This window comes from Paramormyrops kingsleyae, chromosome 6 (genome assembly GCF_048594095.1).
Source record: "Paramormyrops kingsleyae isolate MSU_618 chromosome 6, PKINGS_0.4, whole genome shotgun sequence".
Lineage (NCBI taxonomy): Eukaryota > Metazoa > Chordata > Actinopteri > Osteoglossiformes > Mormyridae > Paramormyrops > Paramormyrops kingsleyae.
The window spans coordinates 29280423-29544902 of NC_132802.1; the positions used below are offsets into that span (position 1 = coordinate 29280423).

Consider the following 264480-nt stretch of genomic DNA (forward strand, 5'->3'; position numbering starts at 1 on the left):
TGTGCCTCCCCCAAATACATACATATTCAATAAATATAAATATACAAATATAAACTTAAATATACAAAGACATGCAACATGACTACATGGAGATCCTATTTCCAGAATAATGCCATCACTGATTAAGACCGTGTTCTTCCAGTATTTACACGGGGATTACACTCAGGGTGCATAACAAAGAGGAGGCTGAATTAATTGGGATTGGCCTAAAAATAGCCAATGGGAGGCTAGCTTCAGAGCGTCATGTGAGCTCAGAGATACATAGGTGCTCACTTCTGCTTGTAAGCCTGCATTCATTGCTTGCCCTGGCCAGATCAGATCAATTTTGTGGCTGTTGAGGAAACAGACCCTTTACGTACCTGAACCTGTGTAGGTGTTTAGGTGGATATTTGGTGAAAGATGGCTGTAGCTAACTTCCACTATATAACTCGGATGAACAGTGGATTTAAAGTCTACATCTTGGAAGGTAATTAATTGTTGCTTGATTACTGCTATTGTACTGTCATTGTGTTAAACATCTAACATGTGTACTTCTAATATCTGCACGCTTCTAGTTCTGAATTTGCTGCTAATTATATGCTGATTAACATCCTAGATTTCCACTTTGAATGGGGGTGATTTTTTTGGAGCATGCCTGAGCTGCGGTGACTGGCCCACACTCTAGTCTATGTGATTTTTAAAACGGGAAACTGACCCATTCCATTAGTGGTTGGTTTAAATTAGGGAAAAGAATTCTAGCACTTGTTGTAAAGGGAGAAAATACACCCCACATCTCTGTAAATGCATGCACAGGCAGTCAGCATTGCTTTGTAGGTTTTTCTAGTCTGTTTGCTGTTTTGCTTTGCCCCTGAGGATAGACCTGCCTGTGGTCACTGATATCTCTTCCAAATGTAGGTCTGCTTTCTGGCTTGATTTCCTGCCTGATTTGATGCGTTTACTTGCTGATTTCTTTGTATTGAGGTGATTGCTTTATATGCGGATAACAGCATGATTAGTAAGATACTAATCAGTCCAACTTTATTCAGCAAAGGTGCTTCCCTTCCTTCCTTGCCTGGTTTACCCATCCATCTACTTTTATGAAACACTAGTATACAATAAAAAAAAACAATGCTAATAATTTTACCTAATACACATTATAGGCTTCATCCTAACAATATGATGATTTTTTGTTTTGTTCTTAGAAATAATTTTCTTTTAATCTACCACCAAAATTTATTCATGAACAGAACTGAAAAAACCACTTGTGAAATTTTGATATTTTTATTCCTGTTTAATTTTTTTTTTAATGACAATCCAGTATACCTGAAAACGTTAGTATATGTCTTCACGTTAGTCTATAAATGTGATGTGGATTTCAAATGAATATTTGCAGAATTGTTACTGCCACTTCTTACTGCATCTTAATTATAAATAATTTTTTTAACACACTTTATGTAAGTTTGACTTCTTATCAAACTTAAGTTTATTTGGTCTGATTATCTGTACCATGTTAGGGCACATTGGAGCAGAATATAAGATTTTACAGTCCGTTTTAAAAGATAATGGTTCTTTTACATATGAGAGGCTGTTCTGTGGTTTCATACAAAAAATAACCTTGCCTCGGGCACTGGAAAGTCAGGTAAGGTGTGGTTTTCACCCCACACCCCATCAAATCCAGACCTCCAATGCTTTGCTTTTTCCCTGGGGGGCTGTTTTGAGTGGGGGTACCATTTCTCCACATTACTGCCAATAATGGACACTTGCAATCGCAATGAGTTAGGAATTCTTCATCATTGTCCTTGCAGACTCCTGGAATTTGGCTACTTGATATTGTGGCATTGTTCTGTTTGATGGGCTCTATGAGCTCAAGCCAGAGAATTCAGCTAAATAGAAGTTGTGGTGTGAAGTATTCATCCATTGCTAAAAAGAGTTACCATTGAAGAACTCATTACAGGTCTTCTCAGCCGTGTTTACGAGAGCTTGAATAAACTTTGACCCTGTAACAGGAGCAAAAATAAAAGGAAGTTTTTTTAACACTTTGGAGCTGAAAGACTTCACACAGATTTCCATTCTCCTTGCGTATGTAAGCCTGTGCTTCAGGCTTCTTAGTAAGAAACTCTACTGTGATAACAAACATACAGCATAATTATCACATTTAACTTTTTGAACAATAATCCCACTGCAATTGTAAATCCTTTACTACTCAGTTCCTGCTCCAGATTCTCAGCTTGTTTTCTTCTTCTTTTTTTATAATTATTTGGTTGCTGGTTGCTTTTAGTCATAAGTCCTGGCCCTTAAGTACCATGGCGCCTACATTTACTGTACATATGCAGCCCTTAAAGAACAGGTTTGCTAACAGGTTGCATAGAACTGTAAAGCTACAGTTGTAATTAGCCGCAAGCCAATTAACTCATAGGATATTTCCTGGGTAAAGCCTGAGATTCTTCTCAGGAAGATATTTTTTTTTCTTATTCAGAGAAAAATAATTGTTTACTAATTGTAAAATATTTTAAATCTACATAGTTTTTCTGGATCTAGACAAACTGAAATCTAACTGAATTTGATGGTAAATGGGGAAATGGGGACAATCAGGAAGCCCTTTAACTCCACTGGTGAAATTTCTGAAGATTTTCTCTTCACTGTTTCTAAAGGAATTAAGGAATCCCAGATTTAACAGAGGAGTGTCAGTCATGGGAGAAAATCATCATAATGTCTGTCACTAGAAACAACACAATAAGTGTGAATTTGGTTGTATTACAGTGGGTGTCAGAAGGTCTTTGTTTGCAATCAACAAGTGTGAGAACTTTAGTGCATATGCTGTATTGAAAGACAAGTGAGAAAGGCCAAGGAAATGACAAAAAAAAAGAAATGGCAATATACTGGAATTTCCTTAAGATGTTTTGTTGTTTTGTTTTGGGCATGGAGCATGGAGAACCAGTTTGGCATAAACCAGCTAAAGGCTTGGGCTTCATAATCTACCATTCATCAGTATTTGAGCTTTTGCATGCTTTTATTTGAAGAGAGTACACTTTATGCTTTTAGTTCACTTCCCTAAACATGCTACTAGAACTTAATCAGTTTCACCGTGTTCCTGATGAAAGTGCAAGAGCAGATGTGGTATAGTTGTGTCAGTGACAGCGAATGGATAATTTGGAAACTGGTGCACACTTTTTTTTTTCCCTTTTAATACATGCTGTTATGCAAGTACAATATCCATGGATTAATAGCATCTTTGTTATTGGTATTTCCCAAGAAGGCCATGGCTCTGGGCGTATTTTTGTGCCTCATGCATCAAGTTCAGCAAGTTATTCTTCTCAGAGGTGATACACCAGCATGTGTGTCATTGGGAACAACACTTTCCCACAGTTTACGCTCAATGGGGGGGTGATGACACATTTACACAGACTTAAAAAACAAGACCGTTACGTGTTTATTTGCCACTCCTCATCGCTTGCAAATTTTCGGTTATGAGATGATGCATCTCCATGAAGTCATGGGGTTGTTGCTCTTCTTCATTCTTTTCCATGTCTGTTCCCCATAGGCCAGCCCAGCCTGAGAACGGAGGACCGCCATCGGCAGGTACCCAATGAGAGGGCTCGGCTGCCTCTGGTTCTCCCGACCAAACGCAAGCGCAGTGTGGACCATGGTCTGCCAGGACAACTGAGGCCTGGGAAGACCAGCCGACTCCCCTTCGTTTTAGCATCGTGAGTCACCGTCTTTCATGGCCATCTCACATTTCTTTACACTGGAGCAATTAACCAGTGTAGCGGATACCCTTGCACATAAAAAAAAATCTTGACATACACAATTCAGAGCATAAATACGTTGCAGCAGCAAGTAGCCATTTGTGATGTCATTGCATATTCTCCACTTTTACAGCTGTTTTCTAATTTGAATTTACGATTTGGGACTAAAGATATAACTGCCCACATTGCGAACCTCCCATGAATCTTAAAATCAACATTGTGCTAAAATCAGCATCAGCGTGCTTCATTGCTTTTAACCTGTACCTCCTATTTGTAATTTTGTCCTCCAGGGAAGAGAGGTTACCATTCAAGAATGTAACCTGTAGCCTTCAGAGGAAGTCCAGCCTGAGTCCCCCCCGGAGTCTGCCCCCATCACCCCAAAACTCCATTGTGACGACCACCACCTGGAGTCCCAGCCAAAGCCCATCCCACAGGCTGTCTAGCCCTACCCACAGCCCCACGGACCAATGGCAAAGCCCCAGTTTTGACAGCCCACCTATGGACGAGCCTCTGGCACTGATCAAGAAGCCCAGGAGGGCTGAAGGTCCAGAGGTTGATGCCAGAAGCAAGGGCAAGCTAGGTGGCCAAGTTCAGGTGAGATCCAGGATGGCAATAGGCCGAGAAGAGTGTTATTGTGGGGGAGGCCCTTGTTTGTAGCGTAAACTAGACCTGCTATTAGCACAACAGGCTCTGCAAGTGGCTCTGAGATTCAGGGAAGCAGTGATTCACCCATCCTAACCCCCCCCCCCCCCCCCCACCAACCAGCCACAGTTGCTGGGAATATGAAGAGAAGTTTGAACAGTCAGTTATGCTCCAGGGAGGACTGTGCCTCCTTTACTCAGGACGACAGGGCCTGTCAGGATCTGCCTTTGGGCGGGCAGCCCGGTGCGGGGGGGGGTGGGGGCAGGGCGGTCCAAGGCTTTTCACCTGACATAATCCTCTGAGCAGGCAGCAGGATTGGCGAGCCCATGCTTGCCTCAGTATGCAACCCAGCCAGACTAGGGCTAAGCACCGGCAGCAGGGCAGAGAGCCAGCAACGAGCCCAGGCACATGGCCCGTCCCTGGGCAAGAGACACACAGACAAGTCTCTCACTTCCTTACACAGCTCCTAGTACCCCTTCTTACTGTTTTGCTAATTGTGTCAGTGCAGAGTTTGCACTTTTCTCATTGTTTCACTAATTGTGCTCACAGAACAGATTTAAAATATGTACATTTGACCCTATGGTACTTATATTAAAATGTCATATTTCACCCATTGAGGAACCCCTTTATCTACTTTGAATAGGAACCTTGTTGACAGGTACCAGAGCTGTTCCCTTCTTGACATCATATCACTCTTGATGTAGTTTTTCTATAACTGTCTGGCAGCTTCCACAGTGAACGGCACAGAATATGGTATAACATTTGAAGTGTACGGGAATCCTTTGCATGAACGATAAAGTGGAGCACAAGTGAACACAATAAAAACACTGCAATATTCAAAACCATACACTCTATTAACATTCCTCAATGCCTCATTCTACAAGCTGTGGAGATCTTTCATGATGGAGAGATATTAGGCTTTAAGGATTTAACGGATTTGTGAAGCTTTATCCCACTTACAGACATAACTCCCAACTGTGTAGATTCATTAGATAGACATTTGACATCAGACGGGCCAGTAACTAACCACCAATGTCCTCTGCAGATGCGTCCTTCTGTCATCACCTGTGTGTCTCGGTCAAGCTCCGCCCACAAGCTTCCTGACGCAAAGCATCGCTCCTCTCCTGCAGGTACATCCCCCCCCCCCAACTGGTTCTGGAGCTATCCTCAAACCTCCAGCAGTGCCAAAGCCCAATCCATGCCACCCCCTGGAGTCTCTTTAAGGAGGGGTCCATATGTCACGGAATTCAGGACTAGACACTTGGGGGTGCCCTTCAGTATACGTTCCGTGAAAAGTTCCACTGCAACTGTGATTGGATAAAATGTTTTAAAAAAAAATGTTTCAAAATAGATGGAATAATGGCTTATACACAGAAGGGAACTTTAGCAGATGCTCATTAGATTAAGAAACAGTTCAGAATTATATTGAATACCTATAGAAAATTGTTCAAAAATATCAGTTTATTATTTGACAATCACTGAGAAAAAAATAGAGGGATCTTTGAGGGAATGTTGCTGTTTTAAATGCTACCATGTTTCTCACCTTCCTCATGCTCTTCCTCAGTGACCTCACCCATGGCTTATGACCACGTCGTTGAGGAACACTTCCGGCGAAGTCTGGGGGTCGACTACAACAAGGCCAGCCCCCACCGTATCTCTGTCAGTGTCTCCGTGGATGACCATTTCGCCAAAGCTCTTGGGGAAAAATGGCTTCAGATCAAAGCTTCCTCCTCATCCAGCTCCTCTTCTTCGTCCCCGCTCAGCAGCCCCAGCTTCTCATCCAGTGGTGCCTCCAGTCCTTGCAGTCCCTGCAAGGGCCCAGAGGGGGGGTCTGAGGCCGGGTCTGAAGGCACACCCCCACTGTCCTCTACAATCAAATAAATACTTAGACTCTTGCCAAAAACATTCTCCTCCCCAGAATCTACCAGAGTCAATACTGAAAGGCTAAACTTCAAAGAGCATTTCTCTAGGGTTGTAAAGTTAAAGTTAAATTGTCACCAAGATTATTTCAAGTAATGGTTGCATGAATCTTGGTAGGAGGGAAAAGTGTTTAAAAAGCTATTGGCTTTTTCGAAGGAGGTTTGCTCTTGGAAATCAACCAAATAGCCATGCTGGAGGTGGTTTAAATGGCTCTGACGGCCATGTAGGTAGAATAATCTGGACCTCAGGCAAGAGACAGAGCTGACCGCTGAGTCCGTGTCTTTGTTGCCCACAGCATAGTGGCCAACCGTCTACTCTGAAGGCACTGACGCATGCCACGCTTGTAACTGTGACAGATTGTTTGCAGTTATTTTCACTATCCGCGCTTATCACAAAATCTTGCTGCGCACATGACTGGAAAACAGAAGCAACTGAACGTTCAGTTTGACCTCCAGTTAGTGAATAACAATGTGGTAAATTTAGAGTAATCTAAGTGAAAGAGTTCTCTGGAGATAACGATAGAGTTGTGGTGTTCATTTTCACATGTATTGACTGGAAGATTACTCATGTTTCCATTGTAGAGATAAGACTATGTAGAACTGAATGGCATAAGTCCAGAATCACTTGGCTTGTATCAACCACACAGTGTGTTAGATGTTCCACCAGTACATGGAATGTTTTTTTCATGAATATTCTGCATTTATTATTCATATCAAGACCTATTGTCATACACATTGCCATGGAAAAGCAAAACCATTTTCCATCCCTAACTGTGATGTCAGTATTGTTATTGGTTTGGTGTAAATAATAAAAACACATATGTCATACATTCTGGTACTAATAATTGTCATATGACCAAGACTTGCATGTATATAGATTTCCAGTGTACAGTCTCTGTATTTTCAATGTTAATGTCAAGCAAACTAGTTAAAGAAAGACTGTTTGATATTGTACTTCAAGGGCATAGGTTTGATGGAGTCCAAATCAGACCCGAACCCCCTGCCCCCCTAAACAGACACAGTACTCCCAAAATATTGGTCTAGACATGTCTCTACCGGCCATACCCAAATTTTCGCCCTTGATGTACGCCCTTGATGTGGTTGCTGTTGTCAGTGAAGACCACACCCAGTGATTACATTTATATCATTCCTTAATCTCTAAATGATTCAAATTCCATTTAACAGTCTATTGGGCATGTTAAAAGGAGATACCATATTTGGGACCACACTATACCTCTCTATTAAATCTTATGAATTATTAAATATATGACTATCTGGTGAAATATATGACATAGTGGTCAGATCCATCATCCCATAACTGTGACCCATCTTGGCGGCACAGTTTGAAAGCCCATACCACCACACCTGGAGGTCCTGGAAATGCCTTCTTATAACTGACGTAAGAAAACCTGCCATGTGCACAGAAAACCATGCTTCCACAAAGCTAAAGGCAATAAAATGCCAAATTTCCCAAAACCAGTCCATACGACAATACTTCAATGTTAAAATGTAATAATAATCTGGCTAATGTATATAAACTGAATGTTTTAATGTAATTTTGCCTGTATATTTTTGCAGCATTTTTAATTAAAAAGGTTTTTTGTGTTAATTCCTGTCCACTGATTCACTGCAGTTTCTACACATACACGTTGCAATTTGCAAATAAATTTGAATTGCAACATCTGGATTACTTTTTTAGGTGCAGTTCAACCATGCACTGAATGAAAAGTATCAGCTCTGTGTCTTTTTCATGATGACCAGTGAGCATTCCTCGGGGTTGGGCTTGTCGTCTTTGCACTTTGAATAAGCATCAATGGTCATTTTGGAGTGTGATTTGTGGGGTTTATGTTTTGGTAAGGATTGTGGATCGGGGCAGAGGAGGCCTCTCACAACAGGGGGAACCAGCGATGGGGGGCATCCCTTGGTATAATTTGCAGTGGCTGCCTGCCTACTTGGATGTGAGATCTCATCTCTGGCTTTTTTTGTTCTGTTTTTGTTTTGGTTAATCGCCATCTTGGTCTCTTGGTGGCTCAGTGCAACCAGCATTTTGTTGTAGGCCTTGCTGCAGCTGCCTTGTTTTTGTATTTGCGCTCCATCCTTTACCTTGTGTCTATTTCACGTTCACCTAACCCTGGAGATGCCCATCTGCTCAGCAGCTGCAAAGCGTGTTATTTACTCTTTTCCTGCGGTGTCCTGTCTGTTATCTCAGGGAATATAGTTAAAAAAAAACTGTCACACTAAGTATGGATGGACCAGTTCAGGATTTCCTGCCATGCAGTCAAATGTGCCCTAAACCAGCACTTTGTGTGCCAGAAATATTGATCTGTCAATTTCATTCAATTCCTTTCAGTCTGTGTTAATAATATGCTTTGATTACGTTGGTCTTAGTACTTGGGACTCTAGCTCTAGCAAACTGCTCACTCCCAGTTAGACCTATAGTGTGAGGTGTAGAGCTGGGTGGGGATCGGTGACATTGGCTTTGGATGAAGTGAACTGTCAGTGCTGTCACTCTAGCTTCACACCCCCTTGTGGAATTGGACTTCTGACGTTTCAGGGACCCACCATTCCTGCGTTCCCACTTGCCTTTCCCTCCTACTTATGCTGCCATAGCCTTATCTGCCGGAGTTTACATATTGCACTGAACTAACTGTTTTCACTGTTTGCATGAGGAAGGTGAGAAACGTGGTAGCATTTAAAACAGCAATATTCCCTCAAAGTTTCCTCTATTTTTTTCTCTAGCCTCCCCTACTTTGACTAATTGCACATTTTATTTCCCCTACTACTCCTGGGCTGTGCTGCCTGGAGACCCCAAATTATCAAGATATTCTGCCTACCCTGCTGCCTGTAACATCTCCACTACCTGGCGTGTTTCCAGCCTGCTCGTCCTTCTGCCTGTGACGTCTCTCCTGTATGCCCTGCTGCTGTACCACTGTTCATCCTGCCACCTGATGCAGCACCAGCAACTGCCTGCCTCCCTGCTTTGAGGCTCAAATCTTAAAACTGGGACAGTGCAGACTTGGACTTTTCCATCCTGCTTATTTGACTTCCTCTGCCGCCTCCCTCTTCGAGTTTGTTTCCTCTCAAGGTATCTTCCTTCTAGGGAGTTTTTCCTTGCCACTGTGGTCTCTAGCTTGCTCACTGGGGGCTTTGGGCAGTGATATTGTAAAGTGCTTTAAGACAATTTAATGTTGTCAAAATGCACTATACAAATTGAATTTAAAATGGAATTAGTAGAAACTGTGTATTTTTATTACATCAGTTTAATGCAAGATGCATTAAACAGACTCATACACACATACGTGGAAGTGGAGACCTGACAAAGTTAAAGTTCAAGGTTTTGAGGATCCAGAAGACTTGATAGCTCTAGAAATGATTCAGATCACCGATGATTACACACTGCTCATAATCATTCGCACAAAAGGCTGATGATGAAGAAGTGGGTGCGATGAGTTTAATTCTGATTCATAATGCTTTTACAGAATGTTTTATGGATTCTTTGGATTGGTAGTGGGTACACTACTGTGAGAGGCTGGTCACTTTGATTCTGGAATGCAAGTTTGTCTCGGAGCAGCACTACCTCAGCAAAGAAGGCTATTCTAATTAGATATAAATGGGACTGGCTTTGCAGTGTGACATCATTCTGTGCATGAGGGGCAGGACAGGGCTGGCTTTTCCTAGATAATGCTTCTTAACAACATGTGCTGGAAGGGTAGGTATTAAACTCAGGGCGAGGTGGTTTAATGTTTCCTAAGAGAGTGATGACAAAAGGACGAAGGTAGACCACATCAGAGCTGGCCCTCATCTATCTCAGTTTACTTACAGTTAACAGTACTGACAGCCCAGAACTGTGTTATTCATGGTGGAGCAAAGGAGTAGTAACAGTGTGGACTACATACCCAAGTGTGAGCGAAAGACTCGATTGTGGGGGTGGGGGGGGGATCACAAATAAGTGAACTTCAATGTGGGTTATGGATCCCTGCATATACAAGCCAATCCTGATTACAGAACCTCGATTTAGAGGGGAAGTGACTCGCGTTCCACCCAGCAACCATCATTATGAGCAGGGGCTGGGTCTCTATGTTCCACCCACAAAGGATGTCTTACAGACATCTTTGTCAGCCTGACTGTGACACACCACACCAAACATACAGCCGGTAAACAGGAGAGTTAGTCATGCTGAATTGGAAGTGCAGGGACAGAAATGGCCGGGGGCTTTTGGGCACTCCTGTCTAACTGCCCTAACACCTTTTCAGGTTTCCATTGGCATAAAGCTTCCCAAATGAATAGTCTATTAAAATGGGACACTTTTATGTTCCTCTTATTACTCATCTTGCCATATTTAACTGGTATTCAAAACAGTTGACTTTTTAATTTCCTTTGGAATAAACATTGAAGAACTGCTGGTTGGTCTGGCTAGTTTGTTTCTGCAGAAAGGTCTGGGTAAACAGAGGGCGAGAATGCAGGGAGCAAGCTCTGACATGGCACGCTGTCCGAAGGGTTTGCACATTCCTACCGTCTGAGTGGATTCCTTTGGAAGATCCCACAGATCCTGTTTCTCCAGCCTACTGAGGAAAGTGTGTCTGTGAGCACATCTTTCAGTTACCTGCTGGCAAGTTGTATCTTGTGGGCAAACCCATCTGCACCATGACACTTGGCAGGAATGTAAAGTCATCCAGACAGTTATGCTTCACACAACCAAGGGAAAATATCAGTTATGCAGATTGTGGGAAAAGTTTTTTCTCTTGCAGGAAACAGTTTCCTTTAAAAAAATAGAAAGGCCTTTTGATATAAATGAAAATACCTATCACTGTAAAAAATTACACCATTTAAATATAATTCACATGTTTATTGAAATATGACATAAAAATCCATCTAATATTTAAAAATGTATGGTAAAAGATGGAATATACAAAGGAGTCTTTGCCTTGATGGAAGGACAAAAGAAGTTTCATCCATTGTTGTTGGTTTTAAGAAAACATATTAATGATTTTTTTTTTAAAAACATAGAATAACAATAATTAAAGAAAAAAATACTGTGAGGCTGACCAGAAACACTTCCAGGCTGCACAGGATCAGTCAAGTTCCTCAAAATTTGAAAGTTACACTTGGGAAAAACACATAAACCTTAATATTATGAGAGCATTTGAAAAGAATTTAAGGGGCATGTATTTGCATATTGGAAAACCGGGCTTTTGTTAAACGAACATTCTGTACTAGGCAGGTCAAAGTCTTTCAGATTAATTTGTTATTTTTCGTTTACGGCAACAGCCATTCACCACCTAGTGGTTAAAATGGGTCAACAACTGAACGTGTGCTTGCGATCTGCCTCACATGTAAGGCTCTGCTAAATAAACAAATGGAAATGTATTCCTGCCCTCTAGTGGTAGTATGAGTTTTTGATCATATGAAACCGAATGCGGCAAAACTGACAAAGGCTAAATAAGACTAGAATCTCGAAGGCAATGGTTTAAGTGAACCTGATAATATACAAATAAGCCGTTCAAATGTTAAACTGGCATTTTAATGGTTGACAATATAGCACCTGAAATTAAATATACATACTTCATTGAAATTACAGAGTACAAAGTATTAGAAATATAAAACAGGATTGTAAGCTGGTTCCGTGACTGCTAACTCGTTTAACCAAACGAGCAATTTCAGGCGCCAAGTAACTAGCGTGTATTATTTAGGTGGAGCGCAAACAAGAATTTTTTTGGCGGCGATCCGGTCTCACACACCTTAGCAAGGCGGGAGTGTAGTGATTTTCTGTGAAACTCGTTCGTGTTTAATTTTAGCAGGATTTTAAGTGACTGCTTTTATAATTTTCTAACTGCTTCTAAACTGAATGTTAAACTATTAGGTAAAACAAATCACCTTATTAACTGGACCTGCATAAAATTGTAGTTTTGACCAAAATGACAAAATAAACATTTAATGATCAGTAAGTCTCTACAGCAGCTATCAAAATGAAGCACTGTGGAGTCTCGGAAACCATTTCTACGTTATATTACATTATCAGTGTCACAGGGTTGCCAACTCTCACGCATCTGGCAAGTGAATCACGCATCGTGCTTTCATGGACACGCAAGAAATGTTAACGCTTATTCTATTATACACCTAAAATTAGCTACACCAAAAGCGCTAGGGTAGTTTGCAAACCCTACAGACCCTTACATTAGGGTAATTAAACTGTTACATACATGTAAATGCGTGTGCATGTGCGTGCGGACTTGTCTCACTCCATCTCACTCCAGCCAGCAGAACAACGTTGGCAACCCAGATGTCAACCTTTCACATAGCCGGGAGCATCTCGATCATTGTATTGTGTCTGTACTCTGGGTACAGCATTAATCTTGGACACCCTTTTGGTCAACTGTTCTTCAGAAGTATTCACAAATGCGAGCTCTGTAAGTGGCCAGACCACCCAAGTCAATGGAATATATTCAGAATTTTGCTAGTTGTCTTTGTGCTTCTTGATCTTGGTCCTTAGTGTCCATGTTAGTTTGAAATTTCAGTTTAAAATGATTTTTTCTTAATTTGGGATGGATGAGCTATTCATTGAATTAACTTTAATGTTTCAATTACATTAAATTAAACTGATAAACCATCTAAAGGACAAGGCTAAATACAAAAAGAATTACATAATGGATACTATTCACATTTGTTTGAACAGCAAAAACATTGGCTTGCAAGTTCCAAGATGTAGTAATGCTTGCCAAGCTGACAGTTATGATGAGTAAAAATTGCTCAGTAGTCAGTCACGTTTTGCTACTCAGATTGGTGAAAAGACCAGTGCTCCCAGTTTTGCGGGTTTAGCCCTTAAACCGTGTCATTCTGTGCAGTTCTCTCATTATTTAACTGCTTCACCAACAGGTTTATCCAACATGCAGGTGACCTGCTCGCACATTCGTAGAGTAAGATGATGACTGAATAACTGCCACTTAACACCATGTATCACCTTCTGGCCTCTCTGATGGCCCTCTTTTGATCCTCATAAGCCACCCTGGCCTCTTGGATAGCCCAGTGGAGAGCGCCTCCAGCAGGCAGAGTACTGTACGTCTCTTCTGTCATGTGCTCCACTTGCAGGCTCCGCCCAGGGCTATGCAGTGGCACCCGATGGAGGTGTGAGAAGAGAAGGGGCAGATCTTTCATCAGGGTGTAGTGGGCAGCCAGACCCAGCAACCCTGGAACGTCTGCGTCCCATGAGTATGTGAAGGTGGCCGTCAAGAACTTAGACAAGTCCCAGCCTTGGGCGGTAGCACGGCCTAGCTCCTCGCCGACCAGGCAGATGGCTGCCAGCGCTGCTGCAGCACCCTCTCCTGGATCTGCCTCTAGTCCCATCTGACCCCGATCAATTATCTGCTGCTGCAGCCCCTGGGAGCAGATCACCAGCACAAAATCGCTCTCTTGGATGCGTTGGCTATACCAGCTCATGCAGCCCTCTTCCATCAGGCTCAGAACCTCCCACAGGTCCAAGCTCACCTGTGAAAACCACATGAAATGCTGTTGACCAATCCATATAATCCCTGACCAGCCATGCTGAGCAACTTAGCTGGGCAAAAAAAAACATTAGTCACTCAGGATGTATTCAAAATCACTCACAATCGCCTAAACAGTAACCTACCTGGTGCTTCCCCTATTTTGTTATGTGTTTCGACCAGCAGCTATAAATCACTCCATAGTGCACTACAAAATATCCACAATGGGGATCCCTGCGAAGATCGAGGCTGACAATATTTCAGTTTTAAACAATACTATAACAAAACCATAAAAATAAAATGATAATATTTAAAATCCATATTTACTTTATCCCCATTATTGCATTTATGTTGTCACCGTATTTTCATATTCGCAAATGTCAGTTGTATGGTTGCTAGGATACCAATATATAGCATCTTGGAATGTTGTGTCCAAAACCATTTAATTTCAGTTTTAATGAATTACATAGGTTTTTAAACATTAGTAATAGTGAGTGAATGAGTGAACAAGTAAACCATTTCTAATGCAGCATCACACTACAGAACACTGTTATTCGATGCATCATTAACCATTTATACCTGGCAAAGACTTAGTACTTTTTGCTGTTATATTGCATGTTGTTTTTTGTGGTTGATTTTACCTGTACAGCCATATGCTGCTGAAGAAAGGCAGCCAATTCCATGACTACCCTGACATGGGCGGGACCATCGGTGCTGGAGTAGCAAATCAGGAGCTTAGGAGGTTGGGGCTTGCCAATCAACACCAGGCTGTGCTCTTCACTTGCAAGCTTGCTGCCAAATGGCTTGATTTTCTCTGAAACAGAAATCAGATAATAATAGGATACTAGGCAAATATGTTGTTTTTGTACACAGAAACTGTGAAGTACACATTCTAATACAGTATACATACAGCACTGTCACATAGTTGTTATGTACATATAATTAAAGCCACACATGGGCCTGGTTCTGATTTCACATGTGTTTCTGCCAGCAAAATGCTGATTATTAATGATGTACATAAATTAACAAGAAGCTGGTTTGTTTGTTTATTTGAGAGGTCTGTCTTTCTGCACGTTTCACTGGTCCTCTGTCAAACTAAACATTTAAGTGCATGGAAATAAAAAATGTGTTGCCTGCATTTTATGCACCATTTCTCACGCAGGTGCTGGCAGGATACCCATCTTGGGCCTTAAGTAATTATACACATGAGTAATTATATATACATAGATCAGTGAACCAAATTTTTATTTACATGGATCAGGGAATAATTTTCCCAATATTTGTAATTAATTAATGTTTATTTACTGTTTTATTCCTTACGGAATAAGTGGAAATGTGTTAAAGTAATAAATCCAATTGATGTACTGACTTTGGAAGGTTTAGGCTGATTGTTTCCCAAAAGCAGTCAAGGCCCAGATCCAAGGCCTACTAGCTGAGTGACTTGCAGAGGCTGAACCTCTCCGTCTGCCTGTACAGCACATTGCTGCTCCCTAGCAGAGTTACCTATCTCCCTCTGCCTCCTCTTCATCTTCCTCTTGCTAACCACAGTTATAGCTGCCGTCACAAAAACCACCACGATGGCAGCGAACAGGAGCACAGCAGGGATGATGGTCTCGGCCATAAATGGTCCATCATCTAGACAGCAGAGATTTAAATCACCACATTTCCATTATATATGCAAATCACACACCATACCAATAAAATCTCCGATTCATGGACATGAACTCTGGTATTCAACTTCAAACAGTACATGTATTGTGTACCCATAACATATGTATTTACTTCTATTTACTTTTGTCTGCCTTGTTTTCCTTTCCCAGTTTGAGTTCAAATGATGATGAACAAATTTCAGTGGACTCACCTTGTTTTAGTGGTGAGACTCGAAAGGAGAATGTTTTCCTGATTGCATCCACCACATCTGCAGCAATCTTGAACCCCGGAATACACAATGAGAGAGTGTTAGCCTGCACAGCCATTCTCAGGCACTCCTTTTAAATTTATGGTCGATATCACACGTAGAGGAAGAAGAAAACGTTTTTATTAAATACGCAAACTACAGGTTCAAGTAGAGAAGCCAGAAAGTACAGTTATTTTGAATAAATGCTACCATCTAGTGGTAGTTTGGAAACACAGCTCTTAACTTTTTTCAATGGTTGAATTTTGTGTGAATGCCATGAGAAATGCTTAAAATGCTCAAATAAATCTAGTGTCAATGTGGATTGAGAAATACTGTTATACCTCATGTAGCATTTATCTCACCAAAACAATTTTAACTTGCTTGAACGTAATGTGATGATAGTCCTTCAAAGGTTATAGTTAGGTTGTTCAAGAGACTAAAGTTCTTAAATCATCAGTCCCACAAAGACTCCACTAAAGTTCATAGTCTTATTGATTTAAAGTGCTCAGTCAAACCGAAGTAACCTGATGTACTGAATTTTGACCATGGCTTTGTATTAAAACCTGGTTCTAAAGAGTCACACTAAAGCACCTAAATGAAGTCCCACTTAAAGGTTCAGTCTCAGAAAATTCCGACCAAAATATCCACCTTCCAGAGATCAAAGCAGTGAGATACACCCAGGTCCCAAAATGACTTGTGCCTCATGCCTTGTGTTCTCATTTCCATAAGGTTCCTGAAGTGTCACTGATGTTCCTGTCATGCATGGAAAGCAGTAGCACTCTGACATTCTGGTTTGACATACGAGCTGTTTCAGGAGAGATCCTGCCCATCCCTTTGTCAAGTTCTGTGCAATTTTATCATAACTTGCTAGATGCAGTCTAGTATGTTTGTCTGTGTAACCTGAGCTTAGGACATGATTCTCTTTGAAAAAGAGAATTTTAATAATTTTCATGTACCTATACAAAATGTACTAGAAGGTTATGCTATTTCCTTCTTAGAAAAACAAAATGAGGGCACTCTAAATGATTACTGTGCATTTACTATTATATTCCCACAATGACCATATACATATAAAATTTATGAAAAACTTCCAATTAGCACCAAGATTAACTCCAAATCAAAATAAGGGTGATGTGTAGTGTCCTATCAAATCTCTGCATTTTACATATCTTGTAGCACTAACTTTATTTTTATTAGCCTGACTTCTAATACTATTTAGAGTACACAGAACACAAAATTTCAACTCCATGAAACAAACATATATTCATTATCACCGCTTATCCCAGTCTGGCTCACAGGACTAATAATCGTGATTAGGCAAAATCTGACACCCATGTGTCTGACATGTCAATATTACAGTATTCATCTGTAAACTGTATATAAGAAACAAACTCACTTCACACGAGTAGTTGGTTCCAGCCTGGAGGCCAAGCAGATGGTAACTGTGGTGTGTTTTGTTGCTTGAGGGATTCTGTGGGGAGACGATCAAATTCTTAGTATATAGTATAGAAGTGGTTCATAAGAAATTTTGGTTAGTTATAATAATATATAATAACATATATTAGAGTTTTATGTGACTGCAGGTGCCACCTTTGCAATTAGTTTGTGAAGTTTCTTCCTTGCTAGATATTCCATGGTCAACTGTAAGTGGTATTTTTGCAAAGTGAAAGTGTTTAGGAACAACAAAAACTCAGCAATGAAGTGGCAGAGCAGGGTTGCCGAGTTCTGAGGAACATTGCCCGTAAAAGTCGCCAGTGTTCTGTAGACTCAATAACTGTTCTCAACTTCCTCTGGAATTAACCCCTGCACAAAACCTGTGCACTGGGAGTTTCACGGGATGTGCTTCCATGGCTAAGCAGCTGCATGCAAGTGTCACATCACCAAGTGCAATGCCAAGCAGAGTGGTGTAAAGTTCACCGCCACTGTACTCTGGAGTGGTGGAAATATGTTCTGTGAAGTGATAAATCACACTTCTCTGTCTGGCAGTCTGATGGATGATTCTGGGTTTGGTGGATGCCAAGAGAATGTTACCTACTGACAGCAATGTGCCAACTTTAAAGTTTGGCAAAGAAGGGATAATGGTATGGGGTTGTTTTTTAGGGGTGGGGTTAGGGCGCTTAGTTCCAGTGAAGGGAACGCTTAGTGCTTCAGCATCAAGACATTTTGGACAATTCTATGCTTCCAACTTTGTGGGAACAGTTAGGGCCCTTTTCTGTTCCAGCATGACTGTGTCCCAGTGCACAAAGCAAGGTCCTTAAACACATGGTTGGATAAGTTTGGTGTGGAAGAACTGGCCTGGGCAGAGCCCTGACCTCAATGTCACCAAATAAATTTGGGATGAACTAGAATGCAGATTGTGAGCCATGCCTTCATGTCCAACATCAGTGTCTGACCTCAGAAATGCTTCTTCTGAATGAATGGGCAAAAATTCCTACAGACACATCCCGAAATCCTGTGGAAAGCCTTCCCAGAAGAGTGGCAGCTGCCAAGTCAATATTCATGCCTATGACTATGGATTTAGAATGGAATGTCATACAAGTTCCTGTAGGTGTAATGGGCAAGTATCCCAATACTTTAGTCAATATAGTGTATTTGTGCTGGGTCACATTACAATGTACTTGCTCTTCTCTAATGTTACTTTTCAAAACTGGAAGTCACACTAAAGCAAGTAGACCAAGTCCCACTAAAATGTCCAGAGATCAAAGAACCCAGTCACACTGAGGTCCCAAAATATCTAGTGTCACATGTCTCACTGAACACATTTTCATACTCAGTATCTACAGGACAGCTAATTACCCTCCCCATAGCCAGAGATCATTAATGGTGTGTTTTTCATCTGTAATCGCAGCTCTTGAAGTGCTTTCCCACCACAGGAATTTGTTCAGGAACTAGAACCTTTTTCAGGTACCACCGCAGATACTCGACCTGTTGTTCCTCAGAGGTAGAACAGGTCTGATTGCTGATTACATGCTGATTATATCGCGTTGCTGCACCCACCACACGACAAACCACCTCAGGGATGAGAACCTGAATGCAGCCATGCAGTGGGTGATACCTCAGCACCACACTAGTCCAAATGGAACAGTGTGAGTTTTTCCTGGTGGCTGGAGTGCCAATCCTGCCACCAACCTTCAAATTTCCCTGTAAGTTGGAGGACCTGCTTGCAGGGCTGAATGTAGAGTTATATCATACCCAGGATACAGCAACTGCAGGTTAAGGGCCTTGCTCAAGGGTCCAACAGAGTAGGATCGCTCCTGGCATTCACGGGATTCAAACCAGCAACCTTCAGATTGCTAGCACAGATCCCTAGCCTCAGAGCGACCAATCCATCCACAAATTAATAAAACATGGCTACAATTAAACTAAAATGTGGGAAAAAATTAATAAAACATGACCACATTTTATTATATTGCGGGAACGAATTAGTAAAATGCGGCCACGATTTACACAATGTGGGAACTAATTAGTAAAATGTGGCCACAATATATATAATTTTTATCTTTATGTCATGTATCCTAACGTACTACATAATAAATACATTATATATAGTGCCTTGCAGCCCCTGAGTTGAGTGAAACAGACATACTGAGCTACATCTGTCCTTGCACTGGATTGATCAAACAAGCTGACCATTCATGAGGTTGAATGAATCAGACGCACTGATCTATGCCAGTTCTTGAGCTGAACTGCTCAAACATGGTGACAAGCACCTTGCAGCCCCAGAGTTCAATGAATCATGCACACTGAACTATGTCTGTCCCTGAGCTGACCTGCTCAAACATGCTGACAGCCTGTAGCAATCGTGCAGTCCCTAAGCCACGATAAACTGGTTTAATACTGTGTCTGTAGGTAACACTTGCAGTTTTTCTCAATTAAGCACATTTTCTGAAACAGTTCAAAGTTTCAAAACTTCAAATGCAGTCAGCATATGTTTATGACCTAAAACCTAAATTTCACGTACAACAGACCATAATTTACTCAAAATTCAAACTCGTGTTTCAAAGTCACATAACTCTATCAATGAATATGTCGTTTCCCTTCATGGTTCGAACCCAATACACGCCTTTGGCATAAATGTTTCAGAACTGGCAGTTCTGACTGAATGCTAAAGTTTACATGCGATTGATTGCTGTGTAACGTGAGAAAATGAACTTATGAGTAAGTCGCAAAATTTCAGTTTCTTTGACACCACAACAGTGCCAGATGACTGCAATTTATACAATACAGATTTTAACAGTTAGTCATTGTTGACTGGAGTATTTTGCCTGTTAACATTTACACTTACATTTATGTTGATATATACATGTGAAAGTAACAAAATGTATCAGAAAAACAATGTAATCAATTTTGGTGAGGTTTACTCAATGTACTCCTGGACTAATCACAGACAATTGAATTTATACAGTGAAAAATGCTTAAAATATAAATGCAATGTTGATGTGCAGGTTTAAACATAATGCTCGCACATGTTTGTTTGAGAATTGTGCTTCAGCAATGGAGAAAAACTGTAACAATATTAATGAAAAGTAAGGAAAGTCTATCCCCTCCAACCACAACAAGCAGTTGATGGATGGGCAATTTCTGTACTACCTATTTTTATATGCTAGATTTTTCTGCACAATGTAATTTAGTAAACAAAAAAACTGTCAATATTCATTCAGTCTGAAAGTACTGGCACTGTCAGAATTCTTATGTGACATCAATGAACAGAGAGACTTTGCAAGAGAACAGGTCTGCAGGGTATCCAAACACTAGGTATAACACAATTGTTATGTTCATGTGGTAAATGATCTTAATGGTTTCTATGCGGTAAATGTTTTTGAAATCAATACATTGAGGATATGAACAAAGGATATTTGTGTAAGACCTGCCAAATGTCTTAGATTATTGAAATACCTTTTTCATGAAGTCTTTTATTTATTGTAAACACCCTAGTTTGTAGCACAGAGACCTGCCCTCCTCTACTATTGCTGAAAAACAGTGGAGATCATTGATTCCCTACTGGGTAATGTAATAAACTAAGGACAATGTTGCAATGATGAGTGTGAAAATGATGCTAAATGATCAAATTTTATGAACATTCTGTGACTCAGATTTGTCTCAGAATTGTGTTCATTGCTTCATATTTTATATATTTAATTTTATAATGAGGACTGTATTGAGAAACACTGTATGACATTCAAAGCATTCCAAGCCCTTGGACATATTCAATCCTCAAGACCATCCAAAGACTCTCTCTGCAAATGGAACCTTTTGATTCTGAAATGAATCCTGATTTTTTTTCCTTAGTACTTCCCAATACCCCTTGGTAAACTTTTACTCACAGTTTTGATCTCTGTGTAGTTGCGCATGCCCCCACCATAGCACCATGAAAAATAATGGCTGATTCCCAGATGTGGAGGAGCGAGGTTAAAGGTTACAACAATGTCAAGTCCCTCTTGACGCAATTCAACATTCTCTGGGTACCAGTCTAGGAAGAGAGAGAGAGGGGGAAAAAAAACAATCTTTTAACACCCTGCAGAAAGTCTAGTGCAGTGTTTCTCAACCCAGTCATCAGCGAACCCCAGCCAGTCCACGTTTTTGCTCCCTCCCAGCTCCCAGCCAATCAGGAACACCGAATAGCTGGTACAGGTGCGCTGGGAGCTGGGAGGGAGCAAAAACGTGGACTGGCTGGGGTTCGCTGAGGACTGGGTTGAGAAACACTGGTCTAGTGCTTTCTATTCTTATTGCATATAATTTATTTTCACAGAATACATTCTTTTTATCTTTAAATGTTTATTTATTTTGAATGTCACAATATTCTGTTTGTTACTTTGGTCGCACCAAAGACATAGGTTTTCTTTCATTGTTGGTAGGGAATTTGTCATGAGCCCCCTGCCCCCCTAAAGAGACACAGTACTCCCACAATATTGGTAGGGACATGACCCTACCATCCCTCCCCAAATCTACACCCTTGGTTTGCACTATGTGTTCTGTCTTTGCACCTTATCTGTTTGGTATTATATGCATCATCTATCATTCATCTGTGCACTATGTTCTTACAGCTGTATGCATCAGGTGGAGCCTGTTGGAACACAGGACGGGCTGCATGGTAGAATAAAGACTAGTTCATATTTCACTTATCCCTCTGCTGTTATGGTCTGCACACGGTTGAGCACACAGACTCTTGTGTATCTACTACATTTGTCTGCGCATGCAGACGGTCGTGATCAGTACATAAGAGCAGCAGTGTTATTCTACCAGACCAGCAGATTCCAACTACTGGAAACACCTAGTAATGTAATGTCAATTTACATGCACGTTGACACGCAAAAAGTCCTTTATACTCTAGATCAGGGCTGCAAGTGCATCCTCCACGTGGACACTTTGGATGACAAAATTTAAGTCATGCGCATGGTGCGCGGATCATAATGGCACGTGGACAAGGGAAGTATGGTCTAGACTTAAGGCAAAATAGCTTTAGTAGGACATATCCAGACTACCTTGGTTATGCTCCTCCCTAATGAGAAAGATTCCAAAAAAGTGTCTGAAACCCATGTACAACACAAACCTGTCTGTCAGGAGCTGAAGAGCAGAATATAATTAAATTAGGAGAAGTTTTACCTGGAGTTTGGCAGGTTTTGTAAGACAGGCCAACATAATATTGTAACACACTCAAAATAAGTTAAAATCCTAAGCAGTCTATGGGGTATTTAGGATTAAAGACAAAGCTTTAAGTCTTTGGAGATATAAATAAATACTGATAACTGTAAATTTATCAGCTTATGAGATCTTCCGATCTTCTTTAAGGTTTTCAAGTCGTATATTTAATAAAATAACAGTGATTATGGGTTTGACTCCAGTTTCTCAAGATGCAATCCCTTATTATACATGCATATGGATTTGATACATATAAGTGATTTTAGTGACAGCTTGACAATGGCCCTTCCCTTTCTCACACTCACCCCTCTGGCATTGCTCCAAGCCATTCTTCTCTGGGCATGCTGGGGAAGACAGTATAACAGATATTAGCTGTCTATGTAATCTTTTATGTAGGACAGGACTAATGTATTGTTGATCAATGCGAGGTTGATGATAGGCAAATACGCAGAAAGTTTGGGTAGAAATGTAGCGGTCAACACGTGAAATGTTTTACTGTCACTTGTAGTAATGCTGTATGTGTGTAACTGTAAGATAACATTTAAAGTTATTATATAGTGCAGACCAGCTCACCAGCAATACACAGTAATCTTGGATAACAGAAGGTGGAACACAGCTAAGAGTCCTTGCTAGCCTGTGGGATTTGTAATGCTGGTGCTAAGACGTGCTGGAAAATTTAAGAAATCAGAGGTCCAGTAAGAACCAAAGCTTACTGCGTGTAGAGAAGTGCACACTCTGGTAGAATTTGTCCCAAAGCTCTGGAACAGGAAGAGCCATGACAGTAACGACAAACTGGGAAGCCAGGGGTAACTGGGAGATGGGATCAGACTGGTACACCTGAGCAAATAAAACAGTATAAGGCAGTTAGCGGCAGAGCTACGTAACAACTGTTTGAGAGTTTTCGTTTAGACGTTGCAAAGGAGATTTGCTGAACCTAGAGCAACATGGGAGATGAGCATAAAATTATTTTGTTGTTTTGATATGCTGGATAACATACCTAATATTCAATAAGCCTAGATTAGGGGTATTCAATTATTTTTCACAGAGATTCAAATTCCATCCGTGACACAAACCCGAGGTCCGTGGGGGAGCCCCCTCAGTCAATGTTGCCAACTGGGAGGGGTTCCATCAATTACGTGCTCCAGATCTAATTGCGTTTTGGTTGGGATGCAGACTAGTGTCCACTATTTCAGTACCCCTGGTCTAGATGTATATCACAGTCAACGCTGCTATTGTTACCAGAATTCAAGCCAAAATCAAACAAAGAGATAATGGTCAGAATCGAGTTGAAGTTTAAGGCAAGTACAACACTTATTGTAAGGTGCCACAGAGTTTAAGGAACCAAGATTGCTGGTTCAAACGCAAATCGTACTCAGTGAGGAAATGTGGAAAATGAAGAGCCATGCAGGCAATAGCTGACTGACCCTCTCAGTGTGGCTGGCAGACAGAGAGAGGTTTCGCTGGAACAGAAACAGCTGGCACTCCACGTGAGCCCCTCCCAGAGCTTGCAGCGACACCTGGAAGCCCCGAAGAAAGGCAATACCTGAAACACAACCACACAAATGTAATGGTGACTAAGGACTTGTACTGTAGGATGTTGGTTTGAATGCCAGGATTCTGTGCTGAACTAGTACTAGTTATTTGCTGTTAAACTGTATATTTGGAGAATTATAAATGTCTTTTGATAAAAAAAAAGTGTGCTAAGCAACTGAAACATATAAAACATAATGCGAGTGGAATTGCTTTTGAGTGTAAATAGAGTAAAATCATCACATTCACACAGTCAAGTTACTTGGACTAATGAAGAAAAAGGGTATATGAGCATGGTCATGGTAGTACAGCTACTGGAAATTTACATGCCGTTGCCAGCATCTGTAAATGTTCTTACATAGTTTTTGTGGAAATGCACAAAAACTAAAAATACACAACACAAGGTGGTGAAACATTCACAGTATATTTTATTTTCATGGCTTGTCAGTAATTAATTTGTCGCCCGTGGTCTTAGGTGAACAGGATGTGCAGAAAGTTAATCCATCAGTTATAATTCAAGTTAGCATGAAGCAACCTGGACTGAAACATGAGACTCTGGAAAGTTATAATTACCAGGGAAGGTTGGTAACAATTTATTTGATCTCTTTATTGTCATAATACTATAATAAAGAGGTAAGTAAACCATATTAGAACATGTCATAACAGTTAACGGTGAGCATTACATTACCAAAAAAAAGTGAACTGATACAGTGAAATATTACTGGAGAAAATCTCATACTTCTTAACTGATCATGATTGCTGACACAGGTGTTATTTACCAGCATAGGTGGCCTGTTTGCTCAAGGCTACTACAACAGGATCCACAACCGCTACAACCCACCACTTCATTAATGAATTACTTTATTCTCGTCAAATGTCATTTACAAAGCATGCCCAACATCATAAATATTCATCTCCAACATTATTGTCTGCTACCTCATTTAATTCACGATTACCTGAAAACCAATACTGCTATGTTAGAATCGTAGGAACATTAACATCATCTCTTTGAATGATTGGATGCCCCCACCCCATTAGCTTCTATGATGGCCAAGTTAAAGACCGTTGGGGGTTTTAATAAACAAGGGTAGTTGAGGCAGAGGCCCCTGGCCATTAGCCCAGGTAAGCCCGTGCATTAGCGCACCCCTGGCAAGATTCCATGATATTTAAATAGATAAACAGAAACAACCCCAGTGCACACCGTTGATTACACTTGGCCAACTGAAGATAATGACAAAACAGGCCTCTGGCTTCTAGGCTGTCACAATAATCTAGAGCTGAATTTTTCCCATTTTTGTAGGCTCTGAAAAAAGGCAATTTAGATTGCGGAAAACTTAGATAAAGAGTTTGAATCCGAGCCAGGAGTAGGTGAGAAGCGGGAAGCCATCACAGTTACCGTATATACTGGGTCTCCAGGAGATGATGACTGTGTCATACGTGGGATTCTGATTGGTCATAAACTCCACAGTGACATTGATGGGCGCATGGACGTAATGCTGGCATGGGTCAGAGCCCTGTGGTGTGGCGAGGTAGGAGAGACAGGGGAGGGGCACACAGCCTGCACCATATGGAGAAAGGCAGACAAAACTCAAAATTTACATGCATGTATTACACTAATTCACATACAACAGTCTGGAGCTCTGATTTAATCATTGTTTTACTAATACAGACATAAATATAATATCAGAAATGGTAAATGAGACAAAGGGGTACCATTCCCTCAGAATTACTTTTGGTTTTAGCTTGCTGTGGTATGTGCTTCATTATTCTGTGGTTGATGTTATTGCTGGTAGAATCCAATTATTATATTAGTTTTTTGCAGATGCTGATAGAAATCAAGTTCGCTTATAATGTTCTTTCCCAGCATTCTCTCTACCTGGGAAAGGCCGACCTTGCCATGCAGTCAGTACTCCCAACTTACTGCCAAACATCTGAGCCGTGGTGATTCCTAAGGTCATTTTAACATCTCCTCTGGTGATCCTGCAGTATTCACAAGCTGAGTCTCCCTACGGCACAGAAGTCAATGCTGTAAGGTCCCGGCACAAAGTTTTAATATTTTAATATTTAAAATATTTTATAACATTAATTCACAAGCAGCATGCAAGTATACCTTAACATCCTAGCGTACCTTAACAGCGTTAATATACATTAATAACAAACCTTATATTATTATACGATTATAATGTTCGTTCGTTATGTATATTACAGCTGTCATGTCTTGTTCATTGAAAGTATTATAAGTGCAATGCTTTAAGACATGTTACGGTCATACTACTGACGAACTTTCTATTAATGCGTTATAAATGCATTATGTAGGTGCACTTAGTGTTCTACGAATGGATAATGAAAGCATTAGGAAGGTGCAGTTAAGTTAAAGCAACATCAGATTTATAATATGTAAAACTGTTTAAAGTAACTAGATAATGTATGGTTACGGTACTGACAACCGAGTCTTTTTTCTCCTGAGTAGATCGAAACTTCTTTCTGAAGAAGGATGTGAAAAACTAACACTTCTATCCTTACTCACTTCAGTTCAAGCATTATCTCCCATGTTTTTGTGAGATTACTCTGGGTCCTCTTGTCCTCGGTCATCGTAATTGGCTCTATTTTCACGATCCATGGCAAAGTGCGAAGCGCAACTAACATTTATGGGTGTGTTCAAATGCATTTCGCTATTTAAAAGGCGGAAAAAACAGACTTCGCGCCAGCGCAAGGTGCAAATAAGTTGTCCTCTCTTAATTATTCAGGCGTGTTTTGGGTTTAACGTGCAATGAACCAATCGGAATGGCGCGTCACCTCACCTTTAAAAGACAGCGGCGCATTATCTATTGCGGATTGCAATTTTTTTGTGATATTTACGGTAAATTCAGGGGATGTCAGACATATAAATATAAAATATGAACATTATTTTAATATTATAACATTTACAGTGCCAGTCATAGAGTCTAGAAACACCTACCCATAGTAAGGTTTATTTGTACTATTCTCTACATTTTATTATAATTATTGAGCTATTTAAAGTTTAAAATAATGTCTCTGCTGAAAAAGCAGCATAGACCGTCATAGCTGTTTACCATGCAGCAAAGTCAGCGCAATGTTTGTTGATTATACAAGCATACATCATGTTTTGGTGCTGGTGGACCACCATTGTTAATGAAATATTGCTGGTGGACCAGCTTCATTTGTAGGTAGACCAACACAGCTACTGTATGTTGGTCAAGCAGGTACACCAGGACCCCACCAGCATAGACCATAAATATATATACATGCACACACGCAATGATGCTGCCTACAAAGGAGAGTGATGTCACATCACATGACCTGGCCACCTGATCTAAACTTAGTAGAAATGGTTTTGGAGGAATTTAATCAGAGAGTGAAGGCAAAGTGCTCAGCATATATATGCGGGACCTCCTTAAGTACAGCTGGAAAAGTATCCCAGGAGGCCACCACATGAAACTGGCATAGAGCAGACAGTAGGTTCAGCCAAGCCCTGGGGCAGTTGGGGTTAAGGGTCTTGCTCAATGCCCCAATGGTGAGATCACTCTGCCGTTCACAGGATTTGAACCGACAATATTCTGATTCCCAAGCCACATATCGAGCTGCCCCACCCCACTCAACAAATTATTTTTTAAATGCTTTTTTGGTCAGTGCATCCAAACGTCCTTTCAATTACAGTATATGCTTAATTCTGATAATGAACTCAAAAGATTTTTTAATGATACCGTCTGTTCTTTACTTAATATATATTGTAGTAGCTGGAGGACTAAAGGTTTATTATAGGGCAGTCCTGCCCCCCTTTTCAGTCAGTCTCTGGGGTTTCAGAGATAGTGGAATGGGAGTACCTGCGGAGTAGGTTAAGGAGAAGTGGCGGGCTCCGCACAACCCTGTATATACTGGGGAGGAATCGGGTCGGTGGGAATTAACCGTCAGTGTTTGATGTACTTCATTATTTGAGTTTGGCGTGGGCTCCGCCCATACAGGGTCCATTAAAGTATTTTTTTGTGGTACGCCCTGTCGCGAGTTCATTACTATACATTTTCTTTTAGTGTTTCACGAAACACTAAAATGATGTTACTGATACCTTAAAGTAATAAACCCGGGGACAATGCACCCGGCCATGCCTCATTTAAAAAACACCAGTCCTACGACATGTGCACATCAAGTTCAAGTTACTTTATCGGTACCCGAAGGTAAATTTTGTTTGCAGTACAGAGTCCACACACAAACCCAAGTAGAAGAAACAAAAAACACATATCACACATCGCTCATCATACCACAATAAACAGACCACATGGAGTGAAAATGAGCAATGTGCTGGTATGAAACCATGAAAACCACTTTCTGTTGTGCTTTGCTCCGGTGGAAAAGAGAACCCAATATGTTTAAGGTGGATTGTGTCTAAAGCTGTTCAATGGTGCGCAATATCCTTCCCACCCATATGCCCCCTGCCCTGCGTCTCCTTATACAAAAACACAGGAATAGGTTTGACAAAGCTGGAGTGCAATCATGGATTACAAAAGGTACCATAGAAAGGCCTCTTCTCCCATCTCCCACCCCACCCCCACTGATGTACAAATAGAATCTGAAGGAAGCAGGGAAGAAGTGGTTATTTTAAATGGAACCATTTACAGAATTATCAGGAAATTAAAAATTGTGTCAGTGCAGACACTTCATCATGAAGATGCAAATGTAGAAAATCTCAGTGTGTGCTAAAACTTTTGAATGGTGGTGTACATTGGAATACGACTGTATTAGTCATTTTCTAAATCCTGTCTCTGTCCATGGTGCAGTGATATGAGTAATAGCTACAAGCCTTGGTGCAAAACTCTCAGCAAGGCGTATGTAAGATTCAATGAGATCCTGTCTGTTTTCAGGGAGCAGAGATACTGAATGACAGAAAACTGAATGACACCCTAACCCATTAAAAGATGCCAATTTGCTGAAAATAAAAAAATTAACTAATTATGGAGTTTGCATTAATTTTCAAAGTGACATGAAAACAAACATTTTAAAGTAATCAACAGACATAGAGTTTGAGAGGTAGGATTTCTTTGATTTGAGAAATGAAGTAGTGAATCTCTGCTGTATTTGGTGAGGAAGCAACCACCTGATCTTGTCACCACATTCATATTAGGATCCCTGAGGGGGTGCAGTGATTACACGGCATCTGTGGTAGACAGTAAATTAAAGTGAGATAGAAAGATCACACTTCTTCCTTGGTAACCATGGATCTGAGCTCTAGAGAGGCAGGTGAGGCATGAGGGTGTGACTATCTATTGGAAGGGGAGTCAGGTGACAGGGTGTGTTATGCCGATTCAATCCACCTGTTCGTTGTTTTATGATGTCATTACTGTATAATGCCAATATAAGCTTAACCACTTGTCCACCCGCACCCTGCTCTTTCATTTGCCCCACATCCTTTTTCTTTCTCACTGAACCAGTGTTTTCTCTTGGGTCACTTCTATTTTGCTAGCCTTAAATCTATTAATGCCCCATTTCTCTAAACAAATTAAAACCAGTTCCTTTGTTCAAATCTCAAAGTCACATACAAATATATTTGAAACATACTTGACACAGAATTTGTCACATAACTAAGATTACATTTAAGCAATTCCGGACAAGGAGAAAACTAGCCTTCGTCCATTGTTAACCATTAAATAAAAAGGGCATTTTCTGAGGAAGAGGATGACAAAACTTCGGGGCAAGGATGATCAGTTTGAGTGTTAATAACACAGTCAAGACCACCACTAAAAGCTTAATAACCAAGCCGTCAGGAAGGAGATCTCACCAGATGATTATAATTAATGTCATGGAGATTGCTTGCTGTGTGTTGAGAGACTGTGTGTGGCTGTACAATGAAGACTCCAGAGATGAGGTCTGTTCGTCACTGATATGTCTTTTTGGACAAATGCATCTGCTAAGTAAATAAAATGTAAAAACTGATTTTACTGGCATGTTTGCCAATGTTAGTGCATGTGACCCATCTTGGACATGACTGCCTTTGCCAAGTGCAAACCTTTTTTTCCACATTTTTTTCACATTTTAGTGTGTATATGCCAGCCAATGAGGAGAATGAATATCTTATGATTGAGTATCCTCTATCAAAACGTCACCTTTTTAACACACCATCAACTGTGTAGTGAGTGACACAAAGGTTGTAGGAAGAGCTCCTTTTGGTTATTTTCACATCTGTAATTTGTTTGTGCTGAGTTTGAAGCAGTCAGCACCTTTTTAGTAATTTGTTCAGGGGATAATAATAGTGATGCATGAGTTTTTTTAAAAAACCTACTTCAAACCTACTTCACAAAACACTTCTGTTTCTCGAGATGGTTTCTCCATATCTCTGCAACAGCAGCTTCCCCCATTGAAACTTACATTTGCACCATATGTTTGACTAAACAAGAGGGAATTCTTACATAAGTACACATTAAATGCCACATTACCATGTAAAACGGCCATTTCAGTTGCCATGTGGCAAAAGCTAAAAACAAATTTTGACATCACTAAGATGTTGTGTGTTTATATTCTGAAATATAAACCCTCAAAATCAAACACACATACAGGGCAGGCTTGCACAAGGACTAGATAAACCTGTCGGCGAGTTATGTGCCAGAGACGTGCATAAACACAAGCAGTCACGTGATGGAAGGGGCTCCACCAATGCTACCTCAGCAGTCTCTTGGATCTTTCCTGGGAAAAGTATTGTTTTTTTAAAAGTGAAAAAGTTCTATTTTCCTGACCTTTTTAAAATAATAATAATAATAATAATAATAATAATAATTGGACATTAAGGTCTGTTGTTTTCTGAATCTTTCCTGTCCAAAAGTACTGTTCATGATAAGACAGATTTCTGTAACCGGGATTTACAGTCTATTTCATAATTTCTTTATGTTCGTCCATCGTTTCTAATTCAGGATTGCAGTAAGTCTGGAGCCTCTTTTATTGTTACCTAAAGTCAAGGCTGAACTGGGATTACAAACTGCCCCCCCCCCCCCCCCCTATATACAAATTTAATTGAGCGGGAGATATTGGTCACTGAGAAGATGCCCATGGCCAGTTCAGCCCTGCCCCAAGTCACTGTATTGTGTCACCCGTCAATCAGAGCAGAAAGCTTTGCTTGAGGCAGTGTTGTTGTTCTTGGACTGTGAGACACTGAGCTCCACCCTTCTCTTTTGGAGTCTGGTTTCTGTGTTTTTGGTTTTGCTTCTGTAATCAGTGTATTTGGTTTTGTCTCCAAGTCCCATTTTCTTGGTCCTGTCCCCAGGATCATGAAGCATTTGCACTTGAGTCATCTGCCTTCACACTTTGTAGGGTCCAGGCAGTCGTTCCTGGTTCTAGAAGGTACCATTTTCCTGCACTGTTCTGCGCAAACAGGGACCCCTGGAGTGAAAACCTGGCCTTCTGGACAGGACAGATCAGTTCAGGATGCAATTTGTCAAATTAAACCTCCAATCTGTGAGTATGGAGCTTTCATTTTCTCCCAGTGTTGTGCAGATTTCCTCCTGGGGTCATGCAGTTATTTGGCAATTCAAAAATTGCCCTAACCCTGTCTTGACGGACAAGTGGTTGGACAATCAGTGCCATATTTCATATGTCATATGTAAGAAAAACTTAGAAGAAGAGCTGGAAAGAGCAGCAAAGCAAATAGCTTTGAAATCCTAGAAACGTACATCCAAGAAATTCCCCAATCCACACCCTCATCTATGATTATTCAGCTGCTTGAAAACTATTTCTTTTTAAAAGGTCCTGGCTTGGATCCTTCATGTCTGTTTTTGCAAATAGAACTCCCTATGATGGCATGCGGCTCAGTAACTGTACCCTGCAATCAATTCTTTTTCTGTGATCTAGTTGCCGTTTTGCTGATAATAAGAATCAGGAGGAATTAACAATAGGACAGGTATCCTGTACACTTAGAAAAATTCACTTCAAACAGCATGCTCACCTCCTTAGAATCTGTGAATGCAAAATACAAAGAGCATTTGCTGGTTCTTTCAAGCCCAAAGCTCACACGCTTCTCTCTTTCCCCTCACGTTATTGCCCGGATGATATCAGTTATGCGCTCAGCAAGTATGACAGATTCTTTGTTTCGTAATGAGCATGTAATTATTTGCATGGGTGGAGACTGTGTGAGCTGGCAACAGTCAAGCAAAGATAAGGCAGCAGCTTTCATCTAAGGCTTCCATGACCCCAGAGACAAGATCATCGCAAAGGTACAGCTCTCTCACTCATAAGCATCAATGTATGAACTCGTACCACCTGTACAGTAACTAACAAAGAAAGCCTAGCATTTTACACCAGGCACCACTGAGCTGTTAGCAATTTAAGCCATTAGGAACTAGTACTAAAGAGGAACCTTAAACCTACTATTTATGAGAAATGGGCATTACAGACTGAGTGATGGGTGAATGATGGCTATAGTAAAGAGACTAAGTAGCAGAATGAGTGCTTCAGAAAGAGCAGGATGTGTGTGTGCACACACGTGTGCTTGTGTGCGCGAGGCCCCAGGCGAGTGGAATGTGGGGCAGCGAAGCAGGCTTTACCTTAAGGATGCAATCCAAGGAGCAGTTCTGAGGCGAGAAGACCCTGCGGTCACCATGAAACCCGGCGGTCCCGTGGAGCGATGAGACCTGGCAGAGGGCCAGCAGGGCTATCCACATGCTGTGCCTGTATGAGGACAGATCCCCACCGCTGACCTCGGCCCCCCACTGCTGACCTCACGCCCCCCCAGCAGCCGCAGCCGAGCTCCAAACGCACTGCAAATGGAGCCTGATAGCAACACTCTGAAAAGACAGGTGTCTATTCAAGTGTGATACCGGAAAGAGAGAGAGGGCGGTGGGGGGGCGGGGCGCCCTTGGGCAAACAGTGCACTCTCACACCCTCACAGCCTCCACACAAACACATACCGCGCATCAGGCCCCCCCCGCGTAAGTTTACCATTACCGAAAAAGAAAAAAAAAACCATTTGCACACATTGAGAATCGTGGCACGTCTCAGACGCATTCTGTTCGTAAGACGGCTGCTGCATTCCATTTGCCCCATTCAGGTTGTTTCACTACACCCTGGTGCATAGTGCACAAGGCTGGGGAGCACTGTGGATGAAATGCCAGTCCATCAGAGGACATGTACGCAATCTGGCCAATTTATTGACACCCACTAAGCTATCTACATATTTTTGGATTTCAGGAGGAAACCGGAGTACCTGGTGGCATTAACACAGCATGGGGAAGTTGAATTTGGTTTGATTTCATTTGAATCTCCATTCCTGGAGATGTACAGCAAGGGTGCTGTCCACTGATCCACAAGACCACCCAGAGAGATGACCTTTCAAAGCTATGTTTTTTTTTATATATATTTTTCCAGATTAATGAACACAATACCTGGAAATCATTTAATAAATAAACACGATAAATTGATTGTTTTATTATATGCTTTGAGTGGAGACTAGAATTTGTCTAGCAGAGAATCACAGGGATTCACAATAACTGAAATCGTTCCTGAGTGTTTGATAAAACTAACATAAATGCTAAAATTTTTAATACTGGAGTCAGAGAAACTTCTGGTTTTCTGGCTCTGACTTGATTGGACTTTAGTTTAGGGTCCAAAGAAATGAGCACAGCAACAAACAGATGGTACTGAAGATGGATTGCAGCTTAACCTCCAGGACACATTCCTTCTTCGATGACTGTTCCTCCTTCAAGGTTACAGCAGGCAGACCAAGCCAAGGTGGGAGACACAGCGAAAGAAGCATTTACAAAACTGCAGGTACAGCAGAGTTTCACTAAACTTAGGACCTATCAGACAGGGATATGATTTATCTTAGTTTTTACCAGACTGATTAAATAACTTACAGCTTTTTTTATCCCCCTGCTTTTGCTTAACACAAATTACTCCCGTACAAATTAAGTATGTAACATGCAGCAGCAAGCCACTGACAGAATCCCTCTGGTTACAAAACTACAGCCTTAAACATGTGGCTTCCCGCTACCCAGATCTATATCTTTCTCAGAGGAAGATATTAGTCTTTAAGTATATGATCATGCTTGGTATACTCTTCATATACCTCAGGTACAGCAGACAGAAGCAGACAGCAGAGGTGTTGTTTCGGATCAGGGAGCACAGCTAAAGGTAACTGGTTCCTATTTAACAGGCACCAACGTGCCTGTCGTATGCCCAGTGGCTTGGCAAAGCTAGGGGGGAAAGGGCTAGGGGACAGGCTGAGGCAAAGAACTACCTGTTGGCTGTACCCCTATGAAAACACAATAACACTCAGCATCGCACTGAATAGAACAGAGTAGGTTTATAAATGGCAGTTAAATGTGAACAGCATGGTTTTTTTATGATAGTCCAATACTGAAACATGCTTCATATATCTGACCTGGCAGTGTTTGTCCTGTGATGCAAGTAAGCAAAGTTTTCCAAAAGTATAAGCCTGCAGCCATACACTACCATTCAAAAGTTCGGCGGTCACTTAGAAACTTCTGTGCTTTTGAACAAAGGGAAGTTTTTTGTCTATTATAATCAGATTAATCAGAAATACTGTGTAGACTTAGTTAATGTTGTAAATGACTATCATAGCTGGAAAAGGCTATTTTTTTAATGGAATATCTACATAGGTGTACAGAGGCCCATTATCAGCAACAATTAGTCCTGTGTTCCAGTGGGATGTTGTGTTTGCTAATGCAAGCTTGATTTCAAAGGTTAATTGATCATTAGAAAACCCTTTTGCAATTATGCATAAAACAGATGAAAATTATTGTGCTGATTAAAGAAGCAATAAAACTGACCTCCTTTGGGCTAGTTGAGTATCTGGTTCAATTACAAGCTCAAACTGGTCAGAAACAAAGAACTTTCTTTGCAAATTTGCCAGTCTATTCCTGTTCTGAGAAATGAAGGCTATTCTATGCGAGAAAATGCTGGGAAACTGAAGATTTCATACCATGTTGTGAACAAACGGGCTCTAACCACAATAGAAAAAGGGAGGCCCCGGTGCACAACTGAGCGAGAGGATTAATATATTAGAGGGTGTAGTTTGAGAAACAGATGCATCATAAGTCTAATAACATCTGTCAAGCATGCTGGAGGCAATGTGATGGTCTGGGGCTACTTTGCTGATGGTAAAGTGGGAGATTTGTACAGAGTAAAAGGGATCTTGAAGAAGGAAGGCTATCACTCCATTCTGCAACGCCATGCCATACCCTGTGAACGGCACTTAATTGGAGCCAATTTCGTCCTAGAACAGGACAATGACCCAAACACAGCTCCAAACTATGCAAGAACTATTTAGGGAAGAAGCAGTCAGCTGGTGTTCTGTGTATAGTAGAGTGGCCAGTACAGTCACTGGATCTCAACTCTATTGAGCTGTTATGCGAGCAACATGAATGAATAGTATGCAAGTAGTGTCCATTAAGCCAATCCAACCTGTGGGAGATGCTTCAGGAAGCACGGGGTGAAATCCCGTCAGATTACCTCTACAAACTGACACCTAGAATGCACAAGGTCTACAATGCAATTGCTGCAAATGGAGGACTCTGACGAAAAGAAGTTTGAAGAACACAATTATTTTTATTTCAAAAATGATTATTTCTAACTTTGTCAATGACTGTCCTATTTAATTAGCTATATTTCATATTCAAACTCATTTCATGTATGTTTTCATGGAAAACAAGAAAAGTTCTATGTGACCCGAAATTTTGAAGGGTAGTGTAGGTCGGAATTCCTTAGCAGAAACAGGTCTCCAGTTTCAGCAAACTCCCGAAGCCCAACATAGACATACTCAGAATCTTGTTTAGCATAAGCAACAAAACAGTGCACAGAGAGCAGGCAAACCTTCAGTTTAATTTCCATTTTCATATTTACAATTGTTTAGAAGAAAATGCATAATGACAGCAATTAAAAGTACAAAAGGAAAACCAGGATAATCCACCTCCGGGTTGGGATGCAGAGATTCTTCATCGGATCTGGAAAAGACAGCAGGAAAACAACATTAGCCCAATCCCTACGTTTGTGTGTCTTTACTCAGAAGACCAGGTCGAGTAATGGCCCTTTAACAGGACAGCCTGATGCAAAGCTGAGTAGGTGTCTTTGGTAGCATGCAGCTGTCCCTGCTCAGGGCCTGGGCTCCAGCAGAAGGACATTTCCATTACCTCAGTTAGATGGCACCTCTTACACTGAATCCACAGCCGTGGGACTCCTCTGTACTCAGGATGACTGATATTACAGCCCAGAATGCTCCACCCAGCCCCATGTGAAAATGAGAAATAAACACACCGTGTACTTGTCCCATTTCTTCTCGGGGTCATATGGTTCCCAGCGACTGGCTGGAAAGATGTGCTTGTTCTTTTCATACCAGCTTCGGAGCACAACTTTGCCTGCATGAGACTGAGGCAAACAGGGAAACACTTTCTGAGTTATGGGCCAACTGTTCGTACAGCTTAATCAAAAGGTGAAATTGGAGCTAAGCAGCACAATTACAATATACATTTAAGATAAAATTGCTGTTGTTAAATCCTGATAATCACTAACATCCCTAACAGCATTTTTTTTGTTGGTTTATAGACCCAAAGGCTCCATCTACACAGGTCATTTCTATTTTTATAAATATCTGCACTCTTTGCAAACTGCTCTCCGATTCCAAGAGTACTCATTATGCTGATATGAATTATTTAGAAAGAAAAAAAACTATTAATATGATATAAGGCAAAGTACACCATTGAAACTAAAGTTTTTCATCAGTTATTTCAGGATGAAATTTAGGAAGTAAAAACATGGGACATTTGGTGTTGCACCTACATCCCAAGCATCAACGTCATGCCACCATAAGGACACAGAGCAGACGGTGTTAATCTGAAGGCTAAAGGCCTTGTATTGAGTCTTAAGTGAGAGATAGAAGTACAGTAGTGCCCCGGTATCCGCAGATGACCCATTCCAAGACTTGGAAGTAAGTGGAAGTAAGAAACCCCTCAAAGGACAAAGGAACAACGAAACACATACTGTTACACATTTTACAATGAAATATTGTACCTTTAATGAGAAAATTGTGTTTGTTAAGAGCAATCAAGCCCACATTCACACTTGAGCTGTGTTGCTCAGCTTGCTGAGAGATGGAAGATGATGGCAGGCAGCATCTTACCAATATATACATTGGCAGGCTCACACACGTAACGCTTGGAGTTCCGGATTAGCGCATACACCTCTTCATGTGTGAAATGCTATGCTACCCGACCTGGACTGTATGACCAGCACAGCGTAACCATTAAACAGAATTTTGTATGAACAACATCCATGTGTGTATACGCTGTTCTGTGCTATTTGAAGGTTGCTGTGCAGACTGCATGCTTGTGTCCGGTATACAAGTTTAACGTACTCACCAGCTGTACTGGGCATGACTGAGCTGGCATACTTCACCACATAACAGCCTGTACTCTCATAGTGTGTGTTTTGAAACTCATAAATCATTTATTTATAGAACTTTTCCGATTTTTTCAGACCACATTAAACAGCAGATATGAGGGTCCCACTGTACAAAAATCTTCAGTTCAGAAGCTGTAATTCACTTCAGTTTTGCAAACTAAGTATTAATGGCTTCGCATTTTCAAAATTTACTTACATTTACATTATTTATTTAGCAGACACTTTTATCCAAAATGTGGGTGGCTCTAAGGTTAGGGAGCTGTCAAAGTAATCAGAAGGTTGCAGGTTTGAATCCTGTGAATGGCATGAATGATCTTATTTTGTTGGGCCCTTGAGCAAGGCCCTTAACCTGCAAATGCTTGGGTATGATGCTAATCTACATCCAGCTCTGTAAGAAGGTCCTCCAATTTACAGGGAAATTTGGAGGTTGGTGGCAATATTGGCAGCCCAGTCACTGGAAAAAACTCACACTGGACCATTCAGACTAATGTGGTCCTGCGGTATCACCCACTGCATGGCTGCACTCAGGTTCTCATCCCTGAGGTAGTTGGTCATGTGATCAGCGTGGGCTCCTTACCTCTCTTTGCTCAAAGAGAGGTTAATGTGAGGATCAGGGTGCAAGGTCAGAGTGTTCCTGAAACACTTGGAGTTAAGGGCCCCGCAGTGATATGTTCACTCTGCTAACCGGACGACCTGAAATGGTGACCTTCTGATCACAGACACAGAATCTGATGATGCATATTGAATAACATACTGATATTTCAACAATTGGGCATGATTCTCATAGAAACACCAAACCAACGGAATGTTTAATTTGCAATAAAATCCAAAAACTTCAAAAAACACAAGGTCGGGATTAGCACCCACAGGTACCTCATCTTACCTCATCCTTCTCCACGGTGGCATCGCTCACCAGCCGTACGTCGTCATGAACATCAAAGTTAAACAGCGGCCCTGAACGAGATAAGGGTGGTACAGCAGGTCACACACACACTCACACACATTCACACACATTCACACACACACAAAGGTATCACGTGAAAATGGTCTGTTCCTACCCAACAGTTGCTACACTACTGTGCCTCTACAAGGGGGCTACAATGAAACACTTTAGGAAATGTATAAGTTTCAGCCTACCACGGCTTTATTCAACTGTGCTGTGCCAAAAGAAGAGGCACAGATGTCTGACTGAAACAACAATGTGTCAAATATACTAAACAAAGCTGACTTATTCCCAGTCCCACAGCTATTGATGTGCTCCTCCTTAAAACATTGAGTTCTATCATAACCTGAGTTCTGTGTTAAGTTCATTGCCCTGTTGGGTTTGTGGTTCTGGCATGTTCACTGCAATATTCCCATATTACACCCTGCAAACCAAACTGGCACATTTCGTAGGTCACAGATGATAATTTCAGCAGGATCACATAAAACTTTGTAGGATCAATCAAATCTTTGGAAACGTATCCTACACATGCAAAAGGCTCAAGTAGTGCAGCCAGCGTGTTATAAGGTGATCAGTCAGCTTCCCGTTAATTACTCCAAAGCAAAAGCAAGCTGGCAGCAGAACTTACCGCTTTTGCCCCTGGCTTTCGTCACAATGAAGTCGTAGAAGCTGTGATGCTGAAAGAGAAAAAAAAACAAGAAAAAAGGTTTGAGATCAATATTTATGTTAAGCTGCCCTAATCCCTACTCTTCCAACAGCCCCCATCTGTGGCCCCTCTACACACTTCCCCCAACTCCAAAAAAATCTTCATTTACAGCCCAACTTTGTGTGATTTGGTTCAAAATTAAATCAGATGTAGATCTTCATCCACATGTTTTCCCCCATAACAACAGTAGGGACCCTTCCCTTTGCTAATGCTACGTGGCAACACGTCAGTTTAGATAAGATTTGTTGTCAAAATTTGAACAATTCCAAATTTTCACCAATATTATGTGCCTGCAAAGTTTGAAAATGATCTGTCAAATACTTTTTGAGTTATCATACTAAAGATCAGAAGTGGGCTGGTTCCATAACCACACATATTCTCTGCCCAGGGAATAAAATAATGATTTCATGCATTAAATTAGCAAACAGTCTTCTCAAATAACATACATCATAACTGTTTTGACAGCCACTATCAAAGTTCTTACATGTGGAATGATGAGATCCTCCTTGATGTACATCAGCTGCTCCACACCAGCTGATCTGCAATGTAAAGGTACCCATACCATGTAAATGAGCGGGTCTTTCTCTCTCTCCCTCTCTCTCACCAAACACTGTTCACCATCTGACTAAATGGGACTCCATTTCACACACACTTTGCGCCTTAATTTCAATGTAATTCAATACTACAACTATAATAAAAAATATTACCAGCAACTGCACATGCTGTATTATGAAATACAAAACATTACATCAGAAAACCTCAATACACACATAGGTCTCTCCCCTTCCAATGGTCACAGCCATGGGTCTCACTCACACATTTCATTAAAGCCAAAATTCACGTACCTCAGTTCGCTAAAATCCTTCCTAAGCACCTCCAGAGCTTTTTGTAGAAACTGCTGCATGGTGTTGCCCTTCTTCATCTAGACCACAAACACAGCAGTGTTACCTGTTTAACCAGTCCCTACAGAGGACTATGCACAACACACGGAGGTTATATATGATAAACACACAACAGCAACAAACAATGCACCTTATTTCCAATGCAGGACGTTGCACACAAAACAAATGAATAAATGAAATTTGATATTAACAGCCACAATGCACCAAAACAACAAATTGGGTGAATTGTTTGGGAACCCAGTCTCCGTATATGCTACCTTCACAGTGCGGCGATGACCAGAACCATCCCAGTAGCTGAAAGTGATCTCAATCTCCTCACCTGAAATTAAACAACAAGCATGATAGAATGCAGATACAGGGTCAGGAGAGCAGAGGCAAGCCGCAGTTTAAAAGTTACTTGCCCTATTAAAAAAGAACATTGCATTCCCTTTATCATCCAAATAGTAGCTTATTTACTCTAATTAAATCATAACATATTATTAGACCTGGAAAAAACAGGCTCAAGAAGAGCGTTTCACAAGTATCTATAGGTCTCGGTACTGGCACACGTTTGATTTGATTCCTATTCACAAGCTAACAACTAAATTACATTCCAATTCAAAATCAATCCAAAAGGATTGAGATACCATACAGCAGCTTTCCATTTTTGGAGAAATGTTTAAAAAGCTCTAAATGGAGCAAAAATTTACAAATGCAGATTTGTTGGAAATACACTGTGAAAACCACCAAAGAAAGACTTGAGTGGCAAAATTATTTTAATTTGAAGAGCATATGGGTATAATTTCTTAAAAATAAAACTTGTCTCTTTCAAGGCACAAAAAAACTGACTTCTGATAGAAAATAAAAATAGGCAAGTGGAAAACTCACATGCCATGTTTCAGAAGGACTTTCCCTTGAAGACATGTGCCAAAACTGACTCAAGGTTGGTCCGTAATTGCGTGAGTGTGCGTGTGACTGTGTGTACCCTGCGGTGTGTTGGCGACTGCCCGGGGTTGGCTCCTGCCTGCGGCCATTGTTCCCGGGATAGGCTCCGGTTGGGCGTAAGTGGTTACGGTGATGGGTGGATGGATATGTGCCAAAACATAAACCAGAATCTTTATTTGAAGAACATACGGGTATCGCTTAGTGCTGGGAATCAGCCCTGACCGAACAATTAGATTTTGATTCACAAGTGGCCGATTGAATAGAGTAGAAATGAAACCCAATCTACGATTAAGACACATTTGCTAACAAACCAGGTCTGTTCTAAAAACAACAGGCACAGCTCTGTTGCAACACTGCAAGGCAACATAATTGTTTACCACATGTTGAAAATAAGATAATGAAAACCAGTATATAAAAATAAGCATGACATTTATTCTTATACGTACCCATAAATACACCAAAATGCTTTGTCCACACTTTTACCTCTGGAGCTCTTGTACCCAGCCAGAAATAAATTATACATGCAGACTTTTCTTCACTCTTTTGCTTCAGTGTTACCCAGGCCATTCGAAAACACGTAATTCACAATATTCTCATAACCGAGAGCAGGTCACATCTAATAATATCCGTTTTGCTTTATTTATTTTGATTTATATATTATTTTTCTTCACCATAAGCAGTGTACTGAAAATGAATGCAATACTATTGCAACACTCGTATAACTGAATGAAGAAGTAGCATCACCGATACGATAAGAGGATCGATACAATATTCAGCGAGAATATTTTCAAAGTCATGGGGAAAATTAACTAGGTCGATCAATATTAAATCGTCAAAACCAGGATGGTAATTAATCATAAAATCAATATTTTTTCCCTACCTCTAAGTATCTTTATGGAGGAGACGCCATATGGTGGACAAGATTACTTGTAGTGCAAGACTCTTCAGGCTTAATCCTCCACAAGAGAAACGCTTGCATATGGGAATACTCACTCTTGATTTTCTCCTGCTTGCGCTCCCATTCCTGCCTGAGCTCCTCCCGGAGCCGATTCTCTTCCTCCTTCCAAGACAAACACACACAAATGACAAACTTGCACGGACTTCACCAAGGAGCAGACTAGGCCAGTTGTTACTTTAACTGTGCATGTTTTCTGTGTTATACATCACAATCTAAATAAAAGAGTTTGAGTAGTCAGAGAGATATAATACAGTCTGGAAGTGATCATTTTGACTGTGCTGAACAAAAAACAGACCTCTTAGAGATGGAGAATGAGTTTTTATGGACTGTACTTGTAACCAGGGATGCACAATGTATTTTTGCCAATATTCAATATACAGGTATTTTCAAAGTGATATTTCAGTCAATGCCAATGCATACATCTTTACATCACTGAAGAGAAGTAAAGTGAAGTCTGTGCTGTACTAGAAATATCCTGTTACTCATTGTTATAAGCTACTTGTTGTAGAGACCTAAAACAAGACCAACATTTGATTCTACCCTAAATGTATCATTTTACAAATGCAGACATTCGATCTTGAAAAATAAGGAAATTATTTCAATTAGATGTAAATTATATGCTAGAGCCACATTTTAATTAAAACAATAAAACTCAGCTCGATATGCCGTTTTCCATGACCCAAAAAGCACTGTAACAACCCAGTGACAGCAAGCTCTCTATTGCATAAAATATGCCACCTTTTTAAAGTAACATACATGTTGAAAAGTTGAATGAGTGTTTTACCCCTCCTCACATCACTGGTGCGTTATAAGCATCGCAAACAGCAGTTCTGTTATCCGTTTCAGATATTAGAATGAGTTTTGGGATACAGTTTGTTCCATTCAGTTCACTTAAAAGATTCGTTCATCAACTTCAGTGACAATCGCTGTTCACATAAAATAGATCTGAAACACCTGTGTTCCAATATGTCAAAACACAGTCAATTATTTAGGCTAAATAGAGCTAAGGAGTAAGATAGTACCACCAATAAGTCATGAGAGAAGAATAATACAGCTTCTCCTCAGGTTACGATGGGGTTACATTCTGACAAACCTACTGTAAGGTGAAAATATCGTAAGGTGAAAATGCATTTTAACATAAGTACACCTAACCTAAAAAACATCATAGCCTAGCATACAGCCTACCTTAAACGCGCTTAGGAAACTTACATTAGCCTACAGTTGGGCTAAATTGTTAACACAAAACCTATTTTATAATGAAGTGCTGAATATCTCATGCAATTTACTGAATAATGTAATGAGAGTGACAAAGATTTATCCATCGTAAGGTTAAAATATCATAATACGGACCATTGTAACCCGGGGAGCGTCTGTATTTGTTAATGAATTATAGTCTTAACACTGTACCTTTGCTTCTTATGTCTGTTAAATACACATACCTAACACATACCTCATCACATACCTCATCACACAGGGTCCAAACATGAACAAACCTTGGTAAAATTCATTTGTAAAAGTAAACGTCTAAAATCCAACTGCAGCATAAGGGAAGTAACTGCACATGTAGACCATAAATTACACCAGTAGATGGTGTATTTCAGTCACAACAGAGGTACAGCTCTCTCGTTCAGTAGCCACTCTCTCACTCACTGACTCGTTCACTCCTTTGGGTCTCGTAATACTTCTGGAGTGCGTTTCCCAAAAGCTGCTAATAGCAACTTACATAGTTGGATCCATTCAGTGGCATGGCTTAAATCCATTTTAGATGTATAAATACACTGAATAATTTAAATGACATAAGGGCACAATCATTGGAGTGCCACTTGGGAGCTGAGCTGAGCCAAACAATCTGGCTCGATGAAAAGAGCCCGAATTCCCATCACTAAATGAGAGACTCTTGGTCATTCGTTCACCATAGGTGTCTATGTTCAGTGCCAGCCAGTCATATGCTCGCTTACAGCACGCCCTTAAATGCCCCAGTGGCCATAGCTGAAGAGGGAAACAGCATCTGTGTCATATTTCTGAGGACAAGTGGAAGAACAAAAAGAATGAATCTTTGCAGGGAAGTGAAAGCGAGTATACAGTTACTCTAAGGGACTCGTGCTCAAACTTCACACCATTATCAGATGCGGTTGGCCCAGTGTATGCATGGGGGATTAGTTCCAGGACCCCCCCACAGATACAAAAATCCACGGATGATCAAGTTCCTTATGTAAAAAGGTGTAGTATTTGCATATAACCTATATGACCTATGCACATCCTCCCATGTACTTTAAGTACTTTCTCTAGATAGCTTATAATACCTAATACAATGTAAATGCTAGGTAAATACTGTAGTTATTATACTGTATAGTTTTATGTCAAGTTACGCGTGATCGAGTCACGTCCAATCACATTTACGTCCAAGTTCCATATACACTGGTCTAGGAACGCCTGAAAGTGAATGTTGTAGGAAGTTTTTAATATTAATTTTTGTGACCTTATATTTATATTATTTTCTGTGGAGTGCTGTGTGCATATTACAGTACAGAGCTTAATGCTCTGCCTCTCCCCTGTAAGTATCGAGATACACTCAAATTGACTTTTGTCCAAAGGTCACACTCCCAAACACGGATGCAAGTCTGTAAACACAATATACGTGCAGGTATTAACATAACATTTTCTTTGTTTCAACATTTACAGATAGCTTTCATTTAATGACCTGAAAGGAAACACGGAGAATAAAGCACAGAATATTTAAAATAGAAGTAGAAATTTAAAAAAATATAAATGGAGAAAAGAAATTCTGGTCCATGGATGCGGAACCCGCGGATACAGAGGGCCGACTGTACTTCCAAATACGTGCATACAGCTGACATATTGAAGACTGTCGCTGGCATTCATAATACACATTCAGTGTCATAGTTAACACGTCAATTTAATGGCCAGGCTCATCAGCAGAAATTTTCTTATCTGCCAATGTTGATAATGAACTTATTAGGCTTTTATCGGCTAATACCGATGTCGTGCCAATATTATTGTGCATCCCTAAGTTGAAACAAGTGGAAGCAGCCTTCAGCACAGTGAGTCATTTGACCACAGATTTTGATTAGTGAAGAGATCATCCTAATGCTCACAAATTTATTTTAATTCTTACTATTCCTTTGCATAGGTGGAATTTTAAATATCCATCAAATTTTTGTTGATTTACTTTTTCATTATAAAAACAGGTGAGCCTATTCAGAATTCATATCTATATGTGGTACTATTAGACAGATATGCCAAAAACACAGTGAACATTGTTGTCTTAAGGATGGGAAAAAAAGAATATTTGACTTGCAATGAAAGACTTGTCTGCTCTCATAGATTTTCAGAGGACAAAGCTTCTCTGTTCTAGTGTTAAAGCACTACAACATTTATAACGTACACCAATTAGGAAAAATGTTACATTTGAAAATGATGTGTGTACATCTTTTTAAGAGAAGGTACGTTATCATTGGCTAACCTCTCTGTCTCTGTCAGGCAGGAAGCTGGTGTCCACATCAGGGTTCTTTCCCAATTTCTTTTTCTTCATGGAGAGAACTGAGATACAGAAGATGAGAACCGGCATTGCAGATCACATATAACAACAAAGCTAGCATTCAATCAAACCCTGACCTGTAAAGCTTCAACAAACAAATCTGAACCATTCCTGCCCTGAATTAACTGATCTGCCTTAACAGTGAAAGTTCAGGAAGTTTTGGTGAACACCACATGTAGTCTAAATTTCCCTCCTAGTTGAAGTTTTACCATGCAGGCAGCCAATGAGCTTTCCTAAACTCTGTAGGCATAAGGCCAGGCCTGAGAGGTGGAGAACCTTTTTCCTTCAACTTATACAGACTTTAAACATGAATCACTGTCATCTTTCTGCCACTTATACTGCATTTTCACTCTACATCAATATTGTGGAAGGATTTAGCATCTGACATTGCACTCATAGACTCATTGTGTTTTCTAATAACTTCCTTTTTTCTCAGTTTTATTATTTAGCCTATTTTTTCCCTTATTGTTCATATATGTTTATGCACAGTGAAGGAGCTGTTTAACTGCAATAATGCTGCACTGTCACTGTACTGTAAAGTTGCGCATGCGACAAAAATCTTGACTCTTCAAACTCACATTCAGCCTCTTCGTCATCATCATTGTTCTCATCCTCTTCATCTTCGGGGTTAAAAGACAAGCTGGCAATCTTCCGCTTCTGCTCTTCCTTCCTCTTCTTTTCCTTCTGCTTCTCTAGCTTCCTTGGAAACAAGAAAGAAGTTTCAAGGCTAGACCTGCACTTCAATCATTTAATCTTGATGCCAGGACCATTATGGGTGCTACTGTCTCATGTCTCATCTCCATTGGTTTAACTATGTGGCACATAGTTCACTCACAGCTGAAGCTCCTTGGACTGCTCTTTCTTGGCCAGTTGCTTTTCTCTCTCCTTAACCAGTGCTTCCTGCTTGGCCTTCATGTCATTGAGAGTCACCAGGCCTAAGAAGATTGTGGAGCCATAAAGAAACATCAACTACACAAATTCCCCAACTTCAACACATGGAGGTTCCACCACCTTAGCTACTGTGTGGTGAGTGTACTGGTGTAGAATGGCTGCTGTCGCATCATCCAGGTGGGGGCTACACAGTGGTGGGGGTTGAAGTGGCTCCCCACTGGTTCTATAAAGTGCTTTGGGTGTCTTGGAAAAAAAAAGTGCTATATAAATGTAGCATTCATTCATTCCAAAGCTCACAATTAAAAGTTTCCAGTCTGCATTACATTTTTATGACCAGGACTTGCTTTTTACTATTCTATGTGTGGATGGTCCAACCCGAAAACCTCCACAACCTGCTCATGGACTCTCACCCACTCACCTACAGTACTAGACTTCAGCTCAGCCTCCACAGCATCATAGTGGGCAGAGAACTTCTTGTCAATATTGGACTTCACCATATTGTCCTATAAGATACACAGGCACTTCAGAATAATCAACATTATATTTAAAAAATAATCAGGTCTAGAAGAACAAAATTAAAGGACAATAAATTTAAAATGTCTGAGAAAACATTTGGTCCATGGGTTAATGACAATTAACTAATTTACAGTAATTCACAATATTTAAGTGGATTAAACATTGTCCAATTGCACAGCAATATTGACCTGATAAGAGAAATGCAACTGAGTACGGAAGAGGATTAGGGCCACCATGAAAATATTATTTGAAATCTGACTTTAATCTCAGAATTCTGACTTTAATCTCAGAATTCTGAGTTTAGAAAAAAAAAGTAAAGAAAAAAGTCAGAATTCTGAGAAAAAAGTCAGAATTCTGAGATTAAAGTCAGAATTCAAATAATATTTTCATGGTGGCCCTAATCCTCTTCCGTAAACTGAGTGATTCCCGTTATATGCAATAATTCTGGTGTAGGGTTGCGCCGACATCCTCCCCCTCTAGCGTACACGCGCATTCTCAGTAACGCTATGTTTTAACCGCATTTAATTGCATAAACAATACGTAAAGAGGTAACATCAGAATAAGACATACACTGCCAAATCATCCCCCCTGCTAATATGGACTGTGTTGCAGTTTGTCGGATTAATTTAAATTTTGATTAGGGCCGAATGCCATAACACGGAAGTTTGCATAAAGATGATAAAATAGTGTGATAGTCACAGCCAATAATTCGCGTTATACTTAGGTAATGCCTTTAGAATTCCTAAGTTTATTTTAAACCGTTCGTTTTAAACCTTGTGAATTACATGCGGTTAAAACACCGCGGTGCTGAGAATGCGCGTGCACGCGAAAGGAAAGAGGATTGGGGAGGGGGATTTCGGCACAACACCGGATGATTAAAAAGGGACATGTAATGGATCGGAGTAAAAAGTGAGTGTTGTAAGTTTAATGTTAAAATAACCATATGTATACAGATGTGACACATGCTCCTTGGTCTAGGCCGCATTTACACTGCGCATTTAAACAGACTCATATCCCCAGACGCCAAGCTTTAAACGACATAAACTATCAATCCACAAAATTACTACATATATACAGCGAGATATTCATCTAGCCACCACCAATTCGATCATATAAAAAACCCTGTGAAATAACTGCATCACATTATCTTTAACAATGAGTTAGTCTTTCGGATAAACTTGGTGTTGTCTTCTAAGCTAAATCGGGCAATACCTCTGCTATTTTCTGCTTTAGCTGTTCCAGTTGTTCCCGCTCCTTTTCACGCTTTTTCATAAGCTGCATAGCCCTCCCAGCTTCGCTGGCGGCTCCCTTATACTGTGCCATATTTACTCTTAAATAAACGAGACTTAAGGTATAATATATATTAAGTATTGTTTTGAGTCCGTAAGGTTGTAACAGCTTCCAGGATTCTGTCGCTCTAAATACGTCACTTCACGCAACGACGTCTTCTTAGTCGCAGGGTGATTACGTAACTGGGATCGCTTTATTTGTCTACTTGCTTGCTGATGAATGGATTGAGTTGATTTGATGCTGATTTCATTCTCTGATTTGATTATGTGTATTAATTTACAGTGTCTTTCCCGTCTGCAGTTTTAAGTAAACCTTTAACGTTTAAATCAAGTTTATATAATTGAAAATGACCAGATGGATGTAGATGACGAAGACTCTGAACGTGAGTTCTGTAGCACTCCAGAAATTATGTTTGGAAAAGCTCATTGGAGTTTTACTATGCAGGCAGCCAGTTGGGAGCCAGCCACCTTATGAAAGCCCCCCCCCCTCATGATCCAGGACGTCTCTTCACATCATGGAAAGCCTTACGTTTGGCACGCATTCACATCTTCCAGCCACTTATGCATATATCCAGGACACAAAGCAGGGGAACAGCATGGATAGGATGCTTGCCCATCACAGGACACACATTTTTTTTGGAGCTTAAAGATGCCACATCTTTCAAATACATGTTTTTGGACTGTGGGAAGAAACCGATCCCGAGGGGGAGAGATACAAACCCTGTAAGCACAAACCGGGGGCGAGGTTTGAAAAACCAGCCTTGAAGGTGTAAGGCAATAGTCGCACCCATTCTTTGATAATTTTTTTCCCCCTGAAATGTGTGACATAAATAAAGGTATGCTTTGGGCAGCACATGGCACCACAACAGAAAAACACAAAAAATTTAAGTTTATAATGACCAATTTCCCTGCATGGGAAACCTAAAACTATATGTGAAGAACAAGAGGGAAAAAAGAGAAAAAACACAGAAATAATGATGAAATTGTTATTCTGGCAGAAAACTAAAAAAGACAAATATATTGATGCGATTACTGATATACAAATATTGGCATGAGGCTCTGTAGATGTAAAATCCGACTAAATTTAAATATATCAATTGTAACAACAGCTACAACAATAATAATTATATGAAGCATCTTAATCTGAACTTCTATGTGTAAACAATAGAATAGCCACTTGTTAAAAATAAAAACTCTTAATGACACAACACGCCACAAACAGCAATTCCTTTAACAAACCTGGAGTAACAAAAAAGTATTAGTGCTGCCTATAGCCATACTGAGTTTATTGCCATTGAAGATGTATGATCTATGGGTCCATTTCCTAAGTTGGAGGATAGTATTCACCTCCCTTTAGCAGAAATGTCAATGATGAATTATGTGATGAATATAATGTATAACAGATATTGTTGAATTTGGCAAAAGTTACAGAAAAGACATGAAATCAAAACAGACAATATTTAACTACCACAAAAGGTCAAATTATTCTTCAAAAAAGTGCTTGGAGTGCAGGTGTCACAGAGTTATAGTTTCGAGAGCACAGTAAAGGTCTGTCAGAATAGACTAATAATTATGAAAATAATGAAGATAACTCTGATATGGCTGCTCTTCGCTCTGTGACAAATTTTACCTGAATGGACACCAAATAAAAAGTAAAGTACACAAAACACGTGAATACAATATGTGTAATATATGAATTAGAATAAATGGAGGAAAAACTACCAAAACACACAGAGGTATATTAAATGAGTATATTCTTTTGACAATGAAATACAATTTCCCATAATGCCTTTCTTCACGTGCGCCTTTCCTGTCAGGCAGACACTGTGATGTACTTGGGCTCCATGTTGCCAAAATAGGACTTTTCCCATTCACTCATCAGGTCAAAGTACAGCGGCCGGTCACAGAAGTTGCAGGCAGCAGTTACTGGCTTGTTTAATGGAAGGCCAACCTCCTTCCACGCCTCCATCAGTTTTTCTGCCAATGACATTGACTCACATGTTAGCCGGCTTCACCTCCACCCCTTTGAATCAGCTAATGTTTGTTAGGTAACATAAGCAGGATACATATGCAACAGACAAATTCCTATGATACATTTAAAAGGGATGCTGTCTCATCACTACCATACAGTCATTTTGCATCAGTTTTCCCTACTGAAGCACAGCAATAGCTCTGCTCTATCTCTTATACACTCCTGGCCCAAACACAAAACTGCCTGGTTTGAGCTTTATAGAGAATGTCTCACATTAAATACAAACTAACCAGGAAATATATTTCAGTCAGTCATGAGCTCTTTGAAGCCACTTATCTTTGAGTGGTACAACATTGACTTCTCTATATAAAATGCTGTCTACAAGACTAAAGCTAAGTTACTTTATCAATTTGTTTTTTTTCTTGCTCATATCCTGACCAATTATTTGCTGTTGAGACTATTAGAAACATAATGTTTTGCAATTTGTGGTGTGGCCCATCTTTTGCCCAGGAGTGTATACACACAACAATAGTCGTGTCTCTCCTATTAATTGCTACAGCACAGCCATAGACCAACTGCTTTGCACTGTCTGTATTTAAAGGTTTTCACCCAATCCAATACTGTACAAACTAGAATCAATTAGCTAGTTATGCAGCTTCATAGACTTATAATTGCGGAAGTGTGTTGCATGGAACTATGACTGAGAAAGGCATCCAGACTCAGTGTTTAAAAACAGTTTATAAATAATTATGTTTTTGACCTATGCTGTCACTTACCTATGAAGTATTCCATCATTGCTGGGTCATGGTGGGGGGATGGAGCAAGGCGCAGTAACTCCTCCCCCCTTGGGACAGTTGGGTAGTTGATGGCTTGCACATAGATCTGGTGTCTCTCAAGCAGGATGTTACAAACCTTAGAGTTCTGTTCCGCATTGCCCACCTTTTACACAAGGTAGAACACGAAAGTAGGTTTTTCAGATTGTAAGCCTTAAAAACCAACAGCAAACAAATATAACCTCTATGACGACAGACAAGAAAAGTGACAAGCAATACATGATTAAATCCAGGGGCTCTGGATTCTGGCTCTCACACGTATGGGGATGATGTGACTGGGACAGTTGATGACAGGCAGCCCAGCGTCCAGAAGCAGCTGCCGCATGTGCTTGACGTTCCTCTGGTGCGCCCGCCTCAGCCTTTGGCCCTCGGGTGCCCTGAGGACCCTCACGGACTCCAGCGCCCCTGCCAGGACCATGGGGGGCAGGGAGGTGGTGAAGATGAAGCCCGCAGCGTAGGAACGCACGGTATCCACCAGGGCGGCGGTACCGGCAATGTAGCCGCCCACACAGCCGAAGGCCTTGCCTGCAACAGGGAATGTTTGGGAAAAAGATGGAAAAAGGCCCTTATGCAACAGCTTATCTAAAAACATCATTACAAAGAGTAAAAGAACATTCCAGTCAATATGATTCAGGATGATGTCATCAACCCTAAAGATCAACACTCTGGATAACACTGAATAAACTGCAGTGTTGCATATGTCTAATGGTAAACTAACTTTTACTAAGGATTCTGTACGCTTACATTCAAACTGAGGCACTTGTATATATGTGAATGTATGAACAGTTGCAGGTTCATCAACAGTTCTAAGCAAAGCTAGGCCACGCAGCCTGATCTTCCTAATCACCTACCATATGTTCTTATGTCTATTACAGTTGTTTAAATCACTCTGCTTACTTAGCATTCTAATGCTCTCCTGTCTCTAGTCTGGTTAAAATAGATTGTTCTCATTGTTTAATTTCCTTATGATCTCAAATCTATAAGACGCTAAGGGTCTAAGTAACCTTTTCTATTTATTTACCTTCATTAAATGCTTGTGTTATGGTAAAAAAAAAGACAGGTATGTGAATGAAGGTATGAAAATTAGAGCAATTAATATTGTGGTATTTAATGTTGTGGTAGATAAGTCTGTGGGTTTGTCTGTGACAGGATGGTGCCCCTATCTCGGTTAAGCAGGCTCGGAGGGGTAAGGGTGCACCTAGGGCTGATACAAGTGTAGCTCTGGAGCCTGTGATAAGGGTGGGAGGGGAGCAGCAGAATGGCAGAGCCTGAGTCTCCGTGATGAAACATAGCATACAGCTCGAGGAAAACCATTTTCACAGCAGGAGTCCCTCACTACAGCCTAGCTGTTTTATGAGGATATATACCTTTCAAAAATGACCAAATTCAATCATCCCTAAGAGTTTGCTCCACCAAACCACATCCAGAAACTGTACCAAAGTACACTCTGTTTTGGAGACAACTTAGCATTCTTTAAATTTTGACACTTTCATGATTTCTGTATATCTGTATTTGGCATTAATGGAAATGCATCCATTACATGTTTGAATATTATTTTGTACTCAGTCCACATAAGTAAAATGTAACGCTGTAATCTTGATTATTGGTTTTACTGATAATTCTCAACAATAATTATGTAATACTTCTTACAATTCTTTTGTTAATTTTACCATATAATACCTCAAGTAAATGGCCAATTCACAACCAACAACTGCCATAAAATAATGAAAGCATGTAAATGATAAGCCTATTTACATAATGTGAATTTTCTTTAGCTGTACGGTTTTTATTGAGGCTTCTACAGGATGATCCAAATGTCATCTCATTGTATTTGTACAGTGACAACAAAGATATCTTGTATCTTGCATAATCTTAGAAATGATGATACCTCAATCAGCAGGCGTACCACTGGACACTCTGGGCCCCATGAAAGCTGGGCCCCCAACCCACATAAATCCAATTATGTCCCAAATTTTTTTGGACCCCTGGAATTGTCCTTACTCAGCCCCTTTACGTAGCCACTGTCAGCCAGAAATGTATATATACATGAAACATTTTGCATACGTGCACTGGACAATCAATGCACCAACATGAAAATCAGGTTGCACTGAACGAAGTTTCAGAGGGACTCACTAACAAGGCCCATCGTAGTTCACGGTGCTGGTGACCAGTGTGTAGCTGACAGTACTGCATTAATACATCATACTTTCTCCTCTCATCCTTCCCGGGACTCACCTAATGTGCCAGAGATGATGTCCATCTTGTCCATAACACCATCTCTCTCCCCAATCCCGGCTCCATGGGCTCCATACAGCCCCACCGCGTGCACCTCATCAATGAACGTCAAGGCCCCATGGCTATGTGCCACGTCACACAGCTCCTCCAATGGGCAGATGGCACCTAAGGGCAACAGCACTTCATAAGTACACTCAGTAAAATTAAATCATTGAGGGGAAATCCCACTGCGAGCTTGCTCATTATTCTCTGTGTGGCGTATGTTGTATTGAGTAGTAAGGTAATAGAGGGTTACAAGTTACATGCACCATGCAATTACTCTCTATGTGGTTGGGGCCACACAGAGTAGTTGTTAATAGGGACCAAGTAGTTGTACAAAATACTTCCTGTGAGACGGAGGCCATTAGATAATTAGTAGGAACTTACAAGTTATGTGTGTTTCAGACAGTTAGATTCCACAGCCACTCCCACCATGTACTCTGATTGGCTTAACACAGCAGTACTCACCGTCCATGGAGTGCACCGTCTCAAAAGCCACGATTTTGGGTGTTTTGGGGTCAGAGCGGCTGAGAAGCTCCTGCAGGTGCTCAACGTCATTGTGGCGGAAGATGAAACGCTTGGCACCACTGTTGCGCAGCCCCTGGATCATGGATGCGTGGTTCCCAGCATCCGAATAGATCTCGCAGCCTGCAGTTAGCAGATGTGCAGGCTTCATAAAATGTACCTCGGCAGGAAGTTGTTTGTAAACACCCTTCACTTTAAATGCTGTTCTATAAAGCAGAATATGTTTTATCGTGTAAGAGATTCATTTTTTTGGGAATTTGCACATTACTGTAAGCATCTATTCTTTCATTTTTAGATGCATTACAGGACTGTGAAATATGATCTGCAGGTTCTTAATTGTAAAACTGGGGCTATTGGTCACAAATGTATTAAATGTAGAACTTTAAATTTACTACTTTGCTTTAACTGTACGTACTAAAAGTAAAAAATTGTTCACGGATAAAGCATTAAAAACTTAAAGCAATTCATTAAATTAATTTAAGAACTTTCTGTAATTATGTTCTTTATGTTGATAAGCTCACCTGGCAGCATCTTGGTCAGTGTGAAGAGGGTGGAGTCATTAGCCACGAAGCAGGATGAGAAGACCAATGCAGAATCCTTGCCATGCAGTGCGGCCAGTTCCTTCTCCAGCTCCACGTGGTAGTTGCTGGTGCCAGAGATGTTCCTGGTGCCACCTGCCCCAGCGCCGTGCTTGTTCAGAGCACCGCTGCATGACATGGACAGATATGTATATGGTCACTAGGATGGTTTGATAGGGAATGTCTCAGCAAACATGTATCGCTGCTCAACATTTACTGATACAAATCAATGTGTAGGTCTAAGACACAGCATGAGTTCCCAACATTGGTTCCCTTCATTAGAACATGGCAGTTCTTACCGGATTGCCTCCAGAACACGGGGGTGGCTGCTCATTCCCAGGTAGTCATTGCTGCACCAGACAGACACGAGGTCGCCGTTATGACCAGCCACAGAGTAATCTTCAGCAAAGGGGAAGCTGTCAACCCGGCGGTTCACGGTCTTGAATATGCGGTAAGTGTGGTCTCTCTTCTTCACAGCAATCTTCTCCTCAAAAAAGGCATCATAATCAAAACTGGAGCGTCCTGTGCACAGGGAGAGATCACAATGTGCCATTTTTAAAAATGAATATGTACACAAAAATGAAATGGTGCTTAAAGGTGAAGCAACACTGTAATCATAACAATGGTAAAGTCTCACACCCCAGAGGGCACTGCAGAATTTTAGAATTTCATAATTATATCCTTTTTCAATTTCCATGTTCAAGCAACTTGATTGGCTCCTTTAAAGGAAAATGAGCTAAATCTGGTGTTTTCCATTACAGCAAACTAAAGGAAGAGTCATATAACCAAACAATATTGCTCACTCATATTGTCCTTGTGGGAGGTGGTCTTGTCATGGGTCAGGTTTTGTAAACTGCTTAGCAGGGATTTCAGTATACCCCCTACACACACAAGGTTTTCTCTGATTAGTTACTGTGGAGAATAAACAACATCTCACTCAGTAATAGATTTGACTGACAGTGTTGCTCACCATATTTGGCTAACAGGTTACAGGTTAACCCCCTTGGCCAGCCTTAGGCTGTCACAAGTAACAGATCTGTATGTGGATGGTAGCCCCACATAGTAACATCTTACTGACCCTCACATGGTAACCCCATGTGGAACCTCCAATGGCAACCCCATGGAGAACCTCACATGGTAACCCCATGCGGAACCTCACATGGTAACCCCATGCGGAACCTATCTCTGTTGTGTGTCTGGTGCTGCACTGGTCTGTTGACAGGCAGCCTTGCGTGAGCTGCAGCATCAAAGACAGTGGCCAACAGGGCGACAAGCGGAATTCTCATGCCTGGTTCACTGGCTATAGCAACCAGCCAGCCCCTAAAAATGCTGTTATTTATCTCTCTCTCACACTCCCACACTCTAGATGAACCTGGCACCGAGTGAGGACACCGGCAGCCATCTTCAGCCACACCAGGACTCTGCACCACCTCCTCTGAGCCCATCCCCAACTGAATTCACCCTCCATTGACTTTCTACTTTGCCCTGAATTCACCCCCAGTTCTTTTTATTTAATCAAATTTGCCTCTTCAAAGCCAATCCTTGAGAAAACACCACTGGCTGTGTGTGTTTATGCTCACACCTCACCGCACTGGCTACAGACCCGCAGAACATCTCTCTGAGGTGCGTGCAAGGTGCCGTCGTGCCCTGTCCTTCTCCACTGTGCGCTTGGGTGCATGTAAGTGTGATCCTCGCCTTGCCTGACAGCTGTGTTCAGTGCTTGAGTTTGTGTTTCACCTGTGGGCTGGATGTCCTCCTGCACCTCAGGCCTCGCCTGCACCACTCCTATCTGGGAGGACACAAAGGGGCAGCCTTTTGCCATGGAAACAGCCAACTGGCCAGCAGCCTGGGCCAGGGAGCGCTGAGGGCCTTTGTGGGGGGCTGATGAATATAAAATGAACCATTAAAAGAATAATAGGTACAAGAAACAATAAAATTCTAAAACTACTACTATTCTATAATAAACTAGTAGCATTATCAGGGTGAATGATGGAAAGATCTGCAGTACACTGTGGACATTAAAGAATGTTAGCAACCTTTCAGTAAGGTCACTGCGCATGCAGTGTAGTGTGGGCGCCACGCTCACCACTGTCCTTTGGTTTCTGGACCAGGGTGGCATTAGTGGCCACCTGCTGAATGACGACTGGGCACCTGTCGGCCAGAGAGAAGAGGCCGAGGCCCGACCTCCGCAGGGAGCTATGGGAGACAGTCTTCAGGAATGGACAGTGGTGCAGGAAAGCAGACATGGCTGACACTGTTTTCACTGTAATAATAAAAAAACAATGTCAAATGAAACTATGTTTTTCACTGGAATGAATTTCACTCGTGACTGATAGTCATCATTATGAAAGCAACATCAGCAATAGGTCAGAAAGTTCATGTACACACACACACACACACACACAGATTCCTCTCAATTAAACACTCACCTAAAACAATTAATACAATTTAGAATATTAAATTATGCTAATTATTCAATTTAATACTTTTCGAAAATTATGCTGTAGCAGTAGGCATAGCACTTCCCAAGTCATGCATTTTATGTACAAATGAAATAGGAATTTAATGTACTACATCACCTAATATATGCTCCCAAAATCAAAACAAAAACGCAAATACACAAACAACGTGATTTATTAATATGAGGAAGTTAGTCCGTGTATTTTAAGAAACAGAAGTCAATTTGTCATAAATTATTTTTTAAACTTCAGCTAAGTTTCAGCTAGATGGACAATTTAAAAGCATGTCATACGTAAGATTCTTTTAATTTCTGTTTTAAATGTTCGAAAACCATAGTTTACACAAAGGGTAAAATATTTATCAATATTAATATAAAATTATAGTTTCCTATTGGTTAGTTTTATCTCAGTTGTTATCCAGTCACAGCTGGGTGCGCCTTCGCCTCGGGATTCACGATAACAGCTAATCTTCGCCATGCATATTCGCGCTGTCCGCATTTTCCGGGTGCTGAAGCGACACTCCGAGAAATATGCGTGTTAATGCGAAAAAAGAGAAACCTACGGTGTTTAGGGTGTATAATAAACGACTAGTCAATTTATAAAACAAACTACAAGCGGTCCATATACTAAACAATAAAAGTAACAAAAAGGGGGAATTTATTTATCAGCAACTCTTGTTCAGAATATAATACCACTATATTATTGGTTTCTATTAATCTAGACTTCCATATTAATAGACAACTATGTTCGCTGTATTAATGTTTCGTTTATCAACATCTATGAAGGGTCCATAAAACAAGGTTACCTCAAAACGAGCCTTTTCACAAACTTACATTTTTTAAATCTTATTGTACATATTATTATATTTCACACACACACACACACACACACACGTGTGTATGTGTATATATGCTATCTTACATTTTACACATGAACATACATATATACATGTCAAACATCTCACCTGTTGACCTGCACTGAGGACGAACTTCACAGCCAGCTGCACGACTGAATTTCAGAAATATGAGATGATGTCGGTGTGACGTTGAAAGCAAAAGAGCAAGTTCGAGAAACAACGTGCCCATTTATTGACAAGTTTATCACACACGGGGAGGGGAGGGAGAGAAAGGGAGGGAGGCTGACCGTTTCCCCTCGCCTTCATTTGATCTCGAATCAGCTGCTTTTTAAATGGCAGGCATCTGTCTTTTAGTTTTGATTGTTTAACTGCCTGTGGTCAGTGTTAAATATATAATCACAATTTATTTGGCCTACTATAAAAATTATCTGAAGACTACAAAGTGCCCTTTTTAATCCAACAGCGACTTTCGTCGACAGAAAACTATAAAAGACATGTCTGGATTCTGCCCAGCGGATATACTTTATATACTGCCTAGATTACACATAAATTTAGTATTACACACATATACACCACATTTTCACATACTACTTCACTTTAGCTGTATAAGCGAAAAATCCAGAGTGTACAAACAAATACATGCAAAACATTTTGCTTCGAATTTCGGTTCCAGAGTAAATTATAATAGCGTTTAAAGAATTGTTACATCAACCAGTCTTTGTAGGCATACTTGATAATCGGTTGGAAAATGGATGAATGAATGACTACATACATCAACGACTACCGAGTCCCTTAATAAATGAAAGTTTATCATTGATCTACTCGCCTTAAGGCCACTTGAAATTAATAAATTGTTTTACATGACTCAAACTTCTAAAATATTGGTGAGTAGGGGATTTTATATTTTATATTTTTAGCGAAAAGACGAACGGCAACAGAGATATACTAAAACTAGAAAAGCTCTCAAATAGCTCGCGAAGGGTAATATTACTCGGTATATTGATGCTCTGCCAAGATTTTAATACCGTGGGCCCACACACAATCTGACAAACGATGAAAACCATTGTCCGAGAAGCGTCAAATTGAAAAATCCGAGGCTGACATTCAAGATTTTTCACCCACAGTTTTTGAGGTGAAAAAACGGATTTTTTGAAAAATATAAAATATAAAAAAAATCGAGGCGGCACCAAAAAATTGAGGCGGGCGGCCATGTAAAACAATTTATTAATTTTAAGTGGCCTAAGATGGATTTCCATTCAGGTACTAATCATCTCAAAATAATGGGTCCGTTCCGAAAAAAAAAGCGGATGGGAGCAGACCTGCCAACCTCTAACACATCTGACACGCTATACAATATCTATATTATTCCATTATAAACTTTAAATTAGCTACATTTAAAAAAAAATAATCAAGTATTGTACCATATTTTTGTGTTTTGACTCCACGATATTGAGATGATATGCGTAGAAATGAGAGATATAAAAGTAGCACGTCGCCACTTTTAAATAACAAGAATGATATCGGTGCCTTAATTTTCCCGAATGTGTCGGAGGCATGTGATAGCTGCGGTCGGAAGTGGGGGGGGGCCCTAACACAGCTGCCCCATTTACCAGTCCGCCCCTGTTAATGCTATCCGAATTTTTCCAAGGTTTTAAAATTGTTACATACATGTAAATTCCTCGAATTTAAAGTAGCCTATTATTCCACCCAGCTGAATGAAGGTGGCAACCCTGCCCTGGTACGATCTGCCACACTGAAGGTCAGTACTACCTTTTAAATTTTATCATTATAAGTTATAAAAATGGTTGATTACCGTGCTATGGAAAACTCACATTAAACCCTGTCCATCATCAACCAAAGAACGTGTATTGAGTTAAAACGTTAGCCTAACTTTACGTATGCAGGGCTTGAAAGGCATTTTTGCAATAGGGTAGACTTCCCCTCTTATGTTTAGCACATCTCTGACATGTATGGATTCAATTATATTAGCCATAACATTTTCCCTTACAGTGTTGCTCTTTTACTGACATTGTTTGGGGGGGGGGGGGGGTTAGTTTCTGACCGGAAGTCAAATCCCCTGGAAAGCCCAATAAATCAATATAAAACAAAATATAAGCAATTACTCTATTATTATCAGTAGGTTTCTATTGTCCGTTAAATGAACATTCATCGCTAAATTGTGGAGCGTCCTTCTCATTTGCCAGTTTTACGATTTGCCAGTATTATAGTCACATGCATTCTGGGCATATGTACTCTTTGTCCACTGGAATATGTTGACAGTTTGCGTGAAACCACAGCTCACGTGTCGCAGCAAATCTGAAAAAAAAAAATTATTTTTTTTAATGCATAAATAAATAAATTCCTTTTAAGTGTTTATCTGACAAGTTTTGAAATCTATGCCTACTGTTACTACACCAGAATTGTTGTTTATACCAAGACTACACCAAAGGAAATTTAATTGAAGTGTTGTAAATTGGTAAATATCTACAGCATCCATAAATGACAAAGATCAGTAACTGGTGCAAGTTTAATGTCTGTAGGATTTTCCCAGCCAGAGTTAGACGGGGTCATCCTGCAAAATGCCACCTTATTGCCTAGCTCAAAATAATGCCAGCTGCAGAAATACGAAACACTTGTTAGCCCTCACGGAGCACGGTTTGTATTACTTTTCGTGTTTGGTTGTTATACCATTTCTAAATGACGGTGCTAAGTATGAAGTTAATTGCCGCATTATATGAATAAAATACAGACCAGCAAAAAATAATTAAGCAGAATGAATTCAGTAAAGTGTCAAAAAAAATCATTGTTCAAATAAATAAATCGCTTCTTGGGACTGAAGGTAATTATTTGCACAAACGAGCGTTGTCGAAAAGAAAAGCATTACTGTCGCGTTTGAATGTTACTGCACATTTGCAGCGTTTTACAGGAGGCTGTTAATCTTAACTAATTTATTTTAACTTAGTTTGACTGCAAAATATCATAGTAAACAACTTTTTAGTCAGCTTAAGGCAAGGAAAATGAAGTTACAGCGAGCAGTCGCAGGAGAAACGACTTTGCTTTAAAATCGATCCGTGGCTGGGGAGCAGTTTAGAGCGTGCGGTTATACACCGCGGTTCATTATACGGACGTATTTGTGTTTGCGATTTTAATAATCACATAACAAATTCCATACTCCCTGCTGCACCGAAACGTGAACCCAAAACCGAGGTTTGTACTAAAGTGTTAATTAGATTTAGTTTTCACAGCCACTTCCTTCTTTGTATTCTTCTTTTAGAAGGATTTTTCTGTTTCAAATCAAAACAAACAGTACTATACCGCAAATAGCAATGTTACGTGATTCAAGCGCCATGATTAAACAGGCAGACTTCATGCTGCCGCAGCGACGTTTTTGCAACAAGGCTGTAACAGCAGGACTCCAACACAGGATAGTACTGTAATATAAAAGTGAGCTAAAGGTTGCAGGTTAAACCACGCCTAGAGCCCTGTCCGCGGCATCCTTAGAAGTGATGCCTGAACTGAAATTGTAAATCAAGTAACTTAAAAGCACGAAAGCTAGTAGGTAGATGACTCATCATTTGCATCTTTTTGTAACTAGCTTTAACCATGTAGTCGAGTCACTGTCATTTCACTCACATGCAATCCTTCAGGGCATTAGTCAGATACAGAAACTTCTGGAAGACATCACCAGGACCACCATAAATTAAAAGGCCCAGACTTTTATGGTTGAGGGGTAATTTTATTATGTTATGAAATTGCACTGCAGCCCCAGAAAAGCTGTATATAGCCAAAAAATACAGCAGAGTGACCACCAGACCAAGAATATACTGGTACAATTCCCTTCACAAGTTATGGAGATGTAAGACATTTGGAAGAAAGTGACAGGATAGGAAGCGCGATAAAAGCCAACCATGATATTAAAGACGGGGAGGGCAGGTGTGTTTGTAAGACGTCATCTAAGTCTTCAAAGTAACAGTTAACCAAGCAGATGGTGAAAAGCCAGTGCCATGGGACTACACTCAATGGGGGTGGCAGGTGACTGTTTTAACAAGGACAAGGTTCACTTACAACACTGATGCTGTTGGACACTTAACCTCCATCAGGTGTAAGCATGCAATAAGTAGACACCTATTTTTTACCGTCCATTGAGCCTAGTCCATAGTTTAACTTAAGAGCCACTGGTATGTGGTGCCCCCTGGTGGACCATAAATGCAATGATTTGGCCACTGTACTTCTATGACATCAGGAAATAAAGGCTGACCCCCCTGGGTTCTTCTGGCAAGGAGGGGAATGGAAAGGGTTGCCCTATGAGTCGTTGACAGACATATTCTCCACTTGGCTTTGAATTTCCTGGTCCGCCTGTGCCTGCTTCTTCTTCTTCCCACCATCCTGCTGCTTCTTCTGCTTCTTGGATGGCTCCTGATCTATAGGTGCTGGCTTCACAAATGGGATGATCTCCGTCAACCCTGAGGGGACAGAACAAAACTCTGAACCAACAGCAAAGGAAGCACGGTGAATGTGGATTCAAAAATGTGCGCCGCAGCTACCTGGGGGCATAAAGTTGCGGAGCTTTTCAGGAACCACAATGCCCTCCTCCGTCTGGCAGTTTTCCAGGATAGCACAGATAACCCGCGTAGTGGCACACATGGTGGCATTCAGCATGTGCACATACTCAGCCTTGGGGGGGAGAAGCAAGTACAGTTCAGTCACCATGGGCAGACTCATCGCTCTGCAGTTCTTCAACACTAAATTCACTAAATTCTTGAGGAATGATAAGCCAACTGAACAGAAACCAGAGGAATGGCTGATGCAAATTCTAATAAACATCTTTGTTGCAGTTCTATATGGTTGGGAGAGAGAACATCGAAGAGTGTTCTTTCAGAAATTAATGCTAAAAGTGATAAATTCCTCAGGATAAAATAAAAATACACACACACACACACACACACACACACACACACACACACACACACACACACACACACACACACACACACGTGATGCGCGGGTCGTCTCGTAACCCGCGGTCCCCCCGGGTCGGGTTGGGGCAGGTAAAGAAATTATCACTTTATTTGCGGGGCGGGTTGGGACGGGTCATTAAAAACAAAATTAAATTAAAAATCCATGTATGTTGCGTGCAATTCCCTATAGCCTATATTAAATATTTGGGAATATCTATTTTCATATTTTATTAAGTTCTTTGATAAGGTTACGTCACGTGACAAGCCACGAAAGCGCCAAGCAGCTACTGCTGCCAGTCACAACAAAAACAAAGAAATAAAAGTGAAGATGGAAGACGAGGTGCGGGAGAAATTGAGGTCGGGAATTTACATCATTAAAAGAAAAAAAGGTCAGGCTGCTAAATCTAATGTTTCGGTTCTCAGAAATAGTTGCAGCAGGAGACAACAGCAGTATCGGCTACGTGAAGTGCAATTCGTGTGAAATATACAAACATGAGAGCCACAAAACAGGCACTTCCAGCATTTCATTTGAATTACAATGCCTAGTATGTTTATTTAATGGTCGCGGGTGCGGGTGGGTTGTAAAAATAGATACAGTGGTGCGGGGCGGGCTGGGGCGGGCCAAATAATTTCATAAAAGCGGGACCCGCGGGTTGGAAAAATACCCGACCCGCGCATCACTAACACACACACACACATAAACACACCGCTACACTTCCAACAAAGTACTACAGCCTAAGTAAACTTCGGTGGCCCTGTAGTCACACAGAACACCTAGGGGACATCAGGATTGACCTCTCTCATTGGCATTAGCGCCACCTGTTAACTTTAACACACGTGGAGTGTAACATGGCTGAACGGTAACCCCTCAGATTCCCTTGTGTTCACCTTGTCCATCATCTTCTTTGTCTGCCCGTAGCGGATCCGCAGCCGCCGTGCCTGGTAGTCTGTGCAGTTTGAGCAGGACACCAACTCGCGGAAGGCAGAGGAACCTGGAAACCAGGCCTCGAGGTCCAGCTTCTTACTGGCTGCGTGATTCAGGGCACCTGGATGGCAAAGGGTGAGTCACGAGTTCAGTGACCCTGCAGACAAACAATCACCTCTCAAATTCTGACAGCACGGAGCGTGACAGTCAAGGGCTCTGCTGACCACTGAGAAAAATAATGAACTGAAACACTAGTAACATTAACCTCTGGTGAACTGCGGCATATTTTAGAGGTTCCAAAACAGATCAGCAACAGGTTTTTTGACCAAGTATGTTCACACACACAGGAAATATGTCTCTGGTTGACAGTAGCTCTCATACATTGATACACAGTTAAGAAAAGATAAGACAATGGTCACATACAGTGTGCAAGTGGTGTAGTTCAAGGCTAAAGAACCTTTCAAGAGTATAAAATAATCACAATTAGGGCTGCACGATATTGGGAATAAATCACATTGCAATATTTATTCTTTCTGCGATATATATTGCGATATTGGGATTTAAAAAATTCTTATTAGTTCAATAGCTCTATTGCAGGGGTATTCAACTAAAATTTAAAGAGGTCCAGTTAGAGAAAATTTCTTGAAGCAAAGGTCCGGAAGATCATAATGTCTAACTATTTAGTGTGATGTATATTTAAGTAGCATATCAGTTGAATCAACATTGCATGTAATCAGTACCTGACTGTCAAATCAAATTAATTCAGTGCAATTCAATACGAGATGTCTGCACACACATGTAACAGTTCTTACCTTGTAAATAGTATGCTTTTGTATTTAACCATATAAACACACTTTTGACGTAGCTCATTTTAGGTTTATAATGGAATAATATAGATTTGCCGTAAGATTTCCTGCGCAAGTCTGAAATCATGAGTAGCGTGCCAGATGCTGAAAACGTACAATTTTTGTTTCACCTGAGTTGATCTATATAACAGATAATATTACTTTATACATATGTTAAAAAGCGGAAACTTCCACGAACATGAAATCACCAATAAACTATGTCTATTTATCCAACATGTTATATAATACATACTGTATTTGAAAACTTTTCAGCTATATGATTTCAGGACAGACCAGCCACTCTCTTAGGAACATTACGGATTTTTGGTTGCGGGTGTTCGCTTCGCTGCTGTTATTAAGCAGCCACTCTGTTAGGAACATTACGGCTTTTTGGTTGCTTTGCTGCTGTTATTAACACTAATGGCACATTAGCGCAGACAAAGGGCTGCATACGCCGAACTACGCTTCGCAGTTAAAGGCGTTTGACGTGCATTGGTGTGGGAAGCGGCAGTTCTAGTGCTAAACCACTACCAAAAAGACTACAAAAGCTGTGAAGGTTAAAATAGAAGGGCCCCATCAGGTTTAAATCCAAACTTTCTGTTTTGGCTATCGGTCCAGTTCCGTATGGGACAGCTTCTGGGTCCGGGTCCGGCGCAGTCCGCCTGTTAGTGACCGCTGCTCTATTGGTATGATTAATCATTCTAGAAAGATTGACCTGATTTAGCCCAAATATAATGGTAATGATAACTTAATCAGTACTAAACAGAGCATGAGCATTAAACTATGTAAGCTTATCGCATATGAGAGTTAACATGAGTGACAAAATAATGCTGGGTTAAATGGCTAGAATGTTTGTGCTTGGTGGTTCATTCTGTGATCGACATGTTTGTTAGCTGCCGGTGCAAAGCTGCGTGTCGACTCCATATCCAAAAACCTTTAAATTGAATTAAATTACGTTAGACAGACTTTTGTGGATTGTTTAAGAATAAGAACAGTGTGACATTTGTTAGTTCAACAAAAACACCAAAAGCGTTGTCCACGCCGCTTAATTTAATTTGCGTTACTTAACATCGCACATTCTGCGATGTGACTATTGCACGTGCGTACATCGCGATGACGATGCTGAAACGATATATCGTGCAGCCTAGAGATGCTCCGATCAGCATTTTTGGGGCCGATCACCGATTACCGATCACCAAGATCATGATCTGCCGATTGCCGATCACTGCCGATCACAGAATGGCAGGGGAATGGGAATCTTTTATCTATAATCTAGCAAAATTTGTAGAAATGAAACTAACTAAATTAACTATATTGGGGGAAAAAAAAAACTGTAGAAATAGGCTACAGTCAAGATCTTGAAGAATCAAGCGCTTGACACTTGGCGCCCCACACTGAAGGAGGGGCAGTGACACTTTGGTCAGCACTGTTGCCTGACACCTCCAGGGTCAACACATGAAATGTTCCCCGAGAGCAGAGTGGTTTAGTTTCTCATACTCGGCATATTCAGTTGTATGGCGTGTTCTAAGATGCCTAATCATGTTAGTGGTGTTAAAATGCCGTTGCTTGCTTCCACCTCGAGGGATTTCATCACGACATACATTGCAAACTGCTAACTTTACGTCTTTCTCGGACACTTTGAAAAACTTCCAGACGGGAGAACTCATGTTGCCACTGGTAAGCTCCGCTCTGCTGTTGTTTACCTGTGCGCCGTGCATGCACGTGTGAAAAAGTCGCGCGAGTAATTTACGTCAAGTGATCGGCTTTTTTGATCGGCGCTTTTGGGGTTCGCCGATCAAGCTATTTTTAGCCAATATCGGCCGATCATGATCGGTGGCCGATCAATTGGAGCATCACTAGTGCAGCCCTAATCACAATGTTTAAAATATGATCATGCAATTCATGATCGACGGAGTCTTTCAAACAGCTGCTACTATGCTGAGCTTTAGCTTTGTAGCAGACACACAAATGAAGCTTTAAATGAACTTTAAATTAGTTTTAGTTCATTTTTCCACACATGTAGCTGTTACCCAAACTGTATGGTTCCAGCAGTCATGAATTGATACGGCAATAACAATAACCTGAGACGATGTTGACGATGCGGTACGGGATCCCCAGGGACTGGTAGAACTCCTCCGCGGTGCCAATCATCTCGTCAAACATTGCCCAGGACTTGTTGTCATGAGGAGAGGCGTAAACAAACTGCTCAATCTGTGTGGGAGGAGGACGACAAAGGAGGCTTCCTTATTCCCAGAAGGAAGGGGGTCAGGGCAGACTCCACATTTTATTTGCCGTCTGATTTTTGTATGTAGAATTGCAGGTGAGTGAAGTAGATCCACGGTAGCAGAAAATAAACGCCTGTTAGCCAGAAAGCCAGTGGGAAGCGTATTCGAGTCATAGTTCTCATTGAGTGCTTATTGGCTACTCCTAATGCCTCACCTAGTCATATTGCTATGTATGTATAGCAAGGTACTGAGGATAGCTTTGGGGGAGAGTAGCCACAGCCAGCATCTAGTTCTCCTGGAGCACTTGGGGGCTTTGCTCAAGGGCCCTAGTGTGCTTTGATTATACTGCCAGCCACCAACTTTGAATACAAATTTGTATCCTTAACCTAATAACATATAACTGTCCCAACTGCAACAGACAGACTGAAAAATAAGGTCCTTCTTGAGAGTTTTTGGAGGGGAATTTTTTTTTTTATTAAATATAGGATTTATGGAGAAAGTGAAAGTGTTTACAACTTACAGGTGGCAGGAAAGGAAGTTCAGTGAGTCACTTTAAAAGTGCAAGTCCCAGACTATGTCATGCTGCATTTTGCTTCACCAATGATTTTACCAACATTAAAACATGATTTTAACCACATTGAAACATCATTCTGATAGCCTTTCACTGATAATTATCATATTTTGGGCATATTATAGTAGACCTAGTGCACTGAAAAAAGCCCGTATAGGTAAGCAAGAAAAGGGATGAGAAGGTTCAAGGTGGATGGAGTCGTCACAACAATGAATCAATGTTGATGATAATTTTGTGCATCAATAAGGATCTGATTGACACTTCACCAGACAAGACATGCAGACGGATGCTGTGAGCGGCGGGGCTGACCTTCTCGAACTGGTGCACGCGGAAGATGCCGCGAGTGTCTCTCCCGTGCGAGCCCACCTCCTGCCGGAAGCAGGTGGAGATACCGGCGAAGCGCAGGGGCAGATCCTCCGGGTTCAGCCACTCCTCTCGCAGGAAGGCTGCGATGGGCTGCTCCGACGTGGCGATCAGGTACTTCTCATCCAGGCTGGTGTCGTCGGACTTCTCGCTGCCTTTTCCAATCACCTGTTCGGACGGGCATGACGGTTATGGCGTGAAACCAACATCTCCGCATGCCAGGTGGAGCAGGAGCCGCAGAACAGGTAAGACAACGGGTAAAAATAGGCTGCTGCAGCAGGCTGGTATGCAGGCATGCACCTTGTAGAGTTCTTCATCAAACTGGCTGAGCTGAGCAACTTCCTGCATGACCTCCTTCCTCATGAAGAAGGGCGTGTAGAGTGGCGTGTAATTCTTGCTATGCAGAACCCTCAGGGCGAAGTTTATCAGGGCTTGTTCAAGGAACACCAGTGGACCCTGTGTCGACAAAGAGGCCCGAAATCAATGCATACACAGGGTGACCATGCAGGAAGACAAGCATAGATTCAGAAATACATTTCACTACAATGGAGACACTCGAATTCACACCACACAAAAAAGTTTTCGTTTATTTTTTTTATTGTCATATATTTTGCTCCTGTTTATGAAAAGGTTTTCAAATGGTTTCAGTTTTCGTTTACTATAATTAGCCTGTTTCAGCCCAGCAATGATAAGACTGTCTCTTACACAACCTCCTCACCAAGTGCCAAGCTGTTTGAAACAAGCTGGAGAATTCAGGTGACTTATAGCCCTTTCCCAGGCCTGACCCGGAAAGCCAGGAGTGCCTGATGCTATAGCCAAACTCCACCTTACGGCAGTAACATAGGGATCTTCCCACCTTGAGGAAGTAGCCTCGGCTGCCGGCCACCACGACTCCCTTGTCCCCGTCGAATCCGTCCACCATGACCACTAGGTCCACGTGCGAGTATCGCTTCTGTACTGTGCAGTCACCCCAGGTCCTCTCCACCTTGTTATCTGCATCCTGTCAGTTCATTTCATGAGATGCAATTCAAACTTTAGTGACATGGGTCAAAAGCTGCAGCCCCAACATACAAACAGCCCAAAAAATAAATAAATAAAATAATCTTTTTTTGTAAACAATAAATTCCAATACTAGCCAGCTACTTGTGTCGAACTGTAGTCCAACAAGTAGAGCATTGTGCTAACAACGCAAAGGTTGTGGGTTCAAATCCCAGGGAGCACACAAATTGTAACTGTTCCCATTAAGGTGCTTTGGATAAAAGCACCAGATATATGCAAAAAGTCGTCTGAGTTTTTCTCAGTGACACAATGGAAACAATGTTGATTTTCGCTTTGGTCTCAGTGTAGCATGTTTCAAATATCAGGTAATGCATATTATTCCCTTGCATGCATGTTGCTTCTGAGCTTCAAAATAGCTCCTTATTCTAGACTTACAGATTATATACGACCCGCCTCCCACACTCCCCACAGCCCAGTGGCTCAGACCGTACCTCATCGTTGCTGATGGGCACAGAGGGGTGCAGCAAGTTGCCGATCTCACGCAGGTACTCGAAGCGCTCAGCTTCCAGCTGCTGGCGCTCGCAGTCCCCCTTCTGCACCGCTTCATCCACCAGCAGCCGGATCTTCTTGATCTGGGTCACCGTAAGGGCCTGCAGACCAATGGGCAACTCAGCTTGATACATCATTGCTGGGGAAGGGAGGTGCTGGAAGAATCTAGGAGTACCCCAGCCTGAGAAGGTGGTCATAGCTAAAATTTGGAAAGCACCAACATACCGACAAAATGTCTGCGGTCAGGCCCTCCAAATTCTCTGCATCTTCAGGAAGGGAGTCGTCATCTCCTAGTGGCTCCTTCTTCTGCGCAGACAATATTAAAAGAATAATTATCAGAGCACTGATCCTACACAGTTAATCATACATCACAAATTAACTATATATTTATGGTTGCTGGGACAAGGCACAAGCAAGAGACACTGAGGATGCTCTGCCAATCACATACAGATAGACAAACTACATTTAGTTAAAAACAGTTATATAAAAGCAACTTTTTGTAATCATTCAACTCAAAGGGTTGAATAGTAGGAAAGTTACCATGCATGCCATACAATTATGAGAAAAACGTGCACATCTGCAGACAGTCAAATTATTCATATTCTTAATCTGACCAGGAGAGAATTTTTTCAGATTTGTACCTCACATCTAACAATTGATATCAGATTTGAAAAAGTGCCGATCATGTACGAGTAGGATGTGGAGATGCAGATTTTTATTACGCTTCTTGGTGCTCCAGACATCATGATCACCATGTCATTTTAGAGGCAGTATTCTCTTGATGTTAACATTTCTATGAGTGGTGGGTCATGCTGAAGGTTCATCCACTGACTTTCCTGTTTTACAGGATCGGATAAGAACTCATTTTACATAGCTGGGTCCGTATTGATAATCAGATACAATACTGATACAAAGACTGGAATGTGATACGACAAATTGAACCAGGAAATAGCTGTACAGAAGCCAAAGCACAGCTCCACCCACTGCTAGCTGATGAGGCGAAAAACACCCATCTTGTCCAGAGAATCTCAGTACTGAGGCCTTCGGTTCTGACCGTACCTTCATCTTCTCCCCAATGGCTTTGCTGCACAAGTTCTTCACCTTATTCAGATTATCCGCTGTGAAGCGGCCTGAGCATGAAAGGGAAAAAAAGTCAGTCTACACAGCAATTATCAAACACCCTTTTCAGCTTTCCAATTATGGTGACTGGCCAGTTTACAGGGTCCGCTTACCTTTTTTGTTTTTATATTGAATTCTTTCATCAATCAAAATATGGTATAAACTTCTTTATAAATATACCGAATGTAGAAAACACATCACATGGGAGCATTATAATTTTTGTAAGTATTTACATTATATGATTCTTTCAAGCTTTCAAGCTCAACAGTAAAGTTTATTCATCTCCGTGTTATAATGTACTTTGTGATGGATCGTTTTGTCCATTTCCACTTGAATTTTCCTGAATTTAGAACAGTAGCTGACAAGGGATTTAAAAAGAAACAAGTTTAAGAAAAGAACTGAATGTTATTTAACGATAAATCTTGGCTGCACAAGCTGGACCCTAGCATCAGCAGTGTTCATGCCAATAGCATTGATCAGGGTAGCGACAACTACGTTATATGATTCATTAAGTAGATATGTAACTTTCGTTTTCGTTTATTCATTAATGACATTCCATTCTGTAAAGGAATTTAAACAGCTTAAAAAGACCGGACCTAAATTTTATAAACATCAGCAGGGGAGCCGTGATTGTCAGGTTGCAGGTGGATTGCATCAGATCAGGTTCAGCCTCTCCGCGCAGCGATCACATGTGTTGGGGTCCCTGCATTGTAGCTGGCACTTTCGCTTTGCTTCGACACGTCACCGAAGCGCATGAAGCATAAAGAAAACCACTGCAGCCTGCTTAATATTAATTATACCGGATCGCCGGATAACAATAAGCCCACCGATAGACTGCTAACCCGTAGATCGACGAGTTTGCTACCCATTGACCGATCATACACCAGCCAGCTAACTATACGGAATGTGTAGGACTACTTAAAAGTAATGTCGATTTGAAGGCTCTTTTTTAGGCATTTAATAAGACGCCGCTGTAATACTATACTTACATTTTCTCCATTCGGCATCCGCATGTACCAGTTTATCCACAAGGGACACGTCTTTGAACCTCTTCGCCTGTGTTTCTCTTACTATTTCGGGGTCTCCGCCTTTGTCCGAACGGAAAAGATCCAGATCTAACACCATTATGTTCTTCTTCAGCTCAGACAGTCAGTATTTGTTTAAATAAATCGGACCACTACACCAACAGCTGTCAGAGACGCCGGCAGGAATGATGGAGAGTCTCGAAAGCAACCAGGCCTACTGTCTTACGCCCGCGCTGATTGGTCCGCCGGATCGTGACGCCATCAATACGCGTCTGCCGTGAACACCCCGGCAAAAGGACCGGAAAAGACCGCTCGGGACTCGGGAGTCGGTACAGCTGTTATTCACTACCGAAAGTCCAGCAAAAATCACTAGCCCAAAGTCTGCTTAAAATCCGCCCAATATTTGAAATCCCAGTATACTGTATCTCAAAGAAAAAAAACCAGTATTTTGCATGTTGGTCACATTCAAATGTTAACAATTTAAAAACCACTATTTAAACACAATGACGTCAGGCAGACAGACCTTTTCCCTGGGTTTCCAACTGAACAGCTGGCCGAATGAGATTTTCAATTCGAGACTAGTCTGCACAGGCATTTATGTGGATGTAACGGTTTTATTACCTTGCATATAGTCTGTAGGATTTGCAAATTATCCCCAACGCTTCCGATGTAGCTAATTTTAGGTTTATAATGGAACAATCAATAATGTAAATTTACAGTAAGATTTCTTAGAGTTTGAAAGCATGAGTGTCAGGCCAGATGCGTGAGAGTTGGCAACCCTGCTTTCCGTGTGCGTCTGTCTCTGCCTTTCCATGGCTATCGATTTAGTATTACTCAGCATTAGGAGTCACCATTCATAACAATTCATTTCTATTTCCCCTCACAATCCGCTGTCGCGGAACATTATGAAGGCAGCCCAAAAAACTGCAGCCCGCGACCTAATATTTACCTGCAACTGTATTTTCAAAATAGCCCAATTTGGCGTGAAAACCGCGGAACTGGTGACTCTGGCTCGGTATCAGGCGGTTCTCGTTATGTCTTTAAAAAATAAACACTTCTTTCGCGATCGTGGGTTTGAACCCCATGTTTGCTTTGTGTACGTGGAGTACCACACTGCGATACATAAGTGGTTGGAAGATGGGTAAAGGCTGTTTATATTTGTTGCATATTTATAACAGTAACTACATTTTGTGGAAAGTATTTTAACCACAATGTTTTTATATATAGCATATGCATAATGTTCTGGTAAAGGAAACATATTAATATGCTGGAGTGACTATCAATGGACATTAGTACATTCTTCATTACCACTTATCCAGTCCAGAGTCATAGTGAGCCTGCAGCCTATCTTAGGAATTAAAGAGCATGAAGAAGGCACAACTTGCAGATGATGTCAGGCCAACGTATAATATGCTCCCACACTATTAAGCCCCAAAGGGCAATTTAAAGACGCCAATGTACCAAACTGCACGTCCTTGGAGTGTGGGAGGAACATAGCATGCACAGTAGGTTCAGGATTTGAAAGATATATAGGTTTTGAGACCACTGAGGCACCCACACCAAGGATATTTTTTACCAAGATTATTAACAATATTATTGACCACCAAGCTGTTTGGGGTTTGTGGATAGTGGAATGGTTGTATAGTAGTCTAAACATTAGCCCTGGCTGCTGTCTCCAAGCAAGCTGCTACATGCTAAAATGAACTGTTTGTCATTTAGTTAAAAAAAAACACTTGAACATTTTCTCTGCACTATGTAAAGCAGGGTTGGTCCTTGAATGCAAAAAGCCTTTTGTCTTTAGGGTTCCACAAGGGGACCCAAAACAGCCCAGAAGGGTTGTGGAAGTTTGAACCACCATGCTGTCACATGTATCTCATGCAGTTATCTTAATGGTTTCTAAATTGTTATTATTATTCAGGTTTTCAAAGGAAAGCAAGACACTCGAATAGGAAGTATTTATTACAAATAAAATGATCAAGAGATCAGTCAAATTTAATTCAGGTCAGATTAAATGAAATATAGTAATGATCACAAGAGATTTGATCATCTACATTTTCCTATATCTCATACATTATTTAAACACGCAAGCATTGATCCCTCCAAGCTTTTCCTGTTTCACTTATCCCACTGAGAATCTTCATTAGTAAACTTGAAAAGCTTGCAGTTCAGAAGAATATGTAGCTGTAAATTGTCCCTAGTATGTGTCTGAGTCTGCTGAAATACAGCAGCCTCACATCCTGGATGTCCTCTGCTTATTCCATACGCTCTCCTTGAAACAGACCAGATCTGGACCTAAAACATTGCAGTCAGCAATATGAATAAACTTCTTCAATATGAATAAACATACTCCTAATAGTAGTGCTTTAGTCGTGTTTGTGACCTCATAAAGACAAGCTTTTCCAGACCGATTTTCTTGATGTTTCCACTTCAGCATAAAAAATATCTTAATTGTGGGGCACATTTTTATGTAATAAAGGAGGCTGGAATAAGCATGTATGTTTATATTTGTGAAAATGCAGTGGCATTTGGTTGTGGGTATCTTAAAATGTGTAAAAACTATTTTTTTCTTATAAGGTACTACATAATCAACATTTTCACCATAAAATCAAGTATGATACTTTCCAAAAAAAAGATATACATTCCTTCCTGTTGTCTTGCTTGACTATGCGCTCCTCAGCCTGGAAAGTCCTGTTCCAAGATTTATTCCAAATGGGATACAAGTGCTATCTAAGAATTCAACTCCGCCCAGTTCTCCGGGTTTCAGCCAGACCACAAAGAAACATGCAAATTCCTGTTGGGGACAAAAGTTTCAAACAATTGAAACATTGACAGTTGTACATGTTATAATTAAACTTGAACTGTATATATTTTTGGGTATATAATGGTCTATTGTGTTGTAATATTTAAACAAAATGCTCAAGTTTAATCAAAATACACTGGCTTTACTGAAAATAACTGTACATCAGATCTGTAAAGGTGTTCATTCTTCTTTCATCCTCGTGTGACTTCTTGTCGTGTGCTATGTATCTGGTCTCAAAACTTACCTGGGCACTAACATTAGTGGTGCAGGGTATAGTCTCTGTGACTCTCTGTTTCAGACACTCTGCCATCCAAACATCCAGGTAGTATTTGTGTCCACTTATCAACTGATGGAAAGATACATGTCAGACAACAAACAAAAACCTGCATCATTGGGGCATCTCAAGCAGCAAATTTGGAGCCTCACCTGCTTCTTGGCTGCCAGAACCTGGACCATGCCATAGGTGTAATCATTTCCTGGGTACACATTATACTGGTTCACAGCAAATTTGGCGACACTCTGCACCAGAGGATCCTTGGCAGCTACTGGTGTTATCTGGCCCACAACAGGAATTGGTTCTCCGCACTGGCCTTTAAGAAGCCGACTGATATTCTGCCATGGCACCTGGAGCAGCTCAAACTTGCACAGAAAAGTCTGGAGGGGAAAAGGCCACAAGAAATGTCAGCTGAGATACCTGAACACTTTTGCTGTGATTCTCATGCAGCGAATGCTTACCTGAGCATTGTCCCTTTGGAGGTATATTTCTTCTTCAATACAACGGAAAGTCTCTACGTCGAGGTAGTACTTGAGTCCTGCCACCACCTGTCAGAACACAAATAAATTACACCTGTTGTCTCTTGCTTACAGAGATCCACCCTCTTTTCTGTCTTCATATGGCTTTATAACCTAAATGCTTTCCAGAGCAAATATTACAATATGTATTTCCCTGTGCCCTTTTCCCTGTGCATTGTGGGATAGGCTTCAGGTTCATTGTGACCATGGTTGGAAAATGGATGTTATTTGTGAATAACCCGGATATCAGACAAATATATTGTTTTCTCGGCCGATTCTAATGATGAATGTACACAGTTATTTAAACAGGAAAAACTCTTATCCAGAAACGGTGCTAGCAAAACTATATGCAGATTCTGATATTACATTTTGCCATTTAAGTTCTAGTTTTTATTATAAGTGAAAATGTATGCACACATATTGCACACACGCTGGTATTACTTTCGTAACAGAAAAAAAATAATACAAAATAGTGGGAATTTATTTCTGTTTAAAGATCAATTCAATTAGTAGTTTTTCACGACTTCACAGTTTATCATATAATTTATTCTTATGACAGTACGAAACAACATCATGAACCGTATATACGTGCTGAATTGCAGATGGTCCATGAACCAGTCAGAAGCTTTGGGATCCATGTCAGTCCAAGTCTGCATTGTTTGTCACTGTGTTATGGGTATATCATACATCATATACTGTATAGTGTTTGTTTATTGTTATATTCTATGTTGGGCATTTCAGGTCCAGAAACTACAAATCCAGACCAAGATTTTGTTTCTGCCAGCCAGTTGAGTATGCTGTGACTGTGACTCTTTACGCTCAGCTGGTTAGTAGAAACAGAATCTTGGTCTAGATCTGTAGCTTCTGGACCTGAAATGCCCAACACTGGTTGTATTGTTTGTTCTTGTAACTAGAGACAGGTGGTAAGTGAAACCATGTGATATAGAATTAGACTAAACATTAAACAGAAGGGATAATAATAATAATAATCATGATTATTATCATTATTACTGCTGTCATTATTGTAACCAAAGGGATCAGTGTGCACAACCATGACCTCACACCTTCAGGCCCCAGCTGAGTCTGAACACACCTCCAATGATTTGTTTAGATCAGATGTTTCAGCAAACATATTTCATAAGATCCCAGCAACACTCCTGGTTCAATCAAAATGATTTGTCTTGGGAAAGAGATGGAAAAATATGCTCTCTTGCCTTTGTCTTCTTTTTTACAAAATGTTATTGAATCAATTGACAAGTCTTTCACTGATGAAATAGAATATTTTCTGCATGGCGAATCACAGGAAAATATGACTTAATACATTCCCTGGGACAAATGTGCGTATTAACTTTCCCATAAATTCCTGAGACTGTTTCTCAGACAAAATGATGACACCCCCTCAACCCCCGCACTCAATTAACTACAAAAACAATTTGGGTAGCACCTCCAGTGGTGGAAAGCTCTGTCCTCACCTGCATCCTGGCGGAATTGACCCTTTTGAGGCAGTACATGTAGATATCCTTGCCCTGCTGGTTGTAGAGCTCCAGAGAAACACTGGCTGCCTCGACTGCCTCAGGGGTGTTGGTGGTCAGCACCTTGATCCCTCCTGGCATCTGTGCCTGATAGGGGAGCTGTGCGTGAGCAGCACTGCCCAGCAAGAGACAGACGCCAAGCCACCAGTAAGTCATGATAAGCTTTTGGACCCCAAAGTGGAAGGAAAGGATGGGTGTCGTAGGTTGGTGGAGCTTTTATATCAAAGCCCAGCCTACTTACCATATCTTTTGCCATCTCTATCTTTTTTTTCCAACTAAAATGGCTTTGCAAAGACAACTTATTGTTCCCTTAACCATAAAGGAATACTTGTAATAAGTGAATTAAAAAATATTATTTAAAACACATTAAATAAAATTGTAAATGCAAAATATAGTCATTTTTGTGGCAGGTTAAGTATCTGTAGTACTAGTGGTAGCAGTGTTAGTAGTATTATAGTATAAAAGGAGTAACAATTAAGAATGATAGCAGTAGTGGGAGTATAGTTGTTGTAGTTGAATATCGAGATGGTAGTAACAGCAGTTACAATAGTCATTATTGTTGAAGCGGTATCAGTCATAACTTTGTCTAATTTTAAAGGTGTCATCCGAAAAGTTAGCATATTACATAAACATATTAGACTGTTTATTGTAAGTAGTCTTCCTATAATGTGGAAGTGTGTGTCATGTGCAGAATGGGTGGTGTAGATGAGTTGTTTATTACAGTATGTAAGCTAAAATCTCTCTATTTTATTTAGTAATCCTAAGATTATTAAAGGTAGTAACAAAGGATTGCGGCATTATCATACAGAACCAGTATTAGTTGCAGCATAAATGGAATATTGGACATTATAGGAAATAATAAAACTGATGTAGTACAAGTCGAGGAGAGGAATGTTTTTTAATTTAAAAAAATGGCATAAATGACACTGTAAAAATGGATGGGTTTGTTTAACATTTTATGGGCTAATTGATTCCCATAGAAAGTTTGATGTTCCACCCAGATAATTCATACTCATTTTGTGAATTTTTACGGCTCAGTAATGAAATCACAATGAAAATCCTAATGTGCACCAAGTGACACCTGTGCAAGGAAATAGGCCAACAGACAAATTGATACCAAGAGTGGTGATTTAAGCCCTCTCCTGTCTCCCCCCACGGAGGACGTGAGCGGCCACAAGGAACAACGAAAGTAACTTTAGAAATTGGGGCACAGCGAACAATTTGCTGAAAAAAATCCATCTATCTCTTCTAGGCTTTAAAATAAGTATAATGGGCGAGGGGAAAGCTGAGGAGCACGGTCAGAGACGGGGTCCCCGCTGTCTGGTGGAAGAGGGTGCGACCGGCACTCTGCGAAATGAGAGCGGATACAGCTGAACAATACATGGAGAAAAAGAGCAAGATTGTTCCCCATGTTAACATGTCAGGGAACACCTGTAAATTCTAAAGGAAGCGAAGTCATAGGCTTCTCATAGATTCATGCTCTAAATACTCAGGGATCATCATCGAGACGAAAACCATCATTATCACTGGTTTAGATCACTAATGCTCTGTTAAAATAATAATAATAATAATCATGATTATTATTATTGCTGTCATTATTGTAATATAATATAATATAACTTTCAGACACATATCGAGTGCTGCATGCAGAAGCATTTGATGTGTTGCGATAGTGTGTCAGCAAGCTAACTGCATCGTTGCATTGAAAACAATGGAATTCAGCAGACTGGCGTGTGAACTGCTGTGGTCCAGTATTCACATACTTGTGTTGAAGAAGCTGATGTTACAGTGGGTGTAACTAGTGCCTGTCACTCAGATTAGGGCAATCCTAGTAACATTTTTAACTGCTGTTTTCTGTAGGTTGGCTGCATGGTGCACAAATTAGAACTGATGTAGCCTAAACTTTGGTGAATAGGGCTCCACCGGTAGTAAGCGCTACAAGTTTGTCAAAGCAACACCAAAGGCAACAGTACTAATTTTATGGACATCAGCACCACTGGACATAACTGGAAGTTTTAAATAAAACAGTTGAATGAGTTTAAGCAATAAATTTACAAATGTAGACTATATTATAATTATAATTAAGTATTTAACTCAGCAATGTACTAGCATGCATTAAACTGAGTAGCTATATTTCTGAAACATTTTGCATGACATATATAACCAAATTCTACCCATATCAAGTTACCTAATTCCTTTTTTGTTTTCCTCTTCCTATTTTTTCCATATTGGGACATTTTAAATGAACCCTCCACATCTAGCACGCACCAAGACAAATATTTCCTAACCCAGACCATCAAGGCTCTTATATATTAAAACCAGGATCCAAAGAGATTTTTTTTTTTTAAGTTTTAATGTATAATGGTTATTGAACTCGATTAATAAAGGCAAACTGAAAGAGAATATACCCTTAGTGAAAACCTTACCAAATGCCAAATAAATACAAAAGCTTTCAGTAAATAGATGCTGTCGGAACGACGACAATGTATTCTCCAGAGATCACTGTTACCCCCTCCCCCATCTAATCCCTCCTCCTCCCTCACCCCCCAACAGCTACAATCTCTAGCCCCAATACACACTTACCCCACCTCTCCAAAAAATCTTTATGAAAAGCCTAGCTTTGTGTGACTTGTCTCAATGTAATCAGGTTCACCAGATCTGTCCATGGCTGTCCTTTCATGTGCCACCACTGCTTCCATTTTGGGGCAAATTTAAAAAAAATTAAAAGCGCCAGATCATCCTTTTGAAAAAGATCCAAAAATACTTTTAGAGTTACTGTGTTCACACAAGATCAAGCATCTTCTGCAGCCCCCTCCCTTTCTTTGATGTCAGTTTTGGTGTGATTTGTCTCAGAATCAATCAGGTGTAGATCTACATCCATATAATGCTTTATTTTTTTGAAGTAGTAATACCCATTAAAATACTTTTTGAGTTATCACATTCACATTGTAAAGTGTTTTCTGCAGCTGTGCAATGGGACAGCACATGTGAGAAACAAAATTGTCCAGCTAAATCCTGTTAAACTGGCTGTCTACTGACAGACTGATTGCTGTGAAGAGATCTTAGAATTGGCAACACTGTCTGGCGTTATTACCACTGAGTCATTGATCCATGTTCCATAACCACTTACACAGCAGACAGTCATGGTAAGTCTGTCCAAGGAAATACAGGTTAGACACTGACATACATAGAGACAGTGGAATCTGGAGTACCTGGAAGAAATCCATACAAACACAAACTCCACATACACAAAACCAGGGAGTGAAAATCGAGCCCTCAACCCTGTAGGTGTGAAGATAACATGCTATACACTGTGTCACCACTACATTATACAATTTTCTATTCATATCAACACATAGCTAGTAGCTACGTATGACAGCTAATATTCCTTGGCAGAACTAAAAGTGTTCTTTTAGCAGTTAGATTATACACAAGACAGACACACTGTGTTGACAGCTTCCCTCATCTGTCATTAGCCCAGGAGCATCAGAAAGTTGATATTGGTGCTTCTTTGTTATGTTTATCTTCAGCTTGCGATCATCTTCTTTTGAATGTGATGTCCGTCCTCCTCGATCTATTAAGTAAAGAAAGACAAATGATTTTTGGCCATATTTCTGTCTCTATCTCATCTCTGCCCCCCTACCTATGTACTGGATACAATTTACAATTGGTTTATTATTTAATTTGACAACAAGGAGGACTGATCGGAAACAATGGAGACAAGAATTTGCTGTGATTGCCACTGTGGTGCAGATAATTATGTCCAAACATACCGGTCATTTGAGGTGAAAGTACTTCAGGTCAAGGCACGCTGTGGCCGGATCATTCGATGTACCTCAACATTTTAATGCTGATCTACACTGCAACTGCGTTACTTATTCGGCTCCCGTGCTGCATGAAATCATGGTTCTGCTACTACATTACTACAAAATAAAAGAGAAGATGTGATATGGTTATAACACACTTGTGTTATTTCTTTGTTCTGTTTAAGAACCTAAACCCGTATACTTAAACTCAGAATTCCATTTGTAGCCTATAAAAAGGTAAGTATTCTAGGAGCTTCTATATGCCTTAGAAGTCTTTGCACTGAGTTACCTGAGCTAACCCTGCTCATTAGACCCCGTGTCATAATGCACGTAATAAAGAAAGATCCATTGGCCTCCTTTCTGCACCTTTTGGTATAAACGGCCACGGGTTGGCTCCTTTTGAAAAGGGGAAATTGCAGGACAAGGCCAAGTTTATCTGTTTTGGACAGTTCCTGGTGCTGAATGCTGCGTATTTCCTCTGGTCACAGGAACATTCTGCACATTCACAAGGGTCATTGTGAAGTTTCCTTCTAACTAGGTACTGAAATGATGATGAAATGATCCTTTATTTGCCATTTGCAGAAGTGTAAGTACAGGTACATTGGAATGTTTCTCTTTGCCTACCCCATCTCCATGAGACACAGACATATATACAGGTGAATGCTGAATGCTATGGAAAGTTGAGCCTCATATGTTACTTTTGTACTATTGAAATATTTTTTAATCCATAGTGATTTTTTTTCTCTTTCATAATATGAAGTAATACACAATCAAGAGTTAGCACAACATAGTTGGTTACATACACAATGTTCCACAAAAATGAAGTAACAACTGCTACGGTAACACAGAAAACAGAATGAGCGAATTGCTATGTTGCAAAACTATTGTATGACCTATGAGAATATCAACTATCGCAGGAGGAAAGAAGAAACTTCAAGACAGAGAACAGTACAATGTACTCTGGCTGTATAAATAAGAGCCAGGAAGGCAAAACTGGGTCAGGTAGACATTGCAGTGCATATAAGCCAAGAAATACTGCCCTCTAGTGGATAGATGCCCTCCTCATATTTTTTGTTAAAAGGAAATAGCCTCAGGGTAGATGTTTTCTTTAACTTTGGAAGTTCAATAGCATCCATCCTGACATATTTCATAAAACTCTGACATTTTAATGAATCACAATCCCAATGTCTTCTGTGTTGGTATTCATGGAGCCTGCATATTGATATGTCAGATCGAAAGGTAGGTACACTACATCCACCCATCAATCTTCCGTAACTACTTATGCAGTACAAGGTTACATTGAGCCTGGAGTCAATCCAAGTACAGGAGCAGGGGACACCCCGGACTGGATGCCAGTCCATCACATAACACTGAAGGTAATTGAGAGACACTAGTTCACATAAACACATGTTTTTAAACAGTATAAGTTAACCAAAGGACTCTGGGGAAAACTCTATAAACACAGCAAAACATGCAAACTCCATGTATACAGAATCAAGCCAACGACTATGGACATGTGTCGCTGCAATGCTAACCACTGAGCGAATATGCCACCCTTCTAGGTATAATAGTCATTTGTAATTATTAAAGGGATTTAAAATTACATATATATTGATAACACTTTACTTGAGGGGCCACAAATAATGTAGTAGTACAGTGGATATAAAAAGTGTACAAACCCCTGTTAAAATGCCAGGTTTTTGTGATGTAAAAAAATGAGACCACAATAAATAATTTCAAAACTTTTCCTTTCCCATCTTTAATGTGACCTATAACCTGTACAATTCAATTGAAAAACAAACAAATCTGTTAGGGGGAGTAACATAAAAATTTTAAAACGTACAATACGCGGGTTGCATAAGTGTGCACACCCTTAAGCACCTTTTGATTTAATTGCAGCATTCAGTCTTTTTGGGTACAGTCCTGCCATCAATTAAAGTGACTCTGATTAACCCCAAATAAAGTTCAGCTGTCCTAGTAGGATATTCCTAACATTTACTCAGTGGCTTTCTACAGCCAAAGCCATGGTTTGCAGAGAGCTTACAAAGCATCATCGGGATCTCATTGTTGAAAGGTATCAGTCGGGAGGAGGGTACAAAAAAATTCCCACGGCATTAGATATACCATGGAACACAGTGGAGACAGTCATCAAGAAGTGGAGAAAATATGGGACAACAGTGACGTTAACGAGAACTGGACGTCCATCCAAAATTGATGAAAAGACAAGATGAAAATTGGTCAGGGAGGCTGCCAAGAGGCCTACAGCAACACTGAAGGAGCTGCAGGAATTTCTGGCAAGTACTAGTTGTGTACTACATGTGACAACAATCTCTGTATTCTCCATGTCTGGACTATGGGGCATGGTCACAAGGCGGAAGCCTTTTCTCACAAAGAAAAAGAAAATCATCCAGGCCTGGCTAAATTTTGCAATAAAAATAAAATACACCAAGTCTCCCAAAAGCATGTGGGAAAATGTGTTATGGTCTGATGAAACCACAGCTGAACTTTTTGGTCACAATTCCGAAAGGTCCATCACTGCTCATCACCAAAAGAACACCAGACCCACGGTGAAGCGCGGTGGGGGCGGATTCATGCTTTGGGGCTGTTTTTCTTCAGCTGGAACTGGGGCTTTAGTCAAGGTGGAGGGAATTATGAACAGTTCCAAATACCAGTCAAGTTTAGCCCAAAATCTTCAGGTGTCTGCTAGAAAGTAGGTGTTCTGTTCACCTACTTTTAGGATTTATAGGAAGAACTTTGATATTTTAAGTCATAATAACTTTCGAGCAGCACTGTATTTTGGCACATGATTCTAGGGTTACATACAAGTACCCTGTGTCTCAGTATGTTAGATACAAAGTGACTGTGCCTTTAAGAGCTAATGTTATCAGTTTCATATTGGGGCTTTCTCCTGGGAGACATCTTATGCCTTGCGCACTGAGATGTAGTTGCCAATCCTGCATTTTAAATTAAATTTGCTTTTAAACATCTACAGTTGGAAGGAATACCAACTAGGAAAGGGGGATTGTTGCTAGAAGAGGTGCTGGTGTCACCCACAGATCAGCCCATTCTAAGGTTGGTGTGGATCCACAATGCAGTGACAGGGACACTGTGCTGTAAAAATGGTGAGATATAAAACCGAGGTCCTGATTCTCTGAGTTCATAAAAGATCCCTGGGCATCTTTCGAAAGAGTAGGGGTGGTACCCCAATATCCTGGCTAAAACTGCCCACTGTGACCGTATGAAATCTGGCCTCCTAATCATCTCCTATATATAACTGGTGAATTCAGTTCTGCCCTTTTACTACCTAAACTACTGTGTGGTAAGTGCAGTGGCACAGGAGATCGCATCATCCAGTTGGGTGCTGCGCAGTGGTGGTGGTTGAAATGGTTCCCTGTTGCTTCTGTAAGCCCTTTGGGTGTCTTGAAAAACGTTATATAAATGTAACATTCATTCATTCATTCATTAATACAAAGCTGTATCGCACAGCACGAGATCTATACTGAAGTTGAAAATGTCAGTGACTGAAAAGGTTCAACTACTTCTTTCAAGTAGGGTCAAGTTTTACTTTCAACAGTTCTGGTGAACAAAAAAATTCATTTATTCATAGGCAGAGCAGCGATTTTAGTTGCTATAGCTTCCCCCATGGTCTCAGGACTCAGAAGCTCTACTTACATCTTATCTCTTCAGTTAAGCTTGGGTAGCTTATCAGCTGATGAACTTGACTTTTTCTGCATTAGCCCAGCAGGTGGAGCCAGATATATTTACATGGATGATCTATATATCAGTGTTTCTCAAACAGGTCCTCGAGGACCACCAGGCAGTACATGTTTAAGCTCCCTCCCTATTCCCTGGGAAGGAACAAAAAGCTGAATGTAATTAGAAAAAAGCAAAAAAAAAAAAAAAAGCAGGTGTAACAGAGCCAATAAAATGTCAATTCCACAGTTACAGCCTACAATGAAATTATCATTTGGGTAAAGGAAGCAAATGTACCAAAAACACTGTTTTGGCATCCCTGTGAAAAGCCATGTTTACAAGCCAAATGTGCACAAAATGTCACTAGCCTGCAAGTTCAAAGCAGCTCAAATGTATAGCTAACAAATGCAACTCTGATCCCAGCAGATTGAGTGAGGTTTGAGCTGTAATACAATGATGGAGATTAACCAAAGACTCATCCCCTTCTGACAGACAAAGTATACAATGTCTCCTGGAGAAAGTGAAATCTTACAAGGTTTTAAGATTATTTTTTTTTTGTATGAGGGCGTGTTCAGAGAATATTTTCAGAATGATGTAAGCCTTCACCAGAGGATTTTCCAGGTGCACATGTTCTGTGCAAACAGACCAAGATTCAGAGATACATTCACTGACTTGGGGTTAGATGCAAAGAAGAGACAGATAAATGCCAAGGATCCACCTCATACATGCTTGAATTAGCAAACCTGTGTTGGGCTCAATATGTGCAGAAATCACAAATTCAAAGGGGCTCACAAACTTTCCTTCACAGCTATATTATCACAATGTAAACCTTAAAATTTCACAGTTAATGTGTCATATTGTGGTCTTTGTACCAGTATTGTATCTTGCTATTAATAAACATTCAGGTTTTAGGTTTAAACCCTGTGAAACACATCGCACAAAGTACTGAGTGCTGCACATGATTTTGAACCAACTGCTGCAGGTGGGATTGGGACTGGTTGGCCAGATGTGTGGAGGAGAATGTTCTGGTTTATAGCCATAACGTTCAGTTACTACGATCACATCTGTATGAGCAATTGCTATCAAAAGTATCTAACCAGTCTCCCTGCAATGGACATATGGGCAGTGCTCTTCTGCTTCGACAAAGGGAGCTTCAGCTTAACTTCATACTGAAGCAGAAGCACCATAACATCAATGATAGCAGTACCATTTGTTATAAACTTAATGCAAGCAGTTACTCTTTTCACATTTTTACTGACATGCAGATTCACACACAGAACATAAACTATCATAAAAGCTGGCATTAGCTATGATAAATACTGCTGCTAGTAGCTGTCCGTTACAACCACACCCCTCTATCCTCACTTAACTCACTCGTAGCAGCACAGTTCACTCTAACAAGTAATTCACTCTCTGCCGTTTCCATGGGCCCTACTTCTTCTTCCCTTGGGCTCAAAAATATCAAAGAAGCTCTCTGAAAAAGCGCGTATACTAGCTACAGTATACCCATGGAAAAGCAGGCGGTACACGGAAGACACACAAAGAATTCACTGTTATTTTTGTCACATAATCTCCAGCTCTGCATCCATAAAATTTGTCCCTAGTTTAAATAAGCAACTTTATTGTGTATCACCTCCAAAATGGGTCAAAAAAAAAAATCAACACGCTGCTCAACTGTTTTAAAGGTATTCGATATTTTAAACCAGGTCCGTCAAAACGGATTCTGTTTTTTTAAAGTTAATTTCAATAAGTCATGCTGTAGAATTACTGGTTTAAAGTAATGTATATAGAGGTGTCAACGAAACATGTTAACAGAAGATGCTTCTTTTATAGACCGACAAGATATATTAGTATTAATTTCATTGACCTTTACGGATACATGCGTACACATTTTCCTATTCATGCAGATAGATATAGATGCTGGATCTTATGTTATTCATATAGAAAGCATAAAATACACAAATGAAACAAATGTGTCCGGATGTCAAGGTACAAGCAAGAGGCAGCTATCCAAATGTTTTCATACCAAAATTCATGATAGCTAAATAGATATTAATGTAACAGTAATCGGTTTGGGTGATCAACAGTAATCAAGGTTAGTCAATAGTGAGAGTTAAAGTATTGAAATGACTCTTGTTATATCTGGTTTTATCTAGCAAGATTGTAAACATACGGGAAAGATATTACTCCTAAATCCGTATTGATGAAATTGGTATTTATTTGCTGAATCATTACAAATACCAAATTTACGATCAACTTCTTTAGACTAAGTTAATTCCTGTCCACTAACTGTAGTCATGAGTGATTTAAATGTAAGTCTGTTAAATATATGATGGACATAACATGCACTTTTTGAGTTGTAAACGTACAGTTTTTGAAAGGATACTGTGTTTCTACTGGACATAATCCAACTCATTAACGAAATAAAATGTTACAAACGCGTCACGGCTTAAAATTCAGGTACAGAGTCGCGCTCTGCCTGCTTGAGTGTCACAGAAGCGGCTTCCAGCTCTTTCAAATGGGTCTTAAACGGGTGGTTTTTCCCCAGCAGCGCCGATCGGACCGCTCTTTCACTGTCTGACCTCAATCCGATCGTGCTGTTGCGGTACAATCATGCACTCTCTTTTCTTTCTTCTGTTGTATTGAGTCAGGTTTATGGTAATGAGAAGCCCACAAGGCATGGGAGTAGTAGGAGCCATTTTGTACAAGTCATTCACAAACAGCGGAGGAGTGCAAAGCATAACCGGGCGAATTAAACTCTTCTGGGCAACAGTGAAAGCATGGATTTAACCCACCAGAAGAGACGGACTCGAAGGAAAGTTTGAGGGACGGACACGATAAATATACGGCAAGCGAAGGAGACATGAGGGAACTGTGTTCAGCGGAGATGATCTTCACTAAGGGGTACGTACTGCTTGTTGTTACCGGGCTACTGAAACTCGTTGCTTTGTCGGAAAGCTACAACGTGCACATCGGCGAGGATGTGCAACCTGGAACCATAATTGCAATCACAAAGCTGAGTAGGAATTGCAGCCTGGACCAAGTGGTTTCCCCTAAATTTACGCGGACCTTCTTACGGATCGATGGGGTGGCAGGCACCGTGATGGTTTCGGAGGCATTAGACTGTAGCGGTATCCCTTCTAACCCCTTTACAATTTACACTACCGTGGACTGCACAGACGCATCTATCCCTGGATTCAGGCACCTGATAACCAGCCGCTACGACGTTCACGTACACGGCGCCGATTGTCGCAGTAAGCGTGGGAAAAAGGCGCAGCGCGATGTAGATATAATCAGCCTACTGGATGTACACAATCACCAGCCTAGGTGTTACGAATCTGAAATTCCTCTGTTTCGAATACGGGATCTCCTGCCCACCTCTAAGGTTCGCGGCGGTTTCCAATGCCGCAAATCCGGCGTTCCCGAATTGCACTTCTCGGGACAGAGGCTGGTGGCTTCTAAGCGGTTCTGCTTGAAACTTGGAAAACTGCGTGAGATGGATTTGCGTTGCCGGAGCTGTTCATCCGCGGGGTTGTGCCTTAGCATTGAGGAACTGAGCGGAGCTGTTCAGGGAGACCCAGTGTCTGTGCACTGGCGAATAGGTATTGGGTCATTTGAGCAGGACCACTTAAAGAGGGTCCTTCAGAAGGCTGCACATTCAACTGCAGGCATAGCAAACCGCAGGAAAAGGAATGTTAACACAAGCCCCCAGTTCCAGCCGCCCATGTACCAGGTATCTGTACCTGAGAACAGGCCAAATGGGACACCTGTTGTGGTGCTGAAAGCTGTAGATATTGATGAGGGGGAAGCTGGTAGGCTGGAGTATTTTATCGATGCACTATTCGATAGCCGCTCCAACAGTTTGTTTGCAGTGGATTCTGTCACTGGTGCTGTGACCACGGCTGAAGAGCTGGACCGAGAGACAAAGTCAACGCACGTGTTCCGGGTGACAGCAATGGATCACGGCACACCACGGCGCACAGCCATGGCGACCCTCACAGTCACTGTGAGCGACACAAATGACCATGACCCTGTTTTCGAGCAGCAGGACTACAAGGAGAGTGTGCGGGAAAACCTGGAGGTGGGGTACGAGGTCCTCACTGTGCGGGCAACTGATGGAGATGCCCCAGCCAACGCCAACATCCTTTACAATATCCTCAATAACAACAGCTCCAATGGTGTGTTTGAGATCGACTCCAGGTCCGGGGTGATTCGTACCAAGGGACCAGTAGATCGGGAGGAGATAGATTCCTACATGTTGTTGGTGGAGGCCAACGACCAGGGTCGCGACCCAGGGCCTCGTAGCTCCACAGCTACCGTCTACATCTCAGTGGAAGATGACAATGACAATGCCCCACAGTTCAGCGAGAAGCGCTATGTAGTGCAGGTGCCTGAGAACATGCCACCCAACTCTCACATCCTACAGGTGACCGCCACAGACCGAGACCGTGGCAACAATGCGGTGGTGCACTTTAGCATCATGAGCGGAAACACCCGGGGCCAGTTCTACATTGATGCACAGACCGGTAAGATGGACTTAGTCAGCCAGCTGGACTACGAGGCAAACAAGGAGTACACGCTTCGCATCAGGGCGCAGGATGGCGGCCGACCACCCCTCTCTAACATTAGTGGCCTTGTTACTGTGCAGGTGCTGGATGTCAACGATAATGCTCCTATTTTCGTCAGCACCCCCTTTCAAGCCACTGTCCTAGAAAATGTGCCTCTAGGCTATTCTGTCATCCACATTCAGGCCATTGATGCTGACTCGGGAGAGAACTCAAGGCTGGAATATCGGCTTATCGAGACAGCACCTGGTTTCCCATTCTCCATCAACAACAATACTGGCTGGATTGTGGTGGCAGCTGAGCTTGATCGAGAAACTGTTGACTTCTATAACTTTGGGGTAGAGGCTTGTGATCATGGCTCCCCCCCCATGACCTCTACTGCGAGTGTGAGCATGACCATTCTAGATGTGAATGACAACAACCCTGAATTTACTCAAAAGTTCTATTATATGCGGCTGAATGAGGATGCAGCAGTGGGAACTAGTGTAGTCACAGTGTCAGCGGTAGACAGGGACATCAACAGTGTGGTGACATATCAGATCTCCAGTGGCAACACACGCAATCGCTTCTCCATCACCAGCCAGAGTGGTGGTGGCCTAATCACTCTGGCACTACCTCTGGACTATAAACTGGAGCGGCAGTACGTCCTAGTAGTTACAGCCTCTGATGGCACGCGCCTTGACACTGCCCAGGTGTTTGTCAATGTCACCGATGCCAATACACATAGGCCTGTATTCCAGAGCTCCCATTACACTGTCAACATCAACGAGGACCGACCGATTGGCACCACAGTTGTGGTCATCAGCGCCACAGATGAGGACACAGGCGAAAACTCCCGCATCACTTACTACATGGAGGACAGCATCCCACAGTTTGACATTGACCCTGACACTGGTGCTGTCACAACAAAGATGGATCTGGACTATGAGGACCAGGTCTCCTATACACTTGCCATCACAGCTCGCGATAATGGTATTCCGCAAAAGTCGGATACAACATACCTAGAGATTTTGGTCAATGATGTAAATGACAATGCTCCTCGGTTTCTTAGAGACCAGTACCAGGGATCAGTGATGGAAGACGTTCCTGCCTTCACCAGTGTGGTGCAGGTCTCTGCCACAGATCAGGACTCTGGGCTGAATGGGCGCATCTTCTATACTTTCCAAGGTGGGGAAGATGGTGATGGTGACTTCATCATCGAGTCAACATCAGGGATTGTACGTACTCTGCGTCGGTTGGATCGTGAGAATGTGCCAGCATACAACCTCCGTGCCTTTGCAGTGGACAAAGGTCTCCCTGCACTGAAAACGGTGGTGGACATTCAGGTGAGTGTCCTGGATGTCAATGACAACCCACCAGTGTTTGAGAAGGATGATTTTGATATTTTTGTGGAAGAAAACAGTCCCATTGGCTTAGTGGTTTCACGGATAACTGCCTCTGATCCGGATGAGGGGAGCAATGCCCAGATCATGTATCAGATTGTAGAGGGCAACATCCCCGAGGTCTTTCAACTAGATATCTTTTCTGGGGAGCTGACAGCCCTGATGGATTTAGACTATGAGACTCGCTCTGAGTACATCATTGTGGTGCAGGCCACCTCTGCCCCTCTTGTGAGTCGGGCCACAGTACGTGTCAAGTTGATCGACAAGAATGACAATCTGCCAGTGCTCAAGAACTTTCAAATAGTCTTCAACAACTATGTTACCAACAAGTCCAGCAGCTTTCCAACTGGGGTAATTGGACGCATCCCAGCGCATGATCCAGATGTTTCAGACCTGCTTCAATACCGTTTTGAAACAGGAAATGAGCTGAATTTGGTCATCCTCAACCAGAGTACGGGTGAGATTCAGCTCAGCAGCGCGTTGGACAACAACCGTCCCCTGGAGGCCACCATGAGAATCTCTGTGTCAGGTAAGATCACCATCTGCTGAATGTTTTTGCGTCTAAGTGCTGATGTTGAGATTTTATCATGGTCATGGTATAGATCATGCAGAATTTGAGGTGTTTTTATAGTAATTTCGTGAATTATCACCCTTTAATGGTAAGAGAGGTTCATACTGCAGGGGTTGTAGGAAAGGGTCCTGCAGGGTTGCTTAGCTGAAGTCAGTGAAAACTGATTGTCATTGTGTGTGTGTGTGTGTTTTGAGAGCATGCAGGCAGCTAGTCTCATGAAACTGTAGCATGACCGCTGTTACTTCCTGTTAGGTGATAAAAAATCTCAGACACCACTTATGGTCTGTGAGATATGAGCACTGCTGCAGTCATACTGTAAAGCTGTGTACTGATTTTATCGTCTCCCTTAGTACAATTTATAACCATGGTGCCTGCCTTGAAACCTCCATGTGAAGGCTTTCGTTTAATGAGCAGCAGTTAAATAACTGAGGTAACAAGATGTGATTAATGAAGCAGTACTGGCAAATGTGTCCTTGTGGTTATATTGCCAGTTTCAAATTACTCCCTTATCATCCATCTCCATGTGCTCCTTATTAAAATTAAAAAGTGCATCACAGTGTAGCCCGCAGAAGGACTTCTGGGTAAAGCCCTGTGGTTCAACGAATCTCATCTGATGTTTGCAGTTATAATGAAGGTGACTGACATCCCTGTGCCCTGGAGGCCATGTGGTTGATTGTCTCAGTAAAATGTGTTTATAACACATGAACTTAATTTGTTATTTGCCTTATTAATCACAGCAGTTGTTGTCTTGCAGTTCTACTCATTGTGAAACTGTAATTGCTGCAGCACCGGGTGACCATGTTTTCTGTCTGCATTCAATTTAATTATGAATTATTTTAGTTTAGGAATGACAGTTAGGCTGACAAGATTGCCATGTGGACAGGATACATTTTCTATAAGATAACATTTTACATGTTAATGAGATTAATATTTTAGTTTTACAGAACAGTTGTTTGAATGCCTTTATATGACATCAGCAATTTGCAGAATAATAGTTCATTTCTAAGGGAAAAAGGGTTTAGAAAACAGTTTTTTATTGTTATAGGACCCCTGAAACTCTGCATGGGACCGCTGGGTATAGAAAATGGATGGACAGATGGATGTTTCCGGGTATTAGTTATCATACCATGTTTCTTGTAGAAAAACAAAACTAATAGCAGTGCAACCTGAAAAGATGCAGGGAGATTTTATGGAGGCGGAGCTTCTTAATACCACGTCATGGACCTGCCGTTAGCTCGAGATGATTGGTGGAGATGATCACCCCTCACTGGCAAGTAGGGCAGCCGGTGGCACGGTTGTTAAGGGCAGACCGTCTGCCTCAGTGCTTTGCTGCACATGATCTAAATTCTTCTGACAATTCCATCTCAGATGTGTAGGTTTTTTATTCATGTACCAATTGAGTACCTCCATATTAATAACAGTGATGATCGTCTGATACTGAACGTCAGTGGAGATGTACAGAGAGGTGTTGCTTTGACTGTCTAAGGCTGATTGGCTTGCATATTTGGGCTGATTACAGTGGGCCTGCATTATCTGAGGCTGCTTGGGCTTCCCTCCTTGGGGGGGGGCGAGGTTGGTGGGATCTTCCTGGTTACAGACTGATGCCGTAAGCAGTGTCGTGGGAGCACAGGTGGATGAGGGGGTAATAACAGCCAGCACTGAGTTCTGGGGGGAGGGGGCAGCTGTAGCTCGTAGTGTCCAATTAGGAGCTCGGTTAGCCTACCGGACCAGCACCTGCTGGAATATGTGTGTTGGCACCTCCCATGGAGAGCTGGGGGGAGGGGCTTTTCTCTTTATCACTTTTTTTTTTAACGCCTGTGCTGGGGAGGGGGAGGGAATGAGGTTCAGAAGGACAGACAGTGTTCGCGGGGCATTTAACAGGGAGAGATCTGATTTCCTTTGTTTTGCCAGCTGCCAATGCTTGGTGAGACTCCATGAGACCCCAGCCTGGAGCGTATTGTCCAGGGCAGCCAGCTCTCCCCACTGCTCTCTGCTCCTCACGCATTCAGCTCCATCATCTCTGTTGGAGATCTCCAAACCGCCACCCCCCAATTTCTCATGGGCACAGGCGTCAGCAAGCTGTCTTTCCCCAGGACAGTTGGAGGCTGTGAGGCAGGCAGGGCTGGATGATCTGGGTCGATGCTGGGGGGTGGGGGGTAATGGAGAGGACAGTCTGAATGTAAATGACCTTTGGGGGTTAGGGGGTGGACACTGCCTAGGAGCGAGTGACCTGGCCTCCACCATGAAAAACCTCTTTAAAAAAAAAAAAAAAAGGCAAGACAATAGCCAGCCACGCTCGTGTTGCCGTGTTTTTAATAAATATGTCAAAAGAACTGAAGCAGACCTGTGTTTACAAAGAATTTAATCCCGCTCACATTGATCTTTACTAATCAACTGCAAAAGGCTGAGTTTTTTTTCGTAAGTGATTTGAAATGGCATTCATTTATACAGCTGTAGTAATTGCATTATAAAAATGATCTTCAAAGTTAGTACATTGGAAAGCTTATTTTTCACACATCCCATCTTGCTGTACTTTTAGACATACATGCACATATATACAGTCGAGAGCAAAGCTTGGACTCTTATTGCAGGGTCAGGCTTTTTAGCCGGCATCCTTGCAGCATTTTGGGAGGGGGGGGGGGGTTAAAGGCTTTATTCACGGGCCTAACGGGGACTTGACTATTCTGCCAAGGCCGGGGCTCAAGTCGACGACCTTCCAGTCGGGCCACAAAGACCTAATCATTGAGCCACACGCAGCTCCTATAGCACTATAGCAGAAAAGGTAACAACTGGGTCAGTAGGTCACTTTATTACCATGGACCTCACTGTCTGCTTAGTACTGACCTTAGCTCAGCAAGGTCCGACAATTTAAGCATAACCACACAACATGCAGCTCACCTGATGCTGGTGCCTAAAACAAACAGCAGTGTGAACGGGGCTGTTTACACAGAAAACTCTGTTGGCTGATTGTGGCAAGAATCAATTGGTTAAGCTGAACTTTTGTATCGAGTGCTAGGTAGGTAGCCTACCATAAATTTTTATATAGTTTCTTTTGCATTTTTTAAAAATTATTTCCTTAATTCCTTAAGTACTTATTTACTATTACAGTGGTACCTCAGAACTCTGTTCAGAACTCCGGATCGAATCTTAAAAAGTTCGAAATGTGATCGAATTTTCCCCATAAGAAATAATGGAAAGCCAATTAATTGGTTCCTGGCCCCAAAAAAATTATATATATTTTTTTTAGCATTTAAACACAAAATGAACCGGATAAAACAAGAAGAGCATATACTGTACTAAACACATCAAAGCACATTTATCAAAACAGTCATTTGTAAAGTAAGAAAATAAATGTATCCGAACCATACCTGTCAAGTTTTGGATTTGAAAATAAGGGAAATTTTCCGCCACCCACCGCGAGCCACCCCACCACCCCAACCAAGCTCCAGTATCCCTTACATTTTAAGACAGGTGTACAAGAAATCTAAAATAACCACTTGTCATTTACATTTTATTTTCATTACACATTTTCTTTTAATTTCTCATGTTCACTCATGTGGCTCTCTGGCATTCACTAATGACTTATACAGATTTGTTGCAGACTTTGTATCCTTGTTGAAGTCGTCACAGAAGGTGAAAGTAACGTTGTTTTTGGCACTCAGCATTGCCATTTTATCCTCTGCATTTATGACCTGGTTAATGTTGTAAATGACCTGCAGACTACTGCAGGTGGCAGTTCTCGCGAGGCTACTGACAGTTCAGTTTGGAGAGGCAGAGGAATTTTTTTTAAATGATATTATAATACGGGAGATTTACGGGAAAATACTAATACGGGAGGACAGCGGGAAAGAGGGGTAAAATACGGTAGTTTCCCGGCCAAAACGGGAGACTTGACAGCTATGATCCAAACATTTTGTGTGCCACGCCCCCTCATTAACCCCGTGTGGAATCCCCGTGTGATCAGCTGTTTCTGGTTATTGTCATTAGTCCTCTATATTTCGTCCGCGTTTAAGTTTGTTTCCCCAGTCTGGTCATTGTATTGTCCGTCTTCGTTTTGCCTGCCTTACCTGTAATTAAACCCCGTATTCCCCAATACCCTGATGTCTGCGCCTTTGTCTCCGTTCCGTCCCCGCTCGGCACGACATTATTATTATAATTAAACGTATTAATGGTTTATTATTAATATTAAAATAATGAATAAGAAATCTTTATTTAAAAATGTATTTTATTATATAATAATAATTACTGTTACTGTCTATCATTGTCTAAATGTATTTTTACTGTCTAAATATATGTATTTAGTTAGTGTAAACATGCACGGTGCTATCACAGCTAATGTGAGGCTGAGACTGAAGCGTTACCCTTTGTTTCCGCTGAGAGAGGTGCTGCGTGACTCATTTCCCCGCTCCTACAAGTTATCTTAGGTCGGCGTTCACAGTTTGACTTCTGAGATTCAGATCGAGCTCTAGGTAATCTTTTTTCGAACTGGTTGGTTCGACTTTTAAGAAATTCAAGTTCTAATGACTTCGAGAACTGAGGTACCACTCTACTTTATTACTTTTTGTATTTTTTGTACATTTGAAGTGACGTGACCAGCCCATTCACAGCTGTTCTTTCCTTACTTTTCCACTGTATAGCCTGCTGAGTCTCAAATCGCATGCTTCAGTATTTAAAATTATTTTGAATGTTAATTGGTGGTACGGTGGTGCAGTGGTTAGCACTGTTGCCTCACACCTGAGTTCGAGTCTCTGCCAGGGCCGTGGAGTTTGCATGTTCTCCCAGTGTTGCCATGGGATTTCCTCTGGGTATTCTGGTTTCCCCCCCCACACAGTCCAAAAACATGCTGAGATTAAGGTACCAAATTGCCCGTAAGTGTGCCTGTATGTGTGAGTGCGCCCTGCAATGGGTTGGCACCCCATGCTGGGTTGTTGCCTGCCTTGCGCCCATAGGATCTGGACCCCCTGTGACCCTGAATAAGATGAGCAGTTATGGAAAATGGATAGGCTATTTTTAACTAATCAGAAAAATGTTTAATTATTTGAAGATGCCAAGTAGTTAGCTTAAACTAGGGCTGCCTAAATACAGTGTGGGAAATCAAATTATAACAGCCAGGATGTGACAGTAAATCATAAAGTGTTTCTTCTAGTCATTAGAGTATTACTGATTCATTGATTACGTTCACAGTTAAATGTGCTGGGTGAGAAATCGGGGAAAAAAGGTTAACAACAATATAATGATTAGGAATCATTTGTGTAAGACAGGTATAGCAGAGAATGGGAGAGTTTGTTCTGCAGGTAAGATTTAATCCTCACTTTTGCGATACAAATAAAGACTTGTCCCTGATTTACTGAGGCAGGTGCAAACCAAGTAGATTTTTTTGGGTGCGCCTAGCAGAGATACTGGAATTGGGGGGGATTGGTACGCTGATGTCTGTCAGCCATCGGCAATCCATGATGGCACTGTCCATGGGCCCAACCCAGCTTGGGTTTAATTTAATTACACTGGAATTCGCAGCAAGAATGATTTAATTTTGCTGGATGTCAAAACAAATTTAGAAGGAAACGCACAAGAGTATTTCGGGTTTTTCTTTTTTTGCCACTGAGACCATTTCATAAAAGGTTCATGGACACGTTCGGTGGTACCTATTGGATTATTATATCTGATGTTTGGGTACCGATAATTCACAATTCTTGTAAAAGTGAGTTATGACAAAATTTGTGTTTTTGTGGAGAACATTATCAGGGCATGATCACATTCTAATAATGTTAAGGTCTCACTCATTCTGCTAATGCTACACTAAGTTATAAAGTGAGAGGTGTATGATTGGCATTTGTGCCCAAATTAATTCGCTGAATAAGTTGTAGAACTCAAATCATGTCTTGACTTGACAAAGATTAATGGCTGGATTAAATCAGAATTTCAGCAATGTAGCATTATGCCTAACTATAGCTAATGCAGAGCCAGTTTAGTCAGTGACATGCCTGCATGTTAGATGGTGCAGTTTTCTTCATGCATCCACAAACAGGGTGAGTAATAAGATTCTGTGGAATATTTCAAATTTGTCACTGACAGACCCTGTATCTGCTGTAGCCTGAATATCCATTGCCCGTTAGAACTACCCGCTGTAAAGAGACATTTATTTACTTTTCACACAGTTACATCATGATTTATTATGTGCTAATTTCTGCTAGATTTTGGCTGGCCAGTCTGTGAGAATCACTGTCTTGTGCATCAAACACTAGCAGAATTAGCATTCACTTGTGTAAATTTGCATTACGAAACCATGCTGTTCTATAGTATTTTAAGTACAGTGGTATCTCGGTTCTCGAACTTAATCCGTTCCGGACTCCGGATCGAATCCAAAAAAGTTCGAGTTCTGATCGAATTTTCCCATAAGAAATAATGGAAAACCAATTAATTGGTTCCCGGCCCCCAAAATTACACCCCTCTCTCTCTCTCTCTCTATATATATATATATATATATATATATATATATACACACTCACCAAAAGGAGTACCTGTTCAATTTCACATTAATGCAATTATCTAATCAACCAATCATATGGCAGTTGCTTCAATGCATTTAGGGGTGTGGTCCTGGTCAAGACAATCTCCTGAACTCCAAACTGAATGTCAGAATGGGAAAGAAAGCTCTGAATTATTGGGAATGCTTCAATACATCACAGTTTGAGATACTATTAATAATGAATAATATATAGAATATGGCCTTTTTCCTAATCCATGTGCATCCAGAACATCGGTGTCTCCCGGCATTTTGACCAGTCAGATTGTGGTGACACAACCAGCTCGGTTTATTTACGCTTTTGCCCAGGGCCATGTCAGCGCGGCAATGACTCCGGTATGGCTGGAATACATCACGATGGAGAACCGTCAGTTCGCGGTACGGATCGAGAACGGCTTGGTAAGAGGCATAAGAGGCAGCCTTCAAACACCCCCCATCCTCTCCAAAGTGGGAGTTGATATGCCTTAAGACATTTTGGTACACAATGAGGTCCCCCCCCTTCCTAATGTCATTAAAAAGGGGCACTGAGGTGAAATCAGGGATGCCGTTCCCCACAGCAGACATCCGGACCCAGGGCTGGGCTGTGGGCCTCCTAGGATTTTGTCACGAGTGCCTTTGTATAATTAGATTCTCTGCTTGGCTGAGTAGCTGTGACAGTGAGACGGCGAGCTGCCTTAGACGCAGGAAGACGTGGCTGCTCTGGATGGAGTTCAGGCCCATTGCACTGGTTCTGCGCTGATCCCATGACAGCCTGATCCTGACCTGAACCCCGATGACAGAGCCTGGGTGCTCCGTTCCTTCCGTGCGAGTGGTTTTTCTGCCAAAGACATGAAAATGTTTTTGTTTGGGGGGGGGGGGGGCGCTGCATTTCTAGTAGTTCATCTGATTTTTATGTGACAGCTTGGGCAGCCATGGGAAAATGCTGGCATTTGGTTGATCCTAGCAGTTGCAAGGGGGGTGAGTGTGGTGTCACATGCCATGGGGCCGTTAGCTTAACAAGTCAGCGAGTGGAACGTCCCCCAGTGCGGGGGTGCTCCTGTGGCCCGGGGCTCTCTAGCGCCCCCGCATTTAGAGCAGTGTTATGGCTTAATCCTGTTAGCGCTCACGTCTCCACGCCAGGCATCCAGCTCCGCCCTTTGTTTACAGATTGGCTGCCACAGGGAAGTGTCCTGTCCTGTGATCTCTGCCTCCCCAAACAAGGCCCACATTTCCACTGCTTCAATCCTTCTCTTTTTTAGTAGTTTGTTTTTTCTTGTCTGTTTCTCAGTGATACCCATAAAACAATCTGGGCAGTTGATTAAAAAAAAATGGGCAGTTTATAAAAAAATCTTTGTTTCTTCCAGCGGCTCCGCAAAGCGTTTTTGGCAGCCGTCAGCGGTGTCTGTTCTGGGTTGGGATCAGTGAGGCTTGAGCTGATCACCCAGTTCATTGCCAAACCAGTGCCCCATTGGGGGTCAGCGGTTACTTCCTGCATGGCATTTCTGCAGGCTGGGCCTCTTTTACAGTTTCACAATCCAGTTATTTACCGATCTTAGCAGAACAAATGTCAATTAGTGGGGTAAACAGTCTCCTCATTAAGCCCCCATAATTAAGTGGATTACCGTTCTTTTCTCTTTCTTTTTTGGTCACTAGCTGACAGAGTGCACTAAACGCTGAAGCGGACGCATTCACCCTGTGGCCTGTTCACTGGGAATTGGCAGCGTTTCGCACTAAAGTGAAGGTTGCTTAAAATGTGATTAAATATTTCAACTTTTGCATTTGCTATAAGAAAAAATGTGTACCCCCTGCAAAGTTTCATCACTTTAAATATGTTTAGGCAAGTACACATCCGATTCTGAAGATTACTGTATATAGTTAATTGTATAGTCAATTATGTAGCTGTAAATTGCCCATGATGTATGTGTGTGTGTGTGTGTGTGTGTGTGTGTCTCCTTTGATGGACTGGCATCCTGTCCGTGGCCCCTCCTGCCTTGCGCCCTGTGCTGTCTGGGACCGGCTCCAGGCCCCAAACCCCGCTGCGACCCTCTACTGGAAGAGTGGTAAATGGATGGATATATAGCCAATTATGTAAAGCAGGCCTAGGCAACCAGCCATGAAATTTCTCTTAATAAACTACAGCATTAAAAATGAAGGATACCCCAAAAGAATTATACCGCTTTTGCAAGGCAGAGTGATGACTTTTTATTATATCTGCCAGCTTTTTACACTGCAGTGTAACTGTTGCAGGATCAGAGTTACCTTACTTCACAAGGGATAGGTATGTCCCTTTGCAAACACAGCTGGTGATGTGGGGGGTGTGCTCAACATCTGTCCTTGAGGGTGGCACATTGCTCACACAGATTAATTCACACCTCACATGCCACCTGAAGCAATCTGTTGTCAAAACAGGAACCTTAGCAGTGAAAGTCAACAGGCCTCCAGCTGACTGTTGCCCAACCCAACATTTTTTTTTCCTGCAATCAAATGCGAGCAATATATGGTGAAGATGGGAAACGCTTCAGCCCAGAGTCTCCAGTTTGCTTTGTTACACCTTTTGTCAGATGCGTGGACTGTCGTGGTGAGAGCCTCTGTAAGTGTGGAGGCTGTCCCCGTTTTAGCTACCCCGGAGGCCGCTGTCAGTGATTCTCGCCTTTTCTGATTACTCACCGCGATTCTTTGGTCATTCGCCTCAAGCGCAATATGAAATTTTAACATTTAATGAGGCTTTTTCCTGTGGAGTGCAGGTGCATTGTGGGTGCCTACCAAACCTTTACAGGCAGAGATTTGGATTTAGTGAGGATACTATACAGATACACGTTTCATATGTGGGGCAAAGTCATACCGAGTGCCACAAATACCTTTCTGCAAACATGCTAAGTACAGCTTGGACACTCCAGAAGACGGTGGATTAATGTGGCCTTATTCTTCCCTCAGTTAATGAACGGGTCGGGTATGTTGGCAGAGAACCACTGCAGCAATGCTAATGTAACACGGTTACCTTTTGGACTAACTTATTTTAAAATTATGTATGTTTATAAAAAATTGTTTAATCGTGGCTTTAGACAAACCTCCTTCCGTCAGATCACATCCTTACCCTTGAAGCAGTGCGTCTTCCTTTCCTCCACATAAAAATGTATTTTTCTACAGCTGTATTTCTATTGTGTATCTGTTGACCCTCCGTGGCTTAGATGTGGTCCCGTTTGAGGTGAGGAGCTGCTGCTGGAGCCCTGGGCCAGTTAAGCCAGTCCGCAAACAAACCTTCCAAATATGAAGGGGCCGCAGGTGTGACCTCTGTTGTTCTTTTAATTTCCTGTTTCCAGGGAACTTGTCGTAAACCATCAGGTTATTGAATGGGCACTGTAGACAAGTTGAATTCTGCACTGTTTTGCATTTTTGGACAATTTTTGTTCTGAACTTTAAAAGTGTTCCTGTTTTTCGAAAAGCTATGTCATTCAAATGGAAGCTTTCCAACGCATCTTCTCCTATAAAGATTGGTCGCTCCCTTCCAGAGAAGCAGGTTAAATGGCTAAATAGCAGCTGGTAAACCCGTCGATATACATCAGGTGCAACTGACGGAATCAACATTGTTTTGACCATATGACGATGATCATCATTTTGGCACACTTACTAAGGTGACTGTTTTTCATTTGATCTGATCCCACCCACTGTCCATGATTGGCTGACATAAATATGATGCCGCGTGATTGGTCAGCAGGACTCATGCATGCCATGCTTTGCACCACACCATAGTTTAAATAGTGTAAGTTAATGTGTATTTTTCTGTTAATAGTAAATGTCAAAACCATGGGTTGTTTGCTGTGGAATGCATGTATCGTTAGGTGGTAACCATGAGTGTTGCTTAAATTGTTGGCATCCTTGTCTGTGCCGCTTCTAGTATTAAACCTATAGTGCCTGTTAATAAAGAGAGCAACTTTCATTTTAAAAGAGCTGTCATCTCCTTTATTAATATCACTGACACACTCACCACAATACATTTGTTTGTGCTCTGTATGTGGGTCTGCTACATTGAAAACATTCTGTACCAAACGAACAAGATGGCAGCATTGTTTTATGTATGCGAAAGATTGTTCTTGCTGACCTCTTCCAGTTTGTTTTGCCGGAAGTCGTTTGAAGTATCCAGTCACCTTAAGGTCTTCCCTGTGTGTTTGGGGTTTCCTTTGGGTCTGGCCATGGCTAGCCAATGGAGTTTTGTTAGGGAATATGAGACGACCGTGGTTAATATTAGGATGTAGCCTAGGATGTAGCCTACCAGACGGCCAACCAGCAGCTGTATGTGGTAAACCTAGAGCTGTGACCTTCTGGTATAGCCATGTTGGCTATGTCTTCGTAACATATTTTATATTAAAACAGAGAGGCTAAAAATTAGTGGCAGTATTTCAGTCTGGATGTGTGAGTAACAGATAAGGCTCCAGTGTCGTCCTTTTGCTATATTACTTTTAGTTTGTTTGTATTACAGCTATGAGGATGTCTCCTAATATGGATAAGTCTTGTGTTGGCACTGAGGAAGGTACCTTGATTTACACCAGCATCCCTTCACCAAGGTTGCGGTCTGGGAAGTGATAGGAAAATGCACCCCCTGACCTTACCCCGTCCAATCCAAGCGTAATCCCCCCCCTCCTCATTGCAGCCAAATAAAAACCCCCAGCTTTCACCATTTGTTGCCCCCATTTGAATGAGAAAGGAGTATTCTGGCACTCTGGGGGAGGTGGGGCTGGTGGAATAAAGCAGGGTTTTGTCTTTGTGTGGGAGTTTATGACAAGCTGAGCCGGCTTTAAGAGAACCTTCCCCCAGCCTCTGGCTCACCCGCCATTCAGGCAGGGTTAGAGTTGACTCTGTGTTGTCACCCCGATGGCCCCACATTCAAACCCACTGAGGGGTGTGACCTCATATCTGTCCCTCTCCGCTGAGGACCCTGACAGCGCCATCCCATTGTCTGCCCATTTCTTGGCCACAGATATAGAAAAGAACTTATTTTCATTCTGCTTCTCCTCAATAAGGAATGCAAGGAATGCACATTGTGGCAGGGAAAGTGGTGTAGGTGACACGACAGTATGAGAGTAGGATAACCTATAGCCTCTAGAGAGTAATGGGACAGCAAGCTGACCTGCAGCCCATTGCCCTATGATCATAAGGGTACCGCAAGCTGACCTGTATCCCAGAAATGGTAAGGGTACCACAGGTTGACCTGTATGTAAGGCTGTCCGTATCAGTTATATTAAAAATCGAGAAATCAACCATTTAATTTGATGATTTATTGAGTAATTGTTTAAATATATAATATAATATAATACATATTTACTCAATCACTGGAAACTACAGTTAGCAAGCTTTGCAATTTTAATGATGATTCCTTTTGAAATGATCAAGTATATGCAAAAAAAGAAGTCTGAAATTTGCCACTGCTGCTTCTGCACGAACTCTTCATGCGACAGTTGTAATAATTCTAGCCCTTGCTGTTGGTGCTTTTGTGAGAAATTAAATGAAAATGAGTGAGGAGGGGAAAAGCGAGCAGGAGCTGAACACACAAAGACATTCGTCTTCCGCTTTATGGAATACAGTCAGAATGACGAAGTACAGCCTTTGTCAGTTTTGTTTTACGTGTCAGGACATAATAAAAAAATCACATGGTCCTTAGCAGGGCTTAAAATTTGGTAAATACAACACTACACAACACATGACATATTACACGGTATCATTATATATTTAAGAAAAACTGAACCAAAATACGTAAGCCGTGTGTGAAAAATTAAGTACATCCGTACTGTTTCCATAATTTTCATATGACTGCATCTTGTACTCCAAAGAGATGACATTGAACAAAAAGAAATGATTTGTCGACATTGCTGTGTGTCTGTTTTCACGACTCACGACAACACCACCAACTTGTATGACTCTCTGTTGCTAAACAAGAAGTTCTATTTGGCTGTATAGTTAATTTTGAATTCAGAAATATCGCAATGTGAACTTTTCCCCATATTGTTTAGACCTACAATGCATAATACAGTATCAAATATAAATAAGATATTATATGGTTATTATGTAATGTATTATGCAAGATGATGCAATTAAGTGACGGGGCTAACTAGTTTTAGCAGGTATTATTTTTACATACAGGAACTGAAGAAAATAAATGTAAGCGCACATCATGACAATGACAGGCTATGCCGCTCTAAGGTTAAATGTCACGTATCCATGGCTAAAGTATATTATTGGGTGAGTTTGTCAAACCTGAATTGTTATTTTTCAGAGGTATTTGCACTGCAGTCATTCTGTTGTGACAGATAGACTATTGCGTTTTCCTTCACTTTTAATGTGAAGTGCTTCCACACAATTAACGCAATCGCACTTTATTTAGACCTTCATCCGCTATGTGCAGTCTTCCTTCTGCCATATTGCTGAGTAATCGGATAGAATGGATGTTTTTTAGTAATCTAGTAATCGGGTTTATTCGAATAATCATAACCTCTTTATCTATATCCCATAGATGGTAAAGGTACCACAGGGTGACTTGTATCCCATAGATGGTAAAGGTACCACAGGGTGACTTGTATCCCATAGATGGTTAAGGTACCATAGGCTGACTTGTATCCCATTGATGATAAAGGTAATGCAGATTGAGCTGTTTCCTATAGATGGTAATGGTATTGCAGGTAGGCATGTATCGCATAGATCAGGGGTATTCAACTAAAATTTAAAGAGGCCCAGTTAGAGAAAATTTCTTGAAGCAAAGGTTCGGAAGATCATAATGTCTAACTATTTAGTGTGATATATATATTTAAGTAGCCTATTAGTTGTATCAACATTGCATGTAATCAGTACCTGGCTGTCAAGTCAAATTAATTCAGTGCAATTCTAAAACGTTTTGACAATATTTATTGTCACGTGACATAGAACTTCGGCCAGCTGGCTGGAGTGAGATTTTCAATTTGAGATGTCTGCACACACATGTAACAACAGTTCTTACCGTGTACATAGTGTCAACTTTTGTATTTAACCATGTAAATACACCTTTGACATAGCTACTTTTAGGTTTTATAATGGAATAATATAGATTTTCTGTAAGATTTCCAGCGTGAGTCTGAAAACGTCATGCAAGATGCTTGAGATTTGGCAGCAATGAAAACATATATTTTTTGTTTATAAAACAGATAACATTACTTAATACATATGTTAAAAAGCAGAAACTTCATTGAACATGAAATCAATAATAAACTACGTCTATTTATCCAACATGTTATATAATACATACTGTATTTGAAAACTTTTCAGCTGTATGATTTCAGGACAGACCAGTCACTCTGTTAGGAACATTACGGCTTTTTGGTTGCGGGTGTTAGCTTTGCTGCTGCTATTAACACTAATGGCACATTAGTCCAGACAAAGGGCTGCATAAGCCAAACTACATCTTGCTTGACGGTTAAAGGCGTTTGACGTTCATTGGTGTGGGAAACGGCGGTTCTACTGCTAAACTACTACCGAAAAGACTACAAACACTGCGCCGGTTAAAAGAGGAAGCGTCCCGTCCGGTTTTAAATAATAACTTAATGTTTTGGCTGTCGGTCCGGGTCCGTATGCGACAGCTTCTGGGTCTGGACCGGGACCGCGGTACGCCTGTTAGTGACCTCTGGCATAGATGTTAAGGGTACTGCAGGTAAACCTGTAACCCATACATGGTAAGAGTAATGCGGGCTAACCTGTATGTGTCCCATAGATGGTAAGGGTACTGCAGGTAGGCCTGTATCCCATAGATGGTAAGGGTACTGCAGGTAGGCCTGTATCCCATAGATGATAAGGGTACTGCAGGTAGGCCTGTATCCCATAGATGGTAAGGGTACTGCAGGTAGGCCTGTATCCCATAGATGGTAAGGGTACTGCAGGTAGGCCTGTATCCCATAGATGGTAAGGGTACTGCAGGTAGGCCTGTATCCCATAGATGGTAAGGGTACTGCAGGTAGGCCTGTATCCCATAGATCAGGGGAGGGCAGTCTCATCCACAGAGGGTCAGTGTTAGGGCTGCGCGATCTGGGGAAAATATCTAATCGATTTTCCTGACAGATATTGCGATTGTGATTTGATTTGCAATATCATTTTATCAACTAAAGTCAAGCTTTAGTTCAATATTCAGTGTGTAATAAATGTAAAAGAAATGACAGCATTACCAGATGAGATACCATCAAAATATTAACTGGTGTTTATCTACATTCTAATGCAAGGATGAGAACTTAAACATGTCGGTTGCTTCCAACATGTATTTAAGACTTATCACATAAGCTGTGACTGTGTTTAAATTAAGTATTAATAAAAATAAAACAATTGCAGTAAAAAAAAAAAGAGACCCTGCAGCAATTGCTGCATGGACCCCTAATAATTATGGAGTGATTATGATGACAGAATTCCATGGTTGTGAATAACAGATCTGCACACTTGTAATTTAGTTTTTTACACCTGTGCACAGATTAACACACTTCTATTTGTTTTGTACACCTGTGCAGAAGTTTGCACACTTGTAATTTAGTTTTGTACACCCGTGCAGCAAAGTTTGTGTTTACAAAAAAGGTTTTGCACACATTTTCAAAGTCACAGATTTGCAGCTTCACATCTGCACATATTTCTGTAGATAATATCTTGTCTATACCCAGATGTTGTCTTTGATGTTCTAAAGGTTGCCGTTCAGAGCTGTAATAGCTTCCTCTTTATTACTAAAGAGCCAGGGGAGGTTTTACAGTGGAAGGAAGCAGAGGGAGAGATTTCTCGCAGAAACTGAACTGATGTGTTACAAACCAGCTTCCCCGCCGCCTTCCCATGTTTCTGTAGTTCTCTTGGGACTTTTAGGGCCTCTTTCTCCCCGTTAATATTAAACTCCACGACTGGACAGTTGCCTACGGATAAGAGCAGTGTTTTAGCAGACATTTTTCCTTTCAAACAATGCCATGTTCCTTGGGAAGAACCCCTTGGCTGTGGTGAATGCTGGAACCTGGGCATGCTATCTGGGGCAGTGGGACATTGTTGGGTTCTCAGGTCCCTATGATGTTACTACTCTTGAAGAGCGTTTGCTCCACTCTGCAGTTTTTAATCCCATCAGCAACTGCCTAGCAACCAGTCGGAGCTCCACCTAGCAATGAGCCAGACTCTGCCTGGCACAGATTCTTTAGGAGTGGCTGTATTCAAGGGCATTTATTAAATTTAATTATGTTGACAGTTATTTCTGCAGAATAATGTGCAACTTCAGTTCGTTGGCTCAGTGGGGAGCACTGTAGCATCTCGCCTCCATGGCTGGGGGTTCATTGATGCCCCCGGCTGTGTGTGTGCTCATGTTGGTCTCCTCTGGATTCTGCAGTTTCTTTCCAAAGTTCAAGCAGAAATTGTTAGGTGAGTCGCTGCCCATAATTGTGAGTGTGTGGCACCCTGCAGTGAAATGGCACCCTATCCAGGATCTCCTGCCTTATGGCCTGTGCTAAAGAAACAGGAAAGTAAGAGGGACGGGAGGAGGGATGTTAACGAATACCAACAAATGCTGGGTTATGTCCTCATATTAATATACAACCAGAACAACAACAACAAACAAGTGCTTTTCTCTTGGTGTGCTTTGGAGCAGACGTAGCATCACCCAGCTGGTGTAGCACACTGGAAAAGTACATCTGAGCCCATGTCATGCATGAAAAATTGCTAACAGGCTATAACCTTCTTGTGCACCCCCCCCCCCCCCCCCCACCCCAACACAAACCATGAGCCTCGACTACCTGCCCTTGTTAGTTAACGTTTGACAGTTAATGAATGTGTTCTGCATCTCTGCGTGTCCTCCCACGTATATGTCACGTTTGAGAATTTGGTATAGAAGAGGAAACCTGTAGTTGCCTGTAAGGAGTAAAAATGAGATGCTTTTTGCAATGAGGTGCATTTCAGCCTCGGCTTCCCGCAATGCTGACGTTACTCGGTCGTGCTGCTCCTTCCGGCCGAGCCACACGCTGTCCTTCTTGGTCCTTCTTCCTTTCTTCTGTTCTCCTCCCATTTGCCTGTCATTCTTTTTCTTCTCTCTCCCTCCTCCACCTTCCCTCTAGCTCTTTTCAGCATTGCCGTCCCCCCCCCCCCTTTTCCACACTCCCTCTTTCTTCATGGAAGGTGAGAAAGGCTAGCAGGAATGCTTTGTTTGGTCATTGTTGTCATGGCAACCCCCCCGGCAGACTCTGAAACCCCCAGTAGGCGGGGCGTTAGCCAGCTCCATTGTACCTGCTAAGCCAGTTGGCAGCCAACCATTCTATTCTCAGCACCCCCCTCCCCTACCTTGCCCTAGGGAGGGGAAAACAGCCCCCAGTGGAATGAGGGCTCTATTCCATTGAACAGCTTTTTGGTTGTTGACAGAATGCCTGCTAATGTGGGCCCAGATCAAGCCCTTTGTAGATGAAATGTTCTAGTGAATAAACTAGAGGAGCATGTTTGTGGTGTGTCTGGAGACTGCTGTGCAGCCAGCCTGCCTGAACTTGGGAGACATTTCAGCATCTCATCACTCTTCTCCTTTGATGTCTAAGTGTCTCGGAATACTGCTTCTCTGTTCCAAAATAAATGTGTTTTCCCCTCTCAAATGTCCGGAACACAAAGGATTTTTTTTTGTATTTTTGCGTGATTGTTGTTGCTTTATTCACCTGCATTTATCTTGGTTCACTCTTTTTAATTAACTGTCCTTTATTGTAGCAGAATTATTTGCAAAAGTATATGGAGAATCGTGTGACTTTATCTCAATCCATGTGTGAATAATCAGATTTGTAAAGGTGTAAAAGAATTCGTAGATGCGTACTGAGATTTGTAAATGCCTACAGTAATCTGTAAATGTGTATTAAGAATCATTGTGCATAATCGGATTCGTAAACCTGTAAAAGAATCTCTAAATGTGTAATGAGATTTGCAAGTGTACTGAGATTTGTACGTGTTTAGACAAATCTTTAAATGTGTGCATAGATCTGTAAATGCGTAACGAATCTGTAAATGCGTGCATAGATCTGTGAATGCGTAGACGACTGTGAATGCGTGCATAGATCTGTGAATGCATAGACAAATCTGTAAATGCGTGCATAGATCTGTGAATGCGTAGACAAATCTGTAAATGTTTGCATAGATCTGTGAATGCTTAGACAAATCTGTAAATGCGTGCATAGATCTGTGAATGCGTAGACAAATCTTTAAATGTTTGCATAGATCTGTGAATGCGTAGACAAATCTGTAAATGCACACGTACCTGTACAAATCTCAGGACACTTGCAAACCACATTTAGAGATTCTTTTACAGGTTTACGAATCTGATTATGCACACCGATTCTGAATACACATTTACAGATTCCTGCACACATTTGCAAATCTCAGTACGCGTTTACAAATTCTCTTACACATTTACAAATCTGATTATCTTAATTCATGTGTGTGTACAGTCACACGACTCTCCATACACGTTTGCAAATAATTTTGCTACAATAATAGCCCCATACTCTCCACTCATTGTGGTTTTAATTGCAAGCAGAGACAGAGGCCATGTTTATCAAGAGGATCAGCCTCTAATTGATGTGCTTGTTGAGTCCTTGAAAGGTAAACCTGGCTGGTGTGTGTAGAAGGAAATTGAATGAGTGTCATACGTTTAGAGGATGGACACCTCCTCCACAGCTAAAGAACCCAGCGGTGATGGCCGTGCCCCCCCCACAGAAATGACTGGAAGCCATGGCATGCTTTGTCTGTGTGATTAATTGCCCCAGCCATCTATGAATGACAGTTTGGCTGTGGACCGAAGGGAATTTTGGAAAAGACTCTGGGCACCAGAGTGAAGGTCGCAGATTGGAGCAGCGAGGATTTTCTGGGTTGAGTATAGTATGAACGATGACGACCTCCAAGTGGTACCTTCTGTCGTATAAACGCTGTACTGCCCTGCTCTAACACGCAGCGTAGTTAAGGACCTGCACCAGAGAAGTTCAGTTCAAGTATTTTTTACAGTTGGAGAACTTTTAGAAATTGAGATAACAGAGAATCTTGAGAGCAGGTGCATCCAGGTGCCGTCAGAATGGTTCAGGAACTGGAAACAGGAACAGCTGTTTCGCACATTTATGGAGATACGAATAGAAACTAAGCACCACAGCTACAGAGATTAGATTTTAAGAGTAAAACAAGTGAACAATCAGGGTGATGGGTGTGGGTGAATACCCCCCCCCCCCCAGCCCATTTATTCTTCAGGCTGGTTCATACTTCTCCACACAAGTACAAAACTTGTATATCCACTCTGCATATGAGTACACGGACACGTTCATAGTTCTCCGGTCAAGTACTTTGCACATGCCCACAACGTTTTGTATTGTTGTTTTATTATATTCTCTGCACACATACCATAGCGATGAGTTTTGTGTCCGTTTCCTTATATTTTACAAATTCAGAGAGCCAGCTCAGAGGGTTTGCCAACTTCAGTCAGTTGACTGGCGTGAGATTTTCAATTCGAGACTGCACACACATACATGCACACACATTTACATGTATGTAACAGTTTTATTACCTTGTAAATAGTCTGTGGGGTTTGCAAACCCCAACACTTGTCAAAAACATCCATGTTGGTATTTAAAGTGGACACTAGTGAATCGGTCATGCACAATGTGTCCAGAGCTGCACTTACTTCTGCGCGAACGCAAATTTGGAGTGCAGCAGGCGTTCGTCCACGAAGGTGCACAATGACTTATCCACTAGTACGCATGCGGAGAAGTATGAACCAGCCTTTATGGTTCTTTCCCAACCCAGCCATCAGTAAGGTCCACCTCAGGGAGTGTGGGAGACACTTTCTTTCAGCTTTTTATATTCTCTATTTCCTTTCAGGGAAGTTCTAGGAGTTACAATAAATTGTTTTGGATCAAATATCAGATCCAGGAATCAGTCATTCTAAAGAAAACACAAAGTCATTGAGCTCTTGGATTTGTCATGAACATTGATATTCCTTTGAATTAGAAACACATCCCATATCCATTACGGATAAAAACCAGGAAATTATGCACAGACTAAACATCATGCTTCCTCTGTATGCATGTAAGAAAGCATCAACAGGAGAATTAGGCCCTTTTTCTAGACTTGAAAAGGTTTTGAAGAGCAGGTGGTCACCACGCCCCGCCAAAGGCCATTATATGGATCATTCCTTCCTGTGTGTTTGTGAGGATACCCTTGAGATTAGCTCATCCTCTTTTGCAGATGTGTGGATCAGGAGACAGTTGGAATACTGCTTTAGGCCCCAGTTTGTGTGTGTGTGTGTGTGTGTGTGTGTGTGTGTCTATGAGATTGGGGGGGGGGGGGGGGAGGCACAGGTGAAGTTGCTCATCCCTCCCAAACAGCCGAAAACCGGTGGCACTGCATCTTTCATTGGTGAATCCGAACTGACCAATGACCTTGCGGTTGGCCTGCCTCATTAGCATGACTTTGGGTTGGAACATAATGGGCCTTTTCACTCTGACACCAGCTCTTGGTGACAAATGCTTGGCAACAACAACTGGTCCGTAGCCCAGCTTGTCCTGGCTGGTCTCGGTTTTCACAATGAATTTGCTTCCCCCTCCTCTTCTCAGAGCAGCCCCAGCTGCTGCTCATGGGGATGGGTGTGGCTCAGCCTAGCCTCCTCTTGGTTAATACTTCATAAGTATACCCTTGATAATAATTACCCTAATTTCCCTAATATATGGGCTTCTAAAAAGTATCCAAATTTTTAATGAAATATAAAGAGAGAACAAAATCATCCAATATGGCTCCAACATTCCAGGTTAAAGAGGATGCAGACTGAATAATTTCCCCTGTGTTCTCCTGGGATCCCGACCTCTGAGCCAACCCCTTTTTTTACTGGGCCTTTCTCTCCTACCTTCTGCATCATACTAATGAGCTGGACCTGACCTTTATTTAAGTACACATGGTTTTGAAAATCCTCATGCTGACCTTAAATGCTTCTTCATGAATGTACAGAATCTTTCTGTTTGTGCATCACATAGGATGCAGTTTATTCTTAGGACGCTCAAACGTAGTTGTTATATTGTTTTCTATGTGTATACATCCTATTCAGGACGGCAAGAAAAATGACAGTTTAATGTATGAGAGGTATGACACCCTAGAGTGCTGACCCAGGGAGGAGGGTCACTGAGGAAGATCGGGGAGCCAGCAAAACCTGGTTAGGGCTCCAGTGTGCCATGGTGAACTCATGTGCTTTCTGTGTGCATTGCAACATAGATAGTGTTGATATACATCCAGCTTTTTATTGAATGATGTTACAAATGTCAACAATAATGATGATAAAATAATGGCTTTGAGGCACCCTGCAGCCTAAATTGAGTTGGGGTATTAGTGAGTGGAGAGCCTAACATTTTGGGTATGGTGTGCGTGTGTTGACATGGTCATTTTCTCACCTTGTTTGTCTTGGTTCCCTGCACTCCAAAAACATGCCGTAGTAGCGCTAAATTGCCCGTGGTGCATGATTGTGTGCCATCCACCAAACTGGCATTCTGTCCAGGGTGTCGCCTACCTCCTTCCCATTGCTTCCTGGGTCCGGCTCACTGCTGATTGGCTGCCGTAAGTGAGCTAGGGTCGGGTCAGTGTGAGATTCATTCTCTCTGAGGTCCTCTGTCAGAGGCCCCTGTCTCTCCTGTCATCACCCTTTTTTGCTGCACTTGTTAGTCTTTTGCCAATAGGAATTATTTAGCTGTGACAAGGTTAGCATTTATTCGTAATCTTCCTTTCTGTGATTTTAGCTGTACTTCACTGCAAATATGGACAACCATTAGTAGCATATGTAGAGTCTTGCTCTGGGATGTTAGTATAAAAAATAGCATAGATGCGTGTCGGCTAACAAATGTGAACATTTTTCAGATGGATGGAGATGTGTATATAGTGTAACAGTAAATGCAACACTCTCATTTCTGTACCCCCCCCCCCATTTAATTGATTTGGAGAAAGGTTAGAATGTCAGGACTGGTTCCTAGAGTTTCTGGGTTTCTCAGCTACCTCCATCTACCATCTAGCTGAGATAGCACTGGGCCACAGGTTTCATAGCTTTCTTGGAGACCCAGTAAGTAAAAATCCCACATTTATTCCATAGAGGACCTTCCTTGTCCCCCCTCCCATCTTGTACATCATTTCTCTCATGATCCTCTGGGTTAAGAGGAAAGAGGTTGGTGTTTCCCTTTGATTTATTTCTATTAACAAACCCTTCCTTAAGCTTTTGTTTCATATGTGAGTAATTATTTTAGTCGGTGATGCCTCTTTTCTTCTTCTGGCCTGTATGAATGTCCCCCCCCTTTCAGCTTATTGTTCCCTTGGCCCATATTGGGCTGTGAGAGTAGTCTTTACTCTGGGGAAGGGGGGGGGTTGCAGACCATTTTAGCGATGGTGATTTATTTCAGTGGGAAGAGTTCCCCAGGGACACGAAGGGGGTGAGAGAGCCAGGGTCGTTTTTGTTCCCAGGGACGGAACATGCTTCAAGCCGCCCTTGTCATCTGCCCCCGGTTCTTTTTCATCGTCATCCTTCAGTGAGAGCATCACATGGTTTCGCAAAGACCAATCAGGTTTATTAACCTGAGGGAGGTGCTTATAATTGAACGGGATTGTAGCCTATGGAATTTAGCAGTTATTGAAGGATTATGCTGTTCCATTTGAACTCCTAACTGGTAAATTCTGAGTTCTTCGTCGGAAATTTCAACTGGAACGCTCCCTGAAGTTGGAATTCCAACTTGTGAACTCTGAGGAGTCGACACAGCCCTGAGCTCAGAATTCAAGATGGCTGCACCCTTCATCAATAGGAAAGTTAAAGCTGTAGTTTTATACTGTTTATTAGCACTTACGTCTTGTTTGTGGCTCATTAAATCGGTTGTACACACAGTACTGTCCAACCGCTGTCTCTGGACATGTAGCTATGCAAAATACCGTGTAATGTGTTGTTATCCACTGAAATTGCTAGCAATGGCTAACAATTAACCAGGCTACAACTGGGGCCCGTTTCATTAAGGGGGATTTCTTGGGATTGTCGGATTTAAGGTCATCTGGGCTAAATGTAAGAGGAGAGGTAAGGAGCATGCACTGATATAGTGCGTTGCGGCCCCCATCACATGACAAATCACCTCAGGGGTGTGGTCCTGAGTGCAGCCATGAGGCGGGTGAGTCCGAATGGACCAGTGTGAGTTTTTTCTTGTGGCTGAAGTGCCAATCCTTCCACCAACCCCCAAGTTTTTCCCCTGTAAGTTGGAGGACCTTCTTATAGGGCTGGATGTAGATTAATGAAGTAATTGCAGGTTACTTGCTCAAGGGCCAAATGGAGTAGAATTATTCTGGGCATTCACAGGATTCGAACCAGCAACCTTCCAGTTACTGGCATAGATCCCTAGCCTCAGAGCCACCACTCCACCCAGTAAATATGAACTGGGGTAAATTAAATCCAAGTTATGCAGGTAAACAAGAAATCTTCCTTTTTGAAATGGATCCCTGGTACTGCTAAATGGCTTTCCGACTTTATGTACTGGAACACTGTTAACTCGTGTGTGACGTCATTCCGAGTTCCGACCTTCGATGTAAATGGAACGCAGCATTACTCTCAGTGCTACTGTCAGCCTGTTTTCCTCATCTCTGATTACCAGAGGATGTTGCTACTATTGACAGGAAAATGCTCTGTGCTTAGGTGTAGCCAGGGTTCGCTATGGGTGATTCAGAATACTGCTGTTCAGGTTTTGTACAGTTTTTACAATGGCTTGGTTTAGGGTTCCTCATTGAGGGGTTTGAACACTGCTACATGTATAGAGCTGCAGGGGAAGATGTCATTCTACATCCCCATCCGTCCCCGCAAACATCTAAACTCTGTCCCCGCATTCACCAAAACTGTCCCCACCCCATCCCTGTGTTCACCTACACCCCAACAGTACAGTGTAAAATTAAACATGCCCATGTTTGCCTTTAAATATCTTAATTATTAAATTACTCAATTGACAACCCCTAGGTGGTGGTGGGGAGAGAATGAATAATTTAACAGAACCAAAGAACTCATAATTAATATAGCAGAAACAAGAATATGCATATATGAGCAGTTTCATTACTGTTACCTCTGCGTTGCCATACACTTTATTACCATCCCTGTGGGAATACCATTAAGATCATCTACATTCCTGCTGTTACCGCAGGAATACTTTATTTTTTTGCAATATTACCACTTTCTTCTAGCCCTCTAGCGATTTCAGAATCTTGGGGGCCTACATAAACTTCAACATCTCCACTTCTGCATGGGGCTTCAGAACACTGTTAGGACTTTAAATGGATCCAGAGAAATGGAAGCTTATTTACAGTGTTGAAAGTCTGTACTATTAGGCCGGCGATATACTTCACGCGACACGTATGCAACGCGAGGCGTATGCAACGCAAGCAGTGTACTGACTATACTTACGTGTGTAGTTTATGTCAATCTGGAGGATTAAAGATCATGTCCACCAGGGGGCAGTGCGAGAAAAGCATCTTGGTCGAATCTTTCATTTCTGTTCTCACTTGTTTGTAAGAGGTTGTGACATGAAATGTTGTCCAGTCGCTCTCTCCACAGCAATCGAGTTTTAATTTTGTAATACTGTAGCTTTCTCTATATTCTACCCTCTGCTCCACATTGTATTGGTACTTTGTGCTGCCACACATCACTTTACTACCCTATGTTTTGTATATTGATAGATCTCTCGTATTAGTTAGTATTTCATAATTAGGATGCACAATATTGGAAAAAATCGATTTCTGCAAGAAGTATTGCTGTATTTATAAAGAAAAAAATAGTTTAAAATGGATCAGTTTCTCACAAACGTGTCTATTCATGAGTGATTTAAACAGCAAGGATAAAGATGATTAGGATTAGCTCGGAGAGCGTGCAGAGCTATTGCAAAAGTAGTGGCAGTAAACTTTAAATTAATGTTAAACATATACTAGATATTCCTGGGTGTGTCTTGAGGTTGTGTTGGTGTTGCCGGTGTTCCCAGAAGAAGGTTTTTCATCTTGCAGGGCACCTTAGATATTATGGAGATGCGTTGCAAAGCATGGCTTGGTGGCAACTCCAGTCTGTATTGGGAATTGAGGAGACAGCTGTGAGGGCTCTGGGGGCAGAAAGGAAGCATTTGTGTGACTTGCTCACAGATTCATCTAACACCATCTGTAGTCAAATGACCCACGTCCTGCTTACAGAGGAATCAAAGCATTGCAATACAGCTCAATCTGTTCCTCAGAGACTTGAAGTCAGGGCAGGTGATGGAACGGTCCATACGGATGACACTGCAGTTGTGACCCACTGGGCCAACTACTTTGAGCAGTTGTTTAAAGCTGATCCCCCAGCTAGGGCGTTGGGCATCTCTAGGTCGACGATTCTTGAACCACCCAGTCTGACTGAGATTGCACAGGTGGTGAATCAGCTGGGGGTAGGGAAGGCCGCAGGGATCTGTGGTATCCGAGGTGAACTTCTCCAGGCTGGGAGGTAATGCTGTCCTACTGGGATTGCAGGAAATCTTTGCTTCCATTTGGGAGTCAGGCGTCATCCCAACTGACTGGAAAATGGGACTTGTAGTCCCTATCTGGAAAGGAAAGGGTGATTGCCTGGATTGCAGCAACTACAGGGGTTTAACACTGCTCTCAGTGCCAGGTCAACCTTAAAAGGATCCTTGATCCTTGATCACAACAGTCTGGTTTTACACCTAAGAAGTCTACCATTGACCACATCCTGGCACTGAGGGTTCTCAACGAGCGCAAGCGCGAATATCAGCAGAGGTTTTTTTACAGACTTTGTTGATTTTCAAGTTGCCCTGTGGGACATCCTGACACTTCACCGGATCCCCCCAAAGTTACTGGGCGCCATGGCCAGTCTGTACACTGGTACGGTGAGTGCTGTGCAGATTGGAGGGAGAAACTCTGCGTTCTTTCCAGTTGATTCTGGGGTTCGCCAAGGGTGTGTTCTTGCTCCTACTCTGTACAATGCTTACATGGGCTGGGTGTTAGGCAGGGCTGTGGGGTCCAGTAGCTGCGGGGCATTTGTTGGTGAAGAAAGTTTTACTGATCTTGACATTGCCGATGATGCTGTGATCTTCATAGAGTCAATGGAGGCTCTGATCGGGGCTCTTGGAGAGACTGAGCGAGGAGTCTGAGTGTCTGGGATTGTGAGTGTTCTGGATAAAAACCAAGATCCAGGCCTTTAATGACTTCATAGGCACAGCCATCAGTAGTGTGCCTGTCTGCGGGGAGAATGTCGACCTCGTCGAGAGATTCACTTACCTCGGCAGTGACATTCATGTCTCTGGTGACTCTTCCTATGAAGTCAGCAAATGGATTAGGACAGCATGGGGGGTTATGGGGTCACTGGAAAGGGGTGTGTGGTGTTCCTGATATCTTTGCGAGAGGACGAAGGTCCAAGTCTTTAGAGTCCTTGGAGCTCCTTGTCTTGCTGTATGGCTGTGAGACATGGACGCTATCCAGTGAGCTGAGATGAAGACTGGACCCCTTCGGTACTGTGTCTCTTCGGAGAATCCTTGGGTACCGCTGGCTTGACTTTGTGTTGAATGTGTGGTTGCTAGAGGAGCCCTGAATGAGGCACATTACCTGCATTGTGTGAGAGCATCAGTTACGGCACTATGGCCATGTGGCGTGATTCCCTGAGGGTGACCCGGCTCGCAGGATCCTCATAGCTGAGGACCCAAGCAGCTGGACTAGGCTGAGGGGACGCCCACGTAATACCTTGCTGCGGCAGACAGATGTGCATTTCCGGAGTGTGGGACTGGACTGTGTGTCACCCTGGGGGGTCACCAGCCGGGATCTGAGATTTTCCATCATGTGTTGGGTGCGGCAACGCGCTGCATCAGCGCATTACGCGTAAATGCGGCTGCGCTACACGTAAATGCGGCCGCCCGCTATGCTCCACAACCTGACTTGATTTGCTCCTTTATTACTAACTGTATCATATATAAACACATAGTCCAGTGACAAAAGGTGACAATACTGCCACTCCAATTTTTGGTGGTACAACTCGCACACGCGTTATGTCGCGTAGGTGCACTGACGACGTGTGGAATCAACGCAGAAAACGTATGCCGGCCATGATGTGTACGTGTTGTGAGTGTTGAGGCAGTTTAATGGTCGCTACAGCTCATGTGACACTCAACGTGCTTAAAGGAATGGCACATTTCCTTGTTTAATTATTTTAAATGGTAACCCCCCGCTACGTGTGGTTGAAATGTGAGACCAGTTGAAATGTGCCTTGGTCAAAGGCTGTGTATTTTAGGTCTTAAATCAGGGGTGTCAAACTCCAGTCCTGGGGGGCCGGAGCCCTGTGTAGCTTAGTTCTTTCCCTGTTTCACTACGAATGATTCAACTCAAGAGCTGTGTGGTAATTAGCACAAGGAGTTGAATCAGGTGTGTTAAATGAGGTTAAACCGAAAACTGTGCAGGGTTCCGGCCTCCAGGACTGGAGTTTGACACCCTTGTCTTAAATTGAGTCCTGTAAAAAAAAAAAAAGGCTTTAGAGCTTAAATGTTAAACGTTTGTAGAGATTCATATGTTATCTTGTCTCAAACTGAGTAGGGCTACCCCGGAATTAAACTTTATTCTCTCTTTGTCTGTCCCTTTCCCCCCAGATGGTGTACACACAGTGTCTGCCCAGTGTCTCCTCCAGGTGACCATCATCACAGACCAGATGCTATCCAACAGTATCACGCTGCGGCTAGCCAACATGTCCCAGGAGGACTTCCTGTCTCCGCTTCTTGGGCACTTCTTGGAGGGCGTGGCCCGGGTGCTGTCTGCCACCCGCGAGGACGTGGTGGTCTTCAACATCCAGGATGACACGGACGTTAGCACGCGCATCCTCAACGTTAGTCTGTCGGTGGCGATGCCGGGGGCTGGGCCCTCCAGGGGGCGATTCTTTGGCTCCGAGGAGCTCCAGGAGCGGCTGTACCTCAACCGCAGCCTGCTGGCACACGTCTCCGCTCTGCGTGTGCTGCCCTTCGATGACAACATCTGCCTGCGTGAGCCCTGCGAGAACTACATGAAGTGTGTGTCAGTGCTGCGCTTTGACAGCCTGGCACCCTTCATCGCCTCCGACACCATCCTCTTCCGCCCCATCCATCCCATCGCCGGGCTCCGCTGCCGCTGCCCGCATGGCTTTACCGGCGACTACTGCGAGACGGAGATCGACCTGTGCTACTCGCGACCCTGTGGGCCCCATGGCGTGTGCCGCACTCGAGAAGGCGGCTTCTCTTGCGAGTGCCTGGAGGATTACACTGGTGAGCGGGCTGCCCTTTTCCCGTAGGAATGTAGCAAGCTTGTTTTAGGGACTTCATCTGTCTGTTTTCATGAGTGTTTACCAGTTTTTAAAAAGTCCTCGAGGAGCCTATCGCCTCATCTTTGAAGGTGATGATACATGGGGCAACTTTTTGAACAATGTTGCGGAGCAATTAGACCCTTAGACTTTCTCTGGTCCCCTCCTTTGGAATTAGTGTCTGGTGTCTCTCCTATACTTCCTCTGGTCTTAGTGTCCCTTCTATTGTTCTTGGTGTCTGTTCTCATAGGGTCATGATATGGATCTAAGCTATATCCTCTGCACATGTCCCAAGGCCATGCCAGTTTGCTGCCCTCATTTACATTCGAAACATTATTTATTTGTAGTCTTTTCTATAAGACCCTTTTTTAGGAGGTCGCTGGACAAATCGTGTCTGTGTTATTTTCTTATTTTCAGGTTATTTTGCTTTTTAATGGCACGTCTGTTGGTTCCGTTAAACAGATTATTCTCTCCCATTTGGGGGTTAAAGGATAGTTGTAGGATTGCTGTAAGTCAGTAATGCTGGCAAGTTGTGACCGTTTCTTTGTATCCCAGCTTGTTACACTCGCAGCTCATTGAAGTTCATTAGAAGGATTAACAGCCAGACATTTTGAAGCGCTTTGAGCATTCCTCCCAGGAGGATCCATGTGGTAGCTTAGTAACATTTCAAATCCTCCTTGTCCTTTAGGGGACTATTCATGTACAGTGATGATTATTAAAACTCAAGTACCTCGTACAAAACCCATCCTTCCCTGATGAAAAAACACCTGGATTCCTTTTGATGCCTGTAAAGACGAGGTGGTAACTGCAAGTCTGGGGTCCATTGCACTAAGCATGAGGAAATTGTGGTTATGCCCCTGTTATGTATATATGATGACCTTCACTTTGCGGGACTGTTTAATCTTCAGTTAGGATTCTGATCTCAAATCTGATGGCAGAGCGGGAACTCCATTACGGTGGTGAGATCTCAAATCTGATGGCAGAGCGGGAACTCCATTACGGTGGTGAGATCTCAAATCTGATGGCAGAGCGGGAACTCCATTACGGTGATGAGATCTCAAATCTGATGGCAGAGCGGGAACTCCATTACGGTGGTGAGATCTCTAATCTGATGGCAGAGCGGGAACTCCATTACGGTGGTGAGATCTCAAATCTGTGAGCAGTAGGGTCCATTGAGGAACATATGGGAAGTCTGTTTAGATGATGAAAGTTACCAGTCTGGGGGATCAGTGCTATTTCTAACCTGGTCACTGTGTCTAATAAGAGATACATATATAGGATCTAAGTCTCTGTTGTGCCCTCTGTCTTTTTTACCCCTAGAACATTACTCCTAGCACTGGGCTAAGGAATGAGCTGAGCTTCCAGGCTTAAAGAAGCTTAAAAGAAGGAAAGTACCTACAAAATGATTAAAGACGCTACACAAGCCCTAGAGCTGAACGATTGCTGCCTGAGAAGAAAAAAAGGGGGGAAAACAAGCTGAAACTGCTCAATGGAAAACTGTGTTAAATGCTTGGGGGATTGTGTGCCCGTCTGCTTAGAGCTGTCTCCTTTTCTTTGTCCTCGGGGTCTCGGTCTGATGCGTGAAGGCACCAGAAAATAAACACGGAACTAACCTGGGTCCAGAAGCTCCATGGGGCAGGGAAGTTGTCTGGGAGACCCGTTACTCTGGCAACTACAAATTCAGTTTTTTTCCCCTTTTTGCCTGTTTGTGGTGAGCTTTGGAGCAGGCTGAATTCTTAATGATGAAAAATGTTTCTTTTTTTTTCCAGTTTTTCTTTCAGTTTTTTTTCAGCTGTGGCTCGAGAATCACACTTCTGTCTGGGAAGTAATTTGATGCAGCAGAGAAAGCTGGAGGGGATAAAGGTGCAGGGGAATGTTTGCAAGCCAAATGCAGTGGCTGGGGGCATTTTGGGCCGGGGCGTGTGTTTTTGTGACTGTCATGTGGAGCGGCTGAGGAGGCACCTTTCCGTTTGATTGGACTTACTAAAGCCAGGCGGAATGTAAGAAAAAATAGAAACTGAGCTTTGTGTATGAGAATGGATTGACCGGGAATGTCAGGTGTGAGCCAAGTGTCTGGGACTTCTAAGAACTTCATTTTCAACCGTCCTGACCTGCCATAGAGGTGGCGTTATATTTCACGCTGATGTAGTTTACGTATGTTGCTAGACGCCTGACAGACGTGTAACAGGTGTCTGCCCCTTTTCAGCCCACATGTGTCACATGATCAGTGTGTGCCTGTGTCCTGACTGCACCGCTCCTCCTGCACCAGGTGAGAGATGCGAGCTCTCGACGCGCTCGGCCCGTTGTGTCCCCGGGGTGTGCAAGAACGGGGGAACGTGTGTCAACCTGCTGGTGGGCGGCTTCAAGTGCGAGTGCCCCCCAGGCAGCTACGAGAAGCCCTACTGCCAGATGAACACTCGCAGCTTCCCACCAAATTCCTTCCTCACCTTCAGGGGACTCCGACAGCGCTTCCACTTTACGCTATCCCTCACGTACGTATGGCGCCCCTTGCAGGGACCCTGTGGAAGTGCACTTAGCACAGTCTTTCCTATATGCACAGACCATAATGCATTACAGTGAATCTAGCAGTAAAGCAAAGCCTGGCACATGCGTGTGCTTGCTGGCGTGTGTGGGTGTGTACGTGTGTGTGCATGCATTTGTGTTCCCTGCGTCACATTATGAGTTATGAATATGAATTATGAGTCCGGTGTGTCCTGCCTGTGAAAGGCGTTGAGAGGGAAGTGGTGGGTGGAGGAGTGAGGCAGCGTGGCGCCTGTAGACGGGCAGAGGCGCAGCCTTGCTGAGTGACGTGTCTCTCCTGCATGGATAAGTGAGGGTTAATGTAGTTGCGGAGGCCCAGCGTGCCTGTTTGTGCTCTCCGCCCCGATTTCGCTTCCATTGTCCCGCTGGGTTTAAAGCCCCCACTGAAGCTGTCTTTTTGTCACCACCGTAAAAACACTTTGAAACCAGAACCAGTTGGGCTCTTTTTTTTTTTTTTTTTAATCTGAAGGAAAGTACAAATGAGAGGAACATAACACCACTACCTTCAAAATGTGACGAGAAGCCGGACTGGTTTGTGATGGTTGGAATGGAGGCATTAATTTGGCTAAAACCCTAAAATTTTGCTTCCACCTGGACCCACTAAATGCATGGTGAGCCTTTCTCAGGTTTCACGCAGATCTCTGCTACTTTAGGCTTTTCCGGGGCATTTTATGAAGTGATCGGGACATTTTCACAATAGAAAAAATACATTCAACTCAAAATGGCAAAACTTTTAAGGGATTTACGATTAGCTTGGACTTGACAAAGTTACATTTAAAACCTTTTTGTGTATAATGATCAAACACGTGTGTTATGTCTTTAAATGTTATGAATCTCAGTCTGTAGTCATTTACTGGGTGGCGTGTGGATCTGCGTGTTAGAAACTTGTGCTGTTTGTTTTGTGTTATGGTGTGAATCCTGTGGCTGGCAGAGTGAAGTCAGCATTGGGCCCTTGATCAAGGCTTGATTGCTCAAGCGATACTGTCTAATACTGTCTAGTACTCTGATTCTCACTTCTCTTTTGCTTTGGACAAAAGCATCTACTGAAAGGGGAAAAGTCATAATTAAATGAATTTCAGTCAATTATATTCACAGCTCTGAACTGACTGTTGTTCCATTTCAGGTTTGCCACCAAGGAGCGCAATGGCCTTCTGTTCTACAACGGCCGCTTCAACGAGAAGCATGATTTCATCGCCATGGAGATCACCAACGAGCAAATCCAGTTTACCTTCTCCGCAGGTGTGCGTCAGGCTGGCTGACCGAGAATCAGCTGTCCTTCTAGACATGTGCTGCGCTGATGCTTACTCTTCCTTGGAGATCAAGAAGGTCCCTTTGTGTAGCATGTCAGTGTAGGGCTATAAGAAGAAGTTCTCCCTTGAGGGGTTTGCATTTCGGTGGACCTGCAGCATGGGGGTATGGTGCCCAGGCTTAGTGTCTATGTTTGTCGTCTCCTCTGCTTCTCCTAGGATGGCTTATGCTTCTGGTTCTGGCTGTTGTGCTTCTGGCAGCTACCTCAGGGGTCAGCATAGCCTCCCTATGCATTGAGCTTTTCTGATTGCTGCTCTCTTTCCGTAGGAGAGACAAAGACCACGGTGTCACCCTTCATCATGGGTGGTGTGAGTGATGGCCAGTGGCACGTGGTCCAGGTTCACTACTATAACAAGGTGAGATTTGGCTGGGGTTGGGCTATAGTGGGGCTCTGTGCATGATGGTGGCTTTGATGAGTAGGGGAAGGTGTGGCAGCTGCTGTGTCACATTCTCCCCACATTGGTTCCCTCCCTCAGCCCACCCTGAGTCAGGCTGGCTTACCCCAGGGCCCCTCCGACCAGAAGGTTGCCGTGGTAACCGTGGATGAGTGTGACACCTCTGTGGCACTGAAGTTTGGTCACATGCTTGGCAACTACTCTTGCTCTGCCCAGGGGAGCCAATCAGGATCCAAAAAGTAAGGAGTCGGTCTGCAGAGTGTGCTGTGCGTATGTGTGGGTGTGTGTGAATGATCTTCTGTATGCTTGCTGGGGTGGAAAAGGACATGAATGTTCAGGGAGATGATGGCCATGTGATGTTCTGCAGGGAAGCTTCTGTAGCAAAGCAGCAGATCTCTGTGTGTAAATGAGTAATAGCTCACCTGAGGTCCGATAATGTCACCTGCTTTTTGAGGCCAGTTTGATCCCCAGGGCAAGTTCCTTTGAAATACAGCAAATTAAGACCCCACTTTCTGACCTGACGGTAAAAGCAAGGAGCTTCTTGTCTGAATAGTGACATTTCCTGTTCCGTCTCAGAGGCAATTTTCTGCTGCATTCAAGATTGCTAAGGGAACCCTAGATGTCAGCCACACTGCTTACTGATAGCCCACCTCCTTCCCCCTCTGCCCCACCCAGGTCACTGGATCTGACGGGGCCGCTGCTTCTGGGCGGCGTGCCCAACTTGCCAGAGGACTTCCCAGTACGGAACCGCCAGTTTGTGGGCTGCATGAAGAACCTGCGCATTGACCATCAGCAGGTGGACATGGAAGACCACATTGCAAACAATGGCACTGTACCAGGTAAGATTACAGAAAGGTAACTGGTTTAAGATGAAAATAGGCATGGCACAGATAGTGCCCATCTACGGCATTTCACAGTTGATTTTTTTGTTTTTTTTTTTTATATCAAACGCACCTCAGCCTGGTACAAATGTATCTACATAGGCCTTACCAGAGCAAAGTGTTTCCACATTTTACATCCGATGAAGTATAGTGTCACATCATTTCCCAGGATGCTTTGCAAAGAAGCACTTTTGCAACAACAACCCCTGTCAAAATGGAGGAACCTGCGTGAATCGATGGGGCTCCTACAGCTGTGACTGCTCCCTAGGGTTTGGAGGCCGGAACTGTGAGAAAGGTATGAGGAGAGGCAAGACAATTCTGTTGTATTCATGACCTGAAGAGCTTCAGGAAATGTCTGGCTACATATACAGAAACTCTGAAGAGTGTATCCTCAGTAATAAACAATAAATATGTAGGATATTCTAGCCTTTGAGATATTGCAAATGGTTATGTTCTAATCTTCAGTAGAGGCCCTATTCACACCTGGTATTAGCATGCATTCTGGGTGATCCGATCACAAGCGGACAGTGCTAATTGACAGGTGTGAACGCACTGAAATGCATTGAAAATGCATCCAATCGCTCAACCCACATTCGGAGGTGGTCTGGGATGCATATGGCTGCATTCTTATAGCAGCGTGAACACAGAATTGTCCCGGGTTGCATTGAGGGGCCGCCTACTCAGCTGACGTCCACAAGTGAGCGGAAGAACGTACGTATGCATTAAACGCACGAGCGGTATTTAACACATGATTTATGTCAGGATGTCTGTCAGTGCAGAGTGGGCCACTGTTTATTAAACTGCTTTGGGAAAAAATGCATCTTTTTCCCTACACCACCAAAAAATAAGTTTGAATCTACTGGGTAATTGGTTTAATATCGACCTGTCACGACCCATTCGAATGACTACCTTGTCAAAAGTGCACATTGTTAATATCCTGTGGAAATTCGGGAAAAATAAATTGTGTAAGAAGTAATTTGTTAAAGATGTTTTGGAATTTGCATAGATCTTATTTAATGCTCAGTGTGATGGAGCTTCCTTATTTATGTCAAAGCTGCTCCACACTTTGTTAATATTGGTGAATGGTGCCGGTAAAAATGACCGTACCGTAAAGTTAAAGCGTGTGGGTAAGAGTGTGTGTTCAACAGCCTAGAATATGGATATCTCAATAAAAACATAAGAACAACATAAGAACATAAGAACATAAGAACTATACAAACGAGAGGAGGCCATTCGGCCCATCGAGCTCGCTTGGGGAGAACTTAACTAATAGCTCAGAGTTGTTAAAATCTTATCTAGCTCTGATTTAAAGGAACCCAAGGATTCAGCTTGCACTACGTTATCAGGAAGACTATTCCATACTCTGACTACACGCTGTGTAAAGAAGTGCTTCCTTAAATCCAGTTTGAAATGTTCTCCCGCTAATTTCCACCTATGGCCACGAGTTCTTGTATTGGAACTAATGCTGAAGTAACTATTCGGTTGAACAGCATCCAAACCTGTTAGAATCTTATAGACCTGGATCATGTCCCCCCTCAGTCTCCTTTGCTTGAGGCTGAACAGATTTAGCTCAAATAACCTTTCCTCGTCTGACATTCCTCTAAGACCAGGAATCATTCTTGTGGCCCTACGCTGCACCTTTTCTAAGGCCGCTATGTCCTTTTTAAGATATGGTGACCAAACCTGTACACAATATTCTAGGTGAGGTCTCACCAAGGAATTGTATAATCTTAGCATTACCTCCCTTGACTTAAACTCCACACACCTGGAGATATACCCCAACATCCTATTGGCCTTTTTTATTGCTTCCCCGCACTGGCGAGAATGAGACATGGAAGCATCAACATACACACCAAGGTCTTTCTCATAATCAGCTACCTTTATTTCAGTAGGTCCCATAAAATACCTGTACTTTATATTTCTGCTCCCTACATGGAGTACCTTACATTTGTCTATGTTAAATTTCATCTGCCAGGTGTCAGCCCAGTCACTAATTAAATTAAGATCCCGCTGTAGCTGCTGAGCCGCTAGTTCAGTATCTGCTACACCACCCACCTTGGTGTCATCTGCAAATTTCACCAGTTTACCGTATATATTGGTGTCTATATCATTTATGTAAATTAGGAACAAAAGTGGTCCTAAAATTGAACCTTGCAGTACCCCACTATGAACGCAGGCCCACTGTGACATTGAGCCTCTTATAACTACTCGCTGCTTCCTATCCGTTAACCAGTTATCAATCCAGGTCGCTACAGTTCCTAAAATACCTGTCGCTTTGAGTTTAAGTGAGAGCCTCTTGTGGGGAACAACATCAAAAGCCTTTTGGAAATCTAAGTAGATGACATCATAGGCCTTCTTATCATCAACTTCCTGAGTAGCTTCCTCAAAAAACTCCAACAGATTTGTTAAACAGGATCTACCTCTCCTAAATCCATGCTGGCTATCCCTCAAAATGTTATTTGAGTCCAGGTAATCTACCATTTTCTCTTTGATTATAGCCTCCATAACTTTACCAGTTATACAAGTTAGACTGATTGGCCTATAGTTTGACAAATTACTTCTATCCCCTTTTTTGAAAATGGGCGTTATGTTGGCATGCTTCCAATCAGAAGGATACATATAATAGTAGTATGATTGTTTATATAGTTTTATATTTGACTGTCCAGGGGCTTGAATTCCTGGTCAGAAATTACTCCGGTGAAACAATGACGTTGAAATTTTCACAAATTTTGAGCTTCATTGGTTATGATTTAAAGCCGAAATTTTATCATATGGCAACCAATGTTAATGCATTAACATAATGCATTACAAACAAAACACTTTACTCTTGGATGGAAAAGTATTAGCCTGCCCTAGGTTTAAGTACCAAAAGACTTTTTAACACGTACATTTTTACTGTGTTCACGCAGTATAAAAATACATGTTTACAACATAGAAAGTCAAACTTTTTGTGACATATAGTTTGAATATTTTAAGTAATAACATTTGCATTATGTGAAACAATATTTTATAATAACTGTCTAATGAAAATCACAAAGTTATTACAAAATGCAATTTAGATATTGAAATATAATACCTTTTTTGGAATTACTTAAAAATAAAACAACATTAATTATTTAAATATTTATTTATAGATATTTTTACTTGTTTAATTTTGAGTGTTATGGTGTTCCGTACAACATTTAGTTATCCTGAAATGTGCACATAGCTTTCTTCTACTTCATCACTTAATATTCGGGCCAATTCTGCATACAGAAGCGATTTACGTGCTTATTTAAATAAGTTTCAGGAAAGTGAGATCCGATTACAAGCGGTCAGTCGAGACGCATCCTAATGCCAGGTGTGAACAGGGCCAGAGGTTTCTACTTTGGCAAAAATTATCGTTTTAAGATCAAGGCAGTCTTGGTGCAGACAACATTTTTATAATGAATCAGGTAATTATCCTGAGTTGGGGACTCTCTCTCTCTCTCGAGGACAGAGGTGGAGAATAAGGAGTACACGGGCACTGGGTGCTCGATTATTCATTTACCAGACTAACAGGGTCCCGAGGGACAACAAGCACCATCTCCTGTAGGTCCCATGTGGCCACATGGAGTGTCATATGCAAGATAAACACTGATCTCCATGGCAACGTGCATGTGAACATGTGGGTCTAACACAGCCGGACGGGGACATGGTTGCCTGTATTACCTGTTATTCACTGCGACTGTCATGGCTTATGTTAAGTTTTTAAGCCAGAGCGTTTGTATCACAAGCCTAGAATGTTAACTGCTATGCTAAATAACTTTGGTTCATTGGTAGTGTGAACTGAGTTAATATTAAGCTAATTAGTAAACTATTCTGGGGTGAAGAGCTCCTCTCCTACCTGCAGTACTGCAGCTCACCACCAGAGGATCCATATTCATACTGTAACCATGGCTATTCCTATGCAGTGCACAGCTAATTTATGAGCAGAGGAGAGATGGGACTACAGTAACAGGTTTCTCCATCTGAGGCAATTTTGTTGGTGTGTGGTGGTGAAAAAGTGAGTGTCTGTGTATTAATGATATTGCAGCTGTGTGTCTGGCTTCTCTTTTCCGAGCTGATGCTCCACCGCTTGAACCCTCACCTGGGCTCCTTGGAGACCATTATTTGGAACCAACTAGGACTTTTAAATTATGGACTTGAACTGAATTCCAATTTAATACTGAACCAACTTTAGCTTAATGTTACCGAGTGGATCTTAGCATGCGGTCGAAGCAACGACACTTTCAGACTATTTTTATATCTTCACTTCTTTTAAAATGATAGATGAATCATTAATCTTGAACTAATTTCAATGCGAATACATTTTCATGCACCCCGGTCGCCCAGTGGAAGACGGGGTCCCCATCCGAGTCTATATTCCTCTCAAGGTTTCTTCCTGCTAGAGGGAATTTTTCCTTGCCACTGTCGCCTCAGGCTTGCTTGGTGGGGGTTCGGGCCGGTTATATGTTAAATGCTTTGTGACAATGACTTGTTAAAAGCTCTATATAATTAAATTGAATTGAATTGAATTGGCACGATCAGCAGAGACATAAATGGGTAAGTGACGGACAGCATCTGTGTGGTTGTGTATTTTGGAGCTTCAGCCATATTACGGGCACCAGGTGGTATCCATACCTTTGTTTATGCTGCCCTGTAACTGATTCTGAATGGGGGTCTGACCCTAATCTTTACCCCTGTGTGTCTCATGCTGCAGTCACGATGAGTCCCCACCGTTTCCAAGGCAACAGTTTCATTCACTGGAGCAGACTGGAAATGGCTGTTATGGCGCCCTGGTATGTCGAGATCATGTTCCGCACGCGGCAAGCCAGCGCCATGCTGCTCCATGTGGAGGGAGGACCTCATCACAGCATCACTATCCAGGTGAAAAACTGCTGCATAAATATGAATTGTAGTTTTGAATGCAGTTATTCTACCTTTGATCTTGAGAATTAGTTTTTCATCCAGCTTTCTCTTTAGCACCATCTTTCTTCAGATAAATGTTGCACGGATGTTAGAGCTGTTATGCTTGTACATACTTGTACGCATTTCACTAATAATGAATTATTATTACCAGCTTCTTATTGTTTCATATAAGATTTTGACGCAACTTTCTAAATGATTTCCTTTAATTTAATTAAAAAATTGCAGTACTCAGGCATCTTGACTGTTTTATTGAACAGTTGGACTGTTTGCAAAATTGCTGATACTTAGCGGAAGAGGGTTGAGGGGAGAATTGATTGGCAGTTCAAAGGTCATAGGTCATATGGCTCCTGTGTAGCTCCAGGACGGCGGGCTGCTCCTGTCGCTGCAGTTCGACGAGGACGACACCAGCCTGCTGCATCTGGATGAGCTCAAAGTCAACGACGGAGACTGGCATCAGTTGCAGCTGGAGCTGAGGGGGGAGGGCCGGTCGGGGCACCCCATGGCTCTGCTCACCCTGGATTACGGCCTGCACATGGTGATGTGTACACACGCACAAAGACATGGACACAGGCATGGGGCCCTGCGTGTACTGATCGCGTGTGTCTCTGTACCGTGCAGACCAGCACAGAGCTTAGCGGGAAGCTGGATGGACTGATTCTGCAGAGTCTGAGTGTGGGCGGAGTCCCCCAGGAGGCTGGCTCAGTGCTCCAGGGGTTCCGGGGATGCGTGCAGGTGGGTGCTGGCCGGGGAGTGGCAGTATTGGTAAAGGGGGGGTAGGTAATCGCGGTGGGGTGACAGGGGGTGGTGGTGCACATGAGCCTATCTGATGTGAGGGAGTTCAGTCTCTCCCAGCGTACGGGAGTGTGCGTGTGTCTCCATTCTCTCAGGGTGCAACGTGAGGGTTTTTGGCGTGTGAAGGTGCGAGTGTGTAGGTCTTTCGGGTGTCCTGGAGTGTCGTTCTCCCTGAGGTGCACCTCTCTCTAATCCCCAATGGCATCCCCTGCAGGGCGTGCAGGTCGGCAAGGCCTCGGCCGGCACCATATTCCTCTCTATGACTCAGGCCAAGAGCCACAACGTGGAGCCTGGCTGCAGCCTTCCAGACCCATGCGACTCCAGCCCCTGCCCTTCCAGCAGCTACTGCAGCGATGACTGGGACAGTTACTCCTGCAGCTGTGACCCAGGTGCGTGACCTCTGTCCATCCCGTCATCATTGCCATCACCATTACCAGTACCAGTAAAGCCCCCAGTTCAGGTAGCAGAAATCCAATAGCTTCTTTCTAAATTAATCGCCAATATCTCCTCCTATTAGGTTACTATGGTGACAGCTGCACAGACGTCTGCTCTCTGAACCCCTGCGAGCACCAGTCGGCCTGTACAAGGAAGCCCAGCTCGTCCCACGGCTACACCTGCGACTGCCCCGCCAGCTATTTCGGCCAGTACTGCGAGAAAAGGTGAGGGCGCCGGCCACCATTTTTGGGGGCTAAACTCCCCCACATTGCTGTGGCAGCAGGTCTGGGATCAGCGGGCATGCCTCTGTACCCAGGATCGACCAGCCATGCCCACGGGGCTGGTGGGGACACAAGACGTGCGGCCCGTGCTCCTGCCAGACTGAGAAGGGCTTTGACGCCGACTGCAACAAGACCACGGGGGAATGTCGCTGCAAGGTACGTGTGCCTGCTGCTTTAAGACCCCCCACCCGCCTTCAGCCTCATGCATATCTTCCTGAGATCCAGGGTTGGTGAGGTTACACCCCCCACACATGTGCCGTCCCCTAAATGTCCTCTTTAAGGAATAACAGGACTTAATATAGTACCATGTACAATACGAGAGATATAAACAAAAAAATAAATGAACTGCTGAATCTCTGGAGGATCTGAACCAGAATAAAGCATAAACATGAACATGTAATGAACGAGGCTGTGAAATAGGCGGGATTAAACCACCTCTCCTTCCTGAAGAGGCTCCACTCCTTCGGGCGCATGCAGGTTCCTGTCACAGCAGCTCTGCCAGTCCTTTGTTCTGGGTGCAGTCTTCCCTGCTGTAGTAGGCTGGGGCAAATAAACTAAACAAGAGCAGCCATACAGGACAAGGACAATCAACACGTACCATGTTTCAACCTATTTAAATCATTAGCTCTGCACCCCATATTCCGAACTACCTCATGCATAATTTTGCATTAACTGTAAGTTATAACTTTATAATTTATAGAATTTGTTGTATATGTTTTATTTACATGCTAACTTCATTTCATTGACCCCAGACCTGTACTCAGCACAATAATAATAAAATTCAGTCTAATCTGACCTAAGACGAGCTACTTGGCATCCTGGACAGCAGCTGACACCCCTACATACTTCCCTGCCCTCCCAAAAGTGCTCATTCAGTATCAGACAGTATCAGGATTAGCGGTTCCTTGTCTCTGCCCACCCTCCAGGACAACCACTACCGGCCCTCGGGCAGCGAGACCTGCCTGCCGTGTGACTGTTACCCCGTGGGCTCCTTCTTGCGGGCCTGCGAGCCCGAATCCGGCCTGTGTCCCTGCAAGCCGGGCGTCATCGGCCGCCAGTGTGACCGCTGTGACAACCCCTTCGCGGAGGTCTCCCCCAATGGCTGCGAGGGTGAGTGAGCCTGGCCATCAGGTCCAGCAGGCATTAAGTGGAGCAGGTGTAGCCTGACACCTACTGGTCAAATCCTAAATCGCAGTCGCACACATGGGTATTGAACAGTGTTTCCCAATTCGGTCCTCATGGAGGGAGCAAAAATGTGGACCAGCTGTGGGTCCCCCAGATTGGGAAACAATGGTATGGATAGATGGATGGATTGATGGATGGATGGATATAGTTTTTGAGGAGAAAATTGTGAAAAAAAAATTTTTGATCTCAATTCTTTTTGGCAGACATAGCTAGTGATGTTTGCAAAATCGTTTAAATAAAATACAAATTAAGGCTAGATTGTACAAACATGAATTGAATTAATCTTGGGTTAGACCTAATCTGAGGTTAGTTAATCAGAAACACCTTGCATGTCATAATTTTAACACTGGATTAGTTAAACCAGTTCAAACTATGATTAAAATAGGATTAATTTAGCATCTGCCAGTCCAACAAAATGTAAGTAATTTCACGTAATTTCAGTTGACGCAAATGTCTTATGAACTTTTAAAAAATAAAAGTCGGTACTTTAACCACACTTTTGCTTTGCGTTATGCTGATTTGCTTTTACCTTTCACACACAACTTGGACATTAATTGAGCAGTAGTCCTTTCCATTAAAAATGCGGTCACCACCTGGATTAGTAATCAAAGTAACCATGGGAGACACAAAAAGTTCATAGGTTAAACTTCACACATAATTTCATATGAAAAACAATGGAGGTAACTCATTACGTTAGTTACATGTGAGTTGGGGGGGGATTGATGGAGAGCAAAATGGGACACAGCCCGTTATTTATATTTTACTTACATGACCCATGCCATGTTCATGATTCATATTAATTAGATTTTCCTGCATGATGACTGGTCTCACCTTCCCACTGGGGTATATGACACCCTGTTTTGTAAATTCATACTGATTGGAAAACTCACCATCGTTTCAAAAAATTTGGTTGGTTCTATCCTGTCTTGAATTTTCCTATGTGGCACTTTTTCCTCCAATCCCATCCAGCAAAGAAATGTAGCCACGTTGTCAGTAAAACTGAAACAGACCTAACATTAACCTCCTCAAGGTGTGGTTTAAATATGACCGCTAATCCAGCTTTAATACAATATTTAAATTCACTGGTGCAACAGACTTGAATTTAATCTAGGTTTAAGTGTAAATTACACTGAGATTACCAAAGGTTTAGATTTATCCAGGAGTAAGTGTAAACTATGTTTGGTGCAACTGGATTAGTAGATTAGAATCTTGATTTAATCCAGTTCAAATGTTAAGCCATATTGGTGCAAGCCAGCCTAAGTATTGTATTTTAAATGGATTAACTTCTCACAAGGAAGCATAGAGGAACAGAAGAGGGAAACGTTCTGCTCTTTGAATTGCTATATCGGAACATTGGCATTTGCTGTAATAATAATGAGTGTCACTAAGTGTCACTTTCTCCTTGACCTGCCTGCTGCTTTTCCCCACAGTGATCTACGACAGCTGTCCCCGCGCCATCGAAGCCGGTATCTGGTGGCCACGGACCAGGTTTGGTCTGCCTGCCGCTGTAGCCTGTCCCAAGGGTTCCATCGGTATGTCTGTCAGCAATACAGTTAATAATCCTATTCGGGGCACAAAGGCACTGGCTTTAAGTGTTAGGCTGGGCTGAAGCATCAGTTGTCCCAAGGAGCTAAAATATGAGACTTGACCGGCTGTCAGCTTTAATCTCCAGCGAGGGACCAGGTTTCATAATTGTTTGCCTGAGCGAGTTGATGCCGTATGTGGGGATCACCTTGTCAGTAATGTTAGATTCACACAGCGAAGGTGATGTCACCCTCCCTCCACCCCCCCAGGCACCGCCATACGCCACTGTGACGAGCACAAGGGCTGGCTGTCCCCCAACCTCTTCAACTGCACGTCTCTCACCTTCGCCAGCCTCAAGACCATTGTATGTGTGAAACTCACTTCAGCTTGTGTGCTTTTCTTGCTGTTTGCCCAAGCCAACCCTTAAATGCTTCATGAGAGATGCTGTTCAACGCCAGCACCATAACGTCAAATCCAAAAGGAGAGTCAGGAGTGACTTGTATTATTAGGATTCTCAAAATGAGTTTATGACAATTGTCACAGCCATGAACCCTAAAAATATTTAACTGAAGGAAATATTTAGTTTAAGGGGTTAAGGAGTCATGGTGTTCAGTTAGAAAATCCCAAGTACATTGTAAGGACCATAATTGAATGAGTTTCAAAGGTTTTTATTTAACTACGTATGTGTAACAATAGAGTACCGTTTATTTTAATTGCCAAGGTTATTTATCAGTGTAAGACTAATTTGGCTACTTGGGACTGGAGGTATGATCTGCCGAGGCTTATTGTTTCACATCCAAACTGATCTTCATTCTTAACAGAAGATAATACCAGATGATGTCATTTGGGTCTATATGTAAAACTACCCTGTCCTTGGATGAAGTGGCAGGCTTTCTTACCTGGCTTACACAACCAGTAACAAACAAGAAATAACACAGCGCAGTGTCACGTAACTGGGGCCTTGTTATGTTGTGCTGCAGGCTGACGAGCTGGCAGCGAACATATCTGGCCTGAACCCGGGGAGGGTGTGGCAGGCGGCAGCCATGCTCAATAATGCCAGCCAGCACACGCAGGCCTACTACGGCAGCGATGTGCGGGTGGCCTACCGCCTGCTGCAGAGCCTGCTCCAGCACGAGAGCAAACAGCACGGCTTCGGCCTGGCCGCCACTCAGGACGTGCACTTCAACGAGGTCAGGCACACTCACGCGCAACCACACGCATGCCATAAATACCCATAAAGCCCAACTGAGCTGAACCAATCGAGACCGATGGCTTATGAGAATCCTAGTGCAGTCTAGGTTTACCCGGACCCCTCACCCCTCCTTGCAGAACCTGCTGCGGGCAGGTAGCGCCATCCTGGCCCCGGAGACCCGGCCGCACTGGGATCTAATCCAGCAGACGGAGGGCGGCTCTGCACTGCTGCTGCATCGCTATGAGACTTACGCCAACACGCTGGCCCAGAACATGCGGAAGACCTACCTCAGCCCATTTACCTTCGCCACGCCCAACATCGGTGAGCCAGATGTCTCCCCACCAAGGCGTGTGGGGAGTCTCTGCTGCAGTTCAGTCATACGCACTGGGCGGCATAGAGCACTGCTTTTACGTAAAAACAAAACTGAGGAGTATTTCCTAATCCGGATGAGAAATAGCACAGCGTACTGTCGTTTTATCTACGCCACCTTCCTTAGTCACTTATTCAGGTCCAAAAAGGGACACTTTGCAGGGGATGTCAGTCCATCCCAGTGCAAAACACACACACATACACACACACACACTCACACACAGGTTTGTAATTATATCTTTGTGGGGACTCTCCATTCATTTCTGTGAGGTTAACTCCAATCCCAACCTGACGACCTTAACCCCTACCCAGCCCTAACCTTAACCATAAGTAACCAAACATAATACGAGACTTTTGGCATATTTAGTAGTTTAATTGTATTCACAGATTTTTTAAAAATTGACGTTTATATTGAGGGGACCTGAAAATTGTCCCCACAAGCTAAAAAGTATTAGCTATTACCACATTAGTCGTACAGCTTAGGTGATGTAAATGAGAGCTAATAGTTCGCAACTTATTATTATTGGCTTAGTGGACAAAAAGCTTTAAGAAGATGGATGGATGGATGGATGGATGGATGGATTTTTTTTTTTTTTAACATAAAGTTGCATTTGACACCATCAGCCATTAATGCACTTTCGTACTTTAGCCAAGAGCATGGGATTGGTTGACCCCTAGCGATTTAAAAAGTACTAATTACTTATGACTCACCCACCCCGTTGCGGCCTATTTGGAGTCTAAACACTGCTTGACAAGCTCCAGTTCTGCCCTCAGTGTTTGCACTTCCTATTCCTACCCCCCCCCCCTCCCCCCCCAGTCGTCTCAGTGGACCGACTGGACAGAATGACCCTGGCGGGGGCCAGGCTGCCACGCTACGAAGCCCTGCGGGGGCCGCGACCTGCCGACCTGGAGACTTCCGTCACCCTCCCTGACCCGTCGAGTGCAGGGCAGACTGGAAACCACACATCCTCCAGGGGGCGCCGTCACCCCGCCGAGGACAGGAGGGAGGCCTTCGCCAGCGTCATCATCTACCACAGCTTGGCTGCTCTGCTGCCTCAGAACTATGACCCTGACAAGAGGAGCCTCAGGTAAGTGGGTGTCTGAGCATATTTGGCCCACACTCATACACTGGGGGGCAGGCCTGAATGACCCTGGTCTTGGGGCCTCTTACACAGGGTGCCCAAGCGGCCAATCATCAACACTCCGGTAGTCAGCATCTCAGTGCACGATGAGGAGGAGCCACCCCTGCAAAAGCTGGAGAGACCAGTGACCGTGCAGTTCCGCCTCGTGCAGACAGAGGAGCGCACCAAACCCATCTGTGTCTTCTGGAACCACTCCATCCCGTGAGCAGTCTGGTCACTCCATTATTGCCGGTCCCCTTCTGGAAGTGCCATGTAGAAATGCCTTTATTCCCTTACGCCCTCTGGGCATTCATTCAGTCAATATGACAAAAACTGGAGAGAGTGGTATTGTGATGTTACAGGTTTCAACCACAAGAGGGCAATCTGTCCAACTTTTAAAGAAAGATTGGTATCCCTGTGTATTCTCAAGTAATTTGTGTGAAGATCTCACAAATACACATCTTGTTGAGATTTAATTTCAGAATCATAAGGGAGTATTAAAAAGTATTTGCCGTCGGCGGTGTTGACTCGTAGTATTCGTGTGTTCTGTCACATGCAGATGCTCAGAAGCATTTAATTGAAACAGCATCGTTTTGTATGTCATCTTTTGCCATTGGCATTTGTTAATATTGCAAATAAAGTTTTAATAATTTAAGAATTTTGATGAAGTTTAGTCATTTAATTTTCAAGTTCAGTGAATTTAGTAAACTACTTTGGAAGTTACTTTGGAACTAAGCTGTGGTTGTTCAAACTGGGCTAGAGGCTTTGAAGCAGCAAGGCAGAAACCGCCGGTGATGCTGACTTTACTCCTCAGAAGTCCTTTGACGGTCATGAAGGTCATTCTGCCAGCTGTCCACACTGTAGTGTGACTACACAGATGTGTTTTCCGGTACATTCCCCACTCTCTGCTGCCTGCAGGGTTGGGGGCTCAGGTGGATGGTCGACAAAGGGCTGTGAGGTGGTGTTCCGCAATCACACCCACATCAGCTGTCAGTGCAGTCACATGACCAGCTTCGCCGTTCTGATGGATGTATCTCGGCGGGAGGTGAGTAGGAAGTAGGAACTCTTCCCCTGCCGCGTGTGTGCGTGTGTGTGTGTATATATTTTAGATATTATATTTGTTATGTTTTTTATTGGGCCAAGATGAGATTCTTGTGTGGGATTTTTAGTTCTCAGTTATTTCTTATGTTCTTATTTATTTATTTACCAGTAATGTTCTCTCTTTGGTTTCCCTCTTGTTCATCCTCTGGCTTTCCTGTATCTTGCCTTTCCCCCTTGTACCAACCTGTTGCCCCCCTGCTGTTCCTCCCCATCTCCCCCGCACCCACCATCCCTCCTGATCGCCCCACCATGTACCACCCCCCCCACCCAATCCCACCCCCACTGTCCTTCACCTACGCCAACCCCCCTCCCCACCACTTGCTCTCCCGCTCCCATACCCTCCACCAATTTCTCCCTCTGTGGACCAGAACGGGGAGATCCTGCCCCTGAAGGTGATCACATGGAGCACTGTGGGGGTGTCCCTGGGCTTTCTCATCCTCACCATGGTCTTCCTCGTCTGCACGAACACCACGCAATGCAACAGGACCAGCATCATTAGCAACGGCGCCTTTGCCCTCTTCCTCTCTGAGCTGGTGTTCATCCTGGGCATCAGTCAGGCCGACAACCCGGTAAGCATGTGACACCCGCAGCAAAAATCACATGTATGGTCTAACCAATCAACCAAGAAAAACAGGATTTTTCGCTTTTATGCAACACTATTTTTGTGGGGGGTCATCAAATATCAAAGCGGACATTCTTGCCCTGGAACTGGACAGATGATCTTAGCTACAAGGAATACCAGTATCATTGTTAATCACTTTCAGTGGTGCGCCTCTGCTTAAGAGTGAGCCAACAGTGCCATTGTCTACACTCTAGCAGTTTCTGAACAATGACACGAGTCCTCTTAGTGTGCAGTTTCTTGCTTTTTTAAAGATGATGTTACAGATTAATTTACATTCACTCTTAAATAGATCTATTTTTCCCGTAACTGTACTCTGGTAATTTTATACCACACGGTCAATTATTATCCAGTGAACCATATCAAATCATACAGTATTTAGAGATTTTTATAAACTGTTAAATCAGCCATTTCTTGGAACCTTAAGCATGGCTGTATAGCAAATGACATTTTTATTGATGCAGCCATGTGTGGTAGGGGGTGTGAGCTGATCGACCTGCCCGTGTCTTTGTCCTCCTCTCCTTTGCAGTTCCTGTGCACTGTCATTGCCATCCTGCTGCACTTCCTCTACATGTGCACCTTCGCGTGGCTCCTGCTGGAGGCGCTGCACTCCTACCGCATGCTCAGTGAGGTGCGCGACATTAACTATGGCCCCATGCGCTTCTACTACATGATTGGCTGGGGTGTGCCCGCTTTCATTACAGGTAAGCTCCTCATGCTGTATTGTCCTGATAGGTGTTTAATATTTCCTGATGTCCAATAGGGAGGGGTCTTGCCAACTCACCCATGATGCAGTACTCCTCACCATACCAATGTCACAATTCAGTGCATCACAGTATTAACTTTGTATCCTCATGGTTAACATTCTGTTATCTACTGAGGATGAGTCAGTACTTTGAATGAAGTTGTTGCACATTTAAACTTCCATCACTGTTTTTAAAATGGAAAAAGTGCAAAGTGACTTGTACTTTACTGTTTCAGAGGTAGTCACTTTACTGCATTTTTTCATTGCAATACACTTAGCATAGGCTACATAAACAGCATATTTTTAATCAGCAAATGTTGAAAAGATGTTTGCAAAATACTTTAAAACATTTGATTCGATCATCTGCCAGTGTTAAATGTTACTGCAATAGATGAATAAATTGATGCAATGGTTCAAAATATTGATGAAAAATAATTTCAAACTGAATCAATTTAACGGTCAATTACAGCATCGATACATCTGATTGATGTCTATGGTGCACTTTAAAGTTGAGGTGTTGTATTGTGTACATATAAAATGGCAGCCTGCTCACCCCCCGTCCCCTTACGGGCTGCTCTTTCACTCCCTCAGGCTGATCTTCTAGTCTCTCACCCTCTGCGGTAGCTCAGCACTTTCCTGGCCTCTTGCGCTCACTGTGTGCGTCACTTCTGCAGGGCTGGCGGTGGGCCTGGACCCCGAGGGCTATGGGAACCCTGACTTCTGCTGGCTGTCCATGTATGACACGCTCATCTGGAGCTTCGCGGGGCCGGTGGCAGTGGCAGTATCTGTGAGTGTTACCCATCTCGCACATCCATACGTACAAACAAAGAACAAAAAAATACATTTGTCTAATCATTTTCTGCTGTACCATCACAGATGAGTGTCTTCCTCTACATTCTGGCAGCCAAGGCATCTTGCTCTCGACGACACCAAGGATTAGAGAAGAAAGCTGGACCGACGTGAGTGCCTCATCCCCTGCCTGACTGAAAATCCCATCCCATAACAACAGTCATTAAAGGATCACTCAATTTCTTAAAAGACCCATATAATCGAGGCATCTGGGTCACACAGTTTGCTTAAAGTCAAAATGCACAGTGGGAGGGACTGCTACGTGCTCTCAGTGAGATTGGTTTACCCCACTTATCCTTAGTGACCTGGATGGAGGATGGACGGCAACAGCTAGCCTTCTGACTAAGGATGCTGAGTGCCTTGGGTCTAGTCTCTGGTGGTGCCTAATCTTCAGCATGATATTTACCTGTTCCTGTTTAAAACAAGATAAAATATGCTATGCAAATGAATACGAGCTGTAAGTCAGTTTGGATAAAACCATCATGTAAATTACTAAAAGTAAATGTACTATTTCCCATTGGATTAAACCAGGCAGGCACATGTCACAATGTCATTGGTTTCCTAAACTCAATTTTCGCATCACTATTCTCTATACTTCTGTCTGTATTAGGAACTCAGGAGTGACTCTAGGGTTTTTAAGGTGGATGGCATAAGAGGGGCCATCATTCATACATAGGTACCAACCTTATTAGCCAATGATGTTTTGAATCAGTGATTGACAAGGAGCCAATCAGCTTAAAGCTGGGGCTAGTGCCCCTGTAGCCCCGCCCCTTATATACCCCAGCTGTATATCGATATTGTGCTGAACACCTCATGTGGTATGATATCTATACTCTGAGTGGACAGGCTTATGTCATAGTGGGTCCCTCTTTCTCCCTGCAGGTCCAGCCAGAGAACAGCATGCTGGGTGCTTCTCCTGGTCACAGTCACGTGGCTTTTAGCTGTACTGTCCATCAACAGTGACTCCATCATTTTCCACTACTTGTTTGCTGGATTAAACTGTGTGCAGGTAATGACCAGGCTGATTTATGACCTGCACCTTGTAGGCTTGGTTTTAGTTGGAAATAATCTCTCCATGTAGTGTTTGTTTGACGCATGAACATTCTTATAAATAATATAAAAGTTTTATTGAACAGTGGTTCTCAGCTTTTTTTATCCAATGACTGCTAGTGTCCAGAAAAAAGGCTATGATTTTGTTTCTCTTGTATGCATTCTGCACTGATGACAACAATTGCTGATGTTTATTTTAATTTCGTTACACTTCCAAAGTATTTTCTTTTGAACATGATTCAAACAAGGTTTCATCCCACTATGTTCACCAATACCTGAATGTTTATGAAGCAAAAAAGACTAAATCAACAACCTGTTTGGCAAATGACTGTACCATCAGAAGCCTCACAACCACTAAGCGTGTACTTAATAAATGAAAAGACCCTCATTCGAAGGTATTATCATTCAAGAAAGTAAACCAAATATTTCAAATTACAATATTTTCTTTTCAAGTGAGAATTCACATCTGGGCCGGCATGCATAAAACTTCCTAAGAATGGTCTTAAGAATGGTCGTACACTTGGACTTAAGTGTTAAAAAAATCTTAGCAAAAAGTAGGACCGAAGAGCATTGTATAAAGCTGCTAAAAGTAACTTTCAGCAAAGTCTAAGCCCAATTCCTAAGTGCTGACGGAGCCAGCATTTAAGTGTCGTGAAATGAGGACTACAAATAAAATCCCGCCTTAAATACTGAGTTCAACCAATAGAGGAGCTGCACGGTGAATATATTAGTGACATTAAACCGTTAATGTAGAGCTTTATACAACATACCTTTCTGTGATCATACCTTTAATTGGTTGTACGAAAATCTACCTAGCACACCACCAATCAATTTCCACTAATAGATGCACATGTAGTATAAATTATGGGTCAAACGCAAAACTCATAGCAAGACATTGGATTCTAAAATAAAACCAAACTGGATGACAAACAAAACGGTTCTTTTGGCACAGTTGGTGCTTAAATGGAAGGAGGTAGTGCGAGGAAAGTTTGGCTCAGCTGTTACAAGCACGGACAGAAAAAGCTTAGGAGGCTATTGCAAGCTCCGTAAATGCTGTTACCTCGGACAAGGCGTTCAGCAGAGGAATGGGAAAAAAGGTGGTATAATGTTCTATCGCCCTCGCGAAAGGAAATCACAGTTTATAAAGCAAGCATGCAAGCTACAGGTTTGTGTCATTACTTATATTGCTCTTTTGACCCTCGCTATAATAGATGATGATGATAATAATAATAATTATTATTATATTTTCCAGTTGCCAAAAACGTAGCATCATTAACACCTTCAGTTCAACTGTAAGTGCATTTTTAGGTGACGTAGGAGATTGTATCCGGTTCCTAATTAGGTTGGTAACAAAAAGAATGCCCTCATGATCGAGCCTGTACCTTTTTATCAATTCATTATTGTCGTACGTCTGCAGGACGTCCTTTCTTTGACGGAAAGTGCGCGGTCTCCGTCTGGGTGCGCGTAGTGCAGCTGCCATCATTCAACTCCTAACTGGCTTAGGAGTCCTCTCCAGCTCTTTTAAATAATTTAGGAGCTGAGACCAAGTCTTAACACTTAAGAATGTTTATACATGCCACTTATTCTTAAGTCTGGGAGTAGGAGCAAAATCACGTCACTCTTAGAATTGTGACGCATTTAAGAGTGAAATTTTACTCTGAGAAGTTTTATGCATACCGGCCCTGTTCATTGTTATTATTGGTAACGCAGTAAATAGGAGTTGTTTCCTTTCCAGGGCCCATCCATTTTCTTCTTCCGCGTCGTGTTCGACAAGGAGGTGAGGACCGCCATCCGCTACTTTTGCTGCCGTAAGAAGAAAGACTCCATGGCTGGGACCAAGTCCATGACTTCGGTATGTGCGTCATGTGCGACTTGAACCGTTGCGCTGTGGTGTTTTTTTGTTTGTATCTGACTGCATCTTCTTGCCCTTAGTCCTATAACTGCGCTAATAGTTACTCGGACGGCAGAATGTACCGGCCCCAGTTTGGGGAGTCCAGCATCTCCCTCAACAGTACGCTGCGTTCGGGGAAGAGCCAGCAGAGTTACATCCCTTTTGTCCTGAGGTACGGCTCACCCTACAGAGCGTAGAGTGTGGAACTCTGTCTGGCTGACAGATGCTTCCAAGTATTCAGGTGCTAAATGATACTTTTGGGTTTCAGGGACGACTCTGGGCTACACAACAGTCAGGCCCACATGGCACTGAACGAGAACGACTCGCTGTATCACAAAGTCAAGCAGCCTGGGGAAGGTTCGAGACACGCCCGTTCCTGGGAGATTGGGGGTCTCTCCATGGGCGATCTTACAGGCCACCCTAGTGTCTGTTGTTATCCCAACACGTGTCTTATCTTTGCGTTTGCAGACCAGGACTCCGACTCTGACAGCGACCTCTCTCTGGAGGACGACCAGAGCGGCTCCTATGCATCCACTCATTCCTCAGATAGTGATGACGAAGAGGGTCCTTACCCACCTGAGGCATGCTGGGAAACCTTGGCAGCAGAGCTTCCTGTTCCTCACAACTCGTACAAAGGTATATCACTTAGTTGGACATGGGGGCGAGGCTTTTCACCAGTGAGTGGTAATATTACCTCATTTAATTTTATTCCCTTTGCTTTTGTCTTTAACTGACTAGTGTGTTTAGGTAAATATATCACAATCAGAGAACTATCAAGAGGAAAACAAAAAATACAATATTTTTATAATTTTGTATGTAAAAAGTATACAAAAATAGAACTTGGGCAAACCATTGCATTGTGGGTAGGTTTTCGAATGTAGAATGTAACAGAAGTTCTTATGTCCCTTTCCAGACAATAACCTAAGTCAGCCTTACTGGCCAGGCGAATTTGTTACCACAGCCAGTGAGAGCGAGGGCACAGAGAGGCTGAGAGTGCAGACGCTGACCAGTCCAGAGCTCAGCCTGAGTCAGGACAAGGGCCCAGTACTGGAAGTTCAGGGTAAAGACAACGGTGCTGCGATCCTGCCCAGCCTACCCAAACCCAGCGCACAGCCACACAAAGGTAAAGGGTGACATTAGGGGAAAGGGGCTCCACAATTAGATTTTCTGTATTGATCAACTCAAACTGATGTTAAAACAAATAGATGAATTATGTGTATTTTTTCCATTGAATATTCTGCCACCACAAGGGGACGCTGCACTTACTATCAACAACGTAAATTAACCGATTAATCTCGTTTTTATTATGGTTTAGAAATCTTGAAAATCTTTAGCAGTATGCCATACTTTGGGATGCCAGTGTAAACCATGTCATTTTCCTGAGTATATTAACTAAGTGTGAAACCCATCTTAAGTTACTGTACATTTAGAAATCATATTGTTTTAAATACAGCCAAACTAAAAATTGCTTTGAGTAAAAATCTAAAAAAAATGTATGACAAAACAAGAACAAGAACAGGAAACAGTATTTTAATGATATTTTACTTGTGTATTCTGGAAAAACTTCACTGTACCTTTGCTGTTCACAGCTGTAGGCCTCTACGTCTAAGATTCCGATTTATTTGTGAAAGACAAGAGTCATCATTATTTAAATACATGAACTGTAAACATTTTTTGCATATGAATGATCCTTGTACAAAGTGTATTATGAGGCATGAGCAATGGGGACTTTCAGTTCAGTTTCCTGACTTGGTCCAAGTGATTATTCTAATTCAGCATTTTAATCTGTATTTTATTCATGGTAGAGACATCTAGCAGACTTCCAGCTGACTTTGGTCAGCCAGATTCTTTTATAGTGAGTCAGAGTTTGTATGTTCCTGCTGCTGCTCCCAGGTTAAAACTGTTCTAGAACTCCTCTATTCATATGCATGTGTCCCTTCAGGAATTCTGAAGAAGAAAAGCCTCCCCACTCCTGTGGAAAAGAATGCCATCAACCGCATCCACAACGAGCTGTCAGTCAGTGCCCAGGGACCGGCCTCCTCCAGGGGTTCTTCCTCTAGTGATGGTCATGGGGGTGGGTCCAGAGCAAGTCCACAGGAAAAACTTAACGGGGGAGCTCCTGTCAGTGCAGTTGTCAAGGCACAGACTGCAGATGAAGACTCGACCGCTTCAGAGTGAGTATCTAGCCATCATGTGGTGCAAAAATACAATATTGTATATAAATTAACTGACTTGCTCATGGCAAAGCCTTGAGATGGTCTACATGCAAACCCCAAATGAAGTAAGTAGACAGAACAGGTCTGTCATTGCAGGTCATAAAGTGTCCAGCCTCTACATCGTGCTGGGATGGAGAGACCAGCAAGGGCTGCTGTGATAGGACCTGAACTGGCTCACGCTCTCCTTCCCTTTGACTGACATGGGTGCCAAATCCCTCTGCCCCTAGCTGGACCAAGCTGCTGTGTGTGGACCTAGAGTCGGTGATTTCTGTTCATTTGGTTTCTGTTTACAAGAAAGGATTGATGCACTTTTTATTTTCTTCAGTTTAGATGGATATGCTGGGAATCAACTGGAATTTTTTTATAATGTAAAAACTTTTCATGAACCTAAACACTGAATTTTTTGGACTTTTTGGCTTTTTACCAGTTTTAAACAACAAACTTAAAACATTCAGGGATTTTTCTACAATACCACTGTTTGTGATGGATAAGCGTAGATGTGTTTACTTTTAAATGGCATAAGGGCTTGTTTGCTTTGGAAATACTTTAACCTGTTAACTGGACTGTCTTATACAGCTGTCCATAATGCAGGTCACTTTCCAGAGTTCCTTGGGGTCTTTGAATATTCCCTGTGGTTCATATGGAGGAGTTCCAAGGAAGGGCTTCTATTGGCTGGATTTTGTACACCTCTTCCAAGCAGTAGTTGCCTAATAAATCTGCTGCTAACTGTGTGATCACTAATGATGTATACAATCCTCTGCAATGAAAGCAAGCTAGCTATGTGCTAATGCTAAGTCACAGGACTTGACCACTGTATGTGAGCTTCCCAGGAGCCTGTCACATAGCAGACACCTGACATTTCTCTGGATCACTAACCTTAAAACTGGATGCTAAGACTGATCTTGAGCCTAACTTTGATTCCATGCCTTGGGAAATGGACTACAAAGGCTTGATTCTTACCCACAATGATTCTGGGACCAATTCTACTCATGCTACCATGGGCAACGTGAATATCCTGAAAAATTCTGCTGCTTCCAGTGATGAACAAATTTGATCTGGAATGGAAAGCCTCCCGCCAGCCAGGGGACTCAAAGTGCAGCCCTTGTTGCATGAGTTCTTGTTCTGTTAAGCCTTCATTCAAATGGTCTGCAGATGACTCTTCCACCACTTTGCCTTCATAAAAAAAAAAACCTGGGAGACAATTTAAAATCAGAACAAATTGAGACACTAATTTATAGACGTTTTTAATTTCTAATTGAAAATGTTTGGCATGAAGGATTTTTAAAAATTATTTAACTTGTTGGCAAAACACTACTTTGCAAAATTGTTAAATTGTGTATAACTCACATCACAAATCTTGGCAAAATGTATATTTTCATCAGTTTTTAACAAATACTGTAAAATTGTTTTGAAATGTCTAGCGATTTATGTTAATGTAGACTTTACTGGAATGATCAGCTCACGCCTTTGACTGCACACATCTCCTGTCTCCTTTTGTTTACAGTAAATACAAAGGCAATTCAATACCTCCACCATTTATACATTCAGTGTTTATATGAGACATTTTTAAACCTTTATTAACCTGCCATGTTTTCCCCCCCAGAAATTCATGTATGATTATCCACGATATGATGTATTTACAAGCTGGGTGGGGACCTGAATCATTTTGTGCAAAAGTGAAACCTGGTGATTTTCTAGTGCACTCCTCAAGTATCATGCTGAGTTCTTCCCAGCTGTATACTGGGGTCAATTACAGCTGGGAACGTGGGTTTAACCGCATCACCTGCTTTTCCCAAGTTCCTTCACCAGCACAAAACACCCTGAACCTCAGGCACAGGATGACTTTTAAAATTGTTGAAAGGTGATGTGTAAAGAAATACTGTAGATGTCGGCAGAATTTGGAGTTATTGCATTGTTTTTGTATCGTCACTTTGCTTGATATGTTGAAGAACCAATGAAGGATGAACAGCCAGCTAATATATTTCTCATTAACGAGACCCGATGTGGCGGTACAGTACATCTTCATAGAAGCACTGCTAGTTACAGTCAGATCTTCTTGCAATGTGTTACCTAACTCTTGCTGGCTGTTTTCTTTCATTGCAATACCAGTAATATATCATAGGTAATACCCAATGATGTACGATATTCATGATATATATATATATATATATATGAATATATATATATATATGAATATATATATATATATATATATATATATATATATATATATATGAATATCATACATCATCGTAGAAATGATGAAACATCGTACAAAAAACAATTTATATTAGCCATTAATGACTGCATGGAGCTATGATATAGGTCTAATCCCTTTGTGTGCCAAAACGTTACATAACAAGCATTTTTAATTGACATGATAAACTACGTCTCATGTAAACCGTACTCAATTGGTCATAAGAAATTTTCATGCAATCATCATAAAACCGGCATATTAACTACGGTGCAACGTTAAGTTAAAAAATTAACCCTAACCCTTGCTGGTTTATCAGTCTGCACATAAGCTCTTTGCTCATCTGGAATAGAAACCGTCGTTACCTCGCCAAACGTCACACAGTGACATAGGGACACCCCTGCAACATGTCACCACATGCTTGCAATTAGGTTCCCGCAAGCTTATTGGTGGCTAATATTTTTTTTGTTCCGGAAATTATCAAAAGTGATAAACATTTTCTTCCATGTTGCATTTTGCTGGAGTTTTTCCATGGTAAGTACCTCACTCACATGTCCAACATGCTACATGCCCTGTAGAAAAAGTGGTACAAAACATACTGGAAAGCAATAAGAAAAAAACTTAAAAAATTTAAATCAGCCCGTTTATAACAATTTTGATTTGCTCAAGAAGGCATATTTTAAATATAAACATCTTCTATATTCCTTGAGTGTAAATGGTCTGATGTATAAATGAGCTTTTAAAGTTTACATTTTTTCTTGACATGAAACAAGGTGAATTTTCCACAAAACCTCTGAGGCTGGTAGCTGGTATATGCCCTGTGGTCAGTTGTACCCCCTAATCTGTACCAATAGCAATATGAACTTGAAGGTTTGGCCGTGACCTTCTGTTTTCTGAAAATGTTTGATTCATGTACAAAAAAAACGCAAAACCAAGTCTGTTAGTTTATTGTTTACCTGCTGGTTCACTAGAGTTTTTATTTTAAAAAATTATAAGGCTTATGTTTTAAAATGTAATAATTTAAAGGATTTGGTTTAAACTGCAAAAAAACAATGCAAATGCCATATGGCTTCACTTCAAGTAATCAGTTTTAATCGACCAAAGATGAAAGCAACAGTTTTTTTTTTTTCTAAATATATTTTTCTAAACCAGGCAAATCTGTGGTTTAAATATGCCATCATTGAGTAGTTCATAGGGTTCATTACTTTGAACTAATAGGACTTGCAATGTTTGTTGTCCAACAAAACAGTCTTTAACTCTGCATCACCTTTCGGGTCCAGTTTTGTTCATTTCTGCTTCATTTGAGGCTGTGTTTAGGAAATTTTTGATCCCAGATGCAACTGTGAAAATAAAGCTGATTTTGAGACCGGGGCCATGATGTGATCAGTCTGTGCCCCGTTTCCTGGAGAGTCAGATGTATTCAATTGGAAGTCTTATTTCACTCTCGCAGAGTTGGACACAACATTCAGCCAATTACATCCAGGATAGAAGAGCAGAAGGCTGCCTGTTTTTTTTTTCATTTTTAACAGGTTCTCTACCTACACCTAGTGCTCACAGAAAGTTTTGGGCACTTACTAAATTGAGTAGAAATATTGCAAATTTATGGGTTCCATCCATCCATCTTCTGAAACCGCTTATCCTGTTCAGGGTCACAGGGGGTCCGGAGCCTGTCCTGGAGGCTATGGGTGCAAGGTGGGAAATAACCCAGGATGGGGCGCCAACCCATCGCAGGGCACACTGACACACACCTATGGGCAATTTAGCAAACCAAATTCGCTTCATTATGTTTTTGGACTGTGGGGGAAACTGGAGCACCTGGGTGAGACCCCACAACAACACAGGGAGAACATGCAAGCTCCACACACATGGAGTAGCATCTTTGCAATAACATAACACACCAAACATTTGTGTTTAGTATCACTTTTGGAGACGATTACTACAATTGCAATTAATAGCAAAATGGCAGGACCAGAACTGAATGCCACTTTTTTTTAATAAAAAGAAAACATCTATGCAGATTTTAGACATTGATTGTCTGTGGACTTTTATTATGAAACCAATTAATTTGCAGCAGGTTTACCTAATTAAGCAAGCGTCCCAAGACATTGTGTGAGCATGTATTCATGAAAATACTTAGAAATAATAAGATCATAGGAAAAAAAGCCATAAAATCGAATGTTAAGTGGATTGCCTGAGCTGCTATTTTTGGTGAGTCTAATCTCGATACCAGTTTGTTTCAATAACCATTAAAGCCAATGAGTAGTTCTAGCCTTTGTGTTTGGGGTATGTTAGACTCACTGATACCATGAAAGAACTCCTAATTTGCAGACTCTATCATCAATGTGGTTTGGGCGCAAAACATATTTATCCAATACAAAGTGTCTTGCACTTGTATTGAAAGGAAACTAAAAAAAGAATGAGATCCTTACACCCCCCCACCCCCAATAACCTCCCAAATTTGCCAATAAAGGGCGATTACCTGTGCGGTGAATGATGAGTCAGTGACGGGGCAAGATGCTGACATCCTGCAGTTCTGGCTGTGAAAGCAAAGTGACCAGCTTCTCTTCCAAGTGCTGGTTGTACTTCTGCATTACATTAATTACACCATTTGCCTTGCCTTTTCATTGCCTTCACTCAAAATTCAAATCATCCCATGAACTCTGCAGCATTCTTAGTATTTCTCTGTATGTCCCAACCGTGACTCATGCACAAGCTCACTGACCATTTACACTGAAAATGACAATGACACAAGTGAGTTAAAAAATTTAAATGTATTATCAAAAACAGACAAGGAAGATGTTATATACATTTTGGGTCCAGTTTGTTTCTGCTTCAGACATTTTCAGTGTCACTTTGCACCTGGTCCACATAAAAATACATCATCGGAATCATCTAATTCTCTGATGGATAATGGGCACAAAAATATGTCATTGGGAACATGTAGAAAGGCCTGGATTACTGACAGCAAAAGTGAAAGTAAAATGTGTGTCACACAAGGCTTTTATTGCCCTTACAGCTCAACTGATCAAGAATCTGCACCAGCTGCCTTGAAAAAAATCCATATTAAAAATTCAGGTGGACATTTCACGCTGGTGCAAATGCTTAATGAATCACTACACCTGTAGTGAGTAGGGCAATATACAGTATGCAGACAGCAGCCAAAGGCCAACAGGAAACACAAAATATGTAATTAGCATTATAGAAAGTAACATTTCATATGGAGAATGTTTTACGAAATATTCAATAGTTATCTAAATGATTGTATGTATCTAAATGATTATATTGTTTAAATTGTTATAAATAATAAAAAATGTAAAATTATCTGTGAAAGTCACCCATTAAACTCAGGGGAGAGACTCTAAACAAAACCAAATATAACTGCTTGCATTGCAAACTTCACAAGAGATCGATCGTCGTTTGAATTCTCCCTTATGAATTCTTAATTTATATAAAAATTCTCATTTTTGTCTTCTCAGTCCTGAGGCCATATTAAGATCCATCCTTTAAGTAGACAGTTGTTCTGATCTCCTCCTCTGGGGGACTGTTGAATTACCTCTAGACCCATAAAGTGTGAGCAGTTGGTATCGTGACTCATGCATTAAAATGTCTTTGTAACAGTTTCAAATGGCACATTTATGTTCACAAATTTTCCGCTGTTGTTTTTTTTACTACATAATATAAGCGACATTGGCAGGAGAGTAACGTCACCGCAAATGAGGATAGACAAGTGATTCTACCCTTTAAAAAAAAAAAACAAAAAAACAACAACACGACAAAATCATGCATTTTATACCTATCAAAGGAAGAATGAATTATGAAAAAACATACTGTTACACATTTAACATTTTTTTCGGACTGAGGCAAACTGCGGATACGGGGGCACAACTGTAATGCATCCCCACGATATATTAAAACATGGCCACGATTGCACATCCTTTTTATCGTTATGGCATGAGCGGGGGTCCGAGCAGGGTTCTGCACATTTCGTTGCTTGTATAAAAGAACAGCCATATGGATTAAATAGGTTTAGCTACAGCTAACAATGTGTGGTGGCAAGTGTAAGTTAGAACAACTTAACTGTCATGCTAAAGTTAGATGAGTTTAAGATTTTGGAAGTTAGGATGTAATACAGCCCCAGGACAGAACAGACAAAACATGGTTATAAATGATAATTCGATCGATTAGGCGAGATCGAGCTCTTGTGACTTTGAGTTTGGAATATAACCATTCAGATATTAGGTTTTATTTAGAGCTCCCCCACTCAGTTTGATAGGTGACTTTGACAGATTATTTTAATGGTTGCTGGTATAATTTAAAATGCAGTTTAAATAATCCTTTAAATGATATATGTATTCATTGAATATTGTCACAAAACACCTTCCATACGTTTGAGGCTAAATGAAAGCATTCCAACACATGCAAGTGCTTTGATTATTAGAGTGATTACAAAAACAGGCAATCAGCATAATATAACAAGTATTGGATTATACTTAATAAACAGAAAAGCTAATTGGAATGCAAACGCATATTTTGTTTTTTTAATTAAAAATTAATCACATGTTTTTTTCTCATTGTAAAGCTTAGTTTTGACTGGTCCTGTACATTTATCCCCCACTTTTGTTGTGCTTTTTTGCCTAGTTTGTTCTCGCCGATCCCTGTGTAAATTCTGATTGGCTGCTGGGCTTCAAGAAGCTCTGCGGCCCCTGAAAGTGGCACTCTAGTAAAAAGATGTGAGGGCACTGTAAGAAGTAAAAAACAATGGATTTTGTTGACATTTATTGCTTGTTATAACATTGTTAAATTCTTAAAAAGGAATACCCAATACAGTTGTACCTCAGTTCTCGAACTCATTAGAACTCAAATTTTTTTCATTGGAAACTAGAACTAGACCTGAATCTCAGAAGTCGAACCGTGAACGCCGACCTAAGGTAACATGTACGCGCGGGGAAATGAGTCACGCGGCACGTATCTCAGCGGAAACAAAGGGAAATGCTTCAGCCTCGCATTTGCTGTGATAGCATCATGCATGTTTACACTAGCTGAAGAAATATATTTAGACAGTAAAAATACATTTAGATAATGATAGACAGTAACAGTAATTATTATTATATAATAAAATACATTTTAAAATAAAGATTTCTTATTATTTTAATATTAATAATAAACCATTAATACATTTAATTATAATAATATTGTGGTATAATAATATTGGAGACAAAGGTGCAGACATCAGGGTATCGGGGAATACGGGTTTTAATTACAGGTAAGGCAGGCAAAACGCAGACGGACAATACAATGACCGGACTGGGGAAACAAACTGAAACGCGGACTAAATACTGAGGATTAATGACAACAACCAGAAACAGCTGATCACACAGGGTTAACGAGGGGGCGTGGCATACGGAAAGAGCGAACGATCGGGGCAGGACACATTGTTTAGATACATTTATTTTCTTACTTTAAAAATTACTGTTTTGATAAATGTGCTTAGATGTGTTTAGTACAGTTATGGTTTGCTTGTTTTGTCCAGTTCATTTTGTGTTTAAATGCTAAAAAAACATATTTCAGTGTAATTTTTTGGGGCCGGGAACCAATTAATTGGTTTTCCATTATTTCTTATGGGGAAAATTCGATCAGAACTCAAACTTTTTAGGATTCGATCCGGAGTTCTGAACGGATTAAATTCGAGTTCTTAGGTACCACTGTATATAAATTTTATACACAAATTAAATTTGGTTAAAAGGCTACATGGATAAGCACGACCCTTATTGGATAAGAGTTACGGGCCATTTTTCCACCGCACCAGGTACCAAACTTTTGGTAGTTTGAAAAAGTACCGAAAATACGGTACTTCCAGGTATTGGTTTTCCACTGGCATAAACCCTGGTACCGGTGCCGAATGACATGTCAACACGGGTATTTTGTACTGAATTCTAGAGTGTATTATAGGGCTGGACGATGTGCAATATTAATTCCAACATCGCATGTTATGCACATTCAATTCTTACATCGCTAGTCAGCTAGATTAAAATAAGGCTTTTGGCTTACTTTCAATTCTGTACCGACATTATACCGTAGGGGGTTAAGGTTTCACTAAAATATTTTTACTGCTACTCTGTCATAGGAAAAAAAAAGAAACTTAGCAAGCTTTGCAATTTTAATTACTATTCCTTTTATAGACTCTTATATGTTTAAAAATCAGTTTAAAGTTTATCTCCACTGCTTTTGCATGAGCGCTGCATGTATTCTCTGAGACAATCGTAATCATTTTCATTCTTGCTGTTTATATCACTCGAAGACAGGTTTGTGAGAAATTTATTAACTCCTTTTTTGTTTAATAAATACCCCAATATTTATTACTGAATCACATCGATAGCACGGTATATACCTGCTGAATTAGTATATTCATATTCAACAAAATACTTTTTAATTTCTTGTCATGCCATCTGGATCTTTTTGTTGTATATGTGACCAAATTGCATCTTTTTTTTTTTTATTTAGTTTATCATTATTTTCTGAGTTTGCAACTGCTTTCAAGGCTGCATTTGTATTGTGTTTCAGCGGCAGGCTATTTGCATAACGAATCGATAAAGAAAGCATTTCAAGTCCCACCCCAAAGTACTGAAGTACCAAAGAAGTACCCCAGCTGGTTTGGCACTTTCAGTACTAGAACGTTTGGTACTGGTACTCGACCGGAAGTCAATGGAAAAGCATAAATACCGAAAGTACTGTACTTGATGCGGTGGAAAAGCGCCCATAGAAGATGAAAGAATGCATGCATGGTAAGGGGATTCACCGAGTCACATTTAATGTTCCTTTGCTTGTTTACTGTGTGTGTGTTAGCAGTGTGTCATCTCATGCTTGCATATCATAGAACTGGGGGTACATCACAGGTCAGACCACAGGTCGCAGTTTGGGGCATTAATGCAAATAGCATGTGAGAGTGTCTGGTGATTGGTGACTGTCTGAAAATGAGGCTGACCCACAAAGCCATATAGCAGTGGTGTGCATGCTCTGTACCTGCATGCAGGAGGAGCCACTGCCTTGGTGCTCTCACTGGGAGACTTTCTCTGCCCCTTTCTTGTGTCCTGTGCCATCAACTCGGGAGACACTGCAGGGAAAAGAATAATAATTAAATACAAATGCTGCACATCCAACCATATGAACTGCAAAAACCTACCAGAAGCCTTTGAAATTGGTCTTTGTATGAATGTCCTGTCTTGTAACATACTTGTTGCTAATAATAATAGTGATGCCCGCATTTGAATTTTTGAAGCATTTTAACCTTGTGTCATACAGCAAAAGTTTAGAATTCATCATTCCAGTAAATGTGAGTCCTATGCCCATTAAAATGGTGATAATTCTACGTGGTAGAACTGAGATCTACTGCACCTAAATAGTGAAGACGGGGAGTTAAAGAGAACTTTCAGCGAGGCATCCCTTAGAAAGTCTGAATGTTACTGCAAATGCAGATATTCTGGCTGTCACAGAAAAAACTATTTTAATGGTACTATATTAAGCTGGACAAATATTTAAATCTCCAGCATTCTGTGTAATAAAATGCTGTTACAATACATCAGACAGCAGGGAATCATAGCATTTTATCAAACAGTAAAACCTTCCTTTTACTCCTGTAAGTACATAATATTCTTTGAGTACACAAGTTTATATTTTAATATAATACTGAGATACACTTTACTTAATGGGGGAACAAGTAACTTAGTAACTCAGTTGCTACTCAAGTACAAATCACAAACAGATAGAGTAACTGCATGAGGTACATGAACCATTATGACTGATTAATGATGAACAAGCATGGAATCAGTACATAATTATCACTTAGTTTCTGGTTAATTATTAAATTCAGTGTTTCCCCTAAGTTTACAGCTTTTTTTTGGGGGGGGGGCAGACGGACACTGACAGTTTTCATGGTGTTCGTGTTTCATTTAATGACAGCAGTCAAAAAAACGTAGATATTTTTGTCTGCTTTTCAGGTGCTTGACGTGACGTATTTTCCGACGCGCGCTCTCTGTCCGCCGGTGGGAGTGTGCTCACCTGTGTGTGCGCGCACGTGTCTGTGCACACGCATCGGGGCGGAACTCCGCCATGCGCGATACAGAGAGCAGAGGAGAATTGTAAACGCGCGACCGTGTAGAGAGAAAAATGACAAGCTGTTGTGTGAATAAGATAAATAACATAAGGCTATTTAGTTTGTATAATAAAAGGACAATGTATAGACCTGTTCTATAGGAAAGGTAACCTTAAGTGACTTCTGTTGTGATCTGGCGCTATATAGAAAATAAAATAAAATTAACTTGACCTTCAAGGGGGGGGGGGTGGGAGGTGCCGTTGGGGGGGCAGGGCACCGCCCTAATATAATGGTAGGGGAAACACTGACATTACTACATTATTTGTGCCACAAGTAAAGTGTTACCTATGGCTGAAACCATAATATAATATTACTATAATGCTAAATCCACAGACAAGAGTTCCACTTTTGAGGATGCGGACAATTGGACAGAGAAACCAGACAACAGAAAGTCAATCACAAAGTGACCATGGGTCATGTTACTGTACCTCTGGCTGGAGCGGAGTTGAGCTACTGGGACACCGTGGTACACTGGGAGGCGAGACACCCCTAATGAGGGAGAGGATATATGACAGTAACCCACAACAGCAGAGTTTAATTACCCACAGGGAAGCTAAGGAAAGACATGCAGTTTGTTTATTCCACACACATTGACAATAGACATTTTACTGCAGCAGGTTTATGAAATATGGTGCTGCTCACCGCTGTCTTTTCTTTCAGAACAGATAGGGGGAGCTGCAGCTAATGAACATGAACACAGAATAAACATGAGTAGCCTTAATCATTCAATGATATTAAATGAATGATTAATTGGAACTGAACTATACAGTTCTATAACTGGTTCAGTCCAAAAATGTGTTCTGTTCTCTGACTAGGTGATGTAGCAAAACAGAAATATGTGCAGAGAGAAATCCTGCGTTGAGGATCAGGATAACTTGTCAACTAACACAATACAAGTTTTTCTAAACAAAACATACTTTATTTTGCCATTGCTGTTTTGTGTGCCTGAGATTCCATAACTCAGTGTACCTGTATCTGAGGCCAGTGACCTACCCTTGGGTACAGACCAGCCCAGCACTGGTCTGGGGTAGGCTGTGGAGGTTGTCTGGTGCTTGGGACCTTGGCTGGGCTTGGTCACATGGGCAGGGCCTGCACATAGGTGTGGGGTAGAGATTAGTCCTGCTACTTCCTGCTTCTTACTAAAAACAGAAAACAATCATCCTCAGCTTCAGAGACGTGTGAATTTTATAACAAAGTATTGAACAAGCGATTAAGTAATTGGAACAAATCGTGAAGCCTAACTGAAACATGATTTGCATGGCATTCCAAGATTACACACCCTATATGTGAGATTTATATACCTGGGGGCACATAGTTGCTACAGTATATATCTATATGTTTGTCTACATGTGTAAAGTACTGTTATTTGACCAGTATATTAGTATGTAAAACAATACAGAGAAGCCATCAACAAAAGGAAAAATATACATTTTGTATAGAATAATTTCGTATAAGTTAACAAAATGCAATATTGTATATCACAGCATTTCCATATGCATCATAATGTATCAGAAACAAAATGATATAGATCCACAATCACATCTAAAGACAGACAGCCTTATTCACCAGGGTGGTGTGTATATACTGTATACCAAAAGGTGGTGATTTACCTGCATGTGTAGCCTGTGTACCTGAGAAGCTCCTGGCTAGTGGTTTCGTCTTTATATTTGCACTTGCAGCAGGTCCTCCCTGTCAGGTTGGGGAAGCTTAGTGTTATTACACGTTACATCTGGTCATACCTCAGAGAAGACAGCCATGAAGTATATCTCTAGTACCATGCTGGAGACTTGCGAGGTGGAGGCCACAGGGTAGGAAGAATTGCAGACAGCCTTGAGATTTTGTTTGGCCCCAAGAGTCCTGTGGGTCAGGGAGGGCCTGATTGCTGCAGCAGCCCCATCTTGTGAGCCACTCCCAGGATACAGAGCAGCAGAGGAGCCATTACTGCGTTGGCCTCTTCCTATCCCCTGCCCAGGCTTCATGCACTGTCTGTGGAGGGAAGTAACAAGCACAGCCTGGCCGTCGCTGGCTTTCGCCCTGCTTTTCACCTCCTTTTTAGGGGAAGTGGCTGGGGAGCCTCTTTTGGGTGTGCCCTTGCTTGCATGTGCCGTGGGCGTGTTCTTCTTTGTGGCAGGTGCTGTCTTGCCAGTCGGTTTTACCTCACTTGCCACATGTGTAACACTGCGCACAGCTGGTGTGGTCTTGCACACTTTGGGTGTGATTTTACGTTTAGCGGTAGTATCCGAAATGTCGTTGACGGGAGAGCTAGGAGATGCCGAGCCCTCCTCTCCATTCAGGGAGAGTAACGAGATGCCCTCCAAGCTGACATCTGGCAGAAGCAGCCGAACAGGGCTGTCCTTCACCACATAGGTTTCCCGCCGAGGGCTCCGGCGTGGTTCCTGCGCCCTTATGAGGGCTGTGACTAAGGGTGACTGCTCCAGGTTTTCCTTTAACGACAATTTCTCTAGCTGCCGAGCGAGGCGGTTAGCTTCCCGGCAGACCTCTTCGAACTTTTCCGTGCTTAATGGGGTCCAGTGAGGCGGTCCAGGTGAGGCCCTGCCAACACCTTCCCGGGCATTGAAGTCAAGGCTCTTGGCCACGCAGCGCTCCACGTGTTTCACAGCCCCCACGAAAACCTCTTCCTCCACCTCCTGGCTTGCCTGCTCACTACTGCGGGAAATACAGTTATATTGGTTATGTTGCTGAACTTATAGTGTGTAAATGTATTTGGTGGAGTCTGATGGGTGATAGAGATTGTGCGTTTAAACAATGATGACAATTACATCCATACTTCTGTTCCTGGTCCCAGACAACACTGGGCACAAGGCTGGAGGGCAACCTTGTAGGGCACACACACACGTGGTGTCATTCTTGTGTCATTCTCAAAACTGTTGGCCACGACTGTACACACTGAAACATATTGTAGACAACTAAATCCAGCTTATTAGTCTCCGTAAATGCATCTTACGCAACCACGGTGCGAATCCACAGCAGTATAGAAACTGCTGGGTTTATGCGGATCACCTGGACCGACCGTATAAGAACGGGACACCTCGTTACCTGTCCGAAACCGGAGACCCGAAGGTGAAATCGAGCTGCTCTTCGGTTATAAAACCAAGATCTGGAAGACACGTACAGTTCAACTATTTAACCATGGCTTGAATTGATATTTATTTATTTAAATCGTGTGTAAATTGAATTCATACCTTCTGTAAGATTATCCATTTTAAAAATCTTCTGAATATTTTCTGCAAATACAAGAGTTAGGTAAATAAATAGATTTTAGGTCAATGGATTTTTTTACTTTTTGCTATTAAAATACACATCTGATGATAAAACGCACTCATTCGTAAGTGATTCATTTATGAACAATTATTGAATACAGGTTATCGCTAATAGGTATCGGAGGTAGGCAAACTTACAAAATCAACAGTTAGTAATCACTTTCAAAACGTATTCATTCAAAGATCCCAAAGTTTCCATGGCACAAAACCAATTCGATAACATATAAACAGTTATACATTTAAAATTCAATATACCAAGCGCACTGTTGTTCGATTTAAATTTTGTACCGAACACTCCGATTGGACGGTTCACAACCGGAAGTTTCTACATGGCACCGAGTAGGCATAAACTGTCCGCCACGACACAGTTTCCGTTATATTGCTTTTATACTGTTAAACTGATCTGATCTTGCATGCCAACTTTATACTATCTTAAATGTCTATTATGTGTATTCTATTTATTGACTTATTTAGTTCTATTTTTATCTTTATTGTGTGTTCAGTTAAAAAAGTGTAATATTTATTATGGGACTATTTTGTAAAGCTTTTGTTTCCTTACGGACGCTGTTTTTGACGTACCCCGCACGCGGAATTGTGTCTGAACCGTGTTAATGGTCGTTTTATGTGTGCTTAAGTTTAATTTGCACATTTGTCATTAAAGATGTCTGGTATTCCACCGGATTCGTGGCAACCGTCAACAGTATCACTGGAGACGTCGTAAGTGGACCATGGAGAATTTAATGAATTGTTTTTTTTCTGTGATTCGTTATTGTCGGCTTTATAACCTTATTTTACCGCTATCTGTGCACCCCCATTGACAAATCATTTGGTTCAATGTAGACAAACGTCAAACATAATAATCACGGACACTGCTAGCATCTTAATTCACAATATTTATATTTATTTTCTCTTATATGACAGTCTGAGAATGAGCCCAAAGTACATGATGTGCTGTATCATTTGTTTGACATTCTTTAAACTGGTTTGTAACGCACGTATTGAAAGGATCAGAATTTGTATTTTGAATCATTAGGTATAAGGGAAATTTCACAATTCCGTCCTTTACATGATTTTTGATACCAGATATTTATAATGCGGCACAACATTGTGAATACAGGGTAACTCACCGTTTTAAATGTAATGTAGACAAACTATACTTGATATTAATTATTTTTTGGGCTCATAAATGTGAGCTGTGATATACATTATGAGTGTAATAAAAAAAAATCTTAATACAATCCTACTGTACTGAATAATAAATTGCTTTTAAAAACTTTAAAAAAGTTAAAGTTACTATTACAGAATCTCTATGGCTACGAATGGTAATTGGGTCTGAAGATTTATGTAACACAATTACATACGTTTAATTCACTGATCAGTTTGAAACTAATTACTTTGTTGCTGAAGTGCAAACGTCCAGTAAGGGGCGGTAACGTTATGCATCTGTTTATCCATCATTTAAAGTGTCCGTGGTTACAACTGCTCTAACACATGGCAGTGGTAGTATGATTTTTTTACGATGAACGGGTTATTAACACGGAACGGTGAGAAACGATACACTAGTGTCATGGCTGTAATTTCAGAATGGGCACCATCGTTGTGGAACTGTACTGGAAGCATGCTCCGATAACTTGTAAGAACTTTGCCGAGCTTGCCAGGCGTGGGTACTACAACGGTACCAAGTTCCACCGAATCATTAAAGACTTCATGGTACAGGGAGGTGACCCGACCGGAACTGGTGAGCAGCTAATCACCGATTCGCTTTACCTGCTTGTATCGTTGCTTTGCTTTATTTTATTATTTTATGTTTTGATTTTAAGGGTACTTTCGAATGGACGCTAATCAGTCAGTTAATCAATCAGCTAATTAAAATGGTGTGTGGCTCAGCGGGACTAAGCCTCTGTGATTTGAACAGAAGGTCACCGGTTCGAGCCCAGCTTTGGCAGAATAGTTGCGTCTGTGGGCCTTTGAGCAAGGCCCCTTAGCCCCCAGCTCCATTGACAACACTAGGGGGTGTCACCCTTTGCTGCCAAGCTTGCCCTCACCTACATATGTTTCTGTGTGTCATGGAGAGCAAAATGGGTTAGAATGAGAATTTCCCCATGGGGATCCATGAAGTTTCTACTGCTGCTTTTCTTACTATAAATCAAGATTTAATTTTATGTAAATATGCAATAAAGAGAGGATTCCAGTAGCTTTCACTTTTTATGTCAGCCATTTTCTTTCATTTGAAAGTATGAGCTATAAATGGTGATAATTATTGGGTACCATAATTTAATGTGTTCACACGACAATGTACACATTTTCCCATCTATAGTGCCATTGTGAGTTGTGGGAACAGATAAGTAGTATTACAAGGGGGTCCTTCCTAGGGTGTCAATAAAAAAAAAACGCATTTCTATCCTGTATCTACCTGTCTGAAATGCAAACGGAATGATCCTGTGTGTGTGATAGCCCGCACACGCACAATGTGCGGGTTCAGTTAGATCCTACTTTTGTTTTTAAAGGACGTGGTGGTGCCTCCATATATGGAAAGCAGTTTGAAGATGAACTGCATCCCGAGCTGAAATTTACAGGTAATTTGTGATTGGCAGTGAATCAGTGATGCTTTGGCGGCACGCTTCTCTCTGCGGCTCGTGCAGAGTAACGGCCTCTCTGTGTTCCCGCATGCAGGGGCTGGCATCCTGGCCATGGCCAACGCAGGTCCCGACACCAACGGGAGCCAGTTCTTTCTCTCCCTGGCACCCACACAGTGGCTGGATGGCAAACACACCATCTTCGGCCGAGTGTACCAGGGGATCGGGGTCGTCAACCGTATTGGCATGGTGGAGACAAACTCTCAGGACCGACCTGTAGACGACATCAAAATCCTCAAAACCAGCCTGCCAAATTGAGTTTCTTCCTCTCCTGTATAGTGTTTAAATACATGTTTTTTATATACAGTCTTTGTGGTAATGATTAATTTCTTTGCAATATTATGGTTTATTGTGCATATGCATCCTGTTTCAAGTAAATAAAGTGGCCATATATCCACACTCCAGTCACATCAGGTAGTTAAACCACTCCACACATCATAGTCGGAAGTTTCATAGTAGCAAGGTTATGATCTCCAACTATAACTTCACTGAACCACTACTAGTACCATAACAACAGGTGCAACTTCGCCAGTATCACAATTGAATTTTTCATAGCTTAGACATTACTGGTGATAATAATTATGCAGTGCTCACAGGAAGTCTTGGAATGCTCGTTTGATTCTTTAAAAATACTGTAAATGCATTGGTTTTCTAAAATAAATGGTTACTTCATTAGTTAACAAAAATATCATATTAGAATCAAGCAGTAGTTTTAAGTGAAACATTCTTTCAAGTAGTAATCAATTGAAGCTCACATTATAAAGAGCTGTTCTAACCCTAACAAGCAGTCTTATTCGGTGCTTTTTAATTCGTAAAGTCTTCACAATAATACAAAAACACCAAATATTTATGTTTATTATATCTTTGTATATCTTTGGGAGCCAATGACTACAATTGCAATTAATTGCAAAATGGCAAAAACAACTGAATGGGTCATCCAAAAAAATTATGACACTTCAAAATATCTGTGCAGAAGATGTACAAATATGTTAAATGTGCTTGTCAAGTTTAAGTACCTCGGGGTCTTGTTCACAAGTGGGGGGATCGGTGGGAACGGGAGATCGACAGGCGGATCGGTGCAGCGTCAGCAGTGATGCGGGCGCTGCATCGGTCTGTCGTGGTGAAGAAGGAGCTGAGCCAAAAGGCAAAGCTCTCAATTTACCAGTCGATCTACGTTCCTACCCTCACCTATGGTCACGAGCTGTGGGTAGTGACCGAAAGAATGAGGTCGCGAGTACAAGCGGCCGAAATGAGTTTCCTCCGCAGGGTGGCTGGGCTCTCCCTTAGAGATAGGGTGAGGAGCTCGGTCATTCGCTGCTCCTCCGCATCGAGAGGAGCCAGATGAGGTGGCTCGGGCATCTGCTTAGGATGCCTCCTGGACGCCTCCCTGGTGAGGTATTCCGGGCATGTCCCACTGGGAGGAGGCCCCGGGGAAGACCCAGGACACGCTGGAGGGACTATGTCTCTCGGCTGGCCTGGGAACGCCTCGGGATTCCCCCAGAGGAGCTGGATGAAGTGGCCGGGGAGAGCTGGGTTTCCCTGCTGAGACTGCTGCCCCTGCGACCCAACCTCGGATAAGTGGGAGAAAATGGATGGATGGATGCTTGTCAATAGACTTTTGTTATGAACACAATACATTTATACCATTTTGGCAGAATTAAAGAAGCGTCTCAAAACTTTCTGTGAGCGTTATATTATAAATCTGTATCCAAGGAGGTGCAGTAGTGACCTAGAATTCTGGTGTGTGTGGAGGATGTGCTTTTGCTACCTTAGTTGTGGTCAGTTAATGCAATTCCTCAGTCTCAAATTCCTGAAGAATATCTCCCAGCTTGTGATTAGATAGATGGTCATGGAATAGAAATTATTTTTGGATTAAAGTGCAGGTAAGATCCGTATTCATTGGTTATCTTTTAGTGTTGGGGATGAAAGTTCCCTGAATGTGTCGATCGTTCAGAGACAGAAGTGCGATACTGCAAAAAGAGGAAGTACAGAGAAAAAAAAAGACTCGGACAGATGACTAATCTGTTCGATGTGTAAAGTGGTGTGCTAAGCTGGCAACAACCACAGCTTTGCTGTTTCCATAGTGATGTAAAAACAGTAATGAATATGCCTGAAATAAGCTGAAGTGTGCTGTATTTATGTGGTGCTAGACCAGTAGCCTAGTTAGACCCTGTCGTGAGGTTCACTCTTTTATCTGTGCTAGTGCTGGTCCCTGTGTAAAGAAGATAAGCTCAGTCCAGTTACTTTTTACTTACATTTGATTTTTTATCCATTTATAAAGTTAGAAAATTTCATACTTCAGAGAGGAGCTTTTTTCCAGAGAGACACCAGAAGACACCTTCAACCTTCCTAAACCCCTTTGTAATCAGTGGATTGTACTACACATATAACTAAAGTTTTCATGCATGAGAATCATTCTGTCCTGTTTAAGCTGCTGTTTATTGAGTGCTAAAGAATTTAGTGGGGGAGCGGAAGTTACTAGAATGTCAGTGGCAAATGGCATACACATCCATGTTTAAGAGATTATATCATACATTATATCTAGCAAAACAGGCAGAGCTAGCCTGTAGCCATGTAGTTTTGATCGGAGAGTGGATACGGAAGGTTCTTGAACAGTGCTTAGCTATGTCTGTGTGAGAACTTCACATGCAACTGCTCTGTAGAACAGGAAGAGCTCTTCCCCTGGCAATACAAGCAAGTGAGATGGGGTTCCTGTGCTGCAGGAGTTTTAAGGTTTGGGTTATTGTTTGAGATCAGTTTAAGCTTTGAGATGGGGTTTAGTTTTAACAGGTAGAACATGAGTCACTGTGGTCCCTAGGCTGACATCAGTTTGGGCACTCAGGTATTGCCGATTTAACTAACCCAGGGATGTCAAACTCAGGGCCTGCTTGCTATAGGAGGTCTTCTCCCAAGCTGGCTCCCTGAGCTGCTATTGAGCCAAAAGAGAAACGAGAGCATAAAACAATGTAACATAAATGATCAGTGAGAAAGGTGCTGGCAGTACATCTTGTCAAGCTCAGCTGTTTCATTTTTGGTAGAGCGGGATCCTGCTGTTTGCTAGGGCCTTGGGCTTTAGCCTAGAGTATCCTATGCATTAATCCACCCCTGATTATGGGACCCAATGCATTGTCATTGAGATGGTGGTGTGAGGTTACCATCCTTGGAGCTCGTCCCTAAGATGCCAACATGCCATCAGATAGACATCTGAAGAGATCGATTTGACAGGCAGGTAACTGGTTGCTTCAGACTGATCTTTGCTATTAATGAAATCACTATGAGACAGGCAGAGCATAGCATTCAGAGGAAAGAAGTGGGTAAAATACTGTAAATTCAAACCCTCCATCCTTAGAATATTGTGGTAGTCATATTGCATTATTAATAATAACAAGCGGGACATAGTGTAGTGACCTTTGATTTGTTCGCTCAGTTCCTGCCCTCACTGTGTGTGAAGTTGATCAATTCTGTCCATATTTATTTTGGTCAAAGACATGCAGTGTAGCTGTCTCTAAAACCGTGTTTCTCAAGCTGGCCCTGAGACAATGCAAGTTTTTTCTTCCTACCAGGAGCTGGGAGGGAGCAAAAATGTGGTCTGGGGGTCCCTGACGACTGGGTTGAGAAACACTGCTCCAAATAATCTAGTATGTATGTATGGGATGTTCACCTGGCATCCCTTCCAGACTCTCCCCTAACTCATCCTGTATGTTCCCTGGGACTGACTCCAGATTTGCCACACCCCTGCAGTGGTTGATGACTAACAATAACCACATTCCGTGTTGAGAGACTTTCACCTGACAAATCCTGTCCTCCTGTTTTGCAACTCTCAAGAGTGAGGAAGGGGGCGTGTCTCACATGTCTTCTGCGAGGAGGAGATTTCATAACAGACCACACTGCAGTCACTGGACTATACAGCACAGTAGGAACCAGTATAATAGGCTGTGTCAGTCCTCAAGGGCTAGAGAACCACAGCGTCAACAGGCACCTGGAAGGTAAGAGGCAATTGCCTAAAGTCCCTTCATTAATTTATAAATGGACACTAGACCATCCCTTGACCCTCAGGGACCAGGCCTGGTCACTTCACTGGGGCTGATCTCTCTTTTGTGGTATAGCTCCAGCTTGGAATCCAAGAAGAATCTCAAGAGAACTTGGTTCCATGGTATTTTTGACAGGTTTCTCAGAACAGTCAGGGTCCTGTTCAGGAATGTATGTATAGGGAAAAGTTCAGTATTTTCATTATTGTCTTCAGTGGCTTGCTTTCAAACTGGCAGCTATTAACCTGTGAAAGCACTTCAGCGAAGCACACAGTGGTATTCCCAGGATGCTTTTGCTATTTTATTTTCTAAGTTTAAGGTAGGCCAAACACATTTATCAGCTGTATTTGTAGAAAAATACAGGACTGTGCATGCATCAACTGCAATGTGACAGATACTACCTCCTTTAACTAATCCTTGAGTATGAATATCTAAAATCTCAGAGTTAGTCTGTTGTCTGAAATAAATGGTGACTTATTCCTTATTTTTACTGCTACAAATGCCAGGCAACTCGGTTCAGGAAATACCTAGTTAACCAACTTACATGTGGAGGCTTGAATCTGTGAAACTTGTTTCTGGTGAGATGGGGAGGAGCTGAGCCACTGAGGGTGGATGTTGAGGGCGGTTAAGAGGACTGACTGTGTGAACTTTCAAACAAAATTGTCACTGTTTACTTTACCTATTCCTCAGTGATATAACTGGGCGCTGTGCCTTACTGGACGGCAGAAGCTTTCAGTGCAGAGACAGGACAATCCCCACTGGAAAGAGACTCTGCCACAGCTCAGCACAAAACTGGTTCCCATGAGGCAAATTGACCTGAAGATCATTATATTGGGAGCACTTGGGTAGGACAAATCTTTATTATGTAAAAGAGATCAAATGACTAAGTTGCAAAAGAAAAAAAACACCTGCCACTACTATTTTGGACTTCCTTTTCCAGGCCTAGGAGGCTGGACTTCCCTTTGGGTCTGGTTAGGGTTACAGCTTCCTCTGCTGACCCTGGGAGGCTGGACTCCCCCTTTGGGTCTGGTTCCTCCCAAGGTTTCTTTCTGCTAAGGAATTTCTCCTTGCCACTGTCACCTCTGGCTTGCTCATTGGGGGCATTGGATAGGGATAATGTAATATTGTAAAAATGTGAATATTGTGAATATATAAATACATTTGAATTGAACTGAATTGGTAAACACTCTAATACGGTCAGTAGTCCTCTGTCTGGGCTGAGATATATGTGTCTCATTCAACTTTTTGGTTCTCAGCTAACTATGTTCATGTAGGTGACGGTAGTTCCTGCTTAAGTAGCCCATTTCGGTTTCATCACCATCTGGTCCTGATGTGTAGGGTGGGAAAAACCTCCATCTTGCACCGGTACATACACAACATCTTCTATGAGGACTATCGTTGCACTCTGGGAGCCAATATCCAACAGAAGGGCATCAGTGTGAATGGCCAGGCTGTTAGGTTACAGGTAAGCTGCCCTTAGAGCGATTACTGACATGCTACACACCCAACCCATCTAAGACAGACATGCTGTCCAGCACTGAAACCTCATTATGCTCAATATTAATGCACCACACAGGCACTCAGGTGCCTAGACACTCAGTCACGATAATACAGAACCCAACACAATGCACAGCACAGACCTACTATCAGCACTGACACACACTGACAAAGCACTGGAACAGAGATTTAGTGCTATAATGTATTGCATGTTTATTCCTGTGCGAGGAGAGTGAAGGACAAATTCCTCACTGCATACGATTCTACAATCCTGCCACTCAAAAAGGGCCATGCAGAGACTTAAAGGGACAGGTGCTCGGCTGGGGGGGAGGGTGTGATGTTATGTAACTGGGCAAACCTCTGTACCTGCCTGCCTCCAAATCACCTGAGCTGTATTCCAGTGCCAGTGACAGTACACCTTTTCCGGCAGGTCTGGGACACTGGAGCACAGGAAAGGTTCCGCTCGATGGTCTCACTTTTCTACAGGGGGCTGGATGGCTGCATCCTGACCTTTGACCTCACAGACCAGGACACCTTCAGAGAGCTGGACAGCTGGAGGCAGAGCATTCTGGAACAGAGCCAGGCAGCGGACGCTGACTTACCATTTATTGTTCTGGGCAACAAAGCAGATGTTAAGGACAGACAGGTGAGACTGTTGTTTTGCCCCTGCTGTAAATCAGGAGGCCGTAACAGGTGAGCAGGGGACTGAAGTGCACTACAAGCAGGAAGAAGAGTGATGTAATAATGTAATAATGTAGTAATGTAAAAATGTAGTAATGTAGTCCACACGGATTTGGGAAGATACAATATAATGGCCCTTTTATTCACCCAATATTACGGATATGCAAATAATCATGACACTGAAGGTAATAAGGGACAAAGATGGAGCCAAAGAAAAGAAAAGAGACAAATAAAACAGATCTCAAAACCCTAATCCTTACTATCAAGAAGAAAAACAAAGAAAAGAAAATTACTTAGCTATACTGTCCAAATGAAACATATGGATTGGCACCTACCCTCCTTGTTAGTGTAGCTCTGCGTGGATGTGTAGATGTGTACCTCTTGCCTACCCAGTCTCTTACCCCGTGCATATATGTAAGATGGAAAAAAAAAGTTAGCATCAAGAGATAGCATAAAGGAAGGCACAAACAAAATCTTCACAAGCTTCAGCCAAACCAGTCCATCTCAGGAGCAGCCATCTTTGAACATTCTGCTCATCCCACTTTGCAGGCTGTTCATTGCACAACACTGATTGGCAGAAATTCAACCAGTCATGGGACCAATAAGGTGACAAATAGTAAACAACAAAAAAAAAACAAAATACGTAGGTTTACGTTGTCAAGGAACTGAGAGGAATTGCGGAGGCGGGAGCGGGATTCAGGGCAAACAAGTGAGGTTAATTCACTTAATTTAGGATTAAAAACAAAACAGGATTGTGGTGGATCAAAAGGGAGAGGCTAAGGCACACTAGACAGGGGCACGCAACATCAATGATGGAACTAACTAACACAAGACAGGGAAGCACTAATAAACAGGGCTAACAAGGGCGCAAACAAGGGGCAGCTGGAGTGAATCCCTCAAGGGCTGGAACGAGAGGTAGGACAAGCAATCAGCAGATGTGACTCATTAACACTAGAAAGACTGACTGGGTCAATTGACCCAAATCAAACAAAATCACTGCTATTTCTCATTGAAGTTCTTGCTACAAAAATCTGAAAAAAGTTAGCTTCAGTTAGCTTTCGTTTGACAGCTCATGCATATTTTGGCCAAGCATTTGCCGCAAACAGGACGCTTGCACGTGTCACAGGTAGTGACAGTTTTGTTGCGTTTACAAGCGACCGTGACTTGACAGCTGACTCTTCTCTCAAGTTGCCCTGTCGGTAATGGTGTTATGACTATTATGTTATTGTTATTATGACTTGGTTATCTAATTCATTTGCATGACATTACGTCAATTGACCCAGTCAGTCTTTCTAGGTATATACTGCTGTAAAATACTAATTTCACCAGCAACTTCATTTGTGTTACCATGTTCTGTTCAAGAATGATAAAAAAATAAAAGTCAGATTTTTTCAGATTTTTGTAGCAAGAACTTCAATGAGAAATAGCAGTGATTTTGTTTGATTTGGATCAATTGACCCAGTCAGTCTTTCTAGTGTTAAGGCCACGCCAGGAAGGCAACAGAAGGGTCAGGCAGGGCAGGACATGACATACGTGTGTACATGTAACACTGTGGATGGCTAGATCTACTCAGAGAAATGTTTGGACAAACTGCACACATGCTTTATACACTGTGAACTTGTACTGGATAAGCAGTTACAGAAGAATTTGGGGTTTTTGGGGTTTCTGGTAGGTTTTATACAACTATTATTAGCAGAACCTTTTTCTCTTGAGATGTAGGCCTGCTGCACATAATTTCCTGGCCTGGGACAAAATTAGGCCTCATGCAGAAGTCAGGTTAGGAAAGCTACACAAGGGTATTCAACAGCCAGTCCTCTGATGATACCTGTTACAACATTTGGATGATTTGTTCATTTTGTTTATCCCTGCACCCAGGGGTACTGCTAGAGATTTTGGACCCTATGAAGGCATATCATATTGGCCTCTCAGCCCAGACCAATCCAATTATATTCCAAATTTTTTAGGGCCCCAGTCAGTCAGGGGCCCTTGGAGTCATCCTTGCCCCCCCTACCCCTCACCCCCACCCCTGAGACCACTCTAGCCCAGTCATGGCATCCCTAAGAAGCTGAGTACTTTTGCAGGTGAGTCGGGCGGAGGCTGAGGCCTGGTGTAATGAGAGGAACCTGACCTATTTCGAGGTGAGCGCCAAGGAGAGCATCAATGTGGAGAAGGCCTTCACTGCAGTAGCCAGCTATGCCCTCTGCTGGGTAAGACATCTGTGCTACCATAACTCACACTCCTCTAGACCAGGTAGATGTACACTCATTCCAGCAGAGCCCCTGTCACCTTCCTGAATAGCAACAGTAGGAATGTACTTGTTTAAATCAACTCAAAGCGACAGAGGTGGTGGTAAGAACTGACAGGTTACTTAAGTATCATATTTCTACTCAACAGTGAAGCCCTGGCTGTCAAGTAAAATGGAAAGGGGTCCTGAATCACTTAAACCAGTGACTGCGCCAGGGTCCGACTAGTGAGGCTTCAGCTCCAAATCTTTTTGTCATGTTTTGTTCATTTGGTGTATAATGTGGCTTTGTTTACATGAAGTCCTGGAATAGTCAGAACCAAATGAGGAAGGATTGAAAGTAATTTTTCGGACCCAATGAACGTCTTTCACGTCACCCCGCTCTCTCTTCTCGGGTTGTTGCTGGATGGATACTGCAATTTTTTTTCTAAAAGAAGCAGGCTGAGCAGCAGCTGCATCAGAGCACGTTAAAGTTTCAGGTTTGCACGTTTGTGGCTGCATCGTCTGTCACGGTCTTATGCGAGCCCTTTGGCAGGGTTCTGGGTTAAGCCCTGGATCTGCCCTTACAGGAGAGCTGCCTTGGACACAAACTGCATTGACATCCATTCCACCACAGTGATGTGTCTGTGCTATACAGTCTTTTTTTCACAAAAATGTCAGCCAGCACATTCATTGCCACAACTCTGTGGGTATCAGTTAACATTATTCTCATCGATTGTGTGTAGAAGTGCCATGTGTCTGATGTTCTGCAGTCTATTTGTTAGGCTGATGATGTGTGATTGGTCAGCATTGTCTTGAAAAGTAACAAAAAAGTCTAACCATGCTTGGAGTCGGCCCCACGGTTTACTCACGTTACTCCCCCCCCACCTCACCTTTTGGCAGCACAAAGAGAAGTTTGTGAGCAACCTGACAGACTCCATCAAACTGAAGGAGGACAATAAAGGGCAGAAGACCTGCTGTGCGTAGAAGGTGAATTCCATAAGACAATTAGTGAATTAGTGCAGATGGAACCTAGAGTCCATTGTGTCTGAAGCTGCTTGTTGCAAGGGACCTTTGGCTTGAACCTCTCTAACCCTGTTGTATCGCTCATTATTGTAGGCAGATATATCTCAGAATATTAGGTGAATGATCTGCTGTTTTTACTGGCTGCCCATTATTTTGACATGGATGTCATGAGGGGCCGGGTGGGATGACACCAACCAGGAGATGTTTGGTTTTATTTTTCTTGTTTACATGTTTAGATTTTATTTGAAATGGCACTTTAAATATAGTAGTTGGCCAATTTTTAGGTATACCTATAGAGTATATATACCTCAAATTTTCCAATCCTATCCTGAGATCAAGAATGGAGTAAAAAGCAATCCTGTACCAATTCCACCATCTCAAGTTCATTTACAGTAGATCCAGAGACTATGTCCCACTAGTCAAACAGTATTTGCCTTTTAAGGGTACCCATTTAAATCTGGTCACTGTATTTCCATATTTCATTCTGTGGTTGATATTATTGTGTTATTTGTATATTGTTTGATGTTATGTGTAATGTCTGTTGTATTATAGTGTACCATTAGTCAGAAATAATGCACGTCTTTTATACAATGCACAAGTGTACAGGTCACTGCCTCTGTGTGAACAGGCTCCTAAGCTCTAAACCTCAAGCTCTCTCTCAATGACCATGAGAAGAGCTTTGCTACATAATCGCTACATTGCCCGGTGAAGTATGTTCGGTGGACAGTCATTCTAACCCAGGTTATTGAGTGATACTGGTAATTAGTGAATCCCATTCAAGTCTCCCATTAACAGATGAACTCGGGATTCCATAATAGAGTTTCCAGGAACCAACCATTCAGGCACAATAATTGATCAATAAACATCATCATAAACAAATAAAACAATAAATAAATAAAAACAAATAAACAATAAAAGAATAATTAATTTCCCTACACATTGATGGAGATCAAAATTATTTGAGCTGATTTTTCCTACAGTACTGTAGTGGAGTATTTATTAACTGGTATGTCGTGACCCAAAAGCAGGTTTGCAGTGTGTGGTTTTTAAAAAGTTACTTTTGCTGTTGTCACACCCTACCCTAGTCAACAACATTTTACTTTTTTGGCATGAAACTTAATGACCACGGAAAAATGTGTCTTGAGGTAGGGGTGTGTGGGTTGGTTTCGACAAACCAATAAACTGGTAACAGCAAACAGTAGGTAGTGCCTTGGATTTCTTCCTCTCTCACATCCGCGCCCTCATCCCAACATGCAATGCGCAACATGCAGCACACTTCCTATTGGGCAACGTGACAGCATGAACGGCATGGGGGAGTTGATTCCAAAAAGAATTCAGCATCGGTAAAGGCGAACTTCTTATGGTTTTCCAAAACCGACACGGTGCAAACAACAGTTATTTGCAAAATTTGCAAAGATAAGGTTCACGCATTGGATGGCAACTCAATGAACCATTTTAACCAGTTCAAAAGAGAACACCCGGACGAGTATGGGAACTGTTCAGTAACTTGCAAAATAGTCTTACAAACCAACTTGAAGAATAATCGTGATAAATTTGTGGATCATGATCCTACTCGAAAAATGTTAGAAGCACCACATCTGGCATCAACATTCATACCACATTTAAAATAATACAGAACATGCCATTTTAATGCTTAGACAAACAGTAACTGAATCACTTTAGCCTGTCTATGTGTATGTGTATGTATTTATACGTGATTCACTGCTTGAGGGAGCAGTGATCAGGTGTAGCTAATGAAGTGCTCACTGAGTGTAGGATTTATACTTCAATGTTCTACCGAACATTACATTTAGAAAAATATCCTTATAAGGAAATCTAAATGCAACGGACACCCTAAGGTAAAACCAGGCATCTTTCACTGTGGTTTAGTGGAAAAATATGCCGTCATCTTCAGTGTCAGCAGAAACCACATGTGATCTTGGTTCATCAACCACAGTGTTACAGAAATAATGCCTCTATCAGTGCAGTTTGTTCCCTTTTTCGGGACACACACACACACGCACGTGCACGCACGCACACACACACACACACACACACACACACATTGGGTAAACATATATTTTTATGGGGACCGCTCTTTCATTCCTGTGGGAAAATGCTAACGTTAACTATGACGGCCTTAACCCCCACCCAGCCCTAACCATAAGTAACCAAGCAAAATACAAGAGTTTTTGCATTTTTAGTTTTTTCATTGCAGTCACAAATTTTTATTAAATTGAGTTTTCCTTTATGGGGACCAAGAAACTGGTCCCATAAGGGAAAAAAACAGGTATTCATCACTTTGTGGGGACATTGTGTCCCCATAAGGTAAGGTATACCCACTCGCACGCACACACGGTTGAAGAGCATTTCAAAGTATCTTTTCTTCAACATCACTATGTCCCGCTGCAGACTGATGATGATCGCATAGCCTACCTGTGCAGAGACAGAGAGAGTCACAAAGTGAGACCTCCAGCTAGCAACCCCCAAGCTCAGCATCAAGTCTCATTCATTTGATCTTGGGTCTTACTTTTCTTCAGTGATATGATGATGCTGCTCAGAACAGCCCCTGAGGACATCAGCCAGAAGAGCAGCCACCTTGCCCAGCTCCACACACCAAAGAGAGATGCTGGATCCTCCTGGCCAGTCCGGCTGCGCTCCAGTATGTGGATCAGGCTGCCAAACACAGTTATGCAGCGTGACAAGAGTTTCCAGGATCTAAAGCATAATTTAACAGTGGTGTTTTTATGCATGTTAGATTTGCGCCTAACCTTGATATTTAGTGTGCACTACTGGCTTTCCTTATGGTATTCCATGGGTATCACTGTAGTCTCACGCCTCTCCCACTGGCATTTTGAACCCCACCTGTGTGTGTGTGTGGAGTTTGCAAGTTCGGTCACATGTCCGTGCGAAGAGCGAGATGAGGCAAAGAGAATTACCCCACAGGAAATAATGAAGTATCACTATTCTATTCTAAAGAGCTCATAGTATATATGTGAGTATGTTTGCCTTGAGGTCGACTGGTGTTCAGATGAGCAGTTATGGATGGATGTTGCAATTTCTGGTCTAGCTTCGCTTCCCAAACAGGCTCTGTTTATCTCATGACCAATGCACAGATGCCTTGATACCTGTTTGGTGTTTGTGTTTCACCTGGTCCACCCATATGATCCAGCTTCTCACCTGTTGATGTGACAGTGTCAGGTTCAGTACCAATAGGCTCACAATGTCAGGGTGAATGTCATTGCAGTTCTCAGAATCCAGTGCTGGAGCACCGAGTCAGTGCTGATATCTAGGAACATTGTGGTGATGCTGACTTTTCCTCTACACTTGAATTGGGGGTCAGAAGGCTGTACATACCCTGAGACACATGCAGTGTGAACCGCCGGATGATGTCTACGCCAAACAGCATGGTAGACGCGCAGCAGTACTCCCCCGTGTCCGTGGCCCCCACCTCCACCATGCTCACCTGCACCTTGCCCTTCTGCCACTCATCGCTCACCTCCAGCCGGCCCATGTGGCTAAGGGCCACCCAGCCATTTGTCCGGCCCAGTGGCACCAGTCCGCTGGGACTCTGTCGGTACCAACCTTTGACACGCTGCCGCTGCAGAGGGCTGTAGCGGCAGAGCAGAGTGATGTTTGCTCCCTGAGGGACTCGGATCTCCTGATCCCCATCGACCAAGTAGCCTGGGGTGGAGAGCCACTGTTACACAAAGGCTGCCTTAATGGCGGGTAGACAGGTATGTCATACTCGGGCATGTATCTCAATGGCTTATGCTGAGAAGGAAAAATAAATATGCAAATAAAGGTTTTGGGTGTGAAGAAACATGCAGGACACACAAAATACGTAAAGCAAATGCGATGCGTTTGGTGCTTTGCAAAAGTATTATACCCCGATGATCAGATTTGCCTGAATTACAAATGATACATAAACCAAATACTGATCTGTTGGAGTTGAATACTTATGAAAGTGGCATTATTAAGTTTTTGATTTGCTTTGAAACATTAGCTGACAAAATCATTGATTTTGACTTTGTAAATGTACCATATAAATTTGCAATAAAAAATACTGGCAGGAAGAATATGGGTTCAATACTTTTGCAAAGCACTGTACATTAGCAAGACATGAATGCTAAAAACCACTCGCTTTTTTGCATATTTGTGAGCAGTTAAAGAATTAATGTGCACGTTCACGCGTGGGCACGTGTGGATGTGTGTTCAGGAAAAAGGGACAAAATGCACTGATAGAGGAGCTATTTCTGCAACGCTGTGGTCGATGAGTCAAGATCACATGAGGTTTCTGCTGTCACTGGAGCAAGATGACCAGCATATTTTTCCACTAAGCCACTGAGAGAGATGCCTTGTTTTACCTTAGGGCATCACTTGTATTCTTACTGTGCACTTAAACAGAAGAAATGGTGTCTCTGAAGCATGACTCTGCAGAGACATCTTGAGGGGCAGCTACTCAAAGGTTAAAAAAGGGGTTCACGACAGCTTTAAAGCTCACGCACAAGTTCACATTAAATAATTTGGGCAAAATGGCAGGTGCTCAGCCACCCCCAGCCCCCCCAATTGTGCGTGTGTTTGTTCCATGTGATGGACTGGCATTCCATCCAGCATGTACACCAGCCTTCTGCCCTGTATTCCCTGGGAGTGACTACAGGCTTGCCGTGATCATACTCCTACTCGAGCTACCATGGGCTCTCAGGTATTATTCTCAGTGCTCATGATGTCTGTTAAATCAATACTATTAACAGAATCGATAAAATGGACACCATTGTAAACCCGATCGTCACTTGATTGTAGAGCAATCCCCCATTGTTTACATCTCTGAAAACCTGAACACTATGTGATTGCCCCTGTGACTGGCATAATACCTCTTTGTATTATCCAATTTCTAAATATTTTTCTATGCAGCGATTTCATCTTTTTTTCATTTCATCTTTAGTTTTTTTGTTTTTAGTTTTTTCTTTGTTTAATTGTATTTTGGTATTTCTAATTTTTTTCCACTCCAAAGAGTAAATGAACCATTATAAATAAATTAGCATAGCACCTCACACGATTGATTAGTCATTGAATTAAATGTAACGGTAAAAGGAAACATGCATCTAAACCACTGATATTACAAAGGCAGACTAATAAAATGCAGTTTGTTTTGTAAAGCACACACGCAATAATTTATATTTTTTATTTCCTGCACCATGTCCTGTTTGCAATATGTATCCTTCTTTATATTTGTGCAATGTACTTTGGTGCTGTATGCAAAAGAATTTGCTCCTGGGATCAATATAGTCTTATTTTATCTTAATGAAAAACAACCCCCCAAGAAGAACATTATACATAAATATACAGAAGATGCTAATATTTCGCTTAAAAACATCATTAAATATTTTATTATATACTTCTTTTAAGTGCATTGCGATTAGCTACAGCTGAGCTAGCATCAATCCCAGCCAAACAGAAGTTCTGAAGTCTTACCTATGGTGGCTGCGATTAGCACGGCTGGCCACCACGTGATCATGGCCAAGTCTGGTCAGACTGAGGTAGATCCACTGAGCAGGATGGAGACAGAGCCCACCTGACACGCCGGTCCCCTGGAGCCTGGTGCTAGCGCACTCCGAATGAATGACCGCCAAGTGACTATTGCACAACCTCTGTGGAAGTTGCTGGCTTGGCCCTTTCAGAGGTTGGAGCTCTATGTTCCTGCAGAAAAAACAGGCAACTTGTGTGCTCATAGAAAAAACAATGAAATCTGTTTCTGGTCTTTGTTTTGCATGGCCATTTCATATCTTTTGCCTGACTGAAGGGGGGTGGGGGGCTATTGGATCATTTTGTCTCATTTCAGTGAATTGAGCAGACTATCTGGACAGCAATGGCTGAGAATTTACATAAGAACATAAGAAATTTACAAACGAGAGGAGGCCATTCGGCCCATCAAGCTCGTTTGGGGAGAACTTAACTAATAGCTCAGAGTTGTTAAAATCTTATCTAGCTCTAATTTAAAGGAACCCATGGTTTTAGCTTCCACTACACTAGCAGGAAGACTATTCCATACTCTAACTACACGCTGTGTAAAGAAGTGCTTCCTCAAATTTGTTTTAAAATGTTCTCCCGCTAATTTCCATTTATGGCCACGAGTTCTAGTATTTAGACTAATATTGAAATAGTCATTTGGCTGAACAGCATCCAGACCCGTTAGAATCTTATAGACCTGAATCATATCCCCCCTTAGTCTCCTTTGCTCAAGGCTAAACAGATTCAGTTCCGCTAACCTCTCCTCATAAGACATTCCTCTAAGACCAGGAATCATTCTCGTAGCTCTTCGTTGCACCTTTTCTAAGGCAGCAATGTCCTTCTTGAGGTATGGTGACCAAACCTGCACACAGTATTCTAGGTGGGGTCTTACCAAGGAATTATATAAGTGTAACATCACCTCCCTTGACTTAAACTCCACACACCTAGAGATATAACCCAACATTTTGTTCGCCTTTTTTTATTGCTTCCCCACACTGGCGAGAGTGGGACATGGAAGCATCAACATACATACCGAGATCTTTCTCGTAATCAGCTACCTTTATTTCAGTGGAACCCATAAAATATCTGTACTTTATATTTCTGCTCCCTGCATGGATTACCTTACATTTATCTGTGTTAAATTTCATCTGCCAAGTATCAGCCCATTCGCTAATTAAATCCAGATCCCGTTGAAGCCTCTCTGCTGCTAGATCAGTATCTGCTACACCGCCCACCTTGGTGTCGTCTGCAAATTTAACCAGTTTACTGTGCAGTATGTATTTGTGTCAATATCATTAATGTAAATTAGGAACAATAGTGGTCCTAAAATTGAACCCTGCGGTACCCCACTATGAACGGAGGCCCACTGTGACATTGTGCCTCTAATAACTACTCGCTGCTTCCTGTCAGTTAGCCAGTTTTTGATCCAAGCTGCCACAGTTCCTAAAATCCCTGCAGCTTTAAGCTTTAGCAAGAGCCGTTTGTGGGGGACAACATCAAAGGCCTTCTGGAAATCTAAGTAAATCACATCATAGGCCTTGTTGTGATCAATTTCACTTGTAGCTTCCTCAAAGAACTCAAGTAGATTCGTTAAGCAGGATCTACCTCTCCTAAATCCATGTTGGCTATCCTTTATAATGTTATTTGCATCTAGGTAATCTACCATTTTCACTTGAATTATAGCTTCCATTATTTTTCCAGTAATGCTAGTTAAACTGATTGGCCTATAGTTTGCTGGATTACTTCTATCCCCTTTTTTGAATATGGGTGTTATATTAGCATGCTTCCAATCTGATGGTACCACACCCGCAGATAACGATTTCTGGAATATTAAAGTTAAAGGTTGGCTAATAATATCCCTCATCTCTTTTAAAACTATAGGTAAGATGCCATCAGGCCCCTGCGATTTATTTATTTTGAGTTTAGCTAGGCTTAGTATCACATCAACCTCAGTTATACATATATTGGTCATAGATGATGCTGTATTCGTATTAATTGGTGGTAAGTTACTTGTGTTCTCTATTGTGAACACCCTTGAAAAATAATCATTAAACTCATTTACTATATCAATTTCGTTATCAATTATAAGTCCCTTACTATTCTGAAAATTAGTGATTTCAGCTTTTAGTGCTCTCTTGGAGTTAAAATATTGGAAGAAACCTTTACTGTCATGCTTAGCCTCCAATGCAATTTTTCTTTCTACATCCCTCTTGGATAGCCTAATGTCATTTTTTAACTCTGCCTGTAGACTTAGATACTCCTGCTTAATTTTGAAATCATTAGTTATTTTCCAATTGTGGAACAGAGCCCTTTTCCTCCTGACTTTATCCTTAATTTCCTTAGTAAACCACCTTGGAACTCTTCCTGGTTTTTCTGCTAAAATCAAGTAAGATTCCGCACAGGCCCGGCTATTCCAAACTAGTTAACAAGGTCAGTTCAGAGGAACACGGTTCACATCCCACATCCTGCACCGACAGACCTAAGCAAGCTGCAGGCTCCTGAATTTCCGTGGTTCAGGTGCATGGTGGGAGCAGGACGGAACTAAGCTTTGGTCAGCACACACACAGCTGCCACACCCTACATCACTTAATCTAGCCGATCCACCAGCACCCATCCCCACCACTCTCGGTCTGTAAGCATTTTGTGAACAACATACAAACACCAGAAGTGTGCCAGGAAAGACAGGAGGTCCCCATTATCTGCTTTCCTTTCTGCCCCCCACTTGGGACTGCATGACCCGGAGCTCACAGATCACCCACACAGCTGCCAGCCACCCCCCCACACAGCTGCCAGCCAGCGCACCCACACAGCTGCCAGCCAGCGCACCCACACAGCTGCCAGCCAGCGCACCCACACAGCTGCCAGCCACCCCCCCACACAGCTGCCAGCCAGCGCACCCACACAGCTGCCAGCCAGCGCACCCACACAGCTGCCAGCCACCCCACCCACACAGCTGCCAGCCAGCGCACCCACACAGCTGCCAGCCAGCGCACCCACACAGCTGCCAGCCACCCCCCCACACAGCTGCCAGCCACCCCACCCACACAGCTGCCAGCCAGCGCACCCACACAGCTGCCAGCCACCCCACACACACACAACTGTTTCTTTTTTTCAGTTTTGTGTTTTACAATTTCCTGTAAATCTCTAAAAGGCACTCAAAGGCAGTCACTATATAAATTATAATCAGAAACTGTAAAATAACTGGTGACATGGGGGGGGTGCAGCATTGTGGTTCAGTGGTTAAAATTGTTACCTCACAGCAAGAAGGTCCTGGGTTCAATCCTCAGGGTGCCTTTCTGTGCAGATTGTCCACAAGACATGCAGATTGGGTCACCTGGCTACTCTAAATTGCCCATAGGTGTGGCTGTTTGTCTGTGCTGGCCCTGTGGTGGACTGGCGACCTGCCCAGGGTGAACCCAGCCTCTCACCCAATGGTGCTGGGATTGGCTCGGGCTTACCCACAACCCAGATGGATAAAGCAGTATAGATAATGGATGGATGGATGTTTCATGAGTCCACAGTTTCACACACACTAAATTCCAAACAGACACTTGGCAAAAACTCTCCATGTTTAACCTTTATTCAGTATATGGATTTCAGTGCACATTAACTTCATTATGGTACAGCATTCCAGCCATGTGCTGCTGATCTGGCTTGTTTTTAGTAGAGCTTCATACAGAATGTGGAAACAGCCATGGGACGGAGCTAGTTCCAACCTAAAACAGTTACAGTTCAATGTTTTATACATATACCTGTGTGTATACACATAATCTTACCTGTGTGCTTGTGTATACACACACGCACACACACAATTATCCGATTTTCACAAAACAAACATCAAGTATAAAACAAAAATTAAAGTGTGTATATGCATTTATTTATAAATCTTCCAATTCACCAATAGGAATTTTAACTGCCGGAATTATTTCTATTAATATTACCCTAAGTTGATAACAGAAGGCAGTACTGAGGTGGAAACCCTTTCAATATTCAGACACCACATGTTTCTGTGTTTAGCAGCGAAAGGGGATACTAAGTGAAGCTGATCATGAAGGTGAGGACCATAAAGATGCTGACGATAACACTCACTAGTTTAGAGATGCTCTTGGTGAGGACCACAGAGATGTTCCAGTATGGTACTGCATGACCTTTGACAGTCTTGCCACTGCTCACATTCGTAAGTACCAGACAATCTCTTCTCCATGGCATCGCCTGAGCCTCAATCTATCCCTGAAAGGGGCGGCACTACTGTGACAGTTTCCCTGACGATCAATTTAGTTTTTGACCAACTGTTGAAAACTAACACCTCCTCAACACTGAATGTGTATGTAGCCCTTTAAATTAGTAGAAAATATGCAACATTTAATTGCAGAATGAGAAGGATATCTTGTTTTATTTTACAAAAAGATAAATCTGTAAAAAATATATATAAATCAGAGAAACTGAACAAAAAGACCTTGGAACAATGGAATGGCGGCAGCCAATGAGAGAGGTTATGTGGACGGAATGACTATATCCAGGCTGTCTCAGGAGTTCAAACTTCCTACGTCAGATGAGGAAGTCAGGTGGGATCGAACAGCCGAGATTTCAGAGAAAAGTGGAGGATTTAAAGGCACTCAAATGCTGAGATGATCTTTTGAAGCCAGTATGACTCCACACTTGTGGGGCTACAACACAAGAAGAAGGCCCATGTGAGTTTGTAAGATGGCATGCATGCAGGGACATGCGCTGCCCCCTGTCCCGTCCCAAAAAATGTACAGATTCAGGCACATAACCTCTTAAAAGTATCAATGATCCAAAAAATGTGACAAGCATATGTACGTACAGGATGTATGGAGCTAAAGACAAAAACAATAAGTTTCTCCAGAAAAGGATTTCAAGTATTAAACAAGAAATAAATTAAATAAATAATTTGCAAATGTCCTTTTAAGATTACTGACAAATGGTTAGCGCATCAACCACTGTTCTCTATTTTGGAGCAGTTAGTCAATACAGCTACAAATTTGTGCAATGCTCTCCGTCAAGTCAGTTTCCAAAACACTGTTCCGTCAACATCACTCCTTTATGGAGAGTATTTTAGTAACCCCCCAGCCCCCCCCCCCCCCAAAAAAAAGAAACACAAAATTATCCAAAAGTATGGTAAAAGCCAGTGAAAGACAGACTAGCTTCAGAGCTTAGTGTCATCAGGGTCATATTGCAAGGGATTCCACCTAAAACACTCAAAACACTAAAGGCCTAATACAACCTTACAGCACGCTGCACTTGAATATTCAAGTTACAAAAAGAAGACAATCGAAATCAAATCGCACTGTTTTTCCCACGTGCCAACATGTCATCGGTGTACAAGAAACAGAATACAAAACCTGAATCTGAAGGAACTGGGGGTGGATTCAGATGTTTGAGAGATGCTCCTCACTGGCCAGCAGAAGGCTGTGACTCCACCGTATCCCACACTGAGGGCCACAAGGCAGAAACAGCCAAACAGGTTTTTGCAAGCAACCAAAAAAATCCCACAGCAGGTCAGGTTTTGCCTCTGGAAATGACAGTGTAGGAACTGACGTTTTTTTTGCTCTAAACAGAACGATTCCACATAAATTTCTGAAAATATGTACAAAAAAAGTCTAATTCTTTCCGTTAGATGAAATCCTGTGAAAAGAGCTCAACAAATTAGTCTTACCCTACTCATACATTCTAAGCATTTTTTTAAACAAAGGTATATATTGGAATAAGAAATACACAACAGTAAAAGATTAGAATTTTTTCTTCTCTTTTCTTACAATAGCACTCTGACCAGGATACAGACAGACAGACTGACAGACACAAACAAGACAAGTACTGAAAGCGAGTATTTACAGCCTACTGGAACAAATTCAGTACTTAAAGGAACATGCTTTCTGTACAAAAAAAAACCCAAAGGAAACGATATATAGACAGTATATAGACAGGGACCCTTTCATACACTGCCGGACGGAACGAGACTCCAGGGGCGCACTGGAGAAAGACGGCAGAAATGCAAAGAAGTCCATCTGAGACCAACCAGGAGAATGGCTGACAGAACAGTGTCCGCGGCAAATCCTAAGCCTCCTTTCTGGTGGGGAAAAAACAGAATCATTCATATGAAACACTGCCACTGCCACGGGCAGGCTATGGGCAATGGGTGCTGGACTGTGTTTGTCTGAGATCGTTAGAGAGAACAAGTTAAAGCAAACCGTAACTTTGTGTTAAATTAGGCGCCAAAATAATGTACTTACAGTTTTGTGTCTGGTCATTTCATGATATACAATGCGCAGTGTACAAGCCTCGTTCTGATATGAATGTGAAAAAAGGATGCTTGCTCTTTGTAAGACTAAAGAGGTAGGGGAATGTGTCTGGGCTCTACCAGAACCTAACCACTCATGTTTAGTAGACAAGAACATGAGGAAAGACAGTGCAGTCAAGGTGGGCATGGGATACATGCCACAGTCAACATGGCACGATGCAATACAACACTAGCTGCTTTGAGAATATGCCTGCTGACAGGTCAGAGGTTAACAGAGGTCAGAGATTAACAGGGAACAGAGGATATCTGACCATGCAGCAGACCAAACCGACTCAACAACAGAAACTTTCTCCTACCCTACATAAGGTCTACATTTTTTTGTAAACAATAGGGGCTCAACTCTTTCGAAATTAGGGTATTCTGCTTACCCAATGACCAGCCCAGGCTATCTGTGGTGACGATTTGGCACCACTCACTTATGGCACATTAAACTGATGGCACAAGGTAGAAATTCTGTAAGTCAAACTAACTGGAGGTCCAGACCAGTGCTTCTCGCAAGGGCAAATTTAACAGCGAATGGGACTGAGTAAGTAACACAGTAATGTCACCCACATACTCTAGTAAGAAACTGTATACATGTTCTTCAAGATAGGATTACTAGACATATTTACTTTTTCAGACATTAGACATGAGTCATTATATGCATAAAGTAACACTAATACATAAAGTAATACTATAATACGATCGGGCAAATTTCTCCATGGATAACGGGAGCACAGCCTCATACGTGAAGCCATGATTTCAGTCAAAATAATCAGACTGCAACTATGGCAGCTGAAATCCAGAAGCTGCAGACATCATGTGCAACTACCATGCTCTGCATTTGTCCTGCACCCTCTGAGCAATGCAATGACCTCAGTAGCAGCTGCAATTTCATGTGCGAGCAAGCACGGTGTCTCCAACACACGCGCACACACACATACACGCACACAGGTTTGTAATTATATCTTTGTGGGGACTCTATTCATTTGTATGGGGAAAACCCTAATCCCAACATGACGACCTTAACCCCCTACCCAGCCCTAACCCTAAAAAATGGTCCTGAAAAATTGTCCCTACAATGTCAAAATAATATTTTGACATTATGACATTTGGTCCCCACCACACGTGCGCATGCACACACACACGCACACACACCACACACACACGCGCACACACACACACAAAGGAATGCAGTAACCATCTGGAATATGCATTATTTCCTACATGGAGGCACAGACAGACACATCCTGCATGAATGTTCTAAAATAGAACAAAGTTGGCCAGATGATGGTTGTGGTGGGGGGGGGGGAGTTTGGCATGGAACTCAAGTGGTTCAGTTGGTTGGTCAAGGTTGGCCAGAAGCAAGACAGCAGCCTACCACTTTATCACAAGGGGATTGAAGCAGCTTGGTCGTTACCTGCTGGCCCGCTACAGTTACACAAACAAACCCTACAAAAGAACAGCACATATTTTCACAGACATAGAACCAAAAGTGCGGTCATGATAAATCTAAAGATGAACTAAAACTATACACCTGCACCACATGATACACCATTATTGGTAGTTGAACCATAATGCACGGGTTCTGACCCCTTTTTTTCTGTCAAACCCGTACCACCTGCTGTGGGAGACCCAGCAATACAGAGTGTCTCCAGCAGAGGTCAGTCTGAAGGGGGCAGGGGAAACACACAAAGTGCAGGTCACTCAATCTGACCATCTATACAAACTACTAAACGCACATGGGTTTATGAGTGAAGAAATTGCAAGGTAGGGTGTGTCCCTGTAGGTGGCCCTCATCCACAGTTTAAAAATAAGATAACATCAGTGAGGTATTTGGGTTTTAATGCTTAGCCCTCAAGTTGCAAGCTGACCACAATGGCACTATAATGAAGTACTGAGCAAATGCTCTCTGCGCGCATGTTCAGACTGTGTGAATTTCAGAGATTTGGCACTTTAACGCAACAGACACACTCCTCACACATAAGAGTTGTGCTTCAGATGAAAGTGTGATTCAGACGTACTGGTCATACCTCCACAGTGAAACAGACACAACTTTTGCAGGCTTTCTCAATGTGGGGCAGTTACAGCAGCATAGCTGAACCAAAGATAATTCTGCCCCATAGAGGACACACTCGGTAACAAGGATTCTGCACAACAGACGGCAGGCAACCAAAAAACGGCACTCCGGCGATTGGTTTGTGGCTGCGGCGCCTGCTGTGGGTGCCGCCGTGACTCAGGGTCGATCCACAGTGAGTGCAGCACTGGTGAATGGGCCCAACAAGCAAGTGTACGGTTTCTTAAAGCCACTAGAGAAGTTTATGGCCATTAAATTCATAGCTGAATAAGCAAAGACAGATCGGGAGAGTTCTCAGGCACCATGCTGGATATCATCCTCACCGGATGCTTCTACCTGCCAGCCATCAGAAAAAAATGATGAAATGCAGATGGACGTACTGGGCCAAATCTCAGACTGTTAGATAAAAAAGAAATAAAGCAGCAAAAATAAAAAGTGAGCAACTTGATTAAAATAATAAAATATAGCAAACAGACCCTTCTTGAAAACACATAGGTTACATCCCCACTGTTCTCCGTTTCGTACCGGGGTGACCTGACAGGATATTTGCAGATTCATTTTTTGTATTTAAATTAGCTAACAAGGACTGTTGTTTCCATAAGGCTGTTACAATCCGACCTATAGGTGATTTCTGTGGAAACCCCTGTTCTTAACACATGGGTGTGTTCAGGACATGGTTTCCACTGAAGGTGCCTTTTCCATTACAGAAAACCATGTGCCCTTGAATAAAATTGTCAATATTTGACACACGGGTTAGATGTGGAATAGGGAATTGCTGTGTCAGATTTAATGTTATAATTTGTGGGGAAAAACTGACTGAGCCTTATTTTCTGGCAACAACAAAGTACTTGAAACTCTGTGAGGGCGGACTGGACAAATAAAAACGTCACACTGCTTGGATGTTCCCTTACTTCACAAGCATATGTCCAGAGAGCCTTTAGCAAACATCAGTGAGAAGCGGTTCTCACTCTTACAGGCAGTGTGATGGCTTAGTGAAGGCAGCACATGCGTGGGACAACGTTCTCCACTTAACTTTGTCCCCTGAGCACTAGGAAATGCGGACACCTTTAGCCTGAGCTCCACGTCCTCGATCTTAGTGAATCCAGTACAGTCTGGGGTCTTATGGGCTACAGTACTGTCTTGGGTCTTAGGGACCAAAGCACAGTCTAGGTTGTAAGGGGCTACAGTACAGTCTTGGGATTTTGTCCATGTGACACTAGTTTCTATTTATTGCAAAGGAGCAGGTGCCCTCCTGTAGCAGTCGCTCTCCTAGTGCCCATGTGCCTGTGCAAGTGCATGTGCATGACTGTTCTTGCCTTTCACAGACTTACATTCTACTAACCACAAAGGGCTCAGAGCTCTCAGGTCACCAGTAACCAAACTTCAGCCCTTCCTGTGGCAAGACAAATGACAGGAAAGAGCAGCTCTAGACAAAAATGAAATAAAACACGAGGAGGAGGTGATGACAGCTTTAGAGGTGGTACAAGAACCCCAAAGGGTTGACCCTCCCCCCTCACACGGATGGCCGGCCCCCTGGCCTCATTGGAGGAATGACTCTCACTCTACTGTTCTTCTGATTTCACTGTTTTAGTCCACCCTTCAGGCTATCAGCCAATCACATGGAAGGTAAGGGAATGGGTCAGGACCAGACACATAGTTCACAGCGGTAGGTCAGTGCTGTTGTGGCGCGTCTTGCGGGCTGTGCCGTCATCTCGTGGCAGCGCCCTCTGCAGGTTGGACATGGCAGCAGTCTTCTTCAGGTCAATGACAGCGTAGAACTCACTGCGACGAGCACCCGGAGGGCCCCCTCCCGCTGCCAGGGCCTCACGGCCTCGCTCGGCGTCTAGCTCCACCTGGATGTAGTTGAGCTGCCGCGAGGGAGGGGTGTGTCCATGCTCGCAACCCCCTGTACCCACACCCTGCCCCCCTCCCCCACCCCGGCGGAAATCAAAGTTGAATACCCCGCCTGGCCCCGGCCTGGCCGCCGGGCAGTGCTGCCGGCGCGATAGGGCCAGTCCCACCTGCCCCGTGTTCACGTAATCACGCAGGGCATGGCCTCCGTCCTGGTGGTACCCATTGGGCGTGCCTGGCCCCTCCGAGAGCTCGTACTCATCATAGTCCTCTTCCTCGTACTCCTCGTCTTCCTCCTGGCCTCCCTCTTCGTCCTCTTCCTCCTCCTCGTCCTCCTCCCTCTGCAGGGCTCGGTACTCCCACACGGGGGGCAGAGACGGCAGGTTCTCGTAATTCAGCAGAGCTGTTCTGCGGTGGGCCCCACCCATCCCCGGCCCAGCCATGCCCACACCCCGCTCACAGCCATAGGCTTGTGGGGCTAAGGAGGCGGGCCCGTGACTGTGACTGTGCGGGAGGGCCAATGGGAGGCCATCCCCTCCACTGCTGCTACTGCTGGACCCCCCGGAGTGTGACGTGCTGCCAGGACACAGGTTGAGCCGCCGGGCGATCCCGCCCCGCCGGCCCGCCCCTCGCAGGCCATCGACATTCTCATAGGTGAGCCGTGCCATGTGGCAGCCCTCCGGATGGTGGTGGTGGTGATGGTGGTGGTACGCGTGGGGGTTGCGTGGGTGTAGCGGCTCTGCCTCTGAGGCCACACCTCCCTCTTCCAAGCCCCGGATTCCGTGCCCGTGGTGCACATGCCTCTCCCTGTCCCGTTCCAGGAGGTGCCGCTGAGCTGGGGTGGGTCCCAGCATGAACTTCGCCTCTTGCGAGGCCGTCTGCAGGAAGACCTGAGGGTCTCCGTGTTCCTCGTGGGGACAGCAGTGCATGCTGGGATGGACACCCCCCTGGCCTGTTGCTGATGGCATACTCCGTGCGGTTTCGGGAAAAGGGCTAGGCCGTACCTCAGGTAGAGAGTGGACACAGTGTCGACCTCTGACCTCTCCCTCCACAGTGGCTGTGTTCACATACGTGTGGGTCTAAAGGAACAAAGGAATACATAACTTTTGAGCTTCCACCCACTTCAATCACACTCATTTCAGACTGTGGCATCACTACCTTGCAAGTGACGTACTGAACCATTCCGATGGTTTACCTGGTCATCGAGGCCCATGAGGCTGTGGCCTTGCTCGTCAGCCAGTGAGGGGTGGCGAGACGAAGCGTGTGACGAGTCTGCGCTGATGGGGTAGCCCGGGTATCCATTGGGGAATCCCTGGACGGAGTACGCTGGAGCTGCAGGCAGGCAAGGAGGCCCAGAGTGATGTTAGGGAGAAAACCTCAGCTTTCCCAATGCAAACACACAGTTAAATACTAAAAGACAACATCAGTCATTATTATCTATCTATTACCATAACCAGGGATGCACATAACTGGTACGCAAGTACGCATTCACCTTTAAAAGTGATATGTGCGGCAATCGATTGTTCTAACACTACAAACGCATACTTATTTTGGGTGCATTTGCGCTGTTACAACGATCGATTGCCGCATGCATCGCTTTTATAGGTGAATGTGTACTTGCGTACCAGTTACGTGCATCCCTGACCATAACCACTGATCCAGTACAGAATGTCTCCAACATATAACCTATGCGACTTACGACGACTTGCATGTACGACCAATGTTTTTAAATTAAGTAGATGTCTGTAAAAATAAACTTCGGGCGGCCGTTCGCCCGACAGTGCTACGCTACCTAGTGGTCGCTGCATGGCGTAAGATAGTTGCTGCAGGAAAGTAGTGAACTGTACGGCAGTCTGACCATCCCAGCTGCACACGCACCTCCCTGTCTCATTCTCACACCAAAAGCCGGCGCGATTGTCCTATTCCAACATACGTCCATACTGAGGTATCACCTGTCTGTCGGAAGGGAATCCAGTTGAAAGTTGTGGATAGTCTGTCCAGAGTCATGATGAGTTTGGAAACTACCACAGGAAGGACACCTAAAGCGGGATGCTAGTCCATCATAGGACACATACACTTTCCATACTCATTAAAACAATAGGGATGGACGATCCACATCTTTTCAGTTCCGATCCCATTCCGATACGCAACTGCCGATACCGATACAGTTTCAGATACAAGAGCTCTTTTTACTTTAATATTTTAATACAACAAATATATAGTACATAATTTAGATATTAATATTTTTCAACTAATAAATACAGATAAAAAAATCTTTAGGCTACTAGAAACATACATAAAGTATTGTTCCACCTTGTTTGTACGGCATGTTTTATGCGTTTTTGAGGCATTTGCAGTTGTTTCAATGTTTTCCAAGCGAGTTTACGCAAGTGGCGAATGCTTAAAATGCCCCACTATTTTTCTCCCACTGGCAACAGCGTCACTTACACTTCTCTGCTATCACAGCCCCTCAAGCTGCAGCAAGTGCGCAAAACAGTGCAAGCCAGCCACTCCCAAATCATCTATTGCTTTTTTAATATTACTCGCATTGTCCCACACAGTTGCATGCTCTTTGTTTAGTGGGATTTTCTACTAAACACTACTCCCATCTCTCAAAACACTGTTTAAATTTACAAAGATTGAAAATTGCTAGTTGCTGTTAAAAGCATAAAATTCCCCCAGACCATCACCCTCTTATCTGATTTTCTTACGCTCCTCGTACTGCAAAGGGTATGCACATGACATCACAGAAGGTGGAACCAAAACACATGGATGCAGACCCAATGATACAATTGAAAAATCGATCATCAAACTGTGGCCTAGGGTGCTCTGGGGCCAAGTGCACTTATGAACACCCTTATGTTAAGTTATGGACAAACTGTGATGAGCATAGAGGTCCAATAACTGATCACCGCTCGGATTACGATCAGGATGGCCATTCCTCCCCCTTCCAGGTTTCACTTTTATTACCAATATGAGCACTAAAGTCCCCCAGCAGAATAATGGAGCTTCCAGCACCCTCTCCAAGGCCTCCTAGAAGGCCGGATACTGGTGCTTGGCGCGTGCGCATAGACAACTATCAGAGTCAGTCCCCTGACACAAAATCGAAGGGAGGTGACCCTCTCATCCCCGTGGGTGAACTTCAATGCTCTGGCACCGAACTGGGGGGCTATAAGTAAACCTACCCCTGCCTGACGCCTCTCACCATGGGCACCTCCAGAGCGGAACAGAGTCCAGCCCCTCTCCAGGAGTTTGGTACCAGAGTCTGAGCCATGGGCTGAGGTGACCCTGCTATATCTAGTTGGTATCTCTCTACCTCCCACACCTGCTCACACTCCTTTCCCACAAGAGAGGTTACATTCCATGTACATAGACCCAGTTTTGGTAGCTGATGATGGGTCCACCAAGGTTCCTGCCTTCGACTGCCACCCGATCTTCATTGCACCCCCTATAGGCAGTGGACCCACAGGAGGGTGTACCCATGGGTGGAGGCCCGGCCACCAGGTGCACACCCTCAATCTCCCACTCCAGGCCTGGCTCCAGGGGGAGGCCTTGGTCTCCCAAATCCAGGCAGGGTAACATGGGCCTTTATAATATTCATTGTGGGAGTCTGTTTGAACTGCACTTAGTCTGGCCTCTCACCTAGGACCAATTTGCCTTCGGAGACCATACCAGGGACAACTGCCTCCACTAACATAGCTCCTAGGATCATGGAGGCACACAAACCCCCCCACCACGATAAGGCGGTGGTTCTTGGAGGGGACATTAACAATGTCTACACCGTATTTCTGATTAACTTGATATTACAGTGGTACCTCAGTTCTCGAACTCATTAGAACTCGAATTTCTTAAAAGTCGAACCAACCAGTTTGAGAAAAAAAAATGACCTAGAGCTCGATCTGAATCTCAGAAGTCAAACCGTGAACGCAGACCTAAGATAACTCGTATGCACGAGGAAATGAGTTACGCAGCATGTCTCTCAGCGGAAACAAAGAGTAACGATTCAGGCTCAGCCTTGCATTCGCTGAGAGCAGCGTGTATGTTTACACTAGCTGAATACATATATTTAGACAGTAAAAATACATTTAGACAATGATAGACAGTAACAGTAATTATTATTATATAATAAAATACATTTATTCCTGCCCCCCTCCTTGGACCCCTTCCAGTTTGCGTATCGGCCCAACCGCTCAACCGAGGACGCCATCTTCACAGCACTCCATTCAGCACTCTGGATAAAAAAGACTCATACGTCCGAATGCTGTTCATAGACTTCAGTTCAGCATTTAACACTATAATCCCGCAACAGCTCACTCAAAAACTGGTCCAGCTGGGGCTCAACACCTCACTGTGTAAGTGGTTGTTGGATTTCCTTACAGGAAGACCACAAGCAGTACGGGTGGGCAGTAACACATCCAGCACCATCTTTCTTAACACGGGGACTAGGGATGGGGCTGATCCGATCCAGTATCGGTATCGGGTTCCGATACCAGCTTAATTAACGGATTGGAAATTTCCGATCCAACCTGGAGAAATTTCCGATCCAGAGTTATGTCTACCATGCTGTCTGCTGAAATGACTTCACAAGTGATCCCGGGCTAGGTGACGTGTCTGTGCTCCAATGAGACACTGAGAGAGATGACACGCCTCCTTTCAGGAAATCCTCTGCAGTTTGCAGGTAGCAGTTTAGCATTGAGCGCCATACAACATGTCCGCTGTGGGGAAACATTTTACGGTCGAAACGCCGCAAAGTAAGACAGCAACGTGCAATGTTTGCAAAGCCGTTGTTCCGAGAGGTAGAACCTCCGTCGCGACGTTCAACACTACAAATATATGACAGGGTTTCTTTCTTTGATGGTGTATATTGCACTAGTATCTAGTAATCCTGTCTTGAAATTTAAATAAATATCCATTTAAACCCTTAAAGTTGCATATTTGTTTTCAGGATGGGATTTCTGCTGTTTTCTGACCTCATACTTACCTCAAGTTGCTTTCTGGGACACACATAGACTTGCTTGTAGAGAAGTTTATTACAGCCTCATAAAATCAACAATAATGATAATAATCATAGTGATATTAAAGCAAATAGAGCTCTGGTATCGGAATAGTATCGGTATCGGCAGATATCCAAATTCAGGTATCGGAATCGGATCGGAAGTGAATCGGTACATCCCTAACGAGGACCCCTCAGGGATGTGTGTTGAGCCCCCTCCTCTTTACCCTGCTGACCCACGACTGCACACCGTCACACAGCTCAAACCTCTTCATTAAGTTTGCGGACGACACGACTGTGGTGGGTCTCATCAGCAATAGGGATGAGACTGATTACAGAAGCGAGGTGAGCCGCCTGGCCGCGTGGTGCGGAGACAACAATCTCTCTCTGAATGTGGAGAAGACGAAGGAGATTGTTGTCAGGAGAGCGCACACTCAGCACGCCCCTCTGACCATCAATGGTGCGTCTGTGGAGAGAGTGCGCGGTACCAAGTTCCTGGGTGTACACATCACTGAGGATCTCTCCTGGACAAACAACACCACTGCACTGGCCAAAAAATCACAACAGCGTCTCTACTTCCTTCGCAAACTGAGAAGAGCAAGAGCACCAGCCCCCATCATGTTCACCTTCTACTGAGGCACCATTGAGAACATCCTGACGAGCTGCATCACTGTGTGGTTTGGAGCCTGCAAGGCATCCTGCCATAAAACCCTCCAATGCTTAGTGAGAGCAGCTGAGAGGATCATTGGTGTCCCTCTCCCCTCCCTCCAGGCCATCTACAGTACCCGTCTCACCAAGAAAGCTCTCTGCATAGCAGCCGATCCCACCCACCCAATGCAAAGCTTCTTCAGCCTGCTGCCATCAGGGAGGAGACTGCGGTGTCTCCAGGCCAGGACCAGCAGACTGAAGGACAGCTTCATCCATCAGGCTGTCAGGAAGCTCAACTCTCTCCCGGCTCTGCCCCCACTCCCCTCACTCCCCCCTTCTGCCCCACGGATTTTCTGAAACTTTCTGAATCTCTGTTATACACACACTAACACCCACACACACACACTCACTCACCTGCACCAGTCACTTTGTGTAGCATTAGTCTGCTACTCAGCCTACCTCATAAATGACTGTCTGTCCAAGGCTGCTCGTTATTAATTATCACCTCGTTATTACTTATCACCTCTTACGAGCTCTATTGCACTTTATGTCTGATCTGCACTCTCTGCCACGTGCCCTTGTATATTGTATTTATTTATTCATATTTTTCTTACTTGTATTCTTTTTTTTTTTGTATTAATGTTACTGTTAACTAGGGTTTGTGAGAAAACGTTATTTCAATTCTCTGTATGTTCTGTACATGTGGCAGAATTAACAATAAAGCTGACTTTGACTTCGACTTAAAAATAAAGATTTCTTATTCATTATTTTAATATTAATAATAAACCATTAATACATTTAATTATAATAATATTGTTGTGCCCAGCGGGGACGGAACGGAGACAAAGGCGCAGACGTCAGGGTATCGGGGAATACGGGTTTAATTACAGGTAAGGCAGGCAAAACGCAGATGGACAATACAATGACCAGACTGGGGAAACAAACTGAAACGCGGACTAAATACTGAGGACTAATGACAACTAGAAACAGCTGATCACACGGGGATTCCACACGGGGTTAACGAGGGGGCGTGGCACACGGAAGGAGCGGACGATCGGGGCAGGACACATTGTTTTTTTTTTACTTACACATTGTTTAGATACATTTATTTTCTTACTTTACAAATTACTGATTTGATGGATGTGCTTAGATGTGTTTAGTACAGTATATGTTCTTGTTTTATCCGGTTCATTTTGTGTTTAAATGCTAAAAAAAACATATTTAGGTGTAATTTTTTGTGGCCGGGAACCAATTAATTGGTTTTCCATTATTTCTTATGGGGAAAATTTAATCAGAACTCAAACTTTTTAGGATTCGATCCGGAGTTCTGAACGGATTAAATTCGAGTTCTGAGGTACCACTGTATTTTAACTGGCAAAAAATTGCTTTTCTTTCGGAAACAAGGAAATTTCTAAGTGACTCGAAACTTTTGAATGGTACTGTAAGAAAAAGACATTTTCATCCAATGCCTTACCCCCAGTCTTGAACTTGCACCCTTCTGGCGCAGTATTGGCTTCACTATGTTAATCCAGTCAGGAAAGAAGCCTCTACGCCTGGCTCTGTTTGGATTCTGAGAATTAGCTGGCATGTCCTAGAAGATGGTGCACTCACTGTTCGGCGTCTGAGGTGTGCGGGGCAGATCCATTTCGGGGGCGTGGCCAGGGGCGTGCCCTGGCCTGCCCATCAGGACTGGCTCTTCCACCACATTGATGCTGTTGCACTGCATGAGCTCCTGCAGCAAGCTGAAGATCTGCTCTGCCCGTGCACACTTGAAGGCAAAGATCCCTGCATGGGGGCGAGTCAGAGAGCACACCTGAGACGAGAAGGCCTGCATTAGCCACCTGAGACAAGAAGGCCTGCAATAGCCACCTGAGACAAGAAGGCCTGCATTAGCCACCACAAAGTGGCACAGAATTTTTGTTGGAGGAATGTTACCAAATGTTGCACACCAAAACAATTTACGTGATTCATAACAGTCAAAGTCCCAACAGACCAGTACGGAACTACAATATGCTGAAAAAATCCACTAGACACTGAAAGCAATGGGCAGGTACATATTAGATACTTTGGAGAAGAACACTACACATTTATAAGCAGGGCTGGGCAATTAATCAAATTTTAATTTCAATTATGATTTTGGCTTCCAACAACTAAACAACCGAGATAAGACAATTATTGTGCCGCCCCCATTGAGCCCATGTCACAAGACAGCCAGTAAGTGCTGCAGGCAGGAGGCAAGCTAGGGGGCGGGGGCACGGACCACAACTGTAACTGGGCCAGGGGGCCAACCAGTTTTACTACATTCCATGTTTTATTTTTTATTTTTCATATTATTTTAAATTTTCATTTGAAATCCAGTTCAGTTTTAGCTAGTTTTCAGTATGGTTTTTATTATTTTTTAGTTTTTATTTAAAATATATATTTCTATTTAGGTTTTTGATTTTATATTTTAGTTTCAGTTTAAGTTTAAGTCAATATATTTCTAGGGACAGACCGAAAGTTGTACAGCTATTTTATCTGCCTGATCCTTTAGAGTTTAGATAAATATGATTAAAAACGGTAACAAAATATTTATTTTCAGTAGCACTATTTAGTATTCATTGAGTTGTAGTTTTTACATTTTTTTATCGCATTTTACTTCAGTTTATGAAAATGCTTTCTTATAGTTTCAGATTATGATAACTATAACAACACCAGCCAGAGAGTTTCTGTTGGGGCAACCAGCCTGTGGCCTCACTGGGAGGCAGTGGGACAATATGGGCTGCGTCGGGGGGGGTAGGATAGGAGGGCTGGGCTCACCCTGTCCTGTTTGGCAGCGGCGGCCACTTTCAAAGGAGAAGAGGTTGGAGTCGTAGCCATAGCGCCGCAGGCACAGGTAGGGCCACCGGACAGCGTCCCGCTTGCGTGTGTGCAGCACCAGCTCCGTCTGCGTCAGCTCCATGGTGCCAGAGCCCAGCTCATTGCCTTCATCGTCCACATTGGTCACCTGCCATCAAAAGGCCAAAATGTGAAACTGAGAGAAAAAGCTGAAAAGAATGAGAATACAGTGCAGGATCAAAACAAAGCAGCAAATATAACCCCACCATTAAAAGACGTGATAAAATAAACTTCGGAAAACAGCTTTCTTTATATAAAAGACCTTGGAATGTATCTGATGACTACAGAAAATGCCCTATTTGAGAACAAAGGATGGTATTTCCTTGCATTAATATAAATTTTGACATGTGGTTTTAATATTGATTGGCAAAACTCCAAAATCCTATTTCAAAAAAGTTGGAACGCCGTGTAAAATGTAAATAACCGAATGATTTGCATATTATATAAATCCATATTTAGTAAACAGAACAAAGACAACATACTAAATGTTCAAACAGAAATTGTACTGTACGACAAATATATGCTCACTTTGAATCTGATGCCAGCAATGTGCAAAAAGTTGGGACGGGCAACAAGAAAAGGTGTGTAATGCTAAAGCAAAACACCTGATTGGATATCCCACAACGAATGAAGTTAATTGGCAACAGGTCAGTAAGATGATTAGGTATAAAAAGAGCCTCTGTGCAGTGAAGATGGGGAGAGGTTCACCACTCTGTGAAAGACTGGGCAAATAGTGCAACCATTTAGGAATAATGTTCCTCAACCTAATATTGCTAAGTATTTTGGAATTTCATCGTCTACAGTATATAATATCATAAAAAGATTCAGAGAATCTGGAGAAATATCTGTATGCAAGAGACAAGGCCAAAAACCAATATTAAATAGCTGTGGTCTTCGGGACCTCAAGTGGCACTGCATTAAAAACAGACATGATTCTGTAGTGGTAACCAGAGAATGGGCTGAGGAACACTTCCAAAAACCACTGTCTGTGAACACAGTTTGTTGTTGCATCCACAAATGCAAAATGAAACTCTACCTTGTAAAGGAGAAACCATATATAAACATAATCCAGAAACACCACTGACTTCTCTGGGCCCAAGCTAATTTAAGATGGACTGAGCTAAAATGGAAAACTGTCCTGTGGTCTGACAAATCAGAATTTCAAATTCTTTTTAGAAATCATGGATGCCACGTCCTCTGAGCTAAGACGTAGAGGGACCATCCAGCTGGTTATCTGTGGACAGTTCAAAAGCCAGTATCCGTGATAGTATGGGGATGCATCAGTGCCCGTGGCTTAGGTAGCTTGCACACCTGGGAAGGCACCATTGATCCTGAACTAGGGCTGGGCAATTAATCGAAAATTAATCAAAACCGACATTCAGAACCTCTATTCGATGTAATCTTGCCCATGTTGGTTACTTTGTTTTTTTTTATTCTGTTAATACTTAAAAAGTGTTCATGTATTTTCCCCTTAAAAATACACTACTGTGTGTGTTGTCACGTGACTCTGCGCCATCTAGTCTGCCACATGGAAGCAGCATGGAGGCCAAAGGGAAATGCCTTGCACATTGTGGCTTTAGTGAAAACGACACCGAACAAAAAGAGGTCAAATGTAAACACTGCGGAAAAGTAACATATCCTTTCATTTCTGTTTCAAATGTCCGAAACCAGATAATTACAGTAATTCTTTTTTCTACTTGCCTACGTTGCCTACTTTGCCTTGCAGTAACCCGTCTGCTTCTGGTTAGCTGAGGCTAATGCTGCGTTCACAGTAAACATGACGGGAAAAAGAAAGTCATTTTCTCTCAATGACAAATAGAGACTCAAAGCTTATGATAAACTGCTAGACTGAGCCAACGAGATGCAGCAGCGAAACTACAGCAATCTATATGCTATGTACAGTACTGTATTCATCAAGAAATGCAAACTATTTTCTACTTTTAGGGAACTTTTTACATTAATACTAAAAAGCGATTTGTGCTTTGATTTCAGTTGCTGAATGAAATATAATAATTCTACAATCAAGAAGATATACAGTCTTTCATTAGAAAAAATATCCCAGCTTTAAGAGTTGAGCATATTTACAGTACAAACTTTGTTAGTGAAATATGAGGGCTAAAAAAACAAAACAAAACAAAATAATTGTTCATTAATCATAATCAAGGTAAAATGTTCAGTTAATATTGATTTGAGATCATATGACCCAGTCCTATGCTGAACAATATATATATTTTTTTGGAGCAACATATGATACCATCCAGACGTCTTTTTCAGAGAAGGCCTTGAATATTTCAGCCAAACTTCATTCTGCACGTATTACAACAGCATGGCTCTGTAGTATAAGAGTTTGGGTCATAGATAATCACTCACTGAAAACACCTGGCACATCACGAAACAAAAAATATGTTTATGGACAATTAAAACAAAACTCCAGCAGCTGATCTGCTCAGCTCCCAAACGTTTACAGAGTGCTGTTAAAAGAAGAAGTGATACAACACAGAGGTAAACACGCCCCTGGCCCAACTTTTTTAAAATGTGTTGCTGGCATCAAATTGAAATTGATCATATATTTGTCATAAAATATGATTGGTGAATCACTGCATTCTGTTTTTATTGCATTTTATACAGCTTTGGAACTTGGAATTGTATTTCAGTCCTAACCTACTGATATTTGGTGTATTTTACAGCCCAGTTCCGACATAAGCTTAGTGTACGGGAGTAATTTTCTCACACCCTGTGTTTACAACATTTGATCCACCGCTTGCTGGTTCGTTATGAGTTTCTTTTCACCTGAGATGACATTTCCTGAAATGCCAGTATTCTCCCTAGAACTCTAAGCCACAGGTCCCTGGACACTGTTTCCACATGTCTGTGTCTCTCTATGTAGACTGTGATGTAACTAGGGGATGTCTCTGCGCAAACAGTGCCTACACTGGGGTGACTAAAGTTGCCCTTTGCCCAGGTCAGGGGCATCTTCCCTTTGATGTCGTAGGGCTCAAGTAAAACTTGGAAATGTGGCATGCTTGTTTTGATGGTCTTGGCCTGAATCCTGGTAATTCAGTTCTTGCTGTATTCTAATGCTTTCCAATGAGTGAGAGGGGTTCTGTTCCAACACAGCCAATCAGGTGACAGAGATTCTATCACAGATGGGTTAACATTTTACCGGTCAAAGGAATATTCTACTGCACCAAAACCATGATATAAAGAGTTACATGCAATAATAAGTTCTGGAATATATGTATAATGTATATGCAGCCTTAACAGTATCTCCAGAAAAACGTTGCCTTGAAAGCAGATAAGCTAGAGACACCAGGACCTTGAATTTGGTGGGGTGGTTGTCTGGGACCGTGTCTTTGTACAGGCAGCTCCAGCAGCTTCCCATTGCTCTAGCAGGCCAGCTCACACCTGCAGTGGGGGGATACAGACCTTGTCTTCTATACCTGCTGCACTTGCAGACGTAGATGCTTGCATGCACGTGTGTGTCTACATGTGAAAAGACACACAAAAAAACTGTGGCACACATGTACTCTCACCCAGTCCAGGCCATCTGTGGGAGTGAGCTGTGTCTCAATCCCAGAATCCTCTGCTGGGTGTCATGGTGACCAAGACCACACAGGCTCAAAGTGCGTTTCCATGTAAAGCTGCACATTTTTGTCCCTGTAAGGCAGAACAAAAAGTAGAAAAATGTTCAGACAAATAAAGTGCTAAATGTTCTATATTTTATCCAGAAATACTTTGACATTTTTAAATTAGCTCTGATTAGACTAGAAAAAAGGAAAAATAAACATACACCAATACACAAAAAAATCTGAATAAGATCTAGTATTAAAAACTATTTTGTATCTAAACGGCCACCTGTGTCAAAAAACATTTAAGTCCTAGTAGAATGTCACTCTCCTTTTACCAGGAAGCCAGAGCATCTAGCACTATATCCACCTTTTTCTTACATTGCATGTACACCATTTGTTGGACAAGTGGTTTTAGCTCAAAGGCAAAGCTATTCTGTCAATCCATAATTCAACACTCTGTTCCATCTTCAAATGCAGACAGTAACTTTTTTATAATCATCCATAAACAGCCCACTAAAAGACCACTTGCAAAGCTGCACATATATTCCACTTACACGTGTGAACCTGGCAACAACACGTCACTTGATACAGCACGAGACAGATTTCCTCCCTAATGCCAAAAGGTGTTTAAAACGCTGCATGGATCCAATACTTCTCTGAGGAAACCAGAGTGCGCGCTGGTCCTGATAGCCAACTTTCAATTAAAGTAAAAACCATCTCACAGCCCATATTCATTCACCTTCCAACCCATTATCCTGGTCAGTGTCACAGGCCAATTTAGACATTGTCACAGAAACAAGATGTGAATCTCTCTGTATGTCCAATACCTACCTAATTCTAAAATTAGAGTAACTATACATCAGAAATAATTTAAAAAGTTTGAAACTACTATTAGTATCTTGTTATAATGGTTGAAAGTTGTGTTGTGAGAATGCACTGTGTAGCTCAGTGGGTTAAGCTTCAATGCCTGTGATTGGAGGGTCGCTGGTTCAAGCCCAGCCTCAGCATGTCTGCAGGCCCTTGAGCAAGGCCCTTAACCCCCAGCTCCCTATTGGTGGCTGCCCTTCACTGCCAAGCTTGCTCTTACCTGTGGAGAGCAAGATGGGGCAGGCAAAAAGAGAATTTCCCCATGGGGATCAATAAAGTAAATATAATCATAGTAAGTCAATGACATAAGTTAACTTAGCTGTATAGTATTACTTCAATGAGTTATTATGTTAATTGACTTGAGTGTGCAAAAATAGTATGTATGAAGATATTCTGTTCTGAAGCATTTCTTTGTGAGATTCTGCATTTGAGCAAAGAGATTCTATAAACAACTAATTAAGTTTCAAGGCAAGTCTTTGAAAAACAACCAGGTCAAAAGTTTTCTGTTCTAGCAAACATTAATAAAATCTGTTTCGTAAACTGTGCATAATTAATTTACTCAGGGTACAACATAGTTCTTAAAGCTATGATGATATAATGATAACATAAGAGTAACATTACAAGCTTGCAGCTTTTTATTCAAAAAGTACCATATCAGCATTATTCTCTAACAATGTTTCACTGAGCTTAGCAAGACGTACTTTAAATGGCATTCAGAAACACAATCAGCCTGCAGAAGATTCAAAACTACAAGGACGGCAAACTGAGCATTTTCTTCTCAGATCCTGTGGCAATCAGCCTCCATGCCCAAGTCAAATGCAGAACCACTCAGGAAATCCTGGAAATTTAGTTAACGAGTCAAGCACTCTGACCACAGCACCACCCATTGTCCAATCAGGGCAAGTACAAGCTTAGATGTACTGCTGACATTCTCTGCTCATTTAGCGCCCATTCTCTTGCTGACTTTGAGCATCAACAAGTAAACCTCATGTGTGACCCATGTGTAGACTTGCATAATTTTCAATGCTACATCCATAAACCTATGTCCAAGTAAAAATAATCATATGAAATTTGAAAGCCGGTGGTTACTTCAGTATCAGTGCCATACATAATATGTCACCTTCCACCAACAATTACACACATAATAAACCAAAAACCAATCCTTAGTTAAGTTCAAAAATATGGAAAATATACTTGATTTACATCCTTAAGTAAGCTTAGTCCAAAACACTGAAGGGAAAAAAGATATACAAGTTCGGAACTGCATTTCTCAAAAGAGGGAACCTGTGTAGAGGTGGGTTTATTGCTACTGGTGCCAGCAAAATCGGTAAAATTAGCAGTACTCAGAGTCAAGCATTGGGACAGGACCTCCGACACAATGAGACCACACACAGCATACTCATCTCAAACGGGAATCCTTCTGCCACAGAGAGAAGAGGCACACAGCTGACTGCTGCAGACCAGTTAAGAGAATGGAGCTGTGACCAAAACCTTGAGCTTTCAAGAATTGTAAAGGCTCTTATATGTTAAATGCAAGTGGATTCTGACATGAGACTGCTAAGCAATGCACAACGTACAAGATAAGAGAGAAGCCACCTGTTTGTCCGTATGACTGTACCACTTCCTTGTTACCAGTCAATTACTGTTACAAATCAAGAAAGACACAGAAATTGTATTTGCTAGCTATGATCCAAGTTAAAATCCACCACAGGAAATTTATAAACAACTAGTATTCAGTCAAGTTCGTCTTCCTATTCCCTCTATAAATTAGAAGGAAAAATCAAGGGAGTCTAACTGGGGTCGCTTCCCTACTCCTGGTCATATCATGTGTTTTGTACTCATACTTCAACCTTGAACTACTAAAGTAATCATCATCCTCTCTTACTACTGTACCAATATATGTCACTCGCTGATATCTATCACAGAAAATGATGATCATTCATCGATTACCGCTTTAGCAGCATAACTCGATGCGCGCTCACGGCAGCATCAGCCACCTCGTCCATTATTTACCGGATAATCTCATTCCCCCGTCGCCGACTATGCCACTAAATACAGTCGTACCGTGCAGTTGACTGACTTAGAGCAGCCTAGTTCACGGAACTACAAATGGCACACAAGGGACGTGCGTACGATCGCTAAAGCGATGCCAAGCCAAGGCGCCCTCCCCCTAAAACAGCAGCATCCCTCCGATCGCATGGCACAGCTGGCGACAGCGTTTTACCGAGCCGCTTTAATCAACCGGAGAGTGTAGCCGAATTGCTGGCCATTAAAGACGGCCATCTGTCTTCCTCGGGCAAGCTAAGCATCACAATCCAGCTCGCCACCATCCATTCATTCTGCCGCTGATGAGCTTGACAGCCATGCATCAGTCAGACGGCAACCTCTGGATAAAGTCGCCCCCTCCCCCCCATTAAAAAAAAAAAACACCGAACAGGGAAATTTTCGTACACGAACGGCGTGAGATAAAATACATGTTTACAGAGATGCAGCGCTGTGAATTTTAACTGTGAATGCAGCGAGCGAATGATCCACCACTGTCTGTCCGGCTAACTGTCAGTCAATGAGTTTCTTATGATTATAAAGCGCATGAAGATTAAAAAAAAAAACAGCTCAGCATCTTACCAAACCCAGCCGAGCAATTAGATAAACAGCGAACGCGCTAGAAGCGGAGGCCGACCCCAGAGCCGGGATGGCTGACAGCATTGTTTATATACACAAATTAAATGGAAATCAGAGAGAGGCGAGGCTGCCTCGGCCGCCGGTACAGCGTTAGCTCCGGATGCTACTCACATGCTCCGCTAACAGCGCAACGCGAACCGAGACCCGACAGGGAGACTGCGGACTGCTGCCTACGCCTGGCGCGGGAGGGGTGCACGACAATACCGCCGACTTTTATTAAAATGTCTGTTTTGGCGCTTAATTAAGAAAAAAGAGAAACACTTTAAAATTCACGTGGAGGTGTAAAAAAATAAAATAACAGTATTACACAAGCGGCACGTTTTGCATAGCCGCCCCTTACTGCTGCACAGGCCCCGGGCTGGTATCTCCCGTCCAGCGGAGTCAGAGTTCACTGGCAAACGACGAGGCTTTGGGGTGGAGGGGAGCGACAAGAAGGTAGACCCGCTGGAGGACCAAGGGAGGACGGGGGGCGGGTGTGACACCGCGCAACCGCGCAGGGGAGCTAGAGTCCCATTAAACTTAAGCGAGAAAAGCCGGAGGCTTTGGGATGTTTGCTTAAATGTTTTTTTTTTTTTTAATCCATCCTTCCAGCATCCAATCCCCTAATTCCTTACCGGAGTCGCAGCGACTTTAACCGAAAATGCATCAGAAATTTAAACTGTGCAGAAATCTCATCGCTGAATGCGTTCACCTGGCCTTTGAAAATAACCATGAAAACCGAATTAGTAATTTCGCATCAAAATCTATTTACATAACTTGTTTTGTGATTCAGGTACAGCTCCAACCCTAATGCTACAAGACTACTTAACACACACTAATATGCAATGTTAAGCTCTACGTTGCTGTTTCCTACCTCTCTTTTGCACTGATCTGCCTGATGTTTATCACTTTGCTCTGTCATTTATTATTGCTACTGCTAATTCTTTAATACTGTAATACTACTGCAGCATTCTTTGTATTTCACTGTATTCTGTATGCCACTTTGTCTTGCTACTTAATTTGCTCTGAATGTTGTGTCATATAAGATATTTTATGTTAGATATCTTGTAGTAGTTAGTATGTTGTATTTAGTATTTATTCTGTTGCAACGTTGCACTGCTCTGTTAATTGTAGTCTTTGGAGAAAGCATTCAAGCAAGAATTTTATTGTAATTTGTACGCTGTACTTTGTACGAAAGTACAAAACTTTGAATCTTGAATGGTTTTTTAACAGTAATTGATTCCGGTTAATTTGAAGAGCACGTCAGCGGAACTATATTTTCGTTTACACGTCTTTCTGTAACTTTAGTTGCTGTCGAATTCGGGACTGAATACAAATCCAGTGATTATGGAATTAATGCACAATTTCTTTCATATCCTGAAGATGGCAGTATGACCCGAATATCGGGACGGGAAAAACAACGCACGAATCTACTGTAGGTAGGAGTAAATTAATTCGCTCTGATAGAAATAACTACTGTGTCACAGGCGGGAATGTTATATAATGAGTGTTTTTATAATTCCGTAAAAGTTTATTTTAAACTACCAATTCTATCATTTTGTGTTTTTAATAGATATTTATAGATATTTTCATGTGTAATTAAGGAAATCTGAGCAGCCACAGGTTTACTAGGCTGCTTGAGGTAAGATCTCTACAATCATCTTTCCCAAAGTACCTGCAGTTAACACTGTCAGTACACCATAAACAGACTGAATTTTGCTGTGTTGGTAAGTAGTTGGTGGAGAATGCCAGCATGGTTAAGGCATCCAAAGCACACAGACCAAATCCAAAAAAAGATTAGTTTTTATCCTATGAACACTCTTGAAGTCTCAGGTCTTCAGGTAGCGGCCTTTTAATTACCCCTAAAGTCTGAACAAAAACCCACGGCGAAGCATCCTTCTGGTACTATGGTCCACATATGTAGAACAGCCTTCCTGAAGACCTGTGTGTCATGTTCCAAACACAAAGGAGGCGGGAACAGGTATGAGGCCAAAACAATGGGGTTTATTAAAGGAATAGGAACAGGGCAAACAAAAGGCAAAGCTGGTAATAGGGGGAACTGCTGGAGCACACACTTGGGTGACATCAATGACCAGACTGGGGAGCACAGGACTGGGTGGAACTCTTATACACCACTGATGAGGAGCAAATGAGAGGCATCTGGTGTGAATCACACGAGGGCTGAAACGGGAGGTACAGTAAGACAAATGAGTAACTATGGAGAGAAAGAGAGGGACAGGGATGCAGGGCATGACAGTGCCCAACCTCCGCCCTTCAACGCATGCACTCCAGGAGGGACCCACAGAGACCAAACAACAGGGAGAGAGACAAAAGGGGACACTGGACAGAACAAGGGATGATAGGACACTGGACGACTAGACACAACAGGATGAAACAAACAAGCATCCTGACAGGGGCACTGAACGAGCATTGGCTAACAGGAGAGACATGAGACGACACTGGGAATCAGGAGCAACACAGAAACCAAGGAACAACATTGACCAAAACAGTGAAGGCACACCAGGGTCAACAACAGATAACCAATGGGGAACCATACACTAGGGAAAATGACAAGTGGAAGAGCTAGGGCATTTGGGCAAAAACAGAAATGAGGCAGGAGGGAACAGAATTGGACTAGGGGGTTCTCTAGTTGACACCAGAGGCCATCTCAGGACAGGGAACATGGGTGGTCCAAGTTTGGGATGGGGACCAAGGTCCATCATGCAGGACTCAGGGCCTAACCCAGAGGGTCCCACTCCAGGTCATCTAGAGGGTTCTCCTCAGGGCTTGTCCCCTCGGAGCAGGCGGCCATCAAGAAGACAGGCTTGGGGCTGGAGGCCAGCAGAGGGTCGGAGCAGGAGCCAGTGAAGCGGCTGCAGGCAGGCAGCAGCAAGGGGCTGGCGAGGCAGGCAAGCAGCAGGCAGGAGCAGGAGCCTGGGGGCGTGTGAGGCTGGGCTGGGACCTTGGAGAGGTGAGTGAGCATGGTGGGCACCTCAGGAGATAGGCTGGGAACCTTGGGATACCAGTGGAGCTTGGACGCCCCTCGAGTTGGGTAGAACTCAGTCATCATGGGTACTTCAGGAAGCGGGAGACACTGGGGCACTTCAGGAAGTGGAGCAGTGGCCTCGTCCAGGCCAGGCTCCCGCGGCTGACCGACTTCGTTCAGGCCGGGCACGTGGGGTGCGGCAGCGGAGAAAGGACGTTCAGAATCTAAGGGGGAGTCTGCACGCTTCTTTTGCCTCTGCGTCTTACTGCGGGAACCGGAAGCTGGCTGGCGGAAGCCAGCGGGTGGATGGTGACACTTTTGCTAGCTTGATTTCAGGAGGTGACGCTTTTGCTAGCTTGATTTCTGGGGAATGGGTTGATAAATCAATGGGGGGTTGAGATGCAGAGTGGGTCTTCACTACAGGTGGGTTGAGGGAGTCAGATTAGGAGGTTAAACAAAATGATCACTATGATTCTGTGAAGTACTTTCACCTCTTTTTGACCTAACACATACACTTATGGGGCTTCTTTGCTTTCTCTTGACCTGGGTGCTATTTTTGAGTGATGCTAATTTATCTAGTGTACGCCTCACATTTTCTCCATGGTCCTGAGGGAACTCATGCTCTCCATCACATTAAGCATGGGAAGAGGCTGGATGAAACAAGAATGGGGATTCAAAGGGTGTGGAAAAACAAGCCAAAAGGGCAGTAATATGGAAATATTTTTTAGGAAAGTGTAATAATCAAAACTTATTTTATTAGTAGATCAGTTTTAGGTGATGCTGTGGTAACAAGACCAACTGAACCATACATCAAAAACTTAAATTTCCAACACATATACTAACCATTCCCAACACGCACACACCCCAAATATTTGGAATGTTGTATAGCACCAATAATTCAAAGCATTTGGGAGGATATGACAAAGACTTATATACACATATACTTTATACAGCATTTCTTTTACACTACAGAGTGAAATTGTGCACATATTAATTTATAACTATGAATTTTAAAAAATCCTTTTGAGTTTTCATAATAAGACAAGCATGGTCAACTAGACTAATCAAGGAAAGGCCACATGTAGCATAATGGTTTAGCACACGGATTTTTGTGATCGTTGGATTTTTAAGAAGTGTCTGAAGAAACAACATTTCACTGAGGCAGGGTTTCACAAGCCGATCCTTGGGGACCCGACAGTCTACAGGAGTAAAAATGTGGATTGTCTGGGGCCCCCCAAGGATGAGAAACACTGCTCTATGGAGCACCACACCCGAATTACTCTTAAAACATCCATTTGTATGATCTGACAAAATAAATTCAAGTTGTAAATTTCTTAGGATAAAAGTATGAATAATCTAGGAAAATAAAATAACAAAAGTAGGTATGTAATTTCCCTGCTGTGTCTTAGTAAACCATTTGCACTGTGAATAGGAAACATATGACAGAGGAGTCTGGAACATTCCCAATTTCATCTCAGTGTTTGGTAGAACCTGCTTTTTCTGTGGCTTGTGAGGACTTCTCTCTGTTTCTGTTATCTGTCACTGTGACAATAAATGTGTTTCTCCATGCAGTCTGTATTTTGCAGTCCCTTGTCCTCATGAAGAATCTCCTTTCCTGATGACACTGATTGGCTGTTTAGTCCCAGGTCGTACTATGAAGGAGGTGCCATAGGGCGGCTTTGATGTTGGCAAATCACTACGATGACAGAACAAGGGGATGTTAAATCAAGACTCATACTTTACTTAGAGTAAAAAAACTGGTCTGTGACCTAAGTACTTGGAAGTTTTTAGAGTAACAGAAAAACATACCTGCTTTTTCAAGTCTTAGAATTAAGAATTATTATCCATTTTATTATTACAAACCAAATCATAAAATCATAAATAGTTATCTAAACATGCAGGTTGTCCTAGAAAAGATGTAATGAAAATTGTAAGGCTTACGAGATAATATTTATAATTGTGACACATAAATGATGGGTGAAAACCTCATAAAAACAAGTGGTTTTTCCAAAGATGAGACATACAAATAGGTACTATTTTTATTTCCTGCTTAAAGTAGAAATTTTGAAACCCCAAGGTACAAGTTCTTTTATTCTCTCCTAATAACTTTATGGGGGGGGGGGGTTCTCTAGTTGTAAAACATATAAAAATAATATTTGCCACTAAGGAGAAGCACCCAATTGTATATTTCATTTTAATTGTACTTGTAGTCTTTAATGGTAGTATACAAAATACAAAGAAATAGTGTTATCAAATGGCTTAGTAACATTGTTTTGTTACATGACTAGAATGATCAAACTGTCAAAGCTAATGTCTCCTCGGAGTAAAAAGCTCTGATAATTCTGTACCTGTTGGTTTCTTTGGACGTCACAGAGGATTTGTGAGCCATCTTTGCCACTTTACTTCCCAGTTCACTGAGGACAAAGCTGTGAGCCTGCGAGGAATTAACGTTTGTGGGTGATCCTGTTTTCATTTTGTCAGCAGGATTCTGCCTGACAGGAATTCCAGACTCTTTGTCTAACTGCCTCAAGCCGTATCCCTGGTCCAACTGTTTCTTATGTATAATGCTCTGGAGGGTCCTGTGATTGCCAGAGGGGGGCTCTGGCTTAGCCTCAGGGGGTGGCACTTTTGTTAGCTTGATTTCAGGAGGTGGTGCTTTTGCTAGCTTGATTTCAGGAGGTGGTGCTTTTGCTATCTTGATTTCAGGAGGTGGTGCTTTTGCTATCTTGATTTCAGGAGGTGGTGCTTTTGCTATCTTGATTTCAGGAGGTGGTGCTTTTGCTATCTTGATTTCAGGAGGTGGTGCTTTTGCTGGCTTGATTTCTGGGGAAGAGGTTGATGAAACGATAGGGAGTTCTGGTGCAGAGTGTGTCTTCACTACAGGTGGGTCAGGGGGAGGCAGATTAGGAGGTGAACTGAAATGATCACTATGATTCTTAGTATCTTCCTCTAAGTTTGCAAATTCGGGAGGTGGAGGGATGATAGACGTGCTGTCATCGTGTAATCTATTCTCATTGTGAGTGGGGTTAAGTGTTGGAGTGGAGCGCACAAAGTATGTGTCCTGCCTCTTTGGAAACTGAGCTACACGCTCACCTACGGATGCTGGAGGCAGAGGGTTCAGGAGACTCTGGGCTGAAGAGTTTGCATTATTGGTCTTTGTTTCATCAATTGAGGAAGATTCATTCAAGTGTAATGACTTGAGTTTCTCTCGCTCCTTGGCAGCAAGCAGAAGGGCAATAGGAGAGGTTGTGCACTCCCTTGACTGCAAGCCTCTACTTCCCCTTTGAAGGTAGTATGGCTTTCGGCTCACATCTAAACCATGCTTGTAGCTTCTGCTGGCTTGCATCATGACATAACTTGATTTTGGGCTGGAGTAGATTTCTGGGGCAGGATATGTAGTTCCATCTAGAATAACTGACCCAGAATCCTTGACAGGAAACATATGTCCCTCAGTCACTTTGTTGGGAAGGTTGGCCTGCAGGATGTCCTTGACATCTTGCTGGTCATTCTGCATCTGGGGACTTGTACTCTGAGCTGGCTTCGCAGGAGCATCTGACAGTGTAGCTGACCCAAAATTGTTGACAGCAGCAGGAATTTTACTGTTGATTTGTACTGGACGTGAAATTTTATCTGTGGAAGGATCTTCTAAAACGATGATGGGGTTATTAGGCTTATGTTGAATATCCTTCTGTTTATTTAAAATGCTGGTGTTTGGCATACTGTACAGCTTAGCCTTGTTCTGGGGGTTGAAACTGGAAGGTGCAGTGACTTCAGCTGGAGAATCTGAAACTTGCAAGGAGGAGAGCCTATCTGGCGGAGAGGGGGGATTCTGGATTCTGGGTGTGGTGCCTTCTAATTTCTCCACAGGTAGAGTAGGGTCTGAGAATGGGGGTAAACTGGCATATTTAGTGACTGCTGAACTAGAGAAATCAAAGATGTTGGTGCTAGGTGAATTTGAGGAACCTTTCGAGGGAATTTTCAGGGATGACATGACGGGGGAGAGGTCTGAGTGTTGACTGAACACCTTTTGTACTGGCTTTGGTGATGGTGGTTTCCAAGCAGGCAGATTAGGTGAGGAACAGCTGGCTGAATTTGTTGGTGGGGGAGGGGGCTGCATAGTTGGTGGTGGAGGAATGTACATCTCTCCTTCCAGTGAATTAAAAAAGGAGCTCTGACTGGGAACTGCATTGCCATTTTCTGAAAAAGAAAGAAAGATCGCCATAGGTTAGAACCAGTAAGAATCGATTACAAGAGCATTCCATCAACAGTGCAGTGACCTTGTACTGATTAAGTGGTTGGAAAATGATAAATGGATGGATGGATGATGAAAGGATGTTTATATAATAATGACATTTAAAGATTAATAAAGCATCTAGTCACTATTTAGTTATTTTAAGTTTGTTAATGAATACCTAATTCAGAAACATGAGGCCTCAAGTTCAGTAAATAAAATTATGCAATTAATTTATGCTGCATTTCTACAGAGAATCATTCATTAAGAGCTGAGCTGGAACAAAAAAAAATGCGTGCAGATTGTTTATTAGGACCAAAGCTGAAAACCCCACCATTCTTTCCCTTTATAAAGCAGTAAGATTGAACATAATTCTTGCCAATATGAGTCAAAAAAAGCAGCAAAAGCACCTTATTCAAGAATCTACCTGTTGGTGTCCTAGAATCAAACATACGGACCACACACAAACAGAGGGCACAAGGTCAGGGTATACCCTTGGTGGGATGTCAGTTTATGGCAGGGTTTCTTCATGTACATACTCAAACTATTTATTAAGACAATATTTCACTGTCTTTCCTGTGTTCTCTTTTCCTTCCTCCCCCTGCAATCTGGTCAAGATCAGTCAAGCACACACATCATGCAGCAGTTGACTGGTACCTCTCCCAGCTGCAATCATTCCTTTGGTTGGGGGCATAAGTGGCACTTTTGGAATTGGGACAGCAAAGCCTTGGGAAGATGACTGGGAAACAAAAAGAAGGAAAGTTGATGACATAGGGGTTAATAATAGTGAAATGAATAAATGAGAAAAACAATGTGAAGGGTTATTCAATTTATCTAGGTAAACAGATCAATCTTGAACTACAGATCAATGATGAGCCACATATCATCTCTTTAGTACTATTGCTAACTTATGTATGATTGCTGGGATAAAGGTCATGTGTCCAGGTGACCATACAGAACTGATGAAAAAATTGATTAGTGTTCACACCCCTCATCACACAACTGTGCACACCTGGGTGGTGATAATTGAACTGGAGTGTGAGTAATGCTTTAGGAGTAATTCTCCTGAGGGGACGCTCAGGTACTTGCGAAGGTTCATAAGGGTTCATTATTATTTGTTTTTTTACCGAAAAGGGTCCCTGCTAGGGTGACAGTGGGTAGCACTGATGCCTCATACCTGTGGGACCAAGGTTGAAGTCTCTACCCTAACTGCATGTGTGTGGAGTTTTCATGTTCTCCCTGTGTCGTATTGGAGTTTCCTCTGGGTACTTTGGTCCCCCCCACAGTCCAAAAACATAATAATTGATACTTTATTGATCCCCATGGGGAAATTCTTTTTAAGCCTCCCTCAACTTGCTCTATGTAGGTGAAAGCAAGATGCGTGTGAAGAGCAGCTGCCTGTAGCAGTACCCAGCGAACTAGGGGTTAAGGGCCTTGCTCAAGGATACACTATCGTTCAAAAGTTTGGGGTCATTTAGAAATTTCCTTACTTTTGGAAAAAAAAATGACTATCATTGTCATGACCTGCTCTTCCAATCCTCCCGTGTGCCACGCCCCCCTCGCTACCTCGTGTGGAATCTCTGTGTTACCAGCTGTTTCTCGTTGTTAATTAGTCTGATGTATTTAGATCTGTATTTGAGTATGTTTCCCCAGTCCGGCCATTAACGTTGTGAAGTCTAACGTCTTATGTTCCTGAGTGTGGTATTCTGCAATAAATCCCTCGTTCCCCGGTTCCTCAATTCCTTGCTCCTTCTTCCCCGGTCTATGGCATGAAAATCACAGCTGGAAACGGCTATTTTTAATGGAATATCTACATAGGTGTACAGAGGCCCATTATCAGCAACAATTAGTCCTGTGTTCCAGTGGAATTTTGTGTTTGCTAATGCAAGTTTATCATTTTAAATGGTTAATTGATCCTTAGAAAAACCTTTTGCAATTATGCATATCACAGATAAAAATTGTTGTGCTGATTAAGGAAGCAATAAAACTGGCCTTCATTGGACTAGTTGAGTATCTTGAGCATCAGCAATTGTCACCTGATCTCAACTCTATAGTTTGCGTTCATGTTGAGGTCCAATGTGTCACCGTCCAGCACCTTCACATACAGTACAGGTACGTCTTTAAACTTATGCAGTACCTTAATGCTGGTCTTTGATTCAACATTAAAGAAGCCTTTAGATTTATTCATAGCACTTTTCATAAATTGTGAACCCAGAACAATGCTCAATGCACACGTCAGCTGGTAATGAGATTACACTGACTGAAAGGACTAAGTCTGAGACGGCACTGGTCACAGCCTAACCTTTAACTGATACCTCACACTATTCATACCATCATTGCATAAATTATACAAATTACCTAGGAAATTTCTATCAATGATGACAGCTAATAATATAACTTTTTTAATTTATGACTGACCAGAATGGAAGCTTTTTCAATTCATATACAGAATAATTCTTTAAATTCTTCTTCTTAAACAGTTTAAATTAGGTTTGAATACAGCAGCATTAGTAGAATAAGGACTTATTGAGGGTGGATGGACTGACTTACAGAGGATGATGTGTGAAGCTGGACAGCTGGCCTGGCTCGCACCCTAGCTGTGCCTGGCTCTGGCCTGGCAGAAGAGTCCAAAGGCAGATCCACATTGTCTGGGGAAAGAGAAAATTACAAATTCTTCTCAATTCATTGCTCTTTGGTTCTGGTGTCATTGGTGAGAAACTTAGACTAAAAATCCAAAAGTTGAGGGGGACCATTCCTTTATAATTAAATGTCATAGTACATATGTAAATATGTTTTTGTTGTCTTTTCTTTTTTAATTGTGGCCCTTTGAATAATTTAATATCCTGCCGTAGATCTATTAGGACAGTTTTTGGTAAAATATCAGTCTTCAAAACTACTGGCATCCTTGTCCCCTCCACATCCAAACCTTAATCTTAACAGATTTCACAATTTCAAAGTTCATTTCTCTGCAGAAGTTCACCCTGCAGCAGACTCGTTTTCTAGACAGCTACCTGTAAAAAATGTAAATGCCCAAGGCCTGTAACATTTTACTGAGCCTTGCTACTGCAGCACTACATACCAGACATAAGGCATGGCATGCTTGAATACATGCAAAAAGAACCAGCTTACTTCACACGCATGAAGTACGAGTACGCATTCAAGCCTTCTCGGTGAACCATGCTTGGTGGGGCAGTAACCATGATCTGGCCTCATTGAAGCATCCCCAGTTCAATCTGCCATGTGAAGTATACTTCAATACCATTCTTAACTACAGATGATTCCTTCCTCAGGGAACTACTGCAGGTATACCAGAAGGGTTAATCTCCAGCCTACTTTTCCATCCAGCAATATCCAGTTTGACCTGCAGAACCTGAGTAATCAGGCATCTCACTGTATATGTCACTGCTTATGGTGCACACAAAGACACTGGCCACATCAGGTGTCAGTGCTGTGGCATTTCACTGCAAGAGAAATACCTCGCAAAACTGAAGGTGGTAGCGTTTCAAGCCCTCAAGACACTTCCTCAATCACTACCGTTGAGATAATATGGATTGCTATCATTGCAGTAGCCGGCTATCCAATCATATCATTTTTTTAAACTGCTGTGTTGAAAATGAAAAAAAAAAGTATTTAGTTATTTAAAAACCCTTTCCATTCACTGAAATGATTTCTTGTTAAATATATCTGCTGTGCACACACTTTCACATAGGTCAAGAGAAGCATCACTGAAAGGATTTCACTGACAGACTGCGTACAAACATGCAGCAAAACCAATCCACTAACAACTTTCAGACAGGTTAATTTATTTAATTCCCTAGATTTCTTTCAGGGAGTTCTGTTTGTGTGTTAGTGTGCTTATAAATGTATTTGCTCTATGTGTTTTGTTTTGAACTGCTTGTTTTTCAGCAATTTATGCACCTTGCTGCTGCCAGCTACAAGATTTCAAACCGGAACCATTCACTCACAGCGGACATAGTCCTACCCCACAGAGTCACACATCACCCCCAAAATGCACAACAAGTATAGGGCGACATCAACTGAATGGCAGACATGCATACTGCAAGCAAGGAGGAGCATGCTACAAAAATGGAATGATGCTTTATTTGCCATACGTGCAAATACAAGAACACTGGAAATCTTGTTAGTTTTCAAATATCCCCTCTTGCTCCTTTAAAACACACACAGACATATAGGAGAGAGTGAAGTGCGGGATCAGACCACACGGTCAGCCAATCATCCAGCATCCTGATGCATTTTTTGAGGTGGCAGGATTTAAAGGTCTTGCTCAAGGGTAGTGCTGGGCAATATGGCAAAAAAATTATCATGATATTGATAATTATAACAATATAATTTCTTTAACTCAATGCTCCATTTTAGAAAATGCTGACAGTACATTTCGTTGCTAGGTTTTTTTTCTCGGACTACCACACTGTACGTTACAAGGAACGGGTTTGACTAGAGTTAGGTGACATGCCCCAAAAATTATATCACAATATTTTCAGAGATTTTCACAATATTGATATTTATCACAATATTCAAAAACTCACATGTAGAAAACAGCCAAATATAACAGGCGGCCTTGTGTTTCTCTGATTATGATGACCATATTGCTTTAGTAATAGTTATGTCACATGTGACAGATATAATGATGAATTATGCTGACAACAGACTCATACCATAATGGAATTCGTGTAAAAACAGCACACTATAACTGTCAGATATGCAAGAAAACAAGTGTCGGCTATATCACGATACTCATGATATTCAAATTTATGACAATATGAATGTATATAATCGCAATATGATATTATGTTGCCCATCCCAACTCAAGCGTCTGATGAAGATGCAACTATTCTGTTGAGGCTGGAACTCAATCTGGCAACCTTCTTATCACAGGCACAATGCATCATACATGCAAACTACCACTAAGTTACATCTCCCTGGCAGGATGATTCCAAACGGATGAACTTATTTTGGCACATATACAATTCATGTTTGACATGTTTCATAAAGAGCATTAAGGATTCAGAGTGGAGATACTTGGGACCGAACCCAGGACCTCCTACATGCAAAGCATGCACTCTGAAATACAGTCGCCTCATGGATGCACAGAAATAGTGGAGAAATATTGCTGATTTCAAGCACATGCTTTGCATAAGATTTACACCCATACAGCTTCAGTGCAACTGCAGCCTGACAAAACATAATCACAATGATGTTTCTTTACAGGGAGCAAACATAAGGTCAAAAGCTGCAGCAGTTAATCAGACCTCATTAGCTTGTCTTCAGAGTTTGATTCATGTAATACACTTGGGTTACATAGGCTAGCTTAAAAAAAAAACTTCTATGTCATTTCCTGTCATTTAATTAGCACAAGGATAGTAAGCAGCTTGTAGAATCATGCATTATGTAAGAATATGAATGGCTTTGTGTGAAACGCAGCCCGGCAGAGATTTTAATTCTTATGACCAATTAATGGGAGGTCAACAAATCAACATTCTTCTGAAAGGACACTTGAAACTGAAGGAATATTTGAATGTGGCGTCATGAAAGTGACAGGAATTCAGTCACCATTCCTGCATGAGGAGCAGTCTACAATGAAAGAGTTCCTTACGCGGTACTCCAGCATCCACTCAGCTAGTAAAAATGTCAACACACAGGCTCTGCAGTGTCTTGTGGCTAAATGAACAGCTCATTGGGTGCCAAGAGGAAGAAGGCTATCCCAGCAACATGTGTTCCACTTGAATGTGAACCTGGCCAACACCCGTCTGTCAAACAGCCACCAGTCAGATGTGAATTGTTTTAAACTGGCTGGTTGGCTGATACTTGGACTAGACCCAGAATGCGTGTGAAAAGAAGGACAACTCATGACAAAAATCAGGAAGTGTTGCACTACCTTGAGCACAATGTTTTTATAAGATTGCATTAATTGTCCCACCTGTTCCAGAATAGCACACACATGCTAAATATGACTCAGGTCTGTTCTCACAACTCAGTAGCATTTTTAAAGGCTGAGAAACTCGAGCAAAGGATTTCTCTTATCTTTCATGTCCCCTTTCAAGCAGATTTACAAAGAAATGTTGTGGTCTCTAAATGGAAAAATAAGCTAGTGCTCCGGCCACATTACAAGGAAAACTTCCTTTTCAAGTTCAATGTGCTCTAAGCACATGGAAATGTGAATGTAAATTTAGTTTTGTTTATTTGGACTGCCAAAGTGTTTAATGTTTGGAATATATTAGCCACTGTTGCATTATGCACAGAATGTGATTGGTGGCTCTGAGGGTCTGGACTATGACTGGAAGGTCACCAGTTCAAATATCATGGCTGGCAGAGTGTACGTATCAGCACTGGGGCCTTAAATCTGACAGCTGCTGCAGGGGTGCTGGATAAAGGACTGAGTCAGTGCACTAATCCCAAACTTTGCCATTGTCTGTGTGTTTAATAGGAGAGTAAGACAGGTAAGTGAAAACTAAAGAATTCCTAAAGAAGGCACCTGTATCTTATACTACTTGTACGAATCATATGACTTCCATATAGGGAAAAAATACATTCCTAACTGAAGCTGAACCTATAATTAATTTTAGGAAAAGAAATACTTCAATTAATTCAATTTGCTTGTGTAGTGGGAACTTTTAAATAATATTCAAACACATCGTACAGATGTGTAGCCATGTCATTTTATATTAATAAAAGTTTTCATATTAACTGTAGATGGTATTCCCAAAGGTAATGAAGCAAACCTCATCCTGGAATTTAAATCATTTATGCAGGCAGGTCATCTAACTGTGACATGTACTGTTTAATCAGTACTGTAATTCTCCTACAATTCTCAGATGAATAGTTCATGAATAGTTCTGAACTATGTAAAATGTTCACTAAACATTATCAATCCCGATGCTATACAGACAATATCCATTTTCACTCAACATGTTTCCTACTGAGAAAACAAGTGAATATGAATACAAATGTAAATGAATTGCAAAATGAAATTACTTTAGTGAAAAAAATGTCCTTTCTGACTCTTGAAGAGAATTCATTTATACAAAGTGAAGATAGTTGTTACTCAATTGATTGTCATCTTCTTAAGTCTTTAATTATATGTCTTGCTTCTGACAGTGTGGTGCTTTATTCTAATATGTGACAAAACTGGTTTAAGTATTATTTTAGTGTTGGTTATAATGCTTGACCGGCCTTGCTTGACCTACTGTACATGCTCGTGGTTTATACCTTACTTATCATATTAGGTATAAGGTTGGCTTTTTGGGGTTATGTTAACCTTTAAATCTTGCTTATTTATGAAATTGAGATACTGTGAGATGGCCTTATACAATTTGCATGATTCTGCCATGGGGGGGGGCAGGGGCTTGTCAAGTGGTTATGACAGAAGGGGACATTCTACATTTTAGGACCCTTTTAGCCACTTCATTTAAAAAAACAGTCTAATGCAAAATTTAGCATGTGTCCTGGGTTCGAGTCACTATCAATAGCTTATATAAAAATTGAAGGTTATGCAACTTGAAAGAGAACAACATGTATGGATTACAAATGTCTTCATGACCGTGCCCCTCACCATCCAAGTTAATCAATCGCTATACATGTTCTTGCTATTTCACTCACATCATCAAACTACAGTATTTCCTGAAATTTGGCTGAAACTTGGGAAGTCAACTTTTACTTAATATGACCCCAAAAGCTCCCAAAGATTTTGAGAAATTTATAACACCTTTGTACAAAGGCACCTGTTTAATATCACTTTTAATAAACGAAGGTCTTCTCTTTTATTTTTCTTTGTAATTTTCCTACTTTTTAAAATATTTGAATATGTGAATTGGTGTATGACATCATTCAGCAGCTTCTGGTGGCTTTTTGAGCATGCTTTGGTGACTTCCCATTGGCAACAGCCGGCAAAACGGCACAGGAATCCGCCCCATACATGAACACTGCGCTCTAATTAACTTCAATGGAGTTTCTGTCGTTGATGCTATGCTTGTGAAGAGATGGAGTAGGGCAGTGGTATTCAAACTTTTTTTGACAGGGCCCCCTAGGGCCGATATATTTGTCCTGAAACCCCCCCCCCCCCCCCCCCCCAACACACACACAGAGGTTTGTAATTATATCTTCTTTGTAGGGACTCTCCATTCATTTCTATGGGGAAACTCTAATCCCAACATTACCTCCATAAGCATTACTCCTTGTATGAGTAATGACATGCCAATTTACGTTGATGATATAGATCTCAACACTGACGTTGTCTCACGTCTGGAAAAATGTAATGGTGGGAGGGGGGTGTCTAGTATTTCTTTAGGGGGCTGAGCTCTAACCTTAACAATAAGTAACCAAACAAAATACAAGACGTTTGGCATTTTTAGCTTTCTAACTGCAGTCACAGATCTTTGTAGGAACCTGAAAAATGGTCCCCACAACGTCATAATAACAGGCTTTTATCACATTGTGGAGCACATTTGGTCCCCACAATGTAATATAAACCTAATTCATACACACACACACGCACACACACAACATATATCTGGAACAGTATTCCAGATATATGTCGATGTATTTTCTGTTTCTACTCGTTTTAAGTGTTTCTTTACCATCTTTATCATTTTATATTAATACAACTATATCAGCTAGAAGTTACTAAATGATTCCAAGTGTGTCAGCATTAACTGAGCAGCCTTTCCACAGTAAACTTTTGTTACGTTACTAGTCATAAAAGTTTGATGTATTCAATACGTGGTGCCTGTCTATGTCACACATTTTAATTATTTTTATTTGTTAGCCTCATATAATGTGTATGGGGATATAATGTGTTCGCAGTATTTTTAAAATTTCTGAAGGTTGCAATTCTTAAATAAATCTGCACTGGGGTCGCTGTGTTCTGTTTTTTTTTCTTTTTCTTTTTTGGCCCCAGAGTTTGAATACCTCTGGTGGAATGGGGCTAAAAGAAAGTATTCTAGCAAAACAAGCATTGTCGTCAAGGGATCTAGATATACCTTTTTATTTAACCATATTTAAAAAATGTAATTTCCAACTTCTCCAAAGCTTCACCAAGTGCAAAACAAATAGTATTAATACCTTAAGTGGCATCTTTAAAATAGTGCCGTTAACGAACTCGCTCTTAACTAACGAGGTGCTATTTTTTAATGAACCAGTAGCGAATTTAAGAGTAAAAAACTTTTCAGAATCAATAAATCACGAAATTATAATGCCAGAGATTTTTCCAGACGTGAGACAACTTCGATCAGTGTTGAGATCTATCATCAACGTAAATCGGTATGTTATCACTCATACAAATAGTTCCGACATATATGTATGGCCAAATAGTGTTTTGCTGCCAAAGAACTCGTACGCTGGTACTTTATGGTAAAAAAAGTCCTGTGTACTTATTAGTTGGCTGTTTCTGCCTGTTGCTCTAAGCCATTGGCATTATTTGACGCTACCGAGAGCCCATATTGCAGCTACCACACTGAGCGACTGCTTACATTACTCTTACATATATTAAAAGAAGGAAATAGCACCCACTGAAACTCTCCGATAATTCAGGGTTACCGTAAATTTCCTGAAAATTCAAATTATACTCACACGCTGCAAATAATCAATAAGACTTAGTCATATTTATGGCACCAGGCAGTTTATAACATAGGCGGTTTCTAGATCCTATTCAGATGGACTTCCGTCTCGGATTTTTTGTCTCAGCCCCCCTAAAATATTTTTTCTAAAACTATTTAGCGATTTGTCCAGTATTTTTGTATACGATTCGTAGCACCCCCGGCGCAGAAAACTTTATCGCGTTGAATCCCCCCACCTCTGATCGGAAAATGTAATAGTGGGATGGGGGCATTTCGTATTCCTTCGGGTGGTTTAGCCGCCCCCCAAGGTTCAAATCCTATAATCATCCCACATTTACAATGATCTTGTCTTAGAAACGAGTCACTGTCTCGTCCCAGTCAGAATGTCACCAAAGTTCGATATCGCCATCGATGGTACTCACCGCTCTCCCTGATCTCAGCGTTTGTGTCGAAAAGAGACGGGGTTTTCCGAGTGCCCAGCAGGGTAAATGCTCCTCTTTTCATTTCGGATCTAATCTAAAATTAATCTAAAATGTGTTACACATGTTGCATATTTAATCAATATTGTACAAAACAAAATCTTTCAGTTTTCTAGGTACCGCGGATGGGCTGTTTCCCTAAAGGCTACCTGTCGCCCATCAGTTACCATACTCTATCGTTTTGCCATGACAATATGCGTCCATAAATGGCCACGCCCACTTCTCCTCCTTTTGTATTTGAATAAACGAAGTTACCTAACGAAGTAGACAATGGTTACCAAATAATAATTAACAGTCATCCCACTGTGACATGTCTAGTCTTGGTTCTCTTAAATTCTGAAGATACCTTATAGGTGTGGACAAACGACTGTACATTTATCTTAAAATGATTCTATTTAGAGCGTCTCGTCAATGACGTGCAACAGCTTTGCATGCATCCGTTTCACTAGATGAAGTCGTTTCATGTACAATAAATTGTTTTTCTAAATGTATTCCGTTACATTTTCTTTTATTATAATGAGTAAATTGTATGAATGTTCTGTGTGTGTGTGTGGGTTATGTATACATTATATATACATTTTGTCCCCACAATGTGATAAAAACCATCTATTTTGATGTTATGGGGACCATTTCTCAGTCCCCACAAGGAGAAACTCAATTTTATAAAAATGTGTGACTAATTGAAAAACTCTTGTTGTCAAAAGTCTTGTACTTTGATTGGTTGCTTATAGTTAAGGTTAGGGGGCAGGTAGGGGTTAAGGTTGTCGTTGTTGGGATTAGGGTTTTTCCAATAGAAATGAATGGACGGTCCCCACAAAGATATGAATTCCAACACCTGTGTGTGTGTGTGTGTGTGTGTGTGTTTTCACTGAATTGTGCCCTATGCTTTGCTACAGAGTTGGGAACGTGATCTGAAATTACGTGAGGTTTATACGACATGGTTACAGAGTGGTGAGGTGTGTGTTTCTTGTTTTCTGAGGGTGTGGCTTCTTTTTCGTAGTCATAGGAGCCGTGGCTTGTACTGGAAGGTCAGAAATGGATGTCATGCTGAATTTTTTATTAACAACAGAAACAAGCAGCATTGTTATTTACAGAACTGGGCTTGACCAGATATCAAAGGATTACATTCCAGATACGTTCCCGTACAGTTCCACTGAGAGAGACTCAGCCTAACTAATTAGTAAAATATTCAAGTGATTCCCACACCAATCAATAGCTACAAGCAACACAGGTGTACAGATCCCATTTGTAGTTTCCATATTTGCTGTTCAAGGCATCCTTCCCTGTTCCCATAACCTTTTTTTTTTTTAACAATTTTCTATCCATCCATCCATCCATCCATCCATCCATCCATCCATCCATCCACTAAACCACTTATCCTGTACAGTCTCAGACTCTTTCAACTGATTTAATGTCTGAAATGGGATCTTCCTGATGACAAGTGTCATAAACCTTCCCAGAACTCCAAACCATCAAAGTAGCACAAATAAAAACATTAATGCATAACAAACAAGCAAATAAATAGAATAGAATGCCACTGGACATGGGTTCTGAAGCTACCACATTATGAGTGTGCTCTTTTATTCAGATTTAGAGAATGCACTAAGAATGGAGGTAGCCTGTTTTCTTTGTTCTGAGTTGTTGCCAATTAATGACCAGATTATTCTTTATGTTTGGTACAGTGACATTCCAGGCTTACTAAGCACAAACTAGGTGAATGTACGTGAGTGTGTGTGTGTCTGTGTATGTGTGTGTGTATATGTATGCACACATACATACAGTACTGTGCAAAAGTCTACAAAATGCTATTATGCCGGTCAAATGTCAACGTGTGTTAGCTTCGCCATCTCAAAACCTCTGTGAAAATCACCTGATTGTTTCCAGCAACCACGCAATACACCCATGTATTTTTTCACTCAACCACGAGCTCAGTATAAGATGGGGAAATCCAGAGGGAATAATTATTTTTGAAGAAGTTGCAGACCTGTGTCTCTGACGTTTTCGGGGTTCTCATATAAGGGTAAAGCTCACTTAATTCATACTCGCAGCACAGTTGTTTAGTCTAGCGGTCTTTTTTCGTGTCCATGGGGGCGCAATTGCACCCCCTACCGGTCAGATGAAAATGCTATTTGAACATATTAAGTTCAATAAAATAAAATTATATTGTAAAGTTATATTTGAAAATGTGGCTTGTGTTAAGCTTTAGGTCAACTGTTAAAACCCAGGTGTGAGGACTCTTCAGCCAATCAGTCCTCTAATTAGTAATCTAATTAGGGAGTTGCAGTGAAAACCCACACACACAATGGCCCTTTGCAGATAAGATTGCCCACCCCTAGTATAGCATGTAATGACTGACTGGTTGGGCTCTCTCACCTTGCACCCCTTGGGAGAAAATCCTGGAGTCGCCTATACGTGCATTGACTGTGCATGTTCAAGGAAATTGACTAATTATTGCCAGTAAGAAGAATGATAGTTGGAGATGGGGCAAACAAATGGGTTTTATTATAGAACACAAGGAGACTGGCACAACAGACTGGAATAACAGAAGGGCAGGAACAAGAGGCAAGACTAACACTGTGCACTGGGAAAGTGGCACATAAAAGTCGGCAGGAACTAGTTCCTGGTCGAGACTGCCCAGGTTCCTGAACTGTAGTGTGAAAGTGCCCTTTGATGGTTGCTATTCTTTAATTCCCTCTCCAGGGATGGAAGCACGTCTAAGCACAAATCCACAAGTCCATAAGTCTCCTCCACTCTGGGTTTTCTTTCTCAGATGTTATTCTGGAGAGGCACAACCCAGGCTTGTCTCCTTGTCAGATAATGCAGCCAACTGGACTGCAACTATCTGGCATTTTGGCTAAATAAATGTGGTAAAATAAGTGGAAGGCAGAAGAATAAAGCCTTCTTTCAGCTTTTTGGTGGGTGGTCCTATATGATGTGATGTCACATGAAAACTATGAAACAAGATATGCACATAGTAACATAAATTCAGCCAATTAGTGTCCTCGAATTGGATGCCTAAAGGATGATTAATTTAGCGCCCTGAGCAGTGGGGGTATTCCACAAAGCAAGATATCTCAGCGGTGTTACCTAAGCTACAAATCTTAATTGTCTAATGGAAATGCTCCTTACCTAAACTCTTATTGGACGATCAAGATAAGTCAAGTTAACCCAGTTAACACTGAAATCCTACTTTGTGGAACACCCCCCAGGATTTCCCAGTTAGCTGGATGACTTAAGCCAAACATAGAAACTGTCCAATAGGAGGAGAGGTAAGTGACATTCCTATTGGACAATCCTTACATTTGGCATAAGTTATCTGGCTAATGAAAAATATATCCTGCTTTGTGGAATACCATGACTCTGCTTGGGTAAATGATCCAGCTAACTGAGAAATCCTGTTTAGTGGAATACCCCCTGAGGTGGCACATGGCTGGAGCAATGCTTGCATTTGCCGGGAGTGCAAGACCACTAGGGGGTAAGCAATTGTATTGGACAATTACCTTGCGCTGCCATCTTGGTGCAGCCATATTCAGTACACTGGATATGGTGACGTAAAATGACATTATATAATAGCAAAAGAAAGAAAGCGAAAAAAAAATGAAATAAAAGCAAACAATATAAAAAGAGAACAGATATTACTAAATGTGATCCACACATATTGAAAGCAAAATGATTGTGAGCTGTCTATTATGAGGATGTTATTAATTATCTGTTTTTTAAACATCATGGGTAACATTGAAGCAAATAAAAGTGACTGCTGATGAATTTATTTTATGTGCGGCTTTCATTTAGTTGAAGGGACCTGTCACAGTTGATTCTTTTTGATTTCCTCTCTTGATGTCCATGATGCCAACAGACTGCTGTGTCCCAATTTTTTTGCTGGTGCCCAGTTAATGATGCCTCTGTCATACAAAGTGGCTGGTTTGCCTAACTTGAAATGATAACTGTTTCCATAACAGATAGAAATATATTGATTTTTAACACCAGTTAAATAATCGCTAGTAGACAGAGCCCTGGAATGCTGCAGTCTGTGCTAAATTATATAGTGATGGTTACTGAAACTGACTGAATATGGCAAAAACAGCTCCACCTAGAATATTTTTCACTAGCTGCCACTGACTTTGACTTAAAGGATACTCTAAAATATTCACACCTGTTAGGTTCTCTTCAAAGTGAGCCATTAGCAGCTAAACAATACGAAGTGTCACCTCAATATCTTTGCCACTGGAGAGGACATCCTTGGCATCTTTGTCTGTTGAATTTATCATAAAGTCAGTGATGTACTGGGCAGGGGGACACACGATTATTCAGAGATATGGTCTCACCTTGCCATCTTTATTCCCAAACATCTCATTTGTAATGTCGCTCATGTTACTTAGGTTGCACATGCATACACTCTAAGTGCGTAATGTGAATAATGTCAGTGTTAACTTTGTAGGACACTGGTCCATTCTGTTGTGCTACTACTGTACTCCTAGAATCCATCATGGTCCACTTCCTGTCGTGTTACAAAGATACACCAGATAATTTACCACAACAGATGTATTAGTTGCATGGTGATCATGATAGTCCTTTCGTAGATATTGTTTCCATCATACACCCTCCCCTGAACTAGGTTTAAGCAAATCCAGCCAGGAACAACTCTGCTGGTACATGTTCTGTTGTGCAGTTTGAAGTAGTGTGATACTGTAATAGGAACAAGGAAAACTTGTCCTCAATGTCCCAATCAGTATAGATCAATTTCTTTATACCTGCTTTAAAACTCTGGTAGCTCACTGGTCATGGGATGGTCTGGTGTGCTGGTAGTGTGCAAGATACCATTCAGTCTTATAAAGTTCTAAAATTCCATTGATGTGAAAACTGTGCCATTATCTGTAACAATCTGTTCAGGTAACCCTTAAGAAGCAAACTGTCTCCTGAACCTCATGATGATAGCTTGTGGGGTTATCTGTGGCATGCGAAAGACCTCCAACCACATGGAAAAAGCATCAACCAACACCATAAACACAATTCTGAAGTGAACCTGCGAAGTCAATATGCATTCTCTTCCAACACTCTCCCAGAAATTCCAAAGAATGCAACAATACTTGGGGTGGTGCTTTCTGTTCAGCTTAGCATATTTCAAACTCCTTACACAAATGCCCAATATCTGCTCAATATCTTGACAAGGAGCCAAAACATACTGGAAAACAGACTAAACTTAAGACCATTAACTAATCCAAGTAATCACACAAAAGAACTAAGAGATAATGGGAATTAGGCTAGACAACAGGTAAAGAAATTACAGGCATGGTAACAATATGCAGAGACAATACACAGCAACATAGAAGCTTAGCACAATGACTGACTGGAGAAATGAACAAAGGCAGGCACTTAATACACTGATGAGGACTAACAAAGGGCAGGTGGGAATCATCAAAACAACAAATCAACAAGACCTTGGAACAAAAAGACAAAAGTGAACTAATGCTCTTCAAACTGGAATTCCGACTCGTGAACCTGGAGGAATCATCACAACGCCAAGCTCAGAATTCAAGATGGCTGCCCCCATTATAAACAGAAGTTAAAGCTGTAGTTTTATACTGTTTATTGGCACTTATGTCTTATTTGTGGCTCATTAAATCGGTCATACACACAGTACTGTCCAACCGCTATTTGTGGATGTGTTGCTACAGTGTTTTATGGACAAAATACTGTGTAATATGTTTTTATCCACTGTTATTGCAAACAATGGCTAACAATTACCCGGGCTAGAACTGGGGCCCATTTCATTAAGCAGGATTTCTTGCTTAAGCAGACAACTTGTCAGATTTAAAGTAGTCTGGGCTAAATGTAAGTGAACAAAGATAAAAGCCATTTGAACTCAGGTAATTTAAATTATCCGGGTAAGCAAGAAATCTTGTTTTTTGAAATGGGTCCCTGGTTCTGCTAAATTTCTTTCTGACTTGCTGTACTGGAACGCTGTTAACTTGTGTGTGACATCATTCCAAGTTCTGAGTTCCAACCTCCAACTTAAATGGAATGCAGCATTACTTACAATTAACAAGCCCAGGAACCAGGGAACCTAACGAACACTAAGGCTTAACACTAGAAAAAGACATATGAACAAATACAAGCAAAACCAAAATCAAACAGGACACAAGCAAGGCAAACAGGGAAGCAAAGCTAACTACAACACACACTAGGAACAACAAAAACCCAAAAACTAAAATCAGGTGAGAATGGCTTTGCATACTTTTTAGACCCATCATCCAGCTGTCACGCCCACATGGGCGGGGCAGAGCACCGGCCGCCTATCACCACATGATTGGCCGGCTACTTAACCACACTCCTCCCAGCAGGCAGTGTGAAGTATTGTTGCCATTCTAGTAATATGCCATACCAAGCAATCTCTCTGTGTCTTGTCTTCGCCTTGCCTGCTGTGTCCTGCCTGATCGCCTGTCTGCCTTCCCTGCTCGTCTCACCCATCGTTCCTGCCTCGTCTCCCTGTCGGACTCATGTCTATACCCTGCCATCCTTCCCTGCCTTTCCCTGCTCCCTCGTCTGCTCTCCTCCTCCCTCCCCGGATCCTCGTCTCGTCCACCTGTTCCGGACTGATCTTCACGGTTACCGACCCTTGCCTGTCTCTCGACCATGATTTAGCACGTCCCCCTTGGTTACTGTACAATCCGATCACAGAAATAAAAGCATTTACCTCCGCATTTCGGGGTCAGCCTCCTCCCTGCTCGGCCGACCTAACACTAGCAGTACCTGCTGATAGGCATCTTCAAGGTCAATTTTGGAAAACAGCTTCGCTCTACTCAAGGTACGCATTATTTCCTCAATGCGAGGCATGGGGTACGTTTCAGTACTCACTACCTGATTAACAGTTGCTTTGTAATCCCTACAAAGACAAACAGATTTACCCCTCTTAATACTGGGACTATAGGAGCAGCCCAATCACTATACACAACTGGAGTAATAATGCCTATAGACTCCAACCTTTTCAACTTCTTGTCCACTTGTTCTTTCCAAGCAAAGGGCAATGGCCTAGACTTTTGGAATCTGGGGGTAGCATCTGGCTTAACCAAAATAATTGCTTTTATACCCCTTAAGATGCCCAGTTCATCTTTGAACACATCTATGAACAAACTCAGTACTTCTTCAGTCAATGCAAGCTCCTTTTCATCTACCTGACTATGTCATTTGTTTCCATTTTAATGTAAGTTTCTGCAGCCAAACACATCCACATAAGGCAGGACCAGTCCCATCATCAACTACCAGTGGCAATTCTTCCATATGATCCTCTTAAGTCACCATTGTAATAAACTACTCCAGTACTGCGATGCTTTCACCAGCGTAGGTTTTTAATTTAATGGCGGCAGCTCCTAACGACAAGTGTGAAATAGACTGTTAATGCTCCAGTTTAGAAATTAACTGCAGTATATTTCCATACATATTTCAGTATTATTTACCAAAAATGTTGTTACAAAAGACATTGTGTCCTTATCCCTTGCTGAGAAGACAGAAAACACTTCAACCTCTGGTTTCTCTGACTTAGCATACCCTATTATAGCTCTTCTGAGGCCCTTTTGGTCTTGGTACCTGCATTCATTCGACAAGCCTTTTTGATATGGTCCACTGCTGTAAAGGCTGCAGGCGACCGGGAGGCCGGAGCCAGAGGCAAGGAGAAAAAAGAAGGGGACCTCAGCGAAGGCGAGGAGGGAGGGGACGCTCTGTGAAGGCCCAGTCGACCGACGAGTCGGAGTGAGGGGACCTACAGGCGACCGACGAGTCGGAGTGGGGGGACCCACAGGAGACTGACGAGGCATCGGAGCCAGGGCTGAAGGCAGCAGACGAGGCATTGGAGGAGGACCTGCAGGCGACCGGCAAGCAGGAGCCCAGGGAACTGCAAGCGACCACTGAGCATGAGCCGGAGGGCTCGCAGGCGCCACTCAAGCCACAGCCCCAGAGACCGAGGGCGAGCCAGGGGGCAGGGTGGGTGGGACACGACCCTGGCACAGATGTCCTCTCCCCTTTCAGGAGACCGAGAGGTGGGGTCCTGGCTGGAATCTGCCATGCTGGTGCAGTGGATGTGGTCCTCCCCCGGAGAGGTTCACAGGAACAGTCAGGGAGATGCCCAAGGGGTCCCACTCAAGCTCCTCCTCTGCCTCCATCAAGGGAGGAGGAGCGATGGTCTGGCAATTGGGGGCCTCCTCGGGGACGATCGAGAGCATCCTGAGCAGCTGTATCACTGTCTGGTATGGGAATTGCACTGTAACAGACCGCAAGACCCTACAACAGATAGTGAGAACGGTTGAGAAGATCATCGGTGACACACAGAGACTGGACTGAGTCACACACACACACACACACACTGTTGCACTTGTCTTGTGTTTGTTTACCTGCTGTTTTTGCACATGTCTGCACACATGCACTTTACATACGTGCAATTTACGTTTAATTTTGTATTGTCCCAGTACTTTTATGTAGCACTTTACTACATGCAACTTAGGTTTTTTTTTTGTATTGACCCAGTCCTTTTATGTAGCACCATGGTCCCGGGGAGCGATATTTCATTTCACTTTGTACTGTACCACGTATATTGTTGAAATGACAATAAAAGCAACCTTGAACCTTGACAGGGACTGGGGCCAGGGGAGCAGGGTCAGGAACTGGAGAGTCAAGAGCCAGGGGGACTGGATCTGGAGCCGGGGGGCAGAGCAGGAGTCAGAGGAACAGGGGTAGGAGTCACAGGAACAAGGGCAGGAGTCATAGGAATAAGGGCAGGCCCAATGCTGGGAGAAGCCGATGGGTCAGGAACTGTGGGGGGCAGAGCAGGCACCAGCGGTGCAGCAGGAACCTCGGGCAGCGGCGCAGCAGGAACTGCCGGTACAGGATCCTCGGGAGGCGGCCAGCACAGGGACTACGGGGGGCAGAGCCTCATCCACCGGCACAATACCCATGGGGAGCGGAGCATCATCCGCCGGCACAGGAACCGCGGGGACTGGAGCTGGGATCTGCGCCTCAATAGCAGGCGTTGGCCCTTTAAGGACTTTAGGGACCCGCGGGATGGCGTCCCATACAGACCTGGCCCCTTTAAGAGCCAGGCACATCCTAGGAAAGGGGCAAGCTCCTGACACTGGCAGCGAGGTGGCAGCGATGGGGACTTTGTGCGCCCACTTGGGCGAAGTGGCGGTGGCAATGTCCGATGTGAACACCGCCGGATTTAAAATTGGGAGGGGCTCCTCTCAATTTACGGCGGGGGAAGAAGCAGAGATGGAGACAGCCCCCAGGAAGATTACCGGTTCAACCTCCAATATTTTTGCTTCTTTATTTTTGCTCTCTGGGAGCTCCGATGGCATAGTGGAAGGTAGCTTGGTATTATGGGCTACCTGCTGGGTCTTTAATTTAGCCACCCTCCGCAACAGCTGCCGGAGATTGTCACGCACCTCCATGGCGAGGTGTGTGTCTTCAACCAGGGACATCCCCTCAAGAATGTCCCGGTTCCGGCTGGCCAGAGCCCAAGGCTTGGGATCCCTTTGGATATTGGGCTGGGCGAGCCAATAGGTTACCTCATCAACCAGACCGAGGTAGTGATCCTCCGTCAGGGGGGGTAACCTTTCTTGGAGTTCTGTCATTCTGTCACACCGTTGGGACGAGCAGGGTACAGGGAATCAGGATCCAGGCAACGGAGATTCGAGAATGAGGGGTTTATTAGGCAAAACAGGCAGACAAGGCACAACACGGTCGAGATGTCAATGACGGAACTGGCGATACATACTCTGACATGGACTTAAATACACAGAACTTAATGAAACAACAAGAAACAGCTGGTAACATCGGGATTTCACATGAGGTTAACGAAGGCGGCGTGGTTAACGAGGGGGGTGGACGATCAGGCGTGACAATAACAACATACAGTATAATGGCTTTCCCACATTTCTCCAAGGCAAATTCCAAGTGAGATCCACAAAAATAATCAGCCAAAAATGTTAAAAAAAGTTGGTACCACTTTACAATAAGGCTTCCTTTTACCACTTAGTGTAGTACCTCATTAATAAAAAGAAAACAGTGTTATAACTTGTTTAAAATTGTCTATTAATAATTTACAAAGTGTTACAACCTAATTAATAACCAGAATAAACCATTCATAAACCCTTTATATGGGTAGCCTTATTGTAAAGTGGCACCAAAAAGTTGAGCCCAATAGCCCTGTGTGATAATGAGTGTTAACACAAACCAATGCACAAGTGGCACCCAGTTTAATTAGAAGCATTAGCTAAAATTGAAGCAATGAACAAATATTCAAGCAACAATTATTTGAATAGAAAGGTATAGTCTGCACAATGCAAACTATGAAAGATAAATACTTGGACTTTGCTCCTCGTCCTGTGTACCTGAGAGCTTCACCTCTACTGAAAACTGGTTTATGGACGACTCTCTATTAAGAGCCAATCTTGCTCTGGGAGCTGAAAACTTCATTATACGCAATTTCTTCCATAATATATGCAGCAAAACTCTACTATTGTAGTTATGCATACTTGGAACACTAGGTGGTGTTACATTCCACTTCTTTTGCAAAGGAAATGTAAGGTTAAATATAGCACCCTGCGCCTCAATATGAAATTAAAGATTTAAAAAAAGAAGAAAAGCTTGATCTTACAAAGATTTTGTAAATAAAATGGTTAATTTTTGTTTTGGTGATGTTTTGAGTCGTCTGTCCCAACCCTAATTTCCAATTAGACCTGTTTTTTTTAATTGCACCATTTAACATAATGCAAAGATTTACAATAAAACATTCGTTATAACCAATATCAAAATCCGTTATGTTTTCTACATGAAGAAGGGTAATCTTCTCAGAATCTGATGGTATCTGTATTACTATCGGAGGAGTCGAATCCTCCCCATACTTTTAGTTTTGGTTACCAGTACATTAACGTTATGCCTATCCTATGCATTAAAATCTTACGTAGAATCTGTGTAGTTTGTATGTCGGTTTCAAGCAGAATGTATGCAATTCATATATAGGTTGCACTGAGCCTGTGTACAGGTTTTGTGCAAATTGCAAGGGGACTGAATGGAGGCCTTGTGAATGTATTTGGATTGTTCCACATAATGCACACAGTATGCATGCTTAATTTATCTAAACAAGAAGTGTTATTCAGTATCTGGTACATAATGCATCTTTTTTTCAACTAATTTTGAACTATTGTGTTTATATTGTGAATGACGGTGTGTTTAAGGACTAACACAATAAGCAGCTTCATTTTTTGGAGGGCAGTGGTGGCTTAATGTTTAAGGAAGCACACTTGTAATCAAAAGATTGCCGGTTCAAAGCCGACCAGCAAAGTACCTCCCGCAAGGACTGCACCCTGGGTGCTGAATTAGCTGTCCCCTGCTATGTCATGAATGGGTTAAATGCAGAGGACACATGCTGAATAGCAAGTGCTTTTGGTTTCCACAAAAACTGACACTGATGGTCTTTATGGATTACAATTTAGCAGCTATATCAGGTTTTGGGGTGGTGTGTTGCTCAGCTGGTTAGGGCTCTGTGCCTTTTATTGGAAGATCGCTGGTTTGAATAGAATAGTTGCCTGCCAGCAGCTCCCATGGGAAAATGGCTGGCCTGCACTTGGACCCCAAGCTTCCCTCTCAACTATGAACATGAAGACCAAGACAGGATTTGTGAAAAGAAGAATTCTAGTGTACTAGTGCAAATGGCAGAATAAGCTTCATTTAAATAATCTCCAGTTGTTTGCCATGCAAGTATCAAACTTCTGCATAGGCATTACTTAAAAGGACAGCACGTTAAGCAACAATAACATAGTAGTTTGCACCATGCTGAAATAAGCATATTCATATTATTGTCTTATTTTTGAAGAAACTTTTTGCATGAAACAACTGCTTCACTGTTACCTTCATGACACAGTAATGGTGTTTTTTTATCATACATAAATTCTGTACTACATTCTCAATCTGTACATACCTGTATTTTGTAAATTCCTGATAAAATTAGATTAACAGCTAGAAAGATATACATGATTATAACAGACTTTAATGCAATACAAAGATAAAACTCTGTTACCAAAAGAGCATCCTTTCAGTTATTTAAAGGAGCTTTTGGGGAAAAAAGATTGTTTCTTCATGAAATTTGAGGAGTAAAATCACAGGATAAATGTATCAAATTTTTGTCTAGTAAAGGTTAGTCAAAAGGTAAAGTGAGGCAAAACTTCTGAACTACAAGCCGTTGAACTTCATAGATCTGTTTCTTTAAGACTGTTCTAATTAATTGTTTTAAGTGTTCAGTCCAGAATATTATGTTATTAACCTTATTTTATAAATAGTATTTTGTATTGTACTTCTATTATCTCTTGTCCAGCTGTGAACCTTCAGGCATACACCATATGTATGCTTTGTATACATGACAAATGGCACATAAAACTGAAACTGCGTCACTCCATTCAAATGAAATGTTCGGCAGACTATGAGCTGCACCTTGTGGTTTTAAAGGAGCCCACACCTTCACGCCTTCTAACTTATTTTTGATCACTTCTGTTTTCTCTGTATTGCTGTGTTAACATGGTGTCTTCTTCAACTTAATTGTACTATTTCTGTGTTGTATTTAATAGCTGTACTGAACTGTCACTTTATTTGAATTTTGCTTTAATTATGTTAACTCTTTGTTGTTTGATTCTTGTTGTCTTTAAGCAACTTCATTATTGATACTTTATTGTCTCCGTGGGGAAATTGTTTTTACACCTCCTTCAGCTTACTCTTCATAGAGTAAGTTGTCCACAAAGGACAGCCACCTGTTGGGGCGCCCAGGGAGCTGGGGGTTAAGGGCCTTGCTCAAGGACCCGTAGACATACTGAGGCTGGGTTTGAACCAGCAACCTTCTGATTAGAGGCACATAGGCTTAGTGCCTAAGCACTGTCTGTTTGAGTCACTGACTCGTCTAAACAGAGCATCTTTAGGCTGTGGGATGAAAATGAAAAAACCTTAGAAAGTGTGAACATGGACAAAAGAGAGTTAGGATAAAAATTCAGAATCCTTTTCATTCGTGAGAGTACAGTGCTGTATAATGATGTACAATGTACTTATTATTGTTATATTTAATGTTGTATTATTGTTGTATTTAATGTAGGTAATGTCTTACGCTGTGCAATAGGTACTCCAATCCATCTAGGCACGTCCACATCTTTTAGCCTACCATTTCCCAGAAGTCTTTGCCTGTCTTCCATCTTGTTGCAGCGGCCTACAAAGCCAGAAGAGGCAGAAGACCCAGGCCCCTTTTTGCTCACTTGGCACCATTTTGAATCCTTTGTGTTCTTGGTAGACTTTGCAGTGTTTGACATGTATTTCCCCTTTAGACTATGATATCGGTTCTATCCCTTTGTTTTTTTTGCTAGGTTTTGTATTGGAGCTCTGGTATTTACTCACCTCTTTTTTTTAAACATCTGTTTATTGGTATTTTAGTTAACAAACTGCGTAAAGTATACAATCCCTATTGTATAAAATGACAAAAATACAGGATTTGCACACACAATAACAACAAAACACACAGTACAAGTGCAGTGCACAGTGGAAGTATCAGCCAAGGCACAAAACTGAATTGGATACTAATTAATGATGTCATACATTAGATACAATCCTGATATAGTAGTAAAAAGTTAAGAATTAATAGAATGTGTAAATCCTAGCCTCTACATAGTCTATGAAGGCTTGTCAAGTCTTGTGGAGTTTCTCAGTGGAACCTTGTAAAGTGAACTTTCTCTAGTTTGAGGTGCAGCATAACGTCTTTGATCAGTGAAACGTAAGACCCGATCAAATGCCTTTTCAGCATCTAATGAAATTAGCACCTCTGGGCATTGGGGGTTTGGACTTGAAGACTAAATAATATTGAAAAGCCTATGAAGGTTTGAAAATAAAAGTCTATTCTATTGTTAATAAAATCAGTCTGACCTTGCGAAATCGAAAGTGAAAAAGCCTTATACAACTCTAAATGGAAATCGTCAGATGCAGGGGCTTTGGAACTCTGCATGCTCTTTATAGAATGGCTTGGTTCTCAAGAGACAGGGGTTCCTCAAGTAGGGCTTCTGCAGATATCATTGGGATTTCCAATTCACTAAAAAAGTTATCTATTAAAGTGGCATCACCCTCTGACTCTGTAGAATATAAATTGGTAAAGAATTTATAACTTTCTGGTTACTAGTTGTCTAACCAGAATTAGTTTGAGTTACAGTTATTAACCTTGAAGCAGCTGACTGTCTGATTTGCAGAGCTAAAAGCCTCCCAAGCTTTCTCACCATGTTCATAAGATCTGTGGCAGGATCGTAATAACCATCGTGCCGTTTCATTTGTTGATAGAAGGTCAAATTCTGTTTGAAGTGCTACTCTTTCCTTGTACAGATCAGGAGAGGAGGATACTGAGTAACGATGATCTAAATCTAATATTCGCTCAGTAATGCTAGAGATAAGTTCCGCTTGGAGTCTATTTGCGGCAGCACTGTAGAAAATGATTTTGCCACGAATAGGCCTATAGGTTTTTAGAGCTTCCCACAAAGTACTTTTTGATACTACTCTGGTTTTATTTGTTGGTAGAAAGAATTCAATCTGGGATGTGATAAAGTTGGTGAATGGTTTATCTGCCAATAAAAGAGTATTAAAACGCCATGTTTATGGCATATTTTGGTTCATAAACGTCAGCTGCATTAAGAGTAGAGCATGGTCTGAAATAACTATAGTTTCATAATCACACCATCTAACTGAAGGGAGGAATTTACAATCAATAAGAAAGTAATCAATCAGGGGAGTTAAATGAATAACTACAAGATGATAGATATTTAAAATTCCCAGGTGTCAGTGATTTTATAAGCGTTAAGAAAAGTTCTAATTAGTTTAATGGATTTTGTCAGTGATTGGGTTTTATCAGATGACCAATTTAGCTTGGGATCCAGGACACAGAGTCCCCACCCTAATAATCTAATAATTTTCTGACGCTGGGATTTTTTTTCGTAGTATTTTACTTTTCATGGTTCACTTTAGAGCAGATTATGGTTCTGTCTTGTACCATCTTATTTAATGCTGAGTCCGGTTTTAGAATACGGAGTCAAAATCACGACTAAAATGGTATTATGTGTTAACACTGGAAAAATATGTTCGGGAGCTGCTGGACTTACAGCCACTCCATTGTACGCTGTACCCAGAAGTCCCTGACCTGTTTCGCTTGTATACTGGATTATGATTTGCACCTTGCACATGATTTGCACTTTGCACCTGGGTCATAGAAGGTCCGTAACCCATCAACAGGACTGGTATCTGCTCCTTTGTGCAAGGAGGAACAGGATGAGCACTGTCAGAGCCCTACAAAATGACCTCCAGCAGGCCAATGGTGTGACTGTCTCTGACCAAACAATCAGAGGGTGGCCTCTGGTGGGCACTGTGGAGCTCGATTGGTATTTTCCATAGAATACCAGAATTGGCAGGTCTGCCACTGGCTCCCTGTGCTTTTCACAGATGAGAGCAGGTTCACCCTGAGCACATGAGACACACATAAAAGGGTCTGGAGAAGCGGTGGAGGACATTATACTGCCATTAGGTATCGGGATGAAATCCTTGGACCCACTGTCAGACCCTACGCTGGTGCAGTGGGTCCTGGGTTCCTCCTTTTGCACGACAATGTCCGGCCTCATGTGCTGAGAGTATGCAGGCAGTTCCTGGAGGATGAAGGAATTGATACCATTGACTGGTCCCCACACTCGCCTGACCTAAATCCACTAGAACACCTCTGGGACATTATGTTTCAGTCCATCCGATGCCACCAAGTTGCACCTCAGACTGTCCAGGAGCTCAGTGATGCTCTGGTCCAGATCTGGGAGGAGATCCTCCAGGACACAATCCGTCATCTCATTAGGAACATGCCCCGATGTTGTCAGGCATGCATAGAAGCACATGGGGGCCTTACAGACTACTGAGTACGATTTTGAGTTGCTGTAATGAAATTTTGGCAAAATGGACTAGCCTGCCGCATCATTTTTTCCACTTTGATTCTCGAGGTGTCTTTGAAATCCACCCTCCACCCATCTCAACCTCCCTCCTGCCCTTCCTCCCCTCGCTCTTCCTCCCTGTGAGTTCCTCTTGTTCCCTGTCTCTGTATCCGGACCGATTCCCTGATAGCCAAACCTTTCGCCTGCGACCCCGACCAGGAACCCAGATCGCAACCTTGTGCCGTTTCTTCCTGATCTCCCGGATTTCGACCCTGCCTGCAGGACTACGTCTCTGCCTGATCCCTGTCATCCGTCTCACTCTGCCTTAATAAAGGCTCAGTGATCAGTCCATCAGCAGGTCCGAGTGTTCCTTACATGGTTCATGTTTTGGATTCTTTTCAGTTCAAGCTTTGAATATCACAAGCAGTGCCAGTTAACCCTATAGGTGATATAGGGGGCCTTCTGAGGAGGTGCCAACTTGCCAGTCAATTTTGCCTCACCTTGGACAGGGGAAGCTGGCGCTGTGGCTTGCTTGGGGCACCTCGTCAGCTAGGACCGGCATTAATCACTAGCTTGAGATGGTTTTAAGACTACATTTACATTTACTGATAACACTTTTGTTTGCGGTCTGCTTCTTAACTATTATAAACTGTTACCTTAGTAGGAAGGTTAATTCACAAACAAATTTTAAAATACATTACAATCATATCTTGCTTCTGGTATTTAGAAAACAGCTTTTAAACTACATGCAAATATAAAGTCACGGTTTAGTTATAATTAGAAATGAGTTATAATCAGGGGTCAAAGTGGGCTACAATGATCCAGAATGCTGTTCCAACACCTTTGATTAATAAATAAATAAATCTGATTATCAATTTCATACATGATATAATGTCAAGCAAATTCATTTTTCATGTGGTGCAGCCTGGCGTTCTTTCCAGATAAATGCCATCGAGACATTGCATCTACATCACTACGTTTTTGTTACAAAAAACAGAGCTTTAAAATCTCCATCCACACAGGTAGTTTCCGCATCATTTAAGAAAATATTTCCATTCACACTGAAACAAGCAAAAAAATATATGACTGCCGACAGATGGTTCGGACAGATTTATTGATGTGGGGTGGCAACAGGGGTGGCTGCATGTTTTTATAGGGAACACATGGCAGAAGGATCTCTAGGTGACTTTCTGACCGTAGAATGTGAGATGGGATGTAGGTCTTGAAGAGCAGCTCAGTGGAGATGGGTGCTGTTCCATTGATGGCTGTGAAATCCAGCACCAAGGAACTTGTTAATTAAAATTGAAAAGCATTTCCTCTCAGCAGATTCTGATTTAATATATAATTTTAATGTGTACAAGACTGATTCATCAAGGACCAGACACAGTTACTTTTGCTTTTGAAGTTAGAGAAGAGACTCCAGGGGACAATTTAAAAAGGTAGGCAAAATCCGAGGGCTGAAAGGCACAGTGTAAACAACCCTTAAGAAACGGGAGTTTAATGTCCGATAAAAAAAAAAGTCACCATATAAGCCACAGATGAATCACTAATTAAACTGGACACGAATCTTTATCCTCACACTTATCTAACTGCCAGTATGAAATTGGTAACCATGAAGTTTGTTTTAGACCTGACTGAATTTGTATTGACCCAAAGCTGTTTGCTTTCAGATAAAGACTTTCTACAAACTCATGAGAAAACATCCCCCACCCGAGGGAGGCTGTATGAATAAATACAGCTCTGCACAAGATTAAGAGACTACAGCAATATTTTCAGCTTCACTCAATTCTCAAATTATGGGTATGCATCTGTGTAAGGTATACACTTTATGGGTATGCGTCTGTGTAAGGTATACACTTTATGGGTATGTGTCTGTGTAAGGTATACACTTTATGGGTATGTGTCTGTGTAAGGTATACACTTTATGGGTATGCGTCTGTGTAAGGTATACACTTTATTGGTATGTGTAAGTGTAAGGTATACACTGCAGCCTGGCTCTTCCCTGCTTCTAGTTGATGAAGGGCTTCTTCCTTGCTTTTTGCGTCTTCAGTCCTGCTTCTAAAAGCCTGTTATGAACTGTCCTAGCAGTGCACTTCACACCACTTCATGTTTCCCATTCTTTGTGAGGGTTACTTGAGGTCATCCTCTGATTTATAAAGCATTGTCGGATTACTGTTATCCCTGGCATTAGAAAGTTGCTTCTGCCATCTACCTGGCTGGTTTTTGGTTATTGCCAGTGTCTCCTGTTTCACTTTATTCTTGTGTATCGCTGTCTTAGAAACCTTGAGCCTGGAAACACCCTGCCTTGCAGTGTAGCCTTCTGCCAGCAGAACTAGGATTAAACCATGATGTAAAACTGGGGATTTTTAAAAATACAGACTGGACTCTTCATTTTTTCCAGAGCTCTATATAAAACATACTGAGCATTTGTGTTTTTAGAAGTGATGAAACTAAAAGTGAAACTTTGATGCTTATAGTGTTCACCTATAAATCTTTAGCTGATGTTTTTTATGAAACAAATTACAACTTTTGACCATGTATGAAGATGCACCTTTGCTCTGAAATCCTCTAACTGCATTCATTCCTTTGGCCACCAGGGTTCCTGCTGCCACCTGCTTTGACGTCTGCCCTGGATTGTGCGGGATGTTGTGGAAGTGCAATAATGCACAGCATCCAGAGCAGAGCTACCTACAAAACCATGATCGATTTACATGGCACAGTGTCTCTGCCTCACTGGATTGCTATGAGTGGCTGGCAGGAGCAGCAGAGGGTAAAACAGAAGGTGAAAGACTCTATGGATTTGATCCTACCTGATCCATTCTGTTCATCACTCCTACTTTACACTTAAATTGGGAATCATCAATAATAATATCTGGCAATGTGAATTTATATGTGACATGATTGAGTCAGTTAGCTAAGCTGTCTTTCCCACAATGGCTTAGTGTTACATTTAACCACATAACAAAAAGTCCTGTTCCCTTGTGAAAGGTACCAAAGCAATGCTTCACATCAGAATAAGCAGACACACTATAGAAGGAATGTCCCAAAGCAACCAGCATCGTTTAATGATTTATGGAGGTCTTAGAAGGTGCTGTTAGACTTTGGGGCAAAACACAAGCCACATTGTACCATGTCATCAACTCCCAGGACCTACAGTGGGGTCATCACAGAAGTGACATCAGTGATCTATTTGTGTCTTTCTCCACCTGCATGGGGATGAGCAGAAAGGCCTCTGCCCCATGACCCTGCATGTCTGCCTTTTCGGGTCAGAGAGGGTGCAGGGATTCTCATTACCTGGCTGCTTTTTTTCCAGTACAGTTCAAAAAGTTTTGCCAACATCCCCAAGCTTTCCCTGACATTGATTTCAAAAGGATATCATGCATGAAAGAAGTATGGGGTGGATGTTGTGAGAAACAATGGCCAACTGGAATGTTATAAACATGGGTCAGTACTGGGTGGCTGAGCAGAGAGCCTGAGGTTACATAAAGAATCCCTCTCTCTCCAAAGAAAAATTACTTGAAGGTTGACATTGACCTATAAATACAGCAGGAGAATCTGCCAGGTAGATATCAGGCTTTAAACTAAGTGCATCTTTTGAGGAACACATTGATAAATAATACCATCAGTACGTGATTTCTGGCACAGCTCCTCTATATGTCCAGAATGATAATTCAATGACATCCAGTTGTTCACTTGTAAAAAGCATCTGAACAACTCTCACCTGCATGAGATTCTTGCATGACAACATAAAACATATTATATTTGTCCTGTTCCTCCATTTCAACTGACTCCACAGAATGTGGAATGTGGGTCAGTGGCACGAGGCAGCCGACAGAAACTCACCTCACATTCCAAACTGGCACATTCCACAGGCATTGCAGACATACACAAGGTCAGGGATTTGTTTTGTGTAACGTACAGTACCTGACGTTCACTTGGCTAGGAAGGGCTCCCTTAACAAGGTTATTACTCTTTATACTAAAAAAATTATAACTTATGCATTTAAAATAGAGTAAAACAGAAGGCAACACTGTGCCCTCAGCACTACGTTTTCCACCCACATTCTACTCATCATTTTGGTGAATTGATGTTTATAAATTGTCTATAGTGTGTGTGACCTGCGATGGACCGACATCCCATCTGGGCTGTGCCTCTTGGATCACTTCCCAGCTTTCCCTACACTAGATAAGCATATATGCCTACATTTTATGTCATTTTATAGGTCCTACTGTACTTTCTATGTTAACAAAACCTGGCAGAACATGACCTAATAGCCACCAGCTCTTGTGCTTCAGGAAGAATTAATAGGGAGATCAGAAAAGCAGAGAGACATAACCAGACAAGCATTGGAATTTCTACGCCACATCGGTCAACCCATTAGGGGACACAGGTGGTTGCCTCGGGTGCCATCCTCTGAGGGGGCACCGATTTAGCAAACCAACCGGGTAGATCTTCTCCCAAGGGGGTCACCTGAGCTATATTTTATGAATCAAGAGAGAGGAAAAACAGTATGTGAAATATATTCTACTCATCTACAGTATAAGAAAATCAAATCTATGCGGATCACATTGAAAAATTACCAAGTGGAAAATGAGGCCGTATAAAATGGTAGCTTAAGGCTTCTGCTCTAGAAAGCCTTCATGGAAGGTCATTTTGGAAACGCTCTGACTTTGTTTAATGCAGTTCCCTCAGATTTCCCCAAGTGGTTATCTACAGGATCCCCCTATCTGTCTACATTCTGTATAAGTAGTCGATTATTTTGCTGGCCTGAGTAGTCCAGTCCAAGGATACGTTCAGTGGTCTGCTGCCAACTTGGCCGTGGTTATCTGTCCTTGGAATGACACGAGTTGTCTATCCTTTAACTGGCCTAAGTGGTGTATTTTTAGGGTCTCCCTAGCGCTTTGCCCTCAAACTGGTCCTCGTTTTCTGTCCTTGAAATGGTGGTAGTGGTATACCCATACACTAACCCTATTGACCTATCTTCATGCTCACTCCAGTGGCTTTAGAGGAGGCAGAGGATTTTTTAGATCTTTAACCCATCACATGGATACTGCTTAACTGGGGCAGGCTGCATTCTGATACGGCCAGTAGGGAAAATAGATCCTGCGCTTTACAAGTTCTAAGACATTGGAGTCATTGGGCTGGTTCCGACACCCCCATCCTTGGAAAAGGCACAGGGGGTTCAGATCCCATCCCCCTGGCATCCAGAGCATGAATCACTGGATTATCAGGAAGGCCTGTATTCCAAATAATTGCCCGACTCTATACACGTTGCTTGAATACAAGTATAGTAACCACTTCACATTCACGAGGGTTAGAAGGTTCCTGCGAGTGTGACAATTTGTGAATAATACTTGGGCACTAACCTCACCCCATAACAGTCTGCTAGTCTGAACGATAACATAAAAAGACCGTTTATTATTAATATTCCTAAACAAACAGTACTGTACTGCACACTTTGCATGTCAAATTACTTTGTCATTTCCTATCAAGACCTTTTTATAAATATACACGCTATCTAAATTATGCCTGTCTATGTACAAAGTTGCTGCTGTATGCACTGAGTGCAAATGTTTTGAACTCATTATTAAAAATGTAAAAGTAACAGCACTGAAAATTTTAAAAGATACTGTGAAAGACGTGAGATTCCACGGTCACAAAGACAGCTAACTTGTCAGTGAGGCTGGTTGCTGAGACCAGTGGATGTATGTACGCAAACCCAGGCTTTTAATGTTAAGATATAGTTTGCAATAACACTAAGAAATATAATATATTACAATATTTCTATATTATATGATTTTATTTGATCCAAATTATTTTCAGTACTGTTTTTAGCTTACATGTCATCTGCAAGAGTCTGCAAACTTTCAGCAAGCTTAAAAAACATTCCCATTTAATTGTCTACGGCCAGCTCACGAATAACCAAAACCAGGAATCAAATGCATGTACGTGAAGGGGTTACCGGGTTTGGTTTTTATTCCTGTTTACTTTCCTTTGTGATGTCACCGTGCACCCACATTTTCAATAAATGGTTGGGCTGGTTCATTGAACAGAGCCTTTTTGTAGGTCCCCATCCATTGTGATAACCTTCAGTCACACTGACAAGATGCCAGAGCAAAGGGGTTTTCCCTGTTCTTCCACAGGACTCATGGATCCTGTCACCCAACACTTGATAGAGGCAAATCATTGTTTGCTTGGCAGGCAGACGGAAAAACAGGCTCCCTTACATGCATTGGTCCATACAGGTTTTTTTTGTGATAAAATTTTAATTCAACAATTTTAACATAGAACAAAACACAACAACCTCCAAACTGAATGTCAGAATGGGAAAGAAAGGTGATTTAAGCAATTTTGAGCGTGGCATGGTTGTTGGTGCCAGACGGGCCGGTCTGAGTATTTCACAATCTGCTCAGTTACTGGGATTTTCACGCACAACCATTTCTAGGGTTTACAAAGAATGGTGTGCAAAGGGAAAAACATCCAGTATGTGACAGTCCTGTGGGCGAAAATGCCTTGTTGATGCTAGAGGTCAGAGGAGAATGGGCCGACTGATTCAAGCTGATAGAAGAGCAACTTTGACTGAAATAACCACTCGTTACAACCGAGGTATGCAGCAAAGCATTTGTGAAGCCACAACACACACAACCTTGAGGCGGATGGGCTACAACAGCAGAAGACCCCACCGGGTACCACTCATCTCCACTACAAATAGGAAAAAGAGGCTACAATTTGCACGAGCTCACCAAAATTGGACAGTTGAAGACTGGAAAAATGTTGCCTGGTCTGATGAGTCTCGATTTCTGTTGAGACATTCAAATGGTAGAGTCAGAATTTGGCATAAACAGAATGAGAACATGGATCCATCATGCCTTGTTACCACTGTGCAGGCTGGTGGTGGTGGTGTAATGGTGTGGGGGATATTTTCTTGGCACACTTTAGGCCCCTTAGTGCCAATTGGGCATCGTTTAAATGCCACGGCCTACCTGAGCATTGTTTCTGACCATGTCCATCCCTTTATGACCACCATGTACCCATCCTCTGATGGCTACTTCCAGCAGGATAATGCACCATGTCACAAAGCTCGAATCATTTCAAATTGGTTTCTTGAACATGACAATGAGTTAACTGTACTAAAATTGCCCCCACAGTCACCAGATCTCAACCCAATAGAGCATCTTTGGGATGTGGTGGAACGGGAGCTTCGTGCCCTGGATGTGCATCCCACAAATCTCCATCAACTGCAAGATGCTATCCTATCAATATGGGCCAACATTTCTAAAGAATGCTTTCAGCACCTTGTTGAATCAATGCCACGTAGAATTAAGGCAGTTCTGAAGGCGAAAGGGGGTCAAACACCGTATTAGTATGGTGTTCCTAATAATCCTTTAGGTGAGTGTATGTCATCCATCAAGTCGCCGCAGACAAATTTGTTGACCCTCCCAATACGTGTTTTACTTTTCTATCTAGTGTTGGACTTTTTACTGCATATGTAAAAATGAACATCAAAAAGGAATTAGTTCTTCATGCATACGAGTTTTCTAACATTTGTCCAGGGTGGTGTGGTGGCTCTGCGTGTATCAGCTTTAGGACTGGAGGACTGCAATTGCACTATTTGTGTACCTTTTCCTTGTCATGCACATGCTACAGATAGGTGAATTTGGCATCTCCATTGTGTGGCATTTTAGCAACAGTACTGCCCTGTCTGGGAGTAACATTATACTGCTCAAGTGGCTGGGAGGTAGATGGATAAATCTACATGTGATTATTAAGGAAAAACATCAATTTCATATCTCACCTTTGTCACATATCTATTGAAAATGGGGTCTTATCAATTAAACAAAATTAGATTTCAAGTTCTGTTAAAAATTAAACCATTTTAGTTATATACCTGGAGTTAACTAATATATATTCAAACAACTATTTCATTATTATGCCTCTAGTTGTTGATTTATTTATTAGCTATTTTTATAATTTAATTTTTTTAGTTTGTAGAATATCAGAAATACTTAAAAAAGACAAGAATTTTACTCAGGTTTAATTTGCTTTTTATTGCTATTGGACAAATACCGTTTTTTTTTTATACCCAAAGCCCATTCTCAAAATATATTTAATTTTATTTCTTGCTCTTGCATCTAGCAACAAAGGTATTCCTCAGTTAGTCTATATTTTATATTACAGTTTGTGCTTCCTCTTGTCTAGTAGAATAAACTTTAAGTTATTTTAAAGTTATTGTTATATCTAGATTTTTACTCCACTCTGTTTACATTATGTGCTTAAATTGCTGCAGATATGGTTAGTAAAGCTACTGCAAAGAGCATTGCAGGTGTTTACCACAATCTACAAAAGGAAAATGCATATTTACATATTGCCAAAAGATCAATGAAGCAGACATTAATGTTCACTTTTCATAATTCAACACGGGAAAATAAAATCAGAAAATGAAAAGAAATACAAGAGATTCGATACAATATAATAAATAACAATTAAAGATTCCTCCAGTCAATACCAGTGGACATGTTCCTAAAACCTCTGAAGGAAGCCTTTGCTACATGATTTCAGAGCAGTTAAGCCTCCCCTCTCTGCTACAAAGAAGACATGCAGATGATAATAAGCTCAAAATCAAACTTGAAGATTCAGCATCGTGTTACTTCTGCACTGCTAGGTGTTGAGGTCCAGGCTATAGATTTTCTTCTTTCTCTCTTTATAGTGTTAGGCCCTCATGTGAAGAGCAAATTTCCAAAACTAAGTAAGTCCACAGGATACATTTTTGAGAAAAATTTTGGAAAAAGCCCAGGATCACAGGACTGAAAAAATACAGACCCATTGCTATGACCTCAGTAGTAATAAAGTCTTGGACCCAGTGCAGCTGGCCTACAGAACCAATAGGTCTGCAGATGAAGCTGTCCTCCAGCACTTGGATTCTCCTAGATTCTGCACCAAGTTCCTGTTTCTGTAATGTTGCTCTGCATTCAATATGATCATCCCAGCTCTGCTCTAGGACAAGCTCTCCCAGGCCATCTCCGATTCCCTGATCATAAGCACTGGTTCACCTCAAGGCTGCAACCTGTCACCCTTGTTGTTCTCCCTGTATACTAACTTTTGCACCTCCAGCCATGATTCCATCAAGCTCCTAAAGTTTCCAGGCGACACGACCCTCATTGGAATCAACTGTGGTGGGGATGAATCCTCCTGTAGGAGGGAAATTCATCATCTGGTGACCTGTGAAGATGGTAGTGGACTTGGTGTTGGGGAGGTGCTAACAAATTATCAACACTACTAAATTTACTTTTTTCTTTATTTTTTTATTTTTTTTTTTTTTTACAAATAACGATGTAGTGTGTTAAAATGCTACATCGTTAAAAACATACTACAGGTCGTCGTCGACTTACAACCTATGTGACTTATGTTCAATTTTCTAATTGTTCTGACACCACAAATATGTGGCCACGACGAATAGCCAGAATACCAAATCTCTTTTGTTTTGTTGTAAATCTTCTAAATTTCACACAGCAATTATGAAGTACTCCTGGTTTACAACAAATACAGAAACTTTTTTGAAACCTTATTGCGATTTGACATTACATTGTTAAAAATATAGATTTTCTTTCAACCGTTAATATCATGCTTATTTATTTTATTTTAAAAAAATTTATTTGAGAGTTTCCTACTGTTATGATTTCATCCGGGGAAGCATGAGCAGGGAGACGGATAATCGGGAAACAGCGTTTATTGAGGGGTAAACAGTGAGGAACACGACAAACTAACTTCAATGACAGAACTGGGGAAACAGACTTGAATGCGGACTTAAATACATAGGACTACTCAGAAATAACAGGAAACAGCTGAATACAATCAGGAATTCACACGAGGTAACGAGGGGGGCGTGGCACACGGAAGGATCATACGAGCAGGTCATGACGGAACCCCCCCCCCCAAAGACACGCACTCGAGGCGTGCCTCAGGGGAGGTGATGGACGAGATGGGACCGGGGACACGGGACCTGGAAGACAAAAGCAAAACCATTAACGGGGTACCGGAAGCAGGATGGACACGCAGAACAGGCACGGGGACAAGAAACAGGACAACCACTGACAGACCACAGGGAACGTAAACAGGCGGAGGGGCATCAGAAAAGGAGAAACAGGGGGATCACCAACAGGAGGAACGAAAGGGCCCGGAGTGAACATAGGAGACACAGAGGGACAAGGAGCAGACATAGGAGGCCGGAAGGAGAAAGGTGGGAGAAAACGGGTAACCTGAGGGAACCCCAGCGGGCGAGAGGCGGCCGCCGCAGGGGCAGCAGGCGACCACGAGGTCGGAGCCGGAGGGGACCTCATAGGGGCCGAGGAGTTTGACGGAGGGACAGGCGAAGGAGGCGAGGAGGGAGGTGGAGCCACGGCAGGCGACTGCGCAGCCACTGCTGGTGAAGACGCAGCCGGCTGACGAGTCGGAGGAGGGGGACACGCAGGCGACTGAGAAGTCAAAGCGGGGGAACCTGTATGCGACTGACGAGGCATCGGGCTGGTTTAGCCAACACACCACCTCCTGAAGCAAACCGATGCGTTGTCTCTCGGCCCGCTGAGATGAGTCTTTTGCGAGTTCCGTCACTCTGTTATGATCATGTCCGGGGAAGCAGGAGCAGGGAGACGGATAATCGGGAAACAGGGTTTATTGAAGGGAAAACAGCGAGGAACACGAGGCAGCACAAGTAACGACAAACTAACTTCAATGACAGAACTGGGGAAACAGACTTGAACGCGGACTAAAATACACAGGACTACTCAGAAATAACATGAAACAGCTGAATACAATAAGGAATTCATACAAGGTAACGAGGGGGGGTGTGACACACGGAAGGATTGTATGAGCAGGTCATGACACCTACAGCCCAAATCTTAAGTATTACTGGATGAAATAGCTATGATGTAGCGACTTTCTTCTGTAGCTTGCAGTGTAGCTGACTACTATATTACAACAGTAGCTTGGCTGTAGCTTAGCTACTTTTAATCATAAGTAGCTTGTAGCTTGAAAAGATACTATTTAAAAGTAGCTTCCCCAACCCTGAGTGGACTTCAGGCACAACTCAGCTCCACCCCCCACCCATCACTCTCCATGCATCCCCAGGCGACACAGTGCTTATGTTTCCTGGGCATCATCATCTCCCATCAGCTCCATCATTAAAAAAGCCAATAATGGTTATACTTCCTACAGCAGCTGAAGAAGTTCAGTCTGCCAAGGACAATGGTGGTGCACTTCTACACAGCTGTCATCAAGTCCATCCTCACCTTCTCCACCACCGTCCTTCACACTGCTGCCACCACCAAGGACATGGTCAGAATTTAGCATTTCATCTGCTCTGCAGAGAAGGTGATTGCCTGCAATCTGCCATCACTACAGGACCTACATGCCTCCAGAACCCTGATATGGGCAGGAAGGACTGTGGCCGATCCCTCCCATCCTGGACATGGACGTTCAAAGAAGTACCCTCTGGCAAGAAACTCAGGTCTATCAAGACCAGAACCACACTCCACAAAAACAGGTTCTTTCCTTCATCAGTTAAACTCATCAACAAGCCCCCGGACCCCAGCTGACACAATTCCTGCCTCTGCCCCCCACTTACTCTGCAGACATCTTTGTACATCTTTTTCATCTACTGGGCATAATTTTTATTTTCATAGCTTGCACTATTCTGTACTATTTTATTCCTTTATTCTATTATTTTATTTCTATCTTTCGTAATTTATGTTTCTTCTGTGTTATCTGTGAATGTAAGCACCAATACTGCCAAAACAAATTCCTAGTGCATGTAGTTGTACCTGATAGCCTGGTAAATAAAGAGAATTCCTTCCTTCAAAGGGTCCAGAATGATTCAGCATGGATTTCATATTGCCCAATCAACTGTGCGATGACATGATAGATATGAATTTTGTATGTTACTTAAAAATGGAAAACCAGCAGTAAATAACATTATACCACATTATTGACCTGACCGGCCATTTAAAATACTGTGCATATTAAAAAGACACAATTCAGAGTGTTACAGTAGTACTGAATTCCCCTTATTGGGAATCAGATTCATATGAGTGACTCATTCCTAAAGACTTTATTTTGGTGCATGACAACTACACGGAGAGTGGGATAACATAAATAATTTACAGGTAGATAAACCAAACACACTGCTACACATAAAACAGGTTATGGTAATGATAAGATTTGCTGTTGCTAAATGTCAGCGGTTGCATGAGTCATTTGGTTTGGTCAAATGAAACTTGAGGATCTTGTCCAGCAAGCTCTGCTTCTTTCTAGGGCTTAACTCCATTTGTTAAGTGGAAGTCACTTGATCTCCAGGTGTGAGTCACACAATCTGCTGGGAAAACATATTTAGATTAAAAACCTGATTACTTAAGGCAGTCTACTGCAGCATAACATATCTTTGCCTTCAAAAGTTTTCCTGAACATCAAACAGGATATCTCAGTGATAACAATGATAATGCATACTGAATGTACATCAGTTGCAGTTCCCAGCATTTACATGGAAAGTGTGTAATGTACATTTAAGATTGAAATGATCTTGTTCCATTTATTAACAATATTTAAATTATTACCTAAGACAATGTTTGTTTGTATTTTTTTTCAATAATTTTGTTTTAATCAGTTCACTGTAACTGTTAGGCCTGTTGTTACTATTTCTGTCATGTTGTCAATATTTAAAATAGTAAATGGTTGACTTTTAATCAGTTACATTATTTGTGTGGTATATGGTTTTTTAATCAGTATGCCTACATGCAGGGTATACAGAACAAATCTACCCTATAGTATATTAATATATGTAGTATAAACCTATTGTGGGTTATATAGCCTAATGTCAAATCAATATTCAGTAGCAATGTCTCTATGACGCTATGCCACTGAGCAAATGACCTCATAGAGATGCTCTGCTGATGAATTTTCAAGCATGGCAGAGACATTGTACCTATGTATGTGTGCTGTCTGGGGAGGCTTTCAGACCATTAGACAGGTCTGATACTGCAGGATGCACTGCAGGGCGACCTGTGACATTTACTGAGTAAAGGGGTCCATCTGAGATGCAACGTAAGAATGAAGCTCAGTGATTTTTAAAAACTGAAGGAACAGCAGCCCGCTGAAAGCTGGTATGAAATAATAGCAAATAGAAGCCAGGAAAAGACTGCCTGTAATATCATGGTGTCAAGATTTACTTTAAGCTTCTTAACAAGCATAATTACAAATCATTTTACGTTACTGTGTTTATGCTAAAAAAGGCAAAACACTATTTATGAACAACATGTTATGAAACCTCACAGTACAAAGGCTTCCACCCTTCTGAGTCATGATGCTATTACTCTTTACTTGTCATCTATTTACTATTAAAAGTTTATCAAGTCCCCATATTTAGAAGCTGGATTTTTGGATTATTATTCAACAGGAAGCCATTTAAATGAGCCAGACAGCAAAATCTCCAGTGTATGCTTTGGCTGTGCAGTTTACTATGTCACTGGTTAAGTGGCTATTTCCAGGGTATATATAAACATAACAGGGCAGCAAAGGGCTTCATTGAGTAGCCCTGTAGCCTCATGCTCTCAGATATTTGGAGTCTGCAAATTCCCCTCCACATTCTTCTAGTGGGGTGAACTGGTTTCTCTAAAGTGCCCATATGCATATTCAGAGTAACACAATAAAAACTAACATGAATTTCTTCTCTTCTCCTAAAAGTAACTGGTATGGACTAGTCATTCGAGGGCTGCTAGTGGTCGAGTCGAAAAACACATGGGTATGTTGGATGGGTGCTGCAAATACTGGGATGACTTCAGGAGAGGTTTTGGAATGATTTAGCTAACACACTTTGATGGGCATAATATCATAGTTTCAGAGTTTTATTTGTCACATACACAGTTTTGGTCAGTACAATGTGCAGTAAAATGCACAGCTCCAGACTGTGAACGGCAGACATGAGCATATAGAGACATGACTTTATAGACATTAAATAATGGACATAATAAAAATCTTGCAATAAAGAGTAGTGATGATCCAGTGTCTTTTGCCCTCTGGTGGTACGTCATGTTCTAATAGAGGTCAGACATTACCTTTTTAAGGTCAGCCCTGTTAAAGTCCTCCGCCACAATGAAGGCTGCATTGTTCAAGTGACTATGGAGTGACTATAGAGTGACTTGTACAGTTCAGATTATGCAGTGTCAATGTCTACTTGAGGTAGAATATACAGAAGACAGCAGTGACAGTAATCATCCTGAACTCCAGGAGTGCATAAAATGAATGAATGTACTGGGTGTACAGAAACTCGATAGAACTGCAATATTCCTGCTGTTACACCAGTTGTCATTTACCAAGAGACACACATCTCTTCCCTTCTTTTTGCCTGACTCCTCCATTCTGAATTCTACTGAACCAGTATCAGAATGTATTCACTGATGAGACTTCTAAGCACTTATGTAGGTCACACTGGCTAAAGGTGTCTGCCGAATTCCATAAATGTAAATGTAAGCATAATTTTCTTTAGCTGCCTAAGAGTTTTGCACAGTACTGTATGTGACTGCATACCCAGTAGGGTGGGGTGAAAAAAATCAAAATTTCCAATAGCATTTCCAATAGAGCGGAAAAGTTGTCACTGAACCTCATTATTAAACGTGCAAAATATCTTTGAAATAGGTTAATGTTTTCAGGTTCTGCAATGCGATCGAAGTTTTCACCTGTCACATCAATGCGCAGATCCACGCTACGTATCATCCATATCATAACGCGATGTAAAATTGTTCTAATTTAATACAAGAACCTAACAATCGGTTTTCTTCACCCCACCCTAATACTCAGTGACCAACTGGCATCCCATTCCAGTAAGTGGTCTGCATTATGCTTCCTGTGATAGGTTAAGTGGTTATGGAAAGTGGATGGATTGATAAGCATAGAGCGACGTACTACCTGTGGTTCAGACTGCTCACATTCTGGTACAATTCAAACACATTCCCTGTACTTTTGGCCTACAACCAGAAAACATCATCTCTAGAACTGCACTACAAGTTTTTTGACATCAGAGTATTTTGTACACAAATACGAGAGAAATAAAACTTTATCAGTGCCTGATTGGTGTAACTTGTGCAGATGACCAACTTCTGCTTCCATAGCTCTGTAAACACCACAGTAATTAAGGTTTAAGAGAAGCTGGCATCTGTGCTTAAGCAAGCATAAAGGCTGGGTTGATAGCAGCCTTTATGTCACCTTATCTGAGTGGCTAAATATTCTGTGTTTGTTTACCAACCAGAGATAAGCTCTTCTGCACTAAAAGGTATTTTTTTTTACTTATTCAAAACTGACAGTGATATAAGGACCAAATAAATGTATTAACTTAAGTTTTATGAAATTTATTTTATGTTGAAGACAAACATTTCCCAAAATGTACTGCCCATTTTACTCTCTTCTTTTCCTAATTTTGGCTTTTTCAACATTTTATTATTTGTTTTCATTAACTTGTGGCCTTAAGCATCCTGATCATAAAATATAGGAACACATAAACACCGTCTCAATCAGATGTAACATTTGACCAGACAGTATGGTATTAAGAACTCTCATATTGAACTATTTTTAACTTTTAAACAATGTATTAAATAAAGCACAATATTGTCCAAGTTATAGACAACAGACATATCGATGAATATCTGAATGTTCCCAGATTTTTTATGACAGTATTTTCACAGTCTTCTAAAACATTTAAGATATTGTCCAACCAACTTCTATAATTGTCATAAGTAAAGAAACATCTTAAAATGCATAATATCATGGATTATTATATTTTGTAAACCAACTGACAGCCTGGGATGGGGTGGTGATCCATTTGTATGTTCCTATACATTGCAATATAGTGTATAAATATTTCTTTCCATGAAATAAATTAATGTACAATTTAGGTACATATGCAAGAAAAATACAGTACTTAGTGGCACAATGAAACTTCGACACAATGCTTCTTCAAGATATCCACAAACTTTCCAGTGATGTCTTTTTATTCATGTGTAACCTTGAAAGAATTCTAGAGTAAGACGTACAGTAGGCCAATGTTGACCCATGACTACAAAGGTACATTCTCTCACACTGTCATGTACAAAGAGTCAGTTGTTTACCTGAACTGCATTTTTTTCCACAATCATAAGGGCGTCACAGCATGACTAGCAATTTTCTGTTTACTGCTTGACATGTAACCAATACAAATCCATTAAATGCTCTTTCTGTATTAAACACATTATTGCTTCCAGTGACAAATTGTGAGGGATGGTGCAATCTCAAAAGGCGAGGGGGGGGGGGGCAGACCATGGGGAGGTATTTGTTGAACTTTGACTTAAGTCTAAATACTTCAGTAGATTGTTTCTTAATAATCATATAATCATTGGTATATTCTTGTGTAGTCTTTGTACTCTTTTCTGGGAGAATTTTGTGAAATTTTAAATAGGTTAGTGGGACTTTGACATACAAGTGTCTCAGTAAACATTTTTGACGTAACACTGAAATTAATTTCAAACCATACAAGCTGTACCTTGAATAATATTATAATATATTAAAATGTGCTGTAAATCTTTCATCTTAAGTTTCTATTCAGTCCCTGCCCTGCTTATAAAGACTGTATGGATCCTTCTGCCTTTTCCCCATTGCTGAACTGAGGCTGCTGAACAACCACGTCATTACTACAGAGGATGTGAACCAAGATAAACCGTAATACCACCTGTAACACTTCTCACTGTGCTTTGGTTTCTCATTTGACTTCGGCTCGCTGTTGGAAAGCAGAAAAAACCCATCTTCACCTCCCTGTGATCATGCTTATGTAAATTACCCACATGCCGATTTTGCATTTTATGCAGACAGATCTTCCCTAATCGCACTATATCGCAATCGTAGGTGTAGCCCCTCTTGTCCCTGTTTTACCACAGAGACAGATAGAGAATCGCCGGGTCCTCTGAAACGGAGAGGTAAAGGCCACCCGAAAATATTTAAGCGCAGCTTCTCTAGCATTGCTTAAAGCTACAGACAAGCTCTGCCAACAACCTTTACTCAACAGTGACTGTTACATCTGCCTACTTATTGTTCAGAGTTTATTGTGCTTCGTTTTATATTGTTTGGAAACAGTGATGCCAAAACAAAGAGTGACGCTTTGATTGTGCAGGTTGCTGTGTAAATTGTTTGTTATTTATAAGGGGACAGATATATAATAGCCTAACTAAAGTGTCCCAGTAACAAAAAAGCTGCCTATATTAACACAGATTTGTCAACTTTCTTGTAGCCTAAAGGTACATCTTTGGCACCTCTGCCCAGAATGGACCCCCACAATTTTACATCTAAAATTGAAATTCACCAGCCTCTCTGGAATTACCAGTACTAAATTTTAAAAAGCCTGTGCTTTTGTAACACAAGTCATCTGTTATTTATTTTCAACGTATTTGTGGCCAGAAAATTTAAGCCTACTGTTTTATATGATTAAGCACAGTGGTAAACCTGGATATGTGAATTGTCTGGTATTTATCCACATGCAGTTACGTCAATGGGAAATTTCAATGTACCTAAACATTAAGTTGTACCCTAAAGCCATAACACTAGGATCTCAACTAGGATTGAATGCATGTGTGTGTGCTTGAGGTGCAACTGAGTTTGTGTGTGTTTGTGTGGAAGATAACAAGGGCAAAGGGGAGACACATGGAAACCTACTTTAATGAGTTTCGGTTTGGTAACCTGAGCTCTGCCTCTGTGAAACTCCTCCCCCTTTCTCTACCCTTGCCCCTTTATATGTTTGCAACATGAGGTCATACCAGTTGCATTCTGCCACACCCACAATTTCCAGGATTTACTGGCAGCCAGACGAGAGTTTCCTGTAAACTACGTGATCGCCTCGCATTCCAGTTGTCTGTAGATTGTACCTGTTTAACAGGTACTATACTGTGCATATGTGTGAGAGACACAAATTCAATTTACATGTGATGTATACCAGGGCCCTATTAGTTTCACAATTTCTGGAAAAACAACAAATGCATGGTCAGTGAATGTGTCCTGTACAGAATTCACTGGAGTATTTCCCGACCTGTAAAATGCAATTCTAAGCATGGCTGTACAGTATGTGTGACGCTATGGGGCAGGTGAAAATTTGACATCGGCCGCTGCTTGCTCACCTAAAAATTAGCTCCTCAAAATGAGGGCCCAAAGTCCATTAGCAAGCATCTTTGCTGTGGAAATGACACAATGTATAATAATATAACATGCCAGAAATAGCCCTCTTGTGTGTATTTTTTAAATTCTGAACACATCCTACACATCCTTATACTGTATGTGCAGGTGCAGGCACCTATACAGTATTTGCCACCTATCTGGTAAGTCCAGTGCTGCGTCAGGCGCGATTTGCCAGTTAGATACGGGTGGTGCCAAAGTGATCACAGTCACGCCATTATGTAGAGCTGCCCAGTAAGGGTGAGCTGAGCTGAATAATGTGCCGATGAACTTCCACCTCCGTGTTTATGTTTCGATGTGGAATCATGTTTATACACTGCAAAAAAATGAAAATCTAAGCAAGTATAGTTTTCTTATATTTATACAAAATTCTAATTTCATTAATAAACTGATTAACAACACATCTTATGAATAAGATTAATTTGCCTGCATTTAGGCATATTGTTTAATTTTAGGAGATCTTACCAAGTACAGTTTTCTTGCTGCACTGGCAGGTAGTTTTGCTAGTTTTAGGTCACCCTGTCTCAAAACAGAAACAGTTTTTCTTATATTTGAAAGGCCATTTTTTCCCAACTACTATGAAATAATTTGGTGCAGTGTTGCTTCATACTTCAAAGTTCTTTTAGGAATAAGCAACACAGACCTACAACAACTGCAGCAATATTTCTACCAATCAAGGTGAAAAAAATGTCAGTATTTTAGCACTACCTATTTGGGATACATGAGAAGAAGAACCTCTATTCAAGATGAAGGAATGAATAATCCGTCCAGTAAAATGCCACCCGACCCCAAAGCAACAGAAAACTCTGAGAAAAGATGTGTCCCTAAATAGCCTACCTTTGGAGGCGTGATGCTAATGAGGCGTCACAGACCCTTAGCAGCAGCACTGAAACTCTGCAGGTTTCATGGCTCATTTGCCGGCTTGTGATTTGATCCATCAAGAAGATGGACGTAAAAATTCAGGATATAGACATAGAGGCAATGGATCAAATGATGCATTGTAACTTAGTTATTGAGAAAAAATCAATATAGTGAGCACAGATATTCTTTATTAAAAACATTGACTGTACAAAAGTATTATTATATAAAAATGCACATTAGATTTACTTTTTACACAGCAATTATAAAACAAAATCCATTTAAATCAGGGTAATTGAAAAATTCATAATCATTTCAAAATATTGATTCCCAAGTAGTTAAAACATGTCTTAATGTATGGCACTACTCTCTCATACTGTTTCATTTACACACTGCTACAATGTTACACTGTCAAACCTTAAACTGCATTACAGTGCTGCAGTTTCATGACTAAACCCCTACATTGTTGGATTGCTACATTTTTCTAAGGTTTAACTCATGTGCCACAGTGTTACAGTTTTGTGGTCACAGAGCTAAATTATTACCATCTGTAGGTTCAGAAAAAAGATCTTTGTAAAAATAGCTTTGTGGCCTTGAGATGGAGGGCAACATTAAATTAAATGAAACAGACAAACGTCACAAACAAGCATAGAATAGGAATTTAAAAAGTTGGTTCATACAACCTACATCAGCCAAAATATTAGCTTACATATTTCTGCAGCATCTTCCCCCGGTATGAGGATACTAAAGCAAAAGACAAAATCCTCTTTGCTTTTGGCTGCCATTAGACCAAATGACTGCACTTGACCACTGCGACTCTGCTCTTATAGTCCAGCTTCCCCATGTTGCCACCCACTGGAATTCTTCCCAAACTTGTACACTAAACGTCGTCCATCCACCCGCTCCAGAATCTCCCTTTTGTAGTAGTACCTGTGTAACAAACAGAGAGCCCATCAGTTTCTTTTTTTACCACCATATGTCTAGAAAAGAATGAATTTCAGATCTATTGAAATAACAGTATGTCTCCACACTCATTATGACATGGTACTGGATGGATGATGGATGAATGGATGGATGGATGGATGGAGGGTTAAAATAACAGTACCCATTGTGCTGTACTACCCTATTGCACCCACATAATGTTAGGACACACGTATGGATTTTATCAGAAAATACCCAACCGCCTTTAGCATAGTTAAAATTTTGTATGCAGTTGCTTGAGATACCCTATACATGCAAGAATTCAAAAACTGTACTCAGCTATAAGCTTCTACTAACATGGTCAAGGGCAATATAAGAGGTTCTGTCCTGGAATGTGATATTTCAGAATCCACATTGTTAATGACTACAGTTCCACCTAAGCTCCCCTAACACCATTATGGAGTTTGACCACACATATCAGCCAATCCTTTGTTTCTTTGTTTGATAAGTTGTGCAATATTTATATTTCCCTCCAGTATGATACACACAATAAATTTAGTGATGTCCAGGAATACTTCCTTAAATAGGTTATAAATAAAGGCTGTACAGTAGTTGGAGGTTCCTCTGAAGGACGCCCTGCATTCTGGGAGCCTGGCCTCACAGCCTTACCTCATGGCACGGCTGAGCTTCTCATACGTCATGCTACTGTTTCTCTTCTTCTGGCCCCAGAGCTGGGCTACAGCCTCTGACTTGAGGAATTTAAAGACACCCTGCTGATGGTCCTCCCACTTCATTAGGCCCGGATTCTGCTCTGGGTGGATCAGGATGTCTCGGATAAACTCCCAGAGGTGTGTCCCTCTTGGTGCTGCCGGGGAAAATGCAAAGTATTGGTCAAAACTATTCCTGATAGAGCGATTTATATACATAATGAGGGAGACATAAGCAGTGGTAAGAAACCCTAAAAATACTGTGGAAGTATGAGTGGCAGTCAAATATCATTTTTTGATGCCTCATGAATCCTGGTTGTATTGAAGTTTGATGGAAATTCACCATGTTTTCTCCTCTTGATCTGCCCATAATCTTCTGAAGAGTGGCTCTGCTTCCTCGGCCTTCCCCGGCCCCGCTTGCTGGGCTTCAGCTCACCTCTTTCTGCCCTGAAGGTTCCAGCTGGCAACAAAGACATACTGTATATGCACTTGAGCACAAGAAGCATAAAGTGTACCTTGGTGTGACATGACCAATTTATTCTACAGTGGCTGGTCCTTATGATCTTACACAACTTTATTATCTTATAAAACAAAATTGGCTCACATGCAGTACGAGGACAGGGAGTGTCAGGAGTGTCCGGGTCAGAGTCACTCCCAGAGTCTGAGTAAACGGGAGTGATCTTGAGGCATATTCCTAATGAAATCAAGAATGGAAATGAGCTGTTAGACCCCAGGTTGGTACTCAGAATATACCTACTGTAGTTAGGCATGTAACCAGAGCAAATTCAGAACTCCTATAGAGTGAGACCAGAAGAACTTACTTGCATTGGAAGAGTCCAGGCTATCTGGCAAGGTGGACCCTGATTCATATCCATTGTCACTCACAGGTGTCATGTCTCCCATTGTCTTGGGCCTGTCTTGCACAGGACCATCAATGTCATAAGCACTCTCTGTAAAGGGCACACAGCAAAGCAACGTCAAGAAGCAACCAGCCATGTAGCTTGTGGGGCTTGAGATTATGAGCGACATTAACATGTATCCGGCTGATCTGCAACTATCAGGATGAGGGCATGTGTGAGATGTTCAAGAGGGAAGTGCAGGAGCAACATATCAGCAGTATGGAACCTGTGCTCACCTTGGTGTTCATTCACAATGCTTAGATCGTAGATACTTTCGCCTCCACTCACGTTAAGGATTTCCGGGTACTCATCCAAGAGATTGTTGAGGAAGTCACAGGTCATGGTCATATCACTGGCACCTGGAATTGGGGGACGCTTATCAGAAACTAAAGCATCCCTCAGCTCACCATAAAAAAATTAAAATTAATTAAAAAATTAATCATAGTGTATGGAGGTAAGTTACTACAACAGGCATGTCACTCTGATTTGGAGTAACATGTTTCAGTACTTAACATGGCACTAAACATGTTTTTATGTATTTTTTCTGTTTGACATCATGGCCAGTGGTAGGCACAGAGATACACACTGTATAGCACGTAAAACTACATGAAATCTGAATCCCCACATCGGGATAGGGGAGGGAGAGCATTGTTTCCAGGTCTGTATTCAGCCTTTGCATTTTTCTGCCCACATGATATTTACTGGTGTGTGAATGACGCTGGTTCCCTCCCAGCTGAATGCCCCCCCACCCATAACTGAATATATCTCAGTCCTAACAGGACAGGGTCAAGTTTCAGAATGCCTGCTCTTCAGCAAACAATGTCCTTCCAAATAAGTATCAGTTTAATTACATAATTAATTATGACTTAAATGGCACTTTCATGGAATATGACTTTTTGGCTCTTTAATAATCATTAATATATCATTCTTAGCTTTTCAGGGCAAGTACCTCCATTAAGCTGGCTCCTTTTAACGGACATGAACCAGCAATCATAAGGTTTCTATGTTCCTCCTCACCATATTTAGCCTTTAGCTCCAGCAAACTGTGAAAAAGTCGTTCCCCCAGGGAGCCGAAAGCAGACACGAGGGCCTGGTGGGACATCTGGCAGAGTGTGACGCCATCCATGGAGCAACTGGACATGTTGAGAGTGCAGGCATCGAAATGGGTCTCGTCCACATGGTGGCTAATCCACTCCATGGTGTTCTGTTTCGTCCAGTACTGTGGTGGCAGAAGACGCCAGCCTGGCTGCTCTGGAGACACACAGTAACCCATCAACAACCGGGTTCCTCACCATTAGGAGCTGAGGAGCTGAGTCTTCAGCAGAGAGAAACACACATACACATAATATGCACTGGATGAGTGCAGAGCACAAGCTGCCCATGTGATCATCTGGGTTTCAGGTGCCCTCTGAGGTTTAGAGCAGAAGCAGCTCCCATCATGTGCTCATTGCCAATCACACCCAGAATCTGTTAACCTGCTTATGCTTTTTAAACCTGACTATCTAGCAAAGCCAGGTCCTGCTTACTGTAAGGGTGAATAAAGCTAAACCGGTTACAGCCAGAATCACATGATAGAAGAATTATCAAGATTTCTTAGTGAAAAAAAGAATCTGGATTATTGTATACCTTCCCTAATCCTTGCCAAACTTTATTACTGTGAACTCTGTTTTTCAGGGTCACGGTCAGCCAGCATAGCTGGCGTTTTTGTATTTTGCACAAAAACATGATGGTAGAAGGTTCCGGCATGGTCTGTGAAGGAGTAAAGTGGTCTCTGCAGTTGTCATGTCTGTGTCGAACCAGCCAGAGTGGCTGTGTGCTTAGGGGTCTTACCGTGTGCACTTGGCATCAAAGTGAAAAGTGAGGTTGTAAGAGGTTGCAGTGGCTCATTCAGTGATGGGGGCTGCAGGGGGTCGATATCTGTAGTCTGGTACATCGCCCAGTTGGCATCCGTAAGGACACTACTGAGGTCGCAGGATTCCATGGGATCTGCTGTTTGAAAGACACGGTCAAGCCACCATTACTCTGTCTATCAGTGGCCTCCTCAGGACCAGCCTCATGTTGAGCATCTCCAGAAACAACCTCAGCATATTGGGAGGTTGAATGGGGGACTTATTTCGACAGTCTGTTTGTACGATGACACCCCTTTATTACCGAAAAGTGGTTGTGCTACCTAACTTGTCAATTCCTTCTAAACTGCATATTTTCTTCCTATTGCAACAAATCATGACCAGTTTCAACATGTATACCTCCAGCACCGAAGAGATCTTAATTAATGAATTTAGCAAGAGAAACTTTTGCAAAAGCATCACAGTACAAATTCAGTGTATAAGTGCAACAAGCCAACAACCTCTATCACTGTTAAATCATGAAATATTATTCAGTTACTCCCACGTAATGAGAGATTATCCCAAACGCATTCATTCAGCTCATTTAATCCAAACATCCAAACTCAGTTTCTTAATAGCCAATGTAGTTTTTGAATGTTTTCTTTGTTTAGTTACTTGCAGGAACACGGATGTTTAATCCAAAAACATGAAAATGAAACTTAGGCAGAAAACAAACCAACCTGCACGTGGCAATCCAAAGACAGGCAATATCCAAAAAAAATAAGAGTTCTAGTAGTCCTTATGCTTCCACTGATGGGTTAACTTTGGTACTTAGTCCAGGCTCTGCACTTTGTCCAGCTCTGGTGTCTCTTTTAGCTGTCCTGAGCTGCACCTCTGGAGCCATTATATATACAATTTTGCCCAAGGGGCAGGGCCCAGGTGAGCGTTGTTACAGCAGCAAGGGGGAATTCCACAGAAGTAATTTGCATAACCTACAGCTATACCCCACCCCCTTTTCCCAGGAACAGGCTTATCTCTATGCCCCTGTTCTGACTAGGCCCAAATTCTCCATGACAGCACGGACGTCTGTTTTGAAGCTGTTATGCTTAATCATTATACTATGTTGCCCTTGACTTTCTGCTACCTTCAGTCTCATTTACTCATTTCCCTTCCTTACACCCCCACAACCACACACACATTCGGCTGCTCTTTACCTGTGTATGATGATGTCATCCATGGAAATATTTGCTGCTGTTTGAAGGTCTCCTGTCTGGATGTCCATGTTATTCCACAAGTTATACAAGTACAGCTATGAGTCAGCCTGTGAATTTCTGAAGAGTGCGAAGAAGAAATGACACATCTGCAGAACTCAAGACCAATGAATGATGCATTAAAATAAATTTAAATCACCTTTTTGACTGAATGCTACGGGCAATTTAATATTAAAAACATATTGAGGTTATTCAGGCAAAAAGGATGTTGGCATGGGTATTTGATAAGTATTGATGCTATGGTGCCACAAATAGACTGATAGAATGTGGAGACGACAGTCACAAGCAGATTACTGTTAACAGTGCTAAGGTGGATCATGATGGTTTACTGTTTAAGAAGTGTACAAGGTGTAAGAAGCTCACCATCTATGCTTGAGTTTTTCTACAATGCTAACCATTGCTATAGAACAGCTTCTGTATGATATTCAGCATTTCCATGCTGTGCTTGCCTGTTTTTATGTTTTAGGCATAATTGAAAAAGAAAGTGGATCATTTTTACAATATCCTGGTAATTTACAAGGGAATGTTGAAAATCCATACTGTCTATGGGTTTTTACGGTAAAACATCTGTTTTGTATTGATCGTGTGCCTGCATAGAGTAGTAAGGCAGAACCTTTTTCTACTTAGAAAAATCTTAATGATTCTCAAGCTTTGGGGAGTTTCAGCTCAATTGAGAGATAAGTGAACAGTGGATCTTCATGGCCATCTTAGGGTCTGACATGCATGGTAAAAACACAATGTTCTACAGTAAGCACCTCACATCAATAGTGGTTGCGTCATGCTGTGGGGATGCTGGATATCATTAAAGGAATCTTAATCTCTTCCAGATAATTCAATAGTAGTATATCGGGACACCTCAGTCTGGGCTGAAATGCAAGTGAGTCCAGCAGCAAGGCTATATTTTGGACTGTCCTAATTAAAGATATCCGGCCAAATAAAGTTCAAAACCCAAAAAGATGTGGTGGCAGAACCTGAGATGACCAGTTGATGTTTAAGCCCCCAGATATTAGCACTGAAACACTTAAGCATGGAAGAGTTTAACTAAATTTCCCCCAATGAATGACTACTATGCCAAGTTGCAGTCTTTTCTGTCAAAAGTGGTGTACTGTAAACAGGTGAGCACAGAGTGCAAGTAGGTGATGATTTTTCCATATAGCCAATTTGGGTGTTTTCTAAATAGAAAATAATGCTTCAAATTTTTCTAAATTTATTCACTTATGTCCCCTTCCGTTTGACATTCAGGTTTGCTTGAAAACTTGATAACATTCAGTATCGAAAATCGGAAGTAGCAAATATTTGTTTTTACGGTACCTTAGGCAGACATTGATGCATTCAGCATAAATCAACATATACAGTAATATGCCATCCATCAAATTACATTCGAATGCTTTAGCTAATCACCCTGACTGGTAACTATAACCAGCTTCCACATAGGCCATCACCCGGTTTTGGTGACACAAAGGCAGGAAATTCTCAGTCGAAACTCCCCACAAAGACCCTTAGCCACACAAAGGGGGTCTATTGTTTACCTTGGACTGGCAACAGGTTTTTCCAGTCAGCCGTGATGAGAATCACTCACTGGTTGGGTGATGAGCTGTTGTCACTGTGAGACTCTCACACATCATTGCAACTAAATGGTCATAGTTAGATTGAAATAAAAAAATATTCATTCTTGAGAGAAGATTATGAATATCCTTACAAGCGATCCATTTAGCAGGTGCTACTGGCAAGACTGGCCTAACCACATACCACCAGAGTAAAAAGCCCCACTAACAGGGCAGTCGAGTTCAGCATGATCTGCTCCTGCTGGTGGCCTTTCTCGTTGTGTGGAACCACATCTTACTGAAGCAGAACTGCAAATCAGCTTCCAAAAAATGCACCACTTGCTAGTCTGAAAGCGTAGAGCACGGCCCCCGGCCTGCCACTGACAATCTCCGGCCCACTGTCTTCATTGACACTTCCATTGTAAGACCACGACTGGATGTTCTGTTCTTGTATTCTGCACTCAGACTAAATTCTAACTAGATTCTCTTGGAGTTATTTGAATAGCTTTTCTGGATGAGCTTTTAAAGGTGTTTTGTATAGCCCTCATTGCTGTTTTGTATGTGTCACTGGCCATTCATTGGAGACTTAGCCTAGTAACACTAAGTTGACTCCATGAAGCTATACTCGTGTGATGTCGCCACAAAATAAATAAATGTAAATTCAGTGATGCTTCTGTGTCCCCTTCACATGCCAATCATCAGAACCCACAAATTACCCCTTCTTCAGATAACGAAATAACCTGTCTTGTTCTTAAACGGTGGAAGGTTTATATAACAGGAAGGGATGTACAAACATAAGCAGGCTGCTGTGTGATCTGGAGCCTTACATCTGCTGTGATGTGTAAATGTCGAGCATGATGCGGAGGCCTCTAGTGGTTCTTTGTGTAAATGCGCTATTTCATGTGGAAAACCCTCTATGGGGATCCTAGGGGATTCGCCTTGCATAAATGCTCAGGGTGTGATGGCAATTAAAAAACATATATTAATTTATTATTGTTTATTGTCATTCATGTTATTATTAATGGACCCCACAGCCCTGTACCAAACAAGGGAATGGAAGATGAAGAGATTATTAACAGATGCCAAGACCTTAAATCATTGACATGTATTCTTCCTCCTGCCGCTTGTTAGATGATGGTTTAAGATTTTAATTGTTCATTAGGTATTAGGTCATTTCCGGATTCCCTTCTTTTTCCTCACTATTGTACTTTGTCTTCCAGGACGGGCTCTGGACCTGCCACCACCCTGAATAGCGCAAGCAGGCTCAGAAAATGTCCAGTATGGATGGGTGGATGTATTTTGTAGCTTGTTTGTTATTTATTTGCAATTTCTTTTAAAATAAAAGTTCAAATCGTGCTTTCCATACATAAAACTAACAGACTACTTAATTCTCTTGTATTTATGTCAGACTATACAGAGCAGGTGTGGAGCTGAATTATTTAGCCATAACTGCAGCCTCACCAAGAATAACCTGACAACAACCTCTGGCACGATGTTCATGTTTAGGCTAAAGTCACAGTTAGATCAGTGATACAGACTTGTCACATTTTATCAGAGTCTTCTAACATGCACTATTTCTTTTGGTATCAGATATTTTCATTTCTTCTCTTTATAGTGTTTTATAAGGTCCTGTATACATGAAGCTTAACCTGGTTAATCTTCCTGCATTTCCATCCCAAACCCCTGCCCTTAAACAGGTATAAAGGGAGTGAACCTGAAATATGATTCTACCCAAACATATTGTCACCCCCTGCGAGCTGGTTCTAAAATACAGAACCATGGGTACAGTTTGCCCATTGTCAGTGCTGTACTCATCCCCGACTGACTAATCACCTGCCTGTCGATAGTCTAACTTCCGAATGTTCAGCGAGGGTCTTATGGACAGGGGCTGTGTGGTAATCATCTGGCCTCCTGAATTCTCAGTTGATTCAAAACTTTTTTTCTTATTATAAAAATCCCTGTTAATTTTTAAGCTGTCATAGAAATACAAGCCTTGTGCTACAGAGGTGAATCTTTGGTCAACCATTACAAAAGCTGAGTTGTCAATCATTGATGGAGGAAAGACCCAACACTCATAGGGAAAATCTTTGATGGGGGTCCTGGAAGACTGCCAGGTAGTAAATAGTCCATAGTGTACCACCAGGAGGGACTCTCAGGGTCAACAGCCCTCTACGCACTTGTTCTTACCCACTCTGGGAGCTACTATGGCCTGTTAGGTAATGCTAAATGACACAATTTTCATCCCTTAAGTGATCTGATATGTATGAGCTATCATAATAGATGCACAAATTATTTGTTTATGACTTTATCACTATTTTATTCAAATTTATGTTATGAATTTGCAGATTGCAATGTTATACTGCAGCACCCCCTACAGGATCCTCTTGTAAAATGCTGCTATTGTAATTTACGACTGTAAGACTGATCATCTGAGGCTGATTGTTCAAGGATGTTTCATTAGCTGCTATACCACCTACACTTCAGACTGGATAATCCACCTGATGCTAAGCAGGTTTAGGCCTGGCCAGTACTTGGATGGAAGATGAACTTGAAAAGCTGGGATGTTACTGAAAAATGTGGTGCCCTGACCAGCAGGGGCAGCCCATCCTGTGCTCTGTGTAGATCCTAGTGCAGTCACATGGACGTTGTGCTGTAAAAATGGCACCAGCCTTTGGATGAGATGTAAAACTGAAATCCTGCCTCTCTGAGGTCATATAAGATCCCTTGGCATCTCATTGGTGGTACCCCAACGTCCTGGTTAACATTTCTCCCTGTGCCCCTTTAATTCACAAGAAACTGTCAAATAAATTAATGGTCATCTCTGGCATTAGAAAGTCACTTCTGCTCTTTACCTGACTGGTTTCTGGTCATTCCCAGTGTCTCTTGCTTCACCTTATTCTTGTGTACTGTTGTCTTAGAAATTTTGAACCTGGAAGCAACCTGCTGCTCAGTTTAACCTTCTGCCGTGAGAACCAGACTTAAACCAGGATTTAAAAATGCAGATTTGTTTAAAAATATAGAGTAGGATCTTAATTCTTTCCACGGCTGTTTGACAGCAGGTACTTCCTAACTAAAAAACTCTTGATTACAAGTATAATTTTATACTTGCTATGTTACTAGTCAAAATGCATAGAAGGTGCTAGACAGGTTGGCAATATGATTTCAAGAGTAGTAAGAGTTTGTTGCTAACAACTGCTACAAGTCTCATGGTTTACCACCAACAGTAAGAAAATTGGGGAGGGGGGGATACAACTTAACACAAAGGTCTGCTTTTTGGGGCAGCCGAATGAATCCAATTTAAATATTGAGCGATGTCTGCCCCATCCCACCTGGTTCCTATGCCCCCGCCCTCACCATTCCATAAGAACATTTTATGAATAATTTCTCATTTGGCTGGCAGATAGTAGTATTGGGTTCTTCACTAAAAGCCATAGGCTGTGGCTTGGTGTGGAACTGCCAATACAAACTGAATCTCTGAAATGGATTAAATCCTCCATCACGGTTTTAGTCTGAATTAGGAAGCATTAGTGAAGCTTTAAAAGTCTATTGTTCAGTTATGTGTTCTGCCTGGAGAGGGCAGTGTTGTTCTGTCAGCTTTCAAACAGTGAATAAAAGTTCATTGTATGCTACTTGTGAAAATAGAACCAATTAGAAGCCTAAAAGGCATTAAAAAGCCTAAATTAGTTGAAGATCAATTGCACATTTAATTTACAAATGCTGGGCCCTCCTTCAAACGTATAGTTTCTTCATTACATCATCGTGTGGCTTCCATCCTATTATATTTTGTGTATCGTGTACACTTCCAAAGGTGACAGATGGATGTTAAACACAAACTTAAAAAGTTTACAACTATTTTTTATGTAAATCCCCAGATAAGTCAACTTTGTGTAGAAATGTCACCATGGTTGTGTATAGGATGCATATAAATCCTCAAGTTAATGCTAAACGTAAACAAGGGAAAAATTTGTTAATCTGATCTGAAGAAAAACAGAAAATGCAGAGCGGTTTGTCTACAGATGTATTTTTCCGTTGTTTTCTAGGAAAAAAGATCATAGGCAGTGGGGCTGCCTAGCAAAGATAGCTAAGTCCTAACTGTAATTAAGCCAAAATGGCAGTATTTCCCAATGTACTGGACTGACCTTTGACATAACTGAACAATACTATGTATTCACACTGCAGAGTAGGCTTCTACTGGGAGGGGCAGCAGTCCATAACTGGGTGGCCCACTCAGGACTTAAGCGCTAAGCAATGAATAGTGGCGGAGACTCAAGAGCCAGCAGATGCTAATCAAATCCAGGAATCTGCTCAGGTACTCATGAGTTTGACTCATAACTTTGTCTGCACTCCCTAACCATTGCTGCTGTGACATTAACCTCAAACCTGTAAACAGGATGCAGAGTGCCGTTGTGTGGCTTTCTGTTGAACCCGCACTGCATTGGAACCCGTGATCACAAGGAGGGTCTGTTTCTCCTGCATCCGGCACCTGCATCTGGCCAAGGTGCAACACCTGAGCGATCCTTGTTTGC

At 42.1% G+C, this 264480-nt stretch overlaps 14 protein-coding genes across 32 annotated transcripts; 4 read left to right on the plus strand and 10 right to left on the minus strand.

Moving 5' to 3' along the window:
• Nucleotides 1-270: 270 nt before the first annotated feature.
• vgll4l (vestigial like 4 like) lies at nucleotides 271-7895 on the plus strand. The gene is made up of 5 exons (XM_023813354.2): nucleotides 271-466; nucleotides 3521-3683; nucleotides 4016-4319; nucleotides 5413-5497; nucleotides 5932-7895. The coding sequence occupies exons 1-5, from the start codon at nucleotides 400-402 to the stop codon at nucleotides 6246-6248; spliced, it is 936 nt and encodes a 311-aa protein (XP_023669122.1). The 5' UTR covers nucleotides 271-399; the 3' UTR covers nucleotides 6249-7895.
• A 3222-nt stretch (nucleotides 7896-11117) lies between these two features.
• LOC111844672 (interleukin-17 receptor D) lies at nucleotides 11118-32631 on the minus strand. Of its 5 annotated transcripts, none has more exons than XM_023813341.2 (12): nucleotides 32374-32631; nucleotides 25752-25836; nucleotides 25227-25388; nucleotides 23725-23843; nucleotides 23014-23137; nucleotides 22606-22644; nucleotides 20986-21131; nucleotides 17058-17132; nucleotides 15626-15692; nucleotides 15268-15399; nucleotides 14406-14578; nucleotides 11118-13768 (listed from the first exon to the last, which is right to left on the minus strand). In XM_023813341.2, the coding sequence occupies exons 1-12, from the start codon at nucleotides 32488-32490 to the stop codon at nucleotides 13241-13243; spliced, it is 1767 nt and encodes a 588-aa protein (XP_023669109.1). In that variant the 5' UTR covers nucleotides 32491-32631; the 3' UTR covers nucleotides 11118-13240. The 5 variants fall into 5 exon arrangements, with proteins under 5 accessions (XP_023669109.1, XP_023669108.1, XP_023669107.1 ...); XM_023813340.2 differs by having other exon boundaries at nucleotides 25227-25397; XM_023813339.2 differs by having other exon boundaries at nucleotides 25707-25836.
• Nucleotides 32632-35375: 2744 nt separating this feature from the next.
• On the minus strand, nucleotides 35376-48112 carry fam50a (family with sequence similarity 50 member A). Its single transcript, XM_072712998.1, has 13 exons — nucleotides 47855-48112; nucleotides 46545-46629; nucleotides 46071-46170; nucleotides 45814-45935; nucleotides 45161-45237; nucleotides 41712-41778; nucleotides 40052-40113; nucleotides 39738-39814; nucleotides 39377-39431; nucleotides 38815-38863; nucleotides 38127-38197; nucleotides 36101-36211; nucleotides 35376-35790 (listed from the first exon to the last, which is right to left on the minus strand). Exons 1-13 carry the CDS (start codon nucleotides 47963-47965, stop codon nucleotides 35782-35784), a joined length of 996 nt encoding a protein of 331 aa, XP_072569099.1. The 5' UTR covers nucleotides 47966-48112; the 3' UTR covers nucleotides 35376-35781.
• A 791-nt stretch (nucleotides 48113-48903) lies between these two features.
• alas2 (aminolevulinate, delta-, synthase 2) lies at nucleotides 48904-58265 on the minus strand. 2 transcript variants are annotated; one of them, XM_072712996.1, is made up of 11 exons: nucleotides 57537-58265; nucleotides 56200-56376; nucleotides 55851-55994; nucleotides 54917-54994; nucleotides 54413-54635; nucleotides 54057-54241; nucleotides 53479-53658; nucleotides 52972-53136; nucleotides 50993-51261; nucleotides 50680-50842; nucleotides 48904-49908 (listed from the first exon to the last, which is right to left on the minus strand). In XM_072712996.1, exons 1-11 carry the CDS (start codon nucleotides 57655-57657, stop codon nucleotides 49745-49747), a joined length of 1869 nt encoding a protein of 622 aa, XP_072569097.1. In that variant the 5' UTR covers nucleotides 57658-58265; the 3' UTR covers nucleotides 48904-49744. The 2 variants fall into 2 exon arrangements, with proteins under 2 accessions (XP_072569097.1, XP_072569098.1); XM_072712997.1 differs by lacking the exon at nucleotides 54917-54994 and having other exon boundaries at nucleotides 57537-57828.
• Nucleotides 58266-61143: 2878 nt separating this feature from the next.
• sars1 (seryl-tRNA synthetase 1) lies at nucleotides 61144-71277 on the minus strand. The gene is made up of 11 exons (XM_023813534.2): nucleotides 70972-71277; nucleotides 69923-69993; nucleotides 69089-69169; nucleotides 68806-68964; nucleotides 68172-68315; nucleotides 67616-67771; nucleotides 67262-67483; nucleotides 66238-66367; nucleotides 63275-63432; nucleotides 61973-62102; nucleotides 61144-61891 (listed from the first exon to the last, which is right to left on the minus strand). Exons 1-11 carry the CDS (start codon nucleotides 71105-71107, stop codon nucleotides 61731-61733), a joined length of 1548 nt encoding a protein of 515 aa, XP_023669302.1. The 5' UTR covers nucleotides 71108-71277; the 3' UTR covers nucleotides 61144-61730.
• Nucleotides 71278-73669: 2392 nt separating this feature from the next.
• On the minus strand, nucleotides 73670-76383 carry LOC111844760 (uncharacterized). Its single transcript, XM_072713260.1, has 6 exons — nucleotides 76373-76383; nucleotides 76072-76246; nucleotides 74543-74629; nucleotides 74234-74461; nucleotides 74052-74153; nucleotides 73670-73798 (listed from the first exon to the last, which is right to left on the minus strand). Exons 2-6 carry the CDS (start codon nucleotides 76210-76212, stop codon nucleotides 73670-73672), a joined length of 687 nt encoding a protein of 228 aa, XP_072569361.1. The 5' UTR covers nucleotides 76213-76246; nucleotides 76373-76383.
• Nucleotides 76384-86127: 9744 nt separating this feature from the next.
• On the plus strand, nucleotides 86128-146958 carry LOC111844723 (cadherin EGF LAG seven-pass G-type receptor 2). Its single transcript, XM_072712995.1, has 34 exons — nucleotides 86128-90106; nucleotides 117290-117934; nucleotides 120239-120461; nucleotides 121634-121749; nucleotides 122086-122174; nucleotides 122295-122452; nucleotides 122889-123052; nucleotides 123264-123389; nucleotides 127815-127981; nucleotides 128379-128558; nucleotides 128642-128755; nucleotides 129030-129204; nucleotides 129333-129474; nucleotides 129567-129687; nucleotides 130458-130641; nucleotides 132147-132248; nucleotides 132510-132604; nucleotides 133221-133430; nucleotides 133570-133753; nucleotides 134619-134889; nucleotides 134977-135144; nucleotides 135841-135967; nucleotides 136392-136592; nucleotides 137172-137346; nucleotides 138062-138174; nucleotides 138264-138346; nucleotides 139119-139245; nucleotides 141022-141138; nucleotides 141219-141349; nucleotides 141446-141534; nucleotides 141646-141813; nucleotides 142091-142300; nucleotides 143120-143351; nucleotides 143490-146958. Exons 1-34 carry the CDS (start codon nucleotides 86494-86496, stop codon nucleotides 143494-143496), a joined length of 9027 nt encoding a protein of 3008 aa, XP_072569096.1. The 5' UTR covers nucleotides 86128-86493; the 3' UTR covers nucleotides 143497-146958.
• A 1381-nt stretch (nucleotides 146959-148339) lies between these two features.
• Nucleotides 148340-157362, minus strand: LOC111844675 (uncharacterized). Of its 5 annotated transcripts, none has more exons than XM_023813348.2 (9): nucleotides 157156-157362; nucleotides 156940-156981; nucleotides 156794-156854; nucleotides 155512-156400; nucleotides 155347-155425; nucleotides 154706-154825; nucleotides 154165-154225; nucleotides 152608-152698; nucleotides 148340-150326 (listed from the first exon to the last, which is right to left on the minus strand). In XM_023813348.2, the coding sequence occupies exons 2-8, from the start codon at nucleotides 156956-156958 to the stop codon at nucleotides 152641-152643; spliced, it is 1287 nt and encodes a 428-aa protein (XP_023669116.2). In that variant the 5' UTR covers nucleotides 156959-156981; nucleotides 157156-157362; the 3' UTR covers nucleotides 148340-150326; nucleotides 152608-152640. The 5 variants fall into 5 exon arrangements, with proteins under 5 accessions (XP_023669116.2, XP_023669117.2, XP_023669115.2 ...); XM_023813349.2 differs by having other exon boundaries at nucleotides 154730-154825; nucleotides 155512-156403; XM_023813347.2 differs by having other exon boundaries at nucleotides 148340-150304; nucleotides 155512-156403.
• A 130-nt stretch (nucleotides 157363-157492) lies between these two features.
• ppil1 (peptidylprolyl isomerase (cyclophilin)-like 1) lies at nucleotides 157493-159959 on the plus strand. Its single transcript, XM_023813352.2, has 4 exons — nucleotides 157493-157734; nucleotides 158601-158755; nucleotides 159525-159593; nucleotides 159691-159959. The coding sequence occupies exons 1-4, from the start codon at nucleotides 157679-157681 to the stop codon at nucleotides 159909-159911; spliced, it is 501 nt and encodes a 166-aa protein (XP_023669120.1). The 5' UTR covers nucleotides 157493-157678; the 3' UTR covers nucleotides 159912-159959.
• Nucleotides 159960-160199: 240 nt separating this feature from the next.
• On the plus strand, nucleotides 160200-174268 carry LOC111844724 (ras-related protein Rab-7b-like). Of its 3 annotated transcripts, none has more exons than XM_072713001.1 (7): nucleotides 160200-163639; nucleotides 164372-164526; nucleotides 165020-165146; nucleotides 165609-165824; nucleotides 167941-168066; nucleotides 168984-169070; nucleotides 171647-174268. In XM_072713001.1, exons 2-6 carry the CDS (start codon nucleotides 164483-164485, stop codon nucleotides 169065-169067), a joined length of 597 nt encoding a protein of 198 aa, XP_072569102.1. In that variant the 5' UTR covers nucleotides 160200-163639; nucleotides 164372-164482; the 3' UTR covers nucleotides 169068-169070; nucleotides 171647-174268. The 3 variants fall into 3 exon arrangements, with proteins under 3 accessions (XP_072569102.1, XP_072569101.1, XP_072569100.1); XM_072713000.1 differs by lacking the exon at nucleotides 171647-174268 and having other exon boundaries at nucleotides 160200-163291; nucleotides 163479-163639; nucleotides 168984-170302; XM_072712999.1 differs by lacking the exon at nucleotides 171647-174268 and having other exon boundaries at nucleotides 168984-170302.
• On the minus strand, nucleotides 171296-174785 carry LOC111844731 (CMRF35-like molecule 7). Its single transcript, XM_023813463.2, has 5 exons — nucleotides 174582-174785; nucleotides 172464-172790; nucleotides 172235-172286; nucleotides 171637-171782; nucleotides 171296-171542 (listed from the first exon to the last, which is right to left on the minus strand). Exons 1-5 carry the CDS (start codon nucleotides 174622-174624, stop codon nucleotides 171478-171480), a joined length of 633 nt encoding a protein of 210 aa, XP_023669231.2. The 5' UTR covers nucleotides 174625-174785; the 3' UTR covers nucleotides 171296-171477.
• A 3391-nt stretch (nucleotides 174786-178176) lies between these two features.
• frs3 (fibroblast growth factor receptor substrate 3) lies at nucleotides 178177-201077 on the minus strand. Of its 5 annotated transcripts, XM_072713002.1 has the most exons (8): nucleotides 200820-201077; nucleotides 200591-200715; nucleotides 196895-197018; nucleotides 196678-196766; nucleotides 193284-193470; nucleotides 192096-192269; nucleotides 186039-186175; nucleotides 178177-185922 (listed from the first exon to the last, which is right to left on the minus strand). In XM_072713002.1, exons 4-8 carry the CDS (start codon nucleotides 196741-196743, stop codon nucleotides 184651-184653), a joined length of 1836 nt encoding a protein of 611 aa, XP_072569103.1. In that variant the 5' UTR covers nucleotides 196744-196766; nucleotides 196895-197018; nucleotides 200591-200715; nucleotides 200820-201077; the 3' UTR covers nucleotides 178177-184650. The 5 variants fall into 5 exon arrangements, with proteins under 5 accessions (XP_072569103.1, XP_023669266.2, XP_023669268.2 ...); XM_023813498.2 differs by lacking the exon at nucleotides 200591-200715; XM_023813500.2 differs by lacking the exon at nucleotides 200591-200715 and having other exon boundaries at nucleotides 200787-201077.
• A 3102-nt stretch (nucleotides 201078-204179) lies between these two features.
• Nucleotides 204180-217911, minus strand: LOC111844745 (uncharacterized). Of its 2 annotated transcripts, XM_023813495.2 has the most exons (5): nucleotides 217670-217911; nucleotides 210226-210323; nucleotides 208333-208414; nucleotides 205793-207641; nucleotides 204180-205140 (listed from the first exon to the last, which is right to left on the minus strand). In XM_023813495.2, exons 1-5 carry the CDS (start codon nucleotides 217749-217751, stop codon nucleotides 205041-205043), a joined length of 2211 nt encoding a protein of 736 aa, XP_023669263.2. In that variant the 5' UTR covers nucleotides 217752-217911; the 3' UTR covers nucleotides 204180-205040. The 2 variants fall into 2 exon arrangements, with proteins under 2 accessions (XP_023669263.2, XP_023669265.2); XM_023813497.2 differs by lacking the exons at nucleotides 210226-210323; nucleotides 217670-217911 and having other exon boundaries at nucleotides 208215-208382.
• A 35046-nt stretch (nucleotides 217912-252957) lies between these two features.
• Nucleotides 252958-258033, minus strand: LOC111844692 (ETS-related transcription factor Elf-3-like). Of its 3 annotated transcripts, none has more exons than XM_023813388.2 (9): nucleotides 257880-258033; nucleotides 257144-257299; nucleotides 256331-256564; nucleotides 255550-255672; nucleotides 255236-255364; nucleotides 255019-255108; nucleotides 254758-254874; nucleotides 254377-254572; nucleotides 252958-253716 (listed from the first exon to the last, which is right to left on the minus strand). In XM_023813388.2, the coding sequence occupies exons 2-9, from the start codon at nucleotides 257292-257294 to the stop codon at nucleotides 253611-253613; spliced, it is 1146 nt and encodes a 381-aa protein (XP_023669156.2). In that variant the 5' UTR covers nucleotides 257295-257299; nucleotides 257880-258033; the 3' UTR covers nucleotides 252958-253610. The 3 variants fall into 3 exon arrangements, with proteins under 3 accessions (XP_023669156.2, XP_023669155.2, XP_023669158.2); XM_023813387.2 differs by having other exon boundaries at nucleotides 257144-257302; XM_023813390.2 differs by lacking the exon at nucleotides 256331-256564 and having other exon boundaries at nucleotides 257144-257302.
• Between the last annotated feature and the right edge of the window lie 6447 nt (nucleotides 258034-264480).

Excerpts from the sequence above, each read along its gene's own strand:
- vgll4l (XM_023813354.2), top strand. The coding sequence starts at position 400 with ATGGCTGTAGCTAACTTCCACTATATAACTCGGATGAACAGTGGATTT. Across the intron at positions 4,320-5,412 it reads AGCTAGGTGGCCAAGTTCAG|ATGCGTCCTTCTGTCATCAC; the intron begins GTGAGATCCAGG and ends TGTCCTCTGCAG. Across the intron at positions 5,498-5,931 it reads GCATCGCTCCTCTCCTGCAG|TGACCTCACCCATGGCTTAT; the intron begins GTACATCCCCCC and ends GCTCTTCCTCAG.
- LOC111844672 (XM_023813339.2), bottom strand. The coding sequence starts at position 32,490 with ATGTGGATAGCCCTGCTGGCCCTCTGCCAGGTCTCATCGCTCCACGGG. Across the intron at positions 23,844-25,226 it reads CTGGAGACCCAGTATATACG|GTATTGCCTTTCTTCGGGGC; the intron begins GTAACTGTGATG and ends GTTGTGTTTCAG. Across the intron at positions 22,645-23,013 it reads TGTGCACTTCTCTACACGCA|CATGCCCAGAGAAGAATGGC; the intron begins GTAAGCTTTGGT and ends TGTCTTCCCCAG.
- fam50a (XM_072712998.1), bottom strand. The coding sequence starts at position 47,965 with ATGGCACAGTATAAGGGAGCCGCCAGCGAAGCTGGGAGGGCTATGCAG. Across the intron at positions 45,936-46,070 it reads CAGTCCAAGGAGCTTCAGCT|GAAGCTAGAGAAGCAGAAGG; the intron begins GTGAGTGAACTA and ends CTTGTTTCCAAG. Across the intron at positions 40,114-41,711 it reads CAAGCAGGAGAAAATCAAGA|GTGAGGAGATTGAGATCACT; the intron begins GTGAGTATTCCC and ends GTTTAATTTCAG.
- alas2 (XM_072712996.1), bottom strand. The coding sequence starts at position 57,657 with ATGGGCACGTTGTTTCTCGAACTTGCTCTTTTGCTTTCAACGTCACAC. Across the intron at positions 56,377-57,536 it reads TCCTCAGTGCAGGTCAACAG|TGAAAACAGTGTCAGCCATG; the intron begins GTGAGATGTTTG and ends TTATTATTACAG. Across the intron at positions 49,909-50,679 it reads AATGATGGAATACTTCATAG|AAAAACTGATGGAGGCGTGG; the intron begins GTAAGTGACAGC and ends TGTCATTGGCAG.
- sars1 (XM_023813534.2), bottom strand. The coding sequence starts at position 71,107 with ATGGTGTTAGATCTGGATCTTTTCCGTTCGGACAAAGGCGGAGACCCC. Across the intron at positions 69,994-70,971 it reads GGATGCCGAATGGAGAAAAT|GCCGCTTCACAGCGGATAAT; the intron begins GTAAGTATAGTA and ends TTTCATGCTCAG. Across the intron at positions 67,484-67,615 it reads TTGATGAAGAACTCTACAAG|GTGATTGGAAAAGGCAGCGA; the intron begins GTGCATGCCTGC and ends CCGTCCGAACAG.
- LOC111844760 (XM_072713260.1), bottom strand. The coding sequence starts at position 76,212 with ATGCCAGGAGGGATCAAGGTGCTGACCACCAACACCCCTGAGGCAGTC. Across the intron at positions 74,630-76,071 it reads TCAATTCCGCCAGGATGCAG|GTGGTGGCAGGACTCAAGTA; the intron begins GTGAGGACAGAG and ends GTGTTCTGACAG. Across the intron at positions 74,154-74,233 it reads TTCTGGCAGCCAAGAAGCAG|TTGATAAGTGGACACAAATA; the intron begins GTGAGGCTCCAA and ends TCTTTCCATCAG.
- LOC111844723 (XM_072712995.1), top strand. The coding sequence starts at position 86,494 with ATGAGGGAACTGTGTTCAGCGGAGATGATCTTCACTAAGGGGTACGTA. Across the intron at positions 130,642-132,146 it reads CTCCCCCAATGGCTGCGAGG|TGATCTACGACAGCTGTCCC; the intron begins GTGAGTGAGCCT and ends TTTTCCCCACAG. Across the intron at positions 136,593-137,171 it reads TCAGTCAGGCCGACAACCCG|TTCCTGTGCACTGTCATTGC; the intron begins GTAAGCATGTGA and ends TCTCCTTTGCAG.
- LOC111844675 (XM_023813347.2), bottom strand. Across the intron at positions 154,826-155,346 it reads TACACAGGCTACACATGCAG|GCCCTGCCCATGTGACCAAG; the intron begins GTAAATCACCAC and ends ACCTATGTGCAG. Across the intron at positions 152,699-154,164 it reads CAACTCCGCTCCAGCCAGAG|TGTCTCCCGAGTTGATGGCA; the intron begins GTACAGTAACAT and ends TTTTCCCTGCAG.
- ppil1 (XM_023813352.2), top strand. The coding sequence starts at position 157,679 with ATGTCTGGTATTCCACCGGATTCGTGGCAACCGTCAACAGTATCACTG. Across the intron at positions 157,735-158,600 it reads ACAGTATCACTGGAGACGTC|AATGGGCACCATCGTTGTGG; the intron begins GTAAGTGGACCA and ends CTGTAATTTCAG. Across the intron at positions 159,594-159,690 it reads TCCCGAGCTGAAATTTACAG|GGGCTGGCATCCTGGCCATG; the intron begins GTAATTTGTGAT and ends TCCCGCATGCAG.
- LOC111844724 (XM_072713001.1), top strand. The coding sequence starts at position 164,483 with ATGAGGCAAATTGACCTGAAGATCATTATATTGGGAGCACTTGG. Across the intron at positions 164,527-165,019 it reads ATTATATTGGGAGCACTTGG|GGTGGGAAAAACCTCCATCT; the intron begins GTAGGACAAATC and ends CCTGATGTGTAG. Across the intron at positions 168,067-168,983 it reads CCAGCTATGCCCTCTGCTGG|CACAAAGAGAAGTTTGTGAG; the intron begins GTAAGACATCTG and ends ACCTTTTGGCAG.
- LOC111844731 (XM_023813463.2), bottom strand. The coding sequence starts at position 174,624 with ATGATCACGTGGTGGCCAGCCGTGCTAATCGCAGCCACCATAG. Across the intron at positions 172,287-172,463 it reads CACACTGCATGTGTCTCAGG|GTGAGAAGCTGGATCATATG; the intron begins GTATGTACAGCC and ends TCACATCAACAG. Across the intron at positions 171,783-172,234 it reads GAAACACAAACACCAAACAG|CCTGATCCACATACTGGAGC; the intron begins GTATCAAGGCAT and ends TGTGTTTGGCAG.
- frs3 (XM_023813498.2), bottom strand. The coding sequence starts at position 196,743 with ATGGGAAGCTGCTGGAGCTGCCTGTACAAAGACACGGTCCCAGACAAC. Across the intron at positions 193,471-196,677 it reads ACCACCCCACCAAATTCAAG|GTGACCAATGTGGACGATGA; the intron begins GTCCTGGTGTCT and ends TTTTGATGGCAG. Across the intron at positions 186,176-192,095 it reads CACACCTCAGACGCCGAACA|CTCCAGCGTACTCCGTCCAG; the intron begins GTGAGTGCACCA and ends GCCTGCCTGCAG.
- LOC111844745 (XM_023813495.2), bottom strand. The coding sequence starts at position 217,751 with ATGAAAAGAGGAGCATTTACCCTGCTGGGCACTCGGAAAACCCCGTCT. Across the intron at positions 210,324-217,669 it reads CGCTGAGATCAGGGAGAGCG|ACAATGTGGATCTGCCTTTG; the intron begins GTGAGTACCATC and ends CTCTTTCCCCAG. Across the intron at positions 207,642-208,332 it reads AATGATTGCAGCTGGGAGAG|AAAATGGCAATGCAGTTCCC; the intron begins GTACCAGTCAAC and ends TTTCTTTTTCAG.
- LOC111844692 (XM_023813388.2), bottom strand. The coding sequence starts at position 257,294 with ATGGAATCCTGCGACCTCAGTAGTGTCCTTACGGATGCCAACTGGGCG. Across the intron at positions 255,365-255,549 it reads CATTGTGAATGAACACCAAG|AGAGTGCTTATGACATTGAT; the intron begins GTGAGCACAGGT and ends TGCCCTTTACAG. Across the intron at positions 255,109-255,235 it reads CCTGGACTCTTCCAATGCAA|GAATATGCCTCAAGATCACT; the intron begins GTAAGTTCTTCT and ends TGATTTCATTAG.